Below are 288,358 nucleotides of genomic sequence, written 5' to 3'. Positions count from 1 at the left end.
GAACAGTTGAGAGGTTTGGATAGTCCTAATCATATAAAGCAATTTATTTGCACATACCTCTCAACCTCTTAATGCAGGAAATCCAGACAAGGCCAAATATATTGAGGGAACATACAAACAGTACTAGAAATTGCTCTTATATAAACTTAAGACAGTTGATAGAATAACAGTTATTGCTTTAGCATGCATTTTTCTGAAAGTTATGATGTCTGAAACTCAATGTCTGTCATTATTTAGTGACTTCATTCTTAAATAATCTGCCAGAAAACCATAAATTTTATGAAGAACAAACCAAAAATAAGAATCAAAAAAGTATTAATTCTGCAAAAATCTGGACAGTTGAGAGGTATAGTTCAACTGGGGCTGTCTTCGAGTTTCCTGCCCTTCCTTCTCACAAAATCATGGTCGAATTGAGCCTCCCCCTTGAAGCCATTCCAATGTCCCATTCCTTGGATATTTCACCCCATTTACCATAAACATTGTAATGTGCATACTGTTCTGCAATGATTTGGATTTCATTTGAAAGTTTTATTTTGCATTTTGCAGCACAAACACTAATAGATATCTGCTAAACAAAGCAATGCAGTCTCATAATGAAAATAGACTTAGCATTAAAACTTCTCTGCCCTTGAAACTCACATTCATTCAAACAGCATTGAAACCCACATTCAAAGAAAATACATTTTTCCAGTGGCAGATAAAGTTTAACTTTGGGCTGTTTTCAAATCATACACCCCTTGCACATGAAACATACACGTGCGCTTTGATACACCTTCCCGATTGTATTAAATTATATTTCTTGTACAATACAGTACAGTTGTTAGAGGGCATTTTAAATTTATTGTTTTGAACATTTTTCCAGTAAACAATTAAACAAAATGCATGCACCAATAATGACAAAACTGTCCAATTCAGACCATCTCCATCATAAAAGTCTACTCAAACTTCTACAGTCCACCAGTATCAGTAAATATACGCAATCTCTGAAGAAGTAAAAGTCATCTAAATAATTCCGCATTAAAGAGATCTGTAACTAATGAAGAGGTTGTTGCTAGCAAATAACATTATATTTCATTGTTTCATCTACAAATAAAGTGCCTGTTGCCCTTGAGGAATAAATTGCTAGTAATATTCCAATAGGGAATGGATGTCAAACTCATAACAAGTTCATAGTTACTAGGTATCTTCATCAAAAAGGACTGCATCATCCACCCCCTTTACAACACAGTACAGTCTCAGCAATGTATTTATCTACTGTGGGAGTAGAACCCACAGCCTTCTGCATCAAAAACAAGTACACTACCTGTTGTGCTATTAACAATGCAAGCAGGGTCAGCATAAACAGCACTAAACTTTTGTTCCTTTGCAGCTCTCAGCTCCTTGTAAAATCTACTTGACACTCTGCTGTATCTCTGAACTTTGCAGCGCAAGATATCTGGAAATGGATAAAATTTATTGGAGGGGAGATAAAAGCCCCCAAACCAGGGACACATTTTAAACATTGCTTGTATAATGTTGGAAAGTTGCTAGAATAAAATGCTGTGTTACCACCATACATTTCACTGTCAAATTCTTGAATCCAGGACCCTGTGCAAAACAGTTAGAGCAAAATACCACTATGCCAAATCAGCTGATTTGTAAAAGAGAAGAAGACTGAAACCTAAATGGCTACCATTCAGTGAATTCAGTTCTCACCATAGCTGTCAACCTCTTAGCACAACACACCTGAACAAAGCCAATAATGGGGGGGAATACAACCCCCAAACATATTCAGTGAATTCATTTCTCACCATAACTCTCAACCTCTTAGCAAAAACACCTGGACAAAGCCAGTAATGGGGGAATGCAGCCCCCAAACATATTCAGTAAATGCAGTTCTCACCATAGCTCTCAACCTTAGCACAAAAACCTGGATGAAGCCAATAATGGGGGAATACAGTCCCAAAAACTGGGACAGATTTCAAATATCCATCTTATAAACTTGCTAGAATAAAAGGTTTTGTGTTATCATGTACTTTCTGAAGAATATGAAGTCTGAAATTCAAATGTATATCATTTGTATTTATTTAACATTTGTTAACCAGGAAAGTCTGACTTGGAACAAAAGCCAATTTTCAGCAGAAGCCCGGAGAGAAACACTCCAGACACATGTCTTTGTGAGATGGGAGGACACCAGAGCAAACCCACACAAACACAGGGAGGCCATGCAGACTCCTCACAGAGGGCACCCCAGCAAAGAATCAAAGCAGAGAACATGTAGCTGTCTGGTAACAATCTACCACTGCACCACTGCACGACTAAATGTGTAAGGAAAAAAAAAACACAAAAAACACAGATTTTATTTTTATTTATTTAACATTTGTTAACCACGAAAGTCTAACTTGCAACAAAGCCAATTTTCAGCAGAGGCCCAGGGAGAAACACTCCAGACACATGTCTTGGTAAGATGGGAGGACACCAGAGCACACCCACACAAACACAGGGAGGACATGCAGACTCCACACAGAAGGGACCCCAGCAAAGAATCAAACCAGAGAACCTGTAGCTGTTGGGTAACAATGCTACCACTGCATCACTGCACTACTAATTGTGTAAAGAAAAAAAATACTGATTTTATGAGGAACAGAACAGAACAAATATGAAGCAAAAATCTGCAAATGTTTTACAAATGGTGGTGGGTAAGAAATTCAGGCTCTTGCCATCTCCACCCAAGGTACAGGGTTCAAGCCCACCACCATGTATCCTGAGTTCTCTCTAGCCACCAGTATGTAGCAGCTGGGGCATTCTACACACACACATGACTGCAGTACCTGAATTCAGTTATCCTCAGTCCTGTATCAGTGAGTCCATGAACTATTCATGTTCTGCTTCCAGATTCCACTCCATATCCCATTCAGGTTCTTCTGCAGTGTTTCCTGTGTCTTGCACAAAGCTAACGGTCCCTGCGAGATTTCAGGCTCAACTGTCCCCTGGCTGTTTCCCCAAAAGAGTACTGAGTAGGCTCCTACAGATGATGCAGTCTTTAGTTCTTCCATTCTATGTGGTTGTTACCACATAGACTTCTGGGTATCTGCAGGGCAGCGATACCTTCCACCCATCTGGACTGCCAACACAGCTGTCTAGAGTTCTGTGAGTACCAGGAACTCCATGTGCGGAGTTCTGGGACTCACAATTTTTTTTAATTTTGTTTTCTTTATTGTTTACTGTTATTTTGTTTTTTTCTTCTTTCTGCAGCTGGGGGGGCTGCAGTCCTGCAGTCCTATAGCACGAGCCATCCCTGACCCTAATATTTTCCAGTGTATCAAGAAATGAGGAGTGGGAATCCTGGGGCATGGTGGGGGGGGAACTGTAGCAAGCTACAATTTGGATTGCGGTCTTGCCCAGAGTTAGTTGCACTTGGATAATCTCGGATGCATTATGCCGTGCAACTAGCCTGGAGGTGTGGATATCCTTAATGAATATGAACACGCCTCCGCCTTTTGTGCTTCGGTCTAGGTTAGGAGGCAGAAAGGTCTGGTATGAATTATAGCCTGGTAATGCATGGGGTGCTCCCTGGAGCTTTGAACCAGGTCTTTGTCACTGCACAGATGTCAATGTTCTCCATTTTAAGGAGTGCCTCGAGTGAGTGCATTTTGAGGTTTAGACATCTATCATTGAGTAGCATTACCCTCAGATTTTGTTTGCTTGTAGCTGTTACATGGTGAATCTTTTCATTTGAACCTTGCCTAAAAATGGCACTATAGGGGTGCCAAGAGCCTTAGCCAGTATCTGGAATCCAAAGGGCGACAGGTGCAGGCCATCTCTGGCAAAGCATCATGGTCTGTTGATCATGTCATCCCAGGCAGACAAATACTGGTTCCCCTTAGAATGACACCAGAAGCTTAGCAAATTGTTGAAGTCAATAATTTTGTCCTTGTACTGTGGTATCATTCTGGGTGGTGGCAGGATGCTACTCAGGGCTAGGTTCATACTTGCCTGGGCTACAAGATTGGAGAGCTCCTCCATGTCTCTTTTCATGTAGTCCAGGGAGGTACATCTCAGGTCATTCACACCAACATGGACAATGACAGAGTCATATTTGTACTTGTTGTGGAGTGACCTGGGTGCATGTGTTATATGGTGGATCCTGGCACCTGACAGGCAGCTGACAGTAACTTTCTCTTTGTTTAGCCTGGTGAGTGGAACATCAGTGTCCCTGACTATAGAGTCACCTATAACTAGATTGTTTGGCACATTGTTATGCCTTATGGGCTGTGGTAGAGTGGTACACTGAGTTTGTGGATTATGTGTCATTTGGGTTGTGTTGGTGGGTAGAGTTTGCTTGCGTTTCTGCTTTGGAGGTCCTTGTTCTTGGCATGTTTTTATTGAGAGCCTCCGTGAATGTAGGTGTGTGTTTTGTATTTCTATATGTGTGTTTTGGTGGTATAGGTTTTGAGGGAATATGTGCTGAGTGTGGTGTGGTGCAAGTGTTTACCTTCTACGCTTGACTGTCTAGTCCAGTCTTGGGTGAAGAGATCTTTGCTTCCAGTTTGGCTATATAAGTGCATCTCTCACAGGTTGGAGTGTTGGGTGGTAGGAGGAGAGGGTTGTCTGTGCACATGAGGCAATTTCTGCATTACCCCAAGATGCCCAGATTCATCAGGTAGACAGGAGAAAACACCGGGAGCTTTCCCTTAGCTGTTATATTGGAGTAATGTTGATACCTGCTAAGCATGGCTTAGCCCTAGTAACAAGTTCACACCACCCAGTCTGATAACATACCAGGGTAATGACATCTCTAATAAGTGTATATAATGCCAAGTACAATACAAGCGCCTATGTGCTGTCATTGCAGTAGCAAGGGGTGTGAGTGTCATGTCTGGGACACAGATGTATATGAGGCCTGTACAGCAATGTTATCCATGTGACTTTGTTACATACAGGGGTAGTAGCCCAGGGTACATGCTGTCACACTGGCATGTAGTGTATGATAGCGGTACTACTGTTGACAGTGCCTACTCATGCAAGAGTAGAGTGCTAAATGTAGTACTGACAACAGCTACACCTGCAGGCATAGTTGGACTCTGAGGCCTCCCTGTTGTATCCCTGGAGTGTGAGCTGTGTCACAGTATAAAACCATTACTGGGTAATGATCCGACATGTGGAATGTAACTGTTGTCTAATGTCTGTACAGCACATGATAGTGAGTGCTCCTGACATGTAGTTATGGCATACATATTGTTGTCAAACATCTATCTGTTAACACAGTCATCCTATGGCATAGCTACCTGAAAAGTGGATGACTGTCAGTCCCTGTACAGATGTGCAGATGGCAGGTATCTCACTGGGATATGTACAGACATCCTAAGCTTGATTGACACTGACATGTCTGCCCAGCTGTGTAAGAACTGGCACATATTGGAGGTAACACCCTGTATGCACCACCTGCCATGGATACCTCCAATACACTACCGCAGTCAACTGAAATGCCTGGGTAAAGGTCTCCATCACAGACACTAACCATGTGTTGTAATGCATGTTGCATGCATGTCAACTTGATCACCTCAGTGGCCATGTGCAGGAGGCACCTGGAGGAATGGCTGATGCATGTCACTTCTACCCTGAGGGTCACCACAGTAGTGTCTGTCTACAGCTTGCCTGCTGCCACATTGCAGGTGGCAGGATACCACTGTACACACAACCCTTACACAACTCATCTCTCCTTGGACAATAGCTAGGTACAGAGCTTTGACCACCTGCAGAGATGCACCCCAGTACTGACACATGTGTACATGTGCATGACTGAGTATACCAGTGTCTGTGTGTTAGCACACCTGTACGGGGAAATTCCATGGGGCCTTCAAAACCACCACAACACCCATTTCCATAGCCAGTGGTGGCTGCTGCTGTATGGGACATTACATGTACCTTGTTAAGCTCCTCTCCATACTGGTTACATGGGCCTTGCAGTGCCATCACAACAGTGTTGTACAAATGGGTTGATAGACATGGGATACCCATTGTGTTCTGGCAAGTGTGTGTATGTGTGCATGTCCATTTATCTGTAAGGTACAGAATTCCAAGGCCACATACTTCTATTACAATACCCATTGCCACACGGTAGTACAGATAGTGCTGTTGCTGCCCATCAGTGAGGCATGACAATGCAGCACCCTGCTATGTGTGTGGCATGTGCATATCCCTGTAGTACCACTGTTGGGATCTACACTGGATTGTATCGCAGTCTTGGCCAATGTGTGATGGGGGGTATATCAGAATGTCATCATGGGTTTCAGGGAGTACAATATCCACCGGGGGATGTGGGTGCTGTGTATACTGTCTTTACCCCAAGGTACACCAGGTATATGTCCCATGTACCATGTTATGGTTACCACTGTCACCATCAACCATACAGATAACTAATACCACATTCCAGGCCAGTAATTCATGTACTGTGTGCAGCCTGCCTCTAACACATTGGACACATGGTCATGTTAGTTAGCAGCGAGAGGCCCTGGTCTCTTAAATGCGTGTCTGCCTGTTATGTGTCTGGTAATGTGTATATGAAGGTATATCATACTATATATTGTCCATATCCACCCATTGCACCCCCCTTCGGCATACTGTACATGTCTGGGGATGTTCTACATGTAACCTGTGACACACCTCACCCTAAATGCTGTGTGGTGTGTGCAATGGAAGCCACATACTTTAGTATCACTACATACCTAGGTAGGGGTCTAGTCCCAGTGTTGCCAAGTAACAGTGTGCGTGTATGTGGCTGGGTCTCATCAGGTTACAGATTATACACGCCCCAGCGGGTCACCTGTACATGTGGCACAGGCAATAACTGCTATACTAACCTGTGACATGTGTTCACCTGTACTCCAGATATGTCACAGCCATGGTGTTACCAGAGTGCCTTACCCCATTATGTAATATGACTACAGACCATCCTCATGCTGACACATGTACACCTACAACACAAATGAATAACATTATAAGGACCACAATCAACCAGTGTTACTAACAGCTATAATGCATCATTACTGGATGGCTGCACTACCAAACATATAAGCATTACACTTTACTTCTTACAACATATTACACTGCAGTACTGTGGTACACTGTAATGCAGTCACTGTGTGCATCAGAAGCCTGTCCCTGCATTGATGGTATGGATTACAGGGATGTGGCACAGATAGCATCATATGCACAGGGTGTGTTGTTGGTTTTCCAGAATCTGAGAGTGGGCCATACATCTGACACCATGTGTGTGGGTGAGTGGTGTACTGTGGTGAACTGGGCATGGTGATATGGTGTTTGTAAGTATAGGGTTGCCCTAGGTGTGTTTGTATAGTGTGTGGGTATCCATGCACACAGTTTTGCCATGTGGCTGCCCTACACAGGTGTTTATGGAGAGCTGCAGACCATACCCAGCAGTTTGTGCAGTTCACTACCTCTGGCCATGGACACATGGACTGTGCCTGCCAGGGGTTGCATGGGCATGTCCAGGTACAGGCCTCGATGTGCTACTCTCACCTGAAGATGACAAATGTCCGCTGGTACCAGGTCCCTCCTGGGACTGGCCAGGACCATGTGCTCATGGCCTGCTGTGGTGTGGTGTGGACAGCACCCACTCGCACTGACAGGGCTGGTTCTGCCACTATGGAAGACCCTTGTTGTCCTAGCACATCCATGTTGACTGCCAGCTGTTGGTGTTGCTGGCCTACGTCCATGCGGCTGTGACTGCATCCCCACCACAAGTTCAAGCACAGACATACCATGGTCGATGAGGGCTACCATCTCACCAGACCATCTATACATGAGCTCGGTAGAAGCATGGATGGCACCAGACAGTTCAAGGAAGTTGTCGCTTGCAGATGTGAGAGCAACCCTTTGCAGCCTCAGGCCCTGTTTGGTGTAAGTTCTATACATGCCTGTGCCGCCATGACAGCCTGAAACATGTGCTTGCTGGTACCCGCTATGTCACCTCTGCCAGGGCTGTGATGTCCAGTGGCCCTACTATGAGCACCCTGGGACAGCTGCCTATGTGGTGCCCTGCCGGACATCTGACTATGCCTGCTGCGAACAGACACAGTAGGCATGGTTACCACACTTTCCTGTGCACTGCCACCAAACGCCAGCTGTCCATCCACTATGGCCACTGGTAATGGGGTATGTATAGCCACTGAAACTGTGTGCTGGGTTGGGGTGGCTAAAAGGGGAGTGTCAAATGATGTCACTGTTTTGACCCGTGACAACCCCACCTTTGCCGCAACAGTACTATCATCATCTTCGGTGTCTGTATGGACACCAACATTAGATTGCATGCAGGAGGGTCCCTTTCCCACCTCACCACCTGTGGGTGAAAACAATAAATGCACTGTAAAACCTGTACAGCATTGTCTAACAGTGTACACACACACACACACACACACACACACACACACACACACACACACACACACACACACACACACGCACACACACACTCACAAACACACACACATGGCCACCAACATAATACCTACCTGTCTGTGACTTTACAGACAGTGCCACATATATTTCCATGTGTTGCCAATCCTGCATCACACTTGGTAACATACACACATTGATACCACTCATTAACATCTCAGTCCTCTAAATGCCTAGACAAGTGATCACAACACAAGACCAGTTACTTCGTTACCTGCCTGACCTGTGTCTAGTGGCTTTAGATGACCTCACTGCTGTCATTCATTGCTCACCCTGTGTATGTCCGGACATCATGAGCATGGACCTATATGTGTGGGCTACTATGTTCACTCCATAATATCACGCACTAGTGTGTCATGTGTATATATTGCTCAGTACATGCCAGATATGCTGCTTAATCAGCCTATCATGTGACCACTGTAATATATGGATACACTCCCTGTTGTTGACTAGTACTTCCTCAATGCATCTGTAGTGCTGCATAAGTGGGTTGCAGGTCACCTCTCTGCTGAATGCGATATTAAGGGTATACCTGGTGTCTACCTTCTCTCTCAATGCCTGTTCCATGCTACAGACCTTATTATATGATCAGCTGTCCTGTGATTACATACATGACAAGTATTCATGGTATGTAATGTAGCAGTCAATGTCCATGTACTGCACGATCCCAAAGGGTGGTACTGCTGTATAAACACCCCCAAGCACACATGTGCATACATGGCCACCCACACAAACACACACACATGCACACACACATCCTACATGCATCAACCTCCCCCCACTTCACCAGAGTGACCCTACAGACAAACTAAATACTCACCAGGATGCACACACACACACACACACACACACACACACACACACACACACACACACACACACACACACACACACACACACACAGATGAGGTTGCACAATGATAGCACACACAGTCCTCCAATTACCCATCTGTCAGCATGCATAACATATGGTACACAACAGCATGCAGTGCAGCTGTAGTCAATCCATGCTAGTGACAGTATACATGTGCGTGATGCATGTGCTGTGTCACTAGGTGATGACCCTTCCCCTGGATACCACTGCACCCATGTACACAGTATTGCTGTGCACCTGTTCTGCACCCTGCCATGTACTGTGACCCACACCTCACAGGTGTACATCCCATTGCTAAATGTATACTACTGTGTCAGTTATGTCAGCTGTAATGCTCACAGGCCCTATGTTTTTCAGCAACATATACCTGGAATGACATATGGACAGATGTCATTTGTGAATGCCTGATGTCTGATTTACAGCTCTCAACATCAGCGACCATATATGACCAATCCAATATTCTTACACTGACAACCATCAGAGCATACCATGGCTATGGAGGGTGTACACACCCTTACTGATATGATGATCCCATCCTTGATCTGCCATGGGACCACATCACCGCATATCTTAATAGTACATGAACCCGATATGTGACATATGTGCTGTATTTTCACATGCAGAGTCTAAGGAATATGTTAGGTGTGCGGATGCTGACCGCAATGCATAAACTCCATGTGGGAATATGTGTGCACACCCTTATCATGATGGTTTGTTGCACCTCTTGTTATGTGTACTACCACAGTCACTGCTCCTGACAGGGATATAGTAGCGTGGGCCATCTGCATTTGCCAGAGTATGTTCAGTCTGCCCTACACATGTCCCACTAATCTGCATGATTGCAAGGTCTCCTCAGGTGCACATTGCTTGGTGTTCACACACTGCTATCACTATTGCTGTGGGGGTAGTGTTACATCTGCCACAGTTCCTGAACCTGACTCTGTGCATATACAGCCATTCTTAGCATCCTTAGGATCCCTGTTGCAGTGCACTGGTGTGTCATGCTGACAACCCCCCTCTTCAGCCTTTTTGCAGATGCATGACAAGTAAGGTCTACACATGTGTGTCACTTTGCAGTGTCCCATACACAACACCACATGTTACAGCCTAGTCCAGCTGATAATGTGGACCACAGTAATGCCTTATGCCATAGTGTAACTCTGCAGCAGTTGCCATTGTCCTACAGGTATATACACTGGTGTTGCACTGTATATGGGTGTTGTTCCAAACATGTCTCTACTGCAGGCGATGTCTCCCATCATTATGTTACTCACTGTGGACACATCCCACAATGGCAGGATGTTAGTTATCATGCAGGTGTCTGACATACCCTTCCAATACCCCATCATGGTCACCCCTGTAATGCCATGTATTTAACAGCAATAATATGCGCACATGTACAGCATGCATTCTGGGTAGGTGTGTTAGATGTGTGCATGGAATACACCATTGCCATTACATGCCTGGTGTATTGGCAAGCATCGACATGAACCATACTTAGCAGCTACAGGTTGCTGACTTGGTGGTATCCCGGAGGGACCTACATAGAGGGTGAGAGATGCAAAGTCAGTGGCCACACCTGTGACATTGCTACAGGGTGGGTGCAGCATTACAATACATCAATAGTACATGTCACCAATACTACCACAGATGCACATCTGTTTATTACTACAATGCAGCAACAAAATACATCTATGATATGTCAGATATGCATGATCTGCCTGTAACAATGCGGATGTGTATGCAACAGTGGTCTACTGATATGCCCTGTGACCTTACTGCACACTCCTCAGCCGGTGTGTGGATGCCACTCACCTCCACAAAGGTTTCCTGTGGTTGGTGGCTGTGTGGATGGGCAGGTGCCATGAGGCTGGCTAGGAACTCCTCCACACATGTGGGGGAGATGGATGGCATGGCCCCCCCTGAGTCAAGGTGATCCCCATGGACTGCTGCAGAATGCCAATGGACATTGCGAAGAAGGTCAGAACAATGATGCCGGACCTGCTCGTAACTGCAGTTGTGCAGTCTGAATTCATTGACCCTGTGGACTAAGTCATTCCACAGGGCTATATGCTCCTGATGATCATGGGTGGCCTGGCCAAACAAGACTGGATAGTACTGTATGAGGTCATTAAGCAGAATTTCATTTTCAGCTTCTGTGTATGCTGGCAGCCTTCCATGGGACATCATGCCTGAAAGACATAAAGATGGACACAGTTGTGAGCAAATCATGCAGCAAGGTTACCACAGTTCTTTATACACATCACTCTCACCCCCCACCATATCAGTGACAACAAACTGTACACACAACTCAGTAGGTGTAGCTACAGCGTACCTACCAGTGGGGCAGATATTGTACTGTACCATGCTTTGTGCAATGCGTTTGTAGCCATGTTCCCTGTGTGGACACTATCATTGCTGGCCTGTTACAGACTATTCACCTGTATGCAATTGTCAAGGGCACAATGGTTCCATATATGCCTGTGGTATGCTTGCTATGTGTTTGCTGCACTTTGGACATTCTGTATTATTGGGGTTATCTATGCATGCTGTTTGACATGTTCCGGGATTGTGTAGACTTTTACTACCGACATATGTTCTATAAGAGTGACACAATAGCATGTATATATACTATTGGCTAGCAGAACCACCTCTACAAACAAATCTGCCCATGTTACCAGACCACATCACATGTGTGACCAATCCTGGGGCCTCCTCCTGTACTGGCCCAACAACACCATAAGGTGGAACCAACTCAGGGGATGTTGTACCCCTGGGGGCACACACAGACATGTTCCTGTCCACTGAGGCCAAGTCCAGGGTATGTTCCATAACGGGCTTTACCAACACATGTGGGATGTACATTACCTTGAGGCACCCAATGCACATTCACAGGGTGCCCATGCTCCTCCTGCTCAGCCTCCAGATCAGGCACCTTCGGGATGTGGACTGCTGTTGTGAGTAGCAGTGGGTGGGAGGCTTGTTCTCCTTGTGTCCATATTGGGGCCCATGGGGTGTTCACCTCACAGACCACACACAACATCCAGGGTGTTTACCCACCACATGTGTAACATACCACCCCTGTAGGCTGTCCTCTATATCTACCAGCACTGACCACCTCCACAACTATACCTGCCATACTTCCCCATATTCCCATTCCATAATTCACATACAAGGCAATGTGATCCCAACAAAGGGTTCACATGTGACATACCAATCCATATTGCACACACTGACAGCTGTAGATAGCTGTGTGCATTGCTATATGTGCTGTTTCCTCACACATAGCATGCAGCACTGTGGTAGTAATATAGGGGACATGTATTTACATATATGTTTGTGTGTGCATTTGTATATATGAAGACATGTGCATAAAGGTATATATCTATATATGTCTAGATATATATGATGCATATATGTGTTCATATATATGTCTACACATGGGTATCTGTCTATTTGTGGATATACATGTATATATATATATATATATATATATATATATATATATATATATGTACACATATGCATACCTATATGTGGGGTACAGTCAGACATCAGGTCCACAATCTCACAAAACCTTCCTGCACAGCTGCACTGTTCTGCCTTGCTACAACACAGACAGGTGCTACATATGGACACAGCCTGCCAGTAGGGGGGTATATATAGGGCCAGATTGCAGGTAACCCTATTACATACCTATGGCATTCCTGCATGCTACAATACAGGTTAACCTGTGTATCCTGCAAGAAGTGGGCTGTGGTACCCACGTGTCTATCATTATGGCATTACGTCCACCACCAGCTATTGGCCATGTAATATTCATACTTCCCATTACACAACATACACTATGATGGCTTACATCTCATCAGTCAGAGCTGCTCTACACGGTTGAGGGGTATGGCCTACTACCCAAAGGGACGGACTCTATTGTCCATAGCAGTTGTTCATTACAACAACATCTGCAGATGTATGTCTATATATACCTATATACATATATATATATATATATATATATATATATATATATATATATATATATTTTTTTTTTTATGCTTACATATATATATTGCTGTATATACACACACACACACACACATATATATATATATATATATATATATATATATATATATATATATATATATATATTATAGATCTAGACATATATATCTATAGATGTATAGATGTATGCATATGTATGTATATATGTTTATACAAACATATATATATATATATATATATATATATTTATGGGTCTAGGACAGTCTACCGAAAAACTGTTTCACCAAAAGTAAACAGGCTCTCACAGTTTCGGGAAAGCACTTTTTAACAAAAAAAGTTATTTTGCGAAACGTTTGTAAAAGTACAGGAAATCAGGGGGAAGTGGTAGTGGGCGAGATCAAACTACAATGAGGATAAGGGAATATTCCCTTTCCCCACTGTAGTGTGATCTCGGAGTGGGAATATAAAAGTAGGAGGGAGTGGGGGTGCAGGGGGCAAAGCCCCCCTACATAAACATGGTGTGTGTGTTTTGTTTTGTTTTTGTGTATGTGTGTGTGTGTTTTACTTTCCGTTTACCGAAACTGCTTTTTCGGTGAAAGCAGTTTCGGTAAATGGTGTTCGGTAGTGTTGGATTCGGACACTTGGTCTTTCGATCAACTGTCCTAGATCCCAATATATATATATATATATATATATATATATATATATATATATATATTTGAAATACATTTCCTATACTGTTGAATGACTGGGATGGATGATATGTTTGTGAAAACATCAGCATTATGTGTATCTGACATGGCTTAGTGGTAAAGCAATTTGGCTATGGTGTGCACGGTCCTGGGTTTGCGCATTGCAAAGGCTGTTTATTTTGTTGCTGTGGAGAACAAGGGCCGTTGGATACAGATAAGCACTGATAATCTCCAGTGACAGTTTCTTATACTCAGTTTCTAAATTGCTTAACCTGTGTAGGCATTGCTTACCCCCATGTAAACAAGCTTAAACCTGTTTACTGCTGCTTAATAGTGCTTTCTTCATCTTATCCCCATACTAATTTCTTTAAAAGAAAAGAAAAAAGGGTTGATAGGAAAGTGGTGAAAAAGGGGCACAAAGAGGGATAGACAGTGCGGAAAATAGCTAGCAATATGCATGATGGTGTAGGGAAGGTCCATAGCTGCCAATTTCTTCTAAAGCAATGCGCATTTGGACACTCAAACCCCTGAGAGAGGAATGAGGACAACAATAATATTGTGTGCTGCAAATTAAACCAGATTACATGTGTTCAGTGGACATGTCTGTGAAATGGACAGCTATTTATTGGGCGATATTTTTTTTTTGGAACAGATTGCCCTTTTTTATTTTTTTTAGGTGAGAGTGGGATGTTGGGGAGGGATAGTAGGTATATTTGGGGAAGTAGGTTGGGTAGGTTAGGAGTGCCAGGCCGACCCTCTAGTCTTGACAAGCGGCCCTCAATCTGGCATAGACGATCTCCAAACTGCTGATCGAGCTCTCTACTCACCACAGTCTGGACCTGGCGACAGGTGACAGGTTCCTGTCCTCGCCTGCTCCCAGGGGGGGCAAGCCCCACCCCTGAGGTGGTTCCACCCAAATGTGGTGCAGGTCCAATGGACAAGGAGGTTCTGAGTTGGGCCCCAGACGTGCTCAGTGCCATGGCCAGCTGAAGTGGGACAGGTGGGTGCGCTGGGACCCACATTTGCATACGTGCTATGGTCCTCGCCCACTCCCGGGGGGGGCACGCCCCCACCCCTGAGGTGGTTCCACCCAAATGTGGTGCAGGTCCAACGGACAAGGAGGTCCCAGGTTGGGCCCCAGATGTGCTCAGTGCCACGGCCAGCTGAAGTGGGACAGGTGGGTGTGCTGGGACCCACATTTGCATACATGCTACGGTGTTTATGGTGTATCAACATATGTGGGTTAGTAATAGTCAGTACATTCCAGGATTAGGTATAACAGCATGCATAGATATTCCCATTAACTCAGACACCAGATATGGAACAGTTGCATAGCAAATGGAACACATGCATAAATGGGACCACAGTGGTAATAACACCAGCATGCAAGTATATTGATGGCACCATGCCACAAATGTTGGAGTATTTCAACATAACACATGCATAGAAACAGATTTAAATAATTATCAACCAATAGGACATATGTCCTAACATAACAATGGAGTCATCACGTAACAGTTGAGGTGGGTATTTATTGTATTGTTGGAGATATGGTGGGGGGGGGAGAAAGATGTCATTTAACAACTAATATATTCCTGTAGTTTGAATTACTTTCCTAGTCAGTGCTGTAATCTGTATCTTACAAGTAATACTACACTACACTATTGCCTTAGTTTGGGCAGTGATATGGCTGTCAACATCTATATGCATAAACTGGTTTTACTTGCAGCATACACCTCTTACCTGGTATACCTCTGGGTAAATTGTTTGTTAACACTAACTGTTTCTACACATACTCCCAGATTCTAGGTTGATGTTATGCACATACCTGTCCATCTCTTTTTGCACAGACTCTTGCCATGTCTTGACCACATGCAGGTGAACCGGGATATTGCCCTCTTCAACCTTTAGTGACTTATAACACTCTTATGCAGGATTTCCTACACAGTTATATTATGTAGCACAGTGTGGGTGACAGTGATCAGTGATACCTTATTATTCAAAGCAGCTGCAACACTCACAATTCCATACAATACCAGAGTAAACAGTACCAGTACAGGGTATCAAGCTTTTATTTCTCAGCACAGTGTTCATATCCGATGTACCTGTGGGAGCAATGTTTGTTAGCACTACCTGACTTATGCCACACAATGTACCAGATTTCACATTATTATTATGTAAATACATCTCACTCTGTTACTGTATAAATGGGACATATGTGGCTTGTTACTCTCATAAGATTTTGGGGAGTTGCTAGTGTGACAGGTTTGTTCTTAAATATGTGTGACAATCAGATGTATTTCCTGTTTGCTGCCTATATGTCTGGGATCATTCCACTGATTTCCCAGAGGGACAGAGTGACAGGTAGCAGATATGGGCCAATTTACTGGACATTCTGGACATATCTGTACAGTTGTGGGGTATGATTCAGTATGTTGACTATTACCACTCCCAGGATTCAAACCATGGCTGTGTGTGCTAAAAATACAGCAATTTACATCTCAATTGCATGTGCTATTCAGATTGCATTGTCTGTCTTTTTGTTGTTTTCTGTCTACGTGTCTCTCAGTTGTACTAAGTGACCTCTCGGGGTTACACCAGTCAAATACAGACATTCCTTTACATTCTATTTATGTTGCACAGTGTGGGTAACAGTGCTTAATACAATGGTACTATTAAGTGATTGCAAATCTACATTACCATATGATACCATAGTATACACATGCAGTTCAGCAGTTAGACCTTTATTGTCAAGTTATTATGCTTTTATTTACATACAAACTATATGAAACTCTTCCTGCCATATTTTCTGGTGTATGCAATACTTGCCTTAATCAATACAGGTTTTATACTGGCAATTAATTTACTAATACTTTTAGATTTATTCTGTATGACAGTACATGACAGTATTACTGACCTGCCTCATGTCGCAACCTCTCCTGGTGACATCCATCGGCCTCCTGGTTCACAGCCTGCTCACTTGCCGCTGTGAAAGGCATAAGAGGAATAGTTAGCCATATCTATCCATAATATGCATGAGCTGAAAATTATTAAACAGGTAGTGGAGTGATGCACACAGCTGGGACAACCCCTGCCCTCCTAGCCTCTTGGATCCACTGATCCAAGAGATCCCCCTTTCACCGCTTCAGGTCAGCATAGTGATGACTGACCTGCTCACCAGTTCAAGGTATGCCAGTGGCACTGGTGAGGTCATGGGCAAGATGGTCCCAGGCTTCCACATTATATTGGGAACCCTGGTACTGGCCGTGCAGCAGTCTCTGCTTATGGTTTTTGACAGGGAGTCCTGCCATGACTCTGGACTCCTGGATGCCCCAGCACTGCACTCGGAAACACACTCCCTCTCTCCTTTCTGCCATGGTGCCTGCAGGGGAAAGCTACAACCAGTTATGTGGTGTATTCCCACCTGTTAGTTTTAAGTATGGCCAAATACCTGCAAATTGCCATGATTGGCCAGTTTTGAAAAGGCTAAGCTATGGGCAAACCTGCTTACCTAAGGTTGGCATTGCTTAAAGGGGTATACCACTGGGCACATTGAGTTAGCTGGCCTAAACATTGCTTACACCTCCTAAGCTGGCCTGTGCATTGCTTAGCATTGCTTAAAATTGACTTTGCATTATATTTATTTTGGCATTGATTTATATGTCTGGTAACCATGATTCATGTGTACGTACACTGTATGGGGTCCTTGTGTTTAGTAGGGGACTTCAACACTCTGTTATAATTACACCTCACATCTGGGCTTACTTCAGTACTCCAGTTCACATATTTATGTTATGTAGTAGGTTATTGAATATATAACTGTATAATGATTCCTTTCACATGTTCAGTTTGATTTTACTATAGTGAGGGTTTGTTTGGTGATACCTCAATCTTATGTACTGCTGTGATGGTTTGATGGTTAACTACTGTGGCTATAGTATATAGTGTTCATTTTGTTGCTGGGAAGAACAGTGGCTGTAGGATACAGAGTGATTAAGGCACTTTTAAGCACTTGTAAACAGGTTAACGTGGGTTTGCGCAAGGGTAAGCTATGCTAACCTCCGGTTAAATATGGTTGCAGAGAGTTAGCTTCCATATTGCTTAACCTGTGTGCGCATTGCTTAACTCCATGCAAATGGGTTTAAACCCGCTTACTAGTGCTTACATATGCTTACTCCCATTTACTAGTGCTTAATAGTGCTTACACTTGCTTACTAGTGTTTACTCCCACTTACCACTGCACTGATTTAGACAGTAATGTCTTATGGTTCTTGGGAAGATGAGGGATTTGGAAGCTGTATGGAGTTATCATTCATTACACATTGTACCATCCATTTGCATGCATGATTCCTGTGCACATATACTGTCATGGGGCACATGTGATTATCTGTGGACTTTGCAACATTATGAAACTGACACCTCACATCTGCATTTAATGCAGTACTACAGTTCACAAAAATATGTTATTTAGTAGGTTATGCAACTAAAATATTGGTCATAATGTGATTTGACGTGGAAAATGGAATGTGCAGCAGTGGGACTTGAACTGGGAATACTTGCTTGTAAGGTGAATGCTCTGCCCACTACACTATTGTTATACTGTTTAATTTGCATATATCTTCCTTTTATCCTCTTCAGCCATTTAAGCTGTATTAACCATAGTTAGGCGATGGGCAAACCTGCACACATACGGTTAAATTTAAACAGTCTCATAAAAAAAAGGTGTCTTTATATTGTTTGTGTTTACTATTGCTGTTGTACACATGGGAGGATGTTGCTGGAGGTATGCGGGCACCTATGAGCGGTCTCACTCATTCTTTTGGGCTTTCTGCTGTTCTTCATTGTGGAGGCATGTATATTCTGCAAGCTCTGCTCTCAGACATGCCCTCTGCACTCTTACACACTCTGTGTAAGATTAGAAGCTCAGGCAGCACACCTTCATTAATATGCATGGCGCGCTGCCATCCTGCTCCTAAACAGCCACTTCCGTGCAGGATTAAGCTAGTCCTGCATGGAAGAATTGTATATCTGGGGGAATGTATTTTATGTTTGAAGGAACACTGCTGAAGTTTGTAGATTAGATTTTCTGAAATACTACAGGTCTTTTGATGTTCTTTGATGCTTTTCCTGAAGTTGAGTTTTGAATAAACACTGGGGCTCTGCAATCTGTTTAACAGCTGCAATTACTGTATGTAATTTACTCTAGCTGTTTTCTTATGAAGTTTATATTTGGAATATAAGTGATGCCTTACTGAAGGGTCTACTCTGTAAGGGGTAACTGCAGTGTTGTCTGCAGTGGCATTATTCTGTATGGAGTTTACAGTCTCCTGTCTGGAAAAACACTGGTGTGCTGCTAAAAAGTCTGTATGAAACACTTCTGTAGTTACTGATAGACTGGAAAAGCATCAGAGGCTGCATTTACTTTGTCCTGAAGCCCATTCTGTAGAATGCACGTAGTTTGACTACTGATAAGGTTGCTATGGTGCTTTGGGACTTACTTTACCTGTTGCTCCCCCCATCAATGGTAGACTTGCCATTGACAGAATTGAAAAAAACTGTAGTGTACAGAGATGAACTGGAAACAACTGAAATGAGACTGGAATTAATGTCTTTATCTGTTAATTACCCAAATGTGTGCTGAGCAGGTGCCAGTCTCTCCTTTATGGGCCAAGTCTTTTTGTGCTTTTCAGAATAAATTCTGCAAATACTGTAATTTGGTTAATGTTTTATTAGATGTTAACAATATCAAAATACTGTCTCCAACAGCAGTGCTGATAAACAATAACAGTCTGTAGAAATTCTGGAATGCTGGATTACAGTAACAGCACTGATAAATATAACAGTGCTGATAAATATATCCAAAGGTTCTGCACGCATATTCTGATTCTCCTGAATAATATTCACTGAAGCAGTCTTTTTCTCCTGATTAATGCTGGATATCTGACCTGACTTCTGTACGTAGGTTCAAGTTTCTGTACTACAAAGACCTTTTGCATATCAGTCCAAAAACTAACTTAACTGACTCTGTTGACCATGCCTGAAGTATTTCCTGACAATAATACCAAATCATTGTAATGTTTTATATGCCACTTTAGCCTTGGTGTTCAAGCCATGTTTTACATGTGTCTTACAGTGCCTAACTGTCTATTCTTTATCTAGTATTCCATTGCAAGTGCACATATCTTTCCCTTGAGATAGAAACATTCTGTAGCTCTCCCTGAGAAATGTTATTTCTGCACATCTCATGCTTAGCCAGCAAGATTATATTTTCTTTTCAAATGAACTGTCATTCCCTAAAACTGAATGAATACATAAAACCATAAGTCTGACTTAATATTTTCAGGCCTACTATTTTACTTTAATGTACAATAGTGAACTCGCTAAGAATAAAGTGAAAACCTCAGTTGTACACTGTTATTCAACATTGTCAGCAGGATGTCTTCACGGCAGAGAGCTATCTTTTTCTAAGTGCCACTCCACATATTGCCATATAATTGAATTCCTTATAAACTCTTCCAAAGTTTTTATATAAAGGGCAAACAATAGGAGGGAGTGGAAAGCTCTGCTTAGTGCCTTTCCCATTAGATATCACCTTAGCCAAGCTAGCTCTGATTTTACTTTAGCTGTTGCCCTACTATAGATTTCTCTCAACATGTCAATCCAACTCACTGGGAAACCTCTTCTTTCCATCACTTGACATAAATAATGTCAATATACTGAACTGAATGCATTTTCAGCATCTAATGAGATTAATGCCAATTCCACATCTATCTTTAGAGAATCCTGAATTATCAATAAGGTTTTAATTATATTATCACTTGCCCTGCGGCCACCTACAAAGACCCATTCTGATCCTTTTTATTACCCTTTTCATTATCTTTGCCAATTGATCTGCTTGTATCTGCATGAAATGTTTTTAATCGCGATTTAGTATTAATATAGGTTATCATTATCATAGTTATTGCTTCCTTCTAACACTTTCATGGTTTGTTCCCTTCTATAATCTTATTAAATTGTGTTGTCTAGGTTTTTATCACAACATCCTTATTTAGCTTCCATAATTCTATTGGATCACGATCACTCGCTTGCAATTTCTTCTTCACCATTTTACTCCATGTCCTTTCTATTTCCTCCCTAGTTAATAATTCTGTTATAGCATATTTGTCTGCCTCCTCTAACATTACCAGATCAGGCATTCCCCATTTGTTTTTAACAGTCCTTTTCATTTATCCTGTCTATTCTAGATAATTCCTGATAGTATTCCATGAATCCCTCTAAAATCTCTTCAAATCCCTCTTTCTCATTATCTAACTCTTCCCTGCTTATCTAAAAATGACCATTTCTCCTGTTATCCTAGGACTAACACTAACACTTTGCAGTGTTTGGGTTTACCCAGAATAAAGCTTCTCCACACCTGTTTCCTTCTCCCAAATCTATTAAACATCTCAGTTTTGCAAAATTTGTTTAATCTCTCTTTCTCTAGTTTTATTCCCCTTCTCTTTTCTTACTGTATACATATGAATCCAGCCATCATCACTTTTTATACATTCCTCATTTATGGTTTTTCTCACTCATCCTCCCATAAATCTATTTTGTTATCACCTCTTTAATATTACCCAATTACTCCTCATCTCTATAGTCCACATTCTCTAAAACTTCTTCAACTAATCATTTTACCAAATCTTACTCATTTTTCTTTTCCATAACATACATGGGTACTCTCCACTGCCTTTCCAATGCCATTTCTTCATGTAGATGATAATGGATCTCTTATATTTCATGATTAGAAAGGGTAAGAGGTCCTACATTTATTATGTCCAATATACAAATATCTACTTTCATAATATAACCTCTGTCCAGCTTAATCCAACGCCTTGCTCATATGAAAAAAAGTTATACTCCTCTCCTACTCATCTCTTTTTTTGGATTCTCCATGTATCCATCATACCCTCTGATTTTAAATAGTCCTCCAAGTATTTTCCTTCTTTCGTTATTCTCAGCATCCTTAGAACCTTTTCCACTTAATTTCTAGTAATGTTTATATTTCAGTTATATTCCAGTCTCCTACATAAAAGAAACTATCCCTTCCTAAAGGTGATCTATTATTGACCCTCCCAATGTGTTTCTTAATACATCGGGAATGATACAGAGTGCTATAATTATAACCATCATCCCCTCAGATCACCCTTTTATTCGTGTCAGTCTTCACTGTCTATTCTCTACCGTCACCTGTATCTCTAATGCCTAACCTCTCTTTTTAAGTATTAATGCAGTCTTCTGTTGTTATTTTGCCATGGTGAGCTTGCCACCATTTCATACTTTCCTCCTTTCAGCTTTTTAAGTTCAGCCCCTTTCAAATGAGTTTCCTGTATGGTGATTATACTGGCCTCATTTTCTAACACAGTTCAGTATCATTTTTTTTGTTTTTGTATTTTACAAATCACTTACAATCCAAGAAAGTATCTCAAAGTATTTCTTAACCTATGACCAACAAGTTAAATCTCCTACTTAATCATTCCTTAATTTACCTTGCTTAACACCATCATCCTAATGTTTCTTCCTTTTTTTCAGTCCTTCCTCTATCTCTCTCCTTCCCATCTTCATACATCTCTATTAAGATGACTCTGACATTCTTGGCTGGATGCCAAACCAATCCCTTTAGCCCTGTGTTAACGATGTATAAATAAACAAAATGTTTCCTGCTATCAAAGTTAGTCTTTCTTTGTATAGTGTGACCTATACCATTTTCTCCTTTTCTGTCATATCCATGATAGTGCAGTACTTTGCTCAAGGTTTCTCACTTTCAGCACCACCGATCTTTTATTTTCAACTAACATTACCCTCTCAATGTCTTCCACTTGCATTATTTAACATTTTCTAAAGAACAGTTTAACTCTATCTAATTTTATCTAATTTTGCTGCAACCCAAACATCTCACCTGCAGTCCCCTTTCACAGTCCTCTACTTTGATTGCTGCTCCTCTTCTCTTGTCTTATACATAACTTGCTTCCAGTCCCTCCACCAAACCTTTCACTAGTACCCTACCATACATCCTTTTCTATAGTCAATATTTAGATAATCGGGCTTGAAATATCCCACCAGTGTGGCCCATTGCTGCAAAACCCTCTAGCTACTTAGCTGATAAGTCCATAATCAAAGATTAGTACTAAGCTAACTGCCCTTGTGAGCCATTTTAAGCCTAGCCAATTATCCCTTGTGAGACTCAAACCATGCATCTTGCATTTGTAAGGCAAACACCTTAACCATTAGGCTACCCAAAAACAAATGACATTATATCAGTCTTTTACTTCTTCCTCTACCAACTTTTTTAAACTTCTAAAGTTAATCAGTAGGTGCCCCTTATGTGCCCCTTCAAGTGATACTCATCTACTCTTCTATCAAGGTTTAACTAGCTATCATGTCAAATTTAACCATTCTGATTAGTCAGTGTGTCTTTAAGAAATACTCATATTCACTCAACTGTGTTACACTTTTGTAAGAAGCAGCATTTCCTTAATTTTCAAGGAATCATTTATAAGATGAAAGAAGGAGAATGGAAGGTTTTATATGGCATTGCAGTTTAATAACAGCGTGGGTGATATAATGTTGGTTGGTTGCTTGCAGCATTGGTTATAATGGCTGACTCTCTGTATTAGCCTGTTCTCTCAATGCAAACATCTGCATTGGATACTGTGCTGTTTTTTGTTGTATCCACCGCTTATTTTTCCAAACAAATTTAAATTAAGGCACAGTGTAATCAGCAGCAGCATATTGTTTCAGGCAATGCATTGAGTAAGCAATGTAGTCAACAAAACAGAGTCTTATCTCACACATCCACCACAGGACAAAGAAAAAAATATATACTTCTATGACACCACCAATACTATTTTACTTGATATTATCAGTTACCATAAAATAGTTGCATCAGAAACATGAAGCATACTTCAGACAAAGCCAAGCATGCTATACTCTCAATGGGTGCTTATTTGAACATAACAGTGATTCTATGCTTAGATAAAGTTGTAGATACTAGACTAGTAACTTCCAGTTTCAGTGGTAATCAACATCCAAATAGCACGTTTTATACCCAGATTTTAAGTTCATGCCTATAGTTTATTCAGGATAACACAATGTCATTCTATGCAGAGTGGTTTATTACTTTAAAGTGCATGCCACTTAAACAGCTATGCACATTCCAAACTATATTACAGCTGTATTCAATTTAATTATTTATTCAAAAATGATTTAATACTCTTACTGCTTCGTAGTGTCCTTGGAGCAATGGATTGGTCAGGAGAAGCTGGCTTGTTTATGGCACCTGGAAGATGTAATCTTAAGTGACAGAAGGATGGGTGAAGAAATAAACAGTGGTCAAGTACTTGTCAATGTGTGTGAATTCACCCAGTCCCTTTTCTGATCTATCCTTACCATTCATTAGCCACATTGAAATAAAAAAAAATAACTATAAAAAATATGCCCTTAATATGGCCCATATCACACATCCAGATATCAGTCATATATTAGGAAAACAGAAAGACAATATATTAAACAATGATGTTAGTTTGAAAAAAAAAGCTAACTATATTGTTACTAATTAATCTCAATAACAACCCATAAACTATTTATTATAAAAAGTGGTTGAGTTAGAAAAGAGGCAGAAATGCAGTCTGTGGCCATGGGGTTGAGGAACATTGTGAAAGGTAGCCTGCATATCCTGAACCTTCTTACCCTGCGGAGACACTGCAGAATCATATGCTCATGTGTTCATAGGCAGTTGCTAGACTTGCAGCCAAGAAGACAATTAAATAGCTTAGCTCTAATTTCCAATTGTCTAAAACCATTGGCTGGTTAATTGACTTACCGGAAACAATACAAGCCATCTCTGGTTTCCAGTTTCTCTCAAAGTTCAACCAGCAGCTGAAACTTAAGAAATAGATTTGACAAAACTTTACTTTCCACATTTTACATCCTTTCTATACTTTCCTCTACTGAAATGAACTCTGTTCATAAATGCTTATGTTCCAAATGCTCATTCCAAACATGTTTGGCCATTTGTTCTAAATCTAGTCCTATTCTGGTATTCCCCATATAATTGTTTCAACTCCCTGCATCACTGTAGCAATATGCTCTAATCCTAACCCTGCCAGTCCCTATAACCCTAACTTTATCCCTAACCATTCACCTTACGTTAAAAAAACTTTCTGTAACATTACCAATAAACAAGACAGGTTCAGACACACACACACACACACACACACACACACACACACACACACACACACACACACACACACACACACACACACACACACAACATTAAATCTAATCTCTTAGCTAACCCTTACCCTAACCTTAAAACATGCACATTGCACATACATTACATCTATTTCCTTCTCTAAACCTTACTCATCCCAAACCAGTAAACATTCATACACGCATGCATACACGCACCATTTACCTGTTACTATAAAGCATATATCCAACAAAATGTAGGTGTGATATACTGAATGTTCAAACTAAGGAAACTTTAGTTTATTCTGTCATGCAAATGAATGCGCAAAAAATGAATGGAACCCGCACACATTTAATCAAAGGCACATTTGAGTTAATCACATTTAGTAGAAAAAGAAGGACTGAAAGTACACTTCAGTGGAAGTATATTTGATTAAAATCCTATTTCATCAAAAATTGTAGAAGCCTATGGATGGTATTTATGGTGTCAGCTTTGATTAAGGGACTTGTTAGTGGAAGTAATTTAAAAGATTTTGTGTGGATTTGCAGTACCCACCATCATATTTTATGCAGAGATCAGTAGATGTTTATTTTTGTGCATCAAAAGTAATTCACTGTATGTGGTATTTTTCTTTGTTCCATGGATGTGTGACCGTAGAGTTAGAATATAAGAGTAAGGAGGCTGTAGGTGATGCAGGGGATTGCCTCCCCTGCAAAAAAAGACATGTCGTGTAGAATGTTTCTTGATGAAATGGTTCTTCAATCAAATGTACTTTCAATCATTTCACCTACTGATTTTCCTTTAAGTCAAAATTACCTTTGATCAAATATGCTAGAAACATATGTATGATATATACATATACATATGTATATGTATATATATATATATATATATATATATATATATATATATATATATATATACATATATATAAATGAGAGATGAATATAGATAAAGATATAACTATAAATATCCACAAAGCAAATAGAAAAGACGGTAGAAAATTAAACTGCTTCCTGGTTCAGATATAAAATCTGTCAAAAGAGCCTATATGCTGCATTATTATTGGAACTAAGTGATTTAAGTATTGCTTCTCTAGATTTTCACTTTGCGTTTTAACAGTGTGTGATTTTTTTTTTGCTTATTTTCTTTTTCCATCAACATATGTAGCAAATCGCTAAAACAAATTCATTGCTCTAGTTAAGCAGCTGGATTCTAAGATGTAAAGGCTGTTTTTTTCATTATTTGAATATTAATGTCAATAAATTATTAACTGACAAATGGATTTGCAGCTTTTGTAATGTCCTAACAGGAAAGCCATAGCGGGCAGCAATCTGTTCAGCAGTACTGAATGCAAAGTTGTACTTTATAATATTTTCAGTATACTATGGTCTCTTTCAAGACAGATTAAATCTCATTATTGGTATTGGTGTTTGAGTAACAGTACTCAGAAATTTAAATACAGTCCCATAAACATAATGTAAACTGTCGGCACAGAAATCTCATCTTGTGCACTTATCAAAGTGTGGGAGTTTTTACTAATAACTCCTGCTCCCTACATCTATCTATCTATCTATCTATCTATCTATCTATCTATCTATCTATCTATCTATCTATCTATCTATTTCTGTATACACACACACACACACACACACACACACACACACACACACACACACACACACACACACACACACAAAACACAGACACTCACACATATTACATAGCATGCAGGTTTTGCTACTGTATTTTTTCTTATGGCAGTTTCCTTGGCTTCTTCTCTGCATTTGAAGAATAGATGGATTAGGGTACCTGTTTTGCAACTAGGCATGGTTTAGTCTGATTCATAAGCAAAGCTATGTGCTTTAAAACAACTGAATACTTTAACTGTGACAAATATACGGTATGCACTCATTTATTCTCATAGATGAATGTACTGTAATACAGTTCAAAACAAATCTCATAATATTATGCCAGATGATAAACAAATATTGGTTCTTGCAGGAACAAGAAACATTTCCACTGAAACTAATTAGTCACTTCAAAATAGAGAACAATACACAAGATTTATCATCTGAATGTGTGGAAGCTTATTATAGCTAAAGTGAGGACAAGCATTTTTCACAAGATATGTTGCACCTGGAGACTGAATAAAATCAGAACTTTGTAAAGTCATGCTGAACTTTTACTTGCTGATGAAAGGTAGCACCATGGCAGTCATTCGGGTATGAATCATTACTCTATGTCAGGTCAGGCATGTTAAGAATACAGTTTTGACCCTGTGATTATCTCCCTGCACTGTGAGGCATATTGTGATGGCAGAGAAGAGATAATACTTTGTTATCCACTTGACAAATAGATCAGAGGCATCAATGAGCTAAGGAACAGATGCAGGGTGAATGAAGCAGGACTACTGCTTTATATCTAATGACAAAATGCAATAGAAATAGACGGTAGATACTGCATACTTCTAAGCATCTCATCTCTCAAAGAAAATAATGTTAATTATTAGAACTGTAATGTTGAATATGCCTTCACTTCTGAGATATCAAGGGAAAAAAACAGCCTTGAATAATAATTCTGACATCTCTAGACTGTAAATCAAGAATATGCTCTATTTAATAATGCGCATGGGGAAATTTTAACTTTTATGGTATAAAAATGTTTCTTATAAACCATCTAGATCACATTGACCGATCTTGAAGAGCAATCTCTCCTACACAACAGTTAAGCATTTGACAAGGATAAATTTTGTAGCGTTTATCATAAAAATTATGTCTGTACATATGGTATTGAAAAAACTCAGTGTAATAATCTATACAAAACTCGGTCTCTAAATCTTGCTAAAACCTAAAAAACATTAAAGATCTTTGCTTGAGGGAAGTCTTAATGTGTCCGAAATGTGTTACAGAAACACTCTTCAATGAATGACCAGTATCACAGCTTTGTTAACTTAGAATTTTTGACATCAAAAGAAAAATACTTCCCTAGTACCAATTGGTTCTGGATAAATTTCAAAATGAAAACATAAACACCAGAAGGAAAATTAATTTTTAGCAGTAGCTCAACGAAAACTGCATATTTCCTTATAAAACATCACATCCAAATAGTTATTGACTAGTGGTCAACACACACGACCAGATTCATGAATAGTTAGTACCTGCACTGCTACTGTATGCACATTGTGGCACATGACAGTGCACGATTTTGTGTTCATTAAATGGCTGTACCCCAAACAGACTTTAAAGAATTTTTCCTCACATAGATACAAATGTTGGAGGTGTGGTGGAGAAGAAAGTGATAACTGGGCAGATATGTTTTGGGACTGTAATGAGTTGGCAGATTTCAAAGAGTACTCTATCATAAATATTGGGTGAGCAAATGGCTGTAAGTAAGGAAATATTTTTTTTGAGCTGGGATACAGGATCTGAACTGCCTAGACATAATGAGGCTTTATTAAGTTTAACAAAAAAAAAAAAAAAAAAAAAAAAACAACACAATAAGAGCAGGAAATCAACAAAGCAAAATCTGTTGAAGTTGCTTAATACAGCACAACACACTGGTACCTCAGCTTTTACCTTCAATGGATAAATTCATATCAGCAACAGCCATACTTTTATATATCTAAAACCCCTAATTAATCAATTAACATTTAAAGACAAAGATATAATTCTTATTGCACTCTTTAAACATTAACATATAACTATATGTTGTAAAATTCTACAAAATTAACCACTTTAATACCAAATTATTAGCATTTATTTGCATTTTAAATACAAAATTTAATAATATTTTAACACATCAATCTTTATTTCATATTCAAAACTCATTTTACTAAATTGACTTCTAAGTTAAGACCCCTAGGGGATAATGTTCTAAAATTCAGAATAAATTTACTTTCCAAAACCAAAAGTTGGCTGCAGAAAAGGAATTAGTAGAAAATGGAAATCAAAGTCTACACCAACTGTATTTGAAGTACTGAATGTTATAAAAGAGATAAAAGAACTGTAAGAAGGATCTTTAGAAGAGGGAAGGAGTAAATTATGTAAAAGTAAATGGAAAATTGTGAGAACAAAAATCATGCATGATAATGTTCAGCAGGAAGAGAAGTAAAGTTTAAGGGAAGGCAGGAATTCAGCAATTTTTTGTAATGTTGGCTTAATGATAGTACCAAAGAAAATATATGTGATGTATATTGTATTTTAAATGGAAAAATGTTAAAATTGTTTGTTTTGTTTTCTGTTAATGTATGTTTGCATATGCCTTGAGTGATAACTTAATAAAGTTGTTTACAAAAAAAGAAAAAAAAACCCACTAGAAACATCAGAGAGAATGGGTACGGCACTGAAACCATGTTTTCCCTGTTTAGATGCATCAGGCAGTGACCTGCAGAATAACCCATGTACCTGCACAGAAATTCTCATGGTCTGTGCCATGCTGCATAATATCTTTGTAAGGAAATAGCTCCAGCAATAAGAGCAGGGGCCAGGACCACACATTCTTGGACCACAGGCAGGGCCAGCACCTCCAGAGCATACAGCCAAGGATTCTGAGGGAACACCTCCAGCTTCAGGGGGAGCCAGCAGATGTAGGTCTGCATAATATGTCCGCAGCCCCTTAGCTAAGAGGCAAAGGATAGTACACACACTCACCAACTTAGTGGGAAAGGACAGCATACACACTCACTAGCTAAGAAGTAAAGGGTAGCAGACACACTCTCACCAGGTAAGAGGCAAAGGATGCCACACACACACTCACCATATAAGATGCAAAGGGTAGCACACACACTCACCAGCAAAGAAATATGCATAACAGCCTAAGCACAGAAAATATTAAAACTGATGCCAGCCAATCTCCATAAACTTTACTTCTCTATGTAATGGCTGTATATGGATAGCATCAGACAGAGACAACTGTAAAACAAACAACTTCTACATGCAGTAATGTCAAGGTAAGTGTGGAACCTGTAGCTTAAGAGGAAATGTGTAAGAAGATAAACATAACTGATATACCTGCATACTGTTAGTCATAAATGTACTCAATCAGAACCTGTGGGAGGTGTCCACCAATGGCATTATTGGCTTATAGGATTGATATCTGCAAAATACAGCCATACATTGTGCATAATAACCAGCAGTATGCCGGTCACATACCCACCGTACACAAAACAGTCAACAGGACAGTTATCTCAGCAGTTTCACAAGTAGAGCAATAAGCAGGAATGCAATTTCACTGGTTTGAATGAATGACTTAACAATACTAACTGAAAAAAAAAACTTCCAAAATGAGCATGTACAAAAATATCCCAAATATTCTTATATAATGCATATGTATAAAATCAATATAGTGAGAAAGACTCACTTAGCTATCCATTCAGTGTATCAGACATATATGCAACCCTGAGTCAAACCCAAATGAACAAAGGACATGGCAACGTTATCATCATTTGCACAGGGTAGGGGGCAGCACACCAAGACTGACACCAAAGTAGTGAGTGTGTTTTAATAAGAAGCACAAAACATTTAGTAAAGTATTAAATATCTCAGGGCCGCTAAGAGGAGATGTATCCCAGTCAACATTAAGGTTGCTTAACTTACATGTGTGTGTGTGATTCCATATGGTCAGTTTTTGTGAAACGTGTGTGTTTTGTGTGTGTGTGTGTGTGTGTGTGTGTGTGTGTGTGTGTGTGTGTGTGTGTGTGTGTGTGTGTGTGTGTCTGTGTGTGTTTCTGCAAGAATGAAATCTAGCTCTGTGCTAACACTATGCCTGGCATGTTGGACAGGTGTGAGCCATGCATAGTAGAGTTATCAGTTCAGTCTCATCTCTCCCAACCATGTGAAATGTCTCTACAAGTAGTTTCACTGCCACTTCCATGTCACCAGTTTAAAGTGGGCGTGTTACCCGAACATGAAAGATGTCAGCTGGATAATATTTCTTCACGACTACATCCAGAACCATGACCTCATAGGTGTGGACACCTCAATGACTGACAGAGGAGTGGAAGTAGTGCCGCATCAGAAGTCAGATCTGATATGGCCACTTCATCTAACACCAGAGGATGTTGTTTCTACAGAAATGTGTCTGCCTACCCTCCCCTGGCATATATTCTATCACAGGCACTGTTCGATCTAGTGAGTCACTTATCCTATTCAATTAGCTAACCACATGGTCAAGGCAGTCATGCATGGCAGAACGCAGGAAGTTTAAGACTCACATTATCTCTTCCAAGGGCTTGGTGGAATGCACCTGTGCCTCCATGCAGTCCCTATACATACATCTGGTGGCACATAATGACACACCAGCATCATGATGAGGGAGGACAGTAGGCATCCTCCGAGCATTTCTATCAACCCTCCCGTGTGGTAACACACTGTCACAGTGACTGTGAGTAGACTTAACCAGCTCTGCAACCAGAGTAACAACACTACCCTGATCAACTGTGTTACCCTCATCCTGTCCCTATCTCTGAGGGCTCAATGGAATGGGTATACACAGGCATACTGACTGTGTGCAAAATAAGATCAGTAGATGTGCGAGCCACAACCTCAGTGTCAGACTGAATCGCTACACACCCTGATAGTGCCTCTGTATCACCACTGTCCTCATCAGATGCTACCAATTCTCTAACATCAGGTGCTATGAGTTCTACACTGTCACTGTAAGGGTCAGCTGTGATAATAAACAGCAAACAAAAGAAGGAGAGAAATAATGAGTGTAAATGATCCAAACTGTGTTCTAAGCACTCATTTTAAACAATTTCATATGCTATAGGAATACAATAATTTCTTTCTTCTCAGACTTACATCTAATTAATTGGTAGCATTAAGCAAAGAAAATTTGTGCTTACCATGTTCAGGTGGTCTTTCATATGGTCATTTTGATGTTATGGAAGAAGAACCCAGTGAAAGAAGACTAATAATCATAGGTTCATAGGTTCATAAGTTGGTACTAGGCTATCGGCCCTGCGGCCTATAAAAGCCTAGCCAATAAGGTTCCCTGGCTTTCGCCACCCAAGAAAATTATTTTCCTGTGCCCCTGTCAAGCAGTGCTGCAGAAGTGATCCACAGGGTGAATTTTCTATTTCCCATCCAGTCATCAAGATGAATGGGTAGTTTGGTCCAGAGTATGGGAAGTCTCTGGGACTGGAATCTATCCCTCCAGCATGTTCTGTTTATTGTGGTGACAAGGTTTAGGTCCGTGGAGTGTGTGGTAAAATCAGAGACCCCACCATTTTTTATAGGTTCATAGATTAGTACTAAGCTAACTGCCATTGCGAGGCATTTTAAGCCTAGCCAATTATCCCTTGTGAGACAAAAACACAGCAGCTTGTATTTGTAAGGCAAACACCTTAACCATTTGGCCACCCTCCCAATGCATCACAGTATAAATAACACAAGGTCAAGACAATAATGCTCTACCTATGTTTCCCTATCTAAGAATCAATCATACTGACCATTCCCTCCCTAATACAATCTCTGTTGGACTCTGTCTCTTGAAAGGCACTCCTCACAAATATTTTCAGACGTGCAAGTAGTAACACATAAAGGTATTAAGAATGGAGCAAATGCCTTACATATAACATACCTGGACATTATTCTTGGGACATTCTTGGCCTGTTGTCCACATCAATACCAACATCAAGGAGTCTGTGTGAACCCTATCATAAGCTGTCTGGATCTCTGGCAGTGGACAGGAACTGCTAATTTTCAGTAGGTGGTGGTTCGGTAGCATACCCCCCTTGCCATAGCCATATGTTCTAATGCTACCACAGCTGCCCTCCTGCATGCCACTGTAATCATATCAGTGGCATGGTGCTACCCGTGATTATAGTTTCTGGCATGGCCACCTACTGCAATTCATGTCAGGGACCACCTGCTGCCAAGTGCTTTTTCTGGAAAGCATATCACCTCTGCCTGTGTTAAGTAGGAAGGATCCATGGTGGCATAAGACTTCGATGATGACCTCCTTCTCTGCATCGCTGAACTGTGGCTTGTGTTGGATAGATGGCCTGGGTGCCATAATCCTGTGTGACATGAAATAAAAAAAAGACAAAACACATTTGTAGCGCATACAGAAATCATTCTCCTCAAATAAAATATGTGCACCCACCCTCAACACAAAGCAATTGAACAGACAGTGCACATTTCAGACTACACACAAAAAAAGGGAGCCCCCCCTCAAAAAAAATTGTCATACATTACCATTACATCCATTCTGTTAACATTTCTGTATTGAGAACAGTAGTTCTGTAACTGACTATTGGATAGCAGTATTATCAACAACTATGCAAAAATCCAAAGTAGAAATGTCCAGACAAATTCCTGGGTATTTCCACTGCTGCCAAGGGATATCTGAGAAGCTTAAAGCCTATTTTAGCTATACATGCATAACTCCTAGACGTTGATATTAAACACAATATACTTGTCTAAAGTAACTGATGAAATTTCAAGAGCAAATGGTAACACAATGCTGCAATGTAACTGCACCATTCATTAACAAACTTGGAAAGCACAACAAAAACTGACATCTGCAGGATATCAGCAGTGAATGAAAAAAATGCATACAGATAAAAAAGTTTTATATTGCATCTTGAAACTCATTCCAGATATGAAAATGTAAGCACTTTATGAAGAAGACAAACATACCTTATGAAATAATGCAGTAACTTGTAGAAAAATCTCCTCCAAGTAACTACCAGTAATTGTCTATCACTATCAAATCCACAGGTACATCATTACCTGTATATAGTGTAGATTCAGCTCTCTGAGCACTGTGAAGATGCAAATGATGTATTAAATCATTATCATTCCTGAATACTTCAAAAAAAAAAAAACATTTGGTATAGGGGAGACGAACATCAAGTAAGTAGCTACACAGTTGCATCCATGTGCCCTGGAACAGCTGGAAGAAAAATTATAATTGTGAGTTGGTAATGGGTTGCAAGCATTAATCATTACTTTGACCACAAGGGCATGCAATACTGAAGAGAACCTTTTCTCTGAAGTGAGTGTATCATGCAGGGTAAACTTAAAAAAGTGGAAGCACCTTCATAGCTCTGAGAACAACCTTAATGACATTGATATTTTTGCAATAATAGCACACTCAGCACCCCCTGCTTAAAATCTTTCTGTAAAGTTAATCAGCTATATTACACATTGAAACAAAAATGCAAAGAAATGCCCGTGACATTGCATTTCTGCTAGTTGAGATAAGAGGAGGTTAAGATGCTCAGAAAATAAAGATAAGCAATAGTTGGCAGTGCTGGCCACCTTACACAAATATGGTGTGGGCTATTAGCTGAAATTATCTGCCAATATCACATTCATCTAGACATGTTCAAGCGAATGAGAAAGAAACATTTTCTGATCTTTCTATTGCTGGACATGTAATTTGATGGTCTTCTAAGTCAGAGCTGTATGATATGTACATTTTCTGATTACTCCTCTGAGGTTGGCTTGGTGGCAAAGGGGATAAGAAACACAACTGAGATTGTGTCATTACTGAACTGAGGATTCAAATCTGGGTAGCATGCTGTTTGGGAGAGTTAATGTATATTTCCTGAGCATGTGATCAGGCTGTAGCACAGTCAGTATGGAAATCTCACAAGCCTACATTGCCTTTTGCTACTACTGACAATTTTTTTTCTTTTATTGTGTCCATCATGTGTGTGTGCTTTGACAAAGTGCACTTTGGACTGGCAGCATTTTATGGAGTGAATGAGAGTCCACTGCTCAAGATACAAATTGAGAAATTTAATTTGGATTGCTATCATTAGTGCATTTTACAGCAGCAGTGTTGTGCTTTCAAAAAGCACTTTGAAAAAACGCTAAGTGAATACATTCTACATTCTGTCCTAAGTATCACTGTAGCAGATGTTGTGAATGAAAAGAGTTTAAAGAAACAGGAAAGAGAATGCAGAGTTTGAAGCCACATGCTTCTTTGTAATGTTTGCAGCACATGGGAAAATATAGATTGCGCCTTTTTAACGGTATAACTGTTGAATGGAAATACGAGTCATGTTTATACTGATGTTTTGTGGTGTGGAATATAAATTTATATATATATATATATATATATATATATATATATATATATATATATATATACACACACACACACACACACACACACACACACACACACACACACACACACACACACATATATATATGTACACATATATATATATATATATATATATATATATATATATATATATATATATATATATATATATATATATATATATATAGATATATATATATATATATATATATATATATATATATATATATATATATATATATATATGTATGCATGTACACATACACACACATATATAGGTCCAGAGTATTTTTGCCCTTGGTTGGGGTGTGAACATGTTGAACCATGGCACTGGAGTTTACAAATTCTATGAAGCGTTGAGGAAAGGAGTTAGTATAAGAGTAGTTTTCCCAGTTAATGGTGGGATAGATGAAACCTCTCAATATCAGGGTGTTTGGTTGGACCCTGCTATTCTCTATTATATCAATAAAAGAGGAGTGGGAATCCTGGGGCATGGTGGGGGATCTGTAGAAAGCTACAATATGGATTGCAGTTTTGCACAAAGTTAGTTGCACTTTTATAATTTCGGACTAATTATATTGGGCAACTATCCTGGAGGTGTGGTTGTCCTTAATGACTATGGACACACCTCTGTCCTTGGTGTTCTGGTCCTGATTTGATGGTCTAAAGGTATGGTATGAGTTATATCCTGGTAGTGCAGGGGTGGTCTCTGGAGCCTTGAACCAGGTTTCAGTCACTGCACAGATAAAGATATTCTCCATTTTAAGGCATACCTCGAGTGAGTGGATTTTGAGGTTTAGACTTCTTGTGATGAGTAGCATTACCCTCAGTTTTTGCTTGCCTGTATCAGTTACGGTGGTGGTTTTGTTTTTTGAGCTTTGCCTAAAAAAGGTACTATAGGGGCAGCAAGAGCCTCAGCCAGTATCCGGAATCCCAGGGGTGACAGGTGCAGGTCATCTCTGGCAAAGCATTGTGGCCTGTCAACCATGTCGACCCAGGCAGACAAATACTGGATCCCCTTTGAATGACACCAGAAGTTTAGCTAATTGTAGTCAATCATTTTGTCCTTGTATTGCGGTATCATTCTGGGTGAAGGTAGGATTATACTCAGGGCTAGGGTCATACCTGCTTGGATTACAAGATCAGAGAGCTCCTCTATGTCTCTTTCATGTAGTCCAAGGTGGTACATCTCAGGTAGTTCACACCAGCATGGACAATGACTGAGTCATATTTGTACTTGCTGTGGAGTGACCTGAGTGAGTGGGTTATGTGGCTGATCCTGGCACCCAAAAGGCAGCTAACAGCAACCTTCTTCTTGTCTGTTCTGGTGAGTGGACAATCAGTGTGCCTGGCTATAGAGTCATCTATGACCAATGTGCTTGGTACATAGTTTTGCCTTATGGGCAGTGGTTGAGTGGCACACTGAGTCTGTGTGTTATGTGTCTTTTGGGTTGTGGTGAGTGCTGGAGGTTGCTTGTATTTCTGCTTTGGAGGTCTCTTTTGTTTGAGTAGATTCTTATTGAGAGCCTCGAGAATGATTTTGTGTATCTATGTGTGGGTCTTGGTGGTGTAGATGTACTGGAACTATGTGGTGGTGTGTGGTGTGAAGTGGCTGCTTGCCTTCTCCTCCTGACTGACAAGTTCAGTCTTGGTTTGAGAGATCTTTGCCTCCAGTTTGGCTAGATAAATGCATCTCTTACAGGTTGTAGTGTTGGGTGATAGGAGGAGAGGGTTGTCGGTGTACATGAGGCAATTGCTACATTGCCCCAAGATGCCCATATTCATCAGGCAGACAAGAGAGAACATCAGGAGCTGTCCCTTGGACATGCTGGAATAAACACTGTTTACCTCTATCTTCCATGATAACATAAATTTTCACATCCACAGATACCCTTGGAATATTTCAACTGTAATCTTATAGATTCATAGACTCATAGACTGTTACTCAGCTAACAACCCAAGGGGCTTTTCCAAGCCTAGCCAAGTGTTTCTGAAAGAATAATGATGTCCTATATCCAAATAGGACATTGAGGGCCAGGCATTTATAAGCTACATCTGTCTATCAGGGACATGTGTGCTAGGCTAGGTGTAAGTTACCTATTCCCCATCTGCTTGTCTAGGTTGCGCTTAAACTGTGTAACAGATGAACTCAGCTTCATGTAGATGGGAAGCCTGTTTCATATGAGGGGCAGTCTCTGGGACACATATCTGTCTTTCCAGTATGCTCTGTTTATGTCAGACAAAATTCATGTCCCCAGACCTTGTATTTTTTGGTACTCTGACTTATGAATATGTAGGAGATTCATAAGTGTGGGTTTGTGGATGCCTTGTAAGCCAGGCATAGATCACCCCTCATTAATCTATAGGAGAATGAGTAGAGGGAAAGTGATTTAAGGTGCCCTGCATAAGGCAGGTTTGTTAAGCCTTGCATTCTTTTTATAAGAAACCTTTGAGGCCACTCCATTTGCTGCATATGCATGGTCAGGTACTTACCAAAGGGAGCATTGTACTGTGCAATTGGTCTGATAAGGGTGGGTACAGTGGAATAATGCCTTTTTGGACCTATATGCCATTCCCTCATTTATAAGGTGCACAACATAAAAGGATTTCCTCACTACTGTGGCCACCTGGTGGTCAAAGGTAAGGTTACTTTCTATGTGCGTACCAAGATCCCTGACCACTGGTTCAACTTTTAGGGACGTATTATAAACATGACAATTTGACGGGATGGTTGATTTCACAAAGGATAGAATTATGCATTTCTTAACACTGAGTTTAACACCATGGCTTTGGCACCATTTATTAGTCAGAGAACAACCTTCTTGAAGAATGCTAGTATCTGTAGAGGAGCTGATGATAACCCCCAGCTTATAATCATCTGCAAACCTAGTCAGCCATAAACCTTCAGCATTTGCTTCCATTTTCAAAAAAATAGATGCTAAAAAGGAGCAGGCCCAATACCAAGCCCTGGAGAACTCCAACAGTGACTGGCCTCTTGATGGAGGTGGCCTTACCTATTTTGACCTCCTGGGTCTTATCAGTGAGCCAGTTAGTTATCCAGTGGGTGATAAAAGGGTTTATACCTAAATAAGAGAGTTTGTCTAGAATGCCTGAGTGGGGTATTGTATCAAAAGCCTTGACCAGGTCAAGATAAGCTGTGTGTACAGTCTTACTTTCATCCAATGCTTTGGTGACCCTCTCAAAAAAATCCATCATATTTTAATAGGCATGGCCTTCCTTTAACAAACCCAAACTGTGATGGGTTCAACATTTGCAGGTTACCTATGTCTTCATTTATCATGTCTGGATGATTCTTTTCATGGCCTTACATATGATGCTGGTGAGACTTATAGGCCCGTAGTTACCTTGATCAATGTTTGGACCTCCTTTGTACAGGGAGATGACTGTAGCCATCTTCCATTACATGGGCATAAAACCTGACTGAAGGCTCCAGCTGAAAAGTGAGTTAAATGGACCAGACAGGTCATGTTTCATGCTCTTTATTAACCATCCTGGAATGTTATCAGGGTCCATTAATGCAATGTTTTTGGCCTTGGAAAGTGCATTAATGATCTGTTCTCTAGTAATGCTTTAGGGAATTGCATTATGTGGTATTTCCTTTGAAATATTGGGGGGAGTGTGGGAGTGTGAGGAGAAAATTGAGCTAAACACGTCAGCAAAAAAGTTGTCAATGGCCCACAGTTTAGTATGGGTGATGCCATTTGCAATAAAGTCTGTGCATTGTTGTGTATTTCCTCTGAGGTTATGGACATAGCTGGAGAAATCTTTGTGGTTGTCCTTTGCCTGAGAAGCTATGTTTTTCTTCAAATTTAGCCTTTGAAGTATGAATTTACCCTCTTAGCTGTCTGTTTAGATTGGTCAAGAGGCTTTTAGTATCTATGGTTTTGTAACTCTTATGCTTGGACAAGATTTTTTTTATTTTGCTGTATGACCACTTGTTAGTGTGATTCCACCAGGGTGGCTTATCTTTTGAGTCTGTCTTATTCTTGATATGCGTGGGCACAGCTTGGTCTATACAGCTATCATTATGTACATAGATTTTGTAACAAGCTCAGTGTATTCTATGGTGTTAACTGGGTTTCGGGGTGCTAGGAATTTAGCCAAGGTATTGCTTAGTAGAGAGAGGTTAGCTTTGGAATAGTTCATAAAGGTTTTTGGTTTTGCTTGACCCTTGGATTTAATTTTTATTTCAAGTAATACTGTCTTATGGTCAGATCTGATGAATGACGATATTACATTGGGTGAGAAACATCTGCCCCTCCCCATGTTTGTGAGTACAAAGTCAAGGAAGTTTGTATCCCTGGTAGGAAAATTGACCAACTGTTCCAGGATGTGGGTATTAACAAAGTTTTTGGAATCAGAGTAAATTTGAGCGCTTTTGTCCCATTTATTACAGAACTTCCTCAGAACTAACAATTACATGCAGACATTGCCTTTTATAAAACTAATTAATCGTGACATCATTGCCTTAATTAATACTTTTTTAAAGTAAAACTGACCATACACTTAAAAGATATATACACACATTTAAACTGTATTCAACTAAATACATAAATAATGGGCCGGATTCACAAAACCTCCATGTAAGACTTAATATGTCTTACTCGGAGGCTGCAGTTGAACGGTATGATATCAGCATGCCATGCATATTCATGAGGGCATGCTGAATCATACCCTAGGCTAACACGGTCCGTGTAGGTAAGTAGGGGGCGTATCCGAATGCCGAGTACTGCAAAGGGACATGCCCCCAGAAGAGTCAGAGGCCTGACAGTAAACACCCACAAGCGAGTCCTTAGAAATGTCAAGGAACACAACACCACACATCCCCAGAGACAAAACTCTACTGAAAAATGTGTAAAATGTAAAAATAGCAGTTTCATTTTTTTTTATAATTTCAAAAATGTTTGCCTGCAATTGCGCTCGTTTGCACGGGTATGCCCTTCTCTCAGCCACAGTTAGCAGATATGACATTGAAAAGCATATAAGATCTACATATGCAAATTAAGCCAAGTAGCAATAGCGTAGCGGTAGAGACGTTGGTCAAAGAGGAGGTAGTCACAGTTCAAGCCCCCACAACATCAGTCACCATTTTTATTTAAATAAGTATGAAACAATCCCCTGACATATATATATATATATATATATATATATATATATATATATATATATATATATAAATATATAACTATAATTTAAGTAAAATGTAATGAAATGGGCCATGTATTTGTGAAGAAATCCGACAGAATAATTTATAAAAAAGGATTATAATTGCCCATAGCTGAGCAGCGCTTTAACAAGCTGCATTTGAGTGCCCATAGGTGAGCAATGCTTTAACAAGCTGCATTTGAGTGCCTGTAGGTGAGCAGCACTTTAACAAGCTGCATTTGAGTGCCCATAGCTGAGCAACACTGTAACGAGCTGCATTTGAGTGCCTGTAGCTCAGCAGCGCTTCACGCAGCGTAATATGAATGCTCATAGCTAAATAACGCGTTACCCAGCGTAAGCCATTTGTACGGAGCTGCGCAGTGCACCAACCAGCTTACCAGCGGGCAACATTGGGCAAGCTGTATCAAAGCTGCCTTTACACAGACACACCTCCTAGCCTGTCTAGACAGTAGTAAAAAAAAAAGCAATGCCAAGGGTCGGACCCGGGATACTGTGCACCATAGTCAATGTACTGAACCACTAAGGCATGACAGTTGTATTGAGAAATACAGTATTAGCATATATATAGGAATGAATGAAAATAGAACCATGACAAAGCAGGTTTGTTTAAGCTGATAAATATCCAAAATGGCCAATCAGAGATAAGTGCGGGAAAACCGGCATATATAAGCCCCATAGGCGGGAATACACACCATAACTGATTGTGGTACCCATTTGCAGTCAGGATGGCAGGTGCAGGAGAGGGAAATCGCTTTAGAGCACAAAGGTGGGGCATTGAGGAGTCAAAATATATGGTTTGGCTCCTAGTCCATGATCATGAAGCACAACTCATGCAGGGTCAGGTTCAATGGGTACGTACAAGGCAGAGACGTGGAACTGGTTGGCACATGATCTCATCAGTGCCACAGGCATTCCAAGGACTGGTGAACAGGTCTGTCACCACCATGCGGACCTGAAGCAATGTAAGGAGGACCAACTGAACTGTTGGATCCAGGAGGCCCGCCAAATGCCCAATGCCCCACTACTGAGTAAGTATCCATGTAATTATGTATGTAAGAAATGCTATCCTAGCCTATAGTATGGAGAGGTATGTTCCAATATTCCTTCATTTATATTACAGCTGCGGGTGTCCGTTCCGCGAATCAGTGAGCCTATGCTGATAGGCTGCTGAGGTTGCACCACCAGGCAGGTTAGTAATTATTTAGCTGGTATTGTTATTGAATATAAGTGAGACAGATTGTAAAAGAGTTCATTGTTGTAACCCAGTAATAAAGGTGAAAGAAAGCCTTGAATAAAGATTCTGCTAGTATTGTAAGATTAGATAAGTGATGCAGCCTGGAAAAGAGTGTATTGCAATCCAGTAATAAAGATTAAACACGTCTCAAATAGAGTTTCCACCTGTATTGTAATATCAGATAACTGCTTCAGCCTGAAAATGAGTGGTAATCAATCAACAAAGGGTAGACAAGTGTCGAATACATCCTTGTAAATTCTGCCATATAAAATAAGTGAGTCAGCTGGAAGGGATTGTTGTAACCCAGTAATAGATGTTAATAAAGCCTAGAATTAAGTACCATTCTGAAATGTAAATATAAATTAAGTGAGAGAGTATGAGAAAAAAAGTTTGAAGCTACCAAGAAAGCTGCAATAAGTCTGGAATAAAGGTATACTGCAGTCACTACATAATATTATGTTGATGTACCCTTGCATTATGGAGATACTATGGTTGTATGAAATGCTGGACATCCACAGTTGTCTAGACCCATATAAATCAAATGTAGCAGGATGCTGTACCTGAACACAGCCAGATATGAACATATATGAATAAAAATGGAATGTATATTAATGTAGCAGTAACATCCCCATCACCAACATTCCTAAGGTTACATACAGGAAACTGTACTAATACATGTAGGGGATATATATCTGCATCTACTAGGAATGTACAGTATATGTATAGGTAGTGTAAGTTGTTAATGTAATATTTCTCCACCCTACCCTATTTTCACAAATTATGCCATTCCACACCAAACTGGGTATGTGTACTCACAATTAATTACCATGGACATTTGTCTTGTTGGTTCATACATATCTGCATGCATGTTGACGCATGCACCCTGTTCACATATCCAAACCTGATGGCCTGTTGTCACCAATCAACCCTGCATGCTGTTGGAATGTGCATTGTTGTTCTAAATATGCATGTGTTATGCTTGCTGCTCAATGTTTGGAATTCATGGGTGTTTGGTTAATGGGAATACTGATGCATGCTGTTACAACTAATTTTGAATGGTGTTGTTGGTTACTAACCCAAAATGCCATAAAATACTGTTAAACATAGGACAACAGGGAAGGCGGGTTCCAGCGGACCCACCTCTCCCAGCTCAGCTGGCGAGTGCACCTGGCACCAGTGCCCAGGCCGGGACCTCCTCCTCCAGTGGCCCTGTGCTACCTTCGGGTAAGCACTGCAGGGGATGGGGCTTGTCCCCCCTCTGCAAGCGTGGCCGGAGGAGAACCCCTACTCACCCTCCATAGGGTCCGGTCTGTGGTGCGTAGTGAGATCAGGTGTTCTGTGACTGATCCCCTATTCCAGCTCCAGGCGAGAGTGGCGCAACTCACGGGTGTGCCTGCCCATCCTATCCAGCCCCCAGCACAGCCCTGGCCTGCGCTGTGAAGGCGCAGTGGTAACTGCCCATGGGTGGGGATCTCAGTCCCACTGTTGCCATCTGTGGGCTCATGGGCTCGCGATATCCAAACATCCGTCCCCGCCAATTGTGTTTGCCCCCCACATGTGTCATACTCTGCCCGTATGCATCTTGTTTGTCTTGTCTGTTAACCTCCCCAACCTACCTCCCCAAATATACCTACTTCCTGTACCTCACATTCCACTCTCACCTGAAAAAAAAAATAAAAAAAGGGCACTCTGTTCCCACAAAAAAATTATGCCCCATACATAGCTGCCCAATTCACACACATGTCTGCTAGACATGTAAACTGATAATTCTAATTGGCAGTACAACATATTTTGTTGTCCTCACCCCTCTCTTAGGGGTGGAAGGTTTCAAATTTCACACCAACTTTCAGACATATGCACAGCTGTTGCTGATAAAGAAATGGGCAGCTATGGACCTTCCCTACATCCTTCCTGCACATCCCAAGCTTGTTTTCCTACTGTCCTACCCTCTTTGTGCCCCCTTTTTCACCACTTTCCTATTTCCCCATTATCTTTTCTTTAAAAGAAAATAGTGCAGGTGTTAGCGAGAGTAAACACTTTTAAGCAGTAGTCAGCGGGTGTGCGCTTGTGTGCGCTTAGCTAAGGGTAGGTAAGCGTAGCTAAGTGTCGCACAAACTCGTGCAAACCCGCTTACAACTGCTTAAAAGTGCCTTAGTCACTCTGTATGACAAGGCCTGTAGTCGGCTCATCAGAAAAATAAAATAACTCTGTCAGTCTTGAACCCCGGAACTTGTAAACACTAGTCTGCATGAATTACCACCATGCCACAGCAGATATACAAGAACTTGGTGCTGAAAGAAATATATCATGAAATACAAGGAGTGAATGTAAAGGGAAAATAGGAAGGTCATTACACAAAGCTTGTTCTGTGTATCTTTACTGGCAATTCTTGCGGAATTGCATTACATTAGCGTGAGAAGAGAAACAGCCATGCTAGTAGGTAATAATGTTACAGTAGCACCTTACAAACCCCACACAGTATCAGAGCAGGATAAACACTGCCATATTTGAATAGGTAAGAGGCCAGACCTCCCAACTGTGATTGATTTACAGGGATGTCCCTGATTTGCAAACAACTGTTACCTGTGCCCCACTGACTCCCTGTAAAATGTACTAACAGTAGGCAGAAAGGTGGGGAATCCCACATAATGGTAACTGCCAATAAGTTAAAGTAGACACTACTTGCATGTCAGAAATGGTGTAGTAATACATATGCTCAAAATACCCCACAGTCACAACTGCAGAATATCTGAAATATATCACGGGTGTATCCCACTGATATGCACCTTTCCCTGCGGCTGGTCAAATATATACCTGAGAGTATCTGAGGCCTGCAAGTGTCAGAAACACACAGGCATATCAGCCTGTCTACCGTTACATACTCTGTGAATAGCTGTAGAATTACTTCCACAAGCATGCCCTTATGTAGGAGTACAACACAGAAATATCAAAGGATGTAGCCATCTAACATACTAATGACAGTATAGCAGTTCACAAGCACTGCATGTGCCTGATATTCATAATTGTTAGCGCAATATACTTAGTTGTCCTCACCCCTCTCTCAGGGGTGGAAGGTTTCAAATGTCACAGCAAATGTCGAACATATGTACAGCTATTGCAGTTAAAGAAATGTGCAGCTATGGACCTTCCCTACACCCAGCCTGCACATCCCTAGCTGGTGTCCCCACTGACTTCCTGCTTACAACTGTTTAAACGTGCCTTATTCACTCTGTATGACAAGGCCCTAGTACTGCTCAGCAGCAAAATAAAATACCCCTGTAAGTGTCAAACCCCAGACATTGGGCTCACCAGACTGTATGAAGTGCCACCAAGCCACAACAAACATATAAGAACTTAGTGCTGAAAGAAATATATCATGCATTACAATGAGTGAATGTAAATGGAAAATAGGAAAGCCATAGCAACACATACCAGTAAAGACAAATATCAGGCATTCAATGAGTGCATGTAAAGGGAAAATACAAAAGCCATAGCAACACATTGCAAGAACTACTGTTATATGCCAGTTAATCCTCAAATCCCACAGGTAAGTACATACTCCCTTGTAAAAAGTGTTAGCATTAGCAGGTGGGAGTTAACATACACACTGAGAAGAGTGAACTGGAAGAAGCGACAGTCAGGTTTCAGTACAACATGCATTTCAGTGGCTACAACACAGCGTTAGATATGAGAGATATACCAACCTTCTGACTTACACAACAGTGTCCACAGCAAGCCAGCATGGTCCCCACCTTGCAAAACTGAAAGGCCTACGCCGACCTAACCTATCATTTTATAGCAGTGTCGTCAAATCACAGTGAGAACTGCAATTACCACACAGCAGGCTGCATGCAGTTACTAAATGCTGGCCACCAACTGGTGCAGAGGCCATCACATGCACATGTGCAGATACCTACAAAAGCAGCCTGTACTGCCAGTCCACACATGCAGTAATAGCATTGCAGCAACTGGAGGGAGAGCGAGAGAGAGAGATATATATAGAGACAGAGACCAAAAAAAAAATAAAAAGCCAGCCAGCCAGCCAGCCAGCAAGCCAGCAAGCCAGCCAGCAAGCCAGCCAGCCAGCCAGCCAGCAGAAAAAAAGCTGTCAGAGACAAAGGTAATGTAAACTACATAATCTAATAATCTACATACTGTGAACCCTCCATATGTGTTAGCAGTCTGTATCTATATGTATATGCAGATGTGCATAGGGCAAGGGACATACTGCAACTGTTAGTGAAGGCTGGACATACATATGTAGTTGAAGGTTGCTATGTGCACATATCAATGTAGGTTGTAGTGTGTGGCATTGAAAACAGCATGCAGTGCAGGTATATGTCATGTGGTGGTGAACGTCTGTGGGACTGAGCCAGTGAGGCCTGCTACAGCTATACGGCCTGAGGACAGCATAATGCATTATGCACAACACTGTGCAATATCATTACAGAATGGTATGTCTCACAACTGTTTCAGAAGTGATATTCCCACCATGAAAGGTGGGCAGTCTATGTGCCTACATGTGCATGTATATGTACAGCAATGGATGTCAATGGATGTTTAGAAGTGTGTGTATGTATATATATATATATATATATATATATATATATATATATATATATATATAAATATATGTATATATATATATATATATATATATATATATATATATATATATATACATACATATATATATATACATATATTATATGTGTACATAGATAGAGAGGTATGTACAGATAGAGATATATAGATAGATAGAATATGTATATACATAATATAATAGATACATACATATATACAGATAGATATGAATGTCTATAGATATGTATATATATATATAGTGTGTGTGTATATATATATATATATATATATATATATATATATATATATATATATATATATACATATATATAGATATGTATATATATATATATATTTACATATATATATATATATATATATATATATATATATATATATATATATATATATATATATATATATATATATATATATATATGTATATATATATATATATATATATATATATATATATATATATATATATATATATATATATATATATATTAATATAAAGAGAGAGTGAGAGAGGGGGACATGGAGGCAGATGTACTGCAACAGGTGCCTGGTGACCAAGGTATGGACTGAACACCAGTGTTGATACTGCAGTACCATACCCCATTCCAAAACATGTTACCCACTAACTATCACATAGCTGGTTGGCCGCCTACCACTGGAGGTGTCAGAAGGGAACATGGGACACAGGCGTACAATAGCCGCCCCTTTGATATCTACAGTGGCACACTAGTCTTGTAATCCCTGTACATGGTACGTGTCATCACAAAAGGTGTGTCAGCTAGGGAAATGTAAGTCAGTGTACCCCTCTACACCTCACAATGTCTTATGCAGTATGTAACTCCCATGAGAACTACAGCAAGTGGAAAGGCCACAGACATACCTAACAAAGACTGATAATGCCCTCAAACACATTCCCTATGCAGACTGACTCTCAAAACCACAGCTAGAGTGCCTTGCATACTTCCTACACAGAGGTTACCACTGTTGGACATACACAGTTATATCACACCCATACCAGTTGGCCAACCACCATGGCAACACCTCACAATCCGTCCAGCCTACATGACCTAGTTCCCTAATCCTTGTCACCGCACTAAACAGCACATGCTGGAGGTACAGGTTTCTATACACAAATATGCCATACCCTGGACTAAACCACCCAGCATTAACAAACAAGGCTCCTTATTAGTAGATGTCATACATACCCCTGATGAATGTAATGGAGATAGGTAATATGCCCTGTGAGTCACCTCTGTGTAACCATTTCACAGGAGCAAGTAAAATCACATTACATGTGTCCCAAAGGGCAGGGTAGCATATGACTAGGCTGCCCTAGGCCCAGGGCCAATAGCATAGTACCTACCTATGACACGATGCACACACGCATGTACTCAGTGCAATACCAGCTATGTGACGTTGAATGAGTGTGACACTGATTGTGTGCAAGGTCTGTAAAGGTGTGATAGCTTAGTGTGAGTTTGTGTCTGTCATGGTAGTTGGTGTCCTTGGTGTGAGGCCAGAGAATGATGTGTCAGTTATCGGGATGCAAACATAGTATATTGGCATATGTTGTGCCGTACTTAACTGTGTACAACTGTGGTGTCCCATCGTAGGCAGAAGCAATACATGTATGCTCAGTAAGTGGTACTGCTGTTGAATCCAGCTCACGTATGAACTGTTGTACTACCTGATGTTGTAGGCCTAAACACTACAGTATGGTGTATGTTCACATTCCCTGGTAACACTGTCTGGTGTGTTTCCTGTAGTCTGCACAGATTACATACCTCATGCATAGGTACCTGTAAGTAGGGGCACACAGTACTATAAGGTACACAGTTAATGCTCATCTGTGTTGTCATACATTTGTGTGTTTTATGTATGTGTAATGTGTGTGTAATGATGCCTGTACCATGGCCGCAATCACGTGTGTTACAGGGTATGTGTGTGTACCTTGCAGCATGTATACTCTGTGACAGCAGTATGCTGGCTATAGTAACAACTGTGCACATATGTCAGGTAGGGGGTATGGCATCAAAGACTAGGGTGGATTACCATTGAAACTGTAAATGTGCATTGCATTCATTGCACGGGATGACAATATTCTTCATCTATTAGCTTGATACATACCCCCAGTGTGAGGTTGTGCATTGTATCCAACACAGTGTGCCGAGTGTTTGTGTATACTAGTTTGTTGTATGGAGTGTGGCAGGCACTGTCAGACAGTTGTGGGCTGAGCACTGATATGTGGTATTGAACATGTGTATCCCTTGATAGACAGATGCTATATATGGCAGTTAAGTGATATCAGTACATTAGAATATTAAGTGTGCCACATGACTTACTCACATATTTTCCTTTTCCTTCCAGGGTGATGGTGCATCAGCGAAACCCACCATATACAGCAGCAGAGGATCAGGAGATCCACCAGAGCCTGGTGCAGAATTACTGTGTGCTGTTTTCCAGGACCAGCCAGAACCAGCATGAGAGGGCTGCACTGTGGAAAGATCTTGCCTGTCGGGTAAATGACATAGGCATGCATAACCGGACATATGAGCAGGTACGCCATCACTGCAGTGATTTAATTAGACATGTCCGGCAGCATGCGTCTGATATCCACAGACAGCAGCTTGCCACAGGCGGTGGGGTACCTATCCACCCCCCCTCACCAGTGTGGAGGAGCACCTCCTAAGTGTTGTGGCTCCAGGCCAACAACAGCAACATCCACAAACATGTGTCATCATGGAGGTCGGAGCCACCCAGCATGTTGAAATGGAGCGTGCAGGTAACATGCCATATCTGTAGTTGACTGATCTCTGTACTGGTAGTTTATGCGTGTGTGAGATGTGTACTGTTTGTGTAGCTGTTAACCTGCCTATTCTTCTGCAAGATTGATATTCTGAGCATAATCTGTACACCTTTGAAAGCCACCTATTGTACTACTGTACTTTATCATACTCACAGTATCAATGGCACAGTTGTGGCCACTGGCAATCACTGTCCTATTGTTGCAGGTCCCTCTGGTGTGACAGCAAGGCAGCCAATCCATGCTGGTGAGTGTGTAATAACAATACTATCGCTAATAACATGTGCATGTCATATGGAGGTGTAGTCTGTGAACATGTAACACACCTACGCATAATGCATGCTGTGCATGTTTGCTGTGAGACTATGCATATCCCATTATTCTCAATAGCTGCCCCACTCACATGCAATACACAGAGCATGACACATGTGTGGCAACACAGTACTGGACATTGTATAGGCATACCTGATACACATGTACACAACACACACATGTTTGGCATACACACTACACCTTAGCCTGCTACACATGTCCAATTATGACACCTGCTGTATGGCCACCCTTCAGTATCCCACTTCTCATCTACTCAGCACACATAATATACCTGAGGGGTAGAGGCCTATCATGTCTTTATGCAACAGTCTTGAACAAATAACACATTCATGTTATGCAATGCTCACTATTGGCCACCTTGCAAACCCATGTAACAAGTGGCTGTGTAATTGTGGATGTAGTCATGTTACTGCACGTCAGGTACAGCATGCTAGCTGCCTGTCTGGCACACATTATTATTGTTGACTGACCACAAGAAGCATGTTGATCATGGCTCACGTTACTACACCACATCCAGTTCCACCGACCACAAAAGTACACATAGCAGTCATTGCGTAGCACCGTCATGTGTTTTGTGTGTGTGTGTGTGTGTGTGTGTGTGTGTGTGTGTGTGTGTGTGTGTGTGTGCGCAAATAAATGCACCCACAGCTTGTAACACTTGCACAACATTGTTATATCCTTGTACACATTGTGTCCCAGGGTGAAGACAATCACTGAACAACTATACACAAGCATCAAGTACATGTATACTGTTATTATCAAGGGCTGTCCACACTTGCACTGCATGGTCCTGTGCAACACATAATCTGCATGCTGACACGTGTGCAGTGATGTTTTTCCTTGTGATACTGTCACCCAACCTAAAACAGTATTGTGTATGTGTTGGATTGCAGGTGTGGCTGTGTTTCTATATACTGTACTGAGGAGTATGCTGTGCATGTGTGCATGTGTGCCTGTGCGCATGTGTGCATGTGCGCATATGTGCCTGTGTGCATGTGTGCCTGTGTGCCTGTGCACATGTGTGCATGTGTGCATGTGTGCCTGTGTGCCTGTGTGCCTGTGCACCTGTGTGCATGTGTGTATGTGCGCATGTTATCCTGTGCACATGTGTGCATGTGCACATGTGTGCTTGTGCGCCTGAGTGCCTGTGTGCATGTGTGCCTGTGTGCCTGTGTGGTAATATCATGTACACATTTGTAAACTGTGTTTCCTATCTTCCTCTCACAGGTTCTGATGTTGCTGTGGTGGAGTGCAGCAGGGAACCTGAAGCTACTGCTGGGGATAGTGATTATGATGATACATGTGTAATGGCACAGGGAGGTGTGACAGGGTCTGGCATTGGTCAGCCAATTGACACTACACAGCAGTCAACCCCATCAATGCACACAGTCATCCTGCCTATACATCCATTGTCACCAATGTCCTTAGCTGAGGGACAGCATACAGTGAGCATTGACCAGGATAGTGTGGTATCATTGGCACATGCATCCCCCCACAGCAGCCATGGCCAGATTCCTGACATGGTACCACACAGGCAGATATCCAGGGGTTCTTGTGGGAACATCCGTGGTCATACTGCCCCTGTTAGATGTGTCCACAGAGGTCTTTCAACCTCAGCTATGTTCCGGGCTGTAATGCAGGCACAGGCACGTATGGAACGGTACACCAGACAGGGTCTGAGGGAGCTTAGAGCACATCGCACTGCTATGAATGACACTATGCGTGATGTTGCATCTGCCATCCATGACATCAGCGAGGTCATTGATAGACGTTGGGGGGACACATTAGATCTCTTCCACAAATACATGTCCAGGAGCCAGGACAGTGCAGGACAGTTGAGGCGTCGACGTGGACATATGCCAGCAACATTATCAGCTGGCAGTCATCACGGACAACAACAAACCCGCAGCCGCTCCCATAGTGCCAGTACCAGCCCCAGCAATGCTGGGTCTGTGCTGTCATTAGACCGTCCGAGAAGACCATGTGCACGTGGCTCTGGACAGTCCCAGCAGGGACATGTGTCCAGTCAACAACCCACTGCTTCTGATGACAGTACCCAGTCTGGCTTGGTACCTGATACTGTCCGTAGCACCCCTACCAGGCACAGGCACCGTGTCCGTGACCAGAGACAGTGATCTGTTTGATTGCAGGTACAGTCTGTGGCTGTCCACAAACACCCGTATATGGCAACCACGTGGTGGAACTGTATGCATGCATACACACACACATAATGCTAACACCTAGGACTAACACATACACACACACATTGCAGCAACATTGCCCCATGTACTGTTATCCCTCACTAACACACACACACATACATGTCAATTGGATGTGTCAATGGCAGACTCTGGCAAACCAAGTACACACCCTGTACATATGATGAAACTGTGCCACCTCCTGCCATCTGTAACACTGATGCAGGAACAGGGTAGCATGGTGCTGATGTACAGGGTGACAACATAGCACTGTAGCAATATTATCATGTTGTTAACAGTACAGTGTAATGATATTGTTGTGGGTATATTCGAGCATGCATGATGCATTACCTGTTTGACATTGCAGTTTTGTATACACCAGTGTTAATTCCCAAAATGTACTGTCTGCACATGTGCCACATGGCTGTTGTGTGTACCTGTGCCTGCATGTGTTGGGGTGTGGACAGTACATGTGTGATGTTTGCAGCACTGAGTTGCAGGTGTACATTTGTGAACATGGTTAGCATGGAACATGACATGGTTTGACAGCACGCTGTGGGTGATACGGTTTCCAAATGTCAATGGTCTGCATTCTGGTAATATACACAGCTTACATAGCCTGACATTCAGTGGTCATGACATGGTGTCTCCTCAACTGATACACAGATGTAGGAACCTGGTGTCAGTGATATCCCTGCAGTATTACACTATATTCTTACTGAGCCGTACACATCCCTGGGAACAATACTCTTTGGCATATAGCAGTCTCACCTACATGCCAACACACTACAGATACGTCCATCCACGACTGCAAATACATACAGTGGCCTGCAATGCATTCTACACATGACACACCTAAGCACCACAAGGGTATCATATGGACAGATACCCGCTTTCCAAGCCATGCTGTATTGCTGTAACACAGCTGTGGCATTGGCATCGGCATGTAGTTAACATAGTATTCCAATAGTACCATGTAGGTGGTAGCACCCATTATGTAGAACGGGTAATGGTGTGTACATGTGGACAAGTGTTATCTTGTCTTTCCTGTGATATTCACATTTCCAAAGGTATTCTGTGTCCCTTGGTGTATCACCTAAGCAAGAAGGTGTCTGTATGCATATCGGCAACAGTTGCCATGCACCTACACTGGGTGCCCATCACTCACAGACTTTGCTGTGTTTTAACATGTCTGATATATACTCCAGACATGAACCCTCAGCCACATTAATCTGTCAAAGCTTTCATGGGTGTGTGTCACATAGTTGGCCTAGGACACAGATCACTGCAGTAGCCTGCATTGTCACCGACATACATGTATGGCCTAAGGTCTGGTAAGCTGTGGCACATGCTGGCAACGGTAACCACTGTATTCATATGGAGCAGCCTTCACACATAGGAACTATTAAAAGTGACAGGTACATATCTGTATGTGGCGCACACATACCTGATGTGTGTATTGAAATTACTGTTATAATAATATGTCATACAATAATAAAAGCAAAGCACACAGCACATTGACAAACGCACACATGGCATCTGTAAGATTCAAACCCCTACCTAACTATGTCATGATACTTGAGAGAAACGCATTACTGCAGCACGCTATTTGCATTACTGGATGATTTCCCTTCTCCTGGTGTATTTAGAGGGTGCTGACATTATCAGTCTTTCCAAAGAGAAATGTACATCTTTTAGTGTTTTATCCCAGTCTTCAAAAAGGCCATTCCTTTCACAGAGAATTGCATACATACACACCCCCTGCTTTACTGTTATAATAATGTGTCATACAATAATAAAAGCAAAACACACAACACATTAACAAACACACACATGGCATTTGTAGGACTCAAACTCCTACCTAACTATGTTATGACACTTAAGAGAGACACATTAGCGCAACATGCTATTCGCATTACTGGGTTATTTCTCTTCTCCTGGTGTATTTATAGGGTGCTGACATCATCAGTCCTTCCAAAGAGGAATGTACATCTTTTAGTGTGTTATCCTAGTCTTCAAAAAGGTTATTCCTTTCACAGAGAATTGCGTATATGCACACCCCCCTGCCCCCCCCACACAAACAGCGTTTGCCGGATTCAAACCCCTACTTAACTATGTTATGATACTTGAAAGAGACGCATTAGCGCAGCGTGCTGTTCGCATTATTGGATGATTTTCCTTCTCCTGGTGTATTTATAGAGTGCTGACATCATCAGTCTTTCCAAAGATGAATGTACATCTTTAACTATCCCTCAGTATGGGGGTTAACAATATCTGTACATTAACAGACGCCTAGTTCAGGGTCACATATGCACACTGGCACTGCCAGGTTATGTTCTATAGCATGCTTTGCGACCACAGGACTTGTAACACACAATACAAGTAGGGGGTGTATCCATATACATCACAGATACACACACCTCTGGGTTGGTACCACTGCACTAAGCATGACAGGCCATACATATACAACTACCATTGTGCAAAACTGCCTTTTGGTTTGGTGTGTAGTTCAGACTACCCCCCCCCCCCATACCCAGTAACCACACTTGGCTTTCCTGGGAACAGTGTAGGATATGCAGGTCTTCACACATACCATTATAGTGGTTGACTTCAGGTACACAAATATTGACTGGGGATACTACTCAGGCCCTCAACAACATCACCCTACAGCCACTACAATTTGTGGATCCATGTGCTATGGCACAACCAGTCACCACACCCACAAGGGGGAATACATCTTGGACCTGATCATTACCAACATGGGGACTCTATGTTCCATAGCAGAGGTAGAACCATCATTGTTAAGATCAGACCATAAACAACTTTCCCTGGACATCCATATCCCGTCCCCACCCCCAGCCAAGGAAATCACTGTAAAGAATTTCTCAAAAGCAGACTTTGCACTTGTGAAAACTGGGGTGGAATACTTCAAAGGCCCCGTGCTTGAGGATAATACAGCCCAATCTGCAGAATCCTTTACAAACGCATTGTATGAGCACCTGCAGGTATGCATTGATCATGCTATCCCAAATAAAACCATGACTCCTCCAAAACAGGGGACCTGTCTGGTTGACCACAGCCATATATAAGCTGTACAACAGAAGGAGGAAGCTACTAAATAACAGAGCAATATCCCACAGACCCACATAGATCATAACCTCTCCTTTGCTAATCACATCGACAGAGTCATTGCAAAGACCTTTATATAGCCCTCCTTTTCACATGGGTGTTTGCATGCAGATCATGGGAGGTCATTGTGGCCCTCTACTAGTCACTCATCAGGCCCATGTTTGACTACAATGCCCCTTTTGGGGTGTACCTTACCCAACACCTGCGGCAACTACAGTGAACACAACAGTACCTCCCCAAGAAGATCATGGGCTACACACAGATGTCCTATGCAGCTCAACTAAAGGATCTCCAGCTCTACTTGGTTGCTTAACGCCTACTCAGAGGTGATCTATGCCTGATGTATGCAGCCATTTCAAACCCAGAAGTAATGGACATGCTCCACCTCATAACATCCAAGACCCTTAGAGCTACACACTCCAGGGACTTAAACCTCAGCACAAAAATAAATAGGACATGCTGCAGGGACAGATTCATTACCCAGAGGCTCCCCTCACTCTGGAATTGAATCCCCATTAAAGTTAGACATAGCCCCTCGCCAACCCTCTTCCAGCGAAATACAGCTGCATGGATGGGAAATTGCAATTTCACCCCTGGGATCTCCACTGTGTCCCTGCTTGACAGAAGCACAGCAAATTAGCCTTAAAGGGTGCCTTCTGTGACCTACTTTACAGAGGCACAGTAGGCTACTCTACTGGGGAGGTGGATGCCAAATACACTCTGCCTAGGCTTATGAATTCCCTAGGGCAGACAGCATAGTATCGACCTCTGCACCTATGTTTATGTTCGGGATGCACAATATTTGTTGCTGCTACTGTTTGCAGTTCTTTATTGTTGTAGCTTTCCCAGTTTCTATGATCAACTTGTGTATCTGCATAACATGTTTGATCATGACAGGGTTCCAGTATATTAATATATGTGTCTGTTGTCATTTAACTGTGTGCACAGGGCAGATTGCTGGATCATGGGAGGTTCCTGGCTTAACACATACAACTGCCAGATATGTGTGACTGACTGCTATACTCAGACATGGCTTAAGTGTGTGTTCATGCCCAGTTCAGCCTTTCCATGGTTTGTTGCCTTACATATGTCTCATTTATCCAAGTGTGTGAGCATGCCCAGTGTGACCTTTCCATATGTTGTGATCTGGAGTCCACTACATTTCTGGATGTGTGTGAACATGACCAATATTGACATTTATACTGTGTGTGTTGGAAGTATTGTTGTGTTCTTACTGCCAGACTCCTTTGTGTCATAACTCAACAGGGATTATGCTGTGCCTGCAGGGTTTCCATATGATAGGTTGCAAAGACTTGGCAACATTCTCTCTTACTGGTTGACCGCTGCAATACTTTCATGGTGTAGTGGTTCAGTACTTTCACTATGATGCATGGTGTCATGGGTTTGAGTTCCATCACTGCTTTAAATGTTCATACTGAGCAGACTAGACTGGTTAAGGGCCAGTTGGGCAACTATGAGCATGTTGCATTTTGTTCAGTTATGGACTACTTAAACCAGGCTTGTCCGACATTGCTGTGTATTCACCAACTTGGGTGGACATTGCCAAACATTACTCCACATTGACCACAGTTGTACTAGTTGGTGTGTGTGATTCTGTTCATAGGTTCATACTAGGCTATCTGCCCTAGGGCATATATAATCCTAGCCAGAGTGTGTTTGGCTTTCAACACACATTTTAAGTGGAGTTTGCCATGACATTTTTCAAGGTTGGTATACTGTGCCTCTGTCTAACAGTGACATAGAAGTGATACCCAGGGTAAACCTACAATCTCCCATCCACTCATCAAGATTCCTCTTGAAGAGAGTCAATGAGGGACTCTGGCTAACCTGGAGTGGGGGTTTACTCAAGAGTGGGGGGAGCCTCTGGGTTATGAATCTGTCACTCCAGCATGTATTTATTTCAGTCTTGAGGTTCAGGTCTCTTGAGCACATAGCTTGATGGGATTCTGAGTTTCCGAGGTGCAGCATGTCCATTGATTCCAGGTTGGACATGGCTTTATACATCAGACACAGATTGCCTCTGGGCAGGCGGTATGCCACTGAGTGGAGCTGCAGTTTCTTTACCCGGCCAGTGAATGGCATGTGTTTGAGCCCTTTGATCCTCCTGGTGAAGTACTTTTGTGGTCTTTCCAGCTGCTGCAGGTGTCTGATATGGTACATCCCACAAGGGGCATTGTACTCAATTATGGGCCTGATGGGGATGAGTTAAGAGGCACGATGACCTCCTCTGATGTAGATGTGAATACCTTCATGATTAGGTGGGCTATATGAAATGTTTTTCTAAACACTTTGGCCATATGGTTATCGAATGTGAGATTGCTATCAGCTTGGGTCCCCAGGTCCCTTATCACTTCTTCCATACTTAATGGGTTACCACCTATGTGGTAATTTGTGGGCACTTAGTTGTTGACAAAGGGGAGGACTATACACTGTTTTGCATTTAGCTTGAGGACATGGCTCTGGCACCAGTTGTCTGTTTCTATGAGGCCCTTTTGTAGGATGCTTGTGTCAGCTGGAGGGTCGATTATGGCCTCCAGTTTGCAGACATCTGCAAACTTGTTCACCAACAGTCCTTCTGTGTTGGGCTGTACATCTGAGAAAGATATACCAAACAAGGGAGGTCCCAGGACTGAGCCTTGTGGGATGCCACTTGTGGCTGATTTGGGGTCTGATATGGCTCCAGCATTTCTGACCATGTGGGTTCTGTCCTTGAGCCAGTTTGCAACCCATCTAGTGACATAGGGGTTTATATTAAAGCTGGTGATCTTATCTATGATGACCAAGTGGGGTACTGTATGGAAGGCTTTTGCGAGGTCCAGGTAGGCTGTGTGGACCACCTTCTCCTTGTCAATGACCTTGGTGACTGTTTCTAATGACTCAACCAGGTTTAAGAGGCAAGATCTGCCCTTGACAAAGCCAAACTGGGTAGGATCCAGTGTCTGTAGGTCCCCAATATGTTTATTTCTGAGGTCCATGATGATCTTTCCATAGCTTTGCAGACCAAGGTAGTCAGGCTTCTGGGGCAATAGTTTGCAGTATCCATTGAGGCACCACCTTTGTGGAGAGGGACCACTGTTGCTGTACACTGCTCTTTGGGTACATATCCTGTGGTAAGGCTGAGACTGAACAGTGGTTTTATGTTTGTGTTCAATTCTTCTTGGGGTTCATGTTGGACACAGCCCAGGACACCGCCTGGTCCCATTGATGCTGTGTGTTTTGCTTTGGAGAGGCTGGCTGTTACCTGAGCATCTGCGATGTCAGGGGGACAGCACTCTGCTGGGATAGATATTTACCCTTTTGGTGGGGGGGGTTTGCACTGAACCTGTCAGCTCAGATGTTGGCAATGTCTGTGGGTTGGTGTATTGTTTGACATTTTGGACTACTTCTGAGCATATCTGGGGATTCCCACACAGGTTCCTACCATAAGTAAATAATGCCTTGAGATTATCCTTGGTGTCCTGTACAATTTTTATCTCAAAGATGACCTTAGACGATCTTATGTGTGGCCATAGTTTTTCAATAATACTGATCAGAGATGCTTTCCCTTTTTGGGATTTTGATCTATCATATAGTAGCTTCCTCCTTGTATTGTATGGTTTGTTTATGGCTGGGGTCCACCGGACAGGATGCCTGGCTTTGGAGGATTGGGTCTTGGTTTTATTTGGGATTGCATGATCCATGCATTCCTGACGGTGTTCATAGAATGCGTTTATAAAGGGTTATGAGGTCTGGGCCATATTTTCCACAGGCACAGGGGCTGTGAAGGATTCCACCTCAGTTTTGAGGAGTGTGACATTTGCTTTAGTGAATAATTTTCACTGTGTTTTTCTGGCCATGGGCTGGGATTGGGATGTAAATATCCAGTGAGATTACTCTCTGGTCTGATCTTACCAGTGAGGGATACACTTCTGGTCTTGGGCATAGAGTCCCCATGTTGGTGATGATCAGGTCCAGTATTTTTCCCCTGTTGTGGGAGTGGTAGCAAGTTGTTCCATAGCATTTTGGTTTATAAATTCTGGGAAGCTTTGGGCTAGGGTGTTGGGGCTAGGGTAATGCTCCCAGTCTATGTTTGGGTAGTTGAAGTCACCCAATATAATGGTGTTTGGGGAGACCTTCATATTTTTATGTGTTCTCCAGTCGGCCAAGTGTGGTTCCTGGATTTAGGAGGGTGGTCTGTAGCAGGCTGTGAACTGGAAGGCGGTTTTAGCCACTGTTAGTTGCACATGGATAGTCTCCGATGCTTCATGCTGTGCCACCAACCTGGGGGTGTGGGTATCTTTGGCAAATATTGATACTCACCCTCCTTTTGTCGTTTGTTCCATGTTTTGCAGCTGTACAGCATGGTATGAGGTGTAACCTGTTAATGCTAGGGTGCTCTTGGGAGCCTTGAACCAGGTTTCTGTTACTGCACAGATATCAACATTCTCCATGCTGAGGAGAGTTTGGAGTGCATGCATTTTGCAGTTTAGACTTATGGCATTGAGTAGCATTACTTATAGTTTCTTATCCCTTGTGATACCTATGGAGGTGGGTTTGTGTTTTGAGCCTTACCTAAAAAAGGCACTATGGGGGTGACAAGAGCCTTTGGCAATATCCAAAAGGCCACAGGTGATAGGTGAAATCCATCCCTAGTGAAGCATCATGTCTTGTCGAGCATGTCATCCTAGGCTGACAGTCATTGTATCCCCTTTCACTGACACCAATACCTAAGCCAATTGTTGTAATTGATCATCTTGTCTTCATATTGTGGCCTCATATTTGGTAAGGGTAGGATGATACTCAAGGTCATCAAGTTTGCATATACTACATGGTGGTAAATGCTGTTTAGCACTACCTTACATTGCTTAACACATAGCAATCATGCCTCAGGTGGTACTGCAGGGCTGCCTATGTCAGATGCACATACTGCACTCCCTATACATGTTTGAAAACAGGTAGTGTCAAGTTAGGCATCCCTTTTACTATATGTGCTAGTCAGAGAGAGGTATCTTTCCAGGGTTCCTACTGAGCCAGTGTATGTGCTATGCGTTGCCTCTTTGCCAAGGCCAAGGCATACTGGGCACGCCTCCTTCTGCCTACTGGGGCAGGCTCAGGTTGTTCCTCCTCCGAGTCACACTCTGCCTGTGATGGCCTTGGCACTGGTGGGGGGCTGTTTGTCCCAGGCCTATGCTGGTCCTGCTGCAGCTGTTTTCGCAGAATCATATTATGTAGCATAGCACATACCATGACAATTTGGGTACATGTAATTGGTGAGTATTGCAAGGCTCCACCAGATGTGTCCAGGCACCGGAACCATGACTTGAGCAACCCAAACACATGCTCAATTACATTTTGTGTTTGTGCGTGTGCCTCATTATGGTGCTCCTGTTCAGGTGTGTGTGCATTTCTGATGGGTGTCATCAGCCATGGCGCCAGTGCATAGCCAGCATCCCCCACTAAGTGACCATGTGGGATGTCCCCATTGGCAAATGTCTGGTACAGCTGCGTTAGATGCCAGATATGGGAATCATGGTAGCTTCCAGGGCAGCCAGCACACACATTCATTATTATGCCCTGGGAATCACACATGACCTGGTAGTTGATGGAGGGGAAGCCCTTGCGGTTAATGTAGGCCCTACCCCGCTCATCGGCTGGTGCTTTGATGCGTATATGCGTGTAGTCTATTGCACCCACTACTTCAGGGTATTCTGCTATTTGCTGGAAGAGATGCATATTGCTGGCCAATACCTCACGGGAATTGGGGAAACATACATGATCACCGACATGTGCTGACATGGCATCCAGGAACTGGTGCAGTACCCTGGATGCTGATGCCTGTGATATCCCCATCACATCACCAGTTGGTCTCTGAAAGGTACCTGTTGCTTGTATTCTTAGGCCAACACATACCTTAGTTTCCACTGGGATGGGTTCCCCTCTGTTGGTTCTGTGTGTGAGTCGTGGCCTGCACAGCTCAACAATTTGCTGCAGAAGGTCTCTGTCCACTCTATAGAACTCCACTATCTCCAGCTCATGTAACCCCTGGTAGGTGACCCTGGGCCTGTACACTTTTCTCTGTCTTCTCACTGTGTGTTGTCCGGCAGCATTTGCATTGTCCCCACCCTCAGCATGTTGCATATGTCGCCTTATAACAGCAATGGCAGCCCCTAGCATTTTTTGTCTGAGTGTAGCTTTTTCAGTTTTCACTTCTAGTAGCTTACTCCAGTGTTGCAGTGTCTCTTGAGAGAAACAAACTGCACTGTTGTTTGCAGAGTTTTAAGTGCTGGGCTGGGCTAGTGTTCTGCCTGTGTAATTGCCTGATTCTGATTGTTTGCACCTGCTAGCTCTACTAGTATTCCCTGGTAGCTTCATACTATTTGTTGTGCTTCCTTTTTCCTTTCTGTTTCCTCGGGGGAACGACGTGCATACAAGCGGAACCACGCTCACAGCAACTAACACACGCACACACATGCTTACACAGACTAAAACTTGCTTATTCGGGTTAAACCATGCGCACACCAGTGCAAACACACTTACAGGTCTTTCAACAGCCTGATACATGCTTACTCCAGCTTAAACGCGTGCACTCATGCTTCCACACGTGCACTCTGTCTTACTCGAGGTTACGGGTGCACACACACATGCATACCTGCTCAGCAAGAAACTTTGGTGTTATCTACAGTATACACCTTCCATTTCTTGGCTTTACCTGGCCTACCTGTTGACACACCTCTTTCCATGATGTCTAACTGACAGCTAACACATGCCACTGTGCTCCAATGAACTTCACTACTTTCATACATACCCTCTTGTGATGTCACCTACTCTGTTCCTCCCCATATCCTACTCCTACACTCCACTGACTGTGCTCATTTACTATGTAAAAGTGTGATTCACTATCCTAACACCCATTTACATATGATTGCCTATTAATGCTTGGTTACATGTCTTAGACTGGGCTTCTCCTCTTAGCAACCCCTACTCGGTGGCCATGTTGTCTTCAGCCTGCTATTCACTTGCATTGTCATTTAACAATTTTCATAAATTCCACATTTGTGGCTTTTATTGTCTAATGTTATGACTTTTATAGCGCACCTCGTTTGTGCGGCGCTGCGCTACGCTTAAACAACGGAAATCGCTGAAAAAAAAAATCTTTTTATTTTAATTTTGCATCTGGGAAACTTTCCAATAGCTGTATGCTTCCTCAACCATATGCAACCTTTATTTGGAGCTGACAAGGCTCCATTGTGCTATTTGCAGAATGGTACTCAATTGTCAACTGAGTACATTTCTGCAGCTAACACATCTCCTACTCAAACAGGTTTGTGCTTCCTGGATCGAAAACTTACCTCATTTGCATGCCTTTCGGCTGCAAGTGAGGTAATTTGCATATCCCAGCCCTGTCCGTGTAGGAGACGTTTTAGGAGCTCACTTACACGCCCCTACAGGCTGTTCCTGGATTGCTCGTCGGACATGATGGCTGCATGGAGTCTTACTCTACTCGTAGACTCCGTGCAAGCCATTGTGAATCCGGCCCAATGTGTAATTTCAAAACTCATGACTTTAAACATAGACTTATAAATAAATATGTTATAAAGATATATATTTAGAATCAATTACTCACATAATTTAAATGACTTTTTACAGAAATCTTGTCATTTATGCCTGGATTAACATCAGCCCTCAGAAAAATCTGCCATTTCAGCCCTATATTTTCTAAAAAATAATAAAAAGAACATACAAATTTATCCTTACTGACTTTTTCCACTACAAAAAAAAGAATTTCTTAAAATTTGTGCACTTCACTGAGTGCTTGGCTAAAACATTACTTACATCCTTCTTTTTAATGGCTAAAGCATGTTCCCTAATTCTGTGGTTAAATTTTCTAATAGTCTTACCTATATAGAAATTCTCAAAGCTGGAGCAGACTGCAAGATACACAAGCCCTTCACTTTGACAGTTGAATCTCCCCTTTGCTGTTAATGAATAATTTAAATGTTTAAAGTGATAACTGTGTACCCCAATCATGAACCTACATTGTGTACAATTAGTACATGGAAATATACCAAAGAAAGAAAAATTGTCATTTTTCTTACCAATTTTAGGTCCACTCTCCAACAATTCTCTCAGATTTTTAGCTTTTTGCTTATGAATCTTGGCTGGGCCCTTGCTATTTTACTGAGTTCTTCTTTACCCCAAATAATTTGTCAGTTTTCACTAACAATTTCCTTAATCAAGGGCCCATCTGTACTCATAGGTACAGGAAACCCTCCTAATGTAAAATATCTTGTTTGGAATGAAAGTGCTTAAACCAGAACTAAGACACTTTTAGAATAACAGACACAGTAAGCCTTCAACCAGCAATTCCCAACTTAGAAGGATGTAAGCTATCTATTCTATCACAAGAGTGTAGACCACAAACCTTCCTTATATAAGATAACCAGTTTGAAGCCCAAGTGCTTAAATCAAAACTGAGAGGCTTAGAATAACAGTTACAATTAAATCAGGCTACTAGCAAACCCTAATAAATTAAGCAGAATAAATGCAACAGAACACCCTAAGAACAAGCAGCAAAAAGCAAAATAAAGTAATAAAGCAGGAAGAAGTACAGAAACAGTAAAAGTAGCTGAATAAAGTACATTTTTTAATTTAGTGGGAAGAGAGGAAACAGAAGATAATTCAAGTTTAATAGACTAAGGGGGTGGACTTTCTCAAATGACCTTTCCATACTCAGTAGAATGATCTAATGAGATAGGACTGTGAGGAGTGTCCAAAATCAGATTTATTGTCGGGGCATGTAGCTCAAAAGCTACCAGGGTTAAGAGTACAACAACAGTCGGGGCAGTTTACTTATGCTTGTTTTCTTATAAGGTGTCCATTTTGTTATTCCATACTCAAGTTTGGGTATAATGTAACTAAAAAACAATTATTTCATCCTTTCTGACTTTCTAGCCTTTATAAATCTTTTTATACAACCCATAGTTACATAACTATTATTAACCAATTGGTTGATATGATTAGAAAGAGTCAAAGCTGGATTTGCCTATATACCCAGGTCCATAAACAAATCTACAGCTTCAATTACTATATGCTGTATTAAATATTCACCTTTGAGTTTATGTCACCTAAGTCTCATATGCTTAGTTTTTGATGCACTTATCAGCAAACTATTATCCTGTGCCCAAATGGTCAATTTAATCAAGTTCTTTTGCAGACATGCTCTATCTATATTTATTTATTTATGAATTGACTTTTGTTTACAAGGAAAGCCCGACTGGGTATAAGACCATTTTCAGCAGAGGTCCAGGGAGAAAAGATCCAAATGGCAATTAACAAAAATTACAAAAATACATTGGTTACATAAGTAGTAGCACAACGATGTAGTACAATTTGTAAATAACCTGAAAATAATAATGAATAATAGAACACATTTTATACAGACATTACAATAGCTACAAACATATGTTTCTTAGGGAGGATAAAGACATCTGGCAAGTAGACTTTAAAGATTAAATGAGTCCGATAGAGAGATGCTGTATGATTGGTAAATGAGTATTAATTATTATAGTATGATTATTTTTCAGGTTATGTAGAACAGGGATAAAAGATGAGAGAGATAAAAGAGTGATGTGTGGGGTATGTATAGCAGGGAAGCAAGAGGAAAGTAATATTTGGAGAGAGTAAGTGTTCAGAAAATGTGGTCAGAGAGAAGGAATAGGAATTAAGTTAAGGGGGGTTAGAGTAGCAAGTTAAGGGGAATAGGTAGATTAAGAGCAGTGTAACAGTGGGTGTGTTAAAATAGTAAAGAAAGAGCTTTTGGTTGGGGGAGAGGAAATGGAGTAGAAAAAATAAATAGTTACATATGTTGGTCATTAAGTGGAAAGGATGTTGGGTGGGAAGCTAATGACAAAAAAGTGTGTCTTAGCCAGGGTTACAGCATGGGCAGAGCCAGTTGTTAAAGAGGTGATTCTTAAGTAGCTTTTTGATGGTAGACTGGTTAACTGTGGTTATAATAGGTTGGGGGATAGTGTTCCAAATTTTGGAGACATAGTAAGAGTAAAGAGTGTCCCCCGCTCTATTATTGGATTTGGTGATTTGTAGTAGAGATTTGTTGGAGGAACAAAGGACTGAATTATTGGTATAAGGTAGGAGTAGATTTGGAAGACCAGGGGATTTTTCAGGTTGGGGAATCAGTCTTTGAGCAGAGTCTATATTATATTAGCAAATGCACTAAATTGTGAATGATATATAATCGACCCACAATCCCCGAATCTCCGAAAACCCAAAATGTCAAAAACACGAATCAGCAGATTGTTTTTCCCAGGGGACAAAAAATTGCTGATCTGTTAGAAGAAAAATCCAAACACAAAATAAAGTGGGGGTCTTCCCCTCCCACCCCCCCTACTTAAATATACCAACTCTGTGATTGCACCACAGTGCAGGAAATGGCAAAGTCCTGAAAACGGTCCAGTGATTTTTTTTCCCTAGGAAAAAAAACTCGCTGTTCCGTGCTTTCGGTATTTTGCCATTTTGCATAATGATGATTGACTAAACAGTGTTCACAATTCAGTGTGTTTGCTAATATAATAGGGACCCTGTGAGCAGTGATGCGCTGGGTATAGGTTAAGTAGTTGGGCAATTCTAACTAGTTGAGTTATTGTAGGGCAGAGCAGTGGTAAGATATGTGTGGGGAATTTGTAGCCAACTTGGCTATTTTGTTGTAGCAAGCTTCTAGTTTTGCCAAGTCTGTTTTCTTTAGGTTGGTAAAAAATGAAGCATATAGCAGAGTAGAGAGCAGATGGGTTCTGGTAATTGCATGTCTTCTGAAGTTGGTGAGAAAAGGTGTGATTCTGTCTAGAGTACCCAATTTTATATGTGTCTTTTTGATAGTTTTAGATAGATGAATGTCAAATTTTGCATTCTTAACAATTAGAATACCTCTGAGTTTTGTTTGGGATTCTGTCATTATTATGGTATTGTTGTAGGAATAGATCTGAAATGAAGATGGATAATCTGTGGATTTGTTGGGATGAAACAACATATGTTTAGTTTTACTTGGATTAAGTATTAATTGAGAATTTGAGAGCCAGGATTCCACAGCAGTTAAATACCTTTGTGTTGTATCTTCTAGTTGTTGTAATGAGGAAGCAGCACAGATGAGTGTACTCAAACTGAATGACAGAGGCTAGTTGAGTAGCCATGAGAAGCCATGAGAAGTTTATTGGTAAGAATACGTAAGAGAAGAGGACCTGCATCTGAACACTGGGCCACCCAAGGTGATAGGTAAATGAGAAGAGAGATCTGGATGCCATTTCACAGCTTGTTGATGACCTGCAAGGTGGTTTGGGAACCATGCGAGAGAAGCGTGACTGAGTTTTAGGTCTGAGAGTTCAGTGGGGAGTTTATGGTGGGAGATGGTATCAGAAGCTTTGGACATATCCAGGAAGATGGAAGATACTAGTTTACCTTCATTTCTGTACTGGTTGATAGTACTTGCAAAACTTAAGAGGGCAGTAGTGGTACTATGATTGAGGCTGAAACCATGCTCTGTATTAAATATTAGATTGTTATATAAGAGGTAATTCATGATTTGGGTGCAAATGCATTTTTCTATTACATTGGCTAGGGGAGATAAAATAGCTATAGGTCTGTAATTAGGGAGTTCAGTAGAATTTGCTTCCTTATGTAGCGGGATGATGTAAGATATTTTCCAGATTATGGGAATGCGGTGATCAAAGACAGAGCAGTTAATCATTATGGAAATAGGATAACAAATGGCTTCAGCTGCTAGTTTCTTCAGGTAAGTTGTCAGTTGCTAGGGTTGTAGGTTTCAATTTCATAAGCAATTTTTTATAGTATTGGTTTGCATAGGTTTGAAGGAGAAGGTAATTTTCTTCAGTGGGTGCTATAGGGGTAGTTAGAGGAAAATTGCTGTTGTTCTTAGAAAGAGATGGTATAGAATTAGTAAAGTGTGAGTTGAATTGTGATGCTATACTATCTATATTGTTAGTGGCTGATGGGGTTGGTGTTGAAGGTTGGCCGGAGTGGAGGAGTTTTTTTATAGCAAACCAGATTTTTTGTGGGTGTTATGGTGTTTTTATTGAGTTTCACTGTAGTAGTTTTTTTTTTTTTTTTTTCTAGCTTGAGCTGGGATTTAGCTTTGTTTCCTAAGTTGTCAGTAATGCTCTAGGATAATTTGAGTTTTATTGGAGAACACCATTGTGCCCAGACTTTATCTTTTAGTTTAATTAGTAGTTTTGTATCTTTTGTTAGCCAGGGGAATGAAATTTGAGTTTACTCTTACAGTTATGCCTGGTGTTAACTTGTTTAATATGTTAAGTAATGTGGTATTAAAGTAATCTACAGCAATATTTAGGGGTAATACTCTAAGTGGGGACCAGTTACAGAGATGCAGGATGGAGATGAAGATATGGGCATTAAAGTCTTCTTTATTATGAATTTGTCAATAGGTTTTGTTTCTGGGGGAATGTAGATGCTGTCTAAGTAGGTAGGTAGGATTGTGGCCACTGTTACTTTCAGGGATGCAGCCTGAGTGGTAAACGTAGGCTGGGTTGTTAGTTAAGTTCCAGTCTAGAATAGATTGTCTTTTAGTAACTATGTCTACTCTGGCTGCAGATTGAATTTTTGGGTGAAGCTGTGGAGATTGATGAAATTAGTGGGGTTTTCTGAATTAAATGAGAACCAGACTGTGCTTAAGTCTCCTAATATGATGGTTTCTTGAGGAAATGTTAGGGACATCCAATGGAGCATTTCTTCATATTGAGGTTATTACCAGGAGAAATATAAGTATCTGTAATGGTTATGTGTTTATTGGAATTTCTTTCGAGTTTGATAAATAGTATCTCAGCATTATTGAAATTTGAGATGTTTAGATGTAGAAGTTGTAATTTGAGGTTGTTTTTATACATAATGGCTATTCCACCTCTATATTTGTTTTCTTCTGTCAAATCTATGTATGTTATAACCTGGGTGGGGGGGAGGGGTTACTGTTATTAATTCCTGGTTTCAGTCAGGTTTCTGTTAGTACTGTGATGTCAGGGGAGTAGTGCGAAAAAACTGGTATGGAGCTTGTGTCCATTATTAACTATACTCCCTAGATTCATGTTTAGGAGTAGTAGGTTTGTACTTTTAGAGGAGGTATTTAAAACACTGAGAGGCTGTGGTGTAGGGATGTTGAGGGGTATGTGTAGATCCGTTTTGGGGCTATGGTTCAAGTTAATATCTCCACTGAGTTTGAGATATGGTACTAGGTATAAGACTGATTTTGGGAGTTATTTATCAGATTATTACACGCAAGAGAAATTTGAGACGTGGAATATTGATGTGAATACATGTATGCGAAATGTACTGTGTAGGTAGCATTGTAAAGGTCTGCTGCTATCACAAAGCTTATGGGTTTTGAGGGTAGTGGGTGAGGGAATGATATGGTATGGGAGGAGAAAGTACTGGGCAGCTGACAGTGGGTAGATGTTATATGAGTAGCTGAAGAAAGGTGTATGAGGATGGATTCATACAAGAATAACATTTTAGATGCTTAAGATAGGGGTAACTTCTTTGCACTGAAATTTAAAATGTGAAGAGCTAATTTCAGAGGTAGTTATGTTAGGGTGCTGAGCATATTATAGGAGAAATGTGAAGTAAAGTGAAGTGTGATTGGTAGTAGCAGATTAATGGGAAAGAAGAGAAAGAAATGGGGATAGGTGTGCAATGTATGTTTTTTTCTGCCCACTCTACAAGATATTTGTGCTTTAGCAAATTATTAATACCATACTCATTTAAGGAATCCATATTCGGCTACAAATGAATAAAAAACATTAAAAGAAAAGACTAATCAAAATCAGTTACCGTAGGATTCAAAGAGAACTTACATCAATTTCTAAGAGAAATGTCACACAAACAATGTATAACTAAATATTAAATTGAGTGCAGTATTTTTTTTTCATCTGACCATGCTAGTTGTTAAATTCATACAAATGCTGGAATTCCTTTATAAGCAGTAGATTCTGCTCACCATCGTTGCGTGGGTTTCCTCCGGGTGCTCCGGTTTCCTCCCACATCCCAAATACATGCTGTAGGGGGATTGGACACTCTAAATTGGCCCTAGGTGTGAGTATGTGCATGTGTGTGCCTTCTGTGATAGATTGGGTGCCGGGCTGGCAACTCAACACTGTAAAAAAAAACTCACTGCCAATCATGAGCAGACAGGTGATGTGTTTTGGCGACCCCTAACCGGGAAAAGCAGAATGAAGACGAAGATTCTGTTCATCAACGCTTGCAGTCTTACCTATTTTTTATAGTAAAGATCAATAAATCACAAACCAAGACATGATTGTTAAGATAATCTCTGGATTGCCCTCTTGGGATGGCTAGAGTTTGCCTAACACCTATCCCCTTCTAGTGAAAAATTAAAGGCAAAACAACAAAATATAAATCAAAGGAAATCTTGTTTACAAACTATCCCTTCCTTCCTACAAACTGTGAAAAACAGTGTATAAAAAATAAAATATAAATTCAAATAAAAACTTCCCATACCAAGCTACCACACAATCGCAAACCAATACGGGATTGTTTAGATAAGCTCTGGATTGTCCTGTCTGTTGTCTGTGTGAATTTACAGCTGACTAGGTCCCTTAGTATGGCTAGAGTTTGCCTAAAACCTATCCCTTTCTAGCAACAATAAAAATTAAAGATAAAACAACAAAATACATATCAACATTAATCATCTTGACTACAAGCTACCCCTTCCTTTCCTATAAAGAGTGAAAACAGTGGTAAGAGATAAAACATAAATGCAAGTAAAACTTCTCTTACCAGGCAACTGCACAGTCAATTACAGACAGGATGTTATACGTAATCTCTGGATTCAAGTATAGATGCTATTTCCTCTGCAACTGTGTATTCTAAATGTCCTTTTGAAAGGCTGTATTGAAGACTGATGCTGTTATTTGAATAGACTGTCCTTCCATACCAGTTGTAGTGAAATGCCTCCTCACGACTGAGGACATGAGACGATGTAATGGATGCTGTTGCCTAAGTAAAGGCATGTGTTTCAATATAGGATTATACCCACATTGTACATAACTATTGTTCTACCATCACAGTGGCAAATGCAGGCGACCACAGGTTTGTTTGGGTATACCTAGCATCGGGCAATGCTGTCTGACACAGTAAGATTATTTGAAAGTAATTACAGGGACACATATTCTGTAGTTCATACACATGATGTAATGCTTTCACATGACCACACATATAACAACTGGTGTACTTATACACATTCAATGATCCCACTATGGCACTGACTTTCTCAATGCTTACGCAAGTATTCCAAACTGGTATCAAGTGACTTTAAGCATTTTGTGTCCTTAACTATTCTGCAGGAATGTCTTCCCCCCATTCTACTTTGTATGCATTGAGTGTTAGAGGTCTCCCCCATCCATTTTAGCAGATAAATATTTTGAAAAAAAAAAACAAATTACTGTTGATTTAAGCTGATTTAGTGACTTCACACTGGTCAAGTTCAACAGCTGTGATAACCATCTGGATTTCATGGCAGTAGACATTTGTTCTGCCAATGTCATGATGAGAGTGCTACTGTGGCACATGCATTGAGTAATGTGGTATACATGAGTGTGCTCCAATTCTTGTGTGGTACACATACAAATTACAGAGAAACCTTCCTTGACCAAGGAACATTGATAAAGGACTGATCTCACTTGTGTGCACATAAGCAAACTCATATAATCGCCATCAGTCTGACATGAAAATATGACATTCATTGTCAGGAATCCTTTATTAATTCACACATTAATTTCAGTTGTTTGTGACAATATCCATTGCTACATCCTGTGGCAAATGCTGACAATACAGAGCTCTGTGAAATACATAACATCATAGTGTGGTGTTTTCTGCACAATAACTGTGTCAGGCAGAAGTGTCTTATACAAGGGTATAATGTATACTACATTGTGTCACCACATTTGTAACACCACACACTCTTACCTATGGGATGCATAACCATTAGAATATTAAAGTGCATAATTTCCTTCAAGCATGATCCTCCTCTTACATGTGTTATGCCTATTTCTGTGATGTACACAGTTAATACACAGCTCAGTGGTAACACTGATGGCATGGGTTAGATTCTTACCAAAAGAGATTGTGGCTTCTGAGATATTCATATTTTCCAAAATGTTATATTGACAAAATGCACACTGCAAATATCCCATCATGTATGCACTGTCCTTGCTGTCATCTCAACTTAGCATGTTAATGAAATTCATATATCATATAATTCTCTCTGTTACAAGGTTCATTTATGTAACTGTCATTTCCTATAATATCATGTTTGCTTTTATTTACCCATATTTGCTCAGTAAGTGTGACCACATTTATTTATTATGACATACATATTGCACAACTGTATTTGTCTTTGTGAAATAAGCACCTTTAAATCAGTTATCTTACTACAATTTGAACATTTTCCCACCTTGTTTACATATTTCTATAGACATCTCTTTGATTTCTCTGCATATTGTCTTCAGTATACTTTCTCTGCCTGGTAAACCATCTATTCTAGTTGACCTTGCAGTCTGCCCTCCTGTCTTACTTATTTCTGCATTCATGTGTTTCAGTTACGTGCACAATACTCTTTTTGAACTTTACCAACCTTGTGCAGCTTGCATTATTTGCCCTATGTAGCTCTTCATGCTCTCTGCATGAGCGCACTTTATGGGTTTGCCCATAGGCAATCGAAAAGTAACCACTGCCTTAGAAGGTTCCCACAAACAACCATAGCATATCAACCAGGATGCTAAGAAATGTCAAACAAAGTTTATTTTCCACCAGGCCACCCATAGGTAAGCTTGTTTGTTTACTGTGCGTGTCTGTGCTGCTCAACACATTGCTAACACTGTTGCTAGCCATGTAAAAGTGCTTGTATACATATAAACGTGATGAGCAGTATGGATATGTGATTCGAACTGCTGCTCATCATGCTAACCTGTAGACATCTCATAAGTTTTGCGTGAAGCCAACATGACTGTTCATGAATCCTGGGGGATAATCAAATTTACTTTTATCAAGATAGACATCATTCCCTTTTTGTCATGTGCGCCATCTGCAAGACAAAACTATTGCAAATGAACTCTATGTCTATATTTCCACAGCAGAACTGCAGACATAGTTGTACTCATCAACCATTACTTGAAAATTCATACATGTGAGAGTTGTGTAAGTCAAAGAATAGAAACTGTGAATGAAAAAAAATGGGGACCTAAGATAGCTGTGCCTTTTATTTCATTTTGTCTGTGATATTGTGATCTTGGAAGTAGCAGAAATGGAGGGGTGCAGACCTCAATGAAGGTTTAGGTGAACTTCTCCAAAGTCCTTCTGTAAAAAAAAAAAAAAAAAATTTAAAAGAGAGCAGCAGTTGCTGAAATAGGTTGCTCTCCTTTAGTTTCACTGGCATCTTTCATACATCTGGGACCTGCAGCTATAAATCTTGGAATTACAGTATGGATTCATGAAGTTTGTTAGGTACATTCATCTTTGCAATATAAATGACTTTATATACATATGATCATACAAAGTTTAGAAAAAGGATTGATGTATATAAAATATCATCTAGCTCACTGGTTTTACAGATTGGAAGTTTTAAAGGGGCAGTCATAGAATACATATTGACATATCTATAGATCTATATATATATATATATATATATATGTGTGTGTGTGTGTGTGTGTGTGTGTGTGTGTGTGTGTGTGTGTGTGTGTGTGTGTGTGTGTGTGTGTGTGTGTGTGTGTGTGTGTGTGTGTGTGTGTGTGTTTGTGTGAATGGATGTACATGAAAATTTTGAGTGTGGGCAAGGTTGACAGCTGCCTAGTCGAGTGCAGATGGTCAGCTAGGCAGTTGATCGACATGCATGCAATATCGACCAACCCTGGGGTAGGGGAATATTCCCTTACCCCAGGGATTGTGTGATCTCAGAGTTAGTGTATATAATCAGCAGGGAGAATGAGGTACTTACCCCCTCTAAAAAACAATATTTTACTTTTTTTTTAAGTTTGAAATTGCATGTACTGAGTTGTTTCTTGACGTTTGCATAGTGTGGTGTTGACTTCTGTGTGTTTGACCATATGTGAGTGATGTTTTTAAAGTCAAATATGGGCATTTTCATTAATATCAGGTACACAGATAGATAGATAGATAGATAGATAGATAGATAGATAGATAGATAGATAGATAGATAGATAGATATTAATAACCTGCAGAACTCATTGGCACTCTTAGGTCTGTCTTAATTCCTTTCACCTCATAACAACAAGATTTTTAACTGCATATTCACAAAAAGTATAACTCACAAAGAACAGCAATTTTTATTTAAGCAGGATATTTCTTCACAGACCTATTATGATCAGAAATATTGACTAATTTTGCTTTGCAAACTTAACAGGAATAATATTAAGGATCTTTAATTTCCATGCAGGAGAGTTTATCAGGAAATGTACAGATCTTAGTCAATCAATTCATGACGTCAGTAACTACAGTGGAATGCTTTATACACTAAAATAGAAATTAATCAGTTCAAGCAGAAAATGTGAAGAAAGCTATCTTTCTTGTCATAGACATATCCTGATTGTGATCCAGGTAAAAATTAGTAGCCCAGACAGTGAAAACTCAATATGGGGAGAAACATAGGAATAATGCTTCCTGGCCTGTAATATTGGCATAGCTGTCCAGGCTGTATTTCACATTGTAAAATCATTGGTGAAGACCTGCAGACCCCAATGTTGTGTTTGTTTCAAGAAGAAGCTGGGAATTTTGAGGACTAAGTTTCTTGTAACAGTCACTGATATGCTCTGCAAAGACACTCTGCATGCCAAACCACCTACAATTCTGGTGGGCATGTATAATATTGGGTCACAGCTTAAAAGACATCACCCTTGTCACCAATAATGGATAAAGACATCATATCATCTTTTTGCCTCTCACCCCAGGAGGGCTGAATATAACATGCCGTTCTCAACTGCTGAGGAAAGAAAAGGAACTAATTTTGAGGCTGGAAGAAAGTTTAAACAATGTACAATGCATCCTCTAACAAAAATAACATAAAAAATGAAGAAAAGAAAGAAAAGAAATGAGAAAATAAATACTATAAGCTGCAGAAATAAGTTGGGCCACTTTCCAAACAAGTACAAGAAATACACACCAAAGCATATTAATTAAATGAGAAAGATCACAAATGACTCTGGTAAAGCCTTCTCATATCCAGGAACCCTATTTATCACAAAAAGTGAGTCAGAGGATGAACAAGTACAAAAACAACAGAGATGTGAAGAGATAGTTGTTCCCAGTGTTAAGGTAGAGGATTGACTTCACTTCTTTGTTATTTGTGAAAAATGAAAATTAAAACACTTAAATGTTAAAATATTAAGCAACAGTAATAAACAGTCCAAAACTTTAGATGCTAATTCCTCTTCTGTGAAGGTACTGAAGATACATGGGTCCAAGTTTCAAATTTTGTACATAGGAAAGATTATTTCTGAGTTTAAAAGGAAGACAACCTAACAGACACCTAAAATCAACTGCCTTGAATGAAAAGATATATAACCATCTGAGCATTATGTATTTACTTGAAATCAATGCATTGCTGTTTTACTGCTTGTCAATACACATTTCTTTCATCCCAAATATGTGATGCACACTATATTTTCTGCAACACACTGATGATGTCATCCTTTCAAATGTGCACTATCTCACACCTACAATTAGACTTCTCCCATGGTGCTTCCTGTTGAGTAAATAGACAGGTTGTTCAAATCCACCACTGAATAAGTAGTGTGATTGTGTCCGTCTGTGTGTGTGTGTGTGTGTGTGTGTGTGTGTGTGTGTGTGTGTGTGTGTGTGTGTGTGTGTGTGTGTGTGTGTGTGTCTAGTGATAGGTAGGACTTGCTTCACCCACAGATCACATGTGTATACATCCACTGAGGAGAGACATCTACACAGGATGAAGGCTCCCCCATCAATTCTGTTTCCCTTTTAACACAGACAATTGTTATACAAAAACCTGATGATGCCATTCTTTCAAATGTACAGTAACTCAGTCTTGCAGTCTGATTTCTTGAGATGCTTGTGGTTGACAGTACGTACTGTAGATTATGTAAATAGGTAGGTGGCTCAAAACCATCACTGACTGACTTGTATGAGTATGTGTGAGTCTCTAGTGCTAGGTAAGAATGTTTTTACATACTGATCTGATGTTTACCTTTACAGTGGGAGACATCTCTCCCACCACTTTCAGTCCCTTTCAGCAGAAACCTCCTTTGTCTATGTCTTCCTTTCAAATGTGCTCTATGTCACACATTCACTTGTGATCAAACAACTCATTTGGTGCTTGAGATTAATACAAAATATTCTTGTATCAGTGTGTGTGTGTGTGTGTGTGTGTGTGTGTGTGTGTGTGTGTGTGTGTGTGTGTGTGTGTGTGTGTGTGAGTGTGAATCTACATGTTGATAAGAATGCTGTCACCCACACACCTGATCTGTAGCCAGAGAGCATTTTTCATCACTTTCTGCCCTTATTAGGCCAGACAACTATCTTGTTAAACACCAATGAGGCAATTTGTGGACATGTGCTTCATCTCACCCTTGTAGTAAGGCTTCTCCTGTGGTACAAGGAAATGACACAATGTTGTCTTGCTTTTAGAGTTAATGTTGCATGAGTTTGAATCTGTCATGTTCTAAATATTGTGCATGTGCGTGCTTCTGCAATCACAGGGATGACTAGATTATCCAACAGATGTGTCTGTGTACGCCTACACTCATGCAAGATATTGACACAGAGTGACAACTCAGACCACCCTTTCAATGAGTTTTAAGATGCACATATACTTTGTACCACTATGATGATGTCATGCCTTCACATATGCTTTGCACCACTGTGATGATGTCATCCCTTCACATATGCTTTGCCTCACAGTTGCAGTAAGGCTTCTCCTATGGCACATGCATTCTGTAGCTTGTGAATTTGCATAGGTTGGTGTTTGAAACAAGCAATGCCTGAGTAGTTTGAGTGTGAGTGACTCTAGTGTTAGTAATCCTAATGTCCACCACAGTTGTAACGGGTGCAGTTAGAGGGGAGGGGCCCTCCATTCTTTTCAGTCCATCTTAGCCAAAACAAATGCTTTGCATTACAGTGGTGATGATATAATGCCTTCAAATATGTTTTGTGTTGCATTTCTGGTAAGATTTTTCCTGTGGTGCATATGATTAATACACAGTTCTCTAGACTGTGGACTTACCTAGGCTGCTGTTCAAATCCAGCTAAGGACAACATAATGCAAGTCTACTGACATCAATCTGAGAAACATCCAGCATTGCAACAAAATTATTGCATCTAACCTAGGCTTTTAAATAGGTGTTCTGTGAATTTTGTGTTGAGAGTTCTTTTATGGCACATGCAGTTAATGATGATACCAAGTGTAATCAGTCATACATTGGTTCTAATCTGAGAATGCGTGTGCACAAAATAATATGATGGACAAAAGCGGCCTACCCAACAAACAATAATATGGCCAACTGACATTTGCATGAACACAAACCTGGCTAAAACCTTTTCATTAAACACAACATTTTTATTGGATGCATGAACATCAAAATTCTTCCTTCCTTCACAGCTTGAAGTGCGGCCTTTCTGATACCTATTCATTGCTATCTCCTGTGGCAGACATAGTTAATACACAGTTCTGTAGAGTGTAAAATATGATAGGCATGGGGTTTAAATTTGTTAAGGTATATCTGACAGACAGGCATGGCTTTGTCCAAGGAATGGTTATATGGCAGTGTAACAGGGTCACATTTTTTAGTTCCCAGACTGCATTTTGGGGAGCCATAACCATTCCAAAAGGATACTGATGTAATTAATTCATGTATGTTATTCATAACACAGTATATATGCTTCTTTCTGTAGCACCAGTAGTTGATACATCTCTCTCTGAGGTCTAATTTCAGGCATTTAATTGAGTCTGGCAAGATGTAACTACTCTACTGGGTATGTCAGACAATGCTTATGGACATTATTTATTTTACCAAAAATACTAATCTGTGTTCCGTGAGTTAATGAAAACAATTATTTATGCCTTTTATTATTTTGTTCACAATACAATTCTTTATATAGAATAATGGCTTATTCACTGCTGCACATTTTTCACAAAGTGTAAGTAGACCTGTGTTATAATACTTTCTTGTGGTTTTATGTTGGGTGGTTGATGTTATTCCAGCTAGTCCTTATGAGTATGCCTAACATAATGATGTAGCAGATATTCGCCATTGAGTACAAAGCACATTAAGTAATCAATATTATATGAAAGTGCTAGTCATTTGCTTTTCTTTGTCAATAAATTAGCCTCACAATGGTTGGCTTTGCTAACTTTTGCGCAATCGAGTAATTGACCTACCCATGGATGATAACATCCGTTACAGGCCAGTGTGCAGTTGCTGTACGTGAAATGTACATTTTCAACAGTTCACTTAATAATACACCTTAATGTTTAACCTGGTTGTAATCCATTAGTGTACAGTACTACAGGTTTTACTAATGTATTCGAAACAGCTCACTTCAGGCCAAAGTGTTCAACTTGATCCTATACTACATTTGCATGCACAATTTGATAGACTTGTATTTCATCATTTATGGACTGGCAATTGCAGCAGAAAGGACACACATAATATCATTGATTCCGCTCACACAAATGCATTATATTCAAACAATACTAAAATGACGGATTATACCTTTTCGCTGTAGCTGATACCATTATACAATACTGCTGGCATGTAAGTTCTTTTGGGCTAAGTTTCCTATGGGCAACTATTCATTTGTGAGCTTTCAAGCACACATACATACATACATACATACATACATACATACATACATACATCATATGTGTAGTGACATACTGATATTCATGCACACACAACCCATTTGTCAAGGGATTGAGTACACATGAGTTTTGCCTTGATTATGTGCATTTTTGTACGTCACATTACCACACCCCTCGTTTTGTAACTGCATACATCTCACATCCATTATAGTTAGTCAACTGTGAGTACAGATAGCTGCACACTATTCTGTTGATATGTTGGTGAAAGTTACAGTTCTGTATATGTACCAAATCATTCTGCATTGTCGTGCATGAATACACAGCACGTATGAACAGTCACACTTTCTACCATTCACAATATACATGTTGCTGCCACAACCGTTTGTTTCTTGAATTAATTGTATTATTGGAATGATTTCACAGGTGTGCATGATTCCTCTTAGTATGCCCCCATTTGTACAGGAGTGTAATTAGGTTCACAGTTTCATAGGTAGGTACTAGGCTATCTGCCCGAGGGCATTTATAAGCCTAGCCAGAGTGTGTCAGCTTTTGCCACCCCATTGATTAATTAACTGAGCCTCTGTCAAGCGGAGCCAATGAAGTGATTCCAGGGGTGTATTTTCTGTTACCCATCCAATCATCAAGGTTTGTCTTGAAGAGTGTTAGTGAGGAGCTCTGCCTAATGTAGTTAGGAATTTTGTTCCAAAGCATGGGGAGTCTTTGTGACAGGAATCTATCCCTCCAGCATGTTCTAGTTATTGTTGTGGTGAGGTTTAGTTCACTAGAGCGTGTGGCTCGCAGTGACTTGGATTTTTTTAGGTGGAGCATATCCATCAATTCTGAGTTGGACATGGCTTTGTAAGTCAGGCCGAGATCACCTCTGACTAAGCGATATGCCACTGAGTAAAGCTGGAGTTTTTTCAGTCGGGCTGCATAGGACATATGTTTGAGGCCAGTAATCTTCTTGGTGAGGTACTTTTGTGGAAGTGTCTTGTGAGGTACTTCCCAAATGGGGCATTGTACTCTATGATGGGTTTGATGAGTGATGAGTAGAGGGGCACTATAACCTCTTTATTTCTAGATGCGAGCCCTTTAGAAATTAGATGGGCCATATAGAAGGATTTCCTAACTACTTTGGCAATATGATTGTCAAATGAGAGATTACTATCTACCTGAGTCCAGAGATCTCTTATTACCTCTTCTGTATTAAGGAGGCTTCCACCTATGTGGTAATTCGTGGGTGATTTGTTTATCCCAAACAGGATGATTAGGCATTTTTTGGCATTTAGCTCGAAGCCATGACTTTGACACCAGGTGTCCATCTCAGTAAGGCCCTTTTGGAGTATGTCCATGTCAGCCAGAGAGTAACTTATGGCTCCCAGTTTGCAATCATTGGCGAACTTGGTTAGCCATAGTCCTCCGGTGTTTGCCTGTACTTCTGAGAAGTATATGCCGAACAGTAGGGGTCTCAGGACCAAGTCTTGTGAGACACCACTTGTGACTGGTTTAAAGTCGGACCTGGAGCCCGCTATTCTTACCATGTGAGTTCTGTCTGTAAGCCAATTGGCAATCCGTCTTGTGACGTAGGGGTTTATGTTCAGGCTGGTGAGTTTTTCTGTAATACCCAAGTGGGTAATGGTGTCAAAAGCCTTGGTGAGGTCAAGGTAGGCTGTGTGAACCACCTTTCCCTCATCTATGGCCTTAGTGACTGTCTCAAAGAAGTCAACCAGGTTTAGTAGGCATGGTCTGCCCTTAATAAAGCTGAACTAGGTTGGGTCAAGTGTTTGGAGGTTCCCAATGTCTTTGTTAATGAGTTCCATGATGATGCGCTCCATAGCCTTGCAGACCAGTCAAGTCAGGTTTATGGAGCGATAGTTACCAGGGTAAGTTGTGGCCCCTCCTTTGTGGAGAGGAATAACCATTGCTGTGTGCCATTCTATGGGCACATAGCCTGTGGAGAGGCTGAGGTTGAATAGCGTGTTTAGGTGGGGGGTTAGTTAGTTCTGTAGTTTGTGCAAGACGCAGCCTGGGACACCATCTGGCCCCATTGATGCTGTGTTTTTGGCTTTTGAAAGGGCTGTTTTCACCTGTGCATCTGTGATTTCTGGAACACTACACTTTTCCAGTATTGTTGTGGGCCCTTTTGGGGGTGAGAGGGGTGTGAAGTTTGCACTGACTCTATTTGCCAGGATGTTGGCAATATCAGTAGGTTCAGTATATTTTGTGCTATTTTGCACTAGTTCAGTGCATATCTGTGAGTTGCCATTTAGATTCTTAACATGGCTAAAGAAGGCTTTGTGGTTATCTTTTGAATCCTTGGCTATTTTTCTTTCAAAGTTAGCCTTGGATGATTTTATGAGGGACCTTAGTTTTTTACTGATACTGATCAGGGATGTCTTTCCTTCTTGGGATTTGTTTTTTTTTTCTGAACTAGTTTCCTCCTTCTATTGTACAGCCTGTTTATGGCAGGGGTCCACCAAACTAGTTTCCTTCTCTTAGAGGAGTGAGTCTTGGTTTTGCTAGGGATGGCACGATCCATGCATCCTTGTAGGTGCTCATAGAGTGCATTTGTAAAGGTTTCTGCATCTTGGGCAGCGCTATCCTTTAGTGTGGAGGCTGTGAAACTTACCACCTCTGTCTTAAGTAAGGTGAATTTTGCTTTAAAAAGTTTTTTATTATGGTTTCCTTAGTTAGGGATGGTGGTGGGATGTGGACATCCAGAGTGATTAGTTTATGGTCTGATCTAACCAGTGACGGGTTGACCTCCAGTGTGGAACACCTGTTGCCCCTGTTGGTGATGACCAGATCCAATATGTTTTCACCAATGGTAGGAGAGTTTACCAGCTGATCCAGGGTGTTTGAGTTGATGAATTCCAAGATGCACTGGGCCTAGGAGTTTGTACTCGAGTAGTTTTCCCAGTTAATGGTAGGGTAATTGAAATCGCCCAATATCAGAGTGTTCGGTAGGACCTTCATATTTTCCAGTGTCTCCAGAAAGGTGGACTGGTGGTCCTGGGTCATGGGGGGTGATCTGTAGCAGGCCACAATTTGTATTGCAGATTTGTCCGATGTTAGTTGCACACGGATGGTCTCAGAGGTATCATGCTGTGCCACTAACCTGGAGGTGTAGGTATCCTTGATGAATATGGATACACCCCCTCCTTTTGTGTTTCGATCCATGTTCTGTGGCTGAAACGTGTGGTATGAGTTGTATAGTGCTGGGGTGCTCTCTGGAGTCTTGAACCAGGTTTCAGTTACTGCACAGATGTCGATGTTCTCCATACTGAGGAGTGCTTCGAGCGTGTGCATTTTGTGATTTAAACTCATGGAGTTGAGTAGCATAACCCTCAGTTTTTTGTTAATTGTGCTGTTTTTAGAGGTAGGTTTGACTTTTGAGCCTTGCTATAAAAGGCAGCAAGAGCCTTGGCCAGTATTTGAAAGCATAGGGGTGATAGGTGCAAGCCGTCTCTTGTGAAGTGGCGTGGCTTGTCGTGCATGTCATCCCAGGCTGACAGACACTGGATCCCATTTGAATGACACCATAAGCTTAGCCAATTGTTGAAATTGATCATTTTTTTCTTTATACTGAGGTATCATTCTTGGTGAGGGCAGAATGCTACTCACGGTCAGGGTCATACCAGCCTGGATTACATGATCAGAGAGCTCTTCCATGTTTCTTTTCATGTAGTCCAGGGAGGTACATCTCAGGTCATTCACACCAACATGAACAATGACAGAGTCATATTTGTACTTGTTCTGGAGTGACCTGAGTGCTTGTGTTATGTGGCGGATTCTGGCTCCCAACAGGCAACTAACAGTAACCTTCTGCTTGTCCAGCCTAGTGAGTGGGACATCAGTATGCCTGACTATAGAGTCACCTATTACTAGTGTGTTAGGTATGATATTTTGCCTTAAGGGCTGTGATTGTGCGGCACACTGATTTTGTGTTTTATGCGTTGTCTGCTTTGTGATGGGAGGTGCAGGTTGTTTGGGTGTCTGCTTTTGCAGGTTTTTATTTAGAGCCTCTAAGTATGATTTTGTGTATTATGTGTATTTTTTGCCGGTGCTGTTTTAGTAGGTCTATGTGTGGCTAGAGGTGTGGTGCAAGTGTTAACCTTCTCCCCTTGACTGTCTGTTCCAGTCTTGGGTGAAGACAGCTTAGCCTGCAGTTTGGCTGTATAACTGTATCTCTCGCATATGTTAGTGTTTTGTGGTAGGAGGAGAGGGCTGTCTGTGTACATGAGGCAGCTGTAGCATTGCCTCAGGATACCCAGATTCACCAGCTGGACTGGAGAGTACAGTGAGCTGCTTAGTCGCTTGGTTGGTGAGGGGTGAATACAGAGCCTTGCCCTGCTGGGCAATCAAGTGTCAGGGTATATTAGTGCTTGCTATTAGGTCTGAGCAAGTGCTGGGCTGTAGGATGCTTATTGAGTGCTTAGGTTGAGAGTTAGACTAGTTTCAAGGGAAAAACTGAAGTGGAGACTTAGTGGAGCCGGGAATAATTTAACCATAGCTAACCGGCGCTGCCCTGCACGCAAAACCATGCAAACACAGTTTTTATAGTAGGGAAATGAAAGAGATAGAAATTAGCCCAAAATGGCTAATAAACTACTAACTTCTGGGCTGGAACCACTCCTCCGTGGACAGATAGGCTGCTCAAAGCTCCCCTCTCTCACAGGTGAACAGAGAAACTTACTTCTACCCACATAAGGTATGGGCAACTCAGAAGCTAGTATCACAGCCCTGAATTCAGCACTAGCCTGAAAATTGGACTACACTAGCTTAGAAAGGTGGGAAACAAAGAATTTTTTTTTTTGGAAAAGATAAGGCAAAAACAGTAAAAAATACACTTAAAACAGATTTAAACTACAACAAACAATCAGAAAAGGCTATTGCACTTTAGTGTGTAGCCTACAACATTTAAACAAATTATTTAAACAAAAAACGACTTTTTAAAAGTGCAGGCAGTCAAATAAGTACAATATGTGAAAAAAAACAAGCTTTTAAATCACAATAAATGCTGGTAAATCTGTGTTTAGGCAGAAAACAGTTAAGTACAGCAAGAAAGTACAGAAAACTGATACTTAATCACTCCAAAGTCTCTCTTCTAAGCTAGAAGGCTTGTATCAGTTTAAGGCTTTCTAGTGCTACCCAGTAGGTTAGTTACAGAAAAGATGGGAAACAAGCACAGATGTGGTCTTTTAAACCAGAAAGTTGAAAGAGACGGACAAACTGTCCAAATGGTCAATAAACTACAAATTCTGGGCCAAGAACCACTCCTCTTGTAGTAGACAGGCTACCTAGTGCTTACCACTCCCACTGTAAGCTAGAAGGCTTTCCTCCAACACAGAAAGGCTTGTGCGGCTCAGAAGCTTACCGACAGTCCTGGATACAGCAACTCTATATCTGGACTAGGCTAGGTACAGGAAAGGTGGGAAACAAGTGCAAGTGTGGCTTTTAAACCAGAAAGTTGAAAGAGATGGAAAAAAAAATGCCCAAACGACCAATAGCTACAATTTCTGCATTGCCATTACAACTTCATTATTGTTTCCTTCATACATACAAGGCACTGAAAGGGTTACAATTCTTTAACCTGTATGCATGTTCTAACATCAATCATTTGTATGTAAGTTATTTTCTTTAATTACTCTCACAGTATATATGACAGTACAGTGCGGTTTCATACATCTGCACCGCTGGTCTAGCTAGGCATACTCTATGTACTCCAGTAAGTACATTTTTCTTCTGTACATGTCTCAGACATTGTATAGTGGCAAGAGTATATATTTCTTTATAGCTATCTGAGCTATTGTATAATGTACATTCCTAAGGGAAACATGCTTTCCTAACACAAATTTAGCTCTAAAATACCCTTTTTATGGCAACATTGCAGCAGTTAAAAATAAAAATCTCTTTCTGAAGTGCAGCACTTTCAGAGTCGAATACATTTTTAAATGATAGGTGGATGGTGGGGAACCCACATAAGTATGGGTATAAATTACAATTTTTTTGATAAACACCTGATATGCACTACCTGCAGTATATGCAATATCCCCTAATATATGTGCTTTACTTGCAACTATCTCACCTCTCCACATTAATATAATTTTACATGTATCACATTTATTGCCTTTATTGCTCTGTAGCTGTATCCATTTCATCTCCTTTTGTCAACATTTCCTTTTTATAATGTAGATGTGACAAGATTATTTCAGTAGTTATCAGTAATTATAAATAGTGGTATTTGCACAGTTACCGATTTCTCTGTAACAACATGTTCCTCGTTAAGTTCACCCTGCCTCTCAGTTATGTAATTCAATTTGCCCATCTTGAATTGTGCCATACGTATGTGCTTGGTTATGGAGGTAGAGCTTATTTACAACCTGTTGTTTATATTGTGTGCTTGAGCACATTTGCACCTCAACCACTAACAGGTCTAGCCATGAACAGATGTTACTCAACTAGTACACTTACTTAGTGGCATCCATAATTGATGAGCATTGCTGCTAGCTGCACTAAGATAATGAATGTGTAGGCATAGCATGACATGTGCACAGTTGTTAGTGAGTTTCCAGGATAGTTTCAGTAATAGAAGCTTGGTTAAAAGGTGGCTAGAATCCCTCCAATTTTTTTTCACTCTAATTATATTATATATAGTGGCATAAGACCGAAATAAAAATAACACTGGGTATTCGTTACTGCTAATTAAAAATAGCACTTCCATCTCTACATTTAAAATGACAAATGCAAATTTTACAGATGATAAAGCTTCTAAATAACCTTCTGCCACCTTAACATTAGGAAACCGTATACAAATTTACATAGCCTGTTCATACATGCCCCTGCCTTCTACCATTTTAAGTATAAAAAAATCTGTTTAGCGTAATACTGCCTTTTGATCTACCAAAATATAGTTCTCCTGGGAGATTTCAATACAAATACATTAAGACAAAATGTGTATCAGTTAAATAATGTCTTGTATGAACTAGGTGTGGTACAAATTGTAAGACATCTGTGTAGACCGAACCTGCTCTCTGAAAATAATTCCATACTTGACCTAGTTCTTACAGACATTCAACATGGGTGTCTTCATGTCTCTCTGCTACCCAGTAGCCTCAGTGACCATTGTCATGCCATATCCAGCAGGACAAATAAAAAAATATCCTTGAATAATCATAGACAGGATAATATCAAGATTTAAACAAAACTCCCTTAATACACTCTTCAAAAATGTCAGTTGGATTGATCATTTATCTATAATCAGACATATGCTAGCATTGCTCTGACTTCATTAATACACTGAGTCAAGTAAAGAAAGACTCCTTTCCATTTACATGATGATGATGATGACTTAAATGTTATTCCTGCCCTGTATAACACAGATAGAAGGCATGGAAACAATGGAAATAAAACTCATACAATGAAACCTTATACCTAACTTTTCTTCAGCTCAAGAAAAAGCCCAGAATGGCAACTGATTCCACAAAAGCAATCTACATAAGAAAAAGACAAGAAGTCATTTTATTATTTCCCAAATACTTGTGGAAACTGATCATAGGATTATAGGATCATAAGAGATTACTAGTCTATCGACCTGGAAGTCATTTTAAGCCTAGCCATTTCATCCCAATGTAACACCATACAAATGCTAATCAATAGCCAAGATTAAATTGAATGATGACTGCCCATGTCCATGAGGGTAGTGGGCTCTATTCCCAGTAAGAATTTATGGTACCCCATCCACTTGTACTGGTTCATCTTGAACAGTGTCATAGAGGTGCTCTGCTTCACTTGAATTGGTGGCCTATTCCAAAGATGCGGCAGTTGCTGGGAGATAAATATGTCCCTCCAGCATGTCCTATTTAAGTCACAGGCCATATTTAGGTCCCTGGAACAGGTAGCACTAGTCCCTTTTGATTTATGGATATGCAAGTTCATTAGGTTTGAGTTTTGGATTGTGCTATAGGCCAGGCATAAGTCTCCCCTAAGAAGTCCATATGATACAGAGTATAGTGACAGGGTCTTTAGTAAAGTACATGCTGGAGCCCCTTTGATCTTCTTTGTGAGAAACCTCTGAGGTCTCCCTACTTGCTGCAGGTGTTTATTGTGGTACATGAGAAACGAGGTGTTATACTCGATTATGGGCCAGATAAGTGCTGAGTATAGGGGGGTGATAACTTCTTTCCCTCTCAAGGCAGGCCTTTACTAATCAAGTGTGCTACATAGAAAGCTTTGCTTACTATAGTAGGCACATGGTGGTCGAAGTTAAGGTCACACTCAACTTGTGATTCCAGGTCCCTTACCACTTCATGGGTACTTAGGGTATTGTTGTTGATTTGATAGTTTGAGGGGACATTGTTTGTTCATAGGTTCATAGGTTCATACTAGACTATCTGCCCTGGGGCAATTATAAGCCTAGCCCGATTCTGTATGGCTTACGCCACCCCTTGATTTGAGTATACTGTGCCCTTTTTAAGGTTTAGTTTACTGTGCCTCTGTCTAATAGTGACACGGGAGTAATCCCTGGGGCAAACCTATGATCCCCCATCCACTTATCGAGATTCTTCTTGAAGAGATTCAGTGAGGTGCTCTGCCTCACATGAACTGGAATTCTATTCCAGAGCGAAGGGAGCCTCTGGGTTATGAACCTGTCCCTCCAGCAAGTTCTGTTTATTTCTGTGCTGAGGTTCAAGTCCCTCGAGCGTGTGGCTCTAAGGGATTTAGATTTACTGAGGTGGAGCATGTCCATTAATTCTGGATTTGACATAGCTTTGTATGTCAGGCATAGATCGCCTCAAAGTAGGCGGTATGCAACTGAGTAGAGCTGGAGTTTTTTTAACCGAGCAGCATATGGCATCTGTTTGAGACACTTGATCCTCTTGGTGAGATACTTTTGGGGTCTTTCTAATTGCTGCAGTTGGCGGGTAAGGTACATCCCAAAAGGGGCATTGTATTCTATGATGCGCCTGATGAGGGATGAATAAAGGGGCACGGTTACCTCTCTTGATCTAGATGTGAAACCCTTCGTGATGAGGTGGGCTATGTAGAAGGTCTTTCTAACCACTTTGGCAATGTGGTTTTCAAAGGAGAGATTGCTATAAACTTGGGTCCCCAGGTCCCTAATAACTTTCTCTGTACTTAATGGGTTTCCGCCTATGTGGTAATTTGTGGGCACATTGTTTTTGCCAAAGGGTATGACTATACATTTTTGGGCAATTATCTTTAAACCATGGCGCTGGCACCAGTTATCTGTCTCTGTGAGACCTTTTTGAAGGATGTTTGTGTCAGCTGGAGAGTTGATTATGGCGCCCAGTTTGCAGTCGTCTGTGAACTTGGTAAGCCATAGTCCTCCCACGTTTGCCTGTACCTCGGAAAAGTATATACCAAACAAGAGTGGTTCCAGGACAGAACCCTGTGGGACACCACTTGTGACTGGTTTCAAGTCTGACATGGCTCCAGCAACTCTCACTCTGTGGGTTCTGTCTTTGAGCCAGTTTGCAACCCATCTTGTGACATAGGGGTTTATATTTAAGCTGGATAGCTTATCTATGATGCCCGAGTGGGGTATTTTGTCAAATGCCTTTGCAAGGTCCAGATAGGCTGTGTGGACTACCTTCCCTTCATCTATGGTTTTGGTGACTGTTTCAAAGAAGTCAACCAGGTTCAAAAGGCAGGATCTGCCCTTGACAAAGCCGAACTGAGTAGGATCTAGTGTCTGTAGGTCCCCAATGTCTTTGTTTATGAGCTCCATGATGATCCCCTCCATAGCCTTGCAGACTAAGCTAGTCAGGCTTATGGGGCGATAGTTTCCAGGGTCCGTAGAGGCTCCACCTTTGTGGAGTGTGACCACTGTTGCTGTACGCCATTCTGTGGACACATATCCTGCAGTGAGGCTGAGATTGTATAGCTGTTTTATTTGAGGGATTAGTTCCTCTTGTAGTTCATGTAGGACGCAACCTGTGACACCATCTGGTCCCATGGAAGCAGTGTTTTTTGCTTTGCAGAGGGCAGTCTTCACCTGAGCATCTAAGATGTTTGGGAGGCAGCCCTCTGCCGGGATAGATACTTGCTCTTTTGGGGGGGAAGGAGGTGGAGAAGTTTGCACTGAACCTGTCTGCCAGGATATTGGCGATGTCTGTGGGTTCAGTGTATTTTTTGTCATTTAGAATCAACTCAGAACAAGTCTGGGAGTTGCATCCCAGGTTTCTAACATAACTGAAAAAAGCCTTATGATTGTCTTTGGTGTCCTGTGCAATGTCTCTCTCGAAGCTGGTCTTGGAGGATTTTATGAGGGATCGTAATTTTTTGCTAGTACTGATCAGAGATGCCTTCCCTATTAGGGATTTTGCTCTATCATGTAGTAGCTTCCTCCTTCTGTTGTACAGTTTATTTATGGCAGCGGTCCACCAGACTGGACACCTGCCTTTGGATGATTGGGTCTTGGTTTTGTTTGGGATAGCATGATCCATGCATTCCTGGAGATGTCCGTAGAATGCATTTATATAGGATTCTGCAGTTTGGGCTGTAGTTTCCACTGGCCCTGGGGCCTTGAAGGATTCCACTTCAGTTTTGAGAAGTGAGAAGTTCGCTTTTGAGAAGTTTTTCACTGTGGTTTTCTGGGCTGGGGGTGGGGTCGGGATGTGGACATCCAGTGAAATTAATTTATGGTCTGATCTTACCAATGAGGGATATACTTCTGGTGTGGAGCATAGAGTCCCCCCTTTGTGCTAAAAGGAATGATTATGCATTTTTTTACATTCAGTTTGAGACTGTGACTAATACTCCAGTCACTGGTCTGCATGCGATACTCCTGGAGTATACTGACATAGGTTCATAGGTTCATAGGTTGGTACTGGGCTATCTGCCTGAAGGCATATATTACTCCAGCCACATTGTGCAGTATTCACCGCCCCTTTAGTAGTTCCCTAGACCCTTGTACTAGCAGCTAGCACCCTTGGCCCCTATCTAGTAGTGCTGTTGGCGTGATCCCCGGTGTGAACATCATTTGAGGATTCAATGATTGCACCTAGTTTGCAGTTGTCTGCAAACCTGGTCAGTCACAACCCCTTAGTTTTGACCTGAATTTCTAAGAAATATATACCAAACAGTAGGGGGCCCAGCACTGACCCCTGTGGCACCCCACTGGTAACAGGTCTGCTGGTTGATGTGGAGTCACCCACTTTGATAGTGTATGTCTGGTTTGTGAGCCAGTTGGCAACCCATGTTATAACAAAGGGCTTTACATTCAGTTTGCTAAGTTTATCAGTAATGCCTGAATGTGGGATTGTGTCAAAAGCCTTTGCCAGCTTGAGGTATGCTGTGTGCACAGATCTGCCCTCATCAATCGCCTTGGTCAGATATTCAAAGAAATCTCCCAGATTTAACAGGCAGGATCTGCCCTTCACAAAGCCTAATTGGGTAGAATCCAGGGTTTGGAAGTCACCTATGCCTTTAGTTAAGAGGTCCATAATGATGCTGGTCAGGATTATGGGTCTGTAATTCCCCTGGTCTGTTGCTAGGTCACCTTTGTGGAGGGGGATAATTGTTGCTGCTGTCCATTCTGCAGGAACAAAGCCTGTGGGTAGGTTATGATTGAAAAGGGTACTTAGTGGTGATGCTAGTTCATGTTTTAGCCTGTTTAGAAGACAGTTGAAAAAAACAGCGTAAAGCCAGGAAAAACAGCTTTAATAAACCAATTCGGTAAGCACTTTCATTCACACAGTGAACTTCTTCAGACTCAGTCTGAATACGTTCAGTGTGTAAATGAAAGCGTTTACCGAATTGGTTTATTAAAGCTGATTTTCCTGGCTTTACACTGTTTTTTTTTCAACTATTTTTCATTTTTGCAGTGTTGGTATTTTGTAATAATGTTTAGAAGACAGCCTGGGATGTCGTCTGGTCCCACAGAGACTGTGCTTTTTGTCTTGGACAAGGCTTTGAGGACCTGTCTTCAGATATGTAGGGGGGGGGGGTTGGGGGAAGGTTTGTTGTACGTTAAGAGGAGATAAGGAAGTGAAATTTTCACCAAACCTATCCGCTAGTAGGTTTGCTATTTCTGTTGGGTCAGTGTGTGTGATACCATTGGCCACTAGTTCTGCACATGCTTGGGTCCTGCCCTTTAAGTTACTAACATAGCTGTAAAAGGCCTTATGGTCATCCTTGGCTGTATTTCTTAAGTTTCTCTCAAAGCAACTCTTGGAGGATTTCAAAAGTTGTCTTATTAGCTTGTTGAGGCTGAGGAGGGTGCTTTCCCATTGCTGGGACCTTGCCTTTTTTTTTCTTGGACAGCAACCTTTTTGTGTTTATTGTAAAGTCTGTTGATGCTGGATGTCCACCATGGCATCTTGTTTTTACTTGGAGCTCTGGCTTTGATTCTTTCTGGTACAACCAGGTTTATACACTTATGCAAGTTATTGTACATGGCTTTAGTGTAATCTTTGGTGTAGTTACCACTTCCAGCTTGGGGTGAGGCTTGAAATGCATTTATATCTTCACCTAGGAGGGTATAGTTTGCCTTGATGATTTTTTTTAGTCTGATTTCACCCTGTGTGAGTTCTACTGTTAATGCCAGCTCAAAGGTGTCTGATTTGTGGTCAGTTTTAACTAATGATGGTCCGGCAGTTGTGGCAGTGCATCTGTGTGACATATTGTTGGGGACCAGATCCAGAATACTTGTTCCAGGGCATTTGAATTAACAAGGCCAAGGAACTTTTGTGCTAGTGAATTAGGGCTAGCATAGGTTTCCCATTTGATGGTGGGATAATTGAAATCCCCCATAACCAGTGGGTTCTGTAAAATTTGGATTGTCTCCAGTTTGGTCAAGTAGGCTTCATGAGCATCATGGCCCATGGAGGTGGATCTATAACTGTCTAAGACTTGAATGGGGGTCTTCCCCACTGTAACCTGGACCTGGAGTAACTCCCTGGAGTTACCCAGTCTAACTAGACAGGAGGTGAATTTATCTCTAATATAGATTGAAACACTGCCTCCTTTGGTTTTCACACATTCATTTTGCTGTCTAAAGGTGTGGAAGACATTGTAGCTTTGTAAGACCGGGGTACTGTTTGAGGGCTGGTACTAGGTTTCTGTGACTGTACAGGCATCTACATCTTCTAATGATAGAAGTGCTTCCAGGGAGTGCAGTTTTTGTTTTAAGCTCCTTGCATATAGCAGCATGACCCTTATTTTGTTCTGACTGGTTAAGTTCATGTTGGTAATGTTGTTTTTAAGACCTTGGAAAAAAAAGGCACTATAGGGGAGGAAAAAGGCTTTACCAGCAGCTGAAAGCCTAGAGGTGACAGGTGCAAACCGTCTCTGGCAAAGCAGAGAGGTTTGTCAGCCATGGCCTACCAGGCTAACAGGAACTTTATCCCTTTTGAATGGCACCAAAAACTCAAGACAATTATTGAAATCAATCATCTGTTGTTTATACTGTGGCATAATTCTAGGTGAGGGTAGTATGCTGCTCAAAACTAGGGACATACCTGCTGGGACACATACTGAGAGAGCTTAACCATTTATCTCTTCATATAGTTCAGTGAGGTACATGGTAGGTCATTCACACCAACATGGACTATGAGAGAGTCATAGCAGTACGTGTTGCTGAGAGAGTGCATGTGTGATTTGATGGGTCCTGGCACCAGACAGGCAGCTGACCATGACTTTCTCCTTTTCCAACCTGGTGAGTGGGACAGCTGTGTGTCTCACTAGTGAGTCTCCAATGACAAGAAAATTTGTTTTTTTTTGAGTGTTATGCCTTACTGGCCTGGTGGGTGAGACACTAATGTTGCTATATGTCATGGGTGCTGTGGAGACTGCGTTAGCTCTAGCAGTCTTGTGTTTTGGAGGTCTCTGTATTTTGGAAAGTTTTTCAAGAGAACCTCCGTGTATGTATATTTATGTGTTTAATGCTTACTAAGCATGTGAGTAGTGGTATGTGTAGGAGTAGTGGTACTATGAGCATATGTAGTGGTGTGTGAGTTGACAACCTCCTCCATGTTACTGTTTTAAGTGAGAGAGAGCAGGGATTCTAGATTCTTGGTGTAAATACATCTCTTGCACTCTGTACTAGAGTGTGTTATTAGTAAAGGGTTGTCTGTGTACATGAGGCAATTGCTACACTGCCTCACGAGACCTAAGTCAAACAAGATTGGTGGGAAAAACAATGGTGGTCCAACTCTCCATAATGCTAGATTGAAGACTGTTGTCACTAGAGGTGGCTATTCAGAATCAATCATGGAGGAGCTTAGTGAATGGATATTTCTGCCTGGGTTTTAGGGAAAATTTGTTGAATTTAACAGTCCATCTTTGGCTCACAACTATGTGCCAGTGTAAGGTGCTGCATGATATGCAAACAAGCAGAAGCCTCTTTAAATGCAGGTCCTAAATACTAAAAGCTAAAAACTTGAAAAAGATTTTAAAAAGATTCAACAGAACTAATGAGGATGCATTTTCCAAGCCATAGACTGGCCTCCCTTTACCAGACAGGTCCCAATCAGCACAGTTCTCTCACAAAAGTATAGATAGGCCCTTTCCAAAAAGGGCCTGGAAAACAAACTACTACAAACAGTTCCAGAAGCAGCAAGCCTGTATCTGGACTATGCTACATCTACTAGCTACCCTCATTTCAGCAGGAAACACTAGAGAATGTTTAAAACAGCAGAAAAATAGCTGTGAGATAATAAAAAATGTTTAAAACAGCAGATAATCTGCAAGGAGTCTCTAAAGAATGTTTTAAACAGCTAACAGATCAGTTATTTATGATAAATAGCTAACTGAACAGATTACAGACATAAAGCATACTGACCTTATCCCAATTTCTGTGGCCAAAAAAATGCTACATTTACATCTTCCTACAGAAATGTCCAACCAGAAACTATCATTACTCTGGAGTATACACTTCCTTCACAATCCTTCTCCAGCAAACATTTAATGATGACAACCCCAACATACACATATACACACCCACACAGTTCTGTTTTCTCAATGAGTAGTGACCTACATTTTTCTTTAAACAGGTTGCTATCAAAGAAATTCAAGATCAGATTTTAAATTTAAACATCTTTTTGGGGAAATATTTAACAAACTGCACCCCACCTCACTAAAAATAGCATTTTCTATTGCCGATCCTCTTAATCTTATCTATAAACTCTCCCTTACTCTACCTTCAATCCCATTATAATTTATAGTCCCATTACCGAAAGTAGTTGCAAAAATTATAGGACAATTTCTAACCTATGTCCACTAAATAAATAATTTGAAAAACTCTTATACAAGCAGATATTTGACAATATAAATAATATGGTCTCCTTTGAGACAAACATCACTGCTTCTGTAAGGTTTTCAGTACTATACTGCTACCATCTCAATGTACTGCAATCTCAACAATGGCCTACTTACTACCAGTCTTTTTGTAGACTTGACAAGAGCATTTAAATCTCAGACTCATACATTTTGTTTAAAAAACTGGATAAACTAAATCTTGTACTAAATACTATCCATTGATTTAAAAGTTATCTGAAAAACAGAACTTTCCAGTTATACAACAACAATATTCTCTCTAATCTAGGCATTCTCAATATTTGAATATCCCAACGATTAGTTTTGGGTCCTGTACTGTTCTCATTATTTATAAAGACTCACCTTACGACCTACCCCATATCAATATGACTACTTGTCCAAATGATCTGCTAGATTCATTGGCAAATAATGCCCTTTCTTGGCTTCAGTATACATTACAGGGTAATTTCACCAGCTTTTATAATTGGCTATCTAACAGCAGATTAACAATTAATCTCAGGTAGTGAGGCAATGTGGGTTCATTCATTCATAATGTCATCTCAGGAGTTTTCAGCTTCAAGAATATAGTGCTTATCAATAAAATTAATTGCTGAAAATTTATAGAAGGAGATTAATCACATCACTAAGGGTTTTTATTTGCATTTGTTATGGAAAATCTGAAAATACACATTATGGGCATGCAATTGTTTCAGATACATGGCTTCTGAAAACCCCTGCCTTACTATTTTTAAAAGTTTTTATTAATGCATCTAGGCCAATGAAGCCATATCTAGCTTTAGACAGGACATGCTTGTCCTTTATATAAGCTTATCAGCATAGTAAAAGAGGATAATTTGGCTATTAGCCTGAAAACAATCAGCTTTAAATGAAGCCTTATGTCCATAACATTAGGATGACTGTAAAATTTGCTAATAATGAGCAAAACAGCAAATAAAAAGGTCATACTGAAAAATCTCATAGGAAAAAAATATATCAAAAAGACCCAGGAAAACCAAAGAATGTCCCAGACGTATTATATCTGCAAATATTTGTTGCCAATAAACACACATAATAAGCACAGCAAAGTATGCACTTATACTGTACTGATGGATGCATAAAATGTGAAATGTGTTATGTACACAGCTATTGAGGCTTGGCATTAGATTATCAGATAGTGAAAAATAAAAAAGTCAGCTGCCGCTAGACTCAGCTAGTATAGCCTATGCATGCTAGCTATAAGAGATGGCTAAAACATTGTATATATGCTAAGTGTAGATCTAAGGCTGAGTGTGTAATTATTCTTTAGGTAATATGGTTAACTTCCATGTATGGAAACATCTGATCAATTATGAAGTATAAGATAGTGTTACATTTTTGTGCACAAAAAAAATGAAAACATCTTCAAAGACAAATCAGTCTGCAAAATAAGACAGTCAAACTGTGACAACTGACAAAACCAGGACCAAAATGAATGTAGTGATTGTTTTCTTCCTTATACTCAATAGGACATCTTCAGAACACCAGAGTTAAATAAAACAGTCCTTAAACAGTCCTTATAAAAGTTTTTAACATCCCACCTGACAGATCACATGATCTGACAACTAGCATTAATAAAAAAACATTTAAATGTTTAAACTCTAAACTCATTAAACATACATAGACCTATAATCCATTTTTTTCAAAAACATGTTTGATGTTTATAACCCTGTTAAGTCTGAGAGCTTTATCAGCCCAACCTGCCAAATAAAGAGTTTCCAATTGCTCTACTTTGTTTTTTAACTACCCTCTCTAAAATACTTATGTACATGGTCCAAAGAAGAAAGAACAAAAGAACAAAAGAATGAAAGAAAGAAGGAAAAAATGTTTACGTTTAGAACACTCTAACTTATGATTATAAAGAGTATTATTCATATTATCCATTTTGTCATAAATATGTTCCAGCATCTTCTTAGTAAACTTCCTTGTTGTCGCCCTAATATAAAATGATTCATATGATGAACAGATAGCTATATAAATAATGCCATTGGATTTACAATTATAATAGGATTTACCATAAATCATTTTATCTAAATGTTACAGAAAAACACACATTTACAAGCTTTAAATTGCCCACATTCATATTCCGTAGCTTCCTTATATGTTTCTGGGCTGTAACATGTGTATTATATATATCTTTTAGTCTATTACATCTTTTGTAGCCAGTATTAGGTCTATTTCCAACCACTTTATACAAATAAAAATTCCCCCTGAATTACCTTCCAGTTTTTTGCTAACATCTTTTTTTAATTTCAAGGCTGTCAGCTGTCATACCTATACAAAATAATTTATTATTAAAATCTGCATTTGTTTCCTTATATGGCAATCTAGATGGAAAAATCGAATTACAAATATTTTCTGTTATGTATTATTTTGTCTTTTACCTCCATTAATTTACCAATGTTATATAGTCTGTTATTAGGATACAGAGTAATCATATAATTCATTTCTTCAAAGATTTTTTTATCATCAATAAATAATCAGCCTAGAGATAACTGCGGTGGTGGTGCTGCGGTAGCGTTGGCACCTCATAGCAAGATGTTGTCCCGTTCGATTCTCAGCTAGAGCGTCTTCTGTGTGGAGGCATACATGAATGGGGCGTGCCTTCATTGAAGGTTGTGCGTCAGGGCTGGTAACCCAGTACAACTACCAATCATTAGCGGCCCGGAGTTCCGCTGTGGTGACCCCTAACTGGGAAAAGCCGAAAGACACAAACAATCAGCCTAGAGATGAGAATAAACTATCCTCTGGAAATATTATTTTGGTTACTTTCAAAGTGTTTCTATTCCAGAAATATTACTTTCTAAACATTTATTAGCTATGCCAATATGTATTATTATAGTCAAATAATTAACTCTTAAACACACATTTCCTAAAATAAATTCCAAAAATGAAGTAATTCCATTACATTTCAAAATAAAAACCTGAAACCCATCTTTTGTTCCACTCCAAATACAAAACAAATCATCCACAGACCTTGAATACTACTTAATAATAATAATAATAATAATAATAATAATAATAAAACAAACCAACACAGCTAGGCACAACACAATTTATTTAAAATAGCAAACGCAGCAAAAAGAAGTAAGCACTTCTGCGATAATCACATTGCTTCATCAGACTGACTGCTTACAAAAAACACATTCAATTTAAAATAACAGAGAGCCAATCAGCTGCTTGACATTCATTAACTAGTAAAAAACATTTAACAATGTTCAAGTTATAGTGCAGGTATGTCAGTGTATCAAAAGATATGTTAAAAACAATAAAATAATACATTTTAAGTATAAAAACAACTATAGTAACAACACACTTAGGCTAGCAGCAGATCATTGTCTAAGTGGACATACTTTTAAAAAAGGTCTAAGGGATAACATACCATTCAAACCAGGTGGTTTGTCCAGATTAAAAAATAAAATTCATTTCTGCTCAGCTGTCTCTGTTCTGTTTATTACATGTCCTCCTCTCATTCCCTCATCTAATATGTCAAGTACTAGAAACTTAAAGGTATGTTCTGGTCCATACTGTGAAACATGTTGTGCTAGAGCATTAGTTTCTTTCTTTATCAAGGCCTTGATCATTATACTTACTCTTACTAAAAAGAGTGATGCTGCTAATAACTTCATATTCTACTAAAACAATTCTAGGCTGGCATAATATGGTGCCACTGTAACTCCCATCACAACTTCTCCCACCTGTTGATAATCTTTGTAGATGAACATAAACACATTATTTAGTACCAATTTTAATACGTAGTATAATAATATTTGTATTATTAACTTACTAAATTCAGATAAATAGTTAATACATTCATTTCCATCATTACTAGGAATGAAAGTAGACAATTTGTTTTATATCAACAGTAAACATATACGCTTCATCTTCAGTAAAATCGTATGATTTTAACTTACTTAAAAAATTCCAAGAGTCCCTAACAAAAGATGCCAGTTTCTGAATGCATGGCTTAAATATTTTGTCCAGATATACTGATATACCTTGTGTTACACAACCAGCAGCTTACAAAAACATGGTGGCACATATGGAAACTATTGGCTTAGGCTGCAAGCTAATAAAGCACCCATACATAATGAGGTTGCAAACAATAAATGTTTTTTGAAAGTTAGAAGACCATAAGTCTATGTATACTTAACGAGTTTAGAGATATATGCATTTAAATTGATAAATGTGTTTAATAATGTCAGTTAGTAGGGTCATGTGATCTGTCAGGTGGGAATTTAAAAGTTATTTAAGGAATGTTTTATTTGACTGTGGTATTCTGAAGACATCCTTTTGAATGTCAGGATGAAAGTGCTAAATAAATATATTTTGATTGTTGCCTTTGATGTGACTATACTCTGGTATGAAATGTTATTAAACTACACAGATAAAATAGTAAAACTTGTGAGGGAGAGAGAGAGAGAGCGAGAGAGGGAAGTAGATGAATGGTGCAAGAGAAAGCAAAAAAAAAAAAGGGTGATCCTCAGTAGAACCATAAATATTTCTCAACATACTGGAACCACATAGTTTTGCAAACTTAGCTAAAAGACATCTTCCTTTGCAATCAAGTTTGTGTGGCTGGTTGCCATCTAATAGGAGATCTCATTTTTTTTATTTTAGATATAAGCCTTTTTTTAATTAACCAATCCCAGTGACGGCACAGACATCTGGAATAACACTGAGCCAATTAAACTTTCTTAACAAATCATCACATTTTCTGTTTTAAATGAAATTATACATAGTGTGCAGCTTTGCATTAAAGTCTTCTAATGTTCACAATAATACTCAAAAACATTTACATATAAGATGGAAAGGTTAACAGAGTGTAAGAGGGAAGCTGATGCTAAATAAATGCACGCGATTGCAGTAAATACAGCTAGCTTACTTCACACAATAGATTATAGTATAAAATAATGATGGAGAAAAACTGCAGTCAGACTAGTAGAAAATGTAGGAAGTGAGTTAAAATCACTGTAGGTTACTTAAGAATAGGTTCATAGCCAATTAATAAGCTGGAATTTAGGAGACCTTTGACAGACCTTGCCTAATGCATTGGTTTAGTGAGTTTCCAAGTTCTATAGTCAGATTTGCTGAATTTTGGTAATAAGACCTTTTAGTAATGCAGACTGTCTTATCCCAAACATAAACTTCCTGCCTGCTAATTATTCATCCATCTTAATCCAGCATTTTTCACTTTACTTGGAAATCCGTTCCACAAATATAGTAAAGTTTGTGTACTACAGTAAAATCTATTAGCTGTTTTATTAATTTTAGACTGATATTCATAGACCCAGGTTTCAGACTTTTATAGTGGTAAACCTTGAAGAGTGACACCATGTCTAAATGCAAATACAGTCAACAGAGGTTATTCACACTGATTACAGAGATGCACAGGCATTTTGATAAAAGTGCCTATTTATGGCAAAAGCATAAAGCACCAGAAGATAAGCTTTAAGCCATCTGGTGCAGTATGCGTTCATGTATTAACTGTGATTCATAGAGGTGAATGTAAAATGGTCTCATTTGCATGCAAAACATGTAAAGGATCCTGAACTTACATGAGTTAAGTTTAACATCACCATATTACTTTGGAGTTACTCAAGTTACATTGCAATTTATTTAAGAAACTGCAGAATTTTTAAAGTAAGGAAAAAATATAGAAATATTGGAAATTATAAGGTCAGCTTATTGAGTTCAAGAAATCCTTGTTTTATTCATATGACAGACATACTACAATTGATTTGGTGAATTCTGTAAGCTATTTGTGAATGGGAAATCATAACTGTAACACCAGCAGTGGAAATATTTAGTGATCAGTAAGATCCTTTCGTGATTTTTGTATACATGGTAGAAATGCAGTGATTTAAATCTGAAGTACTGAAGTGACAAGGATGTTTTGCTGGTTCAACATTTGTCTTTACTGGAAATTCCTGAGTGTCACTGACAAATGAGAATTGACAGTGTCATGATTACAGTAACGTAATAGGGGCTAATGAAGGATGGATGTATTAACAAACTGCTTTCTTTACTATTGTGACTGTATTTATGATAGTGCAAACATTACTTTAGCACAACCTTACTTGTCTGGACACTACATGTTTATGTAATTATGGGCTTTCTGTCACATAATATTTTCTGAGGATGGCAAGCATGTTTTCATTGTTGTGTTGTTTGACTGATTATTACTGTATCAAAAGTTTTCATGTATGACTGTGGCATTTTATGTACGGTAATGACATAGAACAAGGGATCAAGGCAGAGAAAGGACAGCAGCTAACTTAATAGGAAGTTTGTAGATTGCAAAGTTGACATAATAGGTGTGACTCAATTTTTAGTAACAAATCTGTGGATGGCATGAAAGTGTGACTATGAATTACAAATTGGAGAGACAGAGAATGCTTCATTAACATATGCCAGGTTACAACAGCTCTCCTATATATCTTAGTATGAGTTCATTCGCTTATGCTAATGTGTGGCCATGCCATATTAACATAAGTGGCTTTTACAAATTGCTACTTAGCTGCACTCATTCACAGATATGTGGATAGCCATAACACATTCACACAATGACTATAACTGTGAATACCAGTTTTAATCTTTTATGTGGGTCCATAATACTGTTACCTCAATATTGTTCTTCCTTAATCAAGCCAATGTCTTTCCTCAAGCTAGTAGTTTGTTGAAGCCTTAAAGGCTTGTTAATATATATAAGATACTATAGTACATCAGTTAATCATTTTAAAGCTTTCACCACTGAAACTTTATTTTTTGTTTATATTTGTTATTCTTTTTGTGAATCTCCTTTTTATGGAGTTTAGCCTGTCAAGGTCAGCCATTATATGACAAAAAGCAAAAGATGCACTCTATGATCAGTCTGTCATTTTATACAATGTACATAAGACTTCCTCATCTCTTGATTCAGCTGTCTTGAATATTAAAGTAGTTTGTCTCATTTCTGTTGTTTTATGTCTACATTTTTTTAAGTTAGACTGAGTACTAATTATAGTAGTTATATCCCTTGTGTATTCCAAAATTTCAATTTCATGTTGCCCCAACTTAATTGTTATATATCCTTTCAATCCATAAAGTACCTCTTTATATTTCTTGATGTTAAATTTTAATCATTGACTTTCAGTTCAGACTACAAGAGAACTAAGTAAACATTCAACTCATTTATACCATCATATTTATGAATTTTAGTCTGGAGTTTACATTTTTCTGATCCAATGTTTTGAAAAGACAAGAAATTTCAAAAATAATGAAAAATATTGGTCCCAAAAATGGAACCATGTGGAACTTGTGCAATAGTTCTTTACAAACATGATTTAATATCCTGTATTAAGTTACTCAAAGTCACACAGTAGGCACATGGATGCAGACATAATTAGTCTTTGGACTACAGGAAGCAAATTGTTAACAGCTCACTGCCTTAGTCTTCTTCAGTAACTGTAAATTATTCCTGAAGTTAATAAGTTCAATCACAAACTTTATCCTAAGCTTAGTAAACTAGTTGCACAGGAGAGTTCAAATGCTGGGGTCCTCCCATTTGAATCGAAGTGCACCTAAGGCATCAGTCACAAAAAAAATAAAATCTTATGGGGTATGAGACCCATGGAGAAGTAATATGTTGGCATAATGGGTTACAGTCTCGGATGGTACTTTTTCCTTTCTCATCTATTAGTGCACTGTTTCATCAGAGAAGCTTCTGCTGAAAATAGCCTTGCCGTGCGTACCTCTCAATCTCTTAGTGCAAGAAATGTGGACAAAGCCAAAACTAATGGGGGAATAAAAATCCCAAAATAGGAACAGATTTCAAATACTGCTCTTATAAACTTAGAAAGCTGATAGAATAACAGGATTTGTGTTAGTATACATTTTCTGAAGGATGCAAACTCTGAAACTCAAATGTATGCCATTATGTAGTGATTTCAATCCTCAATGATTTGCCAAAAAACAACAAATTTTATGAAAAACAGACCAAAACTACAAGGCAAAAATGTGGATATTCTGTGAAAATCTGGACAGCTGGCAAGTATGTTGCCATGGTGTATTTAGTAGTAGTGTAAGAAACAGCTACTTAAGCAGAGACCAAGAGGTTAGTGTCCATTGTATGGTATTAAGATTTCTGCAAGGGAAGAAATCTCTCCTTAGTACAGATATGGAAATGCTGTCCCACCAAGTGTTTCTGCAGGAGGGTATTCTGACTACAGACTTAAACAAGAAGATAATTAGGGGAGTTTTAGGAAGAGTCATTACAGGAGGTAGAAGAGTGTGAGACTTCTGCAAACTTTACTGGCATAGTATGCCTTTTAGTCTGGATGGCTGATGTTGGAGCAGCAAAGACATTGGTAGTGGCCTGACTGATATTCTTATCTATTATTACCATCTTATTATTCACTGTCATGGGTCATAAATACGTTTGCAGAATGTGTGGCACTTTAACAGTTGTAAAATTGTCAGATAATTATTTTCCCTTTAAGGACAGTGCATTAGAGTATACCAAGTTAAAAGGTAGGCCATTACTGTGATACAACTATCTGACCAAGGCAGATGCTATTTCCTTCTTGCCTAATGGTCCGAGAAGAAATCTTGACAGATTCATATGTGAAAGACAGCAAAATGGATGTCTTTTCCTTCCCTAACTTTATCTAACACTCTCCATTATTAAAGCTGAATTAATGAAAATAATCTGCCAGAGGAGATGAGAAGTGCCTGTCAGAGGTCTCAGCGCAGATCAGGTGCATTCGGTTATTAGTTCTGGAGACAGGAGAGGGGAAGAAGAGCAGCAGGCAGGTTGGATTAAAAAATGTATGCACATTTTGTTGCATTTTTAAAGGGTATCATATGCAGATTATTTTACCTCTGTCTACTTTTCAAGTCATCAACCTTCTACAATAGCCCATTGACTTTTCTCTTGTCTTTCTGTATAGTAGCTTTGATAGTTTGAAGCTCTGAAGCATGATATGTTAAGTCATGATCTAAAAATGTAATCTCTGGCTCCTTGTTCATCTATCTCAGATTTGTTTAAAATTTTCAAAATAAGGTGCATCTTTTAGATTCTTGAATCCAGCATAGTCTGGGTATAACCATTTTACTTCCCAGCAATGCACTTCTTGCAGGTAGCTGTCTCTTAGATTTCTGCTAGAAGACAGCTAGAAATAATTCCTTTCTTCAAATATCTTTGCATTGCTGGAAAGGAAAATCACAAAAACCGCAAATATAATTGTTTGTGTCTTTCGGCTTTTTACCGTTAGGGGTCGCCACAGTAGAACTCCGGTTCGCTAATGATTGGCAGTTGATTTTTACGTACTGGCTTGCCAGGCCTGACGCACAACCTTCAACAAAGGTATGCCCATTCACGCATGTCTCCACACAGAAGACACTCTAGCTGAGAATTGAACCGGACAGCATCTTACTGTGAGGAGACAATGCTACCGCAGCACCACCACCACGGGTAAAAACTGCAAATATAATAATAATATTAATTGAAGATGCAATTTATTTGTAGTTTTTATCAGTTGGGCATGAACATGAAGATACCACCATTAGCTCAATGCAACACTGGAGTCTGATTGCCATGAGTCTGTCACTAATTCTGATGACATCCCTCACTGCCTTTTGAAGCCTCTCTCTCACCACAATTCCTACATCATTTTTAGCCTGCTCCCCTCCTGAGTAGTAGACTCTGGATCCCAAGCTAAGTGGCTTTGATACACTGCCCTTCCATCTTGTCTCTTGGATACATAGAACGTCCAGCCTCCTCTGTATCATCATGTCATGCACTTCCAAGCTGCATCCTGTCAGTGAACCTACATTAAGCGTAACAATTCTCAGTTCATGTTTGGCTGGCAGGTTGATTGGTTTTACATTCAACTTTTGCTCAATAGAGCTACCCCAGGTAAAACAGGCAGGGCAACTAGACACCGGCCAGCCAGTAGCTTATTGATCCACAGCTGCTGGGCTTTATGGTGGGCAAACACTGGCCAATATTGAGGAGTACATACACCCCTCCCACTGTTAGCATGGGTCACTGGTATAGGTCAGAGTAGACTGGGTCCTCAACCCACTTATCACTGGCGAATACCTTTGCCCATTTGTATCTTGGCCACTTTATAATTATTTTAAATATTCTGCTCAGGCAATAGTTACATTGATCTATTTAATGAATTCCATGTACAGTAAAACTCACCCAAAATAAAGTAACATTCCCATTTACATTCTTATATTCTCATATGCCATACAGACTCATAATCCAGCAACTGTAATATTGTTATTAGACCTTATGTCTTGTATAACCCCTCCAAATCCTGTTACAGAAACATTCCAGACGTTGCATCAACAATTGACCAAGGGAAACCAAACAAACACAACAATGCTGCTCTGTATTAGAAAGAGACAATAAAAGCCTTTCTTACCTTCCAAAATACAGCAAAAGCTCAAGCAAATACATTTCAGTGCTTGACACTTTGTGAGACTGATTGCAGGGATAAGCTCTTTAAGTCTGTGTCAGACAAAAAGATAAGTGCATTCAGGAATTGTTAAAAATATGTTTTGTGGTGTTAAGGCTGACTATAAGTTATTGTCCTGCCATACTCTTCGCCATGAAATTTTCAAACAGAAACTAGTGAAGTATTTAGGTAATTTGCCATAGACACTTGTTTTTGAAGACTATAATCTAGTTACTAAATCTTGAAAAACATTACTATATATTTACAAACAGTCCGGCACAGAATGAATATTAATATCTGTCAAAAGGAAGACATGTTAACTAAGTTAAAGGATACATTAGAAAAAGGTCACTCTAAGATGTCATAACAACTTTACATTTATTTAACAGATTATAGGAGGAAAAGCAATATTACTAAGCATAATGGTATAGAACACATTTTAATTGTTGGCAAACAGTTTTTGTTTTTCTTAAATAAACTGTCATGTCACTTTCATCTGAGTTTCCTTACTACAGTCCTCTTTTATACTCATTTTTTCCCCCCTCACATTTTTATGCTGTGCAGTGACACTTTGCTTGTTATTTTTATTTTCAAATTCCAACGATTTCTAACAAAAGGAGGGTCAGATAACAAGCTGAAAATAAGCAAGTTCTGGGAGAGAAAGTATTAGCGGGAGTGGGAGGTTGGCATAATAGTTAAGGTATTTACCATATGAGCACAACGTGCAGGGTTTGAGACCCCCATAGGGTAATTAAAATTGCCCTAAATGACATCTAGCCTAGTATGAACCTATGATTACAGCTCTCCTATAGATTTAAAAAACATCTATCTATTATTTTCAAGACCACATTTTTGACTGAAATGTCTGATATCTAAGATGTTGCTTTCCTGAATAAGTAGCAAATTTGGAGTAAGAATTATTTTATCTGCAATACAGATTCATAGCACTTTGTAGGGAGATAGTATGGGATTTGGATGATTTCCACTCCCCCCCCCCAAAAAAAACAGTCTATCATCTTTATTTTGTCCACTTCAAGCCATCAATGTTGTGCATGTCAGTGAAACAGGAATTAAGTAGCATATTTTGATGAGTAGACATGCAGTCTGTGAAGAATCCTTTGCATCAAGTACAAACCGCAACTACAAACTGGAGAATTTTTTTCCATGTTAAAGTGTGTCAATATCTATTATCCCACAAGAAACATGCAACTTCAATACAATAATCTTTGATGACTGAGCAAGTGACTTAAACCTTAGCACGTATATAAATAGGACGTGCTGGAGGGATAGATTTATCACTCAGAGACTCCCTATGCTGTGGAATAAAATCCCGGTCCATGTGAGGCAGAGCACCTCGCTGGCTCTGTTCAAGAGAAATCTTGACCTGTGGATGGGAGATCGTAGGTTTACCCCGGGAATCATCTCTATGTCACTGCTGGACAGAGGCACAACAAACTAATGGGCACAGTATTTATTCATATAAGGGGTGGCGTAAGCCACAAAAATTTGGGCTAGGCTTATAAATGCCTTAGGGCAGATAGCCTAGTATAAACCTATGAACCTATAAGAATTGTGTTCAGTGCAGGAAATGCTTTAATTAAACCAATGACTGTTTTACCAGTGACAGTTTGTGATTCTAGTAAGTAAGGTACCTGTCTGCACTGAAAAGGAACTACTGAATACTGTACCCCAATGTTGCTGCCACCTATGCATTTTTAGCAATACTACAATTCTGAAACACAACAGATTAGTGTAACAAGACTACTGTCTTACAGAAAAAAAAGATCAGTTTTTGCTTGAGAATATCATCCCATTATTCATTCCTGATATTAAATCTCCCTAGCATTCGCTGCAGTGTAATATTTCCTTTATTCAATGCTTCCTTATTCTTTCACTGGTTTCTTTCATTTCAACACAAAAATATGCATCTATAATAGATTTACAAAATATATATTTTGCACGTTTTGCTTAGGAAAAATAGATCTACTTATATTGACATATGCAGACATATATCTATATCTATATCTATATCTGTATCTATATAAGTATACCTAGAGACATATAGTTTTTACATACTACACACAAATGTAAACAACACAAACGCACACATATATTTGTGTGTGTGTGTGTGTGTGTGTGTGTGTGAGTGCGTGCGCGCGCGTTTGTGCGCGCACGTGGGTGTGTGTTTTCAGAATAGTGAATGGTTTCTCTTTCTGGCTTCAGAAATCAAACTCTCACATGATCAGATAAAGCCAGCACGTGTTGCTGTGAGGTCATGGTATAACAGTGGGTGAGTTGTTGTCTTTCTCTTGCTGTTTTCTGATGTCAGAGTTGGTATAAATAAGTGGCAAGGGAGAGTCCTGGGTGCAAAACATGTTTTTATTTTTTGGGTTTGTTTCATTAAAGGTAGTTTCAAACTTTTGTGATTGATATAAACATATAGGCAGATAGTTATTTAGATAGATAGATAGACAGATAGATAGACAGATGGATATAGATATATAAAGTGTATACGGAACAGTTGCTGACGAACATTGATGAAGATTGATCAAAGGAAATCATTCATCAGTAATTACAATCAACACAAAAAAAATCTAGAACCAGGAATCACAAAGGTAAGCTCACACTTTACATCTGTGATTGCCAAAAAGCACTAATCACTTTGATTTTGTGGGGGCTCTGCCCTTCACCCATAGAACGTATGTAAGCTAACTCCAGGATCATATAACCATTGAGAAACTTGAAAACTACTGAATTATATTATATTTGGATTCCTGAAGTGTGACTGCAATATAATTTGACCACCATCACCACCAGTAAGATTTTCCATAAAACATGGCATGTTTGCCCACCTAACTAATAGAAGACATAGAGGGAGATGGAAAGAAAGAAGTGCATATGTACTTTCTACATCTAAACAATGGTCTGTTCACCCTGTCATAGCCTTGTGTTAATGTTTAGGTTATCTTCATGTTTGTCTGTGCTTGAGAATGTCTATATCCAATTGTGTTGCATTTTTTATGCAAATAATTGAATTTCTATACTGTTTGGAAATGCCCCTGTATTTGTAGCTTGAGTCCATATGATTATATTATACACATTCTGAACTACTGAATATCTGCTTTCCTAAAATATTTTATTTGATGTAATTTTTGTTTGCTACTGATACAGTGATACTTTGTCATATCTGCACTGTTGAGTCATAAAATGTAAATACTAAAATACTAAATCTTAATAAAATGTTTTCTGTTGTTCCAAGTCAACTCTAAGAAAGCTTGCAATTTAATTACTTTTAATTACACCCCCAAAATAAAAGAAAACAGATGATGCATATAAAGCACATGATACAATGTTCACAGAGTACGTTTAGTCATTTTACTGTTGACTGATTTCCAATTGAAACTTCACTTGAAGCAGATAATTCATCCTGTGTCAATACATAAATTAAATAATAGGTTAAATAAAGTTAGTTATTTTTTTTTTCTGGAGTGGAGATCACAGAAAACACAGACTAAACAGTCTACCATCTAAAAAAGAAAGTGGATCAATATTCCATTATGTTCAGGATCTGTACCACGTTTTGTTAATAAGCACAGACATTGGTTATGTGGAAAAACGGCTTTGAAACAAATGAAGAAACAAAAACATTAGAAGAGGATGTGCACTATGAATCTTGTGCTGGCAAAATTGAACTGAGATAAAATAACACTCATTTATCCAAATAAAAATGAACATAAAAATGGACAATTTCCTGTATATGACAATCCCTTGCAGACTGAACAAAATTTGTCATACATTTGTTCCTGGCATTTAAAGATATTTTGAGCTATATGTCTGTTTTAATAGCATGCAATCAGAAAATTAGGTTCTAAAAAGTGAAAAACAATACATTTTTAAAGCTATTGGAAATCACAATCAAAAATAAAGTGCTTTTTAAGATACCAAGATGGCCCATTATGCTAAACAGTTAGTCTGGTTTTCAGCAGTTCCATTTATAAATAACTAAAACCAGACATATGCCAGAACATACAGAAGATGTTTCTGAGTGCAGACTATACAGATAAGGAGTAAATCACTGAAAATGGTGTGATTTAGATAAGTTGGTCCTGTGATCTAAGTTAGTGTTGTTTGCATGAATACAATTGATTCATGAATAACTGTCTAGTTTTATATTTGATAAAAGGAGCATCACACATTACTGACATGATAAAAAAAGAGTCAAAATTCCGAAAGAACACATTTTCAACAATGCTTTGCTGCTAGATTCCACAAACATATTTAAAAGAAACTGCACAACATCCTCAGACGTACTTGACATACCTGATTATCTTATGTTTAGCTTAAATAAGAAAGTATTTAAAAGCTTAACTTCTTCTGTGTCTGTGCTTACTATAGACTGAATCTGCATGACAGTGTATTTATGAATATAGGACTCCTACATTGTGAAGGTAATTGGCATAGTGAGAGTAATTTAGATAACAAATACCACTAGACAAGTATGCAGGCTTTTCATTTCTATGCAACCAGGTAAATGACCAAGAACATCAGGCAAAGTTAGGATGGTAATGTTCTACATGTGACTTGTAGTAACAGTTGATGTCTTTAGGATTCATGCTGACACATCCTATAGGAAATTTTGGTTCTGTACTTTGAAGGAGCTAACCTTTGCAGTATTTCATTTCTAATAAAAAAATTCCAGATGTATTATTTAATGCATACCAGCAGTCTGCCAAAAAAAAACAGCTTCAATAGAATTTTATTAAAGACCTGTGGAACATTTGAGTTATTGCATTACATAGTTATGAACTTCTCTATGAGCTTTAGACATTCTAAACAAAGTGAGCAGCATTTTCAAAGTATTCAAGCCTTGCCCCGCCCTTTGTGATACACCTGTCAAGAATTTTGTGCGATATGTATCAGGGTTTCAGGCATGAGATATGATTTGTATCTTTCCTTTACTTTGCATTATATTTTATTTGCTTTTGTTTGTTAACTGGGTAATGTCAAGACTTGCAGTCTTTTTTTTGATTGAGACATATTACAGAGAGGATAAAATAAACAGACATGCTGCCATCTCAGCAGTTTAATAACAAGTGCCAAACCCTTCAGTTGCATGAGATGAGTTCTAGTATAACACTACCCCCCGGATGTACTTATCTTCCGTGCAGGAGTAGCTTAGTCCTGCATGAAAGTGGCCATTTAGGACCAGGATGGCAGTGCGCCATGCATATTAATGAAGGCGTGCTGCCTGAGCTCCAAATCTTACACGGAGCATGTAAGAGTGCAGGGGGCGTGTCTGAGAGCGGAGCTCTCAGAATATACATGCCCCTGCAAATGAAGAACAGCAGAAATGCCAAAAGAATGAGCGAGAATGCTCATAGGTGTATGCATACCCCCAGCAACTTCCCCCCACATGTACAATAGCAATAGTAAATACAAACAAAATAAACATACCATTTTATTTTTATGAATCCGATTAAATCTAACCATAGGTGCAAGGGTTTGCTCATCGCTTAGCTATGGTTAATGCAGCTTAAATGGCAGAAGAAGATAACAAGGAAGATATATGTAAATGAAGTAGTATAGCAATAGTGTAGTGGTAAGAGCATTTGCCTTACAAACAGGCATTCCCAAAAGTCGCACTGCAGCACTTTCCATGTCAAATCACGTTATGACGAATATTTTAGTTGCATAACCTACTAAATAACATATATTTGTGAACTGGAGTACTGCATTAAATGCAGATATGAGGTGTCAATGTCATAATGTTGCAAAGTACACAGATAATCACATGTGCCCCATGACAGTATATGTACACAGGAATCATGGATACAAATGGAAGGCAAAATGTGTAATGAATGATAACTCCATACAGCTTTCAAATCCCCCACCTTCCCAAGAACCATTAGATATTACTGTATAAATTAGTGCAGTGGTAAGTGGGAGTAAGCACTAGTAAGCAAGTGTAAGCAGCATTGAGCAGTTGTAAGAGGGAGTAATCATATGTAAGCACTAGTAAGTGGGTTTAAGCCCATTTGCATGGGGGTAAGCAATGCGCAGTGGCAGGTTAAGCAATATTGAAGCTAACTCTCTGTAAGCATATTTAACTGGAGGTTAGCAGTGTTTACCCTCGCGCAAACTGGCTTACAAGTGCTTAAAAGTGCCTTAATCACTTTGTATCCAATGGCCCTTGTTCTGCCCAGCAACAAAATAAACAGCCTTCCAGGTCTTGAACCCAAGACTCTTTACACTATAGTCACAGTAGTTAACCACCAGGCAATCACAGCAGTACATTTAAATGAGGCATTACCAAACAAATCCTCACGATAGTAAAATAACTGAACATGTGAAAGGAATCAATATACAGTCATATGTTCTATAACCTACTACATAACATAAATATGTGAACTGGAGTATTGAAGTAAGGCCAGATGTGAGGTGTAAATGTAATAGAGTGTTGAAGTCCCCTATTAAACACAAGGACCCCATACAGTGTACGTACACATGAATTATGGATACCAGAAAAAGTCAATTTTAAGCAGTGATAAGCATTGCACAGGCCAGTTTAGGAGGTGTAAGAAATGTGTAGGCCAGCTAACTCAATGTGCCCAATGGTATATCTCTTTAAACAATGCCAGCCTTAGGTAAGCAGGTTTGCCCATAGCTTAGCCTTTTCAAAACTGGCCAATCACGGCAAAGTGCGGGAAATCGGCCCTACTTATACCCAACAGGTGGGAATACATCTCATAACTGGTTGTAGCTTCCCCCTGCAGGCACCATGGCAGAAAGAGGAGAGGGAACACACTTGCGGGTGCAGCAATGGGTCATCCAGGTGTCTAGAGTCATGGCAGGACTCCTTGTCAAAGACCATGAGCAGAGACTGCTGCAGGGCAAGTATCAGGGTTTCCAATATAAACCGGAAGCCTGGGACTGTCTCACCCTTTACCTCACCAGTGCCACTGGCATACCCCAAACTGGTGAACAGGTCATGCATCACTATGCTGACCTGAAGCGACGAAAGGGGGATCTCTTTGATCAGTGAATCCAAGAGGCTAGGACAACAGGGGAGATCCCAGCTGTGTGTAAGTATTTCTCCATTACCTGTTTAATAATTGCCAGCTCATGTATATTATGGATAGGTATGACTAAATATTTCCTTTATGTCCTTCACAGCTGCAAGTGAGCGGGCTGTAAACTAGGAGGCCCATGGCTCTCGCCTGGAGAGGTTGCGACATGAGGCAGGTTAGTAATACTCTTGCATGTACTGTCACAGGAAATAAATCTAAAAGTGTTAGTAAATTAATTGCCAGTATAAAACCTGTATTGTTTAAGGCAAGTACTGCATACACCGGAGAATATGGCAAGAAGAGTCTCATACAGTTTGTATGTAAATAAAATCATAATAGACTGACAACATAGGTCTAACTGCTGGACTGCACGTGTATACTCTGGTATCATATGCTGATGTAGATTTGCAATCACTTAACAGTACTGTTGTAGTAAGCACTGTTACCCACACTGTGCAACAGAAATAGAATGTGCAGGAACGTCTGTATTTGACTAATGTAAGCCCTAGAGGTCACTTAGTACAACTGAGAGACACATAGACAGAAAACAGTGAAAAAGCAAATAACAAAAATCCAAATAGCACACACAACTGAGATATGACCTGTTGCATTTTTAGCACACACAGCCATGGTTCGAATCCTGGGAAAGGTAGTAGTCTGCATAAAGAATCATACCCCACAACTGTACAGATATATCCAGAATGTCCAGTAAATTGGCTCATAACAACTGCCTGTCACCCTGGGAAATCAGTGGGTTGATCCCAGATGTGCAGGCAGCAAACAGGAAATACAACTGATTGTCACACATCTATGAAAACAAAGCTGGCACACTAGCAACTCCCCAAAATCTTATGATAGTAATAAGCCAAGTATGTCCCATTTATACCTCCATGTTGTCAAGCTATGGCCAGAGTGTGCACAGTAACATAGTGAGATGTATGTGTATAATAGTAATGTGTAATCTGGTACTGTGTGTGGCAACATTCAGGTAGTGCTAACAACCATTGCTCCCACAGGTCTGTCAGATATGAACACTGTGCCTAGAAATAAAAGATTGATATCCTGTACTGGTACTGTTTACTGTGGTATTGTATGGCATTGGTACTGATGGAGTTGGTCTGAATAATAAGGTATTACTCATCACTGTCACCCACACTGTGCTACATAATATAACTGTCTAGGAAATCCTGTCAAAGAGTGTTGTAATACAAGGTCAGAATGTAAAACCATTGGAGAATTATAAGACAGAAAACAGGTAGGAGATATACAGCAATATCTATGTAGCACACACAACTGTGATGGACAGTGTTTTAGTTTTAGCAGACACAGCCATTGTCTGAAACCTGGCAGTGGAAGTAGGCTGCATATAGAACCATACCCCACAACTGCACAGATAAGTCTAGAATGTCCAGTACATGGGCCCATATCTGCTGCCAGTCACCTTGTCCCCCTGGGAAGTCAGTGGGATGCTCCCAGATGTTTAGGCAACAAACAGGAAATGTAACTGATTGTCACACATCTATGAGAACAAACTTATCACTCTAGCAACTCACAAAACTGCTATGAGAGTAATAAGCCAAGTATGTCCTATCTACACCCCAATGTTGTCAAGCTGTGACCAGAGTGTGTACAGTAACAGCGTGAGATGTATGTGCATAATATAATGTGGAATCTGGTACTGCGTGTGGCAACATTCAGATAGTGCTAACAAACATTGCTCCCACAGGTACGTTGGATATAAACATTGTGCCAAGAAAAAAAGCATGCTACCCTTTACTAGTACTGTTTACTCTGGTATTGTATGGAATTGTGAGTGTTGCAGTTGCTCTGAATAATAAGGTATCACTGATCACTGTCACCCACACTGTGCTACATAATATAACTGTGTAGGAAATCCTGTATAAGAGTGTTGTAAGTCAGTAAAGGTTGAAGAGGGTAATAGTCTAGATATGTCCCGGTTCACTTGCATGTGGTCAGGACATGGCCAGAGTCTGTGCAAAAAGAGACGGACAGGTATGTGCATAACATCAACCTGGAATCTGTGTGTATGTGTAGAAACAGTTAGTGTTAACAAACATTTCGCAAGAGGTGTATACTGCAGGTAAAACCAGTTGATCTATAAAGATGATAGCCATATCACTGTCCAAACTAAAGCAATAGTAGTACTTGTAAGGTACAGATAATAGCACTGACTAGGAAAGTAATGCGAACTAAAGGAATATACTAGTTGTTAATTGACATCTTTCTCTCCCCCCACCGTATCTCCAACAATACACTACATACCCACCTCAACTGGTGTGTGATGACTCGACTGTTATGCTGGGACATCTGTGCTATTGGTTGATAATTATTTAAATCTGCTTCAATGCATGTGCTATGTTGAAATACTCCAACATTGGTGGCATGGTGCAATCAATGTACCTGCATGCTGTTGTTACCACTGTGGTCCCATATATGCTTGTGTTCCATTTCCTATGGAACTGTATCTGGTGTCTGGGTTAATGGGAATATCTATGCATGCTGTTATACCTAAACCTGGAATGTATTGACTATTACTAACCCACATATAATGTTAAACACTACAATATGACTTAGAAATAATTCCAAGGCAACTGCAATCACGATGTGACCTTTAATAAACAATACTGTGATGACAAAATAATAACATGAAATATATATTAGCAGCGAAGCACGAACATATAATTTCCATACACACTAAGCGCTTTCACCCATCTAATCCGTGGGTTTCATCAGAGTAAACTTGCTTTGAAATCACATTTCCTTTTTAAGGTATTCTCATTAAAAATTCTCCAATCAACATTTAAGCTAATCTTGACTCATTTATAGTGTAATGCATATTAATTAAAATAATTAAAATAAATGCCTCCTACCTTCAATGCAATAATATATAAATATGTTCATAAAAATATTTATATTTGTATGTATATCTTAGCGAATACTTAAAATCATTATTGATGCTCCAAGTTTTTACAAAAATGCTTGATGTAAATATGTTAATACAATACATATTCTTTCAAAAATTAAAACAATAAAAACACTAGAAATAAATATATATATAATGTTTTTGTTTTAAGAGAATATATGTTCAACATAAAAACATGTGGTTCCTATCATCAATTTCTCAGATACAACAATTGTAAACCATTCAAATAAGATAAGATTTACATTTAAGAATACTAGAGATGGAAACATGTTCGTTAATGCCTGGCAAATTACAAGCGTTTAACCTAAGCTGCCATAGGCATTCCTTTACCTCCAATAAATTATTCACATCACCACCCGTATCCATATTTTGTGGTATTCTATCAATTACAAAAAATATAAACCTTTTAAAATCTGGGCATTTCGTACTGTGTATATAAAGGGAATTAGTAGTTTTTTTGTTTTTAGTTTTTATGTTTTTAATGTCCCTAGTGTGTTCCGTAATACGATTTCTTAACTTTCTAATGGTTTTACCTACATAAAATGCTTGACATGATAAACATGTAGCTAGGTAAACAACCATTTTGGTGTTACAATTAGCAAACCCTGGACACTTTATAGATCTGTTATAGTTGTGTATCATGACATAGGGAACATCATTAACAAATTTACATGTTCTACAAAACCCACACTTACTCATTCTTGAATTACTATATAATTGTGTATTGTTGTTGTTTTCAAAATACTCTTTTAAGTTCCTTCCTCTACTATATGTAACACACGGTGAATTCCCAATAATTCCTAATACTTCCGATTTGATACTGAACACAGTTGTCCATACATCCATCAATGTGTTAACTATAGCATCAGAAGCCTCATTAAATGGTATTACTAACGCTTCCCTTTTGTTTTTGTTGCTAGATGATTCATTTGTATTGTTATAACCAAATTTAAGTATAGGTTTAAATGTACAATTTCTTTTAAACAATATTTCTTTCTTTAAGTCTGTTAACAGTTGCATAGGATAGCCCCTGTCAATAAACATCCCAATAAGTTTGTCAATCTCACTTTTAAAATTGTTGTCATCACTAATAATGCGGGACAGCCTAACCATCTGTCCCTTCACCAGATTCTTTTTTTGAAAGTATGGGTGACAACTATTGTAGTGTAAGAAGGAATTTGAATATGTCTTTTTCCTAAATATATTAGATCCAATTCCTTCTTCACTTAAATCAAACAATATATCTAAATATTCACATTTATTCCTATATATGTGATGTGTAAACCTTAAAAAAGAGGTAGTTGTCTCAAGGTATGTTAAAAACTGTGCAATTTCTTCTTCTTTCCCATTCCACAAAATTAGAATATCATCTAAAAATCTTAAATATAGAGTAATATTAGACCAGAACTTGGAGGTGAAAATTTGCTGTGTTTCCCATTGTGCCAAAACTAAATTGGCATAAATAGGTGCACATTTGGCCCCCATAGCCAGACCTGATTTTTGTCTATAAAACTCCCCTTCCATGCTAAAGTAGTTGTTTATTAATACCATCTCCATCATCCCCGTTATCACTTTCCTTTTTTCTACATTCATGTCACTATAGGCCAATAAACTGGCTTGAAACATGGCTAATCCCAGCTCATGCGGTATTACAGAAAATAAATAATTTATTGGAGGTAAAGGAATGCCTATGGCAGCTTATGTTGAACGCTTGTAATTTGCCAGGCATTAACAAACATGTTTCCATCTCTAGTATTCTTAAATGTAAATCTTATCTTATTTGAATGGTTTACTATTGTTGTATCTGAGAAATTGATGATAGGAACCACATGTTTTTATGTTAAATATATATTCTCTTAAAACATTATATATATATTTATTTCTAGTGTTTTTATTGTTTTAATTTTTGAAAGAATATGTATTGTATTAACATATTTACATCAAGCATTTTTGTAAAAACTTGGAGCATCAATATTGATTTTAAGTATTCGCTAAGATATACATACAAATATAAATATTTTTATGAACATATTTATATATTATTGCATTGAAGGTAGGAGGCGTTTATTTTAATTATTTTAATTATTTTAATGAATATGTATTACATTATAAATGAGTCAAGGTTAGCTTAAATGTTGATTGGAGAATTTTTAATGAGAATATCTTAAAAAGGAAATGTGATTTCAAAGCAAGTTTACTCTGATGAAACCCACGGATTAGATGGGTGAAAGTGCTTAGTGTGTATGGAAATTATATGTTCGTGCTTCGCTGCTAATATATATTTTGTGTTATTATTTTGTCATCACAGTATTATTTATTAAAGGTCACATCGTGATTGCAGTTGCCTTGGAATTATTACTAACCCACATATGTTAATACACCATAAACACCATAGCATGTATGGAAATGCAGGTCGCTGCGGACCCATCTGTCCCACCTCAGCTGGCTGTGGCACCAGGCACCAGCATGTCTGGTTTCCAACCCAGGACCTCCTCGTCTGTTGGCCCTGCACCACCTTCTGGTGGAACCACCTCAGGGGATGATGGAGTTCACGTGCCCCTGAGAGCGGGTGCGGGCAGGAAGCTGTCACCTGTCGCCATGTCTGGGTAGTGGTGCATAGAGAGCTCGATTAGCAGTTTGGAGATCTTCTACACCAGCTAGAGGGATGCATGTCATGACTAGAGGTTCAGCCTGGCTCTCTGGCACAGCCCCCAGCACAGCTACCTTCAGGGCTGTGAAGGTGCAGTGGTGACAGCCCATGGGTTGGGATCTCAGTCCCACTGTTTCCACTAGGGGACTCATGGGCTTCAGATTTCCCAACACCCATCCCCATCAAGGTGTTTATCCCCCATGTGTCATATACCGCCCCATATGCGTCTTGTTTGTCTTGTCTGTTAACTTACCCAACCTACCTCCCCAAACATACTTACTATCCCTCCCCAACATCCCACTCTCACCAAAAAATAAAAATGGCATTCTGTTCCCAAAAAAAAATATCGCCCCATACATAGCTGTCTATTTTACATGTGTCCTCTAGACACATGTAATCTGGCCAAACTGGCATCACAACATCTTATTGTTGTCCTCACCCCTCTCTCAGGGGTGTGAGTGTCCAAACCTACCTCCAAATTCAGTGTATATGCACAGCTGTTGCTGTAGAAGAAATGGGCAGCTATGGACCTTCCCTACACCCTCCTGCACACCCCTAGCTATTTTCAACACTGTCTTTCCCTCTTTGGACCTCTTTTTCATCACTTTCCTATCAACCCTTTTTTCTTTTCTTTTAAAGAAATTAGAGTGGGGTAAGGGGTAGTAAGCACTGTTAAGCAGCAGTAAGCAGGTTTAAGCTTGTTTGCGTGGGGGTAAGCAATGCCTATACAAGTTAAGCAATTTAGAAGCTGAGTATAAGAAACTGTAACTGGAAGTTAGCAGTGCTTACATCTGTGCAAACCTGTGCAAACCTGCTTACAACTGCTTAAAAGTGCCTTAATCACTTTGTCTCCAAAAGCCCATGTTCTACCAAGCAACAAAATAAACAGCCTCTGCGAGGCTCAAACCCAGGACCCTGTACACCACAGACAAAGAGATTTACCAGTAAGCCATGTCAGATACATATAATGCTGCTGTTTTCACAAACATATCATCCAACCCAGTCATTCAACAGTCCAGAAAATGTATTTAAACATGTAGCTGTATGTGTGTGTGTGTGTGTGTGTGTGTGTGTGTGTGTGTGTGTATCTATTTATATCTAAATAGATATATACATATCTATATATGTAGATATATATATATATATATATATATATATATATATATATATATATATAAATATATATATTTTATATATATATATATATATATATATATATATATATATATATATATAAATAAACATATATACATACATATGCATACATCTATAGATATATGTCTACATCTATATGTATATATATATATATATATCTATATATATATATATATATATATATATATATATATATATATATATATATATATATATATATATATATATATATATATATATATATATATATATATGTAAGCATATATATATATATATATATATATATATATATTTATAAAGGTGTATACAGACATACATCTGTAGATAAAGAAAGGGAACATAACAAAAACATATATGTCCACATGCACCGTTAATGGGGTTGAGGGGGCCCAAACAACATACATCCTGTATGTATAGGTCATCCCCCACAGCCAAACACATCTGCCCTGCAATGCACTACCAACTGTTGCAGATCCCATAACCAGGACCTGACTCAACATGGGCACAAGAAGTAAACAGTTCTCCATCCCAACTGTATGATGTCAGGCTGGTATTAGTAACATATCATGCAGTACAGTCTGGCTATCATAGGAAACGTACAATGTGGAAGCAATCAACATCCCTAGGATACATATACACAGACACATATATGCAGATACAGATATGCATATATATATATATATATATATATATATATATATATATATATATTTATGTAACTACACATACACACACAGAGATATGTATAGGAAGATACATATTTAGATGGTGCACACAGTATTGAACAGCCACTATGCCTACTGTTACCACTTTGCCAGCTGGACACTCTGTATTAGCCACCCATACAAATGGCAATTGTTGCCTGCAACATATACCCACAGAGAGGTCAAAGGATATAACACCACACACAGGTCTGCATACATGGGAAAGCTTTATTTGTGGACGATTACATTTGTATATGCCATGTCATATAGTTGTTTAGACATACATATAAACAGAGTAATGCAACAGTGAAACAGTTATATTAATACAGTAGTCTGGAAAGGTTTACATATGTTGTTGTCCAGGCCGGGGCCTTCAAGTAGTACAATAGTAAAGACAGATCAATCAACAGTAAGTAATGCAGATGTATAGCCCAGCAGCCCCTATCTACACACTGTACACAATCCCTAGGGGGTGCAGACCACAGTTGACACAATGGGATGTCTCTGTTATATAACAAGGCACAACTGACACCATCACAATCACACTGACAAACAGAACAGTCTATATGGCAGGAGGCAGTAGGCCTGCATTTACCCAAGGTGAGGTTTATGGTGAAGTACATCTAGATAACTTAAGGCAGCTAACCCTTGATAACCCCACATGTTGTAACAGCCTAGGTTAGTTATGGTGCACCCCCCCAGACTCAATAATACTTGGCCATATACCACTGTTACATACACTGGCCTCTGGAGGGCATAAGGGCACACATTATTGTGTAGGTGAAGCCCACACATATATGGACCCAACCCCACAGTATGTGTGGGGGACACAACAGCAGTGGTCTGATGGCAGGAATGGCAGCATGACATACTCACAGCCTACTACATAACAACCCCTGACAGCATGTCATATGTACAAAGCCTGGTATGTAGGTGGAGGACAGATGCTGGAACACAAGCCCATATGTGTAATACTGTTGTCATACACAAAGTTGCTGGTGTTACAGGATAGTCTGCAACATACCCTTAGTTAGGAATATGAAGTTATAAACATGAATGGATATAGCCATGTACTAATAGAACTCAATACACACACTGCCAGTGATATAGCTGACACAAGACCTGTGTGGTGGACAGACAAAACATAATAGGCACACCTCTGGCCATCAAGAGGATAGGCCCACAGTTGAGAGCTGTGCAGACAGACTGCATTCCAAGTTAAACTAGTATTTACACACAAACCCTCTAACACTGGTGCTATACAATGCAGACAGCAACACTATTCACACTCTATCTTTAGTTCTGGAACCTCTTACAAATATGTAGCTTGCCTGAGTGTGCAGGTTCTCCTGTAAGAGGTATTGCTACCTGCTGTCTGTAACACTGCTGCCCACACACAGGAATGATGTCCATCATACAGGAAAGGTAAAGGGACCATGCCCACATTATGTAGGGGTTTATAGTAGTTGGTTGCCATGACAGTGATAACTGGAAGTACTACACAGCATGCTGCATGCAGGTAGTAAGTGGAGGACACTGATTGGTACAGAGGCCATCACCTGATCATGTGCATTACCTACAAATTCCATGCTGCAATCTGTGCAAAGCAGCTAATTCCATTTACTGGAAAGATACTAAGGGAGAGAGAGAGAGTGTGCATAAGGCACAGAAAACAAACAAAAAAAAAAAAAACATCCAGAAGAGTCTGCATTCCCAGAACAGGTATGTGAAGTATATGCGTATGTAATTGACAGTAGTACTTGGTCCATAAGAATGGGCTAGATGATGTAGAGTGATTTATATGTGCCTTCAGGTATTGTTGTTGCAATGATGTTCAGCTGAACAACTGCTAAGGACAATAGTGTCCGTCTCTGTGACTAGTGGGTCATATCCATCAATGTGCAGAGCTGCACTCTTTGATAAGATGTAAGCCATCATAGTGTGTGTTGTGTAATGGGAAGTATGTATATTATGTGGCCAATAGCTGGTGGTGGAAGTAATGCCATAATGATGGACACTTGGTTCCACAGCCCACCTCTTGCAGAATACTCAGGTTAACCTGTATTGTTGCATGCAGGAATGCAATAGATGTGTAATAGGGTTACCTGCAATCCAGCCCTACTTATACCTCCCTAATGTCAGGCTCTGTCCATATGTAGCACCTGTCTGTGCTGTAGCCAGGCAGAACAGTGCAGCTGTGCAGGAAGGTGTTGTGAGATTGTGGACCTGATGTCTGGAATGTACCCCACATATAGGTATGCATATGTGTACGTATATCTATACATATATATATATATATATATATATATATATATATATATATATATATATATATATATATATATCTTTATTTATATACAGGTATGTCCACAAATATACAGATACCCATGTGTAGACATACATATGAGCACATATATACAACATCACATATATCTACGCATATATAGATATATACCTATATGCATGTCTACATATATACAAACATACACACAAACATATATGTATGTAAATACATGTCCTCTATATTACTACCACAGTGTTGCATGCTATGTGTAAGGAAACAGTACACGTAGCAATACACACAGATATCTACAGATGTCAGTGTGTACAACATGGAAGGGTATGTCACATGTGAACCCCTTGTTGGGACCACATTGCCCTTGTCTGTGAAGTATGAAATGGGAATATGGGGAAGTAGGGCAGGTATACTTGAGGAGGTGGTCAGGGTTGGTAGATATAGAAGAAAGCCTACAGGGGTAGTATGTGACACATGTGGTGGGTAAACACCCTGGATGGTGTGTGTGGTCTGTGATGTGGATGCCTCATGGGCCCCAATATGGACACAATCGTAAAAAGCCTCCCACCCACTGCTACTCACAACAGCAGTCCATGTCCCGAAGGTGCCTGGCATGGAGGCTGAGCAGGAGGAGTATGTGGGCCCTGTGAATGTGTACTGGGTGCCTCAAGGTGTAGCACATCCCATATGTGTCTGTGGAGCCCGTTATGGAACAGACCCTGGACCTGTCCTCAGGGGACATGAACATGTCTGTGTGTGCCCCCAAGGGGGGGACAACATCCCCTGAGTTGGCTCCACCTGGCAGTATTGCTGGACCAGTACATGATGAGGCCCCAGGGTGGGTCACACATGTGATGTGGCATGGTAACATGGGCAGATGAGTTTAGAGAGGTGATTCTGCTGCCCAATAGTACATATACATGCTATTGTGTCACTGTTATAGAACATATGTCTGTAGTTATAGTCTACACAATCCCAGAACATGTCGAACAGCATGCATAGATATCCACAATAACACAGAATGTCAGATGTGCAGAAAACACATAGGTTCATAGGTTCATAGGTTCATACTAGGCTATCTGCCCGAGGGCATTTACAAGCCTAGCCCATCGTTTTGTGGCTTACGCCACCCCTTTAGTATGGGGAACTATACCCATTATTTTGCTGTGCCTCTGTCGAGCAGTGACACTGAGGTAACATCCATTGGTCAAGATTTCTCTTGAACAAGGCCAGCGAGGTGCTCTGCCTCACATGTACGGGATTTTGTTCCACAGCATAGGGAGTCTGGGGGTGATGAATCTATCCCTCCAGCACGCCCCATTAATAGCCGTTGTAGTCTTAAGTTTAAGTGGCCTTGTCTTGTGATGGATCTAGAATATTCATCAAATCTGGGTTTGACATGGCCTTGTATGTTAGGCAAGGTCACCCTCTGAGCAAGCTGTGGCTCTTGCTGAATAGGAGTTCTTTCAGTCGGGCAGCATAGGATAGATTTTTGAGACTTTATCCGGTCAGATACATTCCAATGGGGGGTTGTACTCAATCATTGGTCTGATGAGTGATGAGTAAAGGAGACTATGACCTTACTTTAGCTACATGGGTGTCGAATGACAGACTACTACCAACCTGGGTCCCCAGGTCCCTGATAACTTCTTCTGTGCTCAGTGGATTGCCACCTATTTGGTAGCTAGGGGTAACCTTGTTTTTCCCGAAGGGTAGCATAGCAAGCATACCCCATGCATATATGGAACCGTTGTGGCCCTGACAATGGCATGCAGGTGAATAGTCTGTAACAGGCCAGCAATTATAGTGTCCACACAGGGAACATGGCTACAAACACATTGCAGAAAGTGTAGCACAGTACAATATCTGCCACACTGGTAGGTATGCTGTAGCCATACCTATTGAGTTGTGTGTACAGTTTGTTGTCACTGATATGATGTGGGGGTGACAGTGATGTGTATTAAGAACTGTGGTAACCTTGCTGCATGACTTGCTCACACCTGTGTCCACCTTTATGTCTTTCAGGCACGCTGTCGCATGGAAGGCTGGCAGCCTACATAGGAGCTGAGAATGAAATCCTGCTGAATGAACTAATATAGCACTATGAGATCTTGTTTGGCTGGGCTGCCCGTAATCAGCAGGAGTGGACCGCCCTGTGGAACAACCTAGTACATAGGGTCAATGATGTCAGACTGCACAACCGCAGTTATGAGCAGGTCCAGCATCAATGTTCTGACCTGCTTCACAATGCCCATCAGCATGCTGCTGCAGTCCAGGGGGATCACCTCACCATGGGGGGTCCATGCCATCCATCCTCCCTGACATGTGTGGAGAAGCTTTTGGCCAGCCTTGTGGCACCAGCCCATCTGTCTAGCCACCAACCATCAGACACTTTGTGGAGGTGGATGCCATGCACACACCGGCTGAGGATTGTGCAGGTAAGGCCACAGGGCACATCAGTAGACCACTGTTGTGTATACATCCACATCAGTACAGGTAGATCATGCATATCTGACATGTCATAAATATATTTTGCTGCTGCATAGTAGTGATAAACAGATGTCCATATGTGGTAGTATTGTGGAAATGTACTGTTGATATATTGTAATACTGTACCCATCCTGTAGCAATGCCACAGGTGTCACCACTGACCTTGCATCACTCACCCTCTTATGTAGGTCCCTCCAGGATACCACCAAGGCAGCAGCCTGTAGCTAGTGAGTATGGATTATGTAGATGCTTGCCAATACACCGGGCATGTAATGGCGATGGTATATTCCATGCACACATCTAACTCACCTACCCATAATGCATGCTGTACATGTGCATGTATTATTGCCATGAAATGCACGGCATCACAGTGGTGACCGTGATGGGGTATTGGAAGGGTATGTCAGACACCTGCATGATATCTAACATCCTGTCACTGCAGAATCTGTCCACAGGGAGTAACATAATGGTGGGAGACATGGCCTACAGTAGGGACATGTATGGAACAACACCCATATACAGTGCAACACCAGTGTATATACCTGTAGGGCAATGGCAACTGCTGCAGAGATACACTATGGCATAAGGCATTACAGTGGTCCACATTATCAGCTGGGACTAGGCTGTAACATGTGGTGTTTAGTGTATGGGACACTGCAAAGTGACACACATGTGTAGGGTTTACTTGCCATGCATCTGCAAAAAGGCTGAAGGAGGTGGTGTGTCAGCATGACACACCAGTGCACTGCAGAAGGGATCTTAAGGATGCTAAGAATCACTGTATCTGCACATAGTCAGGTTCAGGACCTGTGGCAGCCATAACCCTAGCCCCACAGCAATAGTGACGGCAGCGTGTGAACACCAAGGGATATGCACATGAGTAGATTTTGCAATCATGCAGATTAGGGGGGCATGTGTAGGGCAGACTGAACATACACTGGCAAATGCAGATGGCCCATGCTGGTATACCCCTGCCAGGAGTAGTGACTGCTGTAGTAGACACAAGAGGAGCAACAAGCTGTCATGATAAGGGTGTGCACACATATGCCCACACGGTGTGTATGCATCGTGGCCAGCATTCGCACACCTAACATATTCCATAGACACTGCATGTGAAAGTACAAGACATATGTCACATATCGGGCTCATATACTGTTAGGATATGCAGTGATGTGGTCTCATGACAGATCAATGATGGGTGCGTCATATCAATAAGGGTGTGTACACCTCCCAAAGCCATGGTATGCTCTGATGGTTGTCAGTGTAAGAGTATTGGATTGGTCATACATGGTCCGCTGATGTTGAGAGCTGTGAATCAGACATCAGGCATTCACAGTTGACATCTGTCCACATATCATCCCAGGTATGTATTGCTGGAAAACATAGTGGCTGTGAGCATTAAAGCTGACATAACTGACACAGTAGTACACATTCAGCATTGGGCTGTACACCTGTGAGGTGTGGTGCACAGTACATGGCAGGGTGTAGAACAGGTGCACAGCAATACTGTATACATAGGAGCAGTGGTATCCAAGGGAAGGGGTATCACCTAGTGACACAGCACATGCATCACACACATGTATACTGTTGCTAGCATGGATTGACTATAAATGCACTGCATGCTGTTGGGTACCATATGTTATGCATGTTGACAGATGGGTAATAAGAGGACTGTGTACACTATCATTGTGCAACCTCACATGTATGTGTGTGTGTGCATCCTGGTGGGTAGTTAGTTTGTCTGAAGGGACACTCTGGTGAAGTTGAGGGAGGTTGATGCATGTAGGATGCATGTGTGCATGTGTGTGTGTTTGTGTGGCTGGCCAAGTATGCACATGTGTGATTGTGAGGTGTTCATTCAGCAGTACATCCCTTTGCTATCATGCAATACATGGACATGGACTGATACTTTGCACACCAGGAATACTTGTCATGTATGTAATCACAGGAAATCTGATAGTATAATATGGTCTGTAGCATGGAACAGACATTGATAGGGAAGATAAACACCAGGTGCACCCTTAATATTGCATTCAGCAGAGAGGTCACCTACAACCCATGTATGCAGCACTACAGATGCATTGAGGAAGTACTAGTCAACACCAAAGAGTGTATCCATATATTGCAGTTGTCACATGATAGGGTGATTGAGCAGCATATCTAGCATGTACTGAGGATTACATACACATAACACACCAGTGTGTGTGATATTATGGAGTGAACATAATAGCCCTCACATATAGGGGCCATGCTCATGATGTCCAGACATATACAGGGTGAACATCATAATGACAGCAGTGAGGCCATCTAAAACCACTACACACAGGTCAGGCATGTAATGTAGTAACAGGCATTAAGAGGACTGATATGTTAATGAGTGGGATCAATGTGTGTATACACTCAGGTGTGATGCAGAATGGGGTATACATGGACATATACGTGGAACTGTCTGTAAAGTCACGGACAGGTAGGTATTATGGTGGGGTGTGTGTGTGTGTGTGTGTGTGTGTGTGTGTGTGTGTGTGTGTGTGTGTGTGTGTGTGTGTGTGTGTGCAGTGTTAGGCAATGCTGTACAGGTTCTAAAGTGCGATTATTGTTTTCTCTCACAGGTGGCGAGGTGGGTCAGGGTCCCTCCTGCATGCAATGTGATGTTGGTGTCCATACAGACACCAAAGATGATGATAGTACTTTTGAGGCACAGGTGGGGTTGTCAGGGGCTAACACTGCACCATCATTTGACATCCTCATTTTAGCCACTCCAACCCCACCATAGTTTCAGTGCTTATACATACCCCATCACCAGTGGCCATAGTGGAAGGAAAGCTGGTGTTTGGTGGCAGTGCACAGGAAAGTGTGCTAACCATGCCTACTGTGTGTGGTCGCAGCAGGTATAGCTGGATGTCTGGCAGGGCACCACATAGGCAGATGTCCCAGGGTGCTCATGGTAGGGCTGCTGGACATCATACCCCTGGCAGAGGCGACATAGCTGGTACCAGCAGGCACATGTTTCAGGCTGTCATGGAGGCGCAGGCATGTATGGAATGTTACACCAGACAGGTCCTGAGACTGCAGAGGGCTGGTCTCACATCTGCAAGTGACAACTTCTGTGAACTGTCTGGTGCCATCCATGCTTATACCGAGCTCATGGATAGATGGTCTGGTGAGATGATGGCCCTCATCCACAGTGGTATGTCCATGCTTGAGTGTGTAGTGGGAGTGCAGCAACAGCCGCGTGGACGTAGGCCAGCAACACCAACAGGTGGCAGTCAATGTGGATGTGCTAGGACACCAAGGGGCTCTCGTAGTGGCAGTACCAGCCCCAGCAGTGTGGGGGGCACTGTCCACACCACCCCACAGCAGGCCACGTGCATGTGGTCCTGACCAGTCCCAGGAGGGACCAGGTACCAGCGGACATTTACCATCATCAGGTGAGAGTAGCATATCAAGGCCTGTACCTGGACGTGCCCATGGAACCCCTGGCAGGCGCAGTCCATGTGTATATGGCCAGATGCAGTGAACTGCACACCCTGCCAGGTATGGTCTGCAGCTGTCCATAAACACCTGTGTAGGGCAGTGACATGGCAGAACTGTGTGCATGCATACTCAAACACTATACAAACACACCTAGGGCAACCCCATACCTACGCACACCACATGACCACACCTAGCACACCTCAGTACACCCCTCACCCACACACATAATGTCAAAGGTATGGCCCAGCCTCGGCCTCTGGCAAACCAACAACACACCCAGTGCATATGATGATACCTGTGCCACATCCCTGTCATCCATACCATCAATGCAGAGACAGGCTAATATGATTCTGATGCACTCAGTGACTGTACTACAGTGTACCACAGTATTGCAGTGTAACATGTTGTAAGGAGTGAAGTTTAATGCATACATGTCAGGTAGTGTAGCTGTCCAGCAATGATGTATTATAGCTGTTAGTAACACTGGTTGATTGTGGTCTCTATAATGTTATCCATTTGTGTTGTAGGTGTACATGTGTTAGCACGAGGATGGTCTGCAGTAATATTCCACAACGGGATATGGCACTGTGGTGACACCATGGCTGTGACATATCTGGGGTACAGTTGAACACATGTTAAAGGTTAGTATAACGGTTATTGCCTGTGCCACATGGACAGGTGACCCACTGGGGCATGTATACCCTGCACCCTGATGTAGACCCATCCACATACATGCACACTGTTACTTGGCAACACTGGGACTAGACCCCTACCTAGGTATGTAGTGATACTGAACTGTGTGGCGTAAATTGCACACACCACACAGTGTTTAGGGTGAGGTGTGTCCCAGGTTACATGTTACATACAGAACATCCCCAGACATGTACAGTATGCTAATGTGGGATGTAATGGGTGTATATGGACAATACGTAGTGCGACATACCTTCATATACACCTTAACAGACACATAACAGGCAGACACACATCCAAGAGACCAGGGTCTATTGCTGCTAACTAACATGACCATGTGCCCAATGTGCTACAGGTAGATTGCACACAGCACATGCATAACTGGCTTGGATTGTGGTATCAGTTACTTGTATGGTTGATGGTGACAGTGGTAACCATAATGTGGTACATGGGACATATACTGGCTGTAACTTGGTGTAATGACAGTGTACACAGCACCCACATCCCCCAGTGGATATTGTACTCCCTGAAACCCATGATGACACTCTGCCATACCCACCATCATGCATTGGCCATGACTGTAATACAACCCATAGTATATCCCAACAGTAGCACTAAAGGAATATGCATCTAATGCATATGCCACATGCATAGTAGGGTGTTGCATGGTCATGCCTCACCTATGGGCAGCAACAACACTATCTGTACTACTATGTGGCAATGGGTATTGTAATAAGAATATGTGGCCTTAGAATGCTGTACCCTACAGATATATGAACATGCACACATACACACACTTGCCAGAACACAATGGGTATCTTATGCCTATCAACCCATTTGTATAACACTGTTGTGCTGGTACTGCAAGGCTCATGTAGCCAATATGGAGAGTAGCTTAACTGGGTAGATGTAATGTCCCATACAGCAGAAGCCACAACTGACTATGGCAATGGGTGTTCCTGTGGTTGTGAAGGCCCTCATAGAATTCCCAAGTACAGGTGTGCAAACACACAGACACTACTATACTCAGTCATGTACATGTACACGTGTGTCAGTACTGGGGTGCATCACTGCAGGTGGTAATAGCTGTGTACCTAGCTATTGTCCAAGGAGAGATGGATTGTGTAGGGGTTGTGAGTACAGTGGTATTCTGTCACCTGCCATGTGGCAGCAGGCAATCAAGAGACACTACTGTGGTGACCCTCAGGGTGAGTGGAACATTCATCAGCCAATCCTCCAGGTGCCTCCTGCACATGGCCACAGAGGTGATCAAGTTGACGTGTATGCAACATGCATTACGATACATGGTTGGTGTATGTGATGGAGACCTGTACCCAAGCATGTTCTGTTGACTGTGGTAGTGTCGTGGAGGTATCCTTGGCATGTGGTGCATACAGGGTGTTATCTCCTATATGTGCCAGTTCTTTCACAGCTGGGCAGACATGCCAATGTCAATCAAGCTTAGGTTGCCTGTACATATCCCAGCTGGATACCTGCCATCTGCACATCTGTACAGGGACTAACGGTCATCAGCTTGGCAAGTAGCTATGCAGTAGGATGAATGTGTTGACAGGTAGATGTTTGACAACAATATGTATACCATAACTATATGTCAGAATCCTCACTAACATGTGCTGTACAGACGTAGTCTACAGTCACATTCCACATGTCGGATCATTACCCAGTAGGGTGTATATACTGTGACACAGCTCACACACCAGGGATACAACAGGGAGGCCTCAGAGTCCAGCTATACCTGCAGGTGTGCCTGTTGTCAGTACTACATTTAGCACTCTAGTATTGCCTGGGTAAGCACTGTCAACAGTTATGTGTCTGTTAAGGTGTATATGAAGGTATGTCATACTACGTTTTGTCCATATACACCCATTACATCCCACATTAGCATACTGTACATGTCTGGGGATATTCTGTATGTAACATGTAACCTGGGACACACCTCACCCTAAACACTGTGTGGCGTGTGCAATTTAAGCCACACACTTCAGTATCACTACATACTACCACCATGATACACTACATGCCAGTGTGACAGCATGCACCCTGGTCTACTACCCCTGTATGTAACACATTCACATGGATAACAGTGCTGTACAGGCCTCATATACATCTGTGTCCCACACATGACACTCACACCACTTGCTACTGTCATGACAGCACATAGGTGCATGTATTGTACATGGCATTACGTACACTTATTACAGATGTCATTACCCTGCTATGTTATCAGACTGGGTGGTGTGAACTGGCTACCTGGGCTAAGCCATGCTTAGCAAGTATCACTAGTGCTGCAATATAACAGCTGAGCTGATTTGCTCATTGGTAAGTGAAGCCTACACTGTGTAAGCGCACGTATGTTTACCCATAGCTTAGCACTGCTTAGCTTCATGCCAACCTGCACAAACCCACTTAAAGCTGCTCAAAACTGCCTTAACCACTCTGTATCTGACAGCCCTTGTAGGTTTTGAACTCGCGAGGCTGTACACTATAGTCACAACACTTAACCACTACACCATGACCACTGTGAAGACAGCTGTTGTTTTTCCAATATATCTGTCAATGCACATATTGAGTAGTGTTGAACAATTGCCTTTATTTCCACAAATGTGTAGTACTTGTTATCGATATGACTGTTGCATCACATATGTTGTTTTATCATAATGTACACATAGCAGATACATATGGTGAGATACATCTGGGAGGGTATACACAACTGTGAGGTTTACACATGACAGGAATATGGATATGTACATATAAAAGGTTGATATATGTCTACGTGTACATACACATGTATACTCATACATATGTCTGTATACACATCTGTATAGTGCAACATATATAGCCATGTGTACATCTCTTCGTATGTAGATATATATATATATATATATATATATATATATATATATATATGTGTGTGTGTGTGTGTGTGTGTGTGTGTGTAGATATATGTATACATAGCTATATATGTATGCACATCCTATGTGTACAGATATGCCTATTTATGTAAATATATATGTAGATATCTGTAACTATGTGTGCATACATATGTATTCTGATATCCCTATTACTGTCGATATATATATATATATATATATATATATATATATATATATATATATATATAGATATCCATATGTATATCTGCATATGCATCTCTATCTGTATATGTGTAGACATATATTGCTGTGTATATGTATATATCTGAGTGTTTATATGTATATATATATATATATATATATATATATATATATATATATATATGTACATATACATATGCATCTATGTATGTCGATATGTATATGTGCATATATCTTTATAGATATATGGATAATTATATATACATGTATGTTCACTATATGTCCTGGACATGGGGTAGAGCCCTACCTCAGCCCTAATAGTCCCAACATCTTAGTGCAAGGGGATGTCAGGTATGTATTGCAGGTATATATGTAGACTATTGCTACTGTAATGGGGTTGTCTTCACAAACATGTTGTGTGTGGGGTCACATCTGCTTTTAACATGTGTGGCATTTTCTACTGACAGACATCTTAAGGACATCATAGTGCAGTACCACTGCTAGCACAGTAATGATCCTGTGGACTACAGCAGAGATATGGCCAATAAATGTGGACAGTCTGACACACTCTGGTCAGAACAGAGGTATACACAGAACCCTTTAGTGCAAGACATGTGGACCAAGCCTGACAATGTGGATGTTAACAGCCATGTAGATGGGTATATCACGTAAATACTGGTATACATTTGACCCCATAGGTTATGCATTCACTCACCCCGGTCTGTCCAGACACATAATAACCGCTAGTACAGAGGTGCCATGGCCACATACTGCCCACTAGTTAGTGACATACATCTGTACAGCATCTCACTACTTTGTCTGACATACATGACTGTTATGGTGACCTGGCGGCAGTAAATCTGGCAAGTATCTGGACATAACATCACACTGGGTAAGTACACTAAGCTGCTAGGCATGTAACAAATTGCTGTGCAGGCAACAGGCAGACTGCCACAACAGTGACCTACATTTCTTATGGGGGAATACACATGTACCTGCATATATAGCAGGCTCTACAGGAATGTCACAACACAGAGTAACAGACACCTGTGTGAACGTGCATAACCACAACCAATGTAAACACAGCCACAGCCACATATGGTAAGCTAGCATAATATTACAGTATATGGACTATATGATCAACACCATTCTCATATGTGCCACTCACACACTAACCCTGCATATTCTGGGTCTGGGCCACTACACAGTGTGGTCCAATGCCTGTTTGTGGTATGGGACATGTGTGTGTTTGGCCCTACAAACATGTAAGCTGATAGTGTAACATACAGTGGAGCAGCATGTAACATCAAATAGAACAGGACCAAGAACAATGACATCTACTACAGTCTGTACACAGGCCATGGTACATATTCACAATACACACACTGTTGACAATCACCATAAGTACACAGACCTCAGTACTGTACACACAACCACAGACTGCCCAGGTTATGTCCTCAAATATAACACCTACTATACATAACATGTAGCAGTCTGATATCTCACTGGCCTGTTATCAGATATGATGTCAATATATTATGGTGTATAGAACATACTCACCTCTTACTGCATGACATATGTACAGAGGTTGACAGAGTTGTGGCTGGAGGCACATACACAGGGCCAATATTGACATGTTGCTGTGATAACCTCATACATTTACTGTTGTAACAGGGTTTTTGCAACATATGTCCTATGAGGGATATGAAGTCGGTAACTCTAATGGCTGTCACCATGTACTGACTGCAATCCTCACACTATGCTTCTGCAGTTCACAGATATGTGCTCTGTGGGTAACACAATTAATAAAAGGCACCACACACTGCTCAGAATGCAGATGGCCCTACAGAGTAGGGTTTCCTCATAAACATAGCACTGAAATGACAGTTTTTAAAACATGTAGAACAGCCATATCCACACACACCTTGTTAAACCAACATTACTCCAAATGTAGTATAGCAGCAGGTACATTCTGTAGTCATGTCACACACATCCCCCTCCTGTGTGTTGGCCTGTTTCCACAGTGTATGTTGTTAGAGGTAAATCCCCAATCCATCTGTGATTCTGTTTGCCAAACAACATATCTAGGTCCTGCTCACAGTGAATGAAAAGGCCCAACACCAACATGATGTTCCTAGATATTGGAGTGTGTTTCCATGCAATTGGCTATGGGAATGTTACCACAGCTTTTCCACATGCAATCAGCTAGAGGAGGGCTGCAATTCATGCAGAGGCCATCAGCTGATCATGAGCATCAGTTACAATACACATGTTGCTGCCTAAGCAAAGCAGGTATAAGTCTCCACATCCACCAGAGAGAGAGAGTGAGAGAGGCATACAGAGGCAAAGATAAGTTAGGAGGGATGGGAGAGTAAAACTTAAGCATGTTTGTTTCAAACACCTACCAGTACAGGGTATCAAACCCCTGAGTGACTATCTATTGCTATCACCTGTTTATGCAGTTACTGGATATGCCACATAGGTTACATGTTGAGGAACCCTCCAAATGTATATGTGATGGTGAGTGACATCTGCAACAGTGATATGGTAGCTATACAGTAGGTGTATTACACGTGCCTGTCTGCATGAACAGGTGTCAGTGCCAACACAACCACACTCTCTCAGGAACCCACACACATTGACACACTTGGCAGGGTCAGGCATACAACTCCTCACTAGTTAGATTACCACAATACGGTACTGTGCAAGTATCACATGCACCACAGGGGGTTATCAGGAGGTTATATGGGCAAAGGGTATGGGAGGTGTCTGACATCTGACAGCATGCTTCAGTATGTCAATGGGAGTTGGAGTGAGTGTGAATGTGGTCATAGGCATCATACACCACACACACACAGACACAGGGTGCCAGTACTGACATGCATGGGTGCATTACTTCACGGGTGTGTAGTTGTCAACTGTGCCAGATGGTTATACAAGGCTAGGTGATGGATATACCTTGGCATCAGGCCACATGACAATGGTCTGCAGTGTGGCTCAGGGGTGTAGTGTCTAGACTGGGCCACACAGGTGGGTACTGTATTCACCATCCAGTCACCTGTGTGTGGCCATTGCTGTGCATTCCTTGTCATGTATTTGTTCCTTAGTCCATGACATGGATGGCGTCTGGGATGTGCACATGTCCCACATGCATGTACAGTGACATGTGGAACTGCACCTGGGATGTTTGGCCCATGTTGCATACACAGATTGTTATCAGATGTGCCAGTCCTGGCATCATGTGGCGGGAACTGGTAATGGACAGCAGGTTGACCCTGCACCTACATTGATAGCATTATACCGGTATTCCCTGGTGTTAGTGGCATCTGTCCATATAGGGCATGTGTTAAAAGCATGGTATGTCTTTTGTGGGTCAAAAGTGATGGCACCACAGGTGTTGCCGGTGTTTGGTGGGGAACATAGTGAAGATGCACTGTCTATAGGTACATGCCTATTGAACTGATGGACAGGGTGTCATGCCCTCTGTAGCCCACTGCAACCACATCATGGTTACTATCAGATGGCAATATGCAGGGTACTACAAACATAATGGTTGTTGCCTAGGCAAGTATGTGTGTGTATGAGACATACACATTAGACCCATTATTGAGTATAATGCCCCATTTGGTATGTACCTCACAAGACATCTGCAACAACTGGAAAGGCCACAGAAATACCTCACTAAAAGAATCACAGGCCTAAAGCAGATGCCATATGCTCACCATCTAAAAAAACTCCAGCTATACTCTGTGGCATATCGTCTACTCAGAGGCGATCTCTGCTTAACATACAAGGCCATGTCAAACCCTGAGCTGTTGGACATGCTCCACTTAAAGAAATCACAATCCCTCAGAGCCACACACTCCAGGTATCTACACCTTGTCATCACAATGAACAAAACATGCTGGAGGGATAGGTTCCTGACCCAGAGACTCCCATACTCTGGAATAGACTGCCCATACATGTCAAGCAGAGCACCTCCTTGGCCCTCTTCAAAAGGAACCTTGATGATTGGACGGGAGATAGGAAATTCACCCCGGGGATCATGTCAGTCACCCTGCTAGACAGGGGTCCAGAGAAGTAAATATTGTGGGAAGAAATATCCAGGGAATTGTTATGGCTAGGCTTGCATAGGTCCTAGGGCCGATAGCCTAGTACCAACCTATGAACCTATGAACCTATGGGTTGAAAGTGTTCTCTGGGTAATACAAGGGTTGCTAACTTTGTTCACCAGGCCTTGATGTCACATGTAGGGGTATGGATTTGCACTCCAGCCTCTCAGCTATTTCACATCTGTTATTCCGGTAAGGTGGACATTGTGACATATACTAAGGTCACCATTTAAGAAATTTGCAAAACTCAGTCCACAATGAGTCCATTTGTTACACACTCACAGCCACCTCCACACAGGATATGAATGACAAACACACACACACACACACACACACACACACACACACACACACACACACACACACACACACACACACATGCACACCTGCCATTTCTGGGATTAGAACTTCTACCTAACTAGTTTATTACACTACAGCACTACACAGTTATAGGAAGCATCACAGAGATAACTGGAGTACTTTTTCCCCAAAGGTGTATTCCACAGTGAATGACATCAGCAGGCTTGCCAAAATAATGAATTTGAATTGTAGTGAGTGCGACTAGCCTAAAAAGAATGGCTCCCTACACAGCCATAGGAACACAGGCACAAACATCCACACTTGCCATGTGTGGGAATAGAACCCCTACCAGAGTTCTCTATCACACTACAGCATTACACTGTTATAGGACACGCCATGGAGATTACCGGAGTAGTCCTTCCCCAAAGGTGTATTTCACAGTGAATGAAATCAGCAGGCTTGGCAAAGTAGGGCATTTGAATTGTAATGAGTGTGACTAGCCTAAAAAGCATTGCTCCCTACATAGACATAGAAACACACACACAAACATCCACACTTGCCATGTGTGGCACTAGAACCCCTATTCAAGTTCTAGATCACACTACAGCATTATGCTGTTATAGGACTCACCACAGAGATGACTGCAGTACTCCTTCCCCAAAGGTGTATTTCACAGTGAATGACATCAGCAGGCTTGCCAAAGTAGGGCATTTGAATTGTAATGTGTGTGAATAGCCTAAAAAGCATTGCTACCTACACATAGTAACACACACACACAAACATCCACACTTGCCATATGTGGAAATAGAACCCCTAACAGAATTCTATATCACACAACAGCATTACACTGTTATAGGACATGCCACAGAGATTATTGGCTTATTCCTTCCCCAAAGGTGTATTTCACAGTGAATTACATCAGCAGGCTTGCCAAAATAGGGCATATGAATTGTAATGAGTGTGCCTAGCCTAAAATGCATTGCTCCCTACACTGACAGCGACACATACACTTGCCATGTTTGGGATTAGAATTCTTGCCTAACTAGTTTATCACACTACAGTAGTACGCAGTTATAGGATGCACCATGTAGATTACTGGGCTACATTTTTCCCAATGGTGTATTTCACAGTGAATGACATCAGCAGCCTTGCCAAAGTAGGGCATTTGAATTGTTGTGAGTGTGACTAGCCTAAAAAGGATTGCTCTCTACACAGACTAAGATACACAGACACTTGCCATGTCTGGGATTAGAACTCCTACCTAACTAGTTTATCACATTACAGCAGTATGCAGTTATAGGACTCGCCATGGAGATTACTGGGCTACAATGTTCCCAAAGGTGTACTTCACAGTGATTGACAGTAGCAGCCTTGCCAAAGTAGGGGATTTGAATTGTAGTGAGTGTGACTAGCCTAGACTGCACTGCTCCCTATACAGACATGGACACACACAAACACACACACACACAGTTGCCATGTCTGGGATTAGAACTCTGACCTAATTAGTTTATCACACTACAGCAGTATGCAGTCATAGGACGCACCATGGAGATTACTGGACTGCATCTTTCCCAAAGGTGTATTTCATATTGAATGACATCAGCAGGAATGCCAAAGTAGGGCATTTGAATTGTAGTAAGTGTGCTTAGTCTGAAAAGCATTGCTCTCTACACAGACAGAGACACACACACACACACACACACACACACACACACACACACACACACACACACACACACACACACACACACACACACACACACACACACACACACACACACACACACACACACACACACACACACAGAGTTGGCAAATCTGGGATTAGAACACCAACCTAACTACACACACACACACACACACACACACACACACACACACACACACACACACACACTTGCCATGTCTGGGATTAGAACTCCTACCTAACTAATTTATCACACTACAGTAGTATGCAGTTATAGGACATGCCAAGGAAACTACTGGACTGCACCTTTCCCAAAGGTGTATTTCAATGTGTATGACCTCAGCAGGCTTGTCATAGTATGGCTATGGGGATGGCAGTGTGTGTGCATGGGCCATAACCCATTCATCTAGAGGTTAACACACCACATCGGGCACACGCAGGGTTATATTCTGCAGGTACGTATATACAGCTGCTAGATGACTACTTCCTTGTACAGTCATGTTGCACAGCTAGCACTTGCACCACATAGTCAGTAATGCTGATGGATACTGGTGGCCAATGTCTACAGTGAGTGACATTTATACCTAATGTGGTTGTAGCCATTTGGCTGTGTACTGGATGGGACAGAATTCATATTGGATGGCTCCTTGTCACAGTCACTCTCTTCCACACATATATGTATGTCTACTTTTGGCTTATTATAGTGTGTTGTCCTTGGATATATGTCTGTATTCCTATCCCCTGTGTGTGCAAAGCATGACTGGTGCATACTGAGGAGTGTATGCACTAACATCTGAAACTGCTAGATATGTATGGTCCACTGTTTGTTGCAGACATCGGCTTCATTTGTTTAAGTGTTTCAGCATGCCCAGTATGACCTTTCAATATGTTATTCTCTGACATTGCCTTCATTTCTCTAAGTGTGTGAGCATGCTCACTATGCCCTTCTGTATTGACTGAGTGGATCAATTCCAGGTAGTCTGTACGCCAGTGCAGACCTTTGTGTTGTACACCTACAGTAGCAAACTGTTTCTGCAGGGTATCCATCGATCATTTGGCAATATGGGGACAAACTGTGCAGGGGATAGTCTGTACTGTAGGTGATTGTGCCTTTGCTGCTTCAGCTACATGGTACTGCTGTTAGCTGAGATATTCAGGTGTGTAGTGTTATACACTGTGATGTTTTCCATCCTCATGTACTGTCAGGTGAACATCCTTGCTCACAGTGATGTCTTCCTGGACAAGGGTGACTGCAGCTGTTTCCAGTATTGTGGGCAGACGTCTACATATTCATGGTAAGTTACACCATTCTGGAGGGGGAGCTGCAGACACTTGCTGCTGTGTCTGTGTATCCGGTTCAGCACCTTGGTACAGTGCTGGCAGAGGATCCCGTAACTGTACATCCATCGACATGACAGTATGGCCTTATCTTGCTGTGGCAATACCTCACAGCTGTACAGATTTGCACAGGTTACCCATAGGCAGGGGCCATGAGTCAGGACATTACCCCAATTATCATGTATGGGCAGATATGTAGCCACCCATTTATGTGTTTGCAGCCAGGGATAATGTGTGCATGCAGCTTTGTGTCAGACCTTGCACATTACATGCTGCCCATGCTCCCACACCTCCCCCCTGTTATTTTATCCTCTTCCATACATTATGCATACATTCTCTGATACTTTCTCTAAGGTTATCACCCCATCACAGCTGTGTTTTGGTGTTGGTCTACAGTTCATGCAGTGGGACATGGTGGACATGTTACTGTGGTTTGTCCACATGGCCTTGCATATGACTTATGTGGAGTGTGTTATGTTGTTATTTAGGTGTCCATGACATAACATGCATTGGCAGTACGTGTGAGACACAGGCCTTTGGCAGAGGCCTGTGGGCCATTTGGTGCTGATGCAGGCCAGATGTAGCAGGCCATTGCATTCTGTCAATCCTACAGTCTCAGACTTCCATACAGTATATTCCCATGGGGTGACAGGGTAGGTGTGCTAGGTGTTCATGCCAATACCTTCTATCAGTCTTGATCGGGTGGTGTGGATGCTGACAGGGTGTTACCTATGGCTAGGGGCACACCTGCATAGGACACCTGCACTACATGCTGCATTATGTAGCTATTGCCATATAGAGGTGGGGTCATATTGTACCCATTCCCACAGCAAGGATATGACCAGAGAGGTACCTCTGGGTGGTGTTTGGGTGAGCTGGGTGCATGTGTGCTATGGACACTACTTGCACCTGACACACAGATATGCATGAGGCATTCCAGTTATACTGGCATGTGCAAGTATATCAGCCATTTCCCAGTACATCAGTCCTACATCCTTTGTGATTTGCAAGTGTTCGGGCAAACAACACCGGTATCTCCTACTACATGACCAGATAATGTGATGCATACCTGTATGTACAATCCCAAGGATGTATCCATTTCATAGTTACAGAATATATACTGTATGTCTGGGGTACTTTCCCCTGTGTACTGCTTATATGGCTAGCCCAACAGCCATGCCATCTCAATCTTTCAGATGATGGCACATATTACCACCATACATTTACAATGGCTTACTGCTAGCATGTATTATACTGGTGGGAGTTGTCTTTGGTACTGCAGTTGTGAGGACTTGACCCTGTCATCAGCAGTAATGTATGGCCACCAGGTCTTACCTCAACATGCATACATACTGACCACTCTCACACAATATGAAACACACACCAACCTAACACACACACACACATACCAGCATATTGTGCAAATGCTACAACATATCCTGCTACCTTGGCCACTTCTGGGCATCTGTGCTCCAGTGATATTATACCTACACATACATGTTACTACATTTCTACATAGGGTTGTGGGGGACACACCTGACTGTTATGACATGCGGACATTTAGATTGGGGGAGCACACCAGTCCATTGCTACATTTCTAAGTAGGGTTGGGGGAGACACCTGACTGTTTCTACATTTCTACACAGGATGTGGGGAGGGGGACACACCTGACTTTTACTATATTTCTACACAGGATTGGGGGAGGGGGCACAACTGTCTGTTTCTACATTTCTACTCAGAGGTTGGGAGGTGGTGCACCTGACTGTTACTACATTTCTACACTGGATTGGAGGAAGGGGCACACCTGACTGTTTCTATATTTCTACACAGAATTGGGGGGCACACCTGACTATTTCTACATTTTTACACAGGATGGGGGGCAGACCTGACTGTTTCTACATTTCTACACAGAATTGGGGGGCACATCTGGCTATTTCTACATTTCTACACAGGATTGGGGGCACACCTTACTGTTTCTACATTTTTACACAGAATTGGGGGAGGCTCATCTGATTATTTGTACATTTCTACACAGGATTGGGGGGGGCACCTGACTGCTACTATATTTCTACGTGGGATTGAGGGGGTACACCTGTTTGTTTCTATATTTCTACACAGAGGTTGGGAGGGGGCACACCTGACTGTTACTACATTTCTACGCTGGATAGGGGGAAGGGGCACACCTGACTGTTTCTACATTTCTACACAGAATTAGGGGGCACACCTGACTATTTCTACATTTCTACACAGGACTGGGGGGCAAACCTGACTGTTTCTACATTTCTACATAGGACGGGGGGCACACCTGACTGTTTCTACATTTCTACACAGGATTGGGGAAGCACACCTGACTGTTACTACATTTCTACATAGGATGGGGGGCACACCTGACTGTTTCTACATTTATACACAGAACTGGGGGCACACAATACTATTTCTACATTTCTATGCAGGATTGGGGGAGCACACCTGACTGTTACTACATTTCTACACAGGATTGGGGGGGCACACCTGACTGTTTCTACATGTGTACATAGGATGGGGGCACACCTGGCACTAGTACACATTTGCTATGACTGTACTGGTATGTCAGGTACTCTATTTCATTCGGTATTCTAACCTATCATGCTGATGAGAGGCATATCAGTGAACTACAGGTCTTAGGCTTGATTGACCTACATATTAGTTTCTGATTTCCTACACTTCAGAACTAACATCCCATTGCCTGACCTGATGTAGTCTGTCTGTGTAGGCCTGGGGCGGTTACCCATAGGCATCATTCAGAAGCCATAGCACAGCCTTTGTTCATGTTTGTCTACACCTGTCCTGCTGGCTGAGACTGTTGTTGGGTATGTGAACCTTCCTGACTGGCATGTGTGAGTCATATGGACACACATGTGGTCCAGCACATTTCCTGCAGTGGGTTTTGTCACCCTGTGTAGTACTGGCTACTATGGTGATACCAGTATTTGTTACAGATCTCATGGTGCCACTATAGGTGTCTACTATCTGCTGGTATACCATTCAGCCACCCGATTCCCCTTGCATGCTCACATCCATACCATAGATACAGATAACAAAACATACTACTCCATTCGGCAATTGGTAGGTTGAGTGACTTACCTTGTAGGTGTGCCAGAATTGAGGGTGGTGCTGCTTATGTTGGATGCACATAGTACTCTCCCTACACATGGTTGAGCACAGGTAGTGTCATGTTTGGCATCCCTTTTACTGTATGTGCAAGTCAGAGAGAGGTGTCATACCCCTGGGTCCCTACTGTGTCTGTGTATGTGCTATGTGTTGCCTCTTTGACAGGGCCAGGGCACACTGGGCATGCCTCCTTCTGCCTACTAGGACAGGCTCATGTTTTTCCTCCTCCAAGTCACTCTGTGCCTGTGCAGCCCTTGAAAATGGTGGGGGGCTGTGTGGCCCTGCCCCATGCTGTTCCTGCTGCAGCTGTTTCCACAGAATCATGTTGTGTAGCATGGCACATATGATGACAATTTAGGTACATGTAGCTAGTGAGTACTGCAAAGCTCCACCGGATGTGTCCAGGCACCAGAACCATGACTTGAGCATCCCAAACACATGCTCTATTATAATTCTGGTCTGTGCATGTGCCTCATTATGGAGTTCTTGTTCGGGTGTGTGTGCATTTCTGATGGGTGTCATCAGCCACGGCTCCAGTGCGTAACCAGCATCCCCCACTAGGTGACCATAAGGGATGTCCCCATTGGCAAATCTCTGGTACAGCTACGTCAGATACCAGATGTGGGAATCGTGATAGGTTCTAGGGCATCCAGCATACACATTCATTATTATGCCTTGAGCATTGCACACGACCTGGCAGTTGATGGAGGGGAAGCCCTTGTGGTTGATGTAGACCCTACCCTGCTCACTGGGTGGTGCTTTTATGCATATGTGCATGCAGTCTATAGCACCCACTATCTCAGGGTATTCTGCTATTTGGTGGAACAGTTGCATATTGCTGGCCAATGCCTCACGGGTGTTGGGGAAATATACATGCTCACAGGCATGTGCTGACATGGCATTCAGGAACTGGTGGAGTACCCTGGATGCTGATGCCTGTGGGATACCCCATCATATCCCCAGTTGGCCTTTAAAAGGTACCTGTAGCTAGTATTCTTAAGCCTACACATACCTTGGTATCCACTGGGATGAGTTCTCCTCTGTTAGTTCTTTGTGTCAGGCGTGGCTGGCACAGCTCAACAATTTGCTGTAAGAGGTCCCTGCCAAACCTATAGTGCTCCACTATCTCCAGCTCATGTAGCCCCTGGTAGGTTACCCTGGGTCTGTACACTCTTTTCCGTTTCCTCACTGTGGGTTGGTCGACAGCATTCACATCCTCATCACCATCAGCCTCTTCCACAAGTTGTTGTATGATAGCTATTGCAGATCCTATCATTTTGTTGTTTTGTTTGTTAAATTTTCCCTGCTTGTATACACTGGTGGTGTAGAGTATGGGAAAAACCAGAGGGAAAGTTGTTTGCATAATTTATAGCAGTGTTTTGGGCTGGGCTGGTCTGCTGCTTGTGTAATTGGCTGATTCTGATACATTTCACCTGCCAGCTATGCTAGTTCTCCTCGATTACCTTCCTACTGCTGTTTTCCCTTCCCATTGCCTTCCTGTTTAAGCCCAGGGGTGCACCGTGTAAACAGAGTGCTTAAATGTGCACAGAGCTGCTATTTCCTGGTTTACTTTTTTTCTTCTTTTAAAACCCAGTGTGCAGCATGCACACCCGCTTAGGCAATGTAAAGAGTGCTAGGCAGCCTCCGACATACCCCCTTGCTTAGGTCTGCTAAGCTAGGAGCAAACCTGAGACACAGGGCTCCAATCCACTTACAGTGTGCCTGACACCCCCCATGATGTCAGCAAACTCCTAGGCTTGCACCAAGCTATTCCTGCTCTTATACTGTTGGGTGCTGACTAGCATGCAGGGGAAATCTGGGATTCAGTATCATTCCCCACATTTGCATAGGATTACCTGCTAATGCATAGTTACAGATCCCACACTGAGTCTCCCCCTTAGCAACCACAATTTACTGGACATGTTGTCTTCTGCCTGCCATTCAGTATAATGGCAAAATAGTGATTTTGGTTAGAACGCTTATTTTATGTCTTTTTTCTTATTTTCCGCATGATCCCATTTGCATGCTGTTGCCCTATGCTTAAACAGCTGAGATTGGCTAAAAAAAAAATTAAAGTTGATTTTTTTTAATTTTGTAAATGTTTTCCATGCCAATGGCCTTATAGTTGGCCAATGGCATGCTTTCTACACCCTTTATTTGCAGCTGTCATGGATCCATTTTGTAATTTGCAGAAATGTACTCCATTACTGGCGGAGTACATTTCTGCAGATTACACTATTCCTGCACGACCAGTTTCCAGCTTCCTGGATCACAAATTTACCTCATTGGCTAGTGCAGGAGCACTCGTGCACGTCCCTACATGTTATTCCTAGATCGCACGGCAGACATATTGCCTGCTGGAGTTCCTGCACTAGTCCTGCATGCCATGCAGAGCTTGCAGAATCCGGGGGTACTTTTAATACTATACTATATCCCGCATTTATTATAAAAAAGAACGACTGTGTGTATGCTTCCAGAGTACATAATAGTATCCAAACAAAGGCTAGATAGCTCAGACAAACCATTAAAAAAAGGAAAAAAAAAAAAACAAAAAAAAACTACAAGACAGACCCAGCCAAGTTGGAGTCTTCACTGAGTGATACTTTAAACATCCTATAGTGCAGTACCATGGGATATGTGCAGCTGACTCATTAAGGATATACCACTGTTAAAGTCATTGGTGTTCAAAACCCATGTAGCTGAAACACTGGTGTGGGTTAAGGGATCATTTGCATAAAACCAGTGGTTCTCAACTACAGGATGTTTAAAGTACTATGCAGTGAAGACTAGTTTGTTTTTCTTGCAGAATGTATATTACAGTGCATATGATACAAGTTATACATTTCTTTTATAGGTAACTTTATAATATACCAATGATTTATGAGACAAAAACTGAAAATGAAATGTAACAATTACACGTGAGTATTTTCTTCATGACATTATCATATGTGTTATAGTAGCCAGTAGGGTTAGGTAAGATATCAGCACTCACTGCAGGCAAAGAACTTTGGAAACAGACTGCATTATCTTGGCTCCCTTCCCCACCCTGGTCTTAGGAATGATAGATAGGGCAGGGCAAGATAAGGTGGGCAGAGACTTTCAAAGTGGAAACAGTTCAGGTGTAAACTGTGTGCACAGCATTAATTAACAACGTTAAAAGTATAAGGTAAATCATACCTCTCAAGTGTACCTCATTATGAGGAACGTTCCTCATTTGGGGTCTTAAAAAGTTCATGTTCTTCAAAGTTCCACATTGAAAGGGACTGTTACACAGTCAGAGAGAGGAATTTTTTAACTGATACCCATGGTTAATAGCCTAAATATTACAAAGCCACTAAAATAATGTTTTATAAGTATAAAGTAGCACACTTGAACTATCCTGTGAGCTTCTTAGTTGATGTTGTTAATAAACTGTTAGTGAGTGCTCCGCATTTTGCCCATTTGTTCCACATTATGAAAGGTAGTGTTCCTCATTTTGAAGATGGAAGGTTGAGAGCTATGAGGTAAATATAGAATGAAAGGGTAGAAGGCACAGTCTCAAATTCAGTTGCTGTGGATTGTAGAAAGGAATCTGTAAGGGAACAATAATATGGAAGTAAATATATATGTGTGTGTGTGTGTGTGTGTGTGTGTGTGTGTGTGTGTGTGCGCGTACACACACACACACACACACACACACACACACACACACACACACACACACTACTGTCCAGGGACATCTTTAGTTAGAGGTTAGAGGAAGTTAAATGGGGGTGGGGGGTTCATTGGGGAGGAGGTTGATAAAGAAATAAAGGGTGGTTTGAGTAGTCTTTGGGAGGAAAGGGTTAATTTATTAGTGTGAGGTAGAAGAAGTGAAGTAGTTGTAAGGTGGGACTTAGCTGTCTTATGTGAGTGTAACTGGGAAATGAAATCTTATTTGGGCGTGATCTTGCTAAGGCAAGTGTTACGTCTGAGATGACCTGTAAGTATTCCTTGAGAACAGGTAGGCCTGGAGTTAGTCGTGGGTGTCTGATTTGCAGGTTCTGGGTGGTTTGTACATTTTTTTTTAACTTGAGTGTTTTTTCTGTGCACATGATCAGTGTCCACAGTGACCAGAAGAGGGGTTAGTCAAGTATTTATATGTCCATTATAACTGTAAATGTCAGTCACCTTAGTTATGGGCTAGGTATAGTATGGTTGCACTGAATGTCATATATAGAGGGTATAGGTGTGCTCTAGGATAAATAGACATAAAGTCAGAACAAAAATAGGTTCCATAGGGATTATGGGATAGATCTTTAATGTGCATTTGGAATGATAGGCCAAATGCTGGACAGTGTTCCTTGACCTCATTTAAGTAGCATATAATTTGAAGTGGCTGCTGGGGTTGCACAAGTCATTGTTATAAATATTTTGACGTAGCTCAAAATTGTGGTATGTATGGTTGTTTGGCAGCCATATTCTCAAAATGGAATCAATGACATTATAGTTTTGACTGCGCCTCTGGTTCTTTTCTTTTGTTAGCGTAAGAGGGGGAGTTCTTTTGCAGGCAGCCCATTACCTAGTGAACAGTTTATAAAAAAAAAATAGTGGATGTGGCTGTGGGGGAACTTTGAGCTCAGTGCTAACACGAGCGGCAGCCCAGCACTTAACTTAGGGGTGATGGCAGTGTAGCAGCTTTCACAGGCACAGGGAGTGTGGCAGAAGTAGCGGTGTGCTCCTTGGGTGATGTACGTTCAAGACAAATGAAGCACTAAAGACAAATGAATGAAGCAAAGTGTTAATGAAAACAGTCAAAGTCTAGGATAAGGTTGATGCTATTAAATGTAATGTTGTGCACTAATAGTCTTGCTGTATGTTTACGTTCAGACGGGTATATGGATATAGGAAGATATGAATGCATATGATTCTGCCCAAATTTCTTTCAAGTATTTCTTCAGCATAAGGACTTCAAAGCTCTGCACAACAGCCGTTCATCACCTTAACTGTTTGGACTGGCAGAAGAATGTTCCTCAAATTTTCCAGATCATCTGGGTTTAGCGTTGGTGGATGTAGGCTGGTTTCTGTCATATTCATAGTTTTCTATGCTGTGTCCATATGAGATAAATATATCTAATTTTTATAGCTCTCTAACACTTTCTAATGTAAATGAGCTAATTTTCCAGATCCTTAAAATCCATTTAAATTGCTGCTGTTCAAATATTTGCCTAAGTTTATTTTTTATGTCATGGTAGCCATACCTCTCACCTCCGTTGCTCAAAAATCGGGGATAAAGTCAAAAGAATGAGAGGCAACTGTGCAAAATCAGGGACAGTCTTTAAATATCTTCTTTAAATTGCTTATATAAACTATATTTAAGTGTCTTATTGGTAAGATCTCTGCATCTTAGTGTCAGGCTCTGGCTGTTTAGTCCTCATTTTTGTGTTTGGTGTCTGTGTGGAGGTATGTTCTTTGTGTGTTTGTTGGTTTACTCTGAGGAATCTCTTTTCTACCCATTAACATATTGGTTGATATGCTGCAGTATGCTATACAGTCTCACATATTTCTTTGCATACTCCCCTCACCCACTCCAGTACTGTTTAGATGGTTTTCACATTTGCACTAATCTTGTATCATGTTGCAAATTAACCTGCATATATGCATGTCAAAATCTTGGATCCTTGTAGTGAATGGTTGGATCGTATAGTTTGTACATTGCAACAATTTAGGCCATCTCTACACAAAATAACCACAGTTGAAAGGTTTAAAATATTTAATAATAAATAATAAAAACACAAGACAATACTTCTTAATACACAGTGCCAGTCAAGAGTTCAGACATCACATGAAAATGCTTAAAATAATACTGTAGAATAGTTCTGACATAAATATAGAAAACAGCTAGACTAAAGTTACTATGTTCATATCTAACTAAGAGCAATCAAAGTTCTAAATAAACTTACATATAGAGCACAAGCAGAGTACTGGTGAGTTGTCAGCTTTAGACAAAACCCAAAATGCTATCTCTCTCTCTCTCTCTCTCTTTGAGGCAGTCTCTTAAATTGATAATAGACCACTGCTGACTCATTTTAGATTACATCACTTTTCTCTGGTTCCCAGGCTCACAGAATCTCAGAGTTAAGCATATCTTTGATCTTGCACCTGGTCAGGAAACCACAGCAATTTTGACATTATATATGTAAAATCTAGCAAATAACTCTAGCGTCAAAACAATAGAAAGAATCTGCTGGTCCAGACATCATGACTTCGGGTTTGAAATGTCATACAATGCTTGACTTATCAGCTTTCTTCCAGCAGAGTGCACTGTTGTTACATTTTTGATGTTCAACATTTAACACAATTTTCTTACATTTAAGAGAAAAGCCTGTGTCTTATATTAATATCTACAAATGACAGAATTATCTACAAAATTCTATCTAGCCAGGCTGTCAGCCTTTACATACCCCCCCCCCCCCCGAGAACTCAAGCTGTTTTTTCAAGTGACACTTGAGAAACGTTCCTTGAGAGAGATATGTCTATCTGAGTATACCTTACCCCATTACCTGTCTTGACAGCCCATCTGCGTTGGTGTTGCTAACTTCACTGCGGTGCTGCACTGACATATCATATGCTTGCAACCCTAGGCTCCATCTTAGCAACTTGGCATGTTGCTGGCTGGCTAGGTGTAACCATGTTAGGGAATTGTGATCTATAACTACAGTAAATTTTCTTCCATACAGATAAGACTGAAGTTTCCACAGTGCCCACACTATAGCTAGACATTCCTTTTCTACAGCTGAGTAGCATTCCTCCCTGGGATGAAGCCTACAACTGAGATAAACCACTGGGTGCTCTTCTCCCTCTGAAGAAATCTAAGTACAGCCCTCACCTCATGGTTTGAAGCATCCACCTACACAACAAATTATTTGCTGTAATCTGGACTGGCTAACATGGGTGGTCCTCCCAAAGTTTCTTTAAGCTTCTGGAATGCCTGCTCACATGCTGTGGTCCACACTACCTTATCTGGTCTGTTTTTCCTTGTCAGGTATGTGAGGGGAGCAGCTATGGTACTATAACTGGGGACAAACTTTCTGTAGTACCCTGCTGTCCCTAAGAATGCCCTCACTTGCTTTTTTGGTAACAGGTGCAAGCCTTGCCTGAATGGCTTCCACTTTGGCAGGTTCTGACCTGATCTTACCACTCCCCACTCTATGTCCCAGGTAGGAAACCTCTGCCATACCCACCTGACATTTGCTCGGCTTAATGGTCAGTCCTGCCCTCTGTAGTCTGTCCAGCACCTCCGTGACATGCTGAAGGTTCTCTTGCCAGAAATGGCTGTAGATGGCAATATCATCTAGGTAAGCATGGCCAAACCCTCCTGCTCCTGCTAGGATATGATCTACCAGCCTCTGGAAAGTTGCTGGGGCATTTTTCATCCCAATGTACATCTTTGTGAACTCATACAAGCCAAAAGGAGTCGCAAAGGCTGACCTCTTTTTAGCACTGGGAGTCAACGGCATCTGCCAGTAACCCTTGTAAATATCAATGGTGGTAAGATACTTAGCCCCACCCAGCTGCTCTAGGGCCTCATCTGTCATAGGCATGGGCTAAGTATCTGATTCACTCTGTACGACTATTTAATTTCCTGTAGTCCACACAGAACCTGGTGCTGGCATCATTCTTTGGTACTAATATCCAGGGAATTGTTATGACTAGGCTTGTATAGGCCCTAGGACTGATAGCCTAGTACCAACCTATGAACCTATGAACCAGCACCAGTGGGGAGGCCAAGGGACTGTTGGACTCTTGAATTAACCCTAGTTCCAACATCTCCTGTATCTCCTCCCTCAGAGTCTGTTTGACTGTCTCAAACACCCTATAAGGGGCCTAACTAATAGGCCTTTGGTGTCCTGTATCCACCTGGTGCTGCACCAGATGGGTGCATCCTGGCTTCCCAGTGAACATGTCCTCAAACTCTTGCAACACTGCTTGGATTTCTCGAACCTGGGTAGGAGATAGCTGCTGGCACATTGCTACCCCTTCCACTGAGGTATCAGTCCAAGCCTCACTGAGGATATCAGTCACCAGATCTCCCTTAGACTCCTTCTGCAATCTGCTGCAAATGCTCAGCACAAGGGCCTCCCTATCTTGATAAGGTTTCGTCATGTTAACATGGTACAATTTGTGCTCCTGCCTCCTGCCTAGCAGTTCTACCATGTAGTTAACATCACTTACTTTTCTTACCATCTTCTAGGGTCCGTCCCAGGCTGCTTGCAGCTTGTTGTGTCTGACAGGAATGAGAACCATTACCTGCTGCCCTACAGCATACTCTCCAGCTCGAGCATTCCTGTCATACCATACCCTTTTCTGTTTTTGGGCTTTTGCCAGGTTCTCCTGGGCCAAGCCCATGAGTTCCCTGAGCCTTGTCCTGAGGTTTAGGACATATGCCACAACAGACTCCTTGTGGGATTCACACTTACCTTCCCACTCATCACAAATTAAATCTAGAGGTCACCTCACCCTATGCCCACACAGCAACTCAAAGGGTGAAAAACCTGTGGCCTGCTGGAGAACCTCTCTGTAAGAAAACAACAGATACTGCAGATATTTGTCCCACTCCCTCTTAAACTGGTCTGCAAATGCCCATAGCATGGACTTGATTGTAGAGTTTAACCTCCTTACAAGACCATTAGTCTGGGGATGATAGGGGATGGTCTTTAGGTGCTTCATCCACAGTACTTTTACATACAAGCCAGCAGGTCTGACATGAAATTTGCACCTCTGTCAGTCAGTATTTATTTTGGGAAACCTACCCTGCTGAAAATCTCTAAAAAAGCATTTGCCACTTTTTCTGCCTCAATGGAGGGCAAAGCCATTGCCACATGGTATCTTGTAGCATAATCTACTACCACTAGGATAGCGTTTATATCACGATATCGAAAGATGAAAATAGCAAACGCTATTTCATAGAACCTACACTATCTAAACCACGTAATATCGAACATTCAGAACAGCAAATGTTTTCCTTAGGAAAAAATTTGCTATTCCGAAACACATATACACAACACAAGCGCACCTAAAAAGCATCAATCCACACACATACACTTATAATCCTACAACTAACCTTACACAAAACTGTACATACACTACTATCTATCCACTTATCTTAACCCAAACCCTAACCCTAAGGTCCGTCACTATCGCACATTCACGTGATCCCTCCTAATGCTCTGACTGGAGCAGACTGCCCAGGCAAGTAGTGCTCCTCTGTAACCATTGCAGGCTTTACAATAGTTATATCAGAGGCTGTGTCTCTCTCTCTTAGCAATGGCCTCTTTCCCATTCACTACAATAGGATATAACCTCTTGTGGTAGTATGGTACCCTTGTTGTCTCAAGACAACCTACTATTGGCATTTTGTCTTTCCCACTTACTGTCTCCCTCACCTTTTGTTTACCACCTTGCCTCCATGGACAACTATATGTCACATGGCCTCACTGTTTGCATTCAAAACAGTACCTGGACTAGTGGCTTCCCCTACTACTGGCAGATTCTGTTGGGGAAGTCTGGGCTGACAACCATGGGCTCCTTTAGACCCATGAGCAGTAGTGGGGGTCCCTTTCCTGTGCACGGATGTCCTGCTTGCTAGGTATAGGTCTCCCTTCTTCCCCAACTCATCTGAAGTAGCACATTGTCTATTAGCTAACCAGATCCTCATGCCCTCAGGCAAAGTGCTAAGGGCTTGTTCCCTGCCTTGCATTTATGCTCACAAAACCTTTTCCTATAAGTTTCAAGTGTTAGCTTAAAAAATTCTAACAGACAATTCTTAACAGCAGTATAATCAAAAAATTCATGATCAGAAAGTTTAGACAACACAGTTACAGCTTTACCATGGAGTAAGCAGGTCAGGAACCATACCCAGAGCTTTAGGTCAACATCATATTGCTTACATACCCTGTCAAACATATGAATGAAACTATCAAAATTATCCCCCTCTGTAAACTGCGGAAGAAATTTACTGGCCTTTTGTGCTTCTTGGGTCCAGTTACTCCCTTCCCCATTACCTCCATGACTCTGGCGAAGAGGCAGTATCTCCTTTCCATGCTCCCTCTGCCTTTCCTTCTCCTCAGCTTCCAGACATAGCAGTTTCTCAGCCTCCTTAGCTTGTAGATATCTCAGTCTCTCTGCTGCTTCTGTTTCCAAATGCCTGGCCTCCAACTCAAGTCTCTTTAGCTCCAGATGGATTTTTAAGTCCTCTGCAGAAAGGTTGAGCTGTCCATTCTCTGAGTGTTGTACATCTCCATGGCCTGTCTGATCACCCTCCTGATTGCTGTTTTTTGATGCAGCTGTGACCAAAGCTGCAATCATGTCTGGCTTAGTCAGGTTTCCATGCACCAGTCCTTTAGCCTGGCACATCTCAGCCAACTGGCTCCTTGAGAGCTTGCCATTCTCCTCTGCTGATATGCTTGCCTGCTCTCCCTGACTAACTAAGCTAACAAAAGAAATAAAGCAATTGTGATCTGAACTCTGAATATTCACTGCGTGGCTGATTTGGAGTACAGAAACATCTTCCATGATCACTGTACACACACTACAGGAATTCACTATCCACACCACTACAAGCCAATTGCCAACCAATTAATATGTGGGGTGGGTATCACACCACTGGCAACCAATTAATATGTGACACCCGTGCACTGGCCCAGTAATCAAGGAGCCTCAGTCCTCATCACTAACACCAGTGAGTGGCGTCCACAGTGGGAAGGATAACAAATACACACACACACACACACACACACACACACACACACACACACACACACACACACACACACACGCACGCACACACACACACACACACACACACACACACACACACACACACACAGTAAAGTACAATTTCCCTTAAGAGCACACAGAGATCACAGTCAGTCTGGGCCTGGTATCTCCCTTTCTCTTCAGATCCCCAATAAGACTCCCAACTGTTACAGCTATAGGGTACAGATCTCAATGTAGTGGTCAAGCTAAAACCTCCAGCACCCTCTCTGTCCAACCAGTGCTTTGTGTCCCTGCCCAAGTAGCTGATACACACACACACACTTTAAGATTTGATTTAGATGCAAACACACAGGCACTTCTGGGGCAAGGATGGCACAAGTTATCCAGCTTTGCCCCCTTTCTGCTTGGACTATAAGGTAGTAGCAGCTGCCGCCAACAGCTATCAGCTACTAAAAAGGCCCTTACCAAAGGGTGCCCAATTATTACTGTGCAATATTATTATCCAAATAGTAAGTATGACTGAGCAGCAACACTATTGGAGTGACTTTGTACAGTATCACTATATTCATGCAATGTGCTTTAGAGCTTAATTATCTCTACACAAAACAGCCACACTTGAAAGGTTTAAAAATATTTAATAATAAATAATAAAACACAAGACAATCCTTCTTACTACACAGTGCCAGTCAAGAGTTCAGACATTACAGGGTAATGCTTAAAATAATACTGCAGAATAGTTCTGACATAAATATAGAAAGCAGCTAGACTAAACTTATTATTTCCCTATCTAACTAAGAGCAATCACAGTTCTAAATAAACTTACATATAGAGCAAAAGGAGAGTACCGGTGAGTTGTTGTCAGCTTTAGACAAAATCCAAAATGCTCTCTCTCTGTCTCTTTGAGATAGTCTTTTAAACTGATAATACATCACTGCTGACTCATTTTATATTACATCATTCTTTTCTGGTTCCCAGGCTAACAGAACTCAGAGTTTAACATATCTTTGATCTTGCACCTGGTCAGGAAACCACAGCAATTAAAGACATTATATATGTAAAATCTAGCAATTAACTCTGGTCTCAAAACAATAGAAACTCTGCTGGTCCAAACATCACGGCTCCAAGTTTGAGATCAAACATTCATACAATGCTTGACTTATCAGCTTTCTTCCAGCAAAGTGCACTGTTGTCATATTTTTGACATTCAACATTTAACACAATTTTCTTACATTTAAGAGAACAAGCCTGTGGCTTATATTAATATTTACAAATGACAGAATTATCTACAAAATTCTATCTAGCTAGGTTGGCAGCCTTCACACAGATCAAGGACAGAATCTTGATAGTACTAATGTCTGTTTGGCTGTTGCATTGGCTGACAAAGTAGAGTTAAGGTATGATACAGTTGTTGGGTTCAGTTGAGCTGGTAGGACAGGTTGAGTAGTTAGTAAGTTAAAGTCAGGGTAGAGCTGTTGGGGACATTTGGGTATAACAATGTGGGATTCATGTGTTTGCAAGACAGCATGGATTGTGGGTGTGGGAGGATGTAAACTGTAGTGCATGGGATTTATCATCTGGAGCCATGCTTTAGGGGCAGTACTGAGGTTGGTGCTGACAAGATTCATTGGGAACACTGACTGTAGGCAGTGGCAATGTTGGTGCAGTAAGCCAAAGAAGGGGTGATTGGATAACTTTAGTCCTCACTAATGGACATAATATGGGGAAATCTTTCAGCATACCAGATTAATGGGAAATTAGGGAAGGGGTGTGATATTTTTTGGAAAAGTGATCTTGTTAAGCATGTTTATAGGACAAGTTGCTCTAAGATAGACCTGGTCAAAGGGATGCAGGTCAGTCAAGATTTTGAGTGATTTTTGGATGATTTCATTTTGCATCAAGGAGCTGGGTGGTCATTAGGTGCACAAGGGTCTTAGAGCACAGAAGGTTGGGTGGAGAGATGTTACATGTGCATAGCATGTAAGGTTGATTGGAGAGATATTAAATATGCACAGCATGTGTAGGTCAGTTGATAAGTTGCCAAAGGAATTAATCTACATATATAATGGGCAAGCAAGGGGTGGTATACAGTTTCCAGCAGAGAAAGGGTGGGGTTTGTTGGGTCAGCATTTAAGAATGTGATTATGAGAATGGGTCTATATTAGAACACCGTACATTCAAAATGTTGAGTGTTCTAATATCGAATAAAATAAACATATTCAGCGAAAGTCAACTCAGTAAATATACACAACAATTCTGTCCACTGTCCTGGGTGTCTAGGATCCAAGAAACTTCAGAAATATATCCGAAATAAACTCAACTTTATTTGTAAAACTCTCTGTGTTAAGCGCTTTCATCTAATATTATAGACTTCATCAGAATTTAAGTTCTAATATCGAACCCTACCAATCGAAAATACTAAACATCGAACATTCAGAACAGCAAATTTTTTCCTATGGAACAAATTTGCTGTTCCAAAACACATACACACAACACAAGCACACCAAAAAAACAGCAATCCGCACACACATACACCTAAACTCTTACCTCTAACCCTACACTAAACTATACATACACCACTAACAATCCACTTACCTTAACCCAAACCCTAACCCTAAGGTCCGTCACTATCGCACACTCACCTCACCCGCGCCCTAACCCTAATTCATCTACCCCTCCCGAAGCCTCACATCCACACAATCACACACTTACCTGACCCGCGCCCTAACCTTAACTCACCTAACCCGCCCTAACCCTCACATCCACACAATTGCACACATATCTAACCCGCGCCCTAACCCTAACTCACCTAACCCTCCCTAACCCTCATGTCCACACAATCGCACACATACCTAACCCGCACCCTAACCCTAACTAACCTAATCCGCACTCAATCACACACTTACCTGAACCCGACACGTCACTTTCCACCAGAGCGCTGAAAATACCGAAGAAACAGAAACGGACAACCAAATTTTTTCCCTAGGAAAAAATTTGGTTTTCTGTTTCTTCGATATTTTCAGCGTTCACTGAAAACGGGTTGATATTAGAACACTCAACATTTTAAATGTTCGGTGTTCTAATATAGACTCACGAGAACATATGCTAGGGCATAATATAACTTTGAAAAATAGATTTTACAGTTGCCTGAGGATGAAGGGGTTTATTTATCAGAACTGTTACTGTGATACTTGGTTCAGGCTTGGGAGCAAGTTAAGGCGATGCAGTCAGTTAAAGTGGACTTGGCTGCAATTTGTATATTTGTGCAGGTGGCTGGGCTGCATGATTTCACAATGTCCTGGATAGTGGGGTGTATATTGAGAGGATGGGGTAGGGTGGTTGATGTGAACATGGATATGTGTTGGCCATTGACAAGACAAGTTTTGAAGGGTTTTGCTTTAGTGGTATGTGAGTCAGTGGATTATGTTTTGTGAGTTATTGTGTTTACGGATGTATTTTGGGGCATTTCAGGTGTCAGAACTGTTAGGGTCATTCATTTGGAGTGATGCCATGGTTCTTCAGTGTTAGTGCACTTATGGTTATATAGGTCTAAAATGGTTCAATTAGGGAAGGGCATGCAGATTGTTCTTGGGAAAACAGGAGTAATAGTAATGGGCTTTGTCTGGGGGTTTAGGCTGTGCGATTGATGCAGACTCATGTGGGGAGGCATCAGGACTTTGTTTTCATTTGAGAGAGGGCACAGTGGTAACAAATAATCAGTTTGAATATTTAATGAGAAGAGCTTTGCGTTGTATGGGGTTTTTAGGTGAGAGCTTTTCCACTCAATCTTTTTGTATTGATAGGGCTTCAGTTTTAGCAAGGGAAGGCAGAGCAGTTGAAGTTAATAGGAGAGTGAGTAGGTGCTCTTCAAATGTCCTTTTAGCTCAAATGCCCTTTTAGCTTATATGAGGTAATTAATTCAACTAATTTAATATTAATTATGCTTTTTGTTTTTGTTATTTTTTTTAGGAAAGGAGATTTGTATCTTGGGCCATTCATGCATTCATTGGGCAGTGAAGAGGGCTGCTGTTATGAAGGTTGGCAATGAATTGGGTTTGCATTGATTTGGCTAGATAGTTAAGTGGCATGGCATTAGAGGTCTTATGTGGAATCAGCGTATGGATGAAGTGGCATTTGTACAGTTACACAAAGGATTTACTTGAGTATTAGTAGTACATTTGGCTGGTAATGACTTGGGAATAATTCCTAAGAAGAACCAGCTGATGTATAGGATAAGGGAGGATTTGGTTATGTTGCAAAGGATATATCCAGGCATGTGCATAGTTTAGTCTGAGATAGTCCCACATTTGTGTTGAAAGAAGACCATTAGTTTTATGATATTAGAGTGGGCTCAGAGGTTTATTAATTGTAGGCTGGTGTGACAATTGCATCCTTTGGGGATGCATATGGTTGAACATAGGGATTTTGATAGGGACCCAGTTTGGTTTTGAACAGATGAAGTGCACCTCAATGAGGTCAGTTTTGTTTTGTTTAATGTTCATTTAAAGTTATTCTTGGAGGGTTTAGTGAAAGTTCTCTCTTAGGAGAGGGGGAGCAGCCTGTGGACAGGCTGGTGAGTGCAGAAGAAGGGCAGGTCTGTCCCTCTTTTGATCCCCCTCTTGGTGTTGTGTGTTGATGCAAGGATTTTGGGGGATGAAGGTGAGCAATAGGATGCTACTTTGATTATTAAGAATAAGTGAGCGGTGGTATAGATGCTGCTTATTTCGGCAAGTTGAGCATGGTATGCTGCCCTGATGTATGGTACAAGGATTTTACATGTTGTGGTTGCAAGGTTATTCATGTTATGTTTAACATTAGAAATGAGTCAATAAAGTTATGTTGGAAGTTAATAAAGGTCATCAAATGTCATTTGGTGTGATGTATTTTTTTAAAGGGGACTGGGACAAATGATGTTTGGAAAAAAACAATTAGTCCAGGGACTTCTTTAGTTAGAGGTTAGGGGAATTTAAATGGGGACTTGGGTGTCTTATGTGAGTGTAACTGGGAAAGGGAATCATATTTAGGCATGATCTTGCTACCTGCCCTCCCTTCCTTTCTTCTGGATGGTATAGCTACTGAAGTGGGTGTCAGGTAAAGAAGAAGGGCAGCCTTGTCTCTCTACTGTTCCCTCCTCTTGGTGTTGGGTGTTGATGCAAGGATTTGGGGGGATGAAAGCAAGTGATAGGATGCTGCTTTGATTAATAAGAATAACGGAGTGGTGGCAGTATGGATACTGCTTATTCAGGCAGGGTTAGTGGGGTATGCTGCCCTGATGTATGGTACAAGGATTTTACATGTTGTGGTTATAAGGTTATTCACAATGATAGGATGCTGCTTTGATTAATAAGAGTAAGTGGGTGGTGGTATGGACGCTGCTTATTCGGGCAGGTTGAGCAGGGGTAAGCTGCACTGATGTATGGGTCAAGGATTTTACTTGTTGCTTGTTGTGGTTACAGGGTTATTCATGTTATGTTTAACATCTGAAATGATGCCATAAAGTTATGTTGGAAGTTAATAAAAGATGTCAAATGTCATTTGATAAAATGTGTTTTATTAAAGGAGACCAGAACAATATATGCTTACTCTTACGTTCTTTAGGGCAGTGGTTGGGGATTACATATTTTTTCTTTGTTAAGAAGTATGCATCACCTTTAACAATGAGTGAGGGGTATATCAGTCATGCTTCTCAGTTGAGCCACTGGCTTACAAGTAGGAATCCTTGTTAACTTCTCTGCACTTAATGCATTAGGAAAAGAACATTGTTAAATATTTTATGAATATATTTATTGATATACTTGAAAACTAATGCAAATATTTAACTCAGAATGCTTTAAAGACATTCTTTAAATGTACATGCTCTTGCGCCGATTGTAGATAGTAAATATCTTCAACGGTTTGACATAGATGAGGTGTTTATATTTAATGCCTATCTGAATTCAAATGAGTTTTGTGGTGGAATTTCATGGAGAAATCTGTCCAGTATATGGAATCAGTAGTGAGCATGGACTAATGAGAGAATTCAAAATTGTTACTGTGAATTGTCATGAAAATCACCTGTTCACTGTACGTTCTTCCATCTACAGTATTGCTTTAGGAGATAGAATCATGTAACATTCCATAATAATTGAGAAGCATAAAGTAGACTTGCTGCCAAGAATGTATCACAACCCTGAATTATAGGTCTCCTACAGAGGTGGTTTATTTTGTAAAAATGAGGCTGTCATTGGTTAATAATTGTGTAATCTAGCCATGTGACTAAATACACTGAAGATCCTGCTCTCACTGAATAAATCTGATCCATAGGATAAAACTGATAATATCACAGTTCCAAAGCACACAAAAGTATAGAGGATTATGATCGGGTTTTGGATTGTAACTATATTATGTGTTTGAGACAAGAATGCCAAGAAATCCACCAGAAGGGCAAAGCTCAAGGGGTGAATCTTGGCATCATTGTCTGAAAAATGTAATAAATGGTTACAATTTCTGAAATGATTATAATTATTTGTATTGCATGCAGCTTTATCTACTGCTTGTACTTCCAGCTAAAAAAATAAGTCATGAAATGTTTTACCAGCCTTGAAAGCCAGTAAAGAACTTGGAGAGTGATGTCACATAGATAGTATATACATATTATCTCATTAGTTTAAGCATTATGGACAGTGGGATTGACAAAAGAAGAAAGCCAGTAATAGTTTTTAAATATTGCTCTAGTTTACTTAAAAATGTTACTTCCAGACTGAATGTAATATTCTGTGGACAGAACAAAACCACGAGGCAAGATATTTATAGACAGCTGAGAGCAAAGGAATATCCCTTAAGTGAGATCCGATCATAACAATGCTTTGGGGGTGTAAATTTTTATACACCCCTAAAAGCGATGTTACAGTCAGGTCTATTACTCTCTGCTGAACAGTAAGAAAGCAAAAAGAGATACCGCCGGATTCACTATGCCCTGCACAGCGTGCAGGATCAGTGCAGGCGCTATAGCAGGCAATATGTCTGCCGTGTGATCCAGGAAAAGCCTGCAGGGCGTGCACGAGAGCTCCTGCACTAATCCTGCATGGACTAAGCCCTTGTATGCAAATCACCCCATTTGCAGAAGAAATCCATGCAAATGAGGCGATTTTGCGATCCAGGAAGCTTGCGACCGTCCGTGCAGGATTAGTGCAGTCTGAAAAAATGTACTCGGTTAGGAACCGAGTACATTTCTGCAAAATCCAAAAAAAAGCTGTGGCAGCTCCAAATAAAGGTTGCATGTCATTGAGGAAGCATGCCAATGGCCAAGTATAAGGCAGTTGGCATTGCAAACAAAACAAAAAATTAAAAAAAATCAACTTTTAATTTTTTTAGCCGAACTCAGCTGTTTAAGCATAGGGCAGCGGTGCGCAAATGGGATCGGGGGGAAATAACAAAATAAACCTGAATTAAGCATTCTAACTAAAATATGTAATCTGCCATGCAACTCAATGGCAGGCAGAAGACAACATGGCCAGTGCGTAGTGGTTGATAAGGGGGCAGGCTCAGTGTGAGACATGTAACTATGCATCAGCAGGAAAACCTATGCAAATGAGGGGAACCATAAGGAATCCCAGTTTTCCCAAGCATGTGAGTCAGGTCCAAACAGTGTAAGAGCAGAAATAGCTTGATGCAAGCCTAGGAGTAAGGTGACATCATGGGGGGGTGCCAGGCATACTGTAAGCAGACTGGAGCCCTGTGGCTCGGGTATGATCCTAGCATAGCACAACTAAGCTAGGGGGTGTGTCTAAACCTGCCTAGCACTCTTTACAAAGGCTAAGCAGGTGTGCGTACTCTGCAGCGGGTTTTACAGGAAGAAAAAAGAAGTTAAACTAGGAAATAGCAGCAGTGTGCACATTTGAGCACTGTGCGTGGCGTGCACATGGGCTTAAACAGGAATGCAATGGGAAGGGAAAACAGCAGTAGGAAGGTAATCAACTAGCTTAGCTGGCAGGTGAAATGTATCAGAATCAGCCAATTACACAGGCAGCAGACCAGCCCAGCCCAGAACAACACTATAAAGTAAGCAAACTCCTTCACCTCTGTTTTTTTCCACACTCTACTCCACCGGTGTAAACAAGTGGGGAACTTTTACCAATCATAGAAGAAAATGATAGGGGCTGCAATAGCTATCATCCAACTTGTGGAAGAGCCTGAGAGTGGTGAGGATGTCAATGCTGTCGACCAACCCACAGTGAGGAAATGGAGAAGAGTGTACAGACCCAGGGTAATATACCAGGTGCTACATGAGCTGGAGATACTGGAGCACTATAGGATGGACAAGGACCTCCTACAGAAAATTGTTGAACTGTGCTGGCCACGCCTGACACACAGAACTAACAGAGGGGAACCCATCCCAGTGGATACCAAGGTATGTGTAGGCCTAAGAATACTAGCTACAGGTACCTTCCAAAGGCCAACTGGGGATATGATGAGGATTTTGCAGGCATCAGCATCCAGGGTACTCCACCAGTTCCTGGATGCCATATCAGCACATGTCGGTGAGCACATATATTTCCCCAAAACCCGTGAGGCATTTGTCAGCAATATGCAACTGTTACACCAAATAGCAGAATACCCTGAGGTAATGGGTGCTATAGACTGCATGCACATATGCATCAAAGCACCACCTGGTGAGCGGGTAGGGTCTAAATCAACTGCAAGGGCTTCTCCTCCATCAACTGCCAGGTCATGTGCGATGCCCAGGGCATAATAATGAATATGTATGCTGGCTGCCCTGGAAGCTATCATGATTCCCACATATGGCATCTGATGTAGCTGTGCCAGAGATTTGCCAATGGGGACATCCCTCACGGTCACCTAGTGTGTGATGCTGGATACGCACTGGAGCCGTGGCTGATGACATCCATCAGAAATGCACACAATCCCCAACAAGAACTCCATAACGCGGCACACGCACAGACCATAATTATAGTAGAGCATGTGTATGGGATGCTCAAGACATGGTTCCGGTACAAGGACACATCCAGTGCAGCCTTGCAGTACTCACCAGCTATATGTACCCAAATTGTCCTTGTATGTGCCATGCTCCACAATATGATCCTGCAGAAACAGCTGCAGCAGAAACAGCATGGAGCAGGGCCACACAGCCCCCCCATCATTGCCAAGGTCTGCACAGGCACAGAGTGACTTGGAAGAGGAACAACCTGAGCCTGCCCCAGTAGGCAGAAGGAGGTGTGCCTAGTAAGTGCTGGCCTTGACAAAGAGGCAATGCATAACACATACACTGACACAGGAGGGACCCAGGGAATAACACCTCTCTCCGACTCTCACATACAATAAAAGGGATGCCAAACATTTCACTACCTGTACCTAACCATGTGTAGGGAGTGTACTATGTGCATCCAACATAAGCAGCCCTGCAGCACCACCCTCAATACTGGGACACCCACAAGGTAAGTGACTCACACATGCTTGTCGGGTGGGTCACATAACCAACAACAGTCACAGTCAGCAGGACAGGTGTAGACAAACACAGACAAAGGCTGTGCTATGGCCTCTGAATGAGGCCTATCGGTAACCCCCCCGGCCTACACAAACAGACTTCAGCAGGTCAGGCAGTGGGATGTCAGTTCTGAAGGGTAGCATGTCAGAAACCAAATTTAGGTAATTAAAAGCTAAGATCTGTAGTACACTGGTATGCCTCTAGCCAGCACGATAGGTAAGACTATAGACTGAAATGGAGTACCCTACATACCAGTACAGTCCTAGCAATTGTGTACAAGTTTCAGGTGTGCCTACCCATCCTACCTAGAAATATAGTAACAGTCAGGTGTGCCCCCCAATCCTGTGTAGAACTGTAGAAATAGTCAGGTGTGCCCCCCATCCAGTGTAGAAATATAGTAACAGTCAGGTGTACTCCCCCAATCCTGTGTAGAAATGTAGACATAGTCAGGTGTGCCCCTCCATCCTGCGTAGAAATATAGTAACAGTCAGGTTTGCCCCCCCACCCCACTCCGCTATGCAGAAATGTAGTAACAGTCAATGCAAAATGATTGATGGATACCCTGCAGAGACAGCATGCTACCTGTCTGTGTACAACACAAAGATCAGCACTGCAGTACAAACTACCTGGACTCGATCCATACATGCATTACAGATGGCCATACTGGGCATGCTCACAACACTTAGAGAAATGAAGGCAATGTCAGTCAACAACATACTGAATGGTCATACTGGGCATGCTCACACACTAAAACACATGAAGACCATGTCTGCAAACACCAGTGGACCAGACATATATGGCAGACACAGTTGTTAGTACAGACACTCGGTATGCACCACTCATGCCTTGAACACAGTGGATAGGAATACAGACATATATGTAAGGGCAATACACTATAATAAGTCAAAGGTAGATGGACATAGATGTGTGGAAGAGGGTGACTGTGACAATGAGCCATCCAGGCCTGTCCCACCCAGCACACAGCCAAAGGGCCCCAAACACATGAGGTACAGATGTCACTCACTGCAGATACTAGCCACCAGTATCTGTCAGCATGACAGACTAAGTGGTGCACATGCCAGCTGTGCAACATGACCGTACAAAGATGTAGTCATTTAGCAGCTGTATTCATGTACCTGTGAAATATGACCCTGTGTGTGCTCGCATGTGGTGAGTCAACCCCTAGATGAATGGGTTATAGGATATGCACACACACTGCCCTCCCCATAGCCCTACTATGACAAGCCTGCTGAGGTCATCCTATGTGAAATAAATCTTTGGGCGAGTTGTACCCCAATAATTTCTGTGGTGTGTCCCATAATTGTGTACTGGTGTAGTGTGATAAACTAATTAGGTAGAAATTCGAATCCCAGACTTGGCAACTGTGTGTCTGTCTGTCTCTGTCTGTGTAAAAAGCAATGTTTTTTAGTGTAGTCACACTACCAACAATTCAAATGCTCAACTTTGGCAAGGCTGCTGATGTCATACACCTAGAAATACACCTCTGGGAAGGTTGTAGCCCAGTAATCTCTGTAGCATGTCCTGTAACTGCGTACTGCTGCAGTACGATAAATTAGTTAGGTAGGTGTTCTAATCCCAAACATGGCATGTGTGTCTGTGCACAACACAATGCTTTTTAGGGTACTTACACTCCATACAATTCATATACTTTACTTTGGCAAGGCTGCTGATATCATCCACCTAGAAATACACCCCTTGGAAGGATGTAGTCCAGTCATCTCCATAGTGCATTCTGTAAGTGTGTATTGCTGTAGTGTGATAAAGTAATTAGGTAGGTGCTCTAATCCAAGACATGGCAAGTGTGTGTGTATGTCTGTCTTTTGTGTAGAGAGCAATGCTTTTTAGGGTACTCACACTCCCTACAATTCATATACTATACTTTGTCAAGGCTGCTGATGTCATCCACCTAGAAATACACCTCTGGGGAGGTTACAGCCCAGTAATCTCCGTAATGTGTCCTGTAACTGCATATTGCTGTAGTGTAATAAAGTAGTTAGGTAGGTGTTCTAATCCCAGACATAGCAAGTGTGTGTCTGTGTTGAAAACAATGCTTTTTAGGGTACTCACACTCCTTACAATTCATATGCTCAACTTTGGCAAGGCTGCTGATGTCACCCACATAGAAATACACCTCTGGGAAGATTGTAGCCTAGTAATCTCCCTAGCATGTACCATAACTGCATACTGCTGTAGTGTGATTTAGAACTGTGGTAGGGTTCCATCCCCATCTCTGGCAGTTTTGGATGCTATGTGTGTGTTTCAATGTCTGTGTATGGCACCATGCCTTATAGGCTAGTCACACTCACTACAATTTGAATGTCCATCTTTGGCAATCCTGCTGATGTCATTCATTGCAAAATACACCTTTGGTGAAGGAGTTATCCAATATTCCCCATGGTGTGTCCTATAACAGCTCCATGCTGTAGTGTGATATAGACCTCAGTTAGGGGTTCTATACCCATGCATGTTGGTTGTGGATGTTGTTTGTGTGTCACTGTCTGTATAGCGAGCAATGCATTTTAGGCTAGTCACACTCACTACAATTCGAATGTCCTACTTTGGCAATCCTGCTGATGTCATTCATTGTGAAATACACCTTTGGAGAAGAGGTTCTCCAGTAATCCCTGTGGTGTGTCATATAACAGCTCCATGTTGTAGTGTAATAATGACCTCTGTTAGGGGTTCTAAACCCACACATGTTGATTGTGGATGTTTTGTCTGTGTGTCACTGTCTGTGTAAGGAGAAAGGCATTTTAGGCTAGTCACACTCACTACAATTAGAATGTCCTACTTTGGCAATCCTGCTGATGTCATCCAATGTTATATACACCTTTGGTGAAGGAGTACTCCAGTAATCTTTGTGGCGCGTACTATAACTGTATAGTGCTGTAGTGTAATAAACTTGTTATGTAGGAGTTCTACTACCGGACATGACAGGTGCATGTGTGTGTTTGTAAGTCTTATCTTATGTAGAGGTGGTTGTGAGTGTGTTTGCATAATTCGTATATGGTGGCCCTACTAGATATCACAATGTCCACCGTACAAGGATAACAGATGTGAAATAGCTGGGAGGCTGGGGTGCAAAGCCATTCCCATACATGCGACATTAAGGCCAGTCAATCACAGTTAGCAACCTCAGTATTACTCAGACATTATCAACCCATGTCTCATACACACACACACACATATGCCTAGGCAACAGCCAATATGTGGGTAGTATGCTGCATATTGGCCACTGATAGTAACTATGAAGTGATAGCAGTGGTCTACAGAGGGCATGACACCCTGTCCATCTGTCCAATATGCACATACATGCAGACAGTGCACCCTCCCCATGTTCCCGTTCCCCAATGGACACCTGCAACACCTGTGGTGCTATCACATGTGACCCACAAAGGACATACCATGCCTGACAACATGCCCTGTATGGAACAATGCCACTGACAGCAGGGAATGCTGTTAGCATGCTATCAATGTAGGTGCAGGTGCAGGGTAAACCAGCTGCCCATTACCAGTTACTGACACAGGTGGGTAAGACTGGGACATCTAATGATAATCTGTGTTCACAGCATGGGCCTGACACCCTAGGTATAGTTACACATGTCATTGTACATGCATATGGGAGGTGTGCACATCCCAGACACCGTCCATGTCATTCAGTAAGGAACACATACATGGCAAATGTTGCACAGCATTGACCACACACAATAGTCACCCAGGTAACTGGATGATGGATACAATACCCACCTGTGTGGGCAAATGCAGAAACCACAGCCCTGAGCCACAATGCAGACCATTGTCATGTGGCCTGATGCCAAGATATACCCATCACCTAGCCTTCCATAGCCATCTGGCACAGTCGACCACCACACACCCATGCAGACATGCATCCATGTATGTCAGTACTGGCACCGTGTGTGTTTGTGTGTGTGTTGTATGGTGCGTATATTCACATCCACACTCACTACAACCCTCATTGGCATACTGAAGCATGCTGTCTGATGTCAGACACCTCCCCATACCCTTTGCCCATACAACCTCCATATGACCCGTGTGGTGCATGTGATACCTGCACAGTGAAGTTTTGTGGTAATTCCACTACTGATGAGTTTTAATTCTGGCCCTGCCAAGTGTGTCAATGTGTGTGTGTGTGTCCCTGTGAGAGTGTGGCTGTGTTGATGGTGGCACCTGTTCATGTGGACAGGCATGTGTACGTCACGTACCGTATAGCTACCATATCCCTGTTACAGATGTCACTCATCATCACATATATGTTCTAACGGCTCCACAACAGGTAACCCATGTGACACTTCCAATAACTGCAAAGAACTGTGATAGCACTACATAGATGTCAGGGGTTTGACACCCTGTGCTGGTAAGTGTGTGACACAAACATGCTGAGGTTTTACTTTCCCACCCCTCCCTGACTTGTCTTTGCCTCTGTCTGCCTCTCCCACTCCCTCTCTGGTGGATGTGGAGATCTGCACCTGCTTTGCTTAGGCAGCAACATGTGTATTTTAAGTGATGCTCATGATCAACTGATGGTGATGGCCTCTGCACAAATTGTGGACCTCCCCTAGCTGTTTGCATGTGGAACAGCTGTTGTAACATTCCTATAGCCAATTGCATGGAAACACACTCCAATATCTAGGAACATCATGTTGGCGTTGGCCCTTTTCTTTCAATGTGAGCAGGAACTAGATCTGTTGTTTGGCAAACAGCATCTCAGATGGATTGGGTATTTACCTCTAACAACATACACTGTGGAAACAGGGCAACACACAGGAGGGGGATGTGCCTGACCTGACTACAGACTGTAAGTGCTGCTATACTGTATTTGGTGTAATGTTGGTTTAACAGTGTGTGTGTGGATATGGCTGCCCTACATGTCTCAATACTTGCCATGCCAGTTCTATGTTTATGAGGAATCCCCATTTGCTGGGTCATCTGCAGACGGGGCAGTGTGTTGTGCCTTTGGTTTCATGTGTTACCCATGGAGCATCTATCTGTGGACTGCAAAAGGTAGTGTGGGGATTGCAGTCTGTAGACGGTGAAAGCCGTGACAGTTACTGACTTCATATCCATCATAGGACATATGTTGCAACAAACCCTGTTACAACAGTAAATGTTTGAGGTTATCACAGCAACATGACAATATTGTCCCTGTGTATGTGCCTCCAGCCACAACTCTGTCAACCTTTGCACATATGTCGTGCATGAAGAAATGCATATGTGCTGTACACCATAATTAGTGTCATCATATCTGATAACAAGCCAGTGAGATATCAGACTGCTATACATGTTATGTACAGTAGGGGTTATATTTGATGACATAACCTGGACATACTGTGGTTGATTGTACAGTACTCAGGTCTGTGTACTTATGGTGAATGTCGACAGTGTGTGTATTGTTGATATGTATCTTGGTCTGTGTACAGACTGTGATAGTTGTCATTGTCCTAGGTCCCGTCCTATCTGATGTTACATGCTGCTGCACTGTATGTTACTGTATTGGCTTACATGTTTGTAGCGCCATACACACACGTCCCACACCACAGTCACCCATCAGACCGAACTGTGTAGTGGCCCAGTATATGTAGGGCTAGTGTGTGAGTGGCACATATGAGGATGGTGTTGAACAGATAGTCCACAGACTGTAATATTATGCTAGCTTGCCATATGTGGCTGTGGATCTGTTCTAATTGGTTGTGGTTATGCACTTTCACACAGGTGTATCTTACCTGTGCTGTGACATGCCTGTACAGCCTGCTGTACATGCAGGTACATGTGCATTCCAAGTCAAATAAGCAGAGCCAGCACAATTCGGTGTGGAAAAATATATTAAAAATAATACACAGTGTATTAAAAAATGCACCTAACCAACAAATACATCAGACCGGTTTTGGCAATGCTGCCTCCCTCAGTGAGCAAAACACATTTGGGCTAACTTCCGGTTACAGTTTCTTACACTCAGTTAGCTTCTAAATTGCTTAACCTGTGTAGGCATTGCTTACCCCTGGGCAAACAGGCTTAAACCTACTCTCTGCTTCTTAAAAGTGCTTACTCCCGCTTACCCTCGTTCTAATTTCTTTAAAAGTAAAGAAAAAGGGGTTGATAGGAAAGTGGTGAAAAAGGGGCACAAAGAGGGAAAGACAGAAGGGAAAATAGCCAGGGATGTGCAGGAAGGGTGTACGGCCGGTCCATAGCTGCTCATTTCTTCTACAGCAACAGCTGTGCATATACACTGACTTTGGAGATAGATTTGGACACTCAAACCCCTGGGAGGGGGTGAGGACAACAATAATTCATTGTGATGCCAATTTGACAAGATTACATGTGTCCAGTGAACATGTGTGTGAAATGGACAGCTATGTTTGGGGTGAATTTTTTTTGTGGGAACAGATTGCCCTTTTTAATTTCAGGTGAGAGTGGGATGTTGGGGAGGGGTAGTAGGTATATTTGGGGAGGTAGGTTGGGTAGGTTAACAGACAAGACAAACAAGATGCATACAGGGGCAGTATATGACACATATTTAGGGGGTAAACACCTTGGACGGGGAGGGTTGTTTAGAAGTTGCAAGCCCATAAGCCCCCAAATGGTAACAGTGGGACTGAGGTTTCCACCCATGGGCAGTCACCACTGCATCTTCACAGCCCTGAGGGTGGCTGTGTTGGGGGCTGGAAAGGAGGAGGAGGCTCACCCTCTAATTGCACCATGTGGCCCTCACGCTGGCGTAGCCAGTCTCCAAACTCCCTGTCGAGCTCCCTACGCACCACGGCCCGGACCTGATGGCAGGTGACAGGTACCTCTCTGCCCCACTCCCAGGGGGTTGAGCCTCATCCCCTATACTGGTTCCACCTGAAGGTGGTGCAGGGCCAACAGAGGAGGAGGAGGTCCCTGGCTTGGCCCCAGATGTGCTGGTGCCCAGTGCCATGGCCAGCTGAGGTGGGAAAGGTGGGTCCACTAGTACCGGCCTTCCCATACGAGCTATGGTGTTGCAGTTTTAAGAATGATATGGGCTAGTAACAGTCAACAGCATTCAGGTTTAGTTATAACAGCATGCATAGGTATTCCCATTAACCCAAGACACCAGATTTACAACAGTTGTAGAGCAAGCAGAACACATGCATATACGGGACAACAGTGGCCATTACAACAGCATGCTGGTTTCATTGATGGCAACAGGTCACCAGTATGGCTGTATTTTACCATGGCACATGCATATAACCAAATGTGAATATTTGTAAACCAATAGGACATATGCCCCAACAAAAGTATACACCTACCTATTGAGGTGTGTAATTGGGTTATTATTGCACATATGGTGGGGGTGAGAGAGAGAGGTCAATTAACAAATAATATATCCCTGCAGTTTTCACAACTTTCTTAGTCACTGCAGTGATCTGTCCCTTACATGTGTTATTACACTACCCAATAGCCTTATATTGTACAATGGTATGTTTGTAGGTTAGTATATACATGGACTGTGTCTTACATATAGTCTACACCTCTTATCTGTTATAGCTGTTGAGAAAATCATTGTTAACACTACCTGACAAATGCTACACATACTCCCAGATGTCATGCTTGTAGACAAGTATATGAGTGGTGCGTTGTAACTACAGTCTACACCTCTTACCAGTTATAGTTATTGAGAAAATCATTGTTAACACTACTTGACCAATTCTACACATACTCCAAGAGGCCATGCTAGTATATGAGTGAACTGTGTTGTACCTGCAGTCTACACCTCTTACCTGTTATAGCTGTAGGGTAACTCTTTGTTAACACTACCTGACAAATTCTACACATACTCCCAGATGCCATGTTGATGTTATACACATACCTAACAGTCCGTTATTGTGCACACTCTGGTCAAGGCTTGACAGGATGCAGGTGTTAATGTGACATGTTTTGGAATAGCTATCATACACTTTGTGTGAGATGCTACAATGACAGGTTTGTTTCCATATACATTCTCTTTTTATGTTCAGGTCTGACTATACATTATATGTCAGTATAAGCTGCCTGCATTTCTTGGATCATCACACTTATTTTTCAGGGGAACAGGTTACCGGCAGCAGATTTCGGCCTGTTATCTGGACATACTGGACAGATCAGAAGAGTTGAGGGGTATGGCTATGTATACAGCTTACTACCTGATCATTCTGCCACGGTATGTAGATTAGATGATTATGATTATGCTTACAGCGTACTATCTGAACATTCTAGCAAAGTCTGTACAGTTGTTGGGTCTAATTATGCATACAGCTTTCTATCTGAACATTATCGCAAACTCTGTACAGTTGTGGGGTATGATTATGCATACAACTTACTACCACTCCTGAGATTCAAACCCCTGCTGTGTGTGGTAAAAGTATTACAGTTGACATCACAGTGCACTGTGCTATCAGGGAATTGGTGTAAAGTATTCCAATAGTTTCTGCCTAAGTCTCCCTCAGTTGTTCTATATGGCTGACCTCTTGGGGCTTTGAACATTGTTATACTGAACTTCCTACACATTTTATCTGCATTCAACAGTGTGGGTAAGACTGCTTAATACAACAGTAATATTTATAGAATGCAACACTACGACAACATATGAAAGCAGAATGTACACAAGCACTCCAGGGGTTATACTTTTAATCATTAGATATTACACCTTTTTTACACACAACCTATATGACTGTCTTCCTGCCATATTGTCTGGTTTATTCAGTACATCCCATACACAATACATTTTTATACTGGTACAACACTTTCTAGTACTGTTATATTTATTTGTTATGACAGTACATGCAAGAATATTACTAACCTGCCTCATGATGCAGCCTTTGCAGCAAGTAGCATGGGCTTGCTGGTTTGCAGCCCGCTCATCTGCAGCTGTCAGAGAAATACAGTGATATTTAGCCATTACCTATCCATAGTATACACAAGCTAGGCAAGCATTATATATGTAGTAGAATGAGTACTTACTCAGTTTTGGGGCATCAGCCATCTGCCTGGATTCTTGGATCCACTGGTCTAAGAGATCACCTCTCTGCCACTTCTGGTCAGCATGGTGATGCCTGACCTGCTCACCAGTCCAGGGGATACCAGTGGCACTGCTGAGGACACAAGCAAGACTGTCCCAGGCCTACGCTTTATACTGAGAGCCCTGGTACTGGCCCTGCAGTAGTATCTCCTAATGGTGTTTTACCAGGAGCCATACTATGAATCTGGACTCCTGGGTGCCCCAGCACTGCGCTCTAAATCGAGTGCCTTCCCCAACTCTAGCCATTCTGCCTACAGTAGGGAGCTGCAACTAGTTATGGGAGTTATTGGCACCTGTGGGGTTTAAATACTCCCGATTTCCTGCACTTTCTCATGATTGGATGGTTTTGAAAAAGCTAAGGTATGGGCACACCTGCTTACCTAATGTTGGCATTGCTTAAAGGGGCATACCAATTGGCAGATTGAGTTAGCCGACCTACACATTGCTTACACCACGTAAGTTGACCTGTGCAATGCTTAGCATTGCTTAATATCTAATTAGCATTATATTTTCCTTTTGACATTGATTTATTTGTTACATGTTATATCTGTTTCTGGTATCTGTGATTCATGTGTATGTACACTGTATGGGTTCCTGGGAAATTCAACACTTTATTACAGTAACGCCTCACATCTGGCCTTACTGCAGTACTCCAGTTCACATATTTATGTTATGTAGCAGGTTATGCAACATCACACTGTACATAGATTCATTTCACATGTGATTTTCCTATAGTGAGGATTTGTTTGTTGAATACTCAGTGTTATGTATTGCTGTGATGGCTTAGTGATTAACTACTCTGACTGTTATGTACAGGGTCCTGGGTTCGAGCCATAGAGAAGCTGTTTATTTTGTTGCTGGGCAGAATACGGGCCGTTGGATACAGAGTGATTAAGGCACTTTAAAGCAGTTGTAAGCAGGTGTGCGCGTGTTTGTGCAGAGCTAAGCACTGCTAATTTCCAGTTACAATTTCTTATACTCAGTAAGCTTCCAGATTGCTTAATCTGTGTAGGCAGTGCTTACCCCCAGACAAACGCACTCAAACACGCTTACAAGTGCTTACATATGCTCACTAGGTGTGCTTAGACCTGCTTACTAATGACTTATTCATTATGACACTGATACTTCACATGTACATTTCCTGCAGTAGTCTAGTGCATAAATAAGTGTTATTTAGTGGGTTTTGCAACAAAAATATTGGTTATAATGTACTTTGCCATGTGAAATAGAGTGTACTGCAGTGGAAACTGACCCAGAATGCCTGCTCGTTAGGTGAATGCTTTGCCCACTACACTATTGCTGTGCTGCTTCATTTGCATATATCTTCTTTGTTATCCTCTTCAGCCTTTTATGCTGCTTTAACCGTAGCTAAGCAATGGGCACACCCGCACACCTATGGTTAGCTTTAATCGGATTGTTAAAACAAATAAAAGGGTTTCTTCATTTACTTTTTCTGTACTGTTGCTGTTGTACACATGGGGAACTGTTGGAGATCTGCGGACACCTATGAGCGATTTTGCTCATTTCTTCCCACTTTCTATATTGCAAGGGCGTGTTTGTTCTGAGACTTCTGCTCTCAAACACACCCCCTGGACTCATATATGCTGCGTGTAAGCCTAGGTGCTCGGGATGCACGTCTTCATTGATATGCATGGCGCGCTGCCGTCCTGTTCCTAAATGAGTGCTTCCATGCAGGACTAAGCTAGTCCTGCATGAAAGATTGGTGAATCCGGGGGATAGTTTCATAGTTGTATAGGTTGTTAGCTGCTGAGGTCTAACTGACCATTAATAGTCCCAACTACTGAATATCATACACTTACTTTTTCTCTCCCATAAACAATCCAATTTTGTTTTCAAAATATCCATATTCTTTGACTTCCTAGTAACAGTTAGGAGCTGATTCCAGTACCTGGATATTTTCCGATTAAGGTATTCATCACTGTTATTTTATTTTTTTTTTTTACATTTAACTTGCATTAATGGTACTTTTCTTATTCCATACAATTTGATGTGATGATTGTTAGGTCTATCTCTTTCACAAAATCATAATTCATAATTGCTGTTATATTCAAAGCTTTCCCCTTAGTAACCTAGTAAGATGCTATATAAATTAAATTTATTTTTGTCTGTCTGAATAGGTAAGACTTGCAGTGACATGCATCCTTTTAGTGTATTAACTCTGAATGGATTTCTATAAACCTATATCAAACATTTTAAGTTCATGAAAATAAATTATATTCAATTATTGGTGATTTAATAGTCATAGAACAAAGTTCTTAATGTATCCAAATCTCTGGCCTCCATAGTACTTAATATTACGTCTACCAGGTATACATTTGTTTCACGCTTATTTCTATTATTCCTCTGTGTTGAGCCCCTGGCTTACAAGTAGGAATCTTTGTTAACTTCTCTGCACTTAACGCATTAGGAAAAGAACAGTGTTAAATATTTTATGAATATATTTATTGATATATTTGAAAACTAATGCAAATATTTAACTCAGAATGCTTTAAAGACATTCCTTAAATGTACATGCTATTGTGCCAATTGTAGATAGTAAATATCTTCAATGGTTTGACATAGATGAGGTGCTTATATTTAATGCCTATCTGAATTCAAATAGGTTTTGTGGTGGAATTTCATGGAGAAAGCTGTCCAGTATATTGAATCAGTAGTGAGCATGGAGTAATGAGAGAATTCAAAATTGTTGCTGTTAATTGTCATGAAAATCACATGTTCACTGTACGTTCTTCCATCTACACTATGCCTTAGGTGATAGAATCATGTAACATTCCATAATAATTGAGAAGCATAAAGTAGACTTGCTGCCAAGAATGTATCACGACTCTGAATTACAGGTCTCCTACAGAGGTGGTTTAGTTAGTAAAAATGAGGCTGTCATTAGATCTGAAGTAGTTACTTCATTTGCTCTGCAACCTGTGGGTATCGGATCCTACTTCGGATCCGAGCCGGCAGCTTACCAAGCTCCAAGATCCGAGCTCCTCCCCCTACCCATAATCCCCTGCTACCAACCATATTACCTCAGATCGTTTTTTGCCGCGGCTGAAGAAGCTTTACTTTTGAAGAGCTCCTGGCTGGGTGAGATTGTTTTCAATCTTTTTTCAACAAAAACTTCGAAATCGAGTGTGTGTGGTAGTAAAACCTTCTACCCCCTTGTTTATGTTAGTTTTCTAAATTTTTACTGGTACAGTAGTTAGTTTCTTGTCACTCCCCTCCCTCCTTAGCGTTTGGGTGTGTGTGTGTGAGTGCTTCATCATGGCGGAAGGGCCTAAGGCCATTTTTTCCAAATGTACTGAGTGTGGCCACAAGCTTTCCTCAGCTGATGGCCACACTCAGTGTGTTTTGTGCCTGGGGGCAGCCCATCTCTCAAAGGCCTGCCAGTTATGTGTGGCCTTTAACCCCCGGGCACTTCGGATAGGAAGAACAAGCTGATTCTGGTGGGAAAGCTCCCCCAGGAGTCAGCTTCTTCTTCCTGTCCTGTTCGGGCTCCGGCTGCATCAGTGGCCTCGGCACCCTCTGTTCCCTCAGCTCTACCTGGGACTCAACCTCCCACTTTGGGTTTGAGCTCTGGGGAAACTAGTGCCTCCTCAACAAAGGAGAATAGGCACAAGGATAAGGAGGGACATAGATCCCATAAAAGGCGGACTGAGTCTCACCCCTCGGCTCCGCCAGCTAAAACAACTAAGTCTCCTTCGGGGGTCTCCGGATCCTTCTCCTCTCGGCTCCGTTCGTTTAGCTTCTCGCCGGAGCCGGAGGAGGAAGATCGGTCTCCCTCGAGGTCATCGAGGCGGCCCTCCCGGCCCACCTCGACTACCTCTTCCAGGTCAACAAAAAGCATCTCCGAAGCGGATATGGATCGGATGATGCGTCGGTTCTTACAGACCCAAATGCAGATGGGGGTGCTCTTGCCTCCCCCCCTCTGGGGGGGAGCGCGGCCCCCATGTTTGCCCCAATCACTCCTTCTCCGACTCATTTTTGGATCTCGGAGTCATCGGATCCATGCCCATTCGGACCCAGGGAATTGTCGGCGCCGATAGCGCTGGTCTCTTTGACGCCGACTATGCCCTCGAGCTTGTCGGATCCGAGCTCTCGAGGCTGAGGGCTGAGCATTGGATCCGAGGGAGTTGTTGAATCTTCGGAGCTGTTGGGTTTGGAGCACACCTCTCTCTCAGCGCCGACTGCTTCGGCTCTGACCCCAATCCCTTCCTTGGAGCTCTGGAGATTGCTCTCAGAGGCTGGCGAGGGTGAATCTCCTTCGGCTTTTGAGGTAGTGGAGAGGGTACTGTCGAGATCCTCCAGATCCCCGGTTCAGGCTGTGGATCCACCCATACCCCCACTGTATGAGGGTCTGTCTTCCATCAACTGACCATCGGGACAGCCTGCCCAAGCCCTCCAGCTAGTTTCTGTTGAGGAACAACAACCCATGGACGAGCCCTCTTCGGATAGTCCCACCGAGGAGGTTCCTCGGAAACGTCAGTGTAAGAGGAGGCACTTGGACTCCCCCGAGTCCGTTACCACTGACACGGACTTAGATGATAGGGAGGATTCCCCAAGGTCACCCCCTCAAGATGTCTCCTTTGGAGACATCATGGAAATGTTGCGTATTAGAGGGGGGTGGTCTGCCCAAAAACCTTCCCTTGATGAATCCGTGTTCCTGGAGGCGTTTGAGGCAGGCCCATCTACTTCTTGGGTGTCCCCTCCGGCCGACCCCCTGGTGGACTTAATTACCACCAGGGCGTGGAAGGAGCCCGACACCGTGGAGCCAATACCTAGGTGTCCCGACAAAATACTGAGCCCCCCCACAGATAGGCAATCATGGGCCAAAGGATCCCCCGTTGATGCCATGTTGGTGGCGGCGGCCACCAAGAAAGAACTCGCTCAGGAGAATTCTCTGGTCCACCCGCCAGATAAAGAATCTCGAGCATTGGACCAGATTGGGAAGCAGATGTTTGCTTCAGCGACCTTTTCTATAAGGGCGCTGAACTATATGGCACATACCATCAGGCTACAGCGAGACTTTATCAAGGAATATGCTGCAGCCCCCCCAGAGTCCATGTCGGTTGGAGACAGGAATGTGTTTGCAACACGAATGGCCACTCTAAAATCCATCTCCAATACGTCTATGCGGCTCCTCTCTCATGCTTCGGAGGGAGCCACTAGAGCCAGCGGAGCAGGGGTCGTCTTACGACGTTATGCCTGGCTCCATCTTTGCGACTTCACAGATCCCTTCAAGGCATCTTTCACGAACGCCCCCTTTGACGGTTCTGTTCTTTTCGGCAAGACCGTTCACGATACGCTGGTCCAAAGCGAAACGGATGGGAAGACGCTGTCTGCCATCGGAGTCCACTTCTCTAGTCCCCAAAGATCCTTCTCCAGGAATCAGAGGGGACAAAAGAAGCTGTAGTTCCGCAAGTCTCAGCAATCCCATCCAGCTGCGGACCACTCGTCCTCTAGAGGCAGAGGAGGACAAGGTGGACGCCGGCCCAGAGGCAGAGGGGGGCCACGTAATTTCGGGTCTAGAGAACCTTTCTTGGACAGACCCACACAACAGCCCTGAGGGCTTGCCTGACTGTCCCTCTGTGGAGGCAGTCGGGAGGTGGTTGACAGAGCACCTGTCAATCTGGGAGTCCCTTACAACGGATCGATAGGTGCTCTGTATTATTTCCAGAGGTTACTTCATTCCTTTCCTAAATCTTCCCCCCAAAACCAGACACCTCGCTGATGTACCACCCGATCAGAGGGAGGAGGCGGCTTTAGAAATTTTAAAGCTGCTAAGAAAAAGAGCCATGCAGCCCGTCCCCCCAGATCAGTCTGGATTGGGTTATTACTCAAGGTTCTTATTGGTGCCAAAGAAAATGGGGGACCTCAGACCCATCTTAGACCTTTCTGCTCTGAACCTGTTTATACCCAAGGAAACGTTCCGGATGGTCACTCTTCAATCTATCCTCCCCCTTTTGCGGGAGAACGACTGGATGTGCTCCATAGACCTCAAGGATGTGTACTACCACATTTTAATGGACAGACGATCCATGAGGTTTCTCTGCTTCTGGCTCAGAGCCAGTCATTATCAATTCAGGGTTCTTCCATTCAGCCTCACTTCAGCCCCCAGAGTGTTCACCAAAGTCATGGCAGTAGTTGCTGCCCACCTGAGACTTCAGGGCATTCAGGTCTTCCTGTACCTACACGACTGGCTCCTTACCACAACCAACAGGCATCAGCTCTCAGTAGCAAGAGATTATGCACTGACTCTAGCCCACAACCTAGGCATTTCAGTAAACCTGCAGAAGTCCTGCCTGTGCACCCACTCAAGCCCTGGAATTCATAGGGGCCAGGTTGGATACCCAAATCTCTCAAGCTACCCTAACATCAATCAGACTGAACAGCTTGTCTTATCAGGTGTTAGCCCTTCTACGGAATCCTTCTCCTCCAGCGGAGTTAGTCCTGAGGGCACTAGGGTCTATGGCAGCCACGATCGGTCTTTCCCTCCATGCCCGCCTGCAAATGCGGATATTGCAATGGACCCTTCAAGTCCAATGGTCCCTCTTGCTCCACCCGTTGAACACGCCCATACCGCTGAGCAGAGTTTGCAGGGACTCCCTTCTTTGATGGTTGCATGTGCGGGAACTCAGAGAAGGGAGACCCTTTGTGATCCCCCCAGTCGAAGCCACGTTGACCACGGATGCTTCTCGCCTCGGGTGGGGGGAGGCATTGTTCAGGCAGATCCGTTCAAGGCACGTGGACTCCCCTAGAGACCGCATTGCATATCAATGTCCTAGAGATGAGGGTGGTGCTTTTGGCGTTGCAAGCCCTCCACGACCTTCTTCCCCTAGGGACTATTGCGATCCAGATGGACAACATGTCTGTAGTCTGGTACATAAATAAACATGGAGGAACCAGATCTTACCCCTGTGTCGAGAGGCCATGAGAGTTTGGGAATGGGCGATCTCCACCAACCGCTTTCTGGTAGCAACGCACATCTCGGGACGATCCAACATATTAGCGGACAAGCTAAGTCGGGTGCTCCTCACTCCATACGAGTGGTCTCTGAATCCATCTGTTGCAAAACAGATCTTCCACAACTGGGGTCAGCCACGCTGCGATCTTTTTGCTTCTCCTTTAAACACAAAATGCAGCGAGTACTTCGCAATAATTCCCCCCAGAGGGGAAACCCCCAGAGATGCTCTGGTCCATGCTTGGCCTTCTGGGCTCCTTTATGCTTATCCTCCCCTTCCTCTCATGATGAAGTTTATTAAGAAAGCCTGTCGGTTAGGTAGCAGAGTTATCCTCATACCGCCATTCTGGCCTCGGCAGATCTGGTTCCCCTTTCTGCGGTCTCACAGTGTGGCTCCTCCGTGGATTCTGGATCCCAGTCCAGAACTGATTTCTCATCCCGCGGATTGCCCAGCACCCAACCTGGTCAGCCTCAAGATTGCAGCTTGGCTGATCCAATTCCATTAATGGCTAGGACTCCCGGTATCTCATCTCCCGTTAAGGCCATTCTGGTTGCGGCTCATAAGCCATCTACCAGAAAACTTTACAACAGTAAGTGGAAACGTTTTTCCATTTGGGCAGAAGATAAGGGCTTGGACCCATTTACTGTCCCTATCCCGACCATCCTAGACTTCCTCTCATTAATCTTTCATCAGGGAGCAAGCGCTTCTACAGTTAAGGTACAATTGGCGGCCATCTCCTATTTTCATGTGGGTGATGGCATAGGTTCCTTAGCATCTATCTACAAAGTTGTGCAAAACCTTCTTACGAGGCATCTTCCTTCTAAATCCACCAATAAAGTCTGTGGTTCCCCCATGGGACCTCACTCTAGTCTTGTAAGCCTTAACAAGTCCACCTTTCGAACCTGCGGCCTCAATTCCGTTGAAGTTCTTGTCATGGAAAACAGCCTTTTTAGTGGCCATTACTTTGGCCAAAAGGGTTTCAGAATTACAAGCCTTGTGTATGAAGCCTCCTTACCTTATCTTTCACAAAGATAGAGTGTCCCTCAGGACTAACCCGTCTTTCTTGCCTAAGGTTGCTTCAGAAGCAAATATAAATCAATCAATAAATTTACCGGTGTTTTTTCCCACATTTCAGAACAAGGGAGAATACACATTACACAAATTGGATGTACACAGACAGCTGCGTTTCTACTTGCATAGGACTAGAGAGTTTCGCAAGTCGGACCAGTTATTTGTCTCATATGCAAAATCAGTCATGGGTAAAGCCATTTCCAAAGTTACTGTGGCAAATTGGATTTGTCAGTGTAATATTCAGGGGTATATATCATCTGGAAAACCAGCCCTGGTTAATATCCGTGCTCATTCTACAAGATCTGTAGCCACTTCAACAGCCTTCTGGTCTAGGGTTCCAGTGGACGACATATGTTCAGCAGCTACTTGGTCCTCTTCTCATACGTTCATTTCTCATTATAAATTAGATGTGATTTAGAGAAGTAGGGCTTCTTTTGGCTCTGCGGTGCTTCGGAATATCCTTCCATAAGGACCACCCAGGTTCTTATAAGTAGCTGGGGACTCTGTCCCACAGGTTGCAGAGCAAGTGAAGTAACTACTTCAGATAAAGAAGTTATGTACTCACCATAACGTTCCATCTGAGTAAGTACTTCATTTGTCTGCAACCGACCCCCCTGCCATCCCCTGAACCTTTTGGGATTTTCTGATCACCTTTGCAGTTGATTGTTCATGTTTACAGGTTGGTAAGGCAAAAAAAAAACAATCTGAGGTAATGTGGTTGGTAGCAGGGGATTATGGGTAGGGGGACAAGCTAGGAGTTTGGATCTTGGAGCTTGGTAAGCTACCGGCTCGGATCCGAAGTCAGATCCAATACCCACAGGTTGCAGACAAATGAAGTACCTACTCAGATGGAACGTTATGGTGAGTACATAACTTCTTTTTAATAGTTGTGTAATCTAGCCATGTGACTAAATACACTGAAGATCCTGCTCTCACTGAATAAATCTGATCCATAGGATAAAACTGATACTATCACAGTCCCAAAGCACACAAAAGTATAGATGATTATGATCGGGTTTCGGATTGTAACTGTATTATGTGTTTGAGACATGGATGCCAAGAAATCCACCAGAAGGGCAAAGCTCAAGGGGTGAATCTTGGCATCATACTGTTGAAATGTATAGCTCACTGATAAGGTAGCGGTGAGCAAAAATGTCCAAATAAAGTAAAAATCACACCGCTACTCCACAGCTGTGTCAAATAAAAGTAATTTATTAAAATATTAAAATTGCTTATAAAAACGTTTCCAGTACTTGGTTCACCACCAGGTAAATCAGTTTAAGAAAAAGAAAGAAACACTATTGCTTCCAAAAAGAAAAAATGCTGTTACTTTCAAAAACAGACGTTCATATTGCAACAGATTTACGAATATGTCTTGTTGCAGTAAAAGACTTCAAATGCATTTGAATGTGTCTCAATGTTAGTAATAAACATCCAAAAGAAATACAAAGTTCTATTTTCAATTAAATGTGCTTTGTAGTTCAATATTGGTGTTCCGGACTCACTCTTAAACGGAATACCATAGAAAAAACGCTAGCTCTTCTTCGTTTCAATAAGCACACATCAAGAGGCTCAACAATGCAATGCAACAATAATATATCTAAGCCAAAGTATAGCGTTCAATGTATAGCAAGATGAGCTTACAGTTAGAGCTGATTTTTCAAACTCACTCACAAATAAAACACTGCACAAGAACGCTGACCACCTCTTGGTCGAGTTTGAAGCTGAAAACTCAGCAGTATAGCAATTCTTATAGCCAAAATGCTGAACAGCCGGTGCGATACTTCAATGAGTTGTCTTGAATACAAAGTGGTATGCTTAGTCGAGCATAAAGCTTAAAACTCAGCAAGTGGCAGTTCTTTGAGCCAAAATGCTAAATAGCTGATGCGTTACTTCAAAGAGTTGTCTGAAACACAAAAATATAACAACATCCCAAATACACATGTGATAAGCGCTTTCGGAAATTCCTTCATCAGATCATGTTGAAATAGGGACACCATTACTTGTATTTATACTAAGGTCTTGGCCAATGAAATTCAAAGTGAGGAGCAATGCCTCCACAGTAATTGACTCCATCCACTTGATTCCTTAGTTCAACAACACGCCTGCCATTCATCCAATGGTAGGTCTCCTTGTTTTTAGCATTGGTTTGAGTGGAATAATAGCATTAAGACCAGGGACTCGGTCTGCTCGCAAATTCACTATCCATTTAGTTTCACAAACTTCTGTTTTATTAGCTATGTCACCTCTTTTAATGTTTTCAGGTATATTTTCAATAACTTTAAAAGGGAAACTATGATTAGAGAATTCTAATACATGTACCGCCAAAGCATTATGAATATCTCCTCTTTTAATATCTCCCAGATGTCATAGTATTCTCTTTCTAAAATTCTGGTTGGTTTTTCCAACATAAAAACATGAACATCCTTTGCAGGTGGCTAGATAAACAACATTTTTGGTGCCACATGTGGCTATACAGTTGAAAGGGAAAACTCTACTCATTCCTGGACAATTAAATGTATTACTACTATCAATATGTCTGCAGGCAGAACAATTACCACATTGATAAGTCCCCTTTCTCCCTACTATAGTGGGTTTCTGAAATCCATCTTTCATACATAGAAGGCGTTTAATATTTTTCTTATTTTTATAACTAAAGTGCGGATTATCTCCCACTATAGAACATATCCTGGAATCTTGGGTGAGAATAGGCCAAAAGTTATTAATGATTTCTCTAACCTGACTATTGTCTGTGCTATAGGTAATGCATAGCCATGTGAAAGATATGTATTTCCTTCTCTTGAGCTGTAGGACTCCGTCTACTCTTTTTATAAGACTTGTTCATATTCATACCAATGTCTTTCTCTGAGTACCCTCATACTCGTAGACAATCCTGTAAATTAGTCACCTCTTGCTGAATCACAGACTCCTGTGTACATCTTTTATTAATTCTCATTATCTCATTCTTCATAATGTTGTTGGTAACATGTCTAGGATGCATGCTACTTTTGTGGAGGTAATGATTTCTCCATGTAAGTTTCCTATAAAGTGTGATCTCAATTCTTCCATCTTGAGTTAACATAACATTCAAATCCAAAAAAATGACCTGTTGATGTGACAATTGACTGGTGAGCTTCAGGCATGATGTGGTCTCATTCAAATACTGTTGAAATAGTAGAAAGTGAGCTTCGCTCCCTCTCCAAAGGAGGAACAGATCATCTACAAAACGACCATAGAATTTAACATTCTGTAACCAAGGGTTGTACTCACCAAGAATATATTTACTTTCGCAGTTCAAGAGGACAATATTCATGTAACTGTTGGCACACGTTGTGCCCATCGTGATGCCCCATCATTGCCAGTAGATAGAATTCCCATAATGAAATTTATTCATGTCCAGTATGATTTCCAATAGTGAGCATATTAGGTTAGCTTTGGCATAATCCCTGTTTTCTTCCTCAATGGTCTTTCTTACAGCTTCAACACCAATATCATTAGGTATTGAAGTAAACAGACTGGTAATATCCATAGTAACCAATAGTAAATCTTCTCTCTCTTCCAAAATTTCTAAAGTTTGTGATAACTTTACCATAAAGTCATCCGTATCCTTAAGTACACTGGGAATTTTCAATAAGATCTGTTTGAGATTTCTCTCCACAAATAGTGACATGGATTCCGTCAGCCATCCTTGTCCAGATACTATAGGTCATAATGGTGGATTTAAAGAATCTTTGTGCACTTTAGGTAACCCACTTATGGAGGGAATTATAGGATGTTCCACTTTAGAAAAGTGATACTGCTCCTCTGTAATACTATCCTCTATGAGCATAGAGTACAGCAAATCTTGAATCTTACTGATCTGCTTGTCTGAACTTGAGATATCAATCCCCTTATATGTCACTGGATCATTAAGCATATCACACATCTTCATTTTTTTACCATTCAGAAGGGAGAACCACAATAGCTCCTCCTTTGTCTGCTGGTTTTATCACAATTTCATCATTGTGTTGTAAATCCATCATAGCTTTTCTTTCCTGAATTGTTAAATTGTGGTAATGGTGGGTATCCTTCTTCATTCTTAGCTGTTCTACTGCATCTATACACATGTGAGAAAACAATTTCACTGCTGGAAGATTTGTAGAGACAAAGGCACTTGGCTTCCTAAGTGTCCTGTTCCCTTGTTCTTTATTCCCAAAAATGCTTTTCAAAGTAACACTACGTGCAAAATATCTCATCACTCAAATCAGATTTTAATGAGGGAATGAAAGTTAAACCTCTTTCCAACAGACTTATCTCATATTTCTTTAAAGAGTAAGTAGACAGATTAATGACTAATGAATTATAATTTAATTCATTGTTATCTTCTGCTTTCTGTCCTGGCTCATTGATCGCGGATTCCTGTAAAAAGTCTGTTTCAGGAAAACCGGTAAATGCTGGTTCAGTGGAATATGGTTCACCCCTTTCTTGGGAAGGGTACCTATTTCTAAGAGTTTATCATTCATCTCAAGTGGAATGTCTATATCATTAGATTTATTCCCTTGTTCTAAAGGGGGGGATCTATACAGATATTTGACCCTTCTGAAGTTGTCACATCAGTCTCATCTATTGATTCTGACTGGATGGGTGTCTTCCGCAGGCCCTCTCGAGGTATATGTTCTTTAATATTTGGTAATTGTCTACCCCTACTATTATCTCCTAAAACATTCCTTTTTTCATGTCTTTTAGATGGATATAAGTCATTGCGCCTTTCTTCTTTAGGCCATTCAAATATCCGGCTTTGCCTGAAATCCATGATGTCTCTTCTTTTATTTTATTCTCATACATATTCAAATTGAACTGTAGAGTCTCTAACTTCACTAGCTGAGAGTCAGTTAAAGTTAATTTCTCCAATTCAGCCTGTTTCTCTTGGATCAGGTTTGTGATTCTCAGCTCTTTTGGTTTAAAGAATTCTATTAATAGGCGCATATAGCGGAAGCTAGTTTCCAAGTTTATAGCCTGCCACTTTACCAGTAACTCCGGGTATTGGTTGCCATAACTTGGCATACATTTAACTCTCATTCCTCTCGGAATCACCTGATTATGCATACTCGCTTCCATATGATATCTTTGCCAAGTCAACCTTTTCAAAAATGAAGCTGTCATTAGTTAATAGTTGTGTAATCTAGCCATGTGGCTAAATACACTGAAGAAACTGCTCTCACTGAATAAATCTGATCCATAGGATAAAACTGATACTATCAGAGTCCCAAAGCACACAAAAGTATAGAGGATTATGATCGGGTTTTGGATTGTAACTGTATTATGTGTTTGAGACATGGATGCCAAGAAATCCACCAGAAGGGCCAAGCTCAAGGGGCGAATCTTGGCATCATTGTCTGAAAAACGTAATAAATGGTTACAATTTCTGAACTGATTATAATTCTTTGTATTGCATGCAGCTTTATCTATTGCTTGTACTTCCAGCTAAAAAAATAAATCATGAAATGTTTTACCAGCCTTGAAAGCCAGTAAAGAACTTAGAGAGTGATGTCACATAGATAGTATATACATATTATCTCATTAGTTTAAGCATTATGGAGAGTGGGATTGACAAAAGAAGAAAGCCAGTAATAGTTTTTAAATATTGCTCTAGTTTGCTTAAAAATGTTACTTACAGACTGAATGTAATATTCTGTGGACAGAACAAAACCACGAGGCAAGATATTTATAGACAGTTGAGAGCAAAGGAATGTCCCTTAAGTGAGATCCGATCATAACAATTCTTTGGGGATGTAAATTTTTATAGACACCTAAAAGCACTGTTACAGTCAGGTCCATTACTCTCTGCTGAACAGAAAGAAAGCAAAGGGAGATACCCCCAGATTCACAATGCCCTGCACAGTGTGCAGGATCAGTGCAGGTGCTCTAGCAGGCAATATGTCTGCCATGTGATCCAGGAAAAGTCTGCAGGGCGTGCATGAGAGCTCCTGCACTAATCCTGCACGGACTAAGCCCTTGTATGCAAATCACCCCAAATGCTGGAGAAATCCATGCAAATGTGGTGATTTTGTGATCCAGGAAGCTTGCAACCGTTCATGCAGGACTAGTGCAATATGAAAAAATGTACTCAGTAACCACGTACATTTCTGCAAAATCCAAAAAAAAGCTGTGACAGCTCCAAATAAAGGCTGCATGTCATTGAGGAAGCATGCCAATGGCCAAGTATAAGGCTGTTGGCATTGCAAACAAAACAAAAAATAAAAAAAAATATATCAACTTTTAATTTTTTTAGCCGATCTCAGCTGTTTAAGCAAAGGGCAGCGGTGCGCAAATGGGATCGGGGGGGGGGGGATAACAAAATAAACCTGAATTAAGCATTCTAATTAAAATCAGTATTCTGCCATGCAAGTCAATAGCAGGCAGAAGACAACATGGCCAGTGAGTTTTGGTTGTTAAGGGTGGAGGCTCAGTTTGAGACATGTAACTATGCATCAGCAGGAAAACCTATGCAAATGAGGGGAACGATAGGGAATACCAGTTTTCCCAAGCATGTGAGTCAGGTCCCAACAGTGTAAGAGCAGGAATAGCATGGTGCAAGACTAGGACTTAGGTGACATCATGGGGGGTGGGGGTCAGGTATACTGTAAGCGGATTGGAGCCCTGTGGCTCGGGTTTGATCCTAGCTTAGCACAGCTAAGCTAGGGGGTGTGTCTAAACCTGCCTAGCACTCTTTACAAAGACTAAGCAGGTGTGTGTGCTCCACACCGGGTTTTACAGGAAGAAAAAATAAGTTAAACCAGGAAACAGCAGCAGTGTGCACATTTAAGAACTGTGCGCGGCACGCACACGGGCTTAAACAGGAACGCAATGGGAAGGGAAAACAGCAGTAGGAAGGTAATCAAGGAGAACTAGCTTAGCTGGCAGATGAAATGTATCAGAATCAGCCAATTACACAGGCAGCAGACCAGCCCAGCCCAGAACAACACTATAAAGTAAGCAAACTCCTTCCCCTCTGGTTTTCCCCACACTCTACACCACCGGTGTAAACAAGAGGGGAGCATTTAACACTCATAGCCGAAAATGATAGGGGCTGCAGTAGCTATCATACAACTTGTGGAAGAGACTGAGAGTGGTGAGGATGTGAATGCTGTCGACCAACCCACAGTGAGGAGATGGAGAAGAGTGTACAGACCCAGGGTAATCTACCAGGGGCTACATGAGCTGGAGATACTGGAACACTATAGGGTGGACAGGGACCTCCTACAGAAAATTGTTGAGCTGTGCCAGCCACACCTGATACACAGAACTAACGGAGGGGAACCCATCCCAGTGGATACCAAGGTATGTGTAGGCCTAAGAATACTAGCTACAGGTACCTTCCAAAGGCCAACTGGGGATATGATGGGGATTTTACAGGCATCAGCATCCAGGGTACTCCACCAGTTCCTGGATGCCATATCAGCACATGTCGGTGAGCACATATATTTCCCCAAAACCCGTGAGACATTGGCCAGCAATATGCAACTGTTACACTAAATAGCAGAACACCCTGAGGTAGTGGGTGCTATAGACTGCATGCACATATGCATCAAAGCACCACCCAGTGAGCGGGTAGGGTCTACATCAACCACAAGAGCTTTTCCTCCATCAACTGCCAGGTCATGTGCGATGCCCAGGGCATAATAATGAATGTGTATGCTGGCTGTCCTGGAAGCTATCATGATTCCCACATATGGCATCTGATGCAGCTGTACCAGAAATTTGCCAATGGGGACATCCCTCATGGTCACCTAGTGTGTGATGTACGCACAGGAGCCGTGGCTGATGACATCCATCAGAAATGCACACACACCCAAACAAGAACTCCATAATGAGGCACACGCACAGACCAGAATTATAATAGAGTATGTGTTTCGGATGCTAAAGTCATGGTTCCGGTACAAGGACAAATCCAGTGGAGCCTTGCAGTACTCACCAGCTATATGTACCCATATTTTCGTTGTATGTGCCATGCTACACAATATGATCCTGCAGAAACAGCTGCAGCAGAAACAGCATGGAGCAGGGCCACACAGCCCCCTATCATTGCCAAGGCCTGCACAGGCACAGAGTGACTCAGAGGAGGAACACCCTCAGCCTGCCCCAGTAGGCAGAAGGAGGTGTGCCCAGTATGTGATGGCCTTGGCAAAGAGGCAACACATAGCACATACACTGACACAAGAGGGACGCAGGGAATAACACCTCTCTCCAACTCTCACTTACAGTAAAAGGGATGCCAAACATTTCACTACCTGTGTCTAACCATGTGTAGGGAGTGTACTATGTGCAACCAACATAAGCAGGCCTGCAGCACCACCCTCAATACTGGGACACCCACAAGGTAAGTGACTCACACATGCCAGTCAGGGGGGGGGGTCACATAACCAACAACAGTCACAGCCAGCAGGACAGGTGTAGACAAACACAGACAAAGGCTGTGCTATGGCCTCTTAATGAGGCCTATAGGTACCCCCCCTGGCCTACACAAACAGACTACAGCAGGTCAGGCGGTGGGATATCAGTTCTGAAGGGTAGGATGTCAGAAACCAATAAGTTGGTAATTAAAAGCTAAGATCTGTAGTACACTGGTATGCCTCTAGCCAGCACGATAGGTAAGACTACAGACCGAAATGGAGTACCCGCCATACCAGTACAGTCCTAGCAAATGTGTACAAGTTCAAGGTATGCCCACCCATCCTACCGAGAAATATAGTAACAGTCAGGTGTGCCCCCCCAATCCTGTGTAGAACTGTAGAAATAGTCAGGTGTGCCCCCCATCCAGCATAGAAATATAGTAACAGTCAGGTGTACTCCCCCAATCCTGTGTAGAAATGTAGACATAGTCAGGTGTGCCCCTCCATCCTGCATAGAAATATAGTAACAGTCAGGTGTGCCCCCTCCCCTGCTATGCAGAAATGTAGTAACAGTCAATGCTAAATGATCGATGGATACCCTGCAGAGACAGCATGCTACCTGTTGGTGTACAGCACAAAGATCAACACTACAGTACAAACTACCTGGACTTGATCCATACATGCATTCCAGATGGCCATACTGGGCATGCTCACACACTTAGAGAAATGAAGGCAATGTCAGTCAATAACGTACTGAAAGGTCATACTGGGCATGCTCACACACTATAACACATGAAGGCCATGTCTGCAAACACCAGTGGACCAGACAAACACCAGTGGACCAGACATATATGGCAGTCAAAGTTGTTAGTGCAGACACTCGGTATGCACCACTCATGCCTTGCACACAGTGGATAGGAATACAGACATATATGTAAGGGCAACACACTATAATAAGTTAAAAGTAGATGGACATAGATGTGTGGAAGAGGGGACTGTGACAAGGAGCCATCCAGGCCTGTCCCACCCAGCACACAGCCAAATGGCCCCAAACACATGAGGTGCAGATGTCACTCACTGCAGATACTAGTCACTAGTATCTGTCAGCATGACAGACTATGTGGTGCACATGCCAGCTGTGCAACATGACTGTACAAGGATTTAGTCATCTAGCAGCTATATACATGTACCTGTGAAATATGACTCTGTGTTTGACCGCATGTGGTGTGTCAACCCCTAGATGAAAGGGTTATGGCCCATGCACACACACTGCCCTCCCCATAGCCCTACTATGACAAGCCTGCTGATGTCATCCAATGTGAAATACATCTTTGGAAGAGTTGTACCCCAGTAATTTCCATGGTGTGTCCCATAATTCTGTACTGGTGTAATGTGATAAACTAGTTAGGTAGGAATTCAAATCCCAGACTTGGCAACTGTGTGTCTGTCTGTCTCTGTCTGTGTAAAGAGCAATGCTTTTTAGGGTAGTCACACTACCAACAATTCAAATGCTCAACTTTGGCAAGGCTGCTGATGTCATATACCTAGAAATACACCTCTGGGAAGGTTGTAACCCAGTAATCTCTGTAGCGTGTCCTGTAACTGTGTACTGCTGCCATATGATAAATTAGTTAGATAGGTGTTCTAATCCCAAACATGGCAAGTGTGTGTCTGTCTGTGCAGAACACAATGCTTTTTAGGGTACTCACACTCCATACAATTCGTATACTTCACTTTGGCAAGGCTGCTGATGTCATTCACCTAGAAATACACTTCTGGGAAAGATGTAGTCCAGTCATCTCCATAGTGCATCCTGTAAGTGTGTATTGCTCTAGTGTGATAAAGTAATTAGGTAAGTGTTCTAATCCCAGACATGGCAAGTGTGTGTGTATGTCTGTCTTTTGTGTAGAGAGCAATGCTTTTTAGGGTACTCACACTCCCTACAATTCATATACTCAACTTTGGCAAGGCTGCTGATGTCATCCACCTAGAAAAACACCTCTGGGGAGGTTACAGCCCAGTAATCTCCATAATGCGTCCTGTAACTGCATATTGCTGTAGTGTAATAAAGTAGTTAGGTAGGTGTTCTACTCCCAGACATAGCAAGTGTGTGTCTGTGGAGAAAACAATGCTTTTTATGGTATTCTCACTCTCTACAATTCATGTGCTCAACTTTGGCAAGGCTGCTGATGTCACCCACATAGAAATACACCTCTGGGAAGGTTGTAGCCTAGTAATCTCCCTAGCGTGTGCCATAACTGCGTACTTCTGTAGTGTGATTTAGAACTATGGTAGGGTTCCATCCCCATCCATGGCAGTTCTGGATGCTTTGTGTGTATTTCAATGTCTGTGTATGGCACCATGCATTATAGGCTAGTCACACTCATTACAATTTGAATGTCCAACTTTGGCAATCCTGCTGATATCATTCATTGCGAAATATACCTTTGGGGAAGGAGTTCTCCAGTAATCCCCATGGTGTGTCCTATAACAGCTCCATGCTGTAGTGTGATGTAGACCTCTGTTAGGGGTTCTATACCCATGCATGTTGCTTGTGGGTGTTTTGTTTGTATGTCACTGTCTGTATAGGGAGCAATGCATTTTAGGCTAGTCACACTCACTACAATTTAAATGTCCTACTTTGACAATCCTGCTGATGTCATTCATTGTGAAATACACCTTTGGGGAAGGAGTTCTGCAGTGATCCCTTTGGTGTGTCCTATAACAGATCTATGCTGTAGTGTGATATAGACCACTTTTAGGGGTTCTATACCCACACATGTCGGTTGTAGATGTTTTGTGTGTGTGTCACTGTCTGTGTAGGGAACAATGCATTTTAGGCTAGTCACACTCACTACAATTAGAATGTCCTACTTTGGCAATCCTGCTGATGTCATCCAATGTGATATATACCTTTGGTGAAGGAGTACTCTAGTAATCTTCTTGGCTCTTACTGTAACTGTATAGTGCTGTAGTGTAATAAACTTGTTAGGTAGGAGTTCTACTACCAGACACAACAGGTGCATGTGTGTGTTTATAAGTCCTATCTTATGTGGAAGTGGTTGTGAGTGTGTTTGCATAATTCGTATATGGTGGCCCTACTAGATATTGCAATGTCCACTGTACAAGGATAACAGATGTGAAATAGCTGGGTGGCTGGGTGCAAAGCCATACCCATACATGTGACATTAAGGCCAGGCAATTACAGTTAGCAACCCAAGTATTACCCAGACATTCTCAACCCATGTCTCATATACACATGCACATATGCCTAGGCAACAGCCAATATGTGGATAGTATGCTACATATTGGCCACTGATAGTAACTATGAAGTGATAGCAGTGGGCTACATAGGGCATGGCACCCTGTCCATCTGTCCAATATGCACATACATGCAGGCAGTGCACCCTCCACATGTTCACGTTCCCCAATGGGCACCTGCAACATCTGTGGTGCCATCACATGTTACCCACAAAGGACATACCATGCCAGACAACATGCCCTGTATTGAATGATGCCACTGACAGCAGGGAATGCTGTTAGCATGCTGTCAATGTAGGTGCAGGGTAAACCAGCTGCCCATTACCAGTTACTGACCCAGGTGGGCAAGACTGGGACATCTGATGATAGTCTGTGTTCACAACATGGGCCAGACACCCCAGGTATAGTTCCACATGTCACTGTACATGCATATGGGAGGTGCGCATATCCCAGACACCGTCCATGTCATGAAGTAAGGAGCACATACATGGAAAATGATGCACAGCATTGGCCACACACAATAGTCACCCAGGTAACTGGATGATGGATACAATACCCACCTGTGTGGGCAAATGCAGAAACCACAGCCCTGAGCCACGATACAGACCATTGTCATGTGGCCTGATGCCAAGGTATACCCATTGCCTAGCCTTCCATAGCCATCTGGCACAGTCGACCACCACACACCCGTGCAGACATGCACCCATGTATGTCAGTACTGGTACCCTGTGTGTTTGTGTGTGTGTTGTATGGTGTGTATGTTCACATCCACACTCACTACAACCCCCATTGGCATACTGAAGCATGCTGTCTGATGTCAGACACCTCCCCATATCCTTTGCCCATACAACCTCCATATGACCCGTGTGGTGCATGTGATACCTGCACAGTGATGTTTTGTGGTAATCCCACTACTGATGATTTTTAATCCTGGCCCTGCCAAGTGTGTCAATGTGTGTGCATCCCTGTGAGAGTGTGACTGTGTTGTTGGTGGCACCTGTTCATGTGGACAGGCATGTGTACATCACCTACCATATAGCTACCACATCCCTGTTGCAGATGTCACTCATCATCACATATATGTTCTGAGGGCTCCACAACAGGTAACCCATGTGACACTTCCAATAACTGCATAGAACTGTGATAGCACTACATAGTTGTCAGGGGTTTGATACCCTGTGCTGGTAAGTGTGTGACACAAACATGCTTCAGTTTTACTTTCCCACCCCTCCCTGACTTGTCTTTGCCTCTGTCTGCCTCTCCCACTCCCTCTCTGGTGGATGTGGAGACCTACACCTGCTTTGCTTAGGCAGTAGCACGTGTATTTAAGTGATGCTCATGATCAACTGATGGCCTCTGCAAAATTACGGCCCTCAACTAGCTGATTGCATGTGGAGCAGCTGTGGTAACATTCCTATAGCCAATTGCTTGGAAACACACTCCAATATCTAGGAAAATCATGTTGGTGTTGGCCCTTTTCTTTCAATGTGAGCAGGAACTACATCTGTTGTTTGGCAAACAGCATCTCAGATGGATTGGGGATTTACCTCTAACAACATATACTGTGGAAACAAGGCAACATACAGGAGTGGGATGTGCCTGACCTGACTACAGACTGTAAGTGCTGCTATACTGCAATTGGAGTAATGTTGGTTTAACAGTGTGTGTGTGAATATGGCTGTCCTACATGTCTCAATACTTGCCACGCCAGTTCTATGTTTATAAAGAATCCCCATTTGCAGGGTCATCTGCAGACGGGGCAGTGTGTTGTGCCTTTGGTTTCATGTGTTACCCATGGAGCATCTATCTGTGGACTGCAGAAGGTAGTGTGAGGATTGCAGTCTGTAGATGGTGAAAGCCGTGACAGTTACTGACTTCATATCCCTCATAGAATATATGTTACAACAAACCCTGTTACAACAGTAAATGTATGAGGTTATCACAGCAACATGTCAATATTGGCTGTGTGTATGTGCTTCCAGCCACAACTCTGTCAACCTTTGCACATATGTCGTGCATGAAGAGATGCATATGTGCTGTACACCATAATTAGTGTCATCATATCTGATAACAAGCCAGTGAGATATCAGACTGCTACACATGTTATGTACAGTAGGGGTTATATTTGATGACATAACCTGGACATACTGTGGTTTATTGATCAAACTGTGTAGCGGCCCAGTATATGTAGGGTTAGTGTGTGAGTGGCACATATGAGGATGGTGTTGAACAGATAGTCCATATACTGTAATATTATGCTAGTTTGCCATATGTGGCTGTGGGTCTGTTCTAATTGGTTGTGGTTATGCACGTTCACACAAGTGTATCTTACCCTGTTCTGTGACATGCCTGTACAGCCTGCTATATATGCAGGTTCATGTGCATTCCAAGTCAAATAAGCAGAGCCAGCACAATTTGGTGTGGAAAAATATATTATAAATACTACATAGTGTATTAAAAATGCACTTAACCAACAAATACATCAGACCAGTTTCGGCAATGCTGCCTTCCTCAGTGAGCAAAACACAGAATGGTTAAGGCACTTTTACTCAGATGTAAGTGGGTTTGCGCTGGTATGCGCCACGGTAAACAGTGCTAACTTCCGGTTACAGTTTCTTACACTCAGTTAGCTTCTAAATTGCTTAACCTATGTAGGCATTGCTTACCCCTGGGCAAACAGGCTTAAACCCACTCTCTGCTGCTTAAAAGTGCTTACTCCCACTTACCCTCGTTCTAATTTTTTTAAAAGAAACGAAAAGGGGGTTGATAGGAAAGTGGTGAAAATGGGGCACAAAGAGGGAAAGACAGAAGGGAAAATAGCCAGGGATGTGCAGGAATGGTGTACAGAAGGTCCATAGCTGCCTATTTTTTCTACAGCAATAGCTGTGCATATACACTGACTTTGGAGGTAGATGTGGACACTCAAATCCCTAGGAGGGGGTGAGGACAACAACAATAATTCATTGTGATGCCAATTTGACCAGATTACATGTGTCCAGTGGACATGTGTGTGAAATGCACAGCTATGTGTGGGGTGAAATTTTTTTTGTGGGAACAGATTGCCCTTTTTATTTTCAGGTGAGAGTGGGATGTTGGGGAGGGGTAGTAGGTACATTTGGAGAGGTAGGTTGGATAGGTTAACAGACAAGACAAACAAGATGCATACTGGGGCAGTATATGACACATATATGGAGGGTGAAAACTTTGGATGGGGAGGGGTGTTTAGAAGTTACAAGCCCATGAGCCCCCAAATGGTAACAGTGGGACTGAGGTCTCCACCCATGGGCAGTCACCACTGCACCTTCACGGCCCCAAGGGTGGCTGTGCTGGGTAGGAGGAGGAGGCTCACCCTCTAATTACGAAATGTGGCCCTCAAGCTGGTGTAGCCAGTCTCCAAACTCCCTGTCGAGCTCCCTATGCACCACGCCCCGGACCTGATGGCAGGTGACAGGTACCTCTCTGCCCCCACTCCCAGGGGGGCTGAGCCTCATTCCCTATGGCAATTCCACCCGAAGGTGGTGCAGGGCCAACAGAGGAGGAGGTCCCTGGCTGGGCACCAGACATGCTGATGCCCGGTGCCATGGCCAGCTGAGGTGGGACAGGTGGGTCTGCTGGGACCAGCCTTCCCATATGAGCTATGGTGTTGCAGTTTTAAGAATGTTATGGGCTAGTAACAGTCAACAGCATTCAGGTTTAGTTATAACAGCATGCATAGGTATTCCCATTAACCCAAGGCACCAGATTTACAACAGTTGCAGAGCAAGCAGAATACATGCATATACGGGACAGCAGTGGCCATTACAACAGCATGCAGGTTTCATTGCTGGCAACAGGTCACCAGTATGGCAGTATTTTACCATGGCACATGCATATAACCAAATGAAAATATTTGTAAACCGATAGGACATATGCCCCAACAAATGTATGGAGCATTCACATAACTATTGAGGTGTGTAATTGGGTTATTGTTGCACATATGGTGGAGGTAAGAGAGAGAGGTCAGTTAACAAATAATATATCCCTGCAGTTTTCACAATTTTCTTAGTCACTGCAGTGATCTGTCCCTTACATGTATTATTACACTACCCAATGGCCTTATATTGTACAATGGTATTTTTTTAGGTTAGTATATACGTGGACCGTGTCTTACATATAGTCTACACCTCTTACCTGTTATAGCTGTTGAGAAAATCATTGTTAACACTACCTGATAAATGCTACACATACTCCCAGATGTCATGCTTGTAGACAAGAATATGTGTGGTACGTTGTAACTACAATCTACACCTCTTACCAGTTATAGCTGTTGAGAAAATCATTATTAACACTACCTGACCAATTCTACACATACTCCCAGATGCCATGTTGTTATACACATATATAACAGTCCGTTATTGCACACACTCTGGCCAAGACTTGACAGGATGCAGGTGTTAATGTGACATATCTTGGAATAGCTGTCATACACTTTGGGTGAGATGCTACAATGACAGTTTTTTTTCCATATACATTCTCTTTTTATGTTCAGGTCTGACTATCCATTATATGTCAGTATAAGCTGCCTGCATTTCTTGGATCATCACACTTATTTTTCAGGGGAACAGGTTACCGGGCAGCAGATTTGGGACTGTTATCTGGACATGCTGGGCAGATCAGAACAGTTGATGTGTATGACTATGCATACAGCTTACTACCTGATCATTCTGCCACGGTATGTAGATTAGATGATTATGATTATGCTTACAGCGTACTATCTGAACATTCTAGCAAAGTATGTACAGTTGTTGAGTCTAATTATGCATACAGCTTTCTATCTGAACGTTATCGCAAACTCTGTACAGTTGTGGGGTATGATTATGCATATAACTTACTACCACTCTTGGGATTCAAACCTCTGCTGTGTGTGGTAAATGTATTACAGTTGACATCACAGTACATTGTGCTATCAGGGAATTGGTGTAAAGCATTCCAATGGTTTCTGCCTAAGTCTCCCTCAGTTGTTCTATATGACTGACCTCTTGAACTTCCAACATTGTTATATTGAACTTCCTACACATTTTAACTGCATTCAACAGTGTGGGTAAGACTGCTTAATACAACAGTACTATTTATAGAATGCAACACTACAACACCATATGAAAGCAGAATGTACACAAGCTCTCCAGAGGTTATACTTTTATCATTAGATATTACACCTTATTTCCAAACAACCTATATGACTGTCTTCCTGCCATGTTGTCTGGTTTATTCAGTACATCCCATACACAATATATTTTGATACTGGTACAACACTTTCTAGTACTGTTATATTTATTTGTTATGACAGTACATGCAAGAATATTAATAACCTGCCTCGTGATGCAGCCTTTGCAGCCTAGTAGCATGGGCTTGCTGGATTTCAGCCCGCTCATCTGCAGCTGTCAGAGAAATACAGTGATATTTAGCCATTACCTATCCATAGTATACACAAGCTAGGCAAGCATTATATATGTAGTAGAATGAGTACTTAGTGCTGGGGCATCAACCATCTGCCTGGATTCTTGAATCCACTGGGCCAAGAGATCACCCCTCTGCCACTTCAGGTCAGCATGGTGATGCCTGACCTGCTCACCAGTCTGGGGGATACCAGTGGCACTGCTGAGGACACAGGCGAGACTGTCCCAGACCTGCACTTTATACTGAGAGCCCTGGTACTGGCCCTGCAGTAGTCTCTCCTCATGGTGTTTTAACAGGAGCCATACCATGAATCTGGAATCCTGGGTGCCCCAGCACTGCGCTCTAAATTGACTGCCTTCCCCAACTCTAGCCAGTCTGCCTGCAGTAGGGAGCTGCAACCAGTTATGGGAGTTATTGGCACCTGTGGGGTTTAAATACTCCTGATTTCCTGCACTTTCCCATGATTGGATGGTTTTGAAAAGTCTAAGGTATGGGCACACCTTCTTACCTAATGTTGGCATTGCTTAAAGGGGCATACCACTGGGCAGATTGAGTTAGCCGACCTACCCATTCCTTACACCACGTAAGCTGACCTGTGCAATGCTTTGCATTGTTTAATATCTAATTAGCATTATATTTTCCTTTTGACATTGATTTATTTGTTACATGTTATATCTGTTTCTGGTATCTGTGATTCATGTGTATGTACACTGTATTGGTTCCTGGGAAATTCAACACTTTATTACAGTAACGTCTCACATCTGGCCTTACTGCAGTACTCCAGTTCACATATTTTTGTTATGTAGCAGGTTATGCAACATCACACTGTACATAGATTCATTTCACATGTTCAGTTCGATTTTCCTATAGTGAAGATTTGTTTGTTGAAACCTCAGTGTTACATATTGCTGTGATGGCTTAGTGGTTAACTACTATGACTGTTATGTACAGGGTCCTGGGTTCGGGCCATACAGAGGCTGTTTATTTTGTTGCTGGGCAGAACACGGGCCGTTGGATACAGAGTGATTAAGGCACTTTAAACAGTTGTAAGTGGGTGTGCACGTGCTTGTACAGAGCTAAGCACTGCTAATTTCCAGTTACAGTTTCTTATACTCAGTAAACTTCCAGATTGCTTAATCTATGCAGGCAGTACTTACCTCCATACAAACGCACTCAAACACGCTTACTAGTGCTTGCATATGCTTACTAGTTGTGCTTAGACCTGCTTACTAATGCCTTATTCATTAAGACACTGATACTTCACGTGTGCATTTCCTGCCGTAGTCTAGTTCATAAATATGTGTTATTTAGTGGGTTTTGCAACAAAAATATTGGTTATAATGTACTTTGCCATGTGAGAGTGTGCTGCAGTGGAAACTGACCCAGAATGCCTGCTCGTTAGGTGAATGCTTTGCCCACTACACTATTGCTGTGCTACTTCATTTGCATATATCTTCTTTGTTATCCTCTTCAGCCTTTTATGCTGCTTTAACCATAGCTAAGTGATGGGCACACCAGCACACCTATGGTTAGCCTTAATCGGATTGTTAAAAAAAATAAAAGGGTTTCTTCATTTACTTTTTCTGTACTGTTGCTGTTGTACACATGGGGAACTGTTGGTGGAGATGTGCACACACCTATGAGCGATCTCACTCATTTTTTCCCACTTTCTGCTGTTCTACATTGCAGGGGCATGTTTATTCTGAGAGGTCTGCTCTCAAACACGCCCCTGGACTCATATATGCTCCATGTAAGCCTAGGAGCTCAGGCAGCACGTCTTCATTGATATGCATAGTGCGCTGCCGTCCTGCTCCTAAATGTGTGCTTCCGTGCAGGACTAAGCTAGTCCTGCATGAAAGATTGGTGAATCCGGGGAATAGTTTCATAGTTGTATAGGTTGTTAGTTGCTGAGGTCTAACTGACCATTAATAGTCCCAATTACTGAATATCGTACACTTACTTTTTCTCTCCCATAAACAATCCAATTTTGTTTTCAAAATATCCATATTCTTTGACTTCCTAGTAAGAGTTAGGAGCTGATTCCAGTACCTGGATATTTTCCGACTAAGGTATTCATCACTGTTATTTTTTTTTTTTTTTTACATTTAACTTGCATTAATGGTACTTTTCTTATTCCCTACCTTTTGATGTGATGATTGTTAGGCCTATCTCTTTCACAAAGTCATAATTCATAATTGCTGTTATATTCAAAGCTTTCCCCTTAGTAACCTATTAAGATGCTATATAAATTAAATCTATTTTTGTCTGTCTGAGTAGGTGTCAAAGGAAAAATATACTTTAAAAATTATCAAAACATGGTAGGTTCAGGTTAAGGCACTTTAATCTTGCAGCAAGGAGACAAAAATGTGCTAATACAGAGTTTGTCTAACTAGAATCGGAAATGCAGGCATTTTTATACATTTTCTAATAAGACATTGCCTACCAAGCTGATGTAGTAAATCACAAGTTTTGTCATCATCATTTCGTAGTGATTGTTTTTACAATATTCTACTGGTACTATCAATTTTTGTGAGAAACTTCCTAAGAAATACAACGTGGCCTTGGCTACCACCGGTTAGATATATGCAATGTTACCATTCAAGGTACTATGGCTAATTCGAGCACAAAGCAAGTACAGATTGCAGTTCATTTTTCTAACAGTCCTTTGTCCATGTTATCTCTAATTTCTGCAGTTGTGCATGTTCTCATACTTTGAACAGAGCTGATTGTTTAAAATCATTACATTACAGAATATAGCATTGTTCATTCATTTCTTCCTGACCTAGCAGATAATCACCTGCTTCTCAAGTACATTTCCAAAAGGCATAAACATGAATATTGCTGTGCTAGCAATTACTAGGTCAGAGGGCATCTTGCAAGTTTCAGAAAGCACACTGCAGTTTCAAAAAGCATCTTTTAGTCTCATATGAAACTCAACTGTATATAAAACAGTGCATATAAAATAGAATGAAAAACATGTTAACTTATTCAGTTTCTAATTAGCATTAAGCACACACATTAATACATATTTTTCTGACATTTCCCCCCTGTTAATAATTTTTAATTCTATTTTCAAAAGAATAAACAGTTTGCTTCTTCTCCTAACATCTTCCACTCAGGATTTGCAGTTAAGAGAGTCATTCAGTTTAAACTTATGAAAGTGTTTCACATTCTAACAATTCTTCAATTTCAGTACTTTGATACAAAGTCTCACAAACTGATATATCTATAAATTCTTTGATTAACTTTTTCATGCAGGGAATACCACAACAAATACATGCTCCTAATAGGAGTAATCCCACACAAATGGCAATCAAGATGTTCATTAGGATGGAACCCCACCCCCAAACAAATTCTGGAAAAAGTCCATCAGAGGGTTTGGGCCTGGTTTGGTCATAGCCGACACTTGCTGTATCACCTCAAGGTGGTCATTTATCTCATGTTGATGATCAGGTATATACGCACAGCACTCTTCTTTGATTAAAGCGCACGTACCACCTCTCACCGCTAGGGTGAAGTCAAGAGCCATTTGGTTCTGCAGCACTACAGTTCTCATAGCATTCAACTCATCAGTTATCAATTCAAGAGCAGAAAAAGTTGCATTACTCATTACTTCGAGAAGTTTAGACAGTTTTTGCAGCTCCTAAATTGATTTCACTGCGCCATATGCAGGTAATATGTCTGCCCACGATATGACAGCATCACTCAAGTCCATGTGCATCAGCTTGGTACCCACGGTATGATTGTCTTTCCAGCCCACCTAGATCTGTCCCCACTGGATTTTCAGGTTTCCTGACAGCTTACTTGGCTACATCTTGGTTATTTCGAATATTTCCCTGAGGCAAAACTGCAGTGTGTCATATGGTCGGAACCAGGTACCTAAAAAAACAACTGTCGGACCAATTCTCAGGTAACCATTTATACGCTTTCTTACCACACACAAAATAACAATCCTTTACCTTAGTAGTTACTTTGCTACGAAATGGCTGCCCTGCATGAAACATTTTCCTATCTATTACAGATAGCTGTTTAAAAAGTACAGGATTACATTGCACTTGATCAACAGTCTTATACATGGACTCAAGAAATGAGTCATAATTCGAATTACAAACTGTACCCATTTTGTTTGCTTTGGTATAACATTTGTAATGTACAGTCACATTGCACCTGCTCCAACCCACTTGAATTGTGTCATTCTTATAAAAACATACAATTCCCTTTTGTGTCACAGGCAAATACAGTGCTACTTTATCATATGCTTTAATAGCTACGGTGTCATAAACCAAATTTTCCCAGGTCTCATTGACCCCTAGGGGGACTGCAGTCATTAATAACCCCCCGTATGTTGTTGGTATGGCTGTGCAAATCCAGAAATTTGAAACATTAAAAGTCTCAGCATACACACGTGTAATCGCCTGATAAGTGTTAAAGTTCAGGTGCCAGTCTATGGTCGGCTCATCACGTTTAATCAGTTCAACTAATGTGGCTGGGAAAAGGAAAGGCCACAACAAAAAGATCAATGTTATCAGTATAGCTATCAGAATAATTATGCAAGTTTTCTGAGGTTGTTCTGCTCTGCATTTCTGTTTGCTCTATACCTGGTCATTTTGTTCTCGTTGTACAACAGTAACAAGGTTTTTGTCCAGTTCAAAGTTCTTAACCAGTTTGCAGTGTGTCAAATGAATCCAGGACACTTGCTCCGTGATCTTGTCTGCAGTGCGTGTCGACAGTAGTACCTGGTACGGCCCTTCCCACTTCGGAAAACTCCATTTTTTTCTCTTCACCACCTTCACCCAGACCCACACGCCTGGGGCTACTGCTGCTTCCGATGGTCTGGTTTGCTCTTTATCTGAAACAGAATTTAACTGCAAAAGTTTGTTATTCAAAAATCACCTCATATACCCTGCAAGTGAACTGTCAGTCTCCTGCTCTGCAGGCTTGAGAGGTTTCCATTGAGGTGTATAATATGCCCTCCCAAACAGAACTTCAAAAGGAGTTAACCCTTTTGCATTTAGAACAGTTCTCATGCTCAACAGTGCCAGAGGTAAACACTGTACCCAGTTCTTTTGTGCTTCACTAATTAATTTTCTAAGCTTATTTTTCAAACCCCCATTATGCCTCTCTACTAATCCTGCAGATTGGGGGTGGTATGCACAATGATTTTTTAGAGAAATCACGAAATAACGGCTAAGTTGTTGTATAGTTTGATTTACAAAGTGTGTGCCATTGTCACTATAAATCTTTTCCGGTATGCCAAATCTGGGAATAATTTCTTTAACAAGGACTTTTGCAACAGTAACTGCATCTGGATTTTTAGTTGGAAAAGCTTCCACCCATTTGGAAAACATATCTATAATGACAAGGCAGTACTTCTTATTTTCGCATTTGTTCAGCTCTATAAAATCCATACAAATAGTATGGAACAGATACCGTGGTATAGTGCATGATGCTTGTTACAAACATGGTATGCTGCACAAAAATTTTTTTGTGTAGTTTGTAAATCCATACATCATAAACATTCAATTCACTAAATGTACCATCCCCCCTGTTGAGACATGGCACTGCCCATGGCTCAACAAAGCTGCATATCTAAATAAGTTAGATGGCAAAATCGGTTTCTTTTATTTGGAGATGTACAGTCCCTTTTCAAGGATTGCTCCTTGTTTTATCCACTTCTGTTTTTCTACATTTGCAGTAAGTGTCTGCATCGTTTTTAACATTTCTAGGTCTAAGATCTCAGATGGTTGTAATTCCTCACTCAAAAGAAAAACTTCTGAAGCTGAAGTTGCTTGTTTTGCAGCTGTATCAGCCCTCGCATTACCTTTTGAAATCCTATCCTGTTGCTTGGTATGAGCTATGCATTTGCAAATAGCTACTTTCTGAGGTAACTGAATCGAGTCTAACAAGTCTAAAATGAATTGTGCATGGTTAATTGGTTTACCAGTAGATGTTATCATTCCTCTATTTTTCCACTGCTGCGCAAAAACATGTACAGTAGAAAAAGCATACTGACTGTCAGTAAAAATGTTCACTCTCTTACCTTTTACCAAGATACATGCCCTTGTCAAAGCAATCAATTCTGCTGCTTGTGCAGATAAGTTGTGTGGTAAAGACTTTGCTTCTAAAATCTCGGTATCAGAAACTACTGCATACCCCACTAGATTCTGTCCTGTAGGACCCCTCCTGCACGAGCCGTCCAAGGGAACATCTGCGAGATCTTTTCTAGGTAGTGCCTTTTGCTCAATCTCCTGCAGGCAGCAGTGTGGTTTGCCATCTGCAGGGGTTGGGAGCAAGGTCGACGGATTCACAGTTGTACATCGTTCAATTGTCATATGAGGTTGGCTCAACAGTATAGTCATACAGGAAAGATGTCTAGCAGGAGAAAGATATGCTACTTTTTCTTGCAGTAAAATAATTGCGACTGCATGGGGCACTCTCAATGTGAGAGGGTGGAACAATACTACTTTGGCTGAAGCCTGCACTGCCATTTCAGCTGTGACTGCTGCTTGTACACAGTGGGGCAAGGATCACACCACTGGGTCTAGCTGTGATGAATAGTAAGCTATGGGGTGTTGTTTGTCCCCATGCTGTTGTGTTAACACTGATGTCATATATCCTTGTTTACAATCTACAGTTTGGAAAATCGTTTATGATAGTTTGGTAATCCTAAAACTAAGGAAGAAGCTATCAGTTGTTTCAGTTTGCAGAAAGCTGATTCTGCTTCTGGTGTCCACTGTAATAAATATTGTGCTGCCATCAGCTTTTTGAATATCAAGTTAGTCAGTGGAGCAGATTCCAAAGCATAGTTTGGAATCCAACTCCGACAAAAGTTAGTAGTACCCAGGAAGGACATTATTTCCTTCTTGGTAGTTGGTTTAGGTGCTTGTAATATTGCTGTTTTTTCTGTCTTCATCTAATATTCTGCCTTCTTTGGATATTACATATCCCAGGTATTTTACCTGTTTTTTTCCAAAGTTGCAGTTTGTTTTTGTTTACATTGTGTCCTTGAGTGGCTAAAAATTGTAATAATGCTATGGTATCCTCTTTGCATTCTTGCTGGGTGGGGGCTGGCAGCAGAATTTCATCTACATAAAGTAAAATCTGATTGCCTTTCGGTAGGATAAATTTCGCCAGATTACTTGCCATTTCTTGTGCGAATATTGTTGGACTTTCACAATATCCCTGTGGTAGTCTTGTATATGTATACCGTTTCCCCTGAAATGTAAATGCAAACCAATATTGGCTGTCAGGGTGTATTGGTATTGAGAAAAATGCATTGCTAATATCTACCATAGAAAAATACTTTTGTTGAGGTTTCAAATCATTCAATAAAGTGTGTGGATCTGGCACCGTAGGTGCCCTGGGTATAACTGTGTCATTTACAGCTTGTAAATCTTGGACCATACACAATTCTCCATTTGCTTTCCTAACAGGAAATAAGGGTGTATTACATGGTGAATCAGGAGATTCTATTAAGACTCCTTCCTTAAGTAAGGCTGCTATTATAGGTTTGATCCCTATTTCTGCATCCTTTCTTAAGGGATACTGTCTCTTTTGAGGTCTAAATGCTGATTTTGGTGTGATAATAACTGGTCCTGCTGTAAGAATAAGTCCTACATCTGATTTCCCTGTTGACCAGAGAGTCTCTGGTATGTCTCGTAAGGCTTTTTTCTCTTCCTCTAGCAAGAGTGCTACTCAGCTATCCTCACTTGCCTGTGAGTGCACAGCTGGGTGTGTCTGTGTTATCCAATTTAATTTCTGCTTTTGTACTCCCTGTTCGGAAAGTTCTAACTGTGTCTGCTTTTCCCACCTTGTGACTTTTTCTCCTAGGTCTGCCCACTTCAAATTTCTATCTTTAGTTAAACTCACATGTGGTAATCGATTAGATTTGTAAAGTGCTAGGAATTCCTGGAGCAATGAGCAGCTTACTACACTGTTTCCTTCTGTGTCCCAGTACAAATTTCATAATACTAATCTGTTGGCATGGTTTCTAAACAGTTCTTGCTCATATTCTTTATCAGGTCCTGGTCTGTTACAGTAATATAGAGTACAATGCAACAAATGTTGTTTATCAGTGTCAATGGAGGGGGATTTACTGATGGCTACATTCATCAGTTCTTCGGTTACTGCCCCTGGACCAGTTGTAACTAAGTCCTGGCTGTACCAATAAAATGTTTCACCCTCTGGTCACACTACAAAAGTATCCATTTGTCGCTGTGCCTCCATACCCTTACATAGTTGCAACTATGGCTATGCCAAATATCTGCATTAGGTCTCTGCCCAAGAGATTCACTGGGCATTTTGCAGAAACAACAATTTTGCTTTTCTGGGTCATCCCTGAAACTGGGTCAGTTATCGCTATGTTGTGGGAAAGTGGCTCCCGATACAGCTGTCCATTAGCTGCTTTCACTAATATGTAGTCAAGTGATTCTGAATTGTCTGGTAGTTTGGAAGGATGTATCAGGGTTCGTGAAGCCCCTGAGTCACACAGGAATTTAACTTCCCTCCCCTCTACCAGAAGTGTAACTTCCGGTTTTGTGTCTGCTAAGGAGAGATCTAAGCTCAATAATGCTAAGTCCAAAATTTCATTTTCTTCATTATCTGTGATTTCATTTACATCCTCTATTTCTTCCGTCACATCCTCTACCCTTTCTATCACATTTGCATTTGTCTTTTCTTGTTTATTCCTATCCAGTGATTCTTGACTATCATATAGTCATTCCTCACCATCCTTGTCCTCTGTGGTTACCTTCTTATTTTGCCTGCAATCCCTTGCTAAATGTCCCTTTTTCCCGCATTTGAAGCATTCACCCCTTTTCTTTCTCTCCTCAAAGTCCTCTGATCATTTATCAGATTGCTTGTTTCCCTGGGTATTTTTCTTACCCTTCTTCCCAGTTTGTACTACAAAAACTTCTGATCTGTCTTCTGCTGCAAATACTTGAGTTTTCTTTTTCTTTTTGCTATTAAAATGCCTTTCGGCGTATCTTGCATATTCAAGTAATGACTGTAATCTACTTGTATGATGATCTACCATGTGCTTTGTAATAAAGCTGCTAATGGGTGCAATACTGCCTTTTAAAAATGCATTCTTTAGCTGTTGCTCATATGGGGAATCATGTGTTTGGACTTCAGGTACCTGCATTCCACAATGGTTATTAAAACATTCTGATAATCTGGCATAATATCTATCAACAGTTTCACCTTCTTGTTGTATGCACTAATTAATGCAAGTCCAATCAGCCCTAGGCTTCCATTTCTCAGAGATTCGGTCTGTCAGACCTTTCACTCTGTTGTCCAGTTCCGCGTTACTATGTGGGAGTGGTCTAAGCTCTGCGTCACGGGGATTCCATTTGCCACTGATCATGTGCCAATCTGGACCTACGATTTGTCTAACTACTTTCTCTACTTCTTCTCCATTCAAATGCTTACTTAACCTCATGCCCTGTAAGTCTTCTAAGAATTTCCTAAAATTAACTTTTGGATGGGGAATTCCCTCTGTGGCTTTCCGGATGTCTTCCGGTGTCCACGGTCTATATACTAGAAGAATTGGATTCTGTACTGCCTGTCCTGCCTGCGGATTTGGTACTTCTATGAGTGGACATATCTCTTCTTCACTCATAGCTTGTGAATTTTTATTCATTTCATACAATTCAATATCCCCTCTTAAATTGCGTGTTCGAGACCTGGTCTCGATAGGATCTCTGACAAACGGTTTTGGTTTTGCAGGAACAGCTGAGTATAGCTGAGGTGGATCAGCTTGTCCACTCACTTCATATTCTGGTAAGGGAAGTGGAGGGGGCGGAGGAGGGGCTGTTGCTATTACCAAGTTATTGTCTTCTTTGTCTAAGAACATTGCTTTTGAATTTTTAATCTTTTGTTCGCTGCGGTTTGCTTCCTCAAGCCACCTGTGTGCCTGAGGGACTCCTAATTGTCACTGCTTTTTTAGCTGACCTTTCACATCTGTTTTAAGTTGTCTAACAAGTTTAATAAGTGAATTTGTATCTAAATTACCATCAAATTTGTATTTAACAACCCATTTTGTATAATGCTTAACATTATCGGCACGCTGTAATTGCATATATTTCACGTCTTCGGTTAAGGGCAGGTCTTGGGAACTTTCCATGCACTGATTTCCCATGTTGCCTTAGCTAAGTTAGAAATTGTTACGTAACCCTTTTTATCACATGGTACCACGATTTTACACCTTTTCACAGTTTATCTAGAATAACTGCCTACCTATTCTTTTACCCTGATCTATGACAAGACAGCAATCTTTTTGTCCCTGATCTGCACATGCAAATCTCCCTGACAAAACAATACTGTAACAAGTCCCTGATCTAAAACAGAAATAAGGTAAATTCTTCCTTACCTGACCCTCCGTGTGTTGATCCTCCGGAACGTTGACTCATCCTCCAATCCCAGATCAGAAACAGTGGCTGGCCTCTTTCGAACGACAATTCAGTCGGAGGTCTTTCAAAACAGAAGAGCCGATGTGGGCACTTCTCAGTATGGGTACATGCCACCGGGCCCAATTCTGACCTGAGCCTAGAGTGAGAGATACTTTCCGGTCCGAAGGACCAAAACTGTCAAAGGAAAAATATACTTTAAAAATGATCAAAACATGGTAGGTTCAGGTTAAGGCACTTTAATCTTGCAGCAAGGAGACAAAAACGTGCTAATACAGAGTTTGTCTAACTAGAATCAGGAAATACAGGCATTTTTATACATTTTCTAATAAGACATTGCCTACCAAGCTGACGTAGTAAATCACAAGTTTTGTCATCATTATTTCGTAGCGATTGTTTTTACAATATTCTGCTGGCACTATCAATTTTTGTGAGAAACTTCCTTAGAAAAACAACGTGGCCTTGGCTACCACCGGTTAGATATATGCAATGTTACCATTCAAGGTACTATGGCTAATTCAAGCACAAAGCAAATATAGATTGCAGTTCATTTTTCTAACAGTCCTTTGTCTATGTTATCTCTAATTTCTGCAGCTGTGCATGTTCTCATACTTCAAACAGAGCTGATTGTTTAAAATCAGTACATTACAGAATATATTACAGAATATAGCATTGTTCATTCATTTCTTCCTGACCTAGCAGATAATCACCTGCTTCTCAAGTACATTTCCAAAAGGTATAAACATGAATATTGCTGTGCTAGCAATTACTAGGTCAGAGGGCATCTTGCAAGTTTCAGAAAGCACACTGCAGTTTCAAAAAGCATCTTTTAGTCTCATATGAAACTCAACTGTATATAAAACAGTGCATATAAAATAGAATGAAAAACGTGTTAACTTATTCAGTTTCTAATTAGCATTAAGCACACACATTAATACATATTTTTCTGACAGTGGGTAAGACTTGCAATGACGTGTATCCTTTTAGTATATTAAATCTGAATTGATTCCTATAAACCTATATCAAACATTGTAAGTTCATGAAAACAAATTATATTCAATTCTTGGTGATTTAATAGTCACAGAACAAAGTTCTTAATATATCCAAATCTCTGGCCTCCATAGTACTTAATATTATGTCTACCAGGTATACATTTGTTTCACGCTTATTTTTATTAGTTGATTTTTTTTGTTGAAAAGCATGGTATTTTTGTAATTCCTAAACCTTTTATGCAGGTTCCAACCTCATAGTTCCACATTTCTTTTACCTATATTGAATTGTAAACATATTCCTAAGACACATGCTGCAACAGCACTGATACATTTATTTAAATCCTACAAATAAGAATTATTTTCTATTGCTGCACCAGTTTTACAATCATCAATGTATTTTGTTATCGAAAATGTGCTTGACGTTGGCAGATTCATTTCGAGTCATCAAAGGTAATTTTGGCAAATGAAAAAAACAATACAAACTTTTCATTGAAAATACCTTTGGCAAACAACTCAGCACTTTTGTTTTTGCAGGGGGAAGCCCACCTACAACTCTCCATGTAGGGGGACACTCCCTACACACTCCCAAGACTCCACAGCAGTGCAGAAAAAAAAACTCCACTGTCAGAGAAAGAAATTTTGGTGAACAGCATTTGCTATTTATGTGTTCACCAAAATTACATTCAGTGACATGCTCCCAAACTGGACATGGCAGAAAATGTAGTCTTAAACAAAACTGGGACCAACTTTGACCCTTGAGGAACTCTAGTATCTATATTTTTTCCAATATGATTTATTCTCTTGTAACAGTACATATTGCTTTATGATCTGTGGCCGGTACTATAGCTGCTAGACTTTGTAATGAGTTATGACTATTTGACTCTTACTTTGAAACAAACAATCAAGAGATTTAGATATATCTCATTAAACTACTTTATACTTCTTTAGCTGATCCAGTAATGAGGAGAGATTATCATAATGTGTTATATGAGATGTTAAAGTCAAATGCCCTTTAAAAACCCGGTTTGCACATTGACTAAGTGAGACCCATATTTACTATCTTTTATTTTTAGGTCCTGTTGTGCATGCCTTTGTAACTTTAGTTAGTGCATAGCTGATATCTTCCTCAGTTATTAGTGGACAATCTATTTCTAAGTCATACAAATGCCTGGAAGTATATCCGTGGTGGTGGTGCTGCGGTAGTGTTGTTGTCTCACAGTAAAACGCTGTCCGGTTCGACTCTCAGCTAGAGCGTCTTCTGCGTGGAGACATGCATGAATGGATGTACCTTCATTGAAGGTTGTGCATCAGGGCTGGCAACTCGGCATGTAAAAATTAACTGCCAATCATTAGCGGACCGGAGTTCCGCCGTGGCGACCCCTAACCGGGAAAAGCCGAAAGACACAACAACAAATGCCTGGAAGTATTATCCCATATTCTCCTTCTGTTTGAGTGAACAAAGAAGTAATCAAGAGGTTCCATAATATCCTTTAATGAAGCAATTACAGTCCCTTCTCATATTAAATATCAAATCATTAGGATATTGCATTTAAAAGTATTAACATATTTCTAAAAAAGTTGTTACTATCATTTGTAAATATTTTATGATGTCTATACTAAGATAGATGAAAATACTTAATGAATTTTTTTTTTATTTTGAGAAAGATTGATCAAGTTTTTTTTTTTTCATTTGTATTTAGTAAAGTATAGTTAAGGGTGCATTTTTTCACTCTTAGCATTACTTTTAGTTTTCTACACACTGCATTTTGATATATTTTTATGCCTATCACTTGTATATTTTATAGATTCAGTATATTTTATAGATTCAGTATATATATATATATATATATATATATATATATATATATATATATATATATATATATATACATGTACATCTCACCAGGCCACTTATGTAAGCATTGCACTACTTTGTTTTGCATAAATGTTGGGACCATCTAAACGGAGTATGCATGCAGTATAGGCACCTGTGCAGGCCTTGTTAAATGTTATACTAATGAAATAAGCATTCTGTCAGACTGTGGGGGATAACAGTGAAACAGCCATATAGACAAGCCAGGGTTTTACATACATGGGCTGAGAAATTTCTTTGCTATACTCTGCCAATTTATAATGCAAAGTGAGAGAAACTCAGTAACTTCTCTGTGGCTTTAGTGGCAGCAGCATATTTTTATTAACATGAATTAGATCCAAGTCATCTTTTGTACTAGGGATACTGGTGTTGCTCATATTTTCTCACCTTATAATTTAAGCAAGCAGTAATTACTGCTTTGAGCAAGATCATGGAACTATGGATGTAAGGAAAGTGCACCTTGCCCTAAATGTTGCACAATCTAAGTATATTTATATGGGATACAGGGGGACTCGCTAACATGCAAGAACATATTTGTTTTATGTAATGTGTAAAAAACAGCTTTGCCTGTTGTTTACTTTTTTTCTTCTTCAAATATTTCCCCTTTAGGAATTACATTCTGTTGGGTACCACAAGCTGAGTGTAGCACCTTATGCTGAATATAACTTCCTTTGGAAAACAACCAGTAGCATTTTCAATATTTTACATAACATGTATATAAAGTTCTTAAATTTATTCTGGTGTTGTACTTGGACTATTATATTTTTAGCTAAGTTACATTTTTAGCATGAGCTTTTGGAAAGGAATGCAGTCATATTTCTGTAAGATATTTAATTTTTCTTTTGAATCAAATTTACCTTTTATTTCTTCAAGGATTAAAATACCTTTAGAGTCCAATATGTCACTCAGAAATATTAAAGCTGGGATTCAGAAACATCATTTATATAGCACCATAATGGTAAAACAGCACTACAATGCAGACAGGAGCTGATTATCAATGCAGTGATAGCAATTTCTTGTGACAGAGTTGACCTAATGAGGAAATGCTCTGCTGAAAACAGATCATGGAAAGACTGGAACTATGTAATAATGGCCACACTACTCTTTAAAACCTAGTAGCATGCAGGCAGAGTGCTCACAACAGCACATGCTTACACACATTGTTACACCAGTACGAGCACAGCTAGGTACTCTAATAAGAGCTTCACAGCAAATTCTCTAAACAACATACAAAAATGGAAAGAAAATGGTTATGAAACAGTCAGAAAGGGGAAAGAGTAAGCAGAAGCATGCACAGAAGGACAAAAGGAAGGGAGGAGTGGAAGTGGGTGGGGAAGCAAGGGTGTATTTTGAGGGAGGGGCACGTGCCAATTTATTTCTTTTTCAAAAATGATAGAATAGGAAGGTACCAAGGAGGTGTGGAAATGAAAGAGGAAATGGTGGTCATTGTAGGTGCAGGCAGACAAACACAAAGAGCAGATAAAGACCACGTAGGAGGTGCAGTCACAAGAAAGAGAGGACACAAAGGAGGACAGACTTGATAAGGAGAGGATTGAGCTATGAACTAGGGAGGAAATTAAACACAAGGAAGAGAAACAATGGAGCTATAGGTGACTGTTGTTCTGTCTAGTGTCACACCTAGCCAGAGGTCAGTCACCTCAGTGACTGCCCTCATTACTGAGACCAGCTACTGGCATCTTGATAGGCAAGATAAGACAGTGCTGTGACTGTGCCAGTCACTAAAGGACTTGCTTTAGGGAGAACCAATGCAGGAGTCAAGCCAGTTGTTTATCAATGTAATCACCGCCTCTTTAAGTTCCTGATGATTAGAGTAAAACTGCATCTGCAGCCAAATGGTTCAGAAAGGGCATGGAGATAAATAAATAGACTCAGATTATAAGGGGAAGGGGTCAAGAGTTTGGGTAAGATTTGCCCTACATAAATATGGACAAGTACCTTGAACCTGTTTATAATAGGCTACAGCAGAGGGTAGAAGGGCACAGCTAGGTCAACAATGAGGATAAATTCTCCAAACTGATAAAGTAGTTAATAAAATTGAGAGACAGACCCCCGGATTTACTAATCTTCCATGCAGGACTAGCTTAATCTTGCATGGAGGTGACCGTTTAGGAGCAGGGCGGCAGCACGCCATGCATATTAATGAAGCATGCTGCCCGAGCTCCTAGCCTGACACGGAGTGTGTAAGAGTGCAGGGGGCATGTCTGAGAGAAGAGCACTAAGAATAAACATGCCCTCGCAATGTAGAACAGCAGAAAGGGGTATGCAATGAGCAAGACCGCTCACAGGTGACTGCATATCCCCATCAACAGTCCCCCTTGTGTATAACAGCAACAGAATGTATACATAAACTGAAGAAACCCTTTTTTTTAAACTCTGATTACAGCTAACCATAGGTGTGAGGGTATGCCCATTGCTTAGCTATGGTTAAAGCAGCTTAAAAGGCTGAAGAGGATAACAAGGAAGTTATATGCAAATGAAGCAGCATACCAATAGTGAGTGGGCAGAGCATCTGCCTTACGAGCAGACATTCCCGGTTCGAGTCCCACTGCAACACATTCCATTTTACATGGCAAAGCACGTTATGACCAATATTTTTGTTGCATAACCCAATAAATAACATATATTTATGAAATGGAGTACTGCAGTAAATGCACATGTGAGGTGTCAGTGTCATAATGAATAAGGTACTAGTAAGCAGGTTTAAGCACAAATAAGCAGTAGTAAGCATATTTAAGCGCTAGTAAGTGGCCTTAAGTCTGTTTGCATGGTGGTAAGCAATGCCTACACTGGCTAAGCAATTCTAAATCTAACTCTCTGTAAGCAGATGTAAAGGCAGGTTAGCAGTGCTTACCGTCATACAAACCCACTTACAACTGCTCAAAAGTGCCTTAATCACTCTGTATCCCACGGCCCTTGTTCTGCCCATCAACAAAAGAAACAGCCATGCAGGACTTGAACCTAGGACCCTATACATCATAGTCCCAGTATTTATCCACCAAGCCGTCTTAAAATTACAGAAGAATGAAGTAGTAGCAAACAAGTCCTCACCATAGTATAACCAAACTGAACCTGTGAAAGGCATCAGTATATAGTCATATGTGCCATAACCCACTACAGGACATAAATATGTGAAATGGAGTACAGCAGTAAGCCCAGAAGTGAGGTATAATTGTAACAGAGTGTTGAAGTCCCCAATAAAACACAAGGACCCCACAGAGTGTACGTACACATCAATCAGGGATACCAGGCATACATATAAGGTGTAATGAATAATAACACAATGCCCAAAAGTCATTATAATGAAAGTCTAATGTAAGCAATGCTAAGCATTGCACAGGCCAGCTTAGGAGGTGTGAGCAATGTGTAGACCAGTTAACTCATAGTGATCAGTGGTATACCCCTTTAAACAATGCCAACCTTAGGTAAGCAGGTTTGCCCATAGCTTAGCCTTTTCAAAACTAGCCAATCATGGAAAAGTGTGGGAAATCAGCCCTACTTAAACCTAAGAGGTGAGAATACATCTCATAACTGGTTGTAGCTTCCCCTTGCAGGCACTGTGGCAGTAAGGGGAGAAGGAGTACGCTTCCGGGCGCAGTGCTGGTGCATCAAGTAGGCCAAGGTCATGGCAAGACTCCTAGTTAAAGACCATGCTCAGAGACTGCTGCAGGGTCAGTACCAGGGATCCCAGTATAAGGCGGAGGCCTGGGACCATATCACCCATGACCTCACCAGTGCCACTGGCATACCCCGAACTGGTGAGCAGGTCAGGCACCACTATGCCAACCTGAAGTGGTGGAAGGGGGACCTCTTGGAGGAGTGTCTCCAAGAGGCTAGAGCATCAATAAATGTTCCAGATGTGTCTAAGTATCACCCCAGTATGTGTGTAATAATTGCCAGCTCAGGTATATCATGGATAGGTATGGCTAAATATTCCTCTTATGTCTCCCACAGCTGCAACGGAGTGGACTGCAAACCAGGAGGCCCACATCAGCCACCTGGCGAAGCTGCGATGTGAGGCAGGTCAGTAATACTCATGCATTTATTGTCATAGTAAATAAAAATATATGTAGTAATAAATTAATTGCTAGTATAAAACCTGTATTGTTCAAAGCAAGTACTGCATACACTAGAGAATATGGCAGAAGAGTCTCATATTGTTTGTATGTCAATAAAAGAGTAATATCCTGACAAAACAGGTCTAACTGCTGGACTGCATGTGTATATTATGGTATCATATGGTAATGTAGATTTGCAATCATGTAATAGTACTGTTGTATTAAGCACTGATACTCACACCATGCACCATAAATTTAATGTGTAGGAATGCCTGTATATGACAAGTGTAATCCCCAGAGGCCATTTAGTACAACTGAGAGACACATAGACAGTAAACAGAAAATGCAAATAACAAAACCTGAATAGCACATGTAACTGAGATATGAACTGTTGTTTTTTTAGAACACACACAGCCACGGTTTGAATCCTGACAGTGGTAGTAGTCTGCATACAGAATCATACCCCACAACTGTACAGATATGTCCAAAATGTCTATTAAAGTGACCCATATCTATTGCCTATCAACCTGTCTCCCTGGGAAATCAGTGGGATGATCCCAGATGTATAGGCAGCAAACAGGAAATACAACTGATTGACACACATCTATGACAATAAAACTGGTACACTAGCAACTCCACAATTCCTTATGTGACTAAGAAGCCACATATGTCCCATTTACACCCCAACCTGATAAGCTGTGGTCAGAGTATGTACAGTAACAGAGTGAGATGTATGCGCATAATAGTAATGTGGAACCAGGTACTGTGTGTGGGAACATTCAGATAGTGCAAATAAACATACCTCCCACAGGTCTGTCAGATACCAACACTGTGCCCAGAAATACAAGAATAATATGCAGTTGCTCTGAATAATGAGGTATTACACATCATTGTCGCCCACACTGTCCTACAACATATAACTGTCTAGGAAATCTGTATAAGAGTGTTGTTATACAAGGTCAGAAGGCATAAGCACAGGGGATTAATAAGACAGAAAGCAGATTGAGGATATACAGCAATATCAATATAGCAGACACAACTGTGATGGACAGTGTTTAAATTGTAGCAGACACAGCCATGATCTGAATCCTGGGAGTGGAATTAGACTGCATACAGATTCATACCCCACAACTGTACACATGAGGCCAGAATGTCCAGTATATGTGCCCATATATGATGCTTGTCCCCCTGTCCCCCTGGTAAGTCTGTGGGATGATCCTAGATGTGTAGCCAGCAAACAGGGAATACAAGTGATTGTCAACCATCATGAGAACCCACCTGTCACTGTAGCAACCCCCAAACCTGTTAGGAGAGTAATATTTCAAGTATGTCCTATCTACACTCCCATGTTGTCAAGCTGTGACCAGAGTATGTACAGTAACAGAGTGAGATGTATGTGCATAATACTAATGTGTAATCTGGTACTTTGTGTGGCAACAGTCAGGTTGTGCTAACAAACATTGCTCCCACAGGTACATTGGATATGAGCACTGTGCTGAGGAATACAGACCAATATAACCTGTACTGGTATTGTAGGGTATTGTGAGTGCTGCAGTTTGTCTGAATAATAAAGTATCACTGGTCATTGTCACCCACCCTGTGCTACATAATAGAACTGTATAGGAAAGCATGTATATGTGTGTGTCAGGTTACTAAAGGTGGAAGAGGGCAATATTTGAGATATGTCCCGGCACACCAGCATATGGTGAACACATGGCCAGAGTCTGTGCAGAAAGTGTTGGATAGCTATGTGCAAAACAACAACCTGGAATCCGGGAGTATGTGTAGAAACAGTTAGTGTTAACAAACATTCCCTCCACGGGTATACCAGGTAAGAGGTGGTGTATACTGCAGGCAAATCTGGTTCATGTGTAATGATGATGACAGCCATATCAGTGACCAAACTAAGGTTATAGGGTAGTGTAGTAAGACTTGTAAGGTATAGGGTAGTGTAGTAAGACTTGTATGGTACAGATAACAGCACTGACTAGGAATGTAATGTGGATTACAGAATATACTACTTGCTAAGTGACATCTTTCTCTCCACCCACCATATCTCCAACAATAATCAACATACCCACCCCAACTGGTATGTAATGACTCTGATAATGTCCATTTGTTTGATGAATATTTTCATGTTTCCCATACATGTGCTATATGGAATAATTCCAACATTGGTGTCATGGTGCCATCAATGTACCTGCATGCTGTTCTTATCACTACTGTGGTCCCATATATGCATGTGTTCTATTTGCTATGCAACTGTTCCGTATCTGGTGTCTGGGTTAATGGGAATATCTATGCATGCTGTTATACCTAACCCTGGAATGTGTTGACTATTACTAACCCATATATGATGATGAAATCTAAACACTATAGCATACTTGGGAAGGCTGGTCCCAGCGGACCCACAAGTCCCACCTCAGCTGGCCATAGCACTGGGCACCAGCTGCCTGGGGCCCAACCCCGGACCTCTCTATCTGTTGGTCCTGCACCACTTTCAGGTGGAACCACTTCAGGGGATGGGGCTCGCCCCCCCCCCGGGAGTGGGCGCGGAGAGGCACCCTGTCGCCTGTCGACATGTCGGGGTTGTGGTGTGTAGAGTGATCAATGAGCAGTTCGGTGATCTTCTACACCAGCTTGAGGGCTGCTTGTCATGATTAGAGAGAGTCAGCCTAGCTCTGTGGCACAGACCCCAGCACCGCCACCTTCGAGGCTATGAAGGTGCAGTGGTGACTGCCCATGGGTGGGCACCTCAGTCCCACTGTTACCACTAGGGGGCTTGTGGGCTTCCGATATCCCAACTCCCCTCCCCATCAAGGTGTTTACTCACCACATGTGTCATATACCCCCCTTGTATGCATCATGTGTGTCTTGTCTGTTAACCTACCCAACCTACCTCCCAAATATACCTACTACCCCTCCCCAACATCCCACTCTCACCTGAAAAAAAGAAAAAAGGGCAATCTGTTCCCACAAAAAAATCTTCAGTTGACCAAATGGGATGGAACTGTTACATAACAAACATAACTGACACCTTCACAGGCACACCGGCAAACAGAACAGTCTGCATGGCAGGTGGCAGTAGGCCTGTAGTAACCCACTTTATGTAAGTAATGTCAGGATAGATGAAATGTATGGTACTGTACATCCAAATACCTTAAGGCAGCTCACCCCTGATACCCCCACATTTTCTAACAGCCTAGGTTATGTATGATTCATCCCCCCCAGACTCAATAATACAGGGCCATATAACACTGTTACATACAATGGCCTCTGGAGTGCATAAGGGCACACATGTATTTTGTAGGTGAAGCCCACACATACATGGCCCCAGGCCCACCGTATGTGTAGCGGATACAACAGCAGTGGACTGCTGGCAGGAATGGCAGCGTGGTATATATATATATATATATATATATATATATATATAAATATATATATATATATATATATATATATATATATATATATATATATGTGCATATGTATCACTATCTGTATATGTGTAGACATATAATGCTCTGTATATGTATATATCTGGGTGTGTATATGCATATCTATGTACAGCTACACATCCATCTTTATATGTCGATATGTACATGTGTAATTATCTATATAGATATCTGGATAATCATATGTACATATATATTCACCATATGTCCTGAACATGGGGTGTAGACTTACCTCACCCCTATAGTCCCAATTTCATAGTGCAAGGGGATGTCAGGTATGTATAGCAGGTATATTAGTAGACTATTGTTACTGTAATAGGGATTGCCTTCACAGACATGGTGTGTGTGGGAGGTCACATCTGCTTTTCACATGTGCGCCATTGGCTACTGACAGACATCCTAAGGACATCATAGTACATTACCACTACAAGCACGTAATGCTCCTGTGGACTACAGCAGATATATTGTCCAATAGATGTGGACATTCTGGCACACTCTGTACAGTCCAGATGTACACACAGAACCCCTTAGTGCAGAACATGTGGACCAAGCCTGACAATAGGGATGCTAACAGCCATGTAGATGGGTATAACACATAAGGACTGGTATACATTCACCCCCATAGGTTATGCATTCACACACCCCTGTCTGTCCTGACACATAATAACTGCTAGTACAAAGGTGCCATGGCCACATACTAGCCACTAGATATTGACATACAGCTGTACAGCATCCCACCGCTCTGTCTGACATACATGACTGTCAGGGGAGGCCCAGCAGCAGTACATCTGGCAAGTATCTGGACATGACATCTCACTGGGTAAGTACACTAAGCTGCTAGGCATCTAACAAAGCACTGTGCAGGCTACAAGCAGACTGGTTCAACACTGTCCTACATCTCCTATGGGGCAATGCACATGAACCTGCATATAGAGCAGGCTCTACAGGCATGTCACAGCACAGTGTAAGATACACCTGTGTGAAATTCCAAACCACAACCAATGTGACCACAGCCACAGCCACATATGGTAAGCTAGCATAATATTACAGTATATGGACTATCTGTTCCACACCATCCTCATATGTGCCACTCACAGAGTAACCCTACATATACTGGGCCACTACACAGTGTGGTCTGATGCCTGTCTGTGGTGTGAGACATGTGTGTGTATGGCCTTATAAACATGTAAGCCAATATGATAACATACAGTGGAGCAGCATCTAACATCAGATAGGATGGGACCTAGAATGATGACATCTACCACAGTCTGTACACATGTCACGGTACATATTAACAATACACACAGTGTTGACCTTCACCTTAAGTACATAGACCTCAGTACTGTACAAACAACCACAGAATGTCCAGGTTATGTCATCAAATATAACCCCTACTGTACATAATATGTGTAGCAGTCTGATATCTCACTGGCTTGTTATCAGATATGATGGCACTAATTATGGTGTACAGCACATATGCACCTCTTAATGCATGACATATGTACAAAGGTTGACAGGGTTGTGGCTGGGAAGCACATACACAGGGCCAATATTGACATGTTGCAGTGATAACCTCATACATTTACTGTTGAAACAGGGTTTGTCGCAACATATATCCTTTGAGGGATATGAAGTCAGTAACTGTCATGGCTTTCACCATCTACAGACTGCAATCCTCACACTACCTTCTGCAGTTCACAGATACATGCTCTGTGGGTAACACATGAAACCAAAGGCACCACACATTACCCAGTCTGCAGATTACCCTACAGAAGGGGAGTCCTCATAAACATAGAACTGACATGGCAGGTATTAATACATGTAGGACAGCCATATCCGCACACACCCTGTTAAAACAACATTACTCCAAGTGCAGTATAGCAGCACTTACAGTCTGTAGTCAGGTCAGGCACATCCCCCTCCTATGGGTTGGCCTGTTTCCACAGTGTATGTTGTCAGAGGTAAATTCCCAATCCATCTGAGATGCTGTTTGCCAAACAACAGATCGAGTTCCTGCTCACAGTGAATGAAAAGGCCCAACACCAACATGATGTTTCTAGATATTGGAGTGTGTTTCCATGCAACTGGCTATGGGAATGTTACCACAGCTGTTCCACATGCAATCAGCTATGGTAGGGTTGCAGTTTGTGCAGAGGCCATCAGCTGATCATGAGCATCACTTAGAATACACATGCTGCTGCCTAAGAAAAGCAGGTGTAGGTCTCCACATCCACCAGTGAGGGAGTGAGAGAGGCAGACAGAGGCAAAGACATTTCAGGGAGGGATGGGAAAGTAAAACTTAAGCATGCTTGTGTCACACACCTACCAGCACAGGGTATCAAACCCCTAACAACTATGTAGTGCTATCACAGTTCCATGCAGTCATTGGATGCACCACGTAGGTTCCCTGTTGTGGAGCCCTCAGAACATATATGTGATGGTGAGTGACATCTGCAACAGGGATATGATAGCTATACGGTAAGTGAAGTACACATGCCTGTCCGCATGAACAGGTGCCAGCGTCAACACAGCCACACTCTCACAGGGACGCACACACATTGATACACTTGGCAGGGCCAGGATTACAACTCATCACTAGTGAGTTTGCCGTAACCCATTACTGTGCAGGTATCACATGCACCACATGGGTCATACAGAGGTTATATGGGCAAAGGGTAAGGGGAGTTGTCTGACATTAGACAGCATGATGCAGTATGCCAATGGAGGTTGTAATGAGTGTGGATGTGATCATACGCATCATACAACACACACAAATATACAGGGTGCCAGTACTGACATGCATGGGTGTATTTCTGCATGGGTGTGTGGTGGTCGACTGTGCCAGATGGCTATACAAGGCTAGGTGATCGGTATACCTTGGCATCACACCACATGACAATGGTCTGCATTGTGGCTCAGGGCTGTAGTTTCTGCATTTGCCCACCATTGTATCCACCATCCAGTAACCTGGGTGACTATTGCATGTGGCCAATGCTGTGCATCACTTGCCATGTATGTGTTCCTTAGTCCATGGCATGGACGGTGTCTGGGATGTGCACACCATCAACATGCATGTATAGTAACATGTGGAACTGTACCTGGGGTGTCTGGCCCATGTTGCGTACACAGATATCATCAGATGTGCAAGTCTTAGCCACCTGTGGCTAGAACTGGTAATGGACAGCAGGTTTACTCTGCACCTACATTGATAGCATGCTAACAGCATTCCCTGCTTTCAGTGGCATCTGTCCATACAGGGCATGTTTTCAGGAATGGTATGTCATTTGTGGGTCACATGTGATGGCACCACAGGTGTTGCAGGTGTCCAGTGGGGAACATGGGGAAGGTGCACTGTCTGTATGTATGTGCCTATTGGACAGATAGACAAGGTGCCATGCCCTCTGTAGCCCACTGCAATCACTCCATAGTTGCTATCAGTGGCCAGTATGCAGTGTACTACCCACATATTGGCTGTTGCCTAGGCATGTGTGTGTGTGTGTGTGTGTGTGTGTGTGTGTGTGTGTGTGTGTGTGTGTGTGTGTATGAGACATGGGTTGAGAATGTGCTCTGAGTAATACTGGGGTTGCTAACTGTGATTGCCTGGCCTTGATGACACATGTATGGGTATGGATTTGCACCCCAGCTTCTCAGCTATTTCACATCTGTTATCCCTGTACGGTGGACATTATGATATATACTAGGGCCACCATATAAGAAATTTGCAAAATCAGCTCCATATTGGGCCCAGGTGTCACACACTCCCACAGGATATGAGTTACAAACACACACACACACACACACACACACACACACACACACACACACACACACACACACACACACACACACACCTGTCATGTCTGGGATTAGAACCCCTACCTAACTAGTTTATTACACTACAGTACTACACAGTTATAGTACATGCCACAGAGATTACTAGAGTATTCTTTCCCCAAAGGTGTATATCACATTGGATGACATCAGCAGGATTGCCAAAGTAGGACATTTGACTTGTAGTGAGTGTGGCTTGGCTAAAAGGCATTGCTCCCTACACAGACAGTGACACACAAACAAAACATCCACAACCAACATGTGTGGGTATATCACACTACAGCATGGAGCTGTTATAGGATGCACCATGGGGATTACTGGAGAACTCCTTCCCCAAAGGTATATTTTACATTGGATGACATCAGCAGGATTGCCAAAGTAGGGCATTTGAATTGTGTGGAGTGCTACTACCCAAAACAGCATTGCTCTCTACACAGACAGAGTCAGACAGGCACACACACTTGCCAAGTCTGGGATTAGAACTCCTGCCTAACTAATTTATCACACTACAGCAGTACACAGTTATGGCACGCTCTATGGAAATTACTGGGCTACAACCTTCCCAGAGGTGTATTTCTAGGTGGATGAAATCATCCATCTTAACAAAGTAGTGCATTTCAATTGTAAGGAGTGTGACCACCCAAAAAAGCATTGCTCTCAATACAGACAGAGTCAGACAGACACACACACACAAACACTTGCCAAGTCTGGGATTAGAAATCCTACCTAACTAGTTTATCACACTACAGCAGTACACAGTTATGGCACAGGCTATGGAGATTACTGGGCTACAATCTTCCTAGAGGTGTATTTCTAGGTGGATCACATCAATAGCCTTACCAAAGTAGAGCATTTCAATTGTAGGGAGTGTGACCACCCTAAAAAGCATCACTATTTACACACACAGAGTCAGACACACACACAGACTTACTAAGTCTGGGATTAAAACTACTACCTAACTAATTTCGCACACTACAGCAATACACAGTTAGGGCACACATTACAGAGATTACTGGTCTAAAACCTTCCCAGTGGTGTATTTCTAGGTGGATGACATCAGCAGTTTTAGCAAAGTAGAGCATTTCAATTGTAAGGAGTGTGACCACCCTAAAAATGCATTGTTCTCTACACAAACAGAGTTAGACAGACACACACACAGTCACACACACACTTGTCAAGTCTGGGATTACAACTCCTACCCAACTAATTTATCACACTACACCAGTATGCATTAATGGCATGTGCTACGGAGATTATGGGGCTACAACCTTCCCAGAGGTGTATTTCTAGGTGGATGACATCAGCAGCCTTATCAAAGTAGAGCATTTCAATTGTAGGGAGTGTGACCACCCTAAAAAGCATTACTCTCTACACAGACAGACACACACACACAAACACACACTTGAAAGTCTGGGATTAGAACTCCTACCTCACTAGTTTATCACACTACAGCAGTATGCAGTTATGGCATGCGCTATGGAGATTACTGGGCTACAGCCTTCACATAGGTGTATTTCTAGGTGGATGACATCAGCAGCCTTACCAAAGTGGGGCATTTCAATTGTAGGGAGTGTGACCTCCCTAAAAAGCATTGCTCTCCACACACACACACACACACACACACACACACACACACACACACACACACACACACACACACACACACACACACACACACACACACACACACACACACACTTGCCATGTCTGGGAATGGAACTCCTACCTAACTAGTTTAGCACACTGCAGCAGTACACAGTGATGGGACGCGCCATGGAGATTACTGGGTTACAACTCTCCCAAATGTGTATTTCACAGTGGATGACCTAAGCATGCTTGTCATAGTAAGGCTATGGTGAGGGCAGTGTGTGTGCTCGGGCCATAACCCATTCATCTAGGGGTTGACACGCCACATGCGGTCCCAGACTGGGTAATATTTTACAGGTACATGTCTACAGCTGCTAGATGACTACTTCCTTGTACAGTCATGTTGCACAGCTAGCACGTGCACCACCTAGTCTGTAATGCAGACAGATACCGGTGGCTAGTATCTGCAGTGAGTGACATCTGACCCTCGTGTGGTTGTGGCCCTTTAGCTGTGTGCTGGGTAGGACAGGCTTGGATGCCTCCTTGTCACAGTCACCCTCTTCCACACATCTATGTATGTCTACCTTTGGCTTATTATAGTGTGTTGTCCTTACATATATGTCAGCATTCCTATCCACTGTGTGTGCAAAGCATGACTGGTGCATACTGAGGAGTGTCTGCACTAACATCTGTGGCTGCCAGATATGTCTGGTCCACTGGTGTTTGCAGACATGGCCTTCTTGTGTTTAAGTGTGTGAGCATGCCCAGTATGACCTTTCAATATGTTGTTGACTGACATTGCTTTCATTTCTCTAAGTGTGTGGGAATGCCCAGTATACCCATCTGTATTGAATGTGTGGATTGAGTCCAGGTAGTTTGTACTGTAGTCCTGAACTTCGTGTTGTACACCTACAGGTAGCATGCTGTCTCTGCACTGTATCCGTCAATCATTTTTGCATTGACTGTTACTACATTTCTGCATAGGATGGGGGGGCACGCCTGACTATTTCTGCATTTCTGCACAGGATGGGGGGGCACACCTGACTGTTATTACATTACTAAGTAGGATGGGGGCACACCTGACTATTTCTACATTTCTATACAGGATGGGGGGGCACACCTGACTGTTATTACATTGCTATGTAGGATGGGGGGGCACAACTGACTATTACTACATTTCTACACAGGCTTAAGGGGGCACACCTTACTGTTATTACATTACTATGTAGGATGGGTGGACACACTTGACTATTTCCACATTTCTACATGGGATTGGGGGAGCACACCTGACTGTTATTACATTACTACATAAAATGAGGGGGGGCACACCTGACACTTGTACACATTTGCTATGACTGTATTAGTATGTCAGTTACTCCATTTCATCCTGTAGTCTTACCTATCATGCTAACTAGAGGCATACCAGTGTACTACAGATCTTAGCTTTTATTTACCTACATATTAGTTTCTGACTTCCTAGCCTTCAGAACTGACATCCCACTGCCTGACCTGCTGTAGTCTGTCTGTGTAGGCCTGGGGAGTTACCCATAGGCCTCATTAAGAGGCCATGGCACAGCTTTTGTTTATGTTTGTCTACACCTGTCTTGCTGGCTGTGACTGTTGTTGGGTATGTGAACCACCCTGACTGGCATGTGTGAGTCACTTACCTTGTGAGTGTCCCAGTATTGAGGTTGGTGCTGCAGGGATGCCTATGTTTGATGCACATAGTACACTCCTTGCACATGGTTATCACAGGTAGTGTAATGTTTGGCATCCCTTTTACTGTATGCGAGAGTCAGAGAGAGGTGGTATTCCCTGGGTCCCTCCTGTGTCAGTGTATGTGCTATGCATTGCCTCTTTGACAAGGCCAGAGCATACTGGGCTCACCTCCTTTTGCCTACTGGGGCAGGCTCAGGTTGTTCCTCCTCTGAGTCACTCTGTGCATGTGCAGGCCTTGGCAATGGTGAGGGGCTGTGTGGCCCTGCCCCATGCTGTTCCTGCTGCAGCTTTTTCCGCAGGATCATATTGTGTAGCATGGCACATACAAGGACAATTTGGGTACATGTAGCTGGAGAGTATTGCAAGGCTTCACCAGATGTGTCCAGGCACTGGAACCATGACTTGAGCATCCCAAACACACACTGTACTATAATTCTGGTCTGTGTGTGTGCCTCATTATGGAGTTCTTGTTCAGGTGTGTGTGCATTTCTGATGGGTGTCATCAGTCACGGCTCCAGTGCGTATCCAGCATCCCCCACTAGGTGACCATCAGGAATGTCCCTATTGGCAGATCTCTGGTACAGCTGCATCAGATTCCAGATGTGGGAATCATGATAGTTTCCACTGCAGCCAGCACACACATTCATTATTATGCCCTGGGCATCGCACACAACCTGGCAGTTGATGGAGGGGAAGCCCTTGCGGTTGATGTAGACCCTACCCCACTCACTGGGTGGTGCTTTGATGCATATATACATGCAGTCTATAGCAACCACTACCTCAGTGTAGTCTGCTATTTGGTGGAACAGTTACATATTGCTGGCCAGTGCCTCACGGGTGTTGGGGAAATATAACTGTTCACTGACATGTGCTGACATGGCATCCAGGAACTGGTGGAGTACCCTGGATGCTGATGCCTGTGAAATCCCCATCATATCTCCAGTTGGCCTTTGGAAGGTACCTGGAGCAGTATTCATAGGTCTACACATACCTTGGTATCCACTGGGATGGGTTCCCCTCTGTTAGTTCCATGTGTCAAGCGTGGCCGGCACAGCTCAACAATTTGCTGTAGGAGGTCCCTGTCCACCCTATAGTGTTCCAGTATCTCCAGCTCATGTAGCCCCTGGTAGATTACCCTGGGTCTGTATACTCTTCTCCATCTCCTCACTGTGGATTGGTCAACAGCATTCACATCTTCCCCACCCTTAGCCTCCTCCACAAGTTGTATGATAGCTATTACAGCCCCTATCATTTTGCCTTTGTGAGTGTTAAAAGTTCCCCACTTGTTTACACTGGTGGTGTAGAGTGTGGAAAAAAACAGTGAGGAAGGTGTTTGCATTGTTTATAGTAGGGTTCTGGGCTGGGCTGGTCTGCTGCCTGTGTAATTGTCTGATTCTGATACATTTCACCTGCCAGCTATGCTAGTTCTTTTTGGTTACCTTCCTATGGCTGTTTTGCCTTCCCATTCCCTTCCTGTTTAAGCATGGGGGCACGCCGCGCAAACAGAGTGCACAAATGTGCACACTGCTGCTATTTCCTCATTTAACTTTTTTCTTCTGCCTTTAAAACCTGGTGCGCAGCGAACTGTTCGGACCTGACTTACATCCTGGGGAAAACTTGGATTCACTATCCTTCCCCTCATTTGCATAGGATTGCCTGCTAATGCATAGTTACATGTCTCACACTGAGCCTCCCCCCTTAGCAACCACTACTCACTGGCCATGTTGTCTTCTGGCTGCCATTAACTTGCATGGCAGAATACTTATTTTAGTTAGAATGCTTAATTTACGTTCATTTTGTTATTTTCCTCCCGATCCTGTTTGCACGCCGCTGTCCTACGCTTAAACAACCGAGATCGGCTAAAAAAATATAAGTTGATTTTTGTATTTATTTTACTGTTTGCAATGCCAATGGCCTTATACTTGGCCATTGGCATGTTTACTACATGATATGCAGCCTTTATTTGGAGCTGTCACAGCTCCGTTTTGGATTTTCAGAAATGTACTCGGTTACTAACCGAGTACATTTCTGCAGATAGCACTAGTCCTGCATGGCCAGTTGCAAACTTCCTGGATTGCAAAATCACCTCATTTGCATAAATTTCTCCTGCAAATGGGGTGATTTGCATACAGGGGCTTAGTCCATGCAGGATTAGTGCAGGAGCACTCATGCATGCCCCTGCAGGCTGTTCCTGGATTGCATGGCAGACATATTGCCTGCTTGAGCTCCTGCACCGATCTTGCACGCCGTGCAAGCTATAGATAAGCCGGGGGAGAAACTTTAATGTAACAAGTCAAATAGATAAGGTTACTACCAGTTACAACTAGACATTGGGAGAGTGAGTTCAGAAGTTAAAATGAGTTGGGAAAATCTTTTAGTAGTAGAGTTATCACAATTCCCAGTAAGGTGATTACAAATAAGAAATTTTACATAGTTGCTTGGAAGTGCAACACAAATATTTTTATACCCCATTCATCTAATTGTTTTGATGCTTTTCATTTTGTGGATGTGCAAAAGGTCCATCAGAGCTAAATCTGAGGATACCTTGTATGCCAGGCATCAATCATCTCTTTCAATATCCTATTGGAAACAGAGTATGGAGATAGGGGTTTAAGGTTATCCATATAGGACAATGTTTTTATACTATGGATTTTCCTGTTAAAGAACCTTTGTGGGTATTCTAATGTTTGCATATATGCAAAAGGGGCATTATACTCAATAATGGATTTGATAAAGGCTTAATAAAGTAGCACTAAGACTTCCTTGGAACTTGGATGCCATACCCTTCCTTATAAGATGGGCAACATAGAATGATTTTCTTACTAGCTTAGCCATGGTCAAAGGTCATATTACTGTCTACATATGCTCCTAGATCCTTGATAACTGGTCAGCTCTTAGGAGTGTCTTAGTGACGGAGTAGTTAGTCTGGGTGGTAGTTTTCCCAAAAGGTACTAGAATGCATTTCATGGCATTGAGTTGTAGTCCATGACATTGGCATCAGTCGTTTGTCTGTGTTAGACCCTCCTATAGGATGTTTTTATCATGGGGGAATCTATGATAGGTCTCAATTTGCAATCATCTGCAAACCTGGTCAGCCAAAGGCTTTTGACATTAGCCTTTACTTCCAAGAAGTAGATGCTAAATAGGAGCAGTCCCAGCTCAGAGCCCTAAGGTACTCTGCTGGTGACTGGTCTCTTAGTTGAAGTGATATCACCAATCCTGGCTTCCTGGGTCCTGTTTATGAGCCAGCTGGCAATCCAACAAGTTATGTAGGGGGTTATCCCCAGCTTGGTGAGTCTGTCAACTATACCTGAGTGGGTCATTGTACTGAATACCTTAGCCAGATCCAGTTAGGCAGTATGGACCTTTTTTCTCTCATTCATTGCTTTGGTGACTTTCTCGAAGTCCACCAGGTTTAGTAGGCATGGTCTTCCTTTGATAAAGCCAGACTAGGTTGGGTCCAGTGTCTGAAGGTTGACTAAGTCTTTGTTGGTCATTTCCATGATTAATGTGCTTCATGGCTTTGTACATTAGACTTGTCAGACTAATGCATCTGTAATTTCCAGGGTCAGTTTATGGTCCACACTTGTGAAGTGGGATAACAATTGCAGTCCTCCATTCTCAGGGTACAAAGCCTGTTTTTAAGCTATAATTGAAAAATGACTCAAGTGGTCCTGATATTTAATGTTTCCAGCTATTTAGGCAGCATTCTGGGGTATTGTCAGAGCCCATTGACACTGTGTTTCTGGTGTAGTGAGTACCACCAGGACCTTCTCCCTGTTAATTGTTTGGGGTAATGTTAATAGGTATTTCATGGCAGGGGGAGTCGGAGGGTGAAGTTTATGCTGAAGTTTTCAGCCAGCAAATTTGCTGTGTCACTCTGCTGAGTCATCCTGCCTGTTAGGTTATCTTGACCTCATAAGTGGCATTATTGAATGTAATTAGTCCTCTTGGTTTTCTGTTTAGTTTAGTTAGAGAGCTCCTATCATTGTGGAATTTGGTCTTCCTGATTTTAGCCATGATTTTCTTTTTCTTTTGTTATATACTCTATTAAAGTTAGGTTTCCACCAGTGTGGTTTATTTTTAGAGTTTGTTTTGGGCTTAATTCTAGTACATATAGCAGCATCTATACAGCCATTTACAAGGGTGTACAGGGTCTCTGTGAAAAATTCTACATAGGTTGTTGTGAACTCTAGGTTGGGATGGGCATTCAGATATGCTAAAACTATTGCTCAATAGAGTATAGTTTGTTTTGTAATTGTTCCTAACTGTTACAAGGTTTGCTGGGGTTACCGGGCTGATTTTTATTTCAAATGAGACAACTTTGTGGGCTGACTTCACCAGTGAGAATGTGACATGAGGGGCGTGCAGCACTCTCTCATATTGGTGAGTACCAGGTCCAGTATGTTTGAACCTCTGTTAGAGGTCCACACTATTTATTTCATTTTATTTATTTATTTTACATTTGTTTACCAGGGATGTCTGACTGGACCAGTGACCCTTTTTCAATGGAGGCCCAGGGAGAAAAGCTCAATTACAAGAACACATCAACAAACTGTTAGGTTATCTTGACCTCATAAGTGGCATTATTGAATTTAATTAGTCCTCTTGGTTTTCTGTTTAAGCCCAGTATGGAGAAAATCGATGTTTGTGCAGTAACGGAAACCTGGTTCAAGGCTCCGGAGAGCACCCCAGCAATACCAGGTTACAATTCATATCATACCTTCCGACCTCAGTTACCAGATTGTAGTACAAAGGGCGGAGGTGTATCCATATTCATCAAGGATACCCACATCTCCAGGTTAGTGGCACAGCATGATGCCCCAGAGATTATCCATGCACAACTATCAGCAGGCAAAAACCACATTTCTAGTCATAGCCTGTTATAGATTGCCCACCATGTCCCAAGATGCACACTCAGCATTTCTTGAGGCATTGGAAAATATAAAGGTCCTACCCAACTCCATAATTTTGGGTGATTTCAACTACCCTGGTATAGACTGGGTGAACTACCAAAGTTCTAACTCCTATGCCCAGCGGTTCATAGAATTTATAAATTCAAATGCCCTTGAACAACTGGTATGTTCTCCCACTAGAAGGGACAACATATTGGATTTTGTCATCACAAATATGGGCGCCCATTGTACCACACCCGTTATCACTCCCTCTCTGGTCAGATCAGACCACAAACTGATAACTCTGGATGTCCTCACCCCTCCACCTCCCCCAGTCAAAGAAACCATTGTAAAAAACCTTTCCAAAGCAAACTTCAAACTACTAGCGTCAGAAGTGGAAAGCTTCACTATTCCCTTGCAGAAGGATAATGATATCCAGGATGCAGAATCCTACACCAAGGCACTTTATATACATCTTTAGGATTCCATGGACCGTGCTATCCCAAATAAAACCAAGACTCCTTCCTCAAGCAAGGAGAAACCAGTCTGGTGGACCCCGGCCATAAGCAAACTATACAATAAAAGGAGGAGACGTATAAAAAAAAAGGCCAAATCTCAAGTAGAAAAATCATCCCTGATCAGCATTAGTAAGAAATTGAGGGCCCTCATCAAGTCAACTAAAGCCAATTTCAAAAAGAAAGTTGCCAAGGATGCCAAGGATAACCATAAGGCCTTCTATGGTTACATCAAAAACCTCAATGGCAACACTCAGATCTGTTCTGAGCTAGTACAAAATGGAACAAAATACACTGACCCCACTGACATTGCCAACATCTTGGCTGACAGGTTCAGTGCAAATTCCCCCCCCCCACCACCACCATCTACAGGGCCTATTACTATTCCAGGGGATTGTGTAACTCCAATTATTACTGATATGTTGGTTAATAAGGCTTTATCTAAAGCTAAAAACGCTGCCTCCATGGGACCAGATGGTGCCCCGGGCTGTGTCATACGCGAGCTCCAAAATGAATTAACCCTGCATCTGAATACTCTGTTCAGTCTCAGCCTCTCGACAGGATATGTGCCTATAGAATGGCGCACAGCAACGGTGGTTCCGCTGCACAAGCGTGGGCCCACAACCGACCCTGGTAACTACTGAACAGTAAGCCTGACCAGTCTGATCTGTAAGGCAATGGAGCAAATCATTATGGATCTCATAAATGGAGAGATTGGGAACCTCCAAACACTTGACCCCACACAGTTCGGCTTCGTCAAAGGCAAAACATGCCTCCTGAACCTGGTGGACTTCTTTGAGACAGTTACTCAGGCTATAGATAAGGGAAAGGAGGTACACACAGCTTACCTTGACCTTGCTAAAGCATTTGACATCATTCCCCTTTTGGGTATTATTGATAAACTCACCAACCTGGGCATAAACCCTTACGTCGCAAGATGGATCGCAAACTGGCTCTCAGACAGATCCCACAAAGTAAGAGTAGCGGGATCTATGTCCGAATCTAGACCAGTAACGAGTGGTGTGCTTCATGGCTCTGTCCTGGCATATACTCCTCAGAACTACAGGCAAGCACTGAAGGGCTGCGGCTGACCAAGTTTGCAGACAACTGCAAATTTGGTGCTATAATAGAGTCTCCGGCCGACATGGATATCCTCCAGAAGGGCCTTAATGAGACTGATGCATGGTGTCAAAGCCATGGTCTCAAGCTAAATGCTAAAAAATGCGTAGTAATCCCCTTTGGAAAAAACAGAGTACCTGCGAACTACCACATAGGAAGTAACCCCCTGAAATCTGAAGAAGTAATAAGGGATCTAGGGACCCAAGTAGATAGTCAGCTTTCCTTTGACAACCATGTTGCCAAGGTGGTTAGAAAATCCTTCTATGTGACCCATCTGAACACAAAAGGGTTTGCATCAAGATCTAAGGATGTAGTGGTGCCCCTCTACTCTTCCCTCATCAGACCCATTATTGAGTACAATGCACCAATTGGAATGTACCTGGCTAGGCATCTCCAGCAGCTGGGGAGACCACAGAGGTACCTCATTTAGAGGATCACTGGCCTCAAACAGTTGCCCTATGCAGCACAATTGAATAAAACTAAGGCTTTTCTTTGTTGCACACCGCCTTCTCAGAGGCGATCTCTGTCTAACATACAGAGCCATGTCCAACCCAGAACTGTTGAACATGCTCTATCTAAGAAAAAACAAATCTACTCGAGCTACACACTCTTGGGATATAAACCTCATCACAACAATGAATAGAACATGCTGGAGGGATAGATTCCCTTCGCAAAGACTTCCCTTGCTATGGAACAAGGTCCCGATCTACATAAGATAGAGCCCCTCACTATCACTCTTCAAGAGGAACCTTGACGAGTGGATGGGTAACAGAAAGTTCACACCAGGGATCATACCAACAGCTCTACTAGATAGGGGCCAAGGGTACTAGCTGCTAGATCAAGGGCCCAGGGAACTAACCAAAGGGGCAGTGAATACCGCACAATGTGGCTGGGCTAATATATGCCTGCGGGCAGATAGCCCAGTATCTACCTATGAACCTATACAGGAAATCGATAATTTGATAATAATCAAGAATATATAACTTTGGTAAATATAGATAGTAAATAGTTTATAAATAAACAATAAAATTGAGAGAGTAATATAAAGTGGAATAAAGAAAGCTAACAAAATAAACTTGCATGAAATAGCTTGTACTATCAGAGAAATGACTGATCGGTAGATCAATGTCATGGTTTTGGTGGTAAATATTTATGAGATACATGTATAGCATATGAACAAGAATAAGGCTGATTGTTGCTCTGCTAGCTTTGCTTGTTCTAAACAGTGATAACTAAGACAATATTGAGGTGAAGTACAAGAAAGAGGTAATATGGTAAAACTGTAGGAAACTTGAGATAGGTAGATAAAGACAGGAGTAGTAGTGAGCTTGAGATAGAGGAAACTGGAATTCCATGATAGAAGGGATAGTTTGGATGTTAGAGGTATTTTGGTTGTTAGAACAAGGAAGGACAAACTGATCAGCCTGGATTACTGCAGGAGTAAAGACAGTTTTTGGTTAGGTGTTCCTTATGCAGTAGTTTAAATTTGGATGTGTTGCCAGAATTTAGTATTGTCTGAGACATGGAATTCCAGGACCTAGATATTTGGTGGGAGAATAGAGAGTTACCGTAAGAATTATTAGAGCTAGTTACTTTGAGTAGTAGTTTGTTGGAGGATTTTAGTGGCCTGCTGTTTGAGTAGGGCTGCACTAAGCTCTTGAGTGCTGGACAGTTGTCTGGATGCAGTCTATATTAAATAGTCACCCACTTAGGTTGTTGAACGTCTAAACATCGACACCTTAATGTCGACAACTTAAAATCGTGAAATGCCGTTTCCACACAGGAAAACAAGTAATTTGGCTGTTATGTGGATTTTGCCCTGTTTACAATGTACAGCAATCTCGGAGTTGGTATATTTAGTTGGGGGAGTGGGGGTTGATTTCTGTTTAAATGTTTTTTCACTTTGGCCAATGGCATTGTTTCCCTGTGTGGAAACGGTCATTTGCGATTTTAAGTTGTCGACGTTTAGGCGTTCGACAACCTAAGCAGTCGACGATGTAATATAGACCCCTCTGGATGGGGGAAGATGGAATGAATGAAAGCTAGTTGGTTGAGGGGATAGGAGATTAGGGAGTTCAATCCAATCTAGTTTTATGAAGTGCTGTGCAGTAATGTGATCTGTGAGGGAGGATAGTAGCGAATCTTGCAATTTTCTTACAGCAGGACTCCAGTTTGTTTAAATCTGATTTTCTGAGATTAGTGAATATTGGTGAGGCATACAGAAGGGTAGACAGTAGAAGAGTCCTAGCTATGGAATGTCTAGTGACCTCGATTAGGTATGGCTTGACTCTGTATAGTGAGCCTAGCTTAACGTGAACTTTTCTGATGGGTTATTGCAAAGTGTTTGTTAAATTTTAAGTTGTTGTCAATTGTGAATCCAAGGGGGTTGGTGTGCTGGCCAGGTTCAATTTTAGTTTTATTGGCTGAGTAGGTGGTGAAGGGGGGGAGTTATCAGGATTTTTGCTATTAGTGAAGAGCATATGCTTTGTTTTATTTGGATTAAGTATGAGTTGAGAGTCTGAGAGGTATTTTTCAATGCCTTGGAAAGATTGTTGGGTTGTTTTTAGGAGTTCTGAGAGGGAGGGAGCTGAACATATCATGGAGGAGTTGTTTGCATATTGAACAATGGTTGCATGCTGGGTGGCTGTGCTGAGCCTGTTGGTTAAGATGGTGAAGAGCAATGGACCAAGAACTGAGCCTTGTGGTACTCCTACTGAGACCAGTAATAGGGTGGAGAGTTTATTATGGCAGTTAACTGTGTACTGGTGGTCAGTTAAGTAGCAGAAAAAAACAGAAGAGGTCTGTCTGGGTTTGATTATGGAAGCTAGCTCATTTAGTAGCTTTTGGTGGGATACTGCATCAAAGGCTTTAGACAATCAAGAAAGATAGATGAGATGAGCTTGTTGTCATTTCTAAGGAGGTTCATTGACTTTGTACAACTAACAAGGGCAGTGGACATACTGTGTTTAGGTCTGAAGCCACGTTTAGATGCAGATAGGAGATTATTGCTTAGTAGATAGTTGAGGAGTAGCCTGTGTGTGCATTTTTCAAGACTCTTGGCTATTGGAGGGAGGAAGGCAATTAGCCTATAGTTTGAGAACACAGTAGAGGAGTCGCCTTTGTAAAGATGGATGATATAAGAGACTTGCCAGAGTTTGGGGATGTACTGCTCAGTAATGGAATGGTTTATTAGGAGAGAAATAGGGTAAGAGATGGCATCTACTGCTAGCTTTAGAAATTCATTGGGGAGTTGGCCAACTGTGAGGAAGGAGGGTTTAAGTTTGGAAAGATGTTTTTGATGGCATTAGTTTGAACTGGTTTGATTGAAAAATAATTGAGGGTTCTGTCTAATTCATTAGGAATAAATAGGGGGTTCTTGCTGTTGTTTTTTTTTTTTTTACTATGGAGAGTATAGATTTGATAAAGTCTAAATTAAATTGTGAGGCAATGCAATCTGTGGAATTTGTTGTGGTTGGATCTGTGGTTGTGATCTTTCCAGGTTTTAGCAGTTGTTTGATGGTTCCCTCAAATTTCTTGATATTATTTTGATGTTTTTGTTGCATTGTTGTATAGTATAGCTTTTTGTCCTGTCTCATTTGTTTTTTGGCAAGGTTGTGTAATTGATGGTAAGTAAGAAGGGAGTCTGGATTTTTGGTCTTGTGGTATAAAGACTAGGCTCTGTCTCTCTGTTTGAGGAGCTGCTTGGTGTCATTGATAAGCCATGGTATTTGCTTGGAGGTAGAATGGGTCTTTCTAAGGGGAGTTAGATTGTTTCGGGTACTGAGGAATTTGTCATTGAAATAATGAACAGCCGAGTCAAGGTTCAGATATTTTAAAGAGTACCAGTTACACTGTTGCAGGAGGGATTTGAAGACTTCAAGGGAGAAATCTCTTTTGTTGTGGACAAGTTTGTAAATGATATTTTTGTAGGGCAAATGTGGTGCCTAAGAAAGTAAGTGGTTAGGTGATCACTTAGACTGTCAAGGAGATGGCCAGAATGGTGACAGAAAGAGGGTTTGCTTATGTATCCAGTCTAGGATTGATCCTTTTTGCTATGTTTGTCAAATCTGGTAGGGGATTGCATAATTTGACAGAAACCATGAAGGTTAATAAAATAGGAGGGATTTTCTGAGGAGCAGGTGTACCAGTCCATGTTGAAATTCCCCATTATTATTATTTCTTGACTAAAAGTTGAGGCACTCCAACAAAGAAGATCTTCAATAATGTCTGAGTTGTTACCTGGGGCTGTATAAATTGCTATTATAATGCTGTGTTTGTTGGAGATTAGTTGAAGGTGGGTGATTACAATTTCAGAAATCAAGAAGTCTGGCGGGGTTGATTTGAAGTCTTTCCAGTCTGATAGTATTTTTATATATTACAGCTATGCTGCCACCTTCTTTATGAGTCCTGTTGTGTCTATGGATGTTATAACCATGGGTTAGACTTTCACTATCTAGTATGTGGGGTTTTAGCCACCTTTCTATTAGGACTGCTAATGTGGGAGAGTATTGGGTGATAGTTGCATGAATCCATGAGTTTTATTTAGGATGCTTCTTAGGTTCATGTTTAATATTAAGAGATCAGAGCTACTTCACTGAAGATTAGTGATATTTGGGGATTAAGGGTTGGTTGGAGTGAGAGGGTTAACTGTGAGTGTGTATATTTAAATGTGAAGAGTTCGGCATTGGAGCTGTTTTAAAGGTATGGAGATATGATGATGTTGTTTAAAGAAGTATGGAGTGTGGTGTTGAGTAGGTTAGAGGGTAGTAGATATTTATGACCTGTTGCATTTGATTACAAGTAGAAAGGTATGAGGTAATTAGCAGAATAAATAGTACAAAGTGTTAAGTGTTGTATTGTGTCATGTTGTGTTGTAACAATCTGGTCAAAGGTATAAAGTCCTGGAATCATTGTCCTTGTGAGTATAAGGCAATGTATGTTTCCAGGTCTATAGAGGGGTAATACCAAGAAATTCACTTAAAATGACAAATATATAAAAAAAAAGTTTTATTCCATTAAGTGCTTTCATCTACAAAGGAAGCTGGACTTCTTCAGAATAAACTAATCATAGTAAACAACCAGTTTAAATAGCAATAGACTAGTCAGAAAGTAACATCAATTATCACACATTCCACACTTATTAAATTCATTAAACTTTGATTAATTAACTCAAGTTCATTTTAAGAAGCAAATAAAAAATACAAGACATATTACATTTATCTACCCTTAATAAATGAATTCAAATCTAAAATACAGAACACATAAAATGATTTGTTATGTGTTAAAAACTTCTTTATGTCAACAAGTACACATCTACTTAACATAATTGTTCTCCCTTAAAAGCACTTGATATTAATAGTTTCATTAAGCCCTGGAAGCATATCTGCTTGTAACATAATTTGAAACAGTGTCTTTTTTTTCTCTAGTGAATTGTTATAATGCCCACCCTATAACCCCTTTCCAACTGTAAAATAAAACTTTTTGAAAAAAGAACAAGCCTTCTTTTATTTGAAAAGAAGATTGTTCTCATCTTTGGTTTTAAAGGAATACAGATGCTCTTTAATCCTTTTAGACAACCTGTGACTGGTCATTCCCACATAAAATGCACCACACAGAGCAAATGGTAGTATATACTAAGCCAAAAGAATTGCAATTAAAATGTCCCCCAATGGAAATGGACCTATTCAAGTGTGATAAAATGACATTATGTCCTTCTAACACAAAACTGCAAACACTGCACCACTAGATGGTGCCTTATAGGTGGAAGAGTTGTACAGAATAACCGCTTTGGGCATCTAATGTGGAGCGCAGTATCCTAAAGATAGGAGAACATGGATCACAAACTGCTCTTTGTGGCAGGACTAGCCACTTGATGGTGTAAAATATGGCTCTAGGTGATTCGTCATGTTGACTAATATTGCCAAAATGAGCATGGGTAGTTACTGGCGATAAGTGGGTTGAGGACCCAGCCTACTCTGACCTACGCCAGAGACCCTTGCTAATTGTGGGAGGGGTATATGTGCCCCTATTGGCCAGTGTGTGCCCGCCATAAAAGTCCAGCAGCCCTGGGTCAATAAGCTATTGGCCGGCCATTGTCCAGTTACCCAGCCTGGGTTACCTGGCATAGCTCTGTTGAGCGAAGGCTGGATGTAAAACCAACTAACCTGCCAAACATGAACTGACAATTGCTAAACTCTTAATGTAGGTTCACTGACAGTATGCAGCTTGGAAGTGGATGACATCATGACGATATGGAGGAGGCTGGATATTCTTTCTATCCAAGAGATGAGTGTGAAGGGCAGTGCAGCAAAGCCATTTGGCTTTGGATTCATACCCTACTACTCAGGAGGGGGACGGACAAGAAATGGTGCAGGAATTGTGGTGAGAGAGAGGCTTTTGAAGGCAGTGAGGGATATCATCAGAATTAATGACAGACTCATGGCAATCAGACTCCAGTGTAATGATAGGGCAGTATTCATAATCTCAACCTATGCCCCACAGCAGGGTTGTGATAGTGAGGAAAAGAGTGCATTCAGACAGCAGTTGCAGGACCTACTAGATAAAGCAGGATAACATGGATTGGTATTGATAATGGGTGACTTGAATGCACGTAATGAGACAGACAGAACAGGATATGAGGACTGCCTGGGTCCACATGGGTGGGGCAATAGGAATAAAGAAGGAGAAGCCATTCTATACTTCTGTCTGGTAAATGGATTGATAGCAGCCAATACATGGTTCAGAATGAGAGAGAGTTACAAGATCATATACAAGAGTAGCCAACATGCAACTTGGGTAGACTTCCTCCTAGTAAGGAAAAGGCACTGGGGTAGAATCCATGGTTGCAAAGTCATCCCCAGCAAAAAAGTCGGCCCACAGCATAAACCTCTAGTTGCCACAATCAGCTTCAAGCAGTGGTCACAGAAGGCTCTAAGGACAACAGAGACCAGGCTGAAGACCTGGACGTTGACTGGAGAGAAAATACACCAGTTCAAGGATTTACTCAAGGCTCTAGCACACCAAGAAGAGAAGGAAATAGGTGGAGATGAATACAAATGGCAGTGCCTAAAAACAGCATGTGTTAGGACTACAGACAAGCTATGTGGCCAAGCCAGGTATGGAAGGAAATAAGGTACATAAGTAAAGCTGGTGGTGAAATGCAGAGGTCCATGAAGTCATTAAAAGAAAGAAGGAGTGCAGGAAGAAGTGGGAGACAGAAAAGACTGACCAGGCTTGGAAGGACTACTGGTTGGCTAACAAAGAAGCTAAGAAAGAAGTTGCAACAGCAAAGAATAAAGCATCAGAGGCACTCTACCAACTTCTGGAAAGTGACTCAGTAAGTGGTACAAAGAAACTATGTCAGGTTGCAGGCAATGACAGAAAGATAAAGAAGATAGTCAGACACCCTTCATAAGGGATGCTAGCAACAAACTGCTCACCACTCCACAGGACATGAAAGGCAGATGGAAGTAGAATTTCCAGCAGCTTCTGAATAAGGAAAACCCCACAGAAGCTGTATTGTCCCAGAAACAGTCTATGATGAGAGAAGAAGAGAAGCCCACCCTAGAAGAAATAAGAACAGCACTAAGGAAAATGAAGTTAAGGAAAGCAGCAGGATCAGATGAGGTCACAGCAGATATGATAAAGATGCTGGGTGAGATAGGCTAGGGGAGAAATGGCTCCTGAAGGTACTAATAGCAGTGTGGAGAGAAAGGCGTATCCCAGATGACTGGAGACTAAGCATACTCATTCCAGTGTACAAGAACAAACGGGACAGCCACAACTGTGGACAGTACACAGGCATCAAACTCTTATCACATTGCATGAAAGTTCTGGAAAGGGTAATTGATAAATGGATACGCAGAGTAGTAGAATGTAAGATGAGATATGAGCAGTTTGGATTCAGATCAGGATGCACCACATCTGACCCAATGTTTGCAGTGAGACAGATACTTGAGAAGACGCTAGAGATGATGAGAGAGTCCAACTGGGCATTCCTAGACTTGGAGAAGGCATATGAAACGGTCCCAAGAAAGCTGATCTGGGCAGTACAGCAGTGGTTTGAAGTCCCAGAAACATTGATAGAATTAGTGCAGGCTATTTACAAGGACCCAATGACTCAAGTACAGACATTGTCTGGCCTCACAGAGGGGTTCCCAGTGGGAGTGGGTGTACTCCAGGGTTCAGCTCTGAGCCCACTGCTGTTCATATTGGTGATGGACTACATTACAAACAGGTCAGGGGGACAGATCAACAAAGTTGCTGTTTGCAGACGATGTGGCATTACAGGTAAACTCTCAGCTAGAACTTCAGCAAAGGATAGGATAATAAAATGGAAAACAGAAGGTACATGGGATAAAACTAAGTGCAAATAAAATGGTGGTAAAAGGCAGCAAATTGTGAAAAAAAAGAAGAAGTTGAGAATAGAGATAGAAGAGAAGATAGTAGAACAGGTAAACAGCTTCAAGTATCTGGGAGGGGTGGTTGAGGAGAAGGAAAGTCTGAATGAAGACATCAAAGCTAGAATCAGAGGGGATGCAACCAACTGGTATAGCATGTCAGGTGTAGTCTATGATGGAAGAATGCCAACAAAGCTGAAAACTAAGGTGTACAAGACAGTGGTGTGACCAGTACTACTGTATGGTACAGAAACCTAGGCAGTAAAGGCAGAACAGTTGAATAAGCTAGAGGTGATGGAAATAAAGTGCCTGAGAAGGTGGTAGGATGCACACTGTGGGACAGATGAAGAAATGAGGACAAGAGCAGAAGCCAAAGTAGCTCCAATTGCAGAAAAGGTCAAAAAGAATAGATTACAGTGGTTTGGACACATGCAGAAAAGCAAAAGACAAGATGGTGAGGAAAATTTGGGACAGACAGGAAGAAGGTAAGAGGAGGCAAGAATGTCCAACAAAGAGGTGGATGGATTGTGTGAAACAAGATTTGTGTCATCAGCAATGAGTGTTGAGGAAGGCAGGACTATGGCATTGAATTGAGAGAGTTGGTGATAGTTAACATGATACCCCAACCCCATGTAGAAAAAATGGGGAAAAGGGGGCTGATGATGATGATGATGACTGCAAAATCCACACTTAAAATACCTTTAACTTGGTTGGTATATGGTATTTAAAAAGGATACCTTAGTGTTCTGAGTTTCCAAATGTTGATTTAAAGATCTAGTTTTTTTTGTAACAAAGTTGTATCACACCTTTATAAGTGTTTGCAATTCTGAATCAACTTTTAATATTTTCCATTTATCTGAAATCACATCCTTATATTAAATTGTCAATTGTCATTTTTCATTTACAAAACAAAGCAATTTTTATAAACTGCATTAAAACCATTGAACATTTTGATGGGATTACCTGCTGTTAAAATAGGAGGAAAAGTTCAGTCCTCTTTAGGATCATTTAATTTGCAGTAACTGCTAATCTAGTCCTGTCATAGCCTTTATGACTAAACATGTTAACCAACTCACCAATGTCATCCAAAAACAACTTGTTTTCATCAGTGATCAGCCTTGACAATCTAATCATCTGACCATGAGGTATATTGTTTTTAATAAAGCCAGGATGAGCACTGGAATAATGTAAATAATTGCTGGTAAAACATAACTTTCTAAATATATTGCTTTAAAACTCCTGATTATTAAAATCACAAGTAATGAGAATGTCCATATAACGTCTCCCACAGAGCACAGAACAAAAGATAAATTTCTGTGCTAACATTCAAAGCAACCACAAACTATCTGATGTCTTCAATTGAACCATCAATTATAAAAAAACAAAACATAAACAAATGTTTTGTAAGAAAAGAAAAAACAATATATTGGTTAAAATATGAGTTCCCACTAACCCATCACTAGATTGGCAAAGGAAGCCCCAGTAGCAACCCCTCTCATCTGTTGATAATATTTTGCATTGGAAATAAAAAGAATATTTTGAAGCATAACTTCCATTCATAAAAACAAACTATTAACAGCATTGTTGGTGAAATGGGTCTCCCTAGACAAATAGAGTCTAAGAAAATCCAGGTCATTCTCCATAGGTATACTGGTATGTAGTGATTTAACACCTAAAGTAAACAATGTGGGCTCAATACCCCCCAAACTGAAACAATCTAAGAGAATCTGAAAAATTCTAAGAATCCTTCACATAACTAGTTAATTTTTGTACCAAAGGAATGAAATGTTATCCAAAAAAATTGAAACACCTTCAGTAATGCCACCAGATGCTGATACTATTGGTCCAGGAATGCAATTTTGGAATGCCAAAAAGCACACCGATTCTAGGAAATTCAGCCATCATCAAATGATATACCTCTTCACTGATATGTCCATTCGCAAACAAATCTAACAAAATATCACCAATAAATTTGTATTTTTTATGAATGTCTCCCAATGACACTAGTTTATCTTTAAACGGATTAACATCTTTTCCATTTCACAGATATAATCATGTTGATATATAATGACCAGTCCACTACCTTTATCAGCCTTCATGAATCTTAGGTCAAGCCTCTTAGATATATAAGTTAAAGCACACCTTTTGCTTAACATATCTGACCTTAGGTTTACTATTACACACTATAATAATATCTTTCTCACAAGAATCATGGAAGGCTTGGATAGTAGTGCTGCTTCCCCTTCACCAGAGATTTAAGGTTTGCTGGCTGTTGTTAATCCAGCCTGATGAATGGATGGCCTACAACTGCTGACCTGCTATCCTCTCTGATCTCCTAGGCAAATCTGATTATGAAAAATGTTGAAATTATTTGCAGAAGGAGATTCATTGTTATCTGTTTCACCACTCAAAGTGAAACCATTGGAAGCTGCTTCTTTGCCATTTTGTGCTTTGGCAGAAAAGATAACCCCACATGAGATGTTATTTATAGTAGAAACCAGAACTGGATAGACAGTACTATCACTATAGGCAGTTCTATCTCTTAATAACTTCTCCATTTTCTTTTCAATGATAGTTAGAGCCCTTCTGTGAATAATAGTGAACACATTATTATATTCTGTTAAAAAGTTGAGACAAGATGAAACAGTCAAAATTTGCTTATCTAAATTGGCAAGTTCTTTGTTTAGAACACAGACTGCTCTTTGTGTTCAATGAGCAACTTCAATAGCTCTGATCCTGTGTTATTGAAAAATTCAATTAACTTGTAATAGAAGGGATCTTGTGCACCAAGTCCATTAGGAAACTTCTATATTCTAAGACCTCTGACTGTGATCTTTGAAGTAGTACGCACACGAAAATAAAAATTCTTGTACATTAAACGTTGATATTTCCCCAACTTTTTCTCAAAAGTTTTCAATAGATCTGTTATACCAACAGCTTCTTTGTTTGAATGGCAAGAAGTGGAGGCAGAAATACAGTTAGTGAACATATGGGATGTATTAGCAATAAAACATCCCAAACTAGTATTGATAAGAACTGCAGGCTTAGACCTCTTGGAGAAATCTTGAGGCCAATCAAAAAGTGACTTGCTATTTAGATTGGATGTTTACTATAATTAGTTCATTCTGAAAAACGTCCAGCTTCCTTTGTGGGTGAAAGTGCTTAATGGAATAAAACATTTTAATATATATTTGCATTTTTGGGTGATTTTATTTTGGTTCTAGCTCCTTATACACCTGACCTAGTCCTCTGTATTTGATTTTTGTGTCTCTAGAGGGGTAATTAAAGTCTTCCATGAATATGGTGTTTGGTTTAATGGTGAGTGCATGCAGTAGGTCTGGGTACGAGCGATGGGAATATAGGGACATATATGGTGACCTGTAGCTTGCTAGGATAGAGTGGAGGACTTTTTAGTGATTTGCGCATGGATAAATTCCAGGGTATTATCCAATTAACCAATGTAGAGTCATGTTTGTTCCTAACATAGACTGAGACTCCTCCATTTGTGCAGCTGATGGTATAAATGTATGGAAGGCACTGAAGGCTTGCACTGCTGAAGTACTTTCCACTAATTTCAACATATCTTGGTTATGGCTCAGATGTCTAAATTCCTCAGGGTGAGAGAACTTGTAGGGTGTGGAGTTTCTTGTTTAGGCTCCTAATATTAAGCTGCAACACATTTAGAATTCTTTGGGTTTTATTTACTATGTCAGTAGGTTTGTCAATTTGACATTGCCTAAAAAGGATCTAAGGGTGTGGATTAAGTTTTAGCCAATATTCAGATGCATAGGGGAGACAGGTGCAGACCCTCCTTTGCAAAGCACCATATTCTGTTAACCATGTCCTCCCATGCTAACAAATATTGAATCCCCCTAGAAAGACACCAGAAACTAAGCCAATCATCACTGTAGCATCACCCTTGGTGAAGTTAGAATGCTGCTCATTGCAAGACATACACCTGCCTAACAAACATATTCAGAGAGAGCTCAACATTATCTCTCTTCATGTAATGGTACTGGTAACCGTGGAGTAGTGACTTGAGTGCATGCGTAACTTGGCGGATCCTGGCCTCAGATAAGCAACTAACCATTATCTTCTCCTTGTTCAGTCTGGTAAGTGTGGCATCTGTGTGTCGTACAATGGAGTGAGTCACTTATGACAAGAGTCATCAGTAAGGTGTTGGCTTGTTTGCTTGCCTTATGACCTTTGCTCTTGAGGCACCATTGGGTGTAGGAGTACTTATGATGTTTGGTGTTGCATTTGGTGAGTGCTTTAGAGATTGCTGAAGGTAGGTTTTACTGTTTATAACCTTAGGAGGTCTTTGCGGTTTGGGAAGATTTCTAATTAATGTTTCAGCAAAAGTTGGTCTATGTGCATGGTGAGCACTATGCATGGTGGATGTAGTGTATGTATTACTGACAACCTTGTTTGTATGGGAGGTTTATGCCTCCAGTGAAACTGTGTATGTGCATCTCTCACATCTTGTTTGCTTTTATAAAGTATAAAATCTTAGTCTGTGAACCTGAGACTGTTGCTACATTGTCTCATGATGCCCATATCAACCAAGCTGATACAGAGACATTTGAAAACTCAATTTCCATCTTATCTGGACCTGTATTTGGGTGGACTACTGTAGGTTGTGGACTGAATTATAAAGAGGTCTCCTTGGATGGTCTCTGGGTTTTGGCACCAGACTAGGTTAGACTGTGCTATGATTTGATAGCAGTGCTGTTTAATGTACAGACTAGCTGATCTAAGTGTGTCCCTGCATAATGGTTTGTTTTTACCACACTAAGTTACAGGTTTCAGTTCTAAGGGAAGTTTTATAGATAAAATTTACTTTCTGAACATCTGTGTCTCTACAGAATACAGCTAATCTCTTAATTTAATAACACCAAGAAAGATTGCTTGTAATTGTAATGGTGCAACAATAACTTAAACTACTTTGACAAGGCAATGCCAAGTATTAGGGACCATTAGATTGATTAAAAGGAAAAATCAACTAATTAAACAAAATTAAAGCAGTAGCACTCTAAACAGTTAGCTAAAGGGCAAAACAATTAAATAAATCCCTTATCTGTCAAGGATGGAGCAAGATTATCTCAGGACCACCTCAGGGTATACTCAATATAGCAGATGTGCTAGACAGGAGTTCAGTCAATTAAGACAGTACTGGAGCTCATATTCTATGGAAAGAATTTCAGAAACTTTTAGCTTAATGCATAAGTGGGACAGACTCAAAGAACAGGTAAAAGCCAGTAGTGGGTAAACAAAAAGGTACTGTAATGCAAATTTAAGTGGGTATATACAGCTATAAAGTATACTGAAGCACAGACCCTGGACCAGAATTACTGCCACTACTGCAATCCCACCACAGATTAAGGCACCAGATTAACTGAATACAATTTGAAGCAGGTGTATACAGCTATAAAAAGTACTGAAGCACAAACCATGGAGCAGAATCCACAATACTAACTCTACTACAAAAAAAAATGTTTTCACCCATAGAGTGTTTTCTTGTTAAGTATAAAAATGCATTGGATTTGTAACTATTATTGGATCAGTCTATGTGTATCTAATATTATGTATGATTAAAGTCTACAGAACTGAATGCAGCTAACTTGTTTATGGATTATTGAAATGCATCATACATACAGATTGCAAGAAATTGTAAATATTGAAATAAGAAATAGCTTAATAAAATAAGTTGTTCTTTAAAAAAGTATGGTCCACTGGCATCTTCTGAAAATGCAAAGGCTTCTGTCCACCAGTGCCAATTGAATGGAGGGTACCAAGGACCCCTCCATGCCACCTCCTGCCAGATAACCTATGTCAATCTGCAGACAGGCAGGCCTGGAGACAGCTAGAGACACCCAAAAACATGCCAGTGATTAGTACCATAACACCAATGGGACTCCACAAATGTAGGAAGGGCATAGGAGCACACCAGTCTGAGTGTGCAGCATATGTGTGCCATGAGGCACATAATAATATGAAGAGTTTACCGTACTAGCAGCACTCTTACAACAGAAAGCCATGTAAGTATCCAGAATGTATGAAGGTATAGTATCATCATTATTTATAGATCTCAGCATCTGAAGAGCCTTTTCATGTACCTTTGACATATCACCTTACTCTCTTCAATCTTATCAACAAAAAATATGAAAGAAAAGGAAAATGTCAGTGAATCAAATATCCTGCAAATGGCAGACCAGTTAGTACTTAAAGACAGTACAAATCAACTGTTATCGGCTCTTTCTGTAAAACTCTGGAGCACTTTCCCTAGCATCTTCTTCCCATTGACAAAAAAGGAATTGCTTTCAGCACAAGTCAATATACCGATACCTACATTTCACACAAGTGGACGTACTGCACATGGCATCATTCACTATCCTATCAGAGCAGTGCCAGCCATCCATCATGCCTGGATATCCTAATTAGAGCTCCACAGCAGGCTCTTGTGGCTTTATTTAGCAGCAATTAAAGAAAGGTCTTAAATTGTTCCCTGTCATCATCAGCACCTCCAGAATCCTTTGTCAATTCACATGTCACAGTCATGAGAAAATAATAGCAGATTCATGTTGTTGAAAGTTGCAGGTCTCATATAACATGCATTGGCAGGCATCAAGGCAGTGCAACAACATACAATGCCTTCATATTGACAAGTAAAGTAAATAAAAAGTGCACCAGGGTGGTGTTTGAAGTGTGAAAAACATGCTGGCCTAACTGTATGTTGGCCAAACAACCCTTATCTAGTCAAATTTGTGCATTATAGTCCCTCTAGGGAAACTGACATGACTTAATACACCTGAGTACTTGTAGGGGGTCATTGACCCACCCGGACATGTGCAATGCACATTGTGGTCCATTGCACAGCTCTGGTGGTCAGCACGTTGTATAAAATATGCAGTTCAGAGACAGTTAAGCTTAATTACTTCCTCATCATAACTCCCAAGGTCTGTACCCCAAAACTGAGCAATAGCAGCAAGTGTGACCATTGCAGTGCCCATCACACTGCTGACATTTGATACTGTGCAAATGAAAGAAGTGGAGTCTAAAAATTATACTTCAGAAAGGATGAATAAAGCTACAGTTAGAAAGTGACTTGTGGGAAGAATGTGTGCACAACTTTACTACTGGTTAACTATTGTTGTAGGAGGCTGCCCATCAGCTGAAGGTACAGAAGGGCCAGAAAACACAGGAGAATTTGTGATTGAGCTTTTTATCCCAGCTAAAAGGCAAATACAATAATATGGAAGATAACTGTTACTGGTTGGGGGTCTGTGTACACAGAACACCTTCACAGACATGGAGGAATTATTAACATCACTGTCTAGGGAGACAGGCCACTCACTTATACCTGCTGAAAGACTAGACCTTGGAGCAAAACTTCCCTCGACACCACAGGTGTCCATGTGTGGTGCCCAAGGCAGGTATGCACTTATGTGTGAATCATATAATTTGACATGTCACGGCTATTATCTCTCACCTGTTGAATACAATCATATCATCCTTATACATAGTCATTTCAGTGCTACAGCTGTTGTGAAATTCTGAAGTAGGTATGGGAGCTCAAATTCTTTGCATGCCATACTGTTGCACAGCTGTAGTTGTAGTATTGTGAAATGGTTCTGTCAGTAAGTGGCTTGGTTACTCCAGAGCATTTCTGTCTACTTTCAGAAGTAATTGGTCCATGGCTTCTTCTCCATGGATGTAGTCAGGCCTGATGTCAGCAAAATATTCTGAGCCTGTTGATGAATGGAACAGAAGCATAATGCAGTCAGCTTCCACAGTGTCACTGTCAGGAATGGATACCATGGCAGGCACATTGACTAACTTGCCTACCAAGAGTTTCATTGCCTGAGTACCTCAACTGTTAGTCTCAGATGACCACTCCATGGCAAAAATTGGCTGATACAGAAGCACAAAGTTTACCATACTCAGAGGAGACACTATTGAAGATGAAAACATACATGATGGATATACCTGCTGTGGGTGCACTGGACCTGACACAGAGACATGGAGACAGTACAGAGATATCTGCTGGCACTATGGCAATGCATACATGCAATAACCAACACCCCACATATCTAAACACCTACTCTAAAGATGCATCTCTCTCTCTGCTCTGTGTTTCAGTTTTGTCTTAATCACCATTCCATTACACATATCCATGTCGATAGCCCAAAATGGTACCTATTACCAATGACTGTTTCTGTTCCTATCTATGCATATAATGACAACTGTATCCTACCTTCAGTGGTCTGTTATTAGGAAGTTTGTGTCTGACACACACAGAGAGGCAAGACCATGTACTGTATTTCATAGCTTAGCTGTAGTATTGCATGCATTATGATTATTGGTGGCTATGTCTAATCTGGACCATAGTTGTCAAACAAAGAGCACTTTACCAGCTTCTGCCTCTGTCTCATATGATCATCCCCAGCAATAGGGTTCCCCATGAACTACTAATCAGACCTCTTGATCACTGACAGCTCCAGTATATCTTCTACTCTGATTGCAGTACCCTGTCAGTATCCGCTTGTGTACCAGAATGTTAAGCAGCACTGAGTACATCACAAATAATTTCCTGTAGGTTCTCAGAGTATAGTGCATTATGCCAGTGGAGGTGTCTATGCAACTGAAGTGGGCCTTCTTCACTCCAAACACACATTCACTGTTAGTGTGGGCCTATGGAAGTGCAGCATAATCTCAATATACATGTGAGGATAAGAAAGTAATTATGTATTCTTACTATTATGCAAGAAACCCAGAATTACCAGACAGAAGATATACAAAAAGACTAAGAGAGAAATTAGAGGAAAGAAAAATACTTATACAAGAAAAACTGTTGAAAGCTTCAAATGCAATTTTGTGTTCACTAATACAACAGATTCATGAAGAACATTATATAGACCAAGAAACATTAGGCTGTTTGGAAAAAGAAATGACTGAGGAAGTGCAAAAATATAAAGAAAAAATTCTAGACAATTTTGAGAGGTATAAAAAAGAAATATGGACATGGGAAAGAAAGAGAGATATATGTACAATATATATATATATATATATATATATATATATATATATATATATATATAGAAAGGACAAAGCCAAATTAATCAACACAAAAAAGCAGCTCCAAAGATATTCGACTGCTCTTAGGTTATTGTTTCCTTTACTTCTGTTCTGATATGTCTCTATTTTTCCCCACTCACTTGCACAAACATTTGTTGAATTCTTAAAACTTGGTGTCTTTTGAGTTAGCAGCCTCTACTATAAAATTTGATATTGGATACTCCTCTCTGTCCCCTCGCTTCAGCCTATTCTACTGAGTACAGTGAGATCATTTAGGAAGGCCCACCCTCTTAGTTTCTTAACTGTGCATTATTTTCTGTTTCCTCTCTTGCAACCTAACAATAAAAATACACTTTATGCAGCACCTTTTATGGTATTTGTGTCTGTTCCTACTTTATTACTTTATTTTGCTTTTGCTACTTTGCCTTAAAAGTGTTTAATTGCATTTATTCTGCTGCATTTATTACTGATTTTTAGTAGCCTGATTAAACTGTAATTGTTGTTCTAAACCTCTTAGTTTTGTTTTAAGGACATGGGCTTCAGGCCAGTTATTTTACATTAAGAAGGTTCGTGGTCTACACTCTTTTGGGAGGAGAGGGCAGCTTCTGCTTTTCTGAGCTGAGAATTGCTGGGTGAAGGCTTATTGTGCCTGTTTCTCTAAGTGTCTTTGATCCAATTTAAGCACTTGGGCTTCAAACCAGTTATTTTAGGACATTTTTTTTTCTAAACACTTGTGGCAGCAGAGGGTAGCCTAAACCCTTCTAAGCTGGAAATTTCTGGTTGAAGGCTCATTGTATCTGTTATTCTGAAAGTGTCTTGGTTCTGGTTTAAGCACTTGGGGTCCAAACCAGTTATTTTACATTAGGAGAGTTGATGTCTAGACTCTTGTACCAGGAGAATGTGGCCTATACCCTTCTAAGCTGGGAATTGCTGGTGAAGGTTATTGTGCCTGTTATTCTAAGTATATATTCTGATTTAAGCACTTGGTTTCCAAACCAGTTACTTACATTAGGAAGATTTGTGGTCTAAACTCTTGTGGCAGCAGAGGATAGCCTACACCCGTCTAAGCTTGAAATTGCTGGTTGAAGGTTTATTGTGTCTGTTATTCTGAAGTGTCTTAGTTCTGAGTTAAGCAATTTGGCTCCAAAATCAGTTGTATTACATTAGGATGGTTTGTCTAGATCTTCTGGTGGGAGAGTATGGCCTACACCCTTATAAGCTGGGAACTGCTGATGAATTTGCTGCTTTGTTTAAACTGTTTTTTTTTCTGTTGTGACTGTGATTTTATGTGCTTTGACTTTATAGTACTTCTGCATTTTATAGCATATTCCAGACTCAGACTTGTTGAATCTAAACTGTTTGGTATCACCTGAGCATTAAAACCAGCTCTTCACTGAGATATCTGAGGCATCCATTGCTTCCAACTATCTATAGGTTCCTCTTTCTGCTCTTATATTGCACTTTTAATTTGTATTTGCATTCTGCTGTCTGTTTGAATTGTCTGAACTGCTTTTTGCCACATGTTACTATATACTGTACTAGTTCAGCTGTAGCATAGCCTAGTTCCAGGTTTGCTGTTTCTGGGTCTGTTTTTTTAACTTCTGAGCATCAAATTCAAGCCATCCTTATTGGTGAAGGCCCTAATGGACACTTCTGAGAAGAGTGTGCAGTCTGTGTCCTGTCTAATCTATGGCAATTGGACTAGAGTTCAGAAACAACATCCTTATTGGTTAGTTTGAGTTAAAAGGGTTGTTTATTAAAGCCCCATGTTTGTGCTTGTTTGAGTGTAGTGCACCTTTGTGCACTGTTGTGAAGCAGAGATTATCACTGGTGGTTATCGACGCAAACATTTTGATTGTTAAATTTTCCCTTAGCACTTTGCTTATGGTCCTCTAGAGGTTTTTCGTGGCCCTGCTCTACTGTCAGGTGGAACACTAAGCCTAGCCATAGATGTGCCAACACACTTCTCACCCACTAGCTATTCCTAACTGTGACCTCTTTTCCTCACCATAAACATTTACCTAACCCTATAGATGCACAATTTCCCACAGTTTCTCCAGTTGGCTTGGTTAACATGGGCATCCTGAGGCAGTGTAGCAACCTACCTCATGTTCACTGACAAACCTCTACTCCTAGTAAATACAAACTCATCATGTGAGAGATGCAACTATATTAAGAACCTTGAATCCATGCTCTGTCACACACCGATCAGTACATATGACAATGAGTGGGTTGTCAGCATGCACACCTCACCTCCTACTCCACCCAAACATGCATCACACATACCTACATATGCAGAGATCCTCACCAGTAACATACCAAAACACCAGAGACCTACCAAACACAAACACAGGTGTGCTACACATAATACTTCCCCTGCAGAACACAATACACACAACAGCTCATGCACAAGTGTCTCACCTGTGAAGCTCTTAAGGCAAAACACAAAACCAAACATATTAGTCATAGGTGATTCCATTGTGAGACACTCAGATGTCCCTCTCACCAGGCTGGATAAGGAAAAGGTCATGGTCAGCTGTCTGTCAGGTGCCAGGATCACACATGCACTCACGTCTCTCAACAACAGGTACTGTTATGACTCTGTCATAGTCTATGTTGGTGTAAACGACTTGAGATGTACCTCTCTGGACTATATGAAGAGAGACTTTACTGAGCTCTCAGATTATGTGTCTCAAGCAGGTATGTCCCTAGCCTCAAGCAGCATTTTACCTTCATCTAGGATGATGCCTCACTACAAACAGAAAATGATTGACTTCAATAATTGGCTTAAAGTCTGATGTAATTCTAAGTGAATCCACTATCTGTTAGCCTGGGATGACATGATCAACAGACTTCAGTGCTTTGCTAGAGACGGTCTTCATCTGCCACATCTGGGATTTCGGCTACTGGCTGAGGTTCTTGCCACCCCCTTAGTGCCTTTTTTCGACAGTGTCTCAAGGACAAAATTCCTGACATAAAAACTCCATCTAAAAACAACCCTCAGGATTATGCTGCTAAATGCTAGGAGTCTTAACATGAAACTGCACTCATTCGAGGCAGTTCTCACCTTGGAAGACACAGACATTTGTGCAGTCCCAGAGGCCTGGTTCAAGGCTGTGGAGAACACCCCAGCCATACCGGGTTAAACCTCTTTCCACACTTTCAGACCACAAACTGAAGGCATTAAAACTAAAGGAGGCAGTGTATCAATATTCATTAAAGATAAATACACCTCCAGTTTGGTTAAACAGTATGATTCCCTGGAGATACTTCAGGTGCAATTAACTGTCAGTAGGACACCTATCCAATCATTGCCATCTACAGGACCCCCTCCATGAATCAGGACACCCACTCTGCCTATTTGTGTCTACTTGAGTCTATCAGGATACAGCTGAACACCATGGTTTTGGGGAACTTTAAGTACCCATCCATTGACTAGGTAAATTACTCGCTCTCAAACTCACTTGCCCAAAGGTTCATCGACTTCATTAACTTCAATGCACTGGACCAACACCCCCCACAAGGGATGCCAACTTCCTAAATCTGGTGCTTACCAATATGGGGGACCACTGTAACACCCCCACTGTGAGGTCTTCCCTGGTGAGATCTGACCACAAATGAGTCTCATTCAAAGTAACTATCACACCTGACTTCCCCCCAAGCAGCAACTAAACTAAAAAGACCTCCAAAACAGAATGTAACTTTTTACAGGATGGTATAAATAGCTTCACTGCACCTCCCCCTTCAGATGCCACTGGCAACTATGCCAAGTTCTACAGCAATGCTTTATATAAACACCTGTATAACTGTATTGACTCAGCTGTACCTGATAGAGGTAAAACAACCTCCTCAAGAAAGAGCAAACCTCCCTTAAGGACATATGCCATCAACAGGCTTTGCAATAAGAGGAATAAATTGCTGTGTAAGAGTAAGATGGAGCAAGCCCTAAACTGGAAACACTCCCTCTTCTGCTTAAACAAGAAAATGAGGCTTCTTGTGAAGTCCTTCTTAGCAAACTATGAATCCAAATTAGCTTCCTCATCTAAGGAAAATCATAAGGCATTCTTTAGTTTAATATGTAGCCTAAAAGGAAAGGCCCAGATCTGTGCCAAACTGGTAGTTAATGATAACACATATACTTAGCCTGTGGATATAGTTAACCTGTTGGCTGACAAGTTCTGTGAAAACTTCACTCCCCTTTCCCTACTATATGTACCCCATGACATCCCTACCAGATGTCCCCTACCTTGTATCTCTGAAGAGCAGGTCATAAATGCCCTCTCTAAGGCCAAAAACACACCATCCATGGGACTTGATAACACCCCAGGCTGTGTCCTACATGGGCTCCATCAAGAATTACCAATACCATTGGGTACTCTTTTCTGTTATAGTCTAAGCACTGACTTCATTCCAGGTAAATGGAAAATGGCCACCATTATTCCCTTGCAGAAAGGTGGTAGTGGAGCCATCATGCTTACAGCTTCTAGAATAACATTTTTATTTCTGGATTCCTTTTCTTTTCTTTTTTCTTTTTTTTTATTTTGTCCCAGATTCTGTATTTTTTTAAGATTTGGTGAAGATCTCCACAGAGACTTCTCCCATTACAGGAAAGAGTTAGTAGTGAGAGAAAAAAATGTCTTCCAGTAAGATTTTAAATCCTAATGGAGAAAAATGGATTGGGACTAATTGTGAGGTCTAGGTCATCTTCATTAGTTTTCTTCAATGCATAGAAAAACATTTGTTGGAGAGGTATGTAATTAAACTGGTCCATTTTCTTTGATTATTCCATAAGTGCGTGCGTGTGTGTGTGTGTGTGTGTGTGTGTGTGTGTGTGTGTGTGTGTGTGTGTGTGTGTGTGTGTGCGTGTGTGCGTGTGTGCGTGTGTGTGCGTGTGTGTGTGTGAGAGTTGGTGGGTAGCTGTGTGACTTTGTTTCTAAATGTGTTCTCTTATGAAGAAAACCACCGGACTTTCCGGTATGCTGTGGGGCAACAGGTCAAAAGGAACTGAAAAGGGAATATGCAAATGGAGGTATGATGACATGAGAATGAAGAACTGTAGTCTAATGAGTGCATACTTACAAATGATGACAGCAGAAGGGAAATAATGATTCATAATCCTCAGGCACAACATTACACAGGTGCTTACATCTGAGTTTAAAGGTAAAGAGCATACCAAAAATGGTGAATTCCTGTCAGAATGTTTACAGCATCACAATCAATGCATTTGTTTATCTTAAGCAGTGGCCTCCCAGGTACATGTCATGGTCACTTATGCAGCAAAATGTTGTAGCAACAGATAATAGTCTCTCAGCAGCCGACAGAGCAAATGGTGTAATGTGCAGACGTCCTGTACCTGTGGATAGCAAGGCATTTGTAGCACTTTCGGACACACACTGGGACCTTGGGTGGTTCACAGCAGTCAGCCTTTAGAATACTCAAGAATATTCTTGATACATTGTTTCTACATGAGGATGAACATCTGTGTGTTCACAGTGCACTATTTGAGAGAGACACAACTATGCTTTTCTTCCAAACATGGCACACATTTCCAAGGTTATGTTAGCCATTGACTACACTCTTGTAGTAATAATGTCACAGACCAGTATCCATTGACAGCTTTTCAGCAGTAGTTATTAATGTCTGCCATTACATCAAGTGCCAGGTAGTATGTGATGCACAAGGGCAAATAATTCACATGTCTGAACAGCATGTGTAAGAGTAAGATGGAGCAAGCCCTAAACTGGAAACACTCCCTCTTCTGCTTAAATAAGAAAATGAGGCTTCTTGTGAAGTCCTCCTTAGCAAACTATGAATCCAAATTAGCTTCCTCAACTAAGGAAAATCATAAGGCATTCTTTAGTTTAATCTGTAACCTAAAAGGAAAGGCCCAGATCTGTGCCAAACTGGTAGTTAATGATAACACATATACTTAGCCTGTGGACATAGCTAACCTGTTGGCTGACAAGTTCTGTGAAAACTTCACTCCCCTTTCCCCACTATATGTACCCCATGACAGTTCCCATCATTTCAATGTATGTCAGTCAGGTCATTTCTGTTACTATTTTGTGCATGGAGACAGCCATAGAACAACACAGTAGGTAAATGCAAGATTAGTGATGCAACTACATATGCACAGTCACATACATTACATATATGCAATACAACACTATCATTCTCTCCTTCTTTTCCTAATATGTTACAGGTAATGCGGGTTGCTGCCTGGAGCCCTAGATGATGGCTCCTTATATGGAACTCATGAAACATGGTTGAAGAATTATAACAGTGCCCACATTCAATCAATAAATGTGGTTGAGCATGCATTTCGCAAGTCACTTCTGCTGCCTGAACACATGTGGGGAAGCAAAGTGGTATGTACTATCTACAGCCTAACAAATACTCAAAGTGTGCTACATGCAACAAAACATGACAAACCATTGATAGGCAGGGTAGATAGTATCCCCAGTACCACCCCAATGATGCAACAGTAGAACCCAATGTGACTTTCAGTGACAACCAACTATTATACAAATGGTAGTAGACAGCAAGCAGCTGATGCAAGATAGCACAGACAAAGTGCCACCATATAGTCCAACGCAATGGAGCTATCATGAACACAGTGCCTGTATGGTATCATCCATTTATCCATCCATCCATCCATTTCCATCCATCCATCCATCCATCCATCCATCCATCCATCCATCCATCCATCCATCCATCCAATCATCCATCCATCCATCCATCCATCCATCCATCCATCCATCCATCCACAGCCCCTTTTTCCTACTTTTGCACATGGGGCCAGGGTACCACTTCAGTAGTGACAGTCATGTAGAGACAAGGTTTACACGGCTGGCTAGTTAACCCTGCCACAGTAGTTCTTCCACATTACATACTCAAATGCACACTCACACCTATGGATAAGTTAGGGCGTCCAGTTCACCTACTGCATGTCTTTGGAATGTGGGCAGAAACTGGAGCATCAGGAGGAAACCCACACAGATATAGGAAGGACATGCAGACTCCACACAAAAGGTACCCTAGCTGAGAATCAAACCAGAGAATCTCTTGGTGTGAGTTGACAATACTATCAACTGTGCCACTGTGCTGCCTGCCCGGTATGGTATCACTCACAACAAAATTATTCATGCAGTGTTATCTTTGAGCTATCACAGGTACTGTATGGTTGAGCCAAACTGTGCATGAGGCATTTGCACTTACACCACACAGAAAGGGGAAGGAAATGGGTCACAGACTTAAACATTTGATCAGGTGCTTAGGGCACATGGAAACATTGCAGTCTGCACTATCAGAGGGGGTAGAGACCACAGGTTAATGTAGGTGGAGATGAGACTCCTTGGGAGGGTTGATACCTGTGTTAAATATGATCTCTTCATTGCTGCATGTGAAGCATGCAAGTATATGACTATAATGTAGGAGACGTCAATTGGCTGTAGTGGGACAGTTACTGTTGAATTTTGCAGCATGACTCTGATACCATAAAGACTGTGCAGGCCTGATGTCCTCATAGGACATATATGTGGCAGAGCTAGTGGAACAGGATCTGAGTAGTGTTTGTACATGCAGTGACCATCTTCATGTGACTCTGCAATGTGGCTGTCCCCAACACTACTATCAGTATGAGAACCTCAAACAAGGCAAGTGCAGACTGTATACATAGAAATGATCATTCTGTTCATCTGCTATGGGTATGTGCATGCCCACTGACTTGGGTAGGAGTGGTTGTTCAGGGCACACATGGACAGACTGTTTAACATTGTCATGGAGGTGGCCATAGCAGAGATATGTCCCACCATAGAGTGCACAAAGCAGATCATAACATTATGCTCATCCTGCAATATTTCCAGAAGGCCATGCACAATACCACCCACCTCAATTTCCATATAAGCAGTTGCAGATTGTACCCAAATGACAACGCTCCATATATGTTGTTTTATGCCAAGATTTGCATGCATGTCAGGGACTGTATCTATATGTCAGATATAGTGCCCTTGTCTGCACCTGCTAAGGTCACAATGGTATCACTAAAAATGGAAACATTGCCAGAGGGGATAGTTGGTATGCCATATCTTCAATTTGCTGGGTGTGTGATGCAGTGGGAGATGCATTGCTATCTGACCAATAAATGTATGCCCACCCTGTCTTCATACCCATCCAATAACTATTATAAAATTAAGATGGAGTTTAAAAATAGTGTGGAAATAAAATAAAGGGAGATATGTTTAAGAAGCAACAAGAATTATTTAGAGGGACTGACAAATGTTAAAGTATCGCATGATAGGGGGAATCTCACAGAACAAGATGAGGATCAACTGCAGAATGCTTGGCAGAAAATAAGGGATTACCGAGATAATATGCATAAGCTTAGAAAGGCTGCTGTTAAGCAACTTTTTGATAACACTAGAGCACAGGAAAGTCCCCAGGAATAAATGGTACTCTTGTGGAAATTTGGAAGCTAGGAGGAAAAAAATAATAAAGAACTGGAAGGTTTTCTTTAACATATCTTAAGGAGGAGAAACTGTCCTGGAAGAAAGCAGTGGTAGCTGTAATACCTAAAGAGGGTAAAGATCCATCAGATCCAACTTCATACAGGAACATTTTAATGCTAAACCATGATTATAAAGTGCTCGTGCCCATAATGGCTAAAAGAATGTCAAAAGAAATGCCAAAACTGATAGGTATGGATCAATGTGATTTTTTGGAGGGGAGGCAAATATTTGACAACATTAACAGAACACTGATGATCCAGAGGGAAGCAGAATGTAAGAAAATACCATTATTATTAGTGGGTCTTGATGGAGAGAGCATTTGACAGGGTAAGCTGGGACTTTATGAGCAGGGCATTTCCTGAGAAAATTACAAGGTTGATTAGGAGAATATATGAGAGATTGGGGTGAAAATTAAAGTAGGTGGGGTCATCTCTAATAATTTCTGCTTGAGCAGAGGAACCAGGCAGGGGTGTCATCTTTCCCATTTATTATTTTCATTATATTTAGAACCATTGGCAAAGAAAATAAGGGACTCAGAAATTCAAGAATATAATTGGCATGATATTCAAGAAAAGCTGGCTTTATTTGCAGATGATATTATTTTGTACCTGACAAAACCAAAACAAAGACATTACAGTGTCGTGGAGCATACTGAGACCGTTTCAGATCTTTTTGGGATACAAAATTAGTGAAGGTAACATAAAGGCAATAGCGGTAAATTATGTGCCCACACATAATCTGGTTCAGGAATGGTCATATTTATGGGGACATGATAAAATGAAATATTTAGGAGTATGGATTAAAACTGATTCGAGTCTGGCAGCTAAGGATATGCAAGAAGAGACTAAACAAAAGATAACACAAAAACTGAGAAATTGCTAGCTCTCTATATGGATATGAATAGTAATTACAAGCTGTTAAAATGTTATTAGTCACTTTATTGTATACACAGGGCAGGCATATTTTTATCAACCAGAGGAGAAGTTGTAGGTAGCAATTAGTAAAGACCTAAAGGATTTTATCTGGGAGGGGAAGACAGCAAGAGTCAAGTGGGATTAGCTGACCTAATGGAACGAGCTTACTGAATGTTATTGTTCTCCTCTACTATAGCTACCTCACTGTATTTCTTAGCTGTTAGCATAAATATTTATTGACTTTTACAATATCTTACTTTTCATCCCTTTATACTATTTTCCGGCCTCCTGCCCCAGAGCATTAACCCCAAGACTACTGGGACCTTGCTGACTAACAGCTGCTCAAGCTATTTCTGGACCCAACACCACCCTAGAAAAAAGCCACTCCAAACAGCATATGTATGTTAATTGTGCAGTTCATTCTGTATTAACCAATTTAGCTGCAAACTCCAGGTATTAAGCTCTGAACATGGTGTTTCTCGCTTATAGTAAGGGATGCCAGCAAACCAACCTTTGCCCGCCTTTGATAGGTCCCCTAGGATCGCTTGTTTTTTTTTTCCTTCACTCTCCTCTACCTTTCCTGTCTCTTAGTTTACTTCTTTTTTTCTCTAGTCTCTCTTTCCACCTAAAGATAACCCTTCCCACTCTCTCTGAATAATGTCTAGTTTACCCTCTTACATTTCAGTTTCTTACTTATCCCTTAACTTATTTCTCCTACTATGAACCTGTTTGCCAGCCTTTTACTGCTAGCCCCTTGACTCTCACCCTGTCTTACTGTTGACAAACTTGTCTTTAAATTACCTGTTTATTTCTTTTTTCTCTCTTATTTTTCCATCCTTTCCCTACAACTCTATTGATGTAATGTTTACCTATTTCTTCCTCTACTCAATAAATTCTATCCTTGACTCTTATCTTTACTGAGAGCGACTGATTGTCTCTCACAGAGCGGATTTCTCACCCTCTGTCTAGGGCCGCTCCGTTCGCCCTCGCTATGCTCGGGCTCACTCCGGTCCTCTGCCCTTCACCCATTCCCACCCACCCCCATTCTCCTGTAACTTATAGCTAACCAGTCCCTCCCTTCTCTAACCAGAACCCACAGGCAGAAAATCACACCTCATTTCTCAAACAGCCAACCCTATACTAATCTGTACACCATACTTCCTCGCACTATTCTCTACCTATCACTACTTCTCATCTCCAACTGACACATTTATTGTCCTTCCTCACCTTCTACTCTATCTATTACTACACACCCTTATTATCATTTCTTTTTCTTTTTTCACACTTTATTAGCAACATTTAAAATAGATAAGCATCCATCCACTTACTCTACAATGTATCATATAAACTATGCTTTACCTCTCCATGTACTATTAGCCCTGCTACTGCTTGCCTCCATGCTACCTCCTTCTCATCTAATCTTCCCCCTGAAAATCACTCTCCAACATTGCCCATAATTGATGACCACCAGCATGTCAGACCTACTATCTGTATCTCACCATACCTCTATAATACCTCCCCTACTCTACATTTCTCTCTTAGATATTACTATGCCCAAAATTCTAACACCTCTTTATATATCTAGCACAGTCTGTTTTCCAAATTGAAATATTTTACCCTCCATTGCCTTACCCACATCAATCTCCAGTGTGATATCCATCCTAATCCAGGCCCAACCCTTTCCTCCCAAACCTATTACACTGAAATATCCACTAATCCCACACCTTGTCTACTACTAAAAACAGGTAATATTGACTTGCTTAAAATAAATGCCAGCCTAAGAAGCCTAATGAGCAAAGTCCATGAATTTCAGGCCACTATTACACTGTGCAACCCAGATATATTTGTCATTACTGAAACTTGGCTTAAGCCCCCACATCAAATCTGAAGAATTTCTTACTAATGGCTACAGTATCCTTAGAACTTAAGAGTAGCTAAACATGGAGGTGGTATTGCCATATTATTTAAAGAAAATTTTAGTTTGACATACCTTGACACTTCCCCCACCTGATATCCCTAACCTTGAAATTTTAATAGCATGCCTTGAACTTAATAACCACAAGTCCATTATCTTTATAGCTACTTACCTGCCCCCTGGAAAGAAATCTCCAAAATATAGAAAACATCCTAGAATGGGCCTCTACAAACTTTGCCCATGAAACTATAATACTAGGAGACTTCAATCTTGACTGGACCACCTGCTCTTCTGCTACTCCTACAAACTTCATTAATCTTTATAATTTCTCCCAAAGAATCAGCCTCCCCACATGCATTGACAAACACTCCAAGAGACAATCCACTCTAGACCAGATATTAACTACTTCTTCTTCTTCTTTCGGCTTTTCCCGATTAGGGGTCGCAACAGCAGATCACCTGTCTCCTCATTATTGGCAGTGGAGTTTTACGGTGCTGAGTTGCCAGGCCAGCTCCCAACCTTCCACAGAAGGCACACACCCACACATGCACTCACACCTAGGGCCAATTTAGAGTGTCCAATCCACCTACAGCATGTCTTTGGGATGTGGGAGGAAACTGGAGCAACTGGAGGAAACCCATGCGATCACAGGGAGGACATGCAGACTCCACACAAAAAGCACCCCAGCTGTGGATCAAACCAGAGAACCTCTCGCTGTGAGGTGAGACTGGATATTAACTAACAAGTCCAATATTACATATGATGCTGGGTGTCTCCCTGACACACTAAGTGATCACTTCCCTACCTACTTGGTTAGAAAGCATTTAAAGAATTTCTCCAATATTTCTTTTTGCTACATTTGCAACAAAAAACATTTCTGCCTTCTTTATTTAACTCTCAAATTTTACAGTGTGATTGGACACCTTTGAAACATCTTCCACTTGATAGCGCAGTTCAGTACTTCAATATCTCCTTCCTTCAAATACTTAATGAACTAGCCCCCATAAGAAAAATACGCACCAACTCTAACAGGCTTCCTTGCCTATCAAAAGGCACTCTTCATTTACTAAAACAAAGAGATAGAGCCTGGTCTCACTATCAAAGTAGTAAAACTAAAGAAAACCTCACTTCCTACCAGCAACATAGAAATCAGGCTAAAAAACTAATTAAACAGGACAAAAAACCTACTTCCATGCAAATCAACTAAAATACCAGAACAATCCCAAAAGATTCTGGCAAACAATAAATTTCCTTCTCAACCCAGGAAAACCCACTACCCAGCCCCAACAGTGATCAACCAAAATGAGTCCATAGCCACTCAATTTAACTCCCACTTTATTAACTCAATAACCTTCCTACTTGCAACACCCCTAGTTCTACTCGTACTATACCTCAGACTCCTGACAAAAACACTACCTTTCTCCAAGTAAAACCAGTTCAGACCAACTATATTAAAACTCTTAGCACCAAATTAAAACTTTGCACCCTAGCTGCTGACCAGCTACCTAGTGACTTTCTTCAACTAGTAGCTCCTTCTATTGCTTACCCTAGAACTGTTGTAATCAACCATTCTATCTCTGAACAGTATGTACCATCCCTTTGGAAAATATCGCACATAATACCCTTACATAAAGGCGGCCACTCAACTGATATATCCAACTATAGTCCCAGAGTCATTCTGTCCCCACTCGCCAAAATATTAGAAAAATGTATACACATACAGATATTAGACCATTTCCTGACCAATAATCTATTACCCAAAATACAATATGGTTTCCAGCCCAAGCATTGTATCAGTACAGCACTCATCAGGTTTACTGATACTGTATACCAACTTAAAAGCAAAAAACAACTAGTATCTGCTACCTTTCTAGACATGTCAAAATAATTTGACACTGTGTCGCATCAAATACTTCTAAACAAACTAGCCATCTATCACTCCAGTTCTGAAACCCTAAAATGGTTTCATAGCTATGTGACTGGCAGAAAATAAGCCACTCTATGGGAAAATAAACTCTCCACTCAGCTCCCTGTAAGAGTTGGGGTCCCACAAGGCTCAATCCTTGGTCCACTCCTATTCACTATCTTTACTAATGACCTCATACTGCAGCTAACCCACCCCCAATTGTACAATATGTTGATGATGCTTCCCTGATCTGCTCTGCACCCACTATCAAAGAACTTCAAGAAAAAAAAATCAAGCAGCCCTCCACAGTATAGCAAACTAACACTCCATCCACTTATACTTAACCCCAAAAAAAACATGCTTATTGTCTTCCACCAAAACCCAACATCTAAAAATCTACCTCCTATCTTTATTTCCTCTTCCAATGGCACTATAATAGAGCCAGTAGAACATACAAAACTTCTTGGTGTTACAATTGATAGTGGACTTAGGTTTGATAAACACCTTGCTCTAACCATTAAAAAGGTGCATGCCAAACTGGGTTCACTCTACAGAGCAAAACCATTTCTCACTGACCAAGCCAGACATGATACTGCTCAAACCCATCTATTATCTTCCCTTCTATATTGCTCTCAAATATTTACCAACCTTCACATATCTGACCTAAATAGCCTCGAATCCTGCTATAACAAAATTGCAAAATTCACTACAAATCAGTCTCACCACTGTACTGCATTAAATCAACTAAACTGGTTAGAGCTCCCTCATCTCCTCTCCCTGACACAACTACTAACCACCCACATAGTCATATACAAGCCTGACAGCTCCCAGCTCTATCAGATCTAGTCCAACTCTATAGCAACCTAAAATCCCTTAGATCTGCTGAAAAAATATTGTTAAAAGTTACTAAAGCCCAAAATGCTTATGGCATCTCCCTATTCTCTCGTGACATAGCCAAGCAATGGAACTCTCTTCCACAGCATATTCTCACCATCAATAACACACTATCATTTAAACAGACCCTAAAAGAACATTTCTCTAAACATAGGCTCTGCTCCTGTACTAACCTAGGCTAAACATCTGTACCCGCAAATATTTATATCCTCTATTTTCCTCCCTTTCTCAGTATCTCCTGGCTTCTTTGAATCTTTCTCCCAAAAGAATCCGGAAGAATAGAATGAAGTATGGAGAAATGACAATGCTTGATACACTTTGATAATTGCTTATAATTGCTCAATATTTTTAATATGTCTAACTTTTTTACTTCCTGATTTTTTTTTAACACTACTGTAATAACTTGTAAATTGCATTCCTGTGTATGTCCTACAATTAATGTAACTTGCATATGTCATATGTAAATACTATTGTAATCCACTTTGGAGTTTTTCTCCCTGGGTCTCCACTGAAAACGGACTTCTGGCCCAGCCGTACACTACCTGGTTCACAAATGAAATAAATAAATAAATAAATAAATAAATAAATAGGGCAGATTGGAACTACCTAATTTGAAGGGGGATTTCAGAGCTACACAGTTAAGACTCCTATACATAGCACAAGCAGAAAACTATAATTCAAAGTGGTAAGGGATGATGATGAAACATGGAGGAAGCTCAAGAAGCAAGGAGGGACTGTGATTTTGGATGCAAGCTTTTAAGGAGAATAACAATAATCATGTAGAATATTATATCCATAAAGTAGCAGATAGTATACTGAGAACCAAATGAACATGGGAATGGAGAAAGAAACTTCTGCCAATAGGGATGACTGCAATTAGGAATACAGACAACAGGCAAAAGGGAAATGGACTTTATTATAGAAAACTGGCAAAGGAACCAAGGTATTGGGAGCAAATGACTAGACAGGGAAAGATGATGGAATGGGAAGACGCTAATCATTTATCTGGACTGCAAGTGAGAGATTGTCTTCCCTATCAGGGATTGATATCAGAGTATAGGCAAAAAGAAATAAATAATGGGTCCTAAATGAAAGACCAGCACTGGTAGAGTGTTTAATAGAATCTAGAACAGAAGCTGCCATTAAAAAATGAATAATTAGTAGAGCATAAAATATATTGCATGATAACTTTCAGAATCAATTAGAGGAGGCTAGAAATGATTGGGAAGAGTGAATGGATAAGCAATTCACAAAGAAACAATGGGAGGATATATGTATGTCTCCCAGATATGAAACAAACTCTAGAAGATTTAGAATCTTTGCCTGGAGATGTGTACATAGATATGTTTATATCCCAAGTAGACTAATGAGACATTTTTTTCTCAGGCAGGCAGTAAATGTTGGAGGTGTGAAGGGGAAGAAACAGGTAATTGGGAATATATTTTCTGGGAATAGGGTGAGTTGGCAAACTTTAAGGATTCCCTGTGGAATGCACTGTCAGAGATGCTCGGTGAGCAGATTGGCCTGATGAGGGAGATGATTACAGAGCTATGATACATAATCGGAATTGCCTAGGCATGGTAAGTCCTCACTGTATTTAATATTAGTGGCTGCCAAAAAGGCAATTACTAGAAAATGAAAATCAAAATCTAAAACAAGTATACTGGATGTAGTGAATATAGTAACAGAGATAAAACAACTGGAACTGAGACCATTAGAAAAAGTTTGGAGGAAACTACATAGGAAAAAATGAGTGTTGTGGGAACAATACATACAAGGAAGGAATTAGTAATGAGGTCTAAAAGGCAGCAGGATTTAAATGAGCTATATAATGTTTGAGTGAGAATGACTGGGTAGATTTTATGTGATGTATTTGTAACTGTGAGCATGTCAATATGATTTTAATGTAAAATACTTGCAACTAGGATTGTATCAAGTGTGGTGTTTGTTTTCATTTATATAAATGTATGATTGCCTATGTAGTAAGTGATGTTTTAATAAAGATTTTTTTTGTTTAAAAAAAGGGAGGAATTGAATAATGTATGCAATATTGCTTAGATTATATGATATATAGCAGTATATGTGAAATATAATGTTTGCAATGTTAATATAGTTTAATAACAAATCAAAAAAGTCATTAAAGGCAGAAACACTTTATTAAAATAAAATGTGCAGAGATTAACACTTTCATAAAATAGTTGCTTTTTCAGATCTAACAATATAATTAAAGCACACAACTTATATAATAAAATCAGTTAAGCAGCAACCAATCATTGTTTCAAACCTCTAGATTTAAGAGTTGGTTTTAAAGGAACATTGCCATTCAACCAATACCCTCTATTAGCTGCAAGCATAAAAATCCATTTAACTTCTAGGCACTCTGTACATAATCCTGTCATGAGGCCTATTGTCTCTGGGAGAGTTTGGAATATGGAACTTATATTAATATTTGTAGAGAAGCAACTTCGCCCAGTTATTGAGACTGTTGACACCGTATTGTTAGATACTAAGCAATGTTTAAGGAAATTAGGGATTCTGGCGTGTAGCTCACAAGACATTTCCCTACGAGCTACATCGCCGAAAACAAACGGCTGCAGCAGCACTTTGCCGTAGTGCAATTTGGCTGAAAAGCATAGCCGCTGCAGCTGTAGTCTATGAATGGGCAGATACAGCCGTACGGGATGTGTAACACATTCCTTCTTCTCATTCAAGGAATGCATTTATTTAATTATTTATTTATTTTGTTGTCCTGACAACAAAATAAATAAATAATTAAATAAATGCATTCCTTGAATGGGACGAAGGCATGTGTTACACATCCCGTACGGCTGTATCTGCCCGTTCATAGATTACAGCTGCAGCGGCTATGCTTTTCAGCCAAATTGCACTACGGCAAAGTGCTGCTGCAGCCGTTTGGTTTCAGCGATGTAACTTGCAGGGAAATGTCTTGTGAGCTACACGCCGGAATCCGGAAATTAGCTCAATGGTCTGAGAATAATGATACTATTGACTTTGTTTTGTGTTTTAATTATATTGTTAGATCTGAAGAAGCAGCTGTGTTACAAAAGCACTCATCTCTGCACATTTTGTTATTTTAATAAAGTGTCTCCACCTTTACTGACTTTTTTAATCTATTATTTTACTAGTTTTATTTGCTTTCAGTATTACTGTTCCTTTTCTTGGTTGTTGCTGGTATTCGTGTTAATATAGTTTGATTACTTTTATATTAATGTAAATTTGCTTATGTCACAAGTAATAATTCAATAAAGGTGTTTGAAAAAAAAAATGTATGCCCACCTAAGAGGGAAGTGTACAGCATCACTGCATCCTAGGACTGTAACATAATCCAAATGTTGGTCTGATTATTAGATCCTGCCAAGAGACTGTCATCTGCATGTCTTTCTTACAAAAATAATATACGTGTCATGGTACCAGTGGTATGCCCTGCAGACATAAGTGTATAACAAACTGCTTGGTAATGATTGCACTACAAACCTACTGCCACATGCTGTACATGTCACTGACATCTACAGTCTCACAGCCATAGGTAAGTATGTCACACTGAAAGTATGTTGGCAAATTAAGACATATTTGGTTATGTATGATTGGGTATATTGTAGGAGACTCACATGCTTAGCACAGTACCCAGGGTTGCTTAGCTGAGGAATGTCTGTCCTTTGTCATTGGGCTGCCATTACCTGTTATGGCTCTTTGTGAACAGGTGCTTGAGTGCAGTAGGGTCCAGCTGTAGGTACCTATTGTGTCATAAGGAAACCTTCCCACTAATGCCTGGTATAAACTGGCAGCTCACATGCACAGGGCACACTGCATCCCACATACTGATGAGCACTGCAGTCATTTGTACAATGGCCTAGGCATCTGTAACATTAGAGATGTCCTGTTGCACTTAGACAGTCATGGTTTATCAGAAGTAGAGATTAGGTGGGGATGTACAGAACAGCAGAGTAAACATTTCATGTTCACTGAACACAGTACTGTGTTTAATACATACTTTTACTGTTAATAAAATACATCTTCTTGATTTTGTATTCTTATTTAATCCAACAAATCCCAGTGTATTCTAGGTTCATGGGTAGATGCTAGGCTATCAGTCTGCACACTATTAGAAGCCTAGCCAATAACCAGAGGTCATAAGCAAGCCCTGTACAGTGTATCAGTGAGGTAAAGACAATAACCATTATGCCAACCTCTCCCCCTAAACAAGCAAAACTTATAATTTCTTTAGAGGCTGCTGTGGGTGATTGCATGTCTGTTGTATGTGCTGTCAGTATTATCTTTTGTGTTGTGATATGTTTTTGTTTGCTTGTTTTTTTTCCTTTCTTTTTAATACATTTATTGAATTATCACCTGTAACATAGGCAAACTTACATTTATATAAAAGTAATCAAACCATATTAACATGTTCACATTTACAAACATAATAGGATATATAATAATATATATGATGTATAATATAAGCAACATTACATAAATTATTCAATTCCTGTCTTCTGTTAAATCTCATTCCTCCTCTAAAATATTTTTCTGCATGTACTATCCCCACAACTTCCATTTTTTCTATGTAATTTACTCCTACACTTTTCTAAAGATATCACATTCTGTTCTTTTATCTCTGCTATAATATTAACTCCTTCAAGTAGAGTTGGTTTAGATTTTTGATTCCCATTTTCTAGTAATTGCTTTTTTGGCAGCCTACAGAAGTAAACTTAACAAGGCCTTAATGTGACTAGGCAATTGAGGTCCTGTATCCCAGCTCCAAAATTGTATCGTTCATTACATTCATTTACTCACCCAGTATTCATGACAGAGTACTTTGTTGGGAATTTTTAGTCTGCCAACTCATTACAGTCCCAAAACATATGTTCCCAGTTGCCTCTTTCTTCCGCATCACACCGCCTTCATTTACCATCTACCTGAGGAAAAATTATTTGCAGTCTGCTTGTGGTATGAAAGTATCTATGCAAACACTTTCAGGGAAAAATCCTAAATCTTCTATATGTTGTTGCATATTTGGAAGCCATACATATATCCTCCCATTATTTCGTAGTGAATTGCATATCTAATCTCTCTTTGCAATCTTTTCTGAGCTCTTCTGATTGATTCCTATAGTTGCCATGCAATATTTTGCATGCTATGCTAATTATCCCTTTTTTTTAAAGCAACTTCTGTTCTACATTCAGTTAAAAACTTAACCAATGCAGGTCTTTCATTTAAGATTTGCCTGATAACAATCTTTAATAGGGAAAGCACTCACCAGCCTGCAATCCAAACGTCTTCTTGGCCTCTTCCCATTCTATTACACGTTTGCTTTGTTTGACATGCACAGGGCTATAACCTTTGGAAATGGTAAGCCCATATCACGCTTCTACATCATTGCACACAGGTGTATTTAGACCATCTGTGCCTGCTTCACTGCAATGAACTTCATTAGCATAGCTGTCCATGACCATTTATTAATAATTGTAGTAGTAGAGACTCCTGTCCTGTGAGGTGAGGACATGAGCAGTTGCTGATTTTTATACATGCACATCCTGCAATAATTCTGAATTATAGTAATCATGGCATGCTTCTGTTTGCCTAACTGTGTGAGTGAAGCTTTTTTTTTTTTGCATTGTCATTTGAATATCCACCACGACTATATAAGTTATCTGAATGCCTGCCTATTCCTTTTAGAGTTCTTGTAATTGTAATCCACCTTCCACCCCTTTTAATGAACTAATAATGTGACTGGCTTTCTGGGCACCAATTCACTTTTATCATTCTATGTACTATTTTTCCTTTGGTGAATTTGCCATCATCTTGCCATTACTAGTGAGAAGCTTGTGCTACCTGCTGCATTTCTCATTCTCACACAGTTCCCTCAATATTGAATAAGGTTACATATTTTACCTTTCTTTGCTGAGTTTGGGCTCCATACCTTTGCTTAATTTATGAAGTTTCATGTTTACAGTTTTGTGAGAATCTTCAAATCATTTACCTTCCAGCAGTGCAGTTGTCTGCATACCTTGTGCTATATGTACCCATATCTTTATTAAACTATGCTTTGCCGTACTGTGTTTTCTGCTGACTTGGCATTACATTTGCATCATGTTAATGCAGTAGACTTTGATTCTAGACCATGAAGTGCCTTATCTGTATTTATACTACAAATATCAAATTTTATCAAGTGCAACATAGAAAAATTCTAGCTCAGAATTATAAAAAAAAACACAGTAAAACTAAGATGATAATGGCAGACAAATGTAAGCAGCTTAGAAGAATCCCAATAAGTATACACATGTACAAGTACAAACATGCACACGCGCGCACACACACACACACACACACACACACACACACACACACACACACACACACACACACGCACACACGCACACACGCACACACGCACACACACACACACACACACACACACACACACATGGAATACATTAATTATATATAAGGACCATAAGATCAAATTGCAAACGAGCAACCAATAAAAGGTCAAAACACAAAAACATAAAATTCATTCCATGCAGCTCTCGTATATTCTAACTTGGAGGACACACTACAGTGAGGACAGGACAAAAACTCAGTCCCAGATGTACTGCAATCTCATATATCAAGCTACTTCTTTTTCATACATCTAAAATAGCTGGCAGCAAATGCATATGACTTTCAGCCTTTTGTGGTTGATCATCTATGATTCAAAATTATAACCATTTAACAAAATCAATGTATCCTCCATATATAGTAGATATATACACACACATGTGTGGAATATTATATGACAGTGCAAATTATATCATCTGTAGTACTGCTAATTTAGGCTTAATCTATTATAAAATTGGTAACCAAGGTTACAAATATAAACAAGGTTGTGAAAAGCAGAGGAGAGTGTGCTTTAACCATTACAACCATTATGTCTGATGGGCATTACCTCCTGTTAATGGGCTATCATTTGCTAAATTACAGAAGAATGATAATGGTGAGGATGTACCACTGACTAAATATCACAGAGTACATTTCTTTTCACTCAGTCACATTTTATCTGTGATGCAAAATTCCACAGTCCATTCATTGAACACAACTCAGCAAAAGTCGGCAAAATATACAGAGGATATAAAAAGCTTATACACCCCTGTTAAAATGCTAGGTTTTTGTGATATAAAAAGATGAGACCACAATAAATCATTTCAAAACTTTTCCCAATTTTAATGTGACCTATAACCTGTACAATTCAATTGAAAAACAAACAAATTTTTAGGGGAAAAAATAAAAAAATAAAATAAAAAAACTACAATATGCTGGTTGCATAAGTGTGCACATCCTTAAACTAATACTTTGTTGAAGCAGAGACTCTGATTAACCCCAAATAAAGTTCAACTGTCCTAGTAAGATTTTTTTGACATTTACTCAGTTGCCTGCTACAGCAAACGCCATGGTTCACAGAGAGTTTAGAAAGCATCAAAGGGATCTCTTTGTTGAAAGGTATCAGTCAGGAGAAGGGTACAAAAAAATTTCTACAACATTTGATATACCATGGAACACAGTGAAGACAGTCATCAAAAAGTGGAGAAAATATGGGACAACAATGCTGTGGCAAAGAACTGGATGTCCCTTCATAACTGATGAAAAGACAAGACGAAAACTGGTCAGAGAGGCTGTCAAGAGATCTCCAGCAACAGTTAAGGAGCTGCAGGAATCTCTGTCAAGTACTGAATGTGTACTACATGTGACAACAATACCCTGTATTCTCCATATGTCTGGACAATGGGGTAGGGTTGCAAGACAGAAGCCTTTTCTTACACAGAACAACATCCAGGCCTGGCTAAAAAAAGTCTCCCAAAAGCATGTGGAAAAATGTGTTATGTTCTTATGAGACCAAGGTCAAACTTTCTGGCCCCAATTCCAAAAGGTATGTTTGGAGCAAAAACAACACTGCGCACCACCAAAAGAATACCATCCGTACAGTGAAGTATGGTGGTGGCAGTATCATGCTTTGGGATTGCTTTTCTTCAGCTGGAACTGTGGCTTTAGTCAAGATGGAGGGAATTATGAACAGTTCCAAATATCAGTCACTTTTGGCCCAAAACCTTTAGGCATCTGCTAGAAAGCTAAAGATGAAGAGGAACTTCACCTTTCAACATGACAATCACCCCAAGCATGCATCCAAATCAACAAAAGAATGGGTTCACCAGTAGAAAATTAAAGTTTTGGTATGGACCAGCCAGAGCCCAGACCTTAATCCAATAGAAAATTTGTGGGTTGACATGAAGAGGGCTGTAAACAAGAGATGCCCTCGCAATCTGACAGATTTGGAGTGCTTTTGCAAGAAAGAGTGGGCAAATATTGCCAAGTCAAGATGTGCCATGCTGATAGACTCCTACACAAGAAGACTGAATCCTGTAATTAAATCAAAAGGTTCTTCAACAAACTATTAGTTTAAGGGTATGCACACTTATGCAACCACCTTATTGTATGTTTTTTATTTTGTATATTTTTCCCCTAACAGATTTATTTGTTTTTCAACTGAAGTGTACAGGTTATAGGAGACATTAAATGTGGGGAAAGTTTTGAATTGATTTATTGTGGTCTCTTTTTTTATATCACAAAAACCTGGCATTTTAACAGGGGTGTGTACACTTTTTATATCTACTGTATGTATACACACACTATTGTGTTAACTTGGAGTGAAATGCAAACCAGATATAACAACAAAATATAGTTAATATAAAGCATGGTATTCATAATTTGGGGTTTCACACTTGTGTAGAGATTATCTGTTAAAAATGCCACCACACTGATTCAAGGACAATAAGTGAGATTATTTATGCTAAGTAAATGTAAAGGCATTTTATGACTCATGCTTAATTACTGCAAAAGTATAAAGTAGCTGAAGTTAACTAAGTATGTGTGAAGGACTATCAGAAAACCTTAGGCATCATATGATTTTGTACATACTTGGATTCTGAGGATGAAAGCAGCTATGCACAGTTAACATTGAAAGACTTAAGGCAAGCAGTGGGCAGTGCAGAGTTTATTATTAATATTTAAAAAAAACAAAGTGGTTTAAAAAGTTTTATATAGGCGTATCCAGGTCTATATTAGATGGAACAACTAGTCACCATCCCCACAAGAGGAGAAAACATACTTGATCTCATCATCACGAACATGGGAGCACAATGCTCAACACCGGAAGTATACCCCTCACTGGTGAGATCAGATCACAAACTAATCTCGCTGGAGGTCCTCATCCCACCCCCACCTGAAATAAAAAAGACCACAGTAAAGAACTTCTCGAAAGCCGACTTCACACTCCTAAAGACTAGTGTGGTCTCCTTTAAGGCCCCCGAGCTGGCGGAAAACAGTACTCAAGCCGCTGAATCACTTACAAATGCCTTCTACCAGCACCTGCAGGACTGCATGGATAAGGCAATCCCAAGCAAAACAAAGACTCTTTGTACCAAAGGCAAGCGTGCAGTCTGGTGGACCCCAGCCATAAACAAACTCTACAACAAAAGGAGGAAGCTACTACAAGATAGAGCAAAATCCTTAAAAGGTAAGACACCCTTGATCACTATAAGTAAAAAACTAAGAGCTCTCATAAAATCATCCAAAGCAAATTTTGAGAGAAAAATAGCTAAAGACTCAAAAGACAATCATAAGGCCTTCTTTAGCTATGTTAGAAACCTGGGAGGAAACTCCCAGATATGCTCAGAACTAGTTCAAAATGATGTGAAGATTACTGATCCTACAGACATTGCCAACATACTGGCTGACAGGTTCAGTGCAAACTTCTCCCCTCCCCAAAAGGAGAGATATCTATACCAAGCGATTGCAGCCCCCAAACATCTCCAACGCCCAAGTGAGAACTGCTCTCTCCAAAGCAAAAACACAGCATCCATGGGACCTGATGGTGTCCCCGGCTGTGTGCTCCACGAACTCAACGAGGAATTAAACCCACAGCTAGGACAGCTGTTTAATCATAGTCTTACCTCTGGATACGTACTCCAGGAGTGGCACTGCAACTGTGGTCCCACTTCACAAAGGCGGTGCCTCCACCGACCCTGGAAATTACCGGCCCATTAGCTTGACAAGCCTTATCTGCAAAGCCATGGAGAGGATCATAATGAACCTCATAAATAAAGACATAGGGAATTTGCAGACTTTGGATCCATCCCAGTTTGGCTTTGTCAAAGGCAGATCATGCCTTCTAAACTTGGTTGACTTTTTCGAAACAGTCACCAAAGCCATTGATGAGGGAAAGGCAGTCCATACAGCCTACCTCGATCTGGCGAAGGCCTTTGATACAATACCCCACTCGGGTATCATTGAAAAACTCATCAGCTTAAATGTTAACCCATACATCACAAGATGGGTTGCAAACTGGCTGACTGACAGAACCCACAGGGTCAGAGTTGCTGGCGCCATGTCAGACTCAAAGCCTGTCACAAGTGGTGTACCACAGGGCTCAGTCCTGGGCCCACTCTTGTTTGGCATCTACTTTTCCGAAGTACAAGCAAACACAGGAGGGTTATGGCTGACAAAGTTTGCAGATGACTGCAAACTGGGCCATAGTAGAAAACACATCTGACACAGATATCCTTCAGAAGGGTCTCACAGAAACGGATAACTGGTGCCAGAGCCATGGCCTAAAGTTAAATGCCAAAAAATGCATAGTCATACCCTTCGGGAAAAACAAGGTTACCCCTAGCTACCAAATATGTGGCAATCCACTGAGCACAGAAGTAGTTATCAGGGACCTGGGGACCCAGGTTGATAGTAGTCTGTCATTTGACACCCATGTAGCTAAAGTAGTTAGGAAGACCTTCTACATTGCCCACCTTATCATGAAGGGATTCTCATCTAGATCAAGGGAGGTCATAGTCTCCCTATACTCATCACTCATCAGACCAATGATTGAGTACAATGCCCCATTCGGAATGTATCTGACCCGACACTTGCAGCAGCTGGAGAGGCCACAAAAGTTCCTCACCAAAAGGATAAAGGGTCTCAAACATCTGTCCTATGCTGCCCGACTGAAAGAACTCCAGCTCTATTCAGTCGCACCGCTTGCTCAGAGGTGACCTTTGCCTAACATACAAGGCCATGTCAAACCCAGATTTGATGAATATGCTTCTAGATCTGTCAGAGCCACAAGGGCGGGAGACTTAAACCTCGACACGGCTATTAATAGGACGTGCTGGAGGGATAGATTCATCACCCAAAGACTCCCTATGCTGTGGAATAAAATCCCGGTATATGTGAGGCAGAGCACCTCGCTGGCCTTGTTCAAGAGAAATCTTGACCAATGGATGGGAGATCGCAGATATAAACCAGGGATTACCTCAGTGTCACTGCTCGACAGAGGCACAGCAAAATAATGGGTATAGTTCCCCATACTAAAGGGGTGGCGTAAGCCACAAAACTATGGGCTAGGCTTGTAAATGCCCTCGGGCAGATAGCCTAGTATGAACCTATGAACCTATAAACGAAAGTTTATCTTACCGAATGCTAATGTGAGCGAAAATCCAGGAACCCGAAACCAGAATTGTGAAATCGTAGTACAGTAAAGATGGAAATATTTGCCCTTTCATCACTGTAGTGCAAACTCAGAGTTGGAATATATATTTAGTGGGGGGTGTGGGGGGTGCAGCCCCCCACAATTGCAGTTTTGAGTTCCGGGATTTTCGATAATGTCAGCGTTCGGTAAGATAAACATTTGTTTATCTAATATAGACCCGGCGTATCCTTATGTGGAAACCCTGATGATTGCTTTAAATAATGAAAAGGGGGAGACAGGAAAGACTGAACAAGGAGAAACACAACAAAAAGGGGAACACAAAAGGAAAACATCAAGTGTTTGTGCTGGTGGAGGTTGGAGAGACCTCTACATTGCAGATATTAGACATCTCTAAAAATGTATGTAAATGTCGAATCTGTTATCAAAACACCTTGCTACTATTGTAAAAGCATACTATGCAAGAATGTTCCCTTTTGCTGTGCCTTTGTCCCACGATTATGAATATCTTTGGCCAGAATGTCTTGTGCTAAGAGGTTGAGATGTATATATATATATATATATCCAATATAAGCAACATTGAATAATTGTTGGATGCAAGATGATCTGAACTATAGTGTGTATGTATAAGGAACAGGGTAGCATTTCAGATAATAAATGTCATAGCAGTCAGTAGTGTTACAAGTAAAATCTAACATATCTAAAAGTACTTATTTGTAGTATGCTTTGTTATAGTATCTGTGAAGTTCCTAATGTCCTCCTTTTTTTCTCATCTCACCCCATTTCTTCTTATTTATTAAATCAATATATTTACTCATCATTTGCTATTATCATATTATGTATTACCTCTTATGTTGTGCTTATGTATACTTTAATATTGCTTTGTTGTTAAATTTTCATTTACATTATTTATCGTTGTGGTCCTCATTATATTATTTTTCAATTTTTTCCTTCATTCATTATTTTCTTTTATCTTATTCATTACATTTGTTTGGGTTACTGTTTTATTTCCATGTTTCTATTTTATTTATCACAGCACAATAAGGTAGGCCACTTCCTGGTGATCCCTCTGCCTTGATTCCCCTGGCTGAGGCACCAAGGCCCAGCACATCTGGGCTGCAGCCTGATGGCAACCCCCCCCCCCACTGCTCCTGTACTACTTGCACCTTCAGGTAGTTCCACCCCACAGGTCGGGAGTGTGCCCCCCTCTGGGAGTAGAGACAGAGGGGATGCCTATGTCACCCATGCACAATTGCCAGGCATGGTATGTAAGCTTGGGCAGCAGACTGCAGGCACATACCTACACTGGATAGACAGCATGCTGTTCATCCTGGTGTGGCAGGCTGGCTGCAGGCACCAGGGCCAACCATTGAAGACACAGGAGCAGTGAAGGTGCAGTGCTGACAGTGCCATGGCTGAGGACTTGAATCACACTGTTACCATGTCTGACATCCATGAGACCTGCATCACCCCATCTCTACCCCAACGGAAGTGTTCATCCCCTTTTGTGTCCCTCACTAACCCAGTGTGCTGTCTTGTATGTCTTGTCTGTCTGCAAATGCTTCCTCACCTTCCCACCTTCCCTTCCCCACATATACCTATGTCCCTTCCTCAATATTCCACTCTCTCCTTAAAAAAAAAAAAAAAAAAATCATCTCCTACATAGCTCTCCATTTCACACGTGTCCATTGCACACACTTAATTTGGTCCAACTGGCTTGAGAATGCATGTATGTTGTCATCACCACTCTCTTTCTCTCTCTAGGGATGACAGTCCAAATTCAGCTAAAAATCTTTATAAGTGCACAGTTGTTGCTGTTGAAGAAATGGATAGCTATGGTTCTTTCCTATCCCCTTTCCTGCACATTCCTGCATCCCTTTCACCATGTTTTTCCCCCTGTTTGCACCCCATTTTATCACTTTTCTATCTCCCGAATTTTTTTTCCTTTAAAGAAAATTTGCACAATGCTGCAAATAAGCTAAATGGCAGTGTATTATTACAAGTATGTGAAAACATAATAACCATGTTCAAAAAGTTCACCTACACCCTATTCTGAACCCAGTATCATCTGACTAGAACAATAGTGCATCAACCTGACAAGCCACACAGCCAGTTAATTAGCATATGTTTTGTAAGCAAAACATAGTAATTGTAATTTTCTTGTCATTAAGCATGTTTGCATGATGCCACATATCATGCCTCATCATGCAGCAAATCTGCTAACAGATTAATGCAATAATAGGAAATTAACTGAGAATCTGGTAGAGAAATACATCACTATAAAGCCATACAGATAGTAATAGATGTAAGTGAGGTATTTAACAGCAGTTCAGTGTGCAGTTATCTATAGAACATGTAAAAACAAATGTGCTATATCACTGACTGTAGCTCAATCTGTGAAATTATTTGAAAACATTTATTTTTTGGTTCACATGGTCCTGGGTTCAAATACAACTGTGTCTAGCATTTAAAACACATGTATGTGTAGATCAGCATTATAAACTGTGATATGTATGACTGTGTCATCACCTATTTATCCACTCAATGCAATACAGATGGAATGTAAATTTCTGAATAATGGAGGTCAAAGGTATATAGATAGGAACACATTTTAAATATTGATATTACAAACCTAGAAAGTACCTAGAATGTCAGATTATACATTAGCATGAATTCCCAGAGGAATTTGAAGTATGTAAGTCAAATGTGCCCCAGTAATTCCAGACTGCAGTCCTCAATGATTTGCCAGTGATATTCCAGACAACCACCAGTGTAAAAGTAACAGACATATGTGGAAGTCATACTAGAAGCAAGGGTTGCCAGCACACATGTTCCAGATGACTACCATGACATTACACATGACTTGGCAATTGTTTGCAGGGTTGACATCATGGGTAATGTACCCCCTACCTTGTTCTAGGACACACCAAGCATGTTGCCTTTTACTCTGTTAATGATACCTGTGGCTAACATACTTACCTAAACCACATGCCTTAATTTCCACTGGGATGAGTTTCCTCAATCTGGCTCTGGCTGCTCATCAAGGCTCCCACAGGCCCCACAGTTAATCTTCTATGTCATCATCCTGCAAAGTCTTCATCCTCTCTGACTATGCCTATTGCCAACAGCAGCATCAGCCTCAGCCTGTATCATACACGTATGTATGTAAAAAGTAGCTGCTACAAACATTCTGTCTGTGCTGACATTGTATCTTTACCCCACTAATTTTCACTTCAACATATAAGAAAGGGGATGGAATCTATATTGATGCCTTATATCTTGTTGTGTAGTTGCATGGGATTGGCTAATTATACTGCAAATCAGCTGTGTAGGCTACATTTAGCATTTCTGAAACAAAGACTGGTTCAGATGCAATCAGATACTAAAAAGAACCATCATCAAAAGGTAAATCTGGAGCTAGGCAAACCGGTGTGGATGAGAGTTACTTCTTATGTCTAACTCGTTGACACATTTCTTGTAGAGCAGTATCTTTCAACAGAGAAGTATTGTATGCAATCAGGTATGTATCCATTTTGTTTCCTACATGATGCATAGGTTTGAATATACTTAGGAAGAATGTGAATAACATCAGCAAGCCTTTGCTAGAAATGTACTCTTGACATGGCATTGATCTCCAGCCCTGTTAGACATACAGAGGATGTACAGTACATGAATGGTATAATGCTGTGTGGTAACTAGGCACACAGGTCTCCTTGGTGCTTCATTTGATAGCATTTGTGATGTTTTGTTGGCACGGTTGTTTATTTTTATTTCTTGCTGGGGTATATTTTCTGTTATGGGGCACACTACAACGGACTGCTGTATTGGGTGTCTTGTATGTGAGCATGCATGAGTATCTGTCATGGCACAAACAGGAATATGTCGCTGTTGTTACTATCCTAGTTGCATCCACACCCTTTTTATTTTTGGCCCACTGTTGAACATAAGATGTGTAAACAAGCGGTGAATACTGAGAGCCTTCCTTTACTGCTGTATCTCTACTTAGTTTACTCATACATATGTGATCCTTATATGTGTGCTCATTTCTTTGTATTTCAGTAAATATTATGCATGTACATTACAGGCCACCATTTTCTGAGGTAGAAAATTACCTTATCATTGAGGCATTGTGACAACATTATCAAGTCATACTGTCCTGAGGGAGGGAAAATAGGTCAGAACATGCAACCCTGTGGGCTGAACTGGTGCACAACATCAATGCCATGGTAATCAAAATCATAGCTATGAGGAGGTGAGACACCATGCCACAGACATGATCCATGCAGCAAGAAGGCAGGCAGCTGACATGGCCAGGGATCATCAAGTCACTGGTGGTGGGCCTGCAGCAGGACCTCCTCTCACAGCCACAGAGGAATTCTTGGCAAACCTTGCTACATAGGGCAGCTCCCAGACATCCATCAGTCAATATGTTGTGGATGTGGGGCACAGTGCTGTCCATTCCTCTCAAAAGGAGCTTCCAGGTATGTTTAGTTAAATCAGCAGTAGAATACCATTGTATTCATCCTGTCAAGGTGTATATAGTTTTACATGGGTGTCAGGTGTATTTTTCAGGGGGGGATTAAGTAAATTAGCTATAGTTTTAAGATCATGTAGAGATTGTCGCCCACATACCTTTTAACATTTTAGTTACTGTAGAAATGAGATTATCGGATGCATTACACCCTGTTATACTGTAACATGTGGTGCTGTTGCTATTATCTGTTCCTCAACTTTTTTCAGGAATGTCAGGAATTAGAAGAGACCGTGCTCCTGCAGCTGGTAAGCAGAATACTGTTATGTCAGAAATGTAGATATATTTCAATGTATTAGCTAAAGTGTCATGCCAGGCCTGCTGGCTGGATTGATGCACTGTCTACGTTACTGTCAGCTGTACATATATTTTCTGAACACCCACAATTTAGACTCTTACCTCTGCCTCATAGGTATGACCAAAATGATTGACTTAAAAATTATTGTCAGGACATTAACGATTGACATAACTGTCAACTGTTCAGATTTTTGCAGAATGTCCACAGTGTACATCATTTATTTTTTGTTTTATAAGATTATAGCTTTCTGACTAATCATTTCCAAATCATTATAGATTGGGGTTACAAAATAATGTCCACATGTCCTACTCTCTGAGGTTGTGAGGTATAAAAGTCCATAATAGTGACAACAGTGTATACAGCTTAACATATATTGCACCATACTAGTGTAGACCACAGCAGTGCAGGTATTATTGTGATGCTTTTCCCTTTTTATCACAGGCAACCAGGGAGGTTGGTCTCTGTACTCTGCACTACCTGATGTTAGTATCTCTTCAGACTCTGATGATGATGATGGTGTCCAAATTGAGGCACGGCTGGGGGTTGCAGAGGGTGAATCAGACACAGAGGTTTACATCCCTCATCTGCCCTCATTATCACCATAAACAGTCAGTATGTCTATGCATACCAAGTCTCTTAGGCAACAGATATTGGACAGTTGGGGAGTGTGGACATTGAACAGGGAAGTGCGCCTACCATGGCATCAGTGACTGTAGACAATGGTCATAGCCAAACTGTTGGCAAGGTTCCACACAGGTGGATTGATAGGGGTGCTCGTAAGATGCCTGCTATCCCTTCGCCACCTGTTGCAAGTGTCTCATCGCATGTCACTTGGCATATGTGTAGGGCTGTCATGAAGGCGCAGGCATATTCAGAAAGAAACTCCCAATGAATGCTCAGGATTATGGATGCAGCACAGTCTGACACTCATGACTGCCTCCACTGGGTTTCTGATACTCTGGATTGGTTGACTGACACAGTCGAAAGAGATAGGTCTGAGACAGACTGCGGACTGTCTGTCCTGGAACACACATTGTCTGTGATGGAACATCTGATTAGAGATGAGCATTGGCTTCGTCGACATAGGTCAGCAACTACATCTGCTGAAAGTCAATGCGGCCATGCCCAATCAAGGTCCCATAGTGGCAGTACATCCAGTGCTCCAGAGTTAAGTGTGCTGTCCACACCAAGATATAGCAGGCCATAGGTCATGGTCCTGGGCATTCCCATGAATGACAAATGCCCAGCAGACATCAGTCACCTTCAGGTAGTAGCACAGCATCTGAATCTAGGCATGGAATTGCCAGTTCAACTCCTGGTAGAGCCAGTTTTCATGTTCAGGGGCAGAGATAATGAACTACCAGCTCAACCATGCATGGCTCACAGCTGTCCAACATACAAAGACATAGGGCTAGCACTGAGCTTTCCTGTGTTCATACAGAACTCACACACCAGTGTCACATTGAGGGCACCTACAGACACAGTCACAACATATTCATGGTCCAACTTGTCTGCTTCCCTTGCTTACTCTCACACACACACACACACACACACACACACACACACACACACACACACACACACACTTACAATACTATGGGGTCAGCCTAGCCCTCCAATACCCCCACACAAAACCCTGTGCAAGTGATAACTGTGCCACATCGCTATCATATTTCTCATGGATGCAGGGAAATAAATCTATGTGTCTGATGCACAGGGTGACTATCGACATTAGTATGAATTCCTTTCATCCATTGGTGCTGTTGACTTGCCACTTGTACTGGTCATTTACAGACAGTGTACTTTACCATTTATACTGTGGATAGCATAATCATTTGTCTATGTTAAAAGAAATGTTGTCTTAAGGGTTGTGGAGTCACACAATGAAATGTGTCTCATGGAAATATCTATGTTTTTCTTTCAGGATTATGTAGCACACACCTATGGGTACACATCTACAGTCAACAGATCAGTGTCAGAAAACTGGATTGTATGTCAGCACAGAAGATGAATGACATCAGAACAGTAATACAGTATAATGTTCAGTTTTACATGTGTTTTGCCCTGGGTTCTGAGGTTCATAGAATGTGACTAGGGCATACCTCCCAACCATTCTAAATTACTTGGTTTTTACTGAGTTTTGGGGTCCCAATAATGGAGTGCCATGATTCCCAAGTGTCACCCCTTCATTTCTGATTTTTTTTCATCTATTTTTAACACTTTTTAATTTCCGCACTTTTGGAGCTGACATCATCAAGTGCGTGATGATGTCAGTTCCGTCAGCCTGTCGGAATTAAGCTTCAAGGGACGTGCAGACATGCGCGTGTCTGTTTGAATACTGGGACTCGTTATGGACTGTTTTGAATACTGCTGTTGAGTCTGTAGTTTGTTATGTATTCATTTATGAAACTGGGACTGTTTGAATACTGATGTTCGGAGTTCATAAGAGACTGGGACTGTTTGAATACTGCCGTTGGGATCTGGAGTTCATGTAAGAGGCTGCCGTTGGGTCAGAGCAGTTCATTATGGAGTTATTTTGAGCCAGGACGATATCTGTAGATGCTTTAAGGTAGTGTGTGTGTGATGTAGAAGAAAGGTTTGTGAATGGTTGCCGTTGCTCATAGGGTCACAAAAGGAAACAGAAGCGACTTGCAAATGTAGATGGATAAGGGACAAAAAGCGATGTAGCACCAGTTTCCACTATACAAATTTTCTTTGTGATGGTTACGGCAGGGGCAAATTGTTTTCATCCCAACATTTTCTTTGCCATAAATGTGTAATGGGTTATTTGTTCTATATTTCTGATGTTACTATTTTTAAGATTCATACTTTTTTTTGTGCTTCTAATATCTCAGTAAGTCTTACTGGGGTAGGATTGTTAAGTAAAAAGAAACTAAAGTCATATGGTCTCTTTTCTCTATGGTAACTTATTTTTCAAGACAGAACTTGAGGCTACTGTAGGTAAAGTAGCAGGCTATATATGCAGTTTGTGTGATGGGACCACTAAAATGGGTTACTTGAAGACCTGCACACGTGATAGACATGACTTCTTATGGAAGAGTATATCTAGTAAATGCAGTAGCAACAAATCCTTGCAGTGGTATAAATAAAAGGCATAATATTGTGACAATATCCATCCATCCACAACCCGTTTTCTCCCATTTTTTTTGTTCATGGGGTTAGGGCATCACTTTGACAATTACCTGCCATTGTTCTCACAGCCAGATGTGTGTGTGTGTGTGTGTGTGTGTGTGTGTGTGTGTGTGTGTGTGTGTGTGTGTGTGTGTGTGTTGGGGGGGCAAAACTCACATGTAATTCACTCTTATCAGACTTTTTTTTAGGAATAAATTAAAATCTACAGTCATAGCTTTGGCATAAAGATGCCTGCTTAGAATTCATTTCACGTGGCTGCTTAACATAAAAGAACATTTTAAAGCCAATGAAAACACAGACGTTTCTGTGTGCACTGCATAGGGATAGGAGCAGCTATATATGTGATGGCAACAATTGTAAGGCAGCACCAGAACTGGCATGTTACCACATACCAAGCAGGCAAATAATGCACAGTATATACATAACTTGTGAATTTATTCCTCATATTTTTGTTCTGTTCCTCATTAAATCTGTGGTTTTAAGGATTTTTGTTTCAAAGCACTGAATGGTTGAATTCACTAAATAATGAAAGGTATTTGAATTTCAGACTTCATATTCTTCAGAAAATAAATGGTAACACAAAACCTTTTATTCTAGCAATTTTCAAAGTTTATAAGATCAGTTAAGTATTTGAAATGTGTCCTTATTTGGGCGCTGTATTCACCCATTATTGGCTTTGTCTAGGTTTTTTGTGCTAAGAGGTTGGCAGCTATGGTGAAAAGTGAGAACTGGATTCACTAAATGATACCCATTTAAGTTTCAGTCTAACTGTCTTTCAAGAAGCTGATGATATGTCATAGGGGTATGTTCTGACTGTAGTGCACAGGGTCCTGGGTTCAAGACTTGGCAGTGAAATGCATAGTGGTACCATGTTTTATTCTAGCAACTTTCCAACATTATACAAGCAATGATTAAAATGCTTCTCTGGTTTTTGCCCTTTTGCCCCCCCCCCATAAGTGCAAGATGTGTATGGCTTACACTACTGTTATTCTACTTATATATTTACACTTTTATGATGGAAATGTTCTTAATTGGGCAGTTATGTCATTACTGGTTCATGCATTTTGTTTCATTGCCTGCTGGAAAAATGTTCAAACTATAAATTTAAAATGCGCTCTAACTTAAGTCTAACAAGTGTGCTGTATTATAATATAAAGAATATAAAGTCAGGAAGGTGTATCAAAGAATGCATGTATGTTTCTTGTTCTGTGTGCAAGGGGCCTATGATTTGAAAACAGCCCAAAGGTAATCTTTATCCACCACTGACCAGATGCATTTTCTTTGGATGTGGTGTGGGATTCATTGCTGTTTCAATGGATGTGAGTTTCAAGGGCATGGACATTTTAATACCAAGTCTATTTTCATTGTGAGACAGTATTGCTTTGTTTAGCAGATACCTATTCTTCATGTTTGTGCATTGTGCTATAAAATGTAAACATAAAATCCAAATAATCATTGTAGAAGTAAGCAGTATGCACCCATTAATGTTTATGGTAAATGGGGTGAAATAGCCAGGTAATGGGACACTGGAATGGCTGCAAGGGACTCTGGTACCATATTTTAGTTGTCTGTTCTTCAGTTTGCATTTGGAAGTGATCCCACAATTCTTTGGAGTGAGTGGGGTTATGTAATTATGTATGCAAATGTTACGTTAATCAGCGTACATATCTGTGCCTATTTTTCATGGGCCTTGTCCAGATTTTTGATGATTCCAGGTTGAGAGTTATGGACTAGGGTAGTGACCTGATGGTGATTAGGAGCATAGCTGTTGCATCACAATATAGTGCTCAATATCTGATGACATGAATGTTCAAAGTTTGTCCAGCAAGGTACACAGTGAGTGATCCATGTTAGATAACATTTTCACAGCAATTCATGCAGCCTGCCTTTCAACAAGGTAATGGAGATACTCTGCTTGACATGCATCTGAGGCCTTCTGCAGAGGAGTGTCAACCTCTGTAAGATGGTCCTATTCCTCCAGCATGTCCTATGTATATCATACTGTACATTTAGGTTCCTGGAACACATAACTCTAGTCCTACATTAGTTCACACAACTTCCATTTGGTGTCTGGTTGTTTGAAAGGCATTGTAGCCTTGCAAGGCCAAAGTACTTCTGCAAACTTGAACAAGTTTTCTGTGACTGCACAGACATCCACATCTTCAGATGGTTACAAGAGTGCTTACAAAGAGTGTGTTTTATACTGTGAATCTCAAGGGTTTAGCAGCATGACCTTTACTTTGCTGGAGTTGTACATTGTCACATTTGTAAGTCTGGTCTTGCAACCATGCCTAATAATGGGATTATAGTCCAGGCAAGTGCCATATGCCTAGCAAAGCAGCGTACTCAATAAACCATGTTATCCCACACTGTCAAGTATGGTTTTACCTTAGAATGACACCATAAACTTAATAGCATCTTACATGTATGTATCTTGTCAGGCCACTGTGTAACCATAGCCTGTTGTGACCTATACACAAGCAATAATCTATTGCTAATGACATTAGCAGTGTCTGTTGAAGAGAAGTGGACATCATCCCATAGGCTGATGTAAATTGCTCTGAGTAACATCCATTAGCTCACACACACAAAAATTTGGCTGTACTGAGAATAGAACCACTACCTATCCATGTTTACAGAACACTGAACAGCATACGCACATACACCAAGTTGACTGCAGTCGAAAAGAACCCCTTCCAATCTAAGTTTACAGACTACAGAATGAGATAATTATCACACATGATGCAGCTTAACCCTAACATGAGTAAGAGTTTAGTTAACTTTGTAGTAGATGATATCTGCAGGCTTTGTGAAGGGCAAGAGTTTGGATGCCTGCATTAACTGCAAGGCCCAAAACAGTGCAAAGTGATGCTATTGTGGGACTCACACTTATATTCTTCTTTATGTAGAGACACACACAATTGGCTACAGTGAAAGCAGCACCCTTGCCTATCTACGTTAAAGACTACAGAAAACAAGACTTATTGCACAGGCCACAGCTCAAGTCTGACACTAAGATGACTTTAGGTAACCTTATACTAGATGACACCAGCAGGCCATGTAGAGGACAAGAGTTTGGAGGCCTGCATCAACTGCAAGGCCCAAAACAGTGCAAAACCATACTATTGTGGAATTCACACTTCTACTCTGTTTTTTTATGGTGAGACACATACAGTTGGCTGCAGTGAGAAGAGAACCCCTAACTAAATTTACAGACTACAAAATGCAGTATTTATTGCACATTTCATGGTTCAAGTCTGACATTACTATGACTTTAGGCAACCTTCTAGTAGATGACATCAGCAGGTCTAGTGGAGTACAAGAGTTTCGAAGCCAGCAACAACTGTAAGACCCAAAACAGTACAAACCCATGCCAGTTTGGAAGGCAGTGGGGGATTCACACTTGTTTATTAGGGATATGCACACACACACACACACACACACACACACACACACACACACACACACACACACACACACACACACACACACACACACACACACACACACACACAACAAGTGGGCTGGAGTGAGAGCAGAACCCCTACCTGTCTAGGTTTATCAAGTACAGAACACAGTACTTAACTCACACAGCACAGATCAAGTCTGTTCTATAAGTGACTGCAGGTGAACTAGTCCTAGAGGACCTAATCGAGCCCTGTGATGAACAGCTTGGGAGGCTTGCAGAGTCACATTTCCTTTTACTGTCATGTGCAGCTAGTTGCCTAGCAGTCAGATAATTGTTTAGTAGCCTAAATATGTGACAGCAGTGCCTGTATTGAGCCTATGTGTCTTTTTGCATTTGGATGGGTAAGTCTGTGGTCACAATCAATTTGCCCTGTCCAGGAGGGAGGACATAACATTATACATCGCACAACTTGTTCAGTTATTGATGTATGTGTGGTAAAATCCAGAAGACACAAGGGGCTATATTGAATATGGGTGTTGTTGCTGGTGTAGATACAAACAGCTGGTAGCACAATATATCTACATATTTTTATACTATGCCATACATTTTCAAGGTTTCCACATGCAATTTTAGGAGGACATGTGGTCTGGAATGGTAGGGCACTATAAGTCTCCACTGTCGAGATGTTTGCAGCACGTCCACAGGTTTGACTCATATTTATGTGTGTTTCACACTACTTTGTGGTTTGCTGTCAAATGTGGCATCCTATAGACATGAAGTTAGAGAAAACTGCCAGAAATCTGAACTTCAGACTTCACAATATTGCTCCAAATGCAACACGTTATTCTATGCACTTCCACATTTTGTACGTGCATTATTTAGAGCACAGCCATTACTTTTGGTACTTTGTCCAACATTTTATCTGATTATCTGTGGTTTAGCGCAGCTTTTCTCTCTATGTGTTGGGTATGTAGGGCACTACAGACATACACAGACACACGTGTGTGTGTGTGTGTGTGTGTGTGTGTGTGTGTGTGTGTGTGTGTGTGTGTGTGTGTGTGTGTGTGTGTGTGTGTGTGTGTGTGTGTGTGTGTGTGTGTATATATATATATATATCTATATATATATATCTATATAGAATATGTGTGTTTATGATATGCCTATGTTTATATATATATATATATATATATATATATATATATATATATATATATATATATATATATAAAATATAAATACACAAATATATATATATATATATATATATATATATATATATATATATATACATATATATTATTTATTTATTCCAGTTTGGTGACCGGGGAGGTCCACTGGGCTCGAGAGCCCATTTTCAGTGGAGGCCCGAGGAGAAAAGCTCCACAATACAAAGTTACATTACATTGAGAATTACAAGAAAAATATTTGCATTGCAATCAACAGGTAGTATAACAATCAACAGGTAGTATTACAGTCAAAACAGGTATCATCCAGTAAAGACAGCAAAACTATTAAACATTTCTCAAGAGAAAGACAGGCATACAGCATAAAGGCTGGATGTTACTATTTAGTTACATTTATAATCTAAGTATATGAGAAAAATTAGGAAGGTATATTTTAAAGAAATTGCACAAGGAGCAATGGATTTGCACTCTGCTTATCTAAGTGTACAGGCATGTGCGTTGGCATTTTTGGACCTGCTTGTGTGTTGTTAAACAGTGCACAAGTGGGAGGCGCATTGCTTACATCAGAGATTTACTATTACATGACCTAAGATTTCAGTCCACTCCTAGCTGTACTCCAGGCCGGGATTTGCTTGTTTTGCAGTCTGACTTCTGTCTCTGTTTCTGTACTGCTGTGGCTCACTCAAACTTATTAAATTGTTTGTAAACCTGCAGCACAGTGGGTAAATGTGGAATTAATATAAGAAAGAAGTTAGTAATAATATAGTACACAATCTGTGAAACACAACTTATTACTAGTTCACATCCAAATATCTGCTTATCTCCAGATTAAAACCCTGACCACTAATATACAAGCTAACTTCCTTAGTCCTTTGAGCCACAGAAGCAGCTTGACAGAAAGGAGATTGTTCTTCACACAGTCACCTGCATAAATATGTACATTCCTATTCCTCAGTTACCCAACATATACAATGTAAGATCAAATTCTATATTACTGTCCTGAGCCTGTTTGGCATACTAACTGTGTCAAATGCTCATATAGTATAGATGAGTTACTGTTATGGAAGTTACAAGGGGACACTGCTGTTTTGAGGGGTGAGGGAACAAATCACATGTTCTATTAGGATACACACCTGTCTAACTATCATTTAACCTCACTTTCAAACATCTCTCTTCAATGATGTACCAGCAATCTTTTGTAGTAGGACTGCATGAATATTCCATGCATGACGTCTACGGATTACAAATTAAGACATGATAATGGAATAAGTGTCTGTAGTCCCATGTGGATGCAATTTCTGCCCAAATTCCTTGCTATAGTTACCTGCATAATGTACCAGGTTCATAGCTACAATGACATATCATAATAATGCACTACAATTCTATGTAGGTTATGGACTTGCCTTGCAATTGCGGCAGTTGGCACAACTGTAGCTCAAGGCTGACTCTATCTGATGCAAGCAGTACACAGCCAGTACTTGGATAGATACAGGGTGTGTGAGTTGCGTGGCATCAATTTTAATATATATAGTTGAGTAGCAGAAAGGTATTAGTCCCTAGGTCCCTAAGCTGTTAGTGAATGTGCTATACACTGTCTCTTAACCAAAGATAGGGCATATAGAGCATGCCTACATCTCCCTTCAGGGTCATTAGCAGGGGGGTTCCTCCTCTAAGTCCTCCTGTGATTGTAGTTGTGGTGACCTAGGCACTGGTGGAGAGCTGTGTATTCCTTTCCTTTGCTGATCCTGTGGCAGCTGTTTCCACAGTGACAGATTGTGTAGCATAGCACATACTGTGTATATTTGTGCACATATGCATGGAGTATACTACAAGGCTCCACCAGATATATCGACGCACCAGAACCATGACTTCAGATACTCAAACACACACTCTGTGATGTTCCTAATTTGTGCATATGCCTTATTAGAGAATTTTTCAGTGGGTGTGTGTGCATTTCTGATGGGTGTCATCATCCACAGTTCCAGGGAGTAGCCAGCATCCTTCAGTAAATGGCACTGCGGGATCTCCCCCAGCAAACATCTGGTACAGCTGTGATGTGTGTCAGATATGGGAGTCATGATAACTGCCAGGGTTACCAGCATACACATTCATGAAAATCCCCTGAGCATTGCACATGACTTGATAGCTGATGGAGTGGAATCCCTTGTGGTTAACATAGATTCTTAAATTTGATGGCCCATAGTTTGGGTCTACAGTCTCTTTTTTGGATTTATGTCAAGATAATGTAGATGGTTCTATTAATACCAGTATACATTGAAGGTTTAATGAGGTCAACCAATTTTTGTTAGGGAGTAGTTGCCATCTCCCTCACACTATAAAGTCACTTCCCAATGGTGAATTTCTGAGAATTTCTCGGTTATGTAGTGATGAAAGAAAAATGAGGGAAGAACTTAGACCTACTACTAATATGTTTCTAGACAGATGATATGATGAAACTGTTGTGAAGAATGCTCTATATAAGATAGAATTAGTGTGACCAATAAGGGTCGATGAGAAGTGAATAGAGGCTCTCTTAATATGGATAAAACTAAGAAAGATTTGCATAATAGGTTTTTATTGTTACTACCTATAATATTTCGAGCATAAAAATAGTGAAAATGTTGTTGTATTACTGGGATTTTTTGTTAAAATATAAAGTTTACAAGGTATTATAGAAACATATTCCCATGTTTTCATACAAGAGAGGTCATAGCATTAAAGATAGCATTGTTCATAGTAAATTTAAGAGACCAAGTGATGTTATAGGTCAGGGGATTAGTAATTACGGAACTTTTCCTTGTAATAGGTGTATTAGTTGCAGGTATGTAATTACATTTGAGTACATAAATGGTATACCTTTTAAAACTAGGGGAGAATTTAACTATTTTACAGAATGTGTAATATATGCTATTAGATGTGAATGTGGTTTGTTTTATGTAGGGCAGACTAAAGAGGGCTTTCAAAACCAGACTACAAGAACATTTGAGAGACATTAAATCTGGAAAACTTGAAAGCCCTCTGGCCCAACATTTTATGTATTGTCATAATAGTGACCCTAATGGATTAACAGCTACTATACTGGAAAAGTTAGAGCTGCGGTGGTGGTGCTGTGGTAGTGTTGTCACCTTACAGTAAGACATTGCCCTGTTCGATTCTCAGCTAAAGTGTCT

This window comes from Protopterus annectens, chromosome 1.part0, assembly GCF_019279795.1.
Source record: "Protopterus annectens isolate FY-2018-M chromosome 1.part0, PAN1.0, whole genome shotgun sequence".
Lineage (NCBI taxonomy): Eukaryota > Metazoa > Chordata > Ceratodontiformes > Protopteridae > Protopterus > Protopterus annectens.
The sequence above is the reverse complement of the archived record's forward strand: the minus strand, read 5'-3'. Positions refer to the sequence as shown.